The sequence below is a fragment of the Pezoporus flaviventris genome, unplaced genomic scaffold (assembly GCF_033815535.1).
Source record: "Pezoporus flaviventris isolate CSIRO_AGI_PZ_B2104156 unplaced genomic scaffold, CSIRO_AGI_Pfla_v1 ptg000063l, whole genome shotgun sequence".
Lineage (NCBI taxonomy): Eukaryota > Metazoa > Chordata > Aves > Psittaciformes > Psittacidae > Pezoporus > Pezoporus flaviventris.
In genome coordinates, this window is record NW_026892611.1 from 4,995,315 (window position 1) to 5,283,672 (window position 288,358).

The 288,358-nt window shown below is 44.8% G+C and overlaps 2 protein-coding genes and 2 long non-coding RNA genes across 14 annotated transcripts in view; all 4 read right to left on the bottom strand.

Annotated features, from left to right (window-relative positions):
• Positions 1 to 28,132: 28,132 nt before the first annotated feature.
• On the bottom strand, positions 28,133 to 30,802 carry LOC133277973 (uncharacterized). Its single transcript, XR_009746407.1, has 2 exons — positions 30,375 to 30,802; positions 28,133 to 30,303 (listed from the first exon to the last, which is right to left on the bottom strand). It is a non-coding gene; the product is annotated as an uncharacterized LOC133277973 (long non-coding RNA).
• Positions 30,803 to 31,365: 563 nt separating this feature from the next.
• On the bottom strand, positions 31,366 to 213,684 carry GALNT17 (polypeptide N-acetylgalactosaminyltransferase 17). Of its 3 annotated transcripts, XM_061470344.1 has the most exons (11): positions 213,212 to 213,684; positions 168,731 to 168,914; positions 147,799 to 147,965; positions 140,523 to 140,697; positions 139,299 to 139,496; positions 100,914 to 101,031; positions 43,518 to 43,703; positions 40,696 to 40,833; positions 39,296 to 39,391; positions 32,168 to 32,335; positions 31,366 to 31,495 (listed from the first exon to the last, which is right to left on the bottom strand). In XM_061470344.1, exons 1-11 carry the CDS (start codon positions 213,447 to 213,449, stop codon positions 31,367 to 31,369), a joined length of 1,797 nt encoding a protein of 598 aa, XP_061326328.1. In that variant the 5' UTR covers positions 213,450 to 213,684; the 3' UTR covers position 31,366. The 3 variants fall into 3 exon arrangements, with proteins under 3 accessions (XP_061326328.1, XP_061326329.1, XP_061326330.1); XM_061470345.1 differs by lacking the exons at positions 168,731 to 168,914; positions 213,212 to 213,684 and adding an exon at positions 166,115 to 166,182; XM_061470346.1 differs by lacking the exons at positions 168,731 to 168,914; positions 213,212 to 213,684 and adding an exon at positions 160,105 to 160,133.
• Positions 213,685 to 251,625: 37,941 nt separating this feature from the next.
• LOC133277751 (uncharacterized) lies at positions 251,626 to 269,827 on the bottom strand. The gene is made up of 3 exons (XR_009746319.1): positions 269,740 to 269,827; positions 263,422 to 263,655; positions 251,626 to 252,908 (listed from the first exon to the last, which is right to left on the bottom strand). It is a non-coding gene; the product is annotated as an uncharacterized LOC133277751 (long non-coding RNA).
• A 9,295-nt stretch (positions 269,828 to 279,122) lies between these two features.
• Positions 279,123 to 288,358, bottom strand: part of AUTS2 (activator of transcription and developmental regulator AUTS2) — a 733,524-nt gene continuing 724,288 nt past the window's right edge. For all 9 annotated transcript variants that reach the window (XM_061470335.1, XM_061470338.1, XM_061470337.1 and 6 more), the window contains 3 exons: positions 288,182 to 288,265; positions 287,069 to 287,291; positions 279,123 to 282,298 (listed from right to left, as the gene is read on the bottom strand). In XM_061470335.1, coding sequence (XP_061326319.1) covers positions 281,059 to 282,298; positions 287,069 to 287,291; positions 288,182 to 288,265 — 1,547 coding nt within the window. In that variant the 3' untranslated portion in view covers positions 279,123 to 281,058. The remainder of the gene's footprint in view (positions 282,299 to 287,068; positions 287,292 to 288,181; positions 288,266 to 288,358) is intronic.

Below are 288,358 nucleotides of genomic sequence, written 5' to 3' on the forward strand. Positions count from 1 at the left end.
TATCTCCCAAAAGATGGAGATGATACTTATGATTTCTATAGGGCAGCAGCAGACTCCAAAACTGGAAAAATCACAGGCAAGCTCTGAGGGTGGGATGTGCATTGCTGGGGATTCAAGGCACAATCCCAGCACTCACTGCACTGGACTCTGCAGGTAATGAGCTTTGAGAACATTTTTAGGTTCCAGGGGCATGTGAAAAGGTGGCACAGTGGAAAAAGTCTAAATGTTCCTTGCCACTGAGCAATACTTATGTTTTCTTTGGGACTGTGCTGGAGTGAACACAGGCTGCAGATGGAGATGGAGCAGAGAGGTGTGCACAAACAAACAGCCCTACTCAGTGACAGCAGAAACACAGGGCAGAGTGGTGCCTCTCCACTGAGCCCAGAAACAGGCTAAAACATACAGACCAGGCATTTCTCTATGTTTTTATCACTCATCTGACAGCTAACACCAGGCAGACTCCCAGTTGTGAGAGCTACCTTATGGAGGAGATGAGGGTTTGCATTTCTTTGAGCTTTCTGGATGGTTCCATAATTTCTACATGCATGCTCCACCAAAATCGTTGTAAATACAGTCATTTTTCAGTGTAATTCTTCACCTTGAAGCTTCATTTGTAAAACCAAATCTATAATTAATATATTGGTAAAAGCCATAGCCTGGTATCAGTAGAGTTCATTGCAAAACTCCCCACTGATTTTACTGGGTACAGGATTTAGGGGGGGTTTGGGGTTTGCTTTTTCTGTAGGGAACCCAACTTATCCATTATGAATCAGTGCCATGTCTTGCCAGAGGTCTCCTTTTCCTTCCTAGAGCAGCCTTTCTCCATCTAAAGGGGTCTTGAAGAGAACTCTTCTTTAATCTGTCAGGATCTTCTGGTAGCTGGCGGCAATGCAGGATGGATCAGGCCGAGCCATTTCATCCTTTCCTCTCCCTACAACATTTCTCCCAACACCTTTCTATCCTTCCTAGCCAGCAGCACTGGACCTGCATCTCTAACCTACCTCCCTACCTCCATTTATATAACATCCATTTATCTTCTTTTTTTCCCCCTCTACACAAGAAGGCAAAAAAAGGGCTTTTTGTTGCTTTTACAGACAGTAGGTAAAAATAGAGCAGGAAAATTTTGATTGGAACCTGAAGCTTAGGGGGAAGAAGGTGAAGAATCAAAGAAATGAAAATAAAAAAACCCACATCCACCCTTCAAAAAAACCCCAAAACTATTTAAGTGCTAATTAACATACTTTAAAAAATACCCAGACTGCAGCAGTGCTAGGTAGAGCTGTCAGAATAAGCACTAAACTTATGCTCTTGCCAGTTACATGAGAATTTAAGTGTCTTTTCGGCACTGCAATTCAGTATGAAAAGGATATTGCTATGGCAACCCTGGCTGCTCGTGACATGTGTGCCACTGTGTCAGAGCAACACGCAGCGATTCCAGACGCTCTCCCAGCCGCACCGAGGATGGACAAACAGCAGCTCAGGACGGTGTTTCAGCTCATGGATTAGCAAATTATAAGCACCCCAAAGATTGTTGTCTTAGCCACAGAAAAGTGTGTGCAATTAAACAGACACGCTCAGGGAAGGCTTAGAGATGGACGTGATGACTGTAGCTTGAGGAAGGTTTTGGTTTTGTTTGGGAGCAAGTGAAATCAACACAGCGTAAACACTGTGCTGCGCTTGTTGAGGACTCTTTTGGCAGGTCCTTCATGTAGGGATCGATCTCTAAAGGGAAAGATTTGGGTTACAGCTTCTGTAAGGAACAGGGCTGCATCACTGAGAGCTGTTGGCTTTAACCATTGATAACCATTGGCTTTAACTTTGAAGGCATATCCCGATTTTCTGCTGTCGGAGAAGATGACAGAGGGAACAAGAGGCATGTGGCATGCTGAAATACTTTGAAGTCCACAGAGAAATGAATTCCAGCAACAGCTGCTGAAAGAACATTTCTTACCTGTCAGGTCCAAAGCTATACCACAGGGTCAGCCATGAAGAAAACCACAGGTGAGCAGTTCCCAGGCAAGACAAATGCATTGTGGTGGTGACAGTGGCCATGACAGGCTATGCCACCCAAGGACTTCATTAGGATCTGACCCTCTTGACAAGTCTACCACTAAGAACTAATTTCTAATAATTAGAAACAGCATCAACAGTAATTTAGAGAATTAAACAGGGTGGGCAACTGGGAAAAACTGGCTTTGTAAGGGAGAATTTGGTCCTCACGGTGTTGGAGGTCAGGTAGGTTGAAAGAGAGTTGTCAAAAAGAAAACAATTATATTCATGTTTGACAAGTACCCACAAATATACCAGTTACTGTTAGCAGACACAGGACAAGAGTCTCCTGTAAGCAGAAGTGTGGGAGGTGGTAGGAGACCCAGCTACCTGCCCCTGCTCCCAGGTAAGCTAGAGCTGAGTATCTGGGTAACATCTGGTGATCTGAATATATTTCATACAGACTGTTCAGTGGTTACTGGGAGCTCATATGCTGCATACAGTGCAATTTTGTAAAAGAAAATATATATACCATCTTTTTAAGCTGGGGCTAAGTCAGTGGGTTGTTTTTTTTTTGGTCCTTTACCTGTAAGAAATAGGATAGCAAGCAAGCAAATCAAGATAGAAAGCATACCCAAGGATGCTACTCTGCATGGCTAAAGTCTGACAGACTTGGATGAGCAAAGTACCTACTGACAAACCAACCCCACACTGCACCTTTCTGCCTCTGCAGAAGACCAAAACATCTCCTGGGATGGGCAGAGGACTGTGATGGCCATCTGAGGTCCAGTGCTGGCTTTGCCCGAGATGACACACTGCTTTGCAGGGTGCTTGGTACAAGAAGACTCTCCCTCCATTGTGCTCACGTGCACAGAGCAAGCAGTGCTCCAAAGGGCTGTCATTGCACAAAAGCAAGAGGTCCACAGTCCCAAGTCAGACTTACTTATAGCTGAGAGGAGAGAAGCAGTAGGAGGAATACATTAAGATCACTAAGAATGAAGTTCCCTATTTTATCCACCCGTGTAATAAATTATTTAGTTTCTGTTTTATGGATGACTATTTGAAAGAAGAAAAACCAACTCTTTAAAATGAGGATCTGATGAAGTATCTTTTTTTTCTTGGCTCTGAATCATGCTTACATTCCACAGATGAAGATGTACAGAACCTGCTGGGATTCAATCTATTATTTTACTGTACTGTGATCTCACAGTGCAATTACATTTCCCTGACATGACTTAAAATCTATTACTACCCCAGGAATTAAATACAGAAAAAGAAAAGGCTCACAACATTTTCATCTCTACATGTTGTCAGTTGTTATCAGGACTGGATCTTGCTTTTCTCTAGTTCAAGAAGGACGTTTTAGGTAGCTCTGGGAACTGTCAAAGCTTCACCAAGAGCAAGATGGACAGAAAATCTGACAACATTTTAATTGGAAGAGTACCCCGCTCCTACCCCTCCAGAGGCAAAAGTCTGGAAAACTGCCTCAATTTGGCATCTTCACTAGGAAAGAATTTCAGCCCTAGACGCAAAGAGAGGAGGGAGAAAGCAGAAATAGGAAATCCTCTGGATCTAAAGATCAGCACTTGACAGTTTGTTGATGAAAATAACATAGGGTTTTTATTTTCTGTCAAGACCCAAGTTTTCTTTGTAGCCTCGAGGAGCACTAAATGAAATTTGCCATTTTCCTACCAATTATTTTCTATAGCTGTTCATGGCCAGCCTTTGCCAGCATCATGAATAAGCAGCTTCAAACACTGCTGTTTTTATAAAGCTTTATGCGAGATCCATACTACAACTTTCCTTTAACAGCTGGTCTTCTGTCTTCATCAGCCAACAAGTAGACATTTGACCATCCCATTTGAAGCTGTTGAGCTTGCTCTAGTAGTTACCCCTCTGGTCTCGCCAGCAGTCAGACATGTCTTACCTCCCTTGTGAGCTGTCCCTCTAAACCCAAGCCCCTAGGGTTGCCAGTTGACATCAGCCTTCAAATACATGCTTCTGTATCCACATTGCACCAACCCAAGAACAGCATTACATTGACTGCCATTCTCTTTCAGAGGAGCCAAAGTTATTTCAGTTTCATGCAGCAGCTATTATTCTCTTAGATTTTAACTGGGCTGGGGGATAGAAGAGAGATGAAGTTCCTTGCGGACTCCAGGTTAAATCAGAAGTAACTCATCAGAGTTATTTGGCTTAAACTGCAATAAGCCCAGAGTCCAGCCTGTTGCCATTTAATCCATACTAGGATCGAAGTAATCAATGCCTCCTGATTGATCTCTAGACAGTTACTCACTAATACATGCATCTCCTTTTCATTATAATTTCATCTCTCACTGTTTTCAAGCCATTTACTGTTCATTACTGAAGTGACCATTTTTCGCTTGTTAAAAAAGACATGGCATTTTAATTAAAGACAATTCACAAAGTCAGCAGCATAATGGTAAAAAAATAAAAGAAACACAAAAAACTTTGTACAAAATACTGTAAATATTAATATAAATTAACTTGGCATGCAACTTAACTAAATCCTGTTATTGCAAGTTACCTGAGTGTATAAAGATGTGTATAAAGGAAAACGAATGCCATATGTATCGGCTGTTTCCTCTAACCAAACACTACTGTAAATATATAATCTGTATAAAAATATTTTAATTTTACCATTATTTATGCAATAGAAATAAAGTTTTTTTTTTTCTTTTGATGAGGGATGAAGTTTCTTTTTTCCCCTGTTTTGCAGAAGTCATTGATATTTATTCATGCCCAAGTACAAGAGCAAAAGCTAGACTTGCATAGAATATTAGGACAGAAACGCTTTCTTCCTTCTGCGGGATACATGAACATCTGGGGGGTTACTTTCTTTTGAAAATAGATTTACATATTTTAAAGTGTGTTACTACAGAAATTGCTCCTGGCTGAACAGGTGCCTTGGCTGTTCAGAGCTAGAATCAACACTTTGAGAGCGACATGGATGCACATGCCAAAGACAGACAGTGAACTTCCCTTCTGGAAGTGGAAGTCAAAGCCACAACTGGTGTGGTTGGTGGGCACCACAGGCAGATCTCAAAGAGAAAGGTCACACCAGGTACTCTTATGGCACTTGCTTAAAAAAATCAAACCCCTTTTTTCTTATACTTACCAGAGATTTAGAGCCTGCTTCCCTGAACTCAGATGGGCTCGGGTCCAGTGTGTTACTGCTGGGAGCTAGACACTGACACAGGTTTTAATCTTGTCTCTTCTACTGCCAAGGCTCCATTCCATGAGTTAAGGCTAAACTACACTCATGTGTCCTGAGAAGCAGCTGCTCTCTAAGCAAATCCATATCTCTTCATTGCACTGTAGAATATTCTCCACAGCTACTAGTCCACTGCATCCTGCAGCCATTTGCCTGGGGAAGATAAAAATGAGATTAATTAGGGTCCCCAAAATTGCTTATAATGGTGCCTAAATTAAAGCTTAAAAGGAAACAGCTGATGTAGGCAAGTTTTTGTCACCCATATGGACCCAATTCCCAGTGGTAAGCCTCCAAAGCTCCCACCACATCCATAGGCAGATTATCACCTCTGCCTTGTGCTTGGAAAGGAGCTGTGATGCTTTCCTTAGACCTGACCATTTTTGCAAAAGTAGCATTTCTGATTCCTTCATTTAAGCTCTTAAAAAATGAGTGTTTTTCCCCAGACAATGAGATATACCACACTCCATTACACGGGCTCACATTATTTATTAATTGCTATCACTTGGACAAGAGCCTGGCGGCTCAGATACTGTTCTTTATTCCTGGAACCATCACAGCTTTCGGTATGAGCAATAGTCTATGCATGGATTACCACTGAAAAGCAAGCGATGCAGGAAACTGATGTTTAGAAATGTGGTGATCTAATAGTTTATAAAAAGGTGCTGTATACTCCAGTTGACCTCTTACGTTATGTAAGTGGAGCGTATTTTAATGAATGGGTTAGGAATGAACCTGAATTCACTACAGAAATGAATCAAATGTATTTGAGGAATTCCTATATATTTATCATAGGAATGAATGAGTAATTAAATTCTCTTGGAAGGAGAAACTCTCCTTTGGAAACAGCATTCTCATGCAGATCATTGTCCTCAATAGCCTCCGTGGAACCACAGGTTTGTACATTGTATTTCAGTCACCAGAATGGCTCAGAACTGAAATTCATTGGCATCACTGCTAGTACACATTCTCTCTGCCCATCAGCCCTCAGTGAGGATGAACACCATGCTGGACAGGTTGGGATGATACCACTGACTGCAGGGGGGAAACAAACTGTAAAAGAGAAAAGCACACCAAATTTGGCCTGAGACCAAACTGCTTTATCCCACCATAATGAGCCCATGAGCACAAGCACTATTCCAGCTCTATCAAAGCCTGTTTAGTGTTATTTAATGCTCTCCATTCAGCAGAGAAATACAGGTGAAGGATACCAACCAAAAGCCCCATCCTTCAGCTGTGCCTCAATGAAAGATTTCAGGTTCCTGTTGCTGCAGGAGCCGGCATTGGCAATGGGCAGGAATGACCATGCGGATCTAATCCAGCTCCTGGGGTGTCAGTGGAAACATTCCCAGACTTAGTGGGGTTTGGATTAGGTCATTATACAACACGGTATTTCACACCCTGGCTCTTTGCTTTGTTTAAATGGAGTCTGGCCAAGGCCTCAGATTTAATTACTGAAATACAAGTGCTGAAGAAATAAGGCCTTCCTTACTCTGAATGGAAATCAGGCATGGCCCCATCTAAAACTTCTTGCCATCATTGGGGTCCCAAAGCTCAAAACTGTCAGAGCGTCTTTGGTTAGACATCACTTTTCCTCCAGGTAGGTACACTCTTCTTATGACCCTGCAAGCTGGTTTTGCTGCTACAATTTCATCCACTCAATACACACTCCTTCCCGATTAATATCTACAGAAAGGGTTTGCTAATGCAAATCCAGAGGCAGTAATTTATTTGGTACATGATAGTTAATCCTGGCAAGGCTTTCCTGTCTAAGTATAGACTAATATCATCTTGTTTTAATTGCTTCTTCAAGAGTTTCTCAAAAATAAAAACATTTTAATTAAAAAATTCACCAAGAGTATCTTCCAGATCTTTTCCCATTTGTTCTTCTTCCTACCAAAAATTATCAGCACATTTGTAAAGTTCTATAGAAAGTAATTACAGCAGATGCTGATGGCTGTTCTAGCACTGAGGTTGCTGAATGCTGCACATCAGGCTCCAGACTTCTACTTTTTTGTAACTTCCTCAAACAGAAATTTCCATTCTTGGTCTTTGCTCAGAAGGGCGGCTCTTCCATGCAGGGGCTGCGATGCTTTCATGCCAGCTGCTAAGGTTAGGGGAAATTTGGGAAGAGGAAAGAAAGGAGGCGATGCAAGGACTTTGGATGAGTGCTTGTAGTGACAGGATGAGGGAATGGCTTTAAGCTGACAGAGGGAAGACTGAGATTGGATATTAGGAAGATCTTTAGGAAGATCTTCCAATCCAAACCAGTCTGTGATTCTATGAACTGCTAGGGACACAGAGACTTGGTCAAGGAACAGTAAGGAATGGCTGAAACCCCATTCAATTTTACCTATAATATCGTTTATCATGAAAAAAGTCCTGTTCCACCATCACCTATCCAAAAGATAAGACGATAAAGCCACTGCATGTGCCATCAGCACATGTGATGTTACAACAGTGTATAAGTATCAGAGTGAAGATGCCAAGTGCATGCCTGCCACACTGTGACAAATGTCTTCTAACCCCAATTTCTCTCTAGATTTTCACTTGCCCATAATGAGCTGGTTTTAGAATAAGCTGTTAAAAATAGTTCACCATGTAACGACAGAAAGCTGAGATAATCACAGGACAAACATACATGTCTCTACAGATATAGAAATTAATGCAATAGCATAATCATAGGGTTAAGAACCTGTAGCATGATGCTGATAGTGCAGGCAAGCAAACTTTCAGTGTCCTGTGACTGCTCAGAGACAGAGCTGCAAAACTACTTGAGAAGCAGTATCCCCCACCTCAGCTTGTGAGCATCCAGCAGTGCTCCCTTAAATACTTGCTGGTGGTGCAGTACAGCTGCAGGGACAAAACAGGGCTCTTGGAGGAATCTGAGTCCCAAGGAGAACATGACAGTGAGCATGGCTGCAACTGAGCCACTTCTAGATTCAACAAGTTCCAGACTGCAGACTATGTTTTAGAAAGCCTTAAAACCTTCTGAAGTGAAGGATTTTGAATGAAAGGGCTGAGAGATCCCAATGCTGGCGGTACGAACAGTACCTCTGTAATAAGGGTAATCACTGCATGTTATATGGAAAAACTTCTCAAGTGATTACTGGTTGCAGAGTCTGATTAAATATAAATTAAGCTCATCTGCATGTTCAGCAAGATATGTGCACTGAATAGCAAGAGCACCCTTCTCACTGGCTGCATGGAGCGACTGGGGAGCTCATCCCATGGCCTGGCATGTCTGCAGATACAGGCTGCACCTTCTGAACACTGACGGGCTTGAGGCATTGACCACCTCTCTAGGAAGATTGTTCCAGTGTTTGACCACCCTCTTGACAAAGAAATGCTTCTTCACATTCCTGGCAATGCACCGAGTGCTCCATGAGCCCTTACCATTAAGTAACCAGACAAACTGTAAGTGATGAAGGGACCAATTCTGCATCACCAAGCATCCTGGCTATGATTAAGAAGAGATTTCTTAACCTCCTCCTGCAGTGTACAAGAGGGAAAAGTGCCTTATTTCTACACTGAACTATGATACAGAGACCCCACAACTGGTGTCATCTCCAGCTTATAGTCAGTGGCTGGGGAGCAGCACAGGCCTTTGGTACAGAAGGGGTGGGACTGACTGAGCATCCTGCATGTAGAAAGTGTTTGGAAAACCTGTGGATTTCTCCTTCATCCTTGACTCTGGGCTGAAGGTAAGACTTGCTAAGTGAAACCAAGGGATAATTGTTTCTCAAATTATATGGTCAGAAGTGGCAAACATGCACCCAAAGACACATCATTTCTTTCTCACTCTCTCACTCTTCCAAAGAACCCTTTTATTTGTGTGTTCAAGAAGGAGCCTGGAGACTTTGTGAACAGATGAATCAAGAAAGATGAGTGAAAAAGATGATGACTATGACTGTCATAAGCTATATGATCTGAGGGAGAGGGGATGATTCTTCTTAACATGTTGTGTGAGGTCCTACTGTACTGGTGACAATTTCAGTGTCTTCTCTTACTTCAAACCAGAGAGAATCTGAAAGCCTGAGAAATACTGGGAATAACTTCTTATGGTGAAAGAAACCTCCAGAAACAGGCTCCAGATTAGGACCTGTCAAAACAGTCCTGCCAAAAACTAGAATGTACTTGCAAGTGCATAACCCGCACTTGAATCCTGAAGCTCTTCAACCACCTACTTCGAATATTTATTATTTCTTCAATGCAATTTCAGAGAGCTACGGTCCTGTTCATTTGGAAACTGAGCACAACATTCACTGCCCCTTGGACAAATTAAACTCACAATTATTTTAACATGCTTGTCCCCTATAAAGAGGAAAAACACGCATCGGTTCAGAGGACAGAAAAGAAGAAACAACTCGAGAGGGACAACACTGTGCCAAAACCAAAAGGTTGAGCATATGTATTTGCTTACACTGGTATGAGCAATAGGCTCAGAGAAAGAGGTAGATAGCATATTAGGGTACTAGGAATCATTGATATTCCTTTAGAAAGCACTTTCAGTGATGCCATGATAAACAGCTTCTAAGAATTCAGGGTATGGAGTGCTGACATCTGTCAGGCAGGAACCTGGAGTTCACATCACAATTGCAATTACTGCAGTATTTTTAACCAAATCACGGAGTCAACTTGCACGAATGAAAAGGCTCCTTTATGTAGAAGCTGGCAAAGTTAAAATCATTTCCAGCTTTCAAGAAACCCAAAGCAACCTCCAGCAGCCTGGGTAAACACAGTGTTTCTGTGACAGACTTGCTGAACTACTAACCCGGTCTAGCAGAAAGCCCTGCGCCAGCACAAAGGTTGTTATTGCTGCAATTACGCCAACGCCACGCTCCCAAAGAAGGATTAACATTTAATTCTTTCTAACTTTGGTTTATGAAATATTGACATGCTGCTGCCTTCAAAATAAGCTATAAAGACACCTTCCATACAGCGTGCAGCAGGAGCTCAGTGATGTTTATTTACTTATCCCTTTCACTAGGTTTGGCTCTGAACACTCATGCTGAAATTGTTAGAGAAGGCCCCAGGCTGAGCTAAGCATGCACCAGCAGGTAGAGCTAATCCAGTGTTAATAAAAATCAATGAAGCATTCTTACAAGGCAAACTGTTATCCCTTTACAGCTCACAGTCTCCTCACCCTGACAGAAGATGATGATGAACAGATGTAGGAGCATCAGCTGGGGGCAGCTCCAAAAAGCTGTCTGTTAAATACATCCTTTTACAGTCCCAACCATCTGATTTATATATTCACTGACATTTTCTAATACTTTTGGGACACCTTATCTCACTGGCAAAACAAATCCACTTCTGTCTGCATCATTTCTAAGTGTGAAATAGTGTGTCATTGAAGTTACTGTTACCCTGGTGATACCAGAACCCTTGCAGGCACAGTGACCGCACTCATGAAAATCCTTTGTATTGAAAAGGTCCAGCTTTGTAAAGGTCTTACCGCATGACAAAGAAATCCTGGGATAACAGCATCCTCGTGGACTTCCAAACACGTTCCAGTCCAAGACATGACCTCACCACAAGGCTTTATACTGCCTCTCGTCGAAACAATGATGCCTTCTGTATCCCAGGGAAATTGTTCACTTCTCTGGTATGCTAAGGTGGGGTTCAGGAGCAGAGCTTGTGGCTCACACCTCTGCACTAATCCAGACCGGCAGCAATCATCTGCACTGAGCACCTGCAAAAACATGCTTAGAAATAGTAATCTGCTTTCCTGCTGTCTCTCTGAAAATAGGATGAGGAATTACCTTTTCGTTGGCATTTGCGGCATGAATTACACTGCACACACCCGTGTGCACCCTGCTGCATAGCAAGTACAAGAAGCAGAAGCCTGAAGGCAGGAACATCTCAAAGGCTGCCACAAGCCCCATGCTGTCCCCAGTCCCACTAAACTACAGCCACAGAGGTGGGTTGTTCAAGGAATGGAGGCAACTGGCATGGGAGACAACTTCCCTGATTTATTCCAACTGCAGCTTAGAAACATCTTTCTCTCTGGGTGTTTGTCTTAACGCTGGCAGCCAGGTCACACTGTAAAAGTCCACTGCTTATTAGGGGAGTCTGCAGTGACAATGGAGATGTTGGCAGCTTTAATAAGCAGTTTAATGAACTGCTCATCCAAATTGTGCCCTAGACTCTACTGAGTCACAGCTGCTCATACAGGAATACAAGCTCAGATGTAGGCATCTAACCTGTAGCCATCCACATTTAACCACCTGAAGCCTCTCCCTATTTCTTTTGCTATTAGTTAAAAGTGATAGAAAAACTCCTAATGGTTCTTCCCAGCCTGTATGAATCTGTGAGTGTCCTGACCTCCATGAGAAGTATTCCTGTTGAACACACTGTTTAATGCACAGATGAGGTTTTCTCGCCACTCTCCCTCATCCCTCCAGTTAGAGCTGACATCAACAGCAAATGACACCAGATGAGGAAGAGACTGGCCCAAAGATAAGCTTAAATATTCTCATTTTTGGGAGGATTTCCATTTATCTTCATTATATCCAAACACCTCATTTTTCAGAATCTGATCAATAACTCGATAAGACACTGTTGACCCAAGCTCTTCTCACAAATCTTTCGCTGAAGTCAGAGGCAGAGCTGACCTAAGCAGCAAATAAAGAATTCATAGGCACTGAGTAGTACAAATTCCAAATGCCTTTTTCCTTTGCAAGAGTAAATGAGTGTGAATAGCACAATCTGCATCTCTCCTGGAGAACAAGAAAAGCATATTCTTCTTACTTGGCTTCCTATTTGGTTTTCCTATTACTTTCTGCATATAGAAGAGCTACCTTAATTAATGCAAGCTTATTATGAAATTAGAGCACCAATATAATTAAAGCATTGATTAAAAAGCCAATATAACAACCAGCTGAAACTCTTTTGAAAGAGGAGCAATATGAATACTGCTACTTCATTAAATATTACAATTCAGTCAATATTGAAGCATTCAATTGTATTGACTTGATTTCTACATTAAGCTGGGAATAAGCATCTCTTGGGACCTAATTATGTTAGTTTTGCTTCCCTTGTTAGCTGGAGTTTGTGTGTTTGTTTGTTTGGTTTGAGATTGCCTAAACTTCTGACAGAGCTGATCTCCCATCCCAGGAAGATAATTTATGGGTAATGAGGAGTTCTAGTAATTGTGTTTATCTTTGGAAATTAACTTTAAGAAATCCATCACATCTATAAAAAGAAGTCATGTCTCTTTTCCAGATAGGCCCCATAATGAGTTTGTTAATGAACCTAGCAGCTAGGTCAAACCAACAGCCCTGCCCCAGATTTACTGAAGGTCACTCTGAAGCTTTGCGGAGAAATTTGCTTCTCTCCTTTCCACATCCACCTAGAAACACTGCTGCAACACCCAAAGCAACCTCCAGCTCCTCAATGACACACGGAGAAGTCACATCTTCAGAGTCACCCCTAACGCTGGTTGAATCTGCAGCACAACAGACTCCCAAGGAGCAGTGAGCCTCCCCTCTAGGAAACACCGACCTCAAAGGGTCTAGCCCAAGGCAAATGACATAAACTAAAAGGGGAAGGCAACTCAGACCCCCATATTCAGCAGTAAGTGGCACAAGGCACTCGGAGGAGGACTTGCCAAGGGGTCACAGCCGCAGAGACGGGGCTCAGCCAGCCATACACAACAGGAGTACCGTCTTCACCCCAGCCTCCTCATGGGAACGTGTGTTACTGCCCATGGCTTTGAGCCCCCGCATGAGCTTTCAGGTCCCTTCCAACCCAAACCATTCTGTGATTTATGACCACGGCCATGCTTTTTTCTGGGAAGAGCTGGCTGAAGCAATGTCAGTGTCATACTGCGCTCTCCCCAGCGTGAGCCATTGATACCTCTAGTAACATCTGGGAACATCAGAAAGCCTGGAGGAGCCCACATGCCCAGTCTCTCCCTGAAGCTGAGTAGAGTGAGGAAAACAGGCCTGTCCTTGAGGTGGCCAAGACATTTCTAAATGCTTTCCAGCACTCACTGAACAGTAAGATGCAAGACAGATGAAAGAAACAGGGTTCTGTTTCAGGTTCTTGCAGACCGGTTGCTCTGAAGAAGTAGCACAGCTTGCTTTGCCTGTCCTTTTTCCCCTATGATATCCTCCAGTTCTTTTTACTTCAGGAAACAAAAGAGCTGTGAAGTAAGCACCAAAGAAGTGCAGATGAAAGAGGAGAGGAGTAGGTTTTCCAGCACTCTTTTGATCAGCATTTGCACTGGAACCTTAATTGGGTCTACAGGAACATCTGATCTCTCCCAAGTGTGCAGTTTGCTCTCTGCATGCTCACAGGCGATGCTAACACCTCCTGAAGCAAAACCACTTTACATACAAATCATAGAAGCAATGAGGCTGGAAAAGACCGTTAAGATCACCAAGTCCAACCTCTATCCCAGGATGGACACCACTAAACCATGTCCCTAATGCGTGGTTTTTTCATCAGGAAGGTGTCTTGACATCTCTTGGGGCAACCAGAGGGCAGCCAGGGATCTGGCACCACACAAGCGCAGTCTTGTCTACCCCGTATGCCTGACATGGCTGCACAGTGAAGAGCAGAGATTTTACAAGCCTGTCTTCAAATAAAGTTAGGGTGAAGCATGAAAAATTGCTGCTTTGTCCTACTTGGTTAGTGCAACCCCTGTAGCTGCACTGGGTTGGTTTCCCTGTTAGGAGGCATTACCCCTTGGCAAAAGACATTAGCCAGCCTCCAGAGGGAGGGTTTGTTTTGATTTATTTTGCTTTGGTTTGCTGTTTTGTCTCGGTTTGTTCTGCTTTGGTTTTAACCTCTCAGCCTTACCACAGAGAAGACCCACAACAAGCTCTAAGCTGGACTTGAACTAAGAAAAGCTAACACTATCACCATCTTTTGCTCCCCAAACCGGAGCACATTAATGTTCTCACCACTTTCAGGAAGGATGCTGAAGCAGTTTAAAGTTAAAAATGCAAATCAAAGCCCAAATGAGCTTTGAGATTGCAGCAAACGTGCCACAGTGTCATTCACAGCATGGCAGAAAGAATGCTCTGTCACGTGTGTGAGATGCTCAAAAAGCGAACTGCATGTCATATTCCATATTCCAACTTAGGCAGAGTTTAAAAAAAGCCCCAAACCCAAAGAGGGGTTATCAACGTGACTGTCTCTATCGAGTGATGGCTCAGGCACTGAAAGCAGCTTCTGAAAAGGAAAAAAACCCACTTTGTGACATCTAGTGGTAAAAGAAGATGTGCACACATGCACTGACACGGCAAGAAGCCCTGTGAGACTCACATGCCAGTCAGGAGAGTCAGGCTATTTCCAGCGCTGTACTTCTTGGCTATAATCTGTGTGCAAAGTGTAAACTCTTTCTGTGCAGGTCTATCAGAAGTCAAGGCGCTACTTGCCATGGATGAGTGCTTCCAATTCCACACCACCTATGCTGCACATGGAGAACCAGACCTTTGCGTAGGCAGATATCAGACTGACAATGCAAGACGGCTTCGGCTCAAACCCAGATATCAGGGAGCTTTTATTATCAACCTTGTAGCTGGTTTCTCTGAAATGATGCCTGGCTGCATCCTTCACCCTCCTCATTTGGAAAACGTTCTTGCTAGAATAAAACAGCCACTAAACTGCACCCAGGGCCTCTGAAGTGAGCTCAAACTCTTCACATGATGGGAGCAAACACAGAGGGTATCTGACATCCTAGAGCATGCACAATTTCTGGTGTAGCTGTGCTTTTCTCTTACTGCAGCAGCAAGAGATGGCACCCTTGTGCAAAAGCATCTCCTTCATGCCATTTATATCCACCTTGTTATCCAAATAGCCAATTTTGGGTATTTGTTCCAGACACCTTTGGAGGAAGTACTGTGATCATAACAGATTGCTGCTTCAGGATGCAGGAAAACCTCAGCTTTTCCAGGTCATTCGGTGCTGCCCTCCATCATGGCAGCCCTGCCTCAGTCCTGCAGGAGACCACAGCTGGAGAAACCCCATGGACCTTGACAGACCTTCTCCATAGCAAAGCCTCTGCCACAGCAACACTTCATCCCCTGCCAGAATGAATTCAGAAGTGCAGCAGGGCTGTCAGTGTGCCTTCCCCCAGGAATCCAACGCAAGTGTGATCTTCTGCTTAACAGCTACCACCAGAGCTCAGGCACAAAAGGCTTCCTCACCTTCTCCCTTTCTGCAGGCTCTCACTCTTCACTGCACCAAGGAGTCCTGTTGGCTGCAAGCGAGCTCAGCGCTACTTCCTACAAGGCTCAGCTCTGCTTGGGTCTCCTGGCACCCACCAAAAGAACTGTATGGTCTGAGAATGAAAACACCTTCCTCTAAGAGCCTCCTACATCTCAGCAGTGGAATGCAGAGTTTTCCATGGTGGCATCCATGTCATTGAAACCACCCTGCCCAGGGGTGGTTAGCACCTCCTCCAGCCCATGGGAGCTGATTTTCCAGCTTGAACATGGGTTCAGTTTGATCTTGCTGTGACATACATTGAAGGTCAGCAAGTGGAAAGCATGAGGGTTGTTGATAGTGCCCAGAGTAGGTGAATCAGGGTCTCTTGAGCCCTGGGAAGGGGGCAGAAAAGGGTGGATGTGCTTTTGGAAGGGGGAATGTCAATACTGCAGTGAATGCCTTAGCTGCTGCACTTCATTGTGCTGCCAAAACGCACCCTGCTCTATCTAACGACTCAGCACAAATAACAACACTGAATTAAGATTGGCCCTCAGTGAATTAATGAAGAGCCATTTAGAAGAACATTAATGTTTACACAGAATAAGCTGCATCCCTGGCTGCCTTTTAAAGCAATTCTTTAAACTATAAAGAGCACCAATTAAACAGGTCTGAAACATTTGTCTTTTTGTTGCTAGAAACTCTGTGTCTGAAGAGTTGCTGTACTCCAAGTTCAGCAGAAAACCTACAGTTTCTGCTCTAGACTCACAACCCAACAGCTTTTTAGGGTCAGAAGGCTGTCTAGTTGCCAGGCGAAGGACAAGGTGCACTTGGCATAGAGGGACTTATTCAAATGGTATGACATTGTGAACAGTGCGCCCTAGGACCTCAGTGTTACCTAAAGCTCTTGCAGGGACTGAGTGGCATAAACCAAGCCAAATCAGCTAAAAAGCAGGTTCTTTGGTATTCCTGCCATTTCTGCCAGGTCACAGGAGACCAAGCTGTCCCACTGGTCACTGTAACAGAAGGCGGTGCTACTTTGCTAGCACAGCGTTTTAGTTTGTATTTCAAGTCCTTCAACAAAGATGGTCACAAACAACTTCTGGTTAATCCTTCTTAAATCTCCTCTCTGCATCAAGAAGTAATCAGACAAATGAGAGGGTGAGTTTAAATAGACCCAATGCACAGTCACAGAAAACCCTGTTGGAGCTGGGCACAGGGAGCATCACCCAAAGAGCTTTGTTTAACTGCTGAAAGGCAACTTGGCTGTTGCATGCAGTGGGGGCAGAAGTCACAAACGATCACGTCCCATCACTCCTGGTGCAGCAGGGAGACCCCTCCACTCAGCTCTGGCTGGACGTGACAGATTCAGCCCAGCTGATGTTTGCAAAGCTCCCAGAAGGGGATGGGTCTTGTTTAGGCCTGGGTAAGACATAACGCCAAAGAGAGGAGAGAAGGATGCAAAGGATGCAGCTGAAGACACTTGGGAAAGGTCTCCACATGTCAGCTATGCTTTCTGTCATACCTAGCTGTGACCAACAGGCATTCTAGGGGGATAACAACCCTTTCCAACCTTACAAAACACCAGCACTTTGGTGCTCAAGGGGGTGCAAACAGATCTCACAGCACCAGATCCTCTTCTAGGGGCCAGAGCAAGAAGTTGGGTAGGGTTTCATCATTTCCCAAGAGCACAGAAATCCTCTCTTCCCATTCTGTTTCCTTATGACCAGGTGGAGGAGAAGTTGCTAAACTGGAAAGGAAACATCTCTTTACCCCAAACTTACCCCAAAAGAGAAATTAAAAACCCTGGGAGAGGACATGCGGGTGCCTTTCAGCAGCCCCCCAGCTCATGCTTATTTTTCCATCCAGGATCCGACCTGGCAATGAGCTGAATGGGCTGAATGGGCTTGGTGAGGCTTCTTTTCTGTTAGAGCAGATCGACACTCGGAGCTGCCTGAAGAGCTCATATAAAGTTGTAGTTAAAGAATATGGCCAAAGAAAAACAAGTGCACAGTGCTAAAAGCCAAGAGAAAAATCTATTTCTAACCATCTAAAAGGAATCTCCCCTCCACACTGTCCTCACACCCTGGTAACATTAACCTTCATTAGCTTTCCCCCTGTATTAATATGAGCCATCTTGCTGGCTCCAGGGCTTTCTGGTGAGGTCTCCTTCAAAGAGCATTTCTGCATAATTTGCTGTAGGACTCTGTGGAAGCGCCATCACAGAGTCCCTCCATCACATCCTGTACTCAGATGCCCTGCTAAGCATCTATAGTTAGAAGAGATGACGCAAGCATTGGTACCTCCCGTTCCCCCTTTCCTCCATCCATGCGGGATCCGTACTTGCTTTCAGCCAGACATTAATGCCCACACGCTTCCTGCTCGGAGTCCTCTAGGTACTGCATTAGTCACGCAGCTTGTCAACGTGAGCTCTGGGACAACATTCATTTGAACCCAAGTTTTTCCAGCACAGCTGCCATTGCCTCCAGCGGGAGTTTGAGGAAATTCAACTGCCAAATCCTTCTCCCAAGGGCTATGGCAGAGCTTGCATCTTTCCAGCACTAGATCCCGTTAATTCTTGCAACAAAGCAGCTCAGACAACTGAGTGGGCTCAGGGCTTGTTCTCCCCCTTGAAGGAGGACACTTTCCATGAAGACTGTCTGCAATGATGAACAAGTATTACTGGTAGACAAGGACTTATCAGCAGTCTCTGCACTGTGCTGGCTCACTGCTGAAGGATGCAATTCACCCCCTCCTCCATGAAACATGGGGCATTTTCTAGAGTGTGGTGTGGGAAGAAGAAGGGAACTTTTAAGCCACCTCCTGTGAGAATAGCCACTGGGTGCACTGGAAACTTGTCCACTTTCCCAGCATCAGCATGGAGAACGGAGTCTGCTTAACTAGAAAGAAATCAGGACACTACAGGGAAATCGTTCTGCCGCTCAGAAAGGCCACGTCTTGTCCTTGGAACTGAGTTAGGGTTGAAGCCAGACAGGTTCGTCTTGTTTTCCATCTGAGAGTGGTTGGTGTGACTGGTTTTGACCCCAACAGAGGTGTCTGGTGCCCTGGTGATCCAATGAATCATCACAACATGAAAGCAGTCCCCTGGAACTTGGCCCTCCACCCAGACCAGTTTACTAGCCAGATCTGCAAGCACGGGCTTTGGTAGGAGGTTAGAGGTATCTCTGGGTCTCAAGCCTTCAGGTCTGAAAGTAAAGGATGCACAAAGACCAGGCAGTATGACTAAGTGCAGAAATATAAAATATTCAGTGCTTGTATATACACAGCATTCAGAGAGCACTGCAGAAAGGGCAAGGATAAGAGAAACAAATCCAAGTCTGCCTGCAGGATAAGAATGAGAAAGGTCTCTATTAACATTTAAAAGGAAAGATTGTTTCACTTCTTCCAGCTGATGAGCTCAAACCGATCGTGACCACAAAGAAATCCATACTGACATCCTGTGATGAGCCTTTGAGTTACACCAAAGTGTGCTATTAAAAGGAAAGCTCAGGCCTCGTGTTTCTTTCACTGGCAGCATCCTGGTCTGGGGGAGAAGGGTGAGAGAGATTGCGCGCATGCCAAGGAAGGGCTGTGGGTAACCAGCTCCCTCTGCTTTGAGGGTGGCCAAGACAATGTTGGCATGTGGGGACAAACATCTTCCCCTCTTTTCTGGGAAGACACCTGGAAAATCAGGCCAGGCCAAACAAAACAGGTTTTCACTACTGACTTGGCCATGCAGAGATCTGCAGCACAGGCAGGGATAACTGCACCGTGCAGGGCAGCACGACTGCACAGTGAAAGCCAGGTCAAAATGAGGCAAACGAGAGCATCGCACCTTCCATGCTGTAAGCAGATGATGAAATGGAAAAGGAAGCACTAGAGCCAGACAGGCACCAGCACACAAGCGCACTGTGATACAGCCACCAGCAAACATCCCAATAGCACCAACGGTGAAACAGTGGAGATAAAGGAGGCACTGGGGGGGATGCAAGAGCAACACCATGTCCAATGCTGGAGAAGGGCTAAGCCTCCTCCCTGGTTTGGCTCTTCCCTTGGCTTCTCAACCCTTGCTGGGAGCATCGCGGCTCTCCGTCCAGCTCCCACACTTGCTGAGAAAGCTTGAATTCTCACCCCAAGGGTCCCAACCCCAACAGCAAGAGATGCGTGGGAAGTCTCATGCCTGACAGGTGCTTCCAAGCCTTGCTCCTGAAGGCAGCTCCCTTCCTTTCCTGCCTCAGGAACCTGAGGGCCTCTTGTGGTAGAAAGTGGGAATGTGTTTATATGAGCAGAGAAGCGAGGGGCGAGCGGGCCAGACCTGCGGGTGCATTGCTTCGGTAAAGAAACCTCAGAGAGGGACAAAGGAGGAGACAAGATGCACGCAGTCAAAAGCAAGTAACCCGCCCCTTGCAAAAACCCCAAACAAGCAGCAGTGCTGTGCAGGCTCCCTGCAGCCTGTAAGGGACACAGTGAATGATCCCAGGCACAGCTGCAGGTTGGGCAAAGTGATTCAGGGCAGCCCTGAGAATGACTTGGGGTATTGGTCTATCAGAAGCTCCCCATGATCTGGCTTCAGTGTGTGCTTGAGCCCAGACCACCCCCCCACCGTGTGCTGGGCTGAACCTCCAAAGCATGACCAGCAGGTTGAAGGAGCTGATCCTGCCCCTCGACTCTGCTCTCACGAGACCCCACTTGCAGCACTGTGTGCAGTTCTGGTGTCCTCAACGTAAGAAGGACATGGAGCTGTTGGAGCAAATCCCTCCATACGAAACCCTCCTGTGATCTTCGTAAGAGGCCTCACTGGCAAGAGAAGCATCTTTCAGACCCACAGAAATACCAAGTTAACAGTCACATTCCTATTTACTGCCACATTTACTGAGCATCTAACTCCTGACCCGGAGCTGCACCCTGAGGGTGCTGGTTGGGCAGAGTTCCTTACTTGTATGCCTCTCCCAAGCTGGGCAAATACATTCCTCAATCCACTTTTCGGTAAGGCAAAGCTCAGCTTTCCTGGACAAAGCTCATGAAAGTCAGGCTGTCACTGGGTTACCACTTTCAGGGAGGAACCACTCACGGTATTCAAAAGCCGGTTTTCTTGGCCGCATTTGGTTCCCCCATAGGCAAGCCGTAGGCAAGCAGCCTTGCCGGGCTGTTTGCTTTTCAGGCACGAGGTGGCACTGAGGATGCAGCTTTCTTCCCTGCGCCGCTGGTCTCGGGCACAAACAAAATACCGACCTACAGCTTCACCCTCCTGAAGGTGACAGCGCTCAGACACACCGCAGGGCAGCATCACCCACTGCAGAGGATGCATGTGGGGACCAGCCGGACACCACCCAGGCAGGGTACCAAAGCATCACAGTGTGCCGGTGTTGCCCTCACACACCTTATGTGCTGTTTCCTCTCCTCCTGAGGCCTCCCACCACAGGGAGGGCTCTGGGGCAGCACCCCAGGGTGGCAGCGTGTAGCTGCTGCCCTCCTGCTGGTCATACACTCATAGAACCATAGGATGGTTTATGTTGGAAGGGACCTTAAAGCTCATCCAGTTCTAACCCCTGCCACGGGCAGGGACGTCTTTCACTAGAGCAGGTTGCAGTGAACAAAGCACTGCCTCCTCTCCGGCTCTTTGGGATGGGGCCTGGCACCCAGGACAGGCAGGGGCCCAGGCAGGCATGCTGCCCGCAACCTCAGAGCAGAAATGGTTCTGCCCTGCACTAGGACCATGCTCAAATGCTCTTCCCTGTGTCCATCCTTCATCTCAGGCATTTCTGCCTTCTCCTCCCTTTGCTTCCACAGCTCCCAGCACGGGGATATCCACATTGCTTGGGGCACATGGGGTCTCTTATAATAAACGGCTGGAGCATGTTCCATACAGTGAAACCGAAGAATAAGAGTCATTAAATGTTAAATGCTGCAGCGAGGAGCAAACACCTCCTGGGTAGTTTTCCAGGCCGATGGTTACAACAATCTCTCTGTATGTTTACACACAGATAACAATAATTAAAGCAAACCCCACCAGAACGGTGGGCACTCCTAACCAGGACACAAACTGAAAACATAACCCCCCTTGGAAAACAATTACGCTTTTTCTGCACTGTTTAACTCAGTCTCATCGGAGTCCAGTCTTTTAAGACCTATTACAGGATGCAGTCACACGGGTTAAGATCCCAGGTATTCAGGAATAAATGATATCCCTACTTTGCAGGGTGGGAACGGGAAGGGTTTTGTGCTCAAAGGCCATAGCTGTCTTCTCGCAAGGAACAGTATTAGCTCTATGGACTCTTTGTCTGTCTCACTGCAGTTTAATAGCAAACCTGCAGAGAAATGGATGAGCTCATTACTTTCTGTAATTTCAAGCACAAATTGTGGTATGAGGGAAATCGTTCATTAAAACATGAAAAGCAGCCGCTTTGATTTTAAGGTTTGAAGGCCTCTGGTTCAAAGGCTTGAGTAACAAATGCATTTCACCTGCCACCTTTTTCCAGGAGGGATTCAAACACCACAGGGCCTTCATTGTGTGTGCAATCAAATATTAAGTAATATTTTAATTGGCCTGTTTCACTCCTCACCATTAACTCCAACCATTAAATAATCCATGCAGGACTAATGACAAAATCCCCCCTCCTCTGACTGCAACAGGCTCTCATCCACATCCCTTTACCTGCAGTGAAACTGGTGCTAAGTGGGATCATGGAGGGCTGGCAGTGAGATTCACAGCTGCATTTCCAGCTCCATAGGGAAGCAGGCAGGAAGTGTTCAGCCAGCCCCAGCATTCAGCCACAGGCATGTTCCTTACAAAGCATTATTTTCCTTAAATTCACATCTCGGAAAGACCATGTTTTCCCTTGCCTGCTATTGTCAGTGATCACTTGCCTCCCAGCAGCCAAGAGATGGCAGCTGATTAATATCAAATCTCTGGGTGCTGTTAGATATCCATCAGAGGCCTGAGGAGTGTGTCGTTTGCCTATTGAAACAGTTTAAGCACTGATGGGATTATAATTATCTTGCTATCAACTGCAACAAAGCAGCTCAGCAGGAGCTGTTACACTTAAACAGAGGAGGTCAACCAAATTATCCTAGTGGGAAAGCAAATGTGAGACTGTGACCTGGCTCTATAGATTGCCTATAATTAATTGGGTTTATTATTTATATTGGGGCCAAGCTTTCACCTGGCGGTCCCAGGCCAGGGGGTCACACTGGATGGTCCCTTGCTGTCACCTCCCATTGAGGGTTCAATGTGAAGTCTGTCTGCACCAAACATGGAGCAATTCCTGACTCCAGCGGTCATGGTTGAGCAAGAGGGACCTGCTGCTTTTGGGTCAGGAAGCATGAAAGAGATGGAGCTCGCTATTTTCTCAAACAGAAGAAACAATGCACAGGGAATAGGAGCAGAAGGGGAAAAATACTTCACCCAGCTTCCCTGCCAGGGCTGGGGAAGGCAGAAAGGCTCAGGGATGCTATCTGAGCAGGAAAATTCAGCGTAGACGTGAAAAACACTTGACAGCAAGGACACCGATGCCTGGGGAAGCACTGATAAACCACCCATGGCAGCTCCAGGACCAGATGGGATGAACATCTGCCAGGAAGGGGCTGGGTACAGCTGCCCCAGGGGATAAAATGTCATCTCCCAGGCCAGCTCCATGTGTGCTGGGGCTGTGGGTGACCCATGCATCAGTGCTGGCCATGGCAGGGCTGACCTTTCCTGGGTCCTCATGCTGGGTCAAGGCACCTTCCTCGTGATCAGAGACAGTGCCACCTTGGAGCAAGCAGCCCATTGCCCATCTCATGTTGCTCATCTCGCCCTCATCTCTTCCATCTCTTGTTCTTGATTCCTCCCTTCCTCCCCACAGCTCCTGGCCCTTGAAGTGCGGTATGCTGCAGGTCCCACCACTGGCCCCACTACAGGGCACCCGGACAGGAGGCTCTGGGCATTTATTCCACGCTCATTCAGCTCAACCAGGGTAGCATAAAGACTTGTAGAATATTTGGGTTTTTTTTTACCTTGTTAAAATAAAAAGACAATCTCAACCTACAGCCAACCAGGTTCCCGAAACCCACATCCTCCCATCTATCCTGATCTCTTTCCTCCTCTCTCCATGTGAGTGATCTGGACCCTCTCAATGAAGGAGCTCACCCTACCACCTCGGAGAGACATGTCCCCAGACACAACAGTTTGAAAGCAGGAGCTACCCATTGCTGGCACCTTTTCATGACATGGATGTCTCCGAGTCTAGAAAAACCATGACTTTGGCCATGCTACCTCCACCGCCAAGCCTGTGTCAAAGCACTGCAGTGCTGGCAGAGGCAGGATGGCTACCAGCTGCTGTAACAAGCTGTGTCGATGTCTATTTATTAGCAACAAAAAGAGGGGGAAAAAAAGGATTTGGATTATAGACACTATGATTGAAATTTAAAGAAAGACAGACTGGTTTCCAACTCAAAACGCAAACTCAGAGGGGAAAGCAGTAGATGGTAATCTAAACAGCAAGCTGATGACATACAAGAGATACACAAATGATATACAAAGAACAAAAACAAGGAGTGAGAACAAGAATAAGGGGAAAAACAAAACCAGAGTTGAAAAGAAGAGGGATGAAACAGAAAAGAAAGGGAGGGGGAGAAAGAGGTGGAAATAATAAGGAATCAAAAGAAATAGCAAAGGAAAGAGAGGGTAAACAAAAGAAAACACAGTGAGAAAAAAGGAATTAGAGACATCAGAGATGGAGCAAACTCATGCAGAGAACAAAGAGGGGAATGTTGGGCAGCCCCAGACAAAAACTAAGACAAGACAGCATGAAAGACAAGGATAAAGTGGAACAAAAATAGCACCAATGTGGAAGACATGAAGGGAGTGAAGGCACTGGTGTGATAGCATGAGAGCCAAGGGGCAATGCTGAGCATAGGGCAGGGAGGGAGTGCAGTGCTGGGACAGACACGCTCTTGTGCTGACCTCCTGCCTCCAGCACTGGGGTGAGGGATGGGCCTGGGGAGCAAAGGGAGCAGGTCACAGCAGAGCCCCATGGCCAGGGCTGGAGGGGTCTCTTCCCACCCTGGGGAAACAGTGTCCCAGGCTGCCTGGGTTGGAGCCAGCTCTACCCAATGAAACCCCCCTGAAGATGCAGCAGCTTTTCAGGTGCCTTAAGCCACTGTAACATCACTAGTGGCAGGGGGCTGCCCTCCTTTCATCTATCATCCCTCCCTTCCCACAACCAAAGCTGTCTTGCCCCCTGATTTACTCTGTGTGGGGTCTCAGATGGGCACAAGGCAGAGCAAGGGCAAACTCAGGGTCCAGTTGGCTCCAGAACTGGAGCTGCTGGACAAAGCTGAGCCCAGCGCTGGAGCTGGTGGCACCTCTGGGACAATGTATTTAAGAAGGGGTAAAAAAAGGAGTGAGAAAACAGCCCTGAAGACACCCAGGTCAGTGCAGAAGAAGGGGAGGAGGTGCCTCAGGAGCAGAGACTCCCCTACACCCAGTGAAGACCATAGTGAAGCAGGTTGTCTTCCTGCAGCCCATGGTGGAGCAGATACCAGCCTGTAGCCTTTGGAGGATCCCACAGTGGAGCAGGTGGAGATGCCCTGGAGGAAGCTGCGTCCCATGGAGAGCCCACATTTCAGCAGGTTTTCTTGCAGGAACTGTGGTCCATGGGGAATCTCCACTGGAGCCGTTTGTGAAGGACTTTGTACCATGGAAGTGACCCCCTGGTAGCACAGGGGGAAAACGTTAGGAATGATCAACACAGATCAAGCGTTACAGACTGACTTCAACCCCCGTCCCATTCACCTGCACTGCCTGGAGAGCAGAGAGCTGAGCCTGGAAAAACAGGAGTGTTGAGCAGAAGGTGGTTTTAGTTCAGGATTTGTTTCTCCCCATCCCACTCTGTTTTAAATGGCAATAAATGAAATTACTTTTCCCCAAGTCAAGTCTGTTTTGCTCATGATAGCAACTGGCAAATGATCTCTCTGCCTTTCTCTTGACCCAGAACCTTTTCCATCCTATTTTCTCCCCCTGCCCTGTTGGGGGCCAGTTTTCCCAGGATGAGGCTTCAAACACATTTTCAATGCTGAGGAGCACTGCAGGAAACAACCCAGCCTCCTCAGGAGCACTCTGCAAGGCTACAATGATCCTCACAGTAGATATTCTGCTCTCAAAATGCCAGAGGTTGTTCCTGGTTTAGTGCTGGGTGCCAATTCTGTATCTCAGCACAGCAAATCACTTTGTCCCCACTCTGCTGTTATTTTCCTCCCGGCTGTCATTTCTAAAGAGCACAGTTAGAAAACACTTCCTGCATGGGTTCTTGCCTAACTATGAAATACTTGCCTATAACAGTAAAACCTAGAATTACAATAGCCAGGAAAGACATTTGGAGAGCTATTACCAACCACATCTCAGCCACCAGATGGGAATAAAATAAGAAACTCCTCCTCTGGGTAGCTCTCCAGGTTATACAATCTTTCCTCTTGTTATTTTGCCTTCTGTCAGAGCAACAGCACTTGACACGGAGGATCAGGATGGCTCTTCTAGGTAGTGATTCCTGCATGCTTTCAAAATAAATATTTACCAGGTTAGGAGAGCCTGGAGCTAATGCCTAGGTTATTAGTTTTCCAATAGGACTGCCTTGAGCACAATGAGCGTGCAGGTATCTTGGCTCCAAGTGCAATCCTAAACACTTGGGCCAAATTCTCAGCTGAGGCTTGCAGGAGTTAACCAGACCACCAGTGCTGCAAACAGGCCCCTCTATTCTGCTCTTGTGAGACCCCACTTGGAGCACTGTGTGCAGTGCTGGTGCAAGATGCCCTAGTGGAAGATGTCCCAGCCTGTGGCAGAGGGCTGGAACTGGATGAGCTTTAAGGTTCCTTCCACCCAAGCCAGTCTGGGATTCTAGGAACTGACCCTTTCTTCCCTACTATAAATTCCTATCTCAGCCCGCAGGTAAGACCTCCTGGGGTGAGGAGCCCCAGATGGCACAGGCTGCTGCACTCAGCTTAGACATGGGCAGGTATTTATCACAGTAACCCTCATGGGGTGTGACACTGAACCCACTCGCTCTTGACAAGGTATCCTGGATAATGATACTGCTGAGCTGGGATTTCAAGCTTGCGCAAGCCAGCAGAAAACTTGGTCCCACAAGCACCAACTTAGCTGAAAACCTGAATAAGCCGAGCAGCTTCACTGGCGTCAGAATCTTATGTGGCTCCTGCCTGTGGGAAGACTTAGGGGCATTAATGATTTGAGGAATTTTCTGATTTATAAGAACAGACATTCCAGGAACCACATCCTCCTAACTAACAGGATCAGCCCACGTACAAGATCTTGGCTTTTCAGTATAGATGCAGAAGAGCTCAGCCCCTCACCTTCCTGGCACCAGGCTGGTGTGGCTGGAAGGGTTTATGTCCCTAAAGCTGGTACAAAGTTTTTCTAATGTTTAAAGGATCATCTACAGAGGGCTTTGGTTTGGCATTTACAGGGAAGCACCCTTTAATATTTCATCTCAATGTCCTTGGAAATCCAGCTGAGGCTCCTTATGGTCAATATACACTTTTCACACTCCCCAACTCAATGCAAGATGACTTCTCATCTGCAAAGATGAGCTGCAGAGATTTCAAATGCCTAATTTCACACTGCAGAGTGGAGTGCTTAAATCTGTATGTATTAGCTGTGGATGAGTGCCCAAATTGCTCAGTGATCAAGCAGAGAGGCTTTTCTATTGGGAGTCCATGAGTTAAAACTTCTGACTTGGAAATGGCAGCAGTGTAACTTCATTTGAGGGCTTAGAGAGAACTTTCCCGAAGTTTGGCTCTCTGCCTGGAGCAGCACAAACACCCTGATAACGGCATCAGGAGAGTAAGAGCTCGCTGTTGCCTTCAATCTGCTGTAAGGCACATCAGATTGTACTGTTTTCTTCACAGAATCACACAACAGTCCATGTTTGAAGGGACTTTAAAGCTCATCCAGTTTCAACTCCGTGTCATGGACAGAAACAACCTTCCATTAGACCAGGTTGCTCCAAGTGTCGTCCAACCTGGCCTGGCCAACCAACCTTCTTACCTGGACCTTTCCCCTTAAGAAGTCTTGAGTGTGTAAAATGCACACAAGAAGAGCACAGGTTCTCACCTTGTGTCATCCTTCAGGAGAGCTGTGGCTGCAAATGGGGCACCTCATGATGGAGCTCCATGTACCACGCTCTGCCCAAACAGGCCCAAGGTTGGAGGCTACACTTACCTGGACTGACTGCTACTACCTGCATTGTCCTCAGCTCAGGTGGGAGAGCTGCTGCTCCTGCCAGCACTGCGACAGTGCACCCAAGAGACAGACTTACCTCCTGCATAGGAATGTATCTACCCACACCTCACTGTCCTTCACACGGATCACATCACCAACCAACCTTTTACTTAGGAGAAGATGGATACAGAAAGTGGGTCTAAGGAGGGCCCCAAGCTCTAGGTTACATTTAGAAACACCCAGACTGAGCACAGGAATGTATTTGCAAGCGATGCTTTTCTACCACGTTAACATCTCTTTTCAGCTTCTGGAATGTAAACTGCATTATCTTGGTGAGTGGCAGCGGCAGGGATGGATGAAATGGGAGGTTAATCGGCATCGGGCATCTCTCTTGATTTCGCCTTCATTTCCATTTCTTTTAAAAATGGAAGTTCCATTAAAACAGCAGCACTTTTCCATTAAATAAGTAACAGAGAAGAATGACTGCCTCTGTATCTCATCAGCAGTGAATCTTTTTAAAATCACTCAAGAGGCAAGGCTCAAATCATATATTTAATAGGAACCACTTTGAAATCACTTTTTAAAGCAATTAACATATTATTAGAGATAAGCGCAAGATGCAACACTTAGATCCAGATTTCCAAGACAGATTTCTATGGTTTCAGAGGGGGCAGACCTCGGGTCGTCGCCTCAGCAATCATCTCTGCATGTCACAAACCAATGTCAGAACAGAACTTCAGCTACACTCACACAGCAGATTCAATTTGCACTTTTAATCCCGATTTTACTCATGCTTCTTCTTTTCAGTCATTTGAAAGCACTCTATGTACACCATGGAGAATGGGGAAAACACCTCTTCAGGGTTTCTGCCCCACCTGAGGGTCCTGGAGTAACGTGTTCACCTCCACTGTCCCCTTCCTATTCGATAACGTTTTCTGTGTGGAGCACGAAGGAAAGGCATCTCTGAAACTTACTATTCCACAGGATAAAAGAGCCCATCACCAACAGGATCCTCATTGCCAGGTCGTCTTGTGTTGCCTGAGGACAAGGTCCCAAGTGCACACGCATCATCTCCAACAGGCCACACAAATGCCACCAAGGCAGCTGGTGATGCTCGGCGGTTGCTGCCTCCTGCGCCGAGCTGTGTGGACATTCCAGAGCGACTCTGGCTGACAATCCTGTGTGTTCAATAGAGCAAGCCCGTCCTGCCTGCCGGCTGAAGCACGTCCTGCCAACTGTGGTAGCCGAGGTGCAGCCACACATTCATCTCTGCTGCCGGTGACGGCGACAGAAACCTCCAGCAGCTGAAGCAGATGGAAGGCTGGCGGTGGTGACACCTTATACCACCAGATTAAATCTGACAAAGCCCATCTGTTGGCACCCTGAGCACTGGCAGAAGTAGAGCTGGACTGGGGAACCATGAATTAGAGCACAGGCAACATCCAAGGCTTTTTTGTTGTTTATCCTGAAACATGCAGGCTCTTCCCAACACTAAACAGTATGTGGCTTCCACTGATGACTGACAGCAACCTGATGGCTCAGTTACAGGGCATTTTACCATTTTGACCATTAGCTGTGAAGTCTCAAATCCCCCAGACTTTTCCTGGATGCCACCTCATCAATAAATAGCTTTCCTTGGGAGGCAGCAGCAATGCAAGGGGAAACACATCATGCATCTGAAGACATTGTGATGATATTGGTTTTGTAAGTGCTAAAATTTATTACACAAGAGATGATGCCACAGTGAGTAAGAGAGAAAAATTCTACATTGACTCCCTACTTTGCAATTCAGGACAACTAAGAGGTTTTGCTTCATTAAAGAAGGGAAAAAAATAGGAGACAACCCCAATGAACGAGGAAGTCTTGTCAAGCCTAAATGAACGATCAGTCCTATGCAATGCTCATGGGCTGTAGAAGGAACAATGAAAGATATCTGCTTCTGTACAATAAATTACTAAAACATCAGTTATAAACCTGCTGCATGGCACTGAAAATTAAACTCATTAAACATACAGGTAGCTTCATCCTGATGCAAATGGAAGACAGGCATGAGTGCTCTGCAGCAAACAACTCTGTGCACATCCCATCTTTGGGAAACATATTTACATGTACATCTCATATATTAACATTTTAGTGCACCCTAGCCAGAGGGCAACCAGAAACAATATTATTCTGTGAGAAGGACAGGAGATGGGCTGGCTTCTCCTCTCCACTGAGCGAATCCTGTATCCACCCATTAGTCTAGCATCCACAGAAAGCAACTTTGCAAGACCACGATTCCCTTTTCCAGACAGTCAGACATAGGACCCCAAACAAATGGTCTCCCATGATGGTTGGGTAGATCTGGTAGCCAAGATTACTGTGGGCCAAAACCAGCAGGTGAGATCGCCATATTAACAAGACTTAAATGACTTCAATGTCAAGAATTTCAGCCAAAGCGCTATTTACTGACCTCTTGCTCTCCCTCTCCCTTTCGTACTGCACCACAGCTCATGAAGGTTTGCAGCAACATGCACTGTTTGGGGTGGACCTTGACACCTTCACACTGCCCAGGCACAATAGGTGTGCTCAAGCCTCAGAAAGAGACCACCACTACAAAATTATGGAGACTGCCACTACTGGTATCTTTATTCAGAGCAAGGATGCCTTAAAAACAAACCCTATGGTCTCCGTAGGAGGGAAGCCCGAGCAGGACTTTCTCTTGCATTACCTGATGCCTTAAAAACAAACCCTATGGTCTCCGTAGGAGGGAAGCCCGAGCAGGACTTTCTCTTGCATTACCTGCTCTCAGTCTGTTGCACATATCAGCACATCCATCCTTATTTCTACAAGAAAAGAGGAAAAAAAAAGGGTAAAGATGGGTCTCCAGGGACACAGTGCAGGCCAATGGCCCTGCAAGGTGGGAAAGGTGGCTCTGAAGCTCCCCAGGTTTCCATGGAGCAGGAAGCATCCCACAAGCCTTACTCACCGTGTGCAAGTACAACTGACACCCAAAAGGGCAGGCAACTGCTCAGGCAGGCAGGCAGACATCCAAAGTCTTTTCCAAGAGAAACCCATCTGGAGTCTCCATAGAAGGGAGTGGTGCTGCATAGGCTGGCCTTGCCAACAGCAGCATGAGGGTGATAGAGAGGATGATGCAAGGGGAGACCAATGATTCTATTAAACAGGACTTTGTTTAATGACTAAGGGTTGGAAAGATCTACAGGAGCTACTGGGCGCACTTTGCCTCTCAAGAAGGTGGCTGCTAGATGCAGGGGCAACAAAGGGAAAAGGGAGAGAGGACTTAGCAAAGCACCACATCTTTCTAACTCAGCTCATTTGGGGCTTGGCAAACTTTCCCTATCACAAGCACTTAAGTTTTCACGCTTGCCAGGCAGGTAAATCCGGGGTCTTTCAACTCCCATCCTGGTGCAAACATACCTGGGCCTTTTGGAGAGCTTGGAGTTGTCTGGGAAAACAACAATTCGCTGCCAGTAAAATGCATACAAGACTGCATGAGCTTATTACAGTCATTCCAGCAGAAATAAGTGGTATCTTTTAGAGTGCTTGCCAGAAGAAAATAGCAGTTCTGACCCAATTTCACACAGTTGGAATCAGCTGTGGGAGACTAATATACAATAAAAATAAAAAGACAAATGCCCATTTCCCCCATGTCCTCTCCTAATAACATGAATAAAGCTCTGTTTTGATATTTCATCCTTTCCAAAGGAGTCCAGTCAGATCAGTCCAAGTCATCTGTGTTTTGAGTCAGACTCCTCTGATTCCTCCAATCTTTACTTGATGAAATTTTTAATCATCCACCTTTGTCCTGTGCAGCTGCGAAGAATCAGATCAATGCCGGCCATTCCCCTGTTCTCCACTTCCAAGCATCGTCCCGTTCCCTTGTTCAGGATGGCACCATTCTACAATTAAAGGATATAGGCAAAATATGAAGAAAATGAAAGACACGGGGTCGCCTGTGAAGCAAGCCAGGCCTGTGTGGTGTTCAGGGGTGCAGCTGTGTCCTTGTGTATTGCTGGAAAGCTCACAGCACTTAGCTGAGTGGTAATGCCATTCCAACAATAAAAAAATTCCTGAAATAATCAATGTGAATTGAATGAGCAACCATTACCACTGACAACATGGAACCCTAGAACATCAGCAACTAAAGGACATTTGTAATGTTTAAATAGCGTGGCTGCACTCTGCCTTAGGAAGGTGGGACACGTCTGTAGAATGTGTATTATTTACACTCTGCTTTGGGACTAACATACTGATACCTCTCTTGCAGTGAGGGGCCCAGATCTGAACACCAATTTCATCACAGATTATCTGTAAGAAACAGAAATCTGGAAGTCATTGGCAGGGCAGGTTACATACACCTGAGGGTAGCAGAAAAGGAAACTTCTACTGAAATCATCCTAAAATGCTGTCCCTGCCCCTGATCCCTTTTAACCTTTTCCTTCTGCACTAGGACCTGGCACTCTGTGGCATGGGACCATTTCAGCTTTGTCCCCCACTGACACATGCCAAAGTGCCAGAGCCCATAGTTTGGGAAGCAGAGGAGCAGCATCGATGGCAGACCCATAACAAACCTGTATGAAATTCCAGCGCTTATGGAGGCTGCTCTTGACCTTCTCACAGTCGAGGAGCTGAGGGAAGCGGCTCTTCACATTATCTACCAGGCAGCGGGTATCGGGTAGGAGAGTCGTGGTTCCGAGGGCGCCGAGATGCAGGAATCCCTCCTTGGTGTAGCGTGCAAGCTGAGGGATATGGAAGGAGAGGAAGACAACCATTAGTCTCTTTGGAACATCATTAAAAAGTGATAAAGGAAAGGACATTCTTGCACAGCCCCAGGAAAAGAGCTGTGAGGAAGGTGCAGAACTGACAAGAGGAGAAGAATCAACTTTCTCCAGCCTTTTTTTGTTGTTGTTTTGGGAATTTGCTTTGCAGATGCAGGTGAGGAGCTGGGACACAGGGAATGGATAAGAATGACTCTGAGCCTCAAACCCATCACAGGGCAAACTCTTCCAGCCTCCTTTGGGCCTGAACACCCTGCATGTTGGGGCAATGGATGATTTCCCCTGGTTTTCAGGGAGCCAGCTGGCTTGGCCTGTGAATGATGTGGCTTCTGGCATGCCCAGTGAGCCAGCCTTGATTCGGCCTGTGAATGAAGCTGCTGATGTGACTGGCACAGCTACTCCAACAGCAGCAACACGAGTCAAAGAAGGGCAATATATAATTGGCCCCATTCCCCGAGGATGCGAGCCTAAATCTCCCCATGCTTTAGCCCTGAAGCAAAGGCTCAGAATCACAGCTATCCCCTGCAGTTTTCCCTGCATCCCACTGCCCTGTACTCCTCAGGACCCAGCTCAGCTGCCAAGGAGATGCAGGCTGGGAGCATCAGGCAGAACTGATGGCTCTCAGGGACAGTGGGCAGTGGCACGACTACGAAGGGCTCCTCCATTCCCAGGGTTTAAGGAATCCTACAGAAATATTCCCCTAAATATGCTTAAATTCAGGAAGAGATGAATGACAGCGGCCTGCCTTTTCTAGTTCAGGAGAGATATACACAGCTGCTTATTTAAACTATGAATCAATCCATTATCCAGCAAACAATTAGGGAGTATTCAGCACATTAATTAACTGGGCATATCTATGACCCAGATGCTTAAAAAGAGACAGTAAATCACACTGGGAGTTTGCATTATCTCAGTTAGAGTAATTAAACACTGAAAATGAAGTTAAGCCAATGAAACAGGGTCTGACTCTGGCTAGTAATCACAGACACAGTTATGGTGCTTGGAGCTGATTTTGCCTCCCCTGCTCCTGGCTGTAGGTTTAGGTGTGCTGAATCCTCTGTCTAGGCCCTGTTCTGCCCGTCCTCCTTGAGGAAACTGCTGGTGGAGCTACCTTTTATTCAATGTGCTGTGTACTGAAGCAAGAGCTGTGCTTCTTTAAATCTCACAGAGGTTCACTTGCCAAAGGTATTCAGCCGGGAGAAGAGAAGGCTCAGGGGAGATGTTGTAACAGTCTTTCAATACCTAAAGGGGACCTATGAGAAATCCAGAGAGGGACTTTTGACAAAGACAAGGGGGTATTACTTTAACCTGACAGAGGTCTCTTCAGCTTTACAGTAATCTGCCCTCCAAATTGCTGTGCAGGGGTGGAAAGGAGCAGAGCCTGCAGAGCTTAAAGTCATATCCATCACCAACTCCTCCTCTTACTGATTCACTGTCTCTCCCAGGCATGGGATACCTGACTGCAGGTCAAGGATCCCATCCACTTCCAAGCTCACGCTGGGCTAGGCTTCCAGCAAGGGCATGAGGCTGCAGCAACCTGGGAATGACCTCTGGGCATTCAGATGCAACTCAAGTGAATTAGCATTGAGCACCAACACAGAGGATGATGCCACTTGTCTTGCACAAAATAAGAGGTTTATAAGACAAAAATCCCCATGGCAGAAGAAATCACCCAGAGGTCCGAAATGGGCACTGCAAGTTATTCTCCTCATGTTCCTGAAATGTTTCCTACCGTGTACATAATCAGTGTGCTAGACACCTTCTTTTTTCATGATGTTCAGCAGCTTGTCTCCAGACAGTTGGCCTAATGCCCACAAGGCAACACGATCTCTGCTCTTACACATTATCGCCTAATGTGGTGGGAAAAATAAGTAGAGCAAAAATCAGATCTTTCCTGAGGAAGGGAGCGGGGCAGGGGCTGAAGGGAGACAACACGAGCTGAAAACCAAATGCAGGGCTTATGGAAAATGCATTAAGTGCATCTATTAGATGTGTCATCTACCATGTATAACAGCCAGATAAATAAAGCCCTGAACACGACTGGACCTAACACACTGCTGATGCCTGATCTACTCTGCCAGAGCAGCAGAGGCTCAGCAGCAGCCGCTGCAGCCTTCAAGGCTGTCCAACCACCAAACCTGAGAGTGACTAATCCCAAAAAGTCCCATCTATTTTGCCAGTGCAAGCTTAGAGCTCCTAAGGCATTTATGGATTTTTCTGGGCCCAACACTAGAGAGGCAGCCTGGGGAGCGCAGCTTCAGCCTGGCAGCATTTTCTACCTGGCTTTGCCCAGTAAGAGAAGTGATGGGAAGCGCCTCCAACTCATCACCACGTAGTGCACTGACCAACATTTTTAAGAGCAGTGGGCCTGTTCAAGTCCTTGAGCCTACATTAGAAACTGAATATACCCCATGAATGCTTTATAATATCAGTAAATTACATGTATTGTTGTTATTAAAACTTTCTCAGTGGTTGCAGCATTGCACCAACTCAACATTACAAGCAAACTTGCCTGTTTCCAGGCAGCCAGCACAGCCCTGGACAATGATCTCTGTTTAGTGAATAAGATCAGAGAATCATAGATTGGTTTGGGTTGGAAGAGTCCTTAAAGCTCATCCAGATCCAACCCCCTGCCACGGGCAGGGACAACTTCCACTAGACCAGGTTGCCCCCTGCCAATATATCTGTCCTTTAAAGTGATCTGTCCTACATTCCACTGCCTGCTAAGCAGGTTTGCCAGCTCCAAAAAGCAGACCAAGCCAGGCACGACCTCAATAGTGAAGAATACAGACAGTCCAGCCAGAAAAAGACAAACATGGAGGTACCAGCCTGAGGAAACACCTGAAGGTGTTACCAGCCTGGCACAGGAAAGGGAAAGACCAAGAGAAAGGACCAGAGAAAACCAGTTTAAAAGTATTAACGTTTATATATATATATATATATATATATATATATATATATATATATATATTAACATATGACCATTTAAAAGTGGTTAATACTGATGAGGTCTTAAACCTCTTTATCAAGAGTAGCCAAAAGCCACATCCCCAGACAGAAACACTGATCCATACCCACAGCCTCTTATGAACAGATAAAACTGCATCTTGCAAAGCTTCAGGTACCACTTTGGGGAGCTACTTGGCCTTGAGGGGTCCGACAGCCCCCACTGATGCTGTCAGAGCAGTGGGCGCACGGCCCCACATGTTCGCAGTGGATCACTTGCACTCATCTCCCATCTTCAAACTTCCACCAGCAATACATCTTCTTTAATTATTATTGCTGGCTGGCTGCATCTCAGGGATGAGAGGAAGTTAATTAGATGTCTTAGCACCTGGGAAATAAAAGCCTTGATGACCTTCATTGACTCTATCGGAAAATAATTTAGGGCTGTTTAGCTTCCTTTTTGCACTGAGCAGATCATCAATTAGTAACCATAAGTAAAGCCAAGGGTTTTTAACACGATTTAATCCCATGTGCTATTTTGTCACCCTTGATACTTGTCCCTGATGATCTCAGTATTGATGGTTTTGTTCTCAAGTTCTGATGCTTAAATGGGCAAAACATATTTTATCCTATAATTAAATGAAATGCTCTGCTGGGTGAACATTATCTTAAGTTTTATAGTATTATAGTGCTTTCTATCACCTTAATATATCACCATAGCTCTGTCACTCCAATGAGGTATTACTGTATTATTAGTGTAATAGATCATTACGGCAAGGTGTTTTCATGATGTATTGCTTAAAGGATGAAGCCATCAGGAAGGAAAAAAACCCACGAGCAGGCTCAATATAATTACAGGATAAAAGGATACTTCATCATGAAATCTGATACTGGTTTGACCTGGAAGTGAATGAACGCAGGGAGATGGAAAGCTACAGAGAAAACAAGAGAAAAACAAGAATTCCCCCCACTGATGGATGCTATGACAGAGGCCAAGGTCTCATCTGCATTCAGCATTCTGTATGGGATTCATTGCACCTAACTGTGTTGAGCTGAATGCTACACACAGCTTGAGCCAATTAGCAGTCATCAGCAGAAACTCAGGATATAATACAAGCTGCCCTCCCTTGAACTGGACGCATCTTTCCCTACAGAGTAGGCCATTCCCCCTCTCTCTGAGTTGGACTGCTCACCTACAGATACAGGAGAATGGCATGGGAATGGACTTACAGAGCGAAGACTTCCAACAAAAACCCAACACTGCCTGGCATGACAGGGACAGGACCCACGACACTGCTGCCTTTGTGCCAAATGGCAGCAGGGAGCCTACACCTCACCCTCACCCACCACAGCTGAGGATCTTGCTCCTTAGTTGTGAAATGCATTTAAACACATATGTAATGGGACACCGTATCAAGGAAAGAAGTGGAGAGTTTAGGAAAATACATGAACATTGAGCACAGGCAACACTGTATGTGTTTTCAGATGCAACTCCTTGTGTGCTTTTGATATACACACAATCATAAAATCATAGCCTGGTTTGGGCTGGAAGGGAACCCATTACCCCTTGTCTTACTGCTACCCTCCCTGATGAAGAGTCCCCCTCTTATCCTTTTAGGCTTCTCTCAGGTACTGGAAGGCTGCTATGTATATACATATATATATATATATATATATATATATATATAAAGCAGTGAGTTATTTGAACAACGTGTTTACACTGCTTGTAATTATATTCCCAGCAATATCTTACAACACACAGCCCATTAATTAAACAGTAGCAGTGAAAAGTCCAATTTCTTTCATGTGGCGCCCGTGCTTCTGCAAAAGGCTAATTTCAAAGCTTCTGCACTTACCGTTAGCTACTTTTAAAAGCATTTTCAAGGAGTTAAACTAATTGAAGGTATCACAAAACAAAAGAATTGCCAAGAACTGGCCCTCAGCTGCAGAGGGAAGGGAAAACGTGGAGGTGGAAGACCAGGAAGAAAAATCAGTGCTGAGCTCACACAACAGGCGAGCTGAAGGGAGCCAGCAGCACTGCAAGGTTTGACTTGAACATCAGGTAGGAAAAGAAAACATTGTTAAGTTTAATCACAAAAACAGCTAAGGGAAAAATAAATAATCTGCTTTTAGCCATTCATCTTGAAGCCCAGGGTTAGCAGACAATGTCAGGCTAATTCAGTTTCTCATACTATAACGCACTTAGAGGTTCAAGTTTCTATCCAGAAAGTCCAAAAAGCAGTTTGTGCCATATAAGAAAAAAACCTGTGTGCATTTAAGCAACAGCTAGGTTATATTTAGCAGTGACTCCATCAGCCACAGTTGACTGATCTTTGTTTAAAGGCAACGATAAACCCAAGTGAGATTTGTGTCTACCTCAAAGGACTCCTGCAGCTGGCTCCTTGGCTCAGGTGGCTCCTGAAGTTTGCAGTTCAGGCTCAGATGAGCTTTGGGATTACTTAGTCCTGGTGAGCCTGCAAATCCCAGGGTGTCCATACTGCAAGAACAGGCTCTTTATGCATTCCCATCACTTGAACAATGCTGCTTTTTTTTTTTAGCTGAAAATGAACCTATGATCAATGAATTTAATCCTGTTTCCACCCATTGCCACTACACACCACACAAACACAGCGACAGTAGCACCCATAATCTGCAACTTCCCTGCCTTGGCTAGATTTCCCATATAGATAGCTAGAGCATTTACATGGGAAATGCAAGCAAAATCAGGACATTTAAGTCAGGTACACACAACAAATCCTGATGTTAAAATACTCAGGGCCTCACTGGATAGAGCTAAAACACCAGAAAAACAAGTGTTGCTACTCTGCGGCTTCAGAGAGGTCAGGTAGGGTTTTGGTAATGAAAGAAAACTTTAAGATCCCATTGTAATTCTTGCACTGCATTTTGTTCCAGGTCTGTGCTGACGGATCCACCATGCTGCTTTCTTCTTAAAACACCGTAGGAGAGAAAACTACAGAAGAGACTGAATTGGTCCATCATCAATAACTTTCAGTACCTGGCACATCCACTAATCCTCTAAAAGAAGACAGAGAAAGCTCTGGTGATATCTTACTGTGGCCTTTCAATGCCTAAAGGAGGCTAGCAAGAAATCTGGAGAGGGGCTTTTGACAAGGGCCTATAGGGACAGGACATGGGGGAATGGCTTTAACCTGCCAGTGGGGAGACTGAGATGAGCTCTTAGGCAGAAGCTCTTCCCTGTGAGGGTGCTGAGGCGCTGGCACAGGGTGCCCAGAGAAGCTGTGGCTGCCCCATCCCTGGCAGTGTTCAAGGCCAGGTTGGACACAGGGGCTTGGAGCAACCTGCTCTAGTGGAAGGTGTCCCTGCCCATGGCAAGGGTTTGGAGCTGGATGAGCTTTAAAAACCCTTCTAAACCAGTCTGTGATTCTATGAAGATATGAGATTTAGAATGAATCTTGGAACGATGATTTTTAATCTGGAATAAGATTAACATTAGGATAAGAAGCTTTTGGTTTGCTCAAAAACTTCTGGAGAGGTAAAAGGAGTGCTAGAAAACTGAGACTACACTAAATCCCAGCCAAGCTGAAATGGCTAATTGTCACTCGGATAAAAAGCACTGCTTGTTTTCTTTACCCAGTTGATATGTTTTTACTCTGCTGGGTGAAAGAGAAAGGAAAGGTTTTAAATGCTCTGTTTGTGTATGCTCTGCTCTTTGGCTATTTGTCTTCAGTATTATTTACCCTGGTCTGGAAGACTTTTTCAAATGATGCTTTTACTTGCAACTCTGGCATGATTATGGTAATCCAGAAAATAGCTTCTCTAAGAGTAGCTGGGAAAATGCATCTTTGTATCTGAGGCATCTTTAAGAAGAAGGCTGCCTCGTGCATTAGAGAGTGAAGGCAACAGACAAGCTGCACATCCATACTCTGTCCATGAAGCCTTTGCAGGGTACCTCCTGCTCTCACCACACACGATCCCAGCACATTAAATCCTCACCTGCGGTCCCCAGCCGTGGCACGGGTACAGTATTGCTGTGTGGTTCTCCTGGGGGCCCTGGTCAAGGCAGACATCTTTTGCCTTGTTGTTTCGAAGCTGTAAGAAATAAAAAGTGCAGTTATACAGCCCTGTCTCTTTGGAGATGAGCAATAAACTGATGAGCAGCAATGGCTCCAGCCTCTCCAGCTATAGAAAGAATAGACGGTGCTATATCACTAGGCACAATCAGGCAGAGAAGGGTTTAGTGTGCCATATGTTTTCTTTAAATACAAGGCCTAATGATGACTGCTTTTATATAAAAATCACTATTCAAAGGAGCCAACTTCCTCTAATACAGTTTTCTTCGTATTTGGTCATGTGTGGTGGTAACAAACACAGTTTTAGGCTGCTCTCAGCCTGTTGCCAGGAGCCTGAAATCAGTGCAGAGTCACTTGTATTTCGTCTAAATCTCAAAGTGCTCAAAAAGGCAGCAAGGAAAAAAATGTCCAGGGAGCACAAGGAGCCCCTCTGCATTGTCACAGGGATTCAGGAGGGGACACAGAGATGGCAAACCAGTTGTCAAGTACTGAAGGACACACTTCAGAGGAAGCATGGAAGTGTTGGGTTCCTGCTACAAAGGCTCAGTGCCTACTGAACCCCAGCCACCAGGTCTGTCAATGCAGAGCTGCCCCCTCTCCAGGCTCCCCATGTAGGGAAACTGCAGCAATGCCTCTGAAAATATGAAAATAGTATGATTAATGATACAATAAATGCTCTGGAAATAGCACTTTTTGGGAAGTTTTAGCTTGCAGGGTTTAAGTTACTTTGATAATAAATCTTTCTTAAAATTAATGCCCATGTGGGGTGCCCAGGCTGTGCTTCAAGGAGCCTTCTCAAACTGCCACTATTCCATGAGACCTACTGCAACAGAGTACTATTAGTTCCCATAAATGCGTGGGTTTATATTCTCAGTACGGTCTCAAAGCCAAGAGAGATTGAATTAAGTCTCCTTATTTTATCTCATCCTTAAGCTGTTGTGACAATGCACTGTATCCTACAGAGACCTTGTAAGGAATTAGGCTCAGTTTAAGTCAAAAGGTTTTATAAGACGGCTATGTATTAAAAATATACGTACAGCTGCTTAATCCATGGAGTCAATGGGTAATATAGATAATTTTCTGTCAGTTCAGTAAATGAAGTATTAAAATATTTTACTGTATATGGTTTCTAAGCTCAGAAATAAATCCCCAAAATAGCTTTTTAGAAGGAACTGTGGAAAGACTTATACAAATTTATGTAACTATGCACAGAGAGCATGTGTTTTGAATCCCATTCCTCTCCTTTGAGGCTATTTCTCATCGGAGACTCACCAGCTGTAAATATTACCGGTCTGCTCTAAGGGACTACTCAGCCATAATTACCTCGCCATAAGCGATGGTGTTGTTGTATCTTCTCATTTCTGGGTAAACATGGTCCAGGTACCACTGGAAATTTTTACACTTCAAGCTCTTCCTCAACGCTTTTCTCTCAGAAACATCCCCAATATCAATACCTGGATTCTGAAAAATAAAGACACATCATGTCACTGAACGAGTAGTCTTAAAAAAGGTTAAAAGGAGCGGATTTCACTGATGTTTGATATCATAGGATCACAGAATGATTTTGGTTGGAAAAGACCTTAAGATCATCCAGTTCCAACCCCCTGCCATGGGCAGGGACACCTTCCACTAGAGCAGCTTGCTCCAAGCCCCTGTGTCCAACCTGGCCTTGAACACTGCCAGGGATGGGGCAGCCACAGCTTCTCTGGGCACCCTGTGCCAGCGCCTCAGCACCCTCACAGGGAAGAACTTCTGCCTTATATCTAACTGGAACTTCCCGCTTTAAGTTTAAACCCATTCCCCCTTGTCCTGTCACTACAGTCCCTGATGAAGAGACCCTCTACAGCATCCTTGTAGGCCCCCTTCAGATACTGGAAGCTGCTCTGAGGTCTCCACACAGCTTCTCCAGGCTGAACAATCTCAACTTTCTCAGCTGGGCTCCATAAGGGAGATGCTCCAGCCCTCCCAAACAGAGGAGAAAAAGTTATGAAGGAAAAGTGCAGTACAACAGAGGTGAATCTTCAGTATTGTCATGGATTCCCTTGAGCTTTGGATCCATTTGAGAAAGACTGAATCCGCCAACAGGCACAAGAACAAAGTACTTTTAAAAGAGCTCACCTCCTGTTTAGGTATTGACATACAGGACTCCCAGGAGAGCTTAGTGGGTAAATGTACATGAGGATTTAGAAGACTTCCACGCTGAATCCTGGAAATGCAAACCCCTGTCTGTGCTCTGACCACCAAAACCCTTCCCCTTACACACCCTTAAAAGGTATCAAATAAGGGGTAGAGAGAAAAGAGGAGAGAAAAATGTAAGATTCATATATAATAGAGGCAGATAGCTAAGAATAAAGGACAAAAATTACAGGGGAAGAGAAGTTGAGGCTGAACCTCAGAAAAACCTCTTGACAATTTGGACAATTGCCTGGTGAAATAGTCTCCCTGGAGACACAGAGGAACCCCACAGCTCGAGATGATTTAAAAGCAGACAAAGCTACGGTATCTGTCCCCAGAGGAACAATCTCACAGAGCCAGGAGCAGGGGCTGAAGGGAGCTGCCCCCTTTTAACATTTTATTCCATTACAGAATCCAGGGAACTAATGCAGCAGTCAGGTGAAGGAAACCAAAGGCACATTGCAGCAGCCTCTTTTACTCCTTCCTACAGGTGTCTGGGTTCCAACTCTATTGTAGCTCCTATTCTTGTCTTTTACCATGATCATTAAATACAGCTGGGAAAGCAATTTTCCATTACAACGCTTGTAATGACCTCCTAATGAATTATTCACTCTGCTTTAGAGAAGATACCAATTTAATGCACAACTGGTAGTTCACAGGTAAAAATAAAGATGATTCAGTGTAGACAGGGAGGACAGGCTGAAGTCTGAGTGGGCAAGGTGGGATGCAGAGCAAAGCAGGACCACAAACCAGTCAGGACCTGAAATACTCAGTGCAAGGGGTTTGGCTTGGTTTTGAATATAGCAGCTTCACAAAATAATTCTGTGTATATCCATAAACCCCTGCTCAATACCAAGTCACACAAGGCTTCTCTAAACTTGAATCTGGTCTATAGAAGTATCTCAGACTGGTTTTAGAGTAACTCAGATGTGTTTTCCCAGCCCTAGCAACAGTTTGTGAGATGCTGCCTTTTCCAAGCCACACAGGAACTGTGTCTTCCCAGGGGATTTTAATCCCTTTCTGCCACCCTCCAAAGCTGTTTCTGAGCAAGAGCATGGTGTTTCACCTCTAAAAAGGAATCAAACCTAGGAACAGTGCTGGACCCATAGTAATTTATGATCCCTGCCTATGGACATCTGCGACTTGCAACCTTTAAGATAGATCTGAAATGACTCAGTCCTGCAAGCAACTCTGAATGCTTGGAGTGGTGCCCACCACAGCCAGTGCCCTCCTGAGGCTCAGTGGGTAAAAGGCATTTATTTCCATCTCTATTCATCTATTTCTTAACAATAAACTAATCCTGGACTCCTCACCACCCCCAGGACTACAAACCAGCAGTAGCACAGGCAGCTCATCGACCCTTCAAAGGTACCTGTTGTTCTCTAATGCAGTACAACGCTGCCACTCCCATGGCTCTAAATGCCAGTAGCTCTCCCCACATGTAACCTTTCCTCAGGAAGCAGCAGCTCATGCTTTTATGTTTTAATGCTTTTTAAACTGCCCAGAGCACAGCACTGCTGCAGCAGCATCAGGACCACAGGAGCTCGCTGCAGGAGTGTGACCTGCAACGTGTATTTCATGTGTCTTTTCAGCACCAAAAGGGTGGTTGTAAATAACTGCTCACATGGGGTCTGGCCACTCATGGCAATGTTTTTTTTTCACACTTGAATACAGCTGCCCAGCGCTCATGCTCAAGTACACTGTGAGTGGAGTGGGTGTCAGGGTGCAAGGCACCCTGAATCCTCACCTTATCCATAACCTGGTGAGCATTGCTGCCTCCCCCCTCCCCAGTACCCATTTATTCAGTTCCAACCCCTTCCACTAGAGCAGGTTGCTCCAAGTCCTGTCCAACCTGGCCTTGAACACTGCCAGGAATGGGGCAGCCACAGCTTCTGGGGCAGCCTACAAACACAAGTCTTTAACCCAAGAAAGTTGGTTTGTACCTAAAGACACAGGCGCAACGGCCATACCTCCAGGGGCAGGTTCCATGCAATGTACACGTGCCACTTGTAGTCATCCATCCACACCTCGGCCACCCGCAGCGCATTGCGCTTGGTGTAGAAACCAATGTTGTTGTTGTAGGGCTTCTTCTTGCGCTCGATGTGAGCCACCCTGGAGCAGGGCAGGACCTCCATGCTGCCACCACACAGCCACACCTGCAACACAACCGCACAGCACCATCAGCAAGGGGCTCAGCAAAAGGTCACACAGACATTAACAAGAGATAACTGGTGGGTTCAGAGGTTTCTATAATGTCCTGGTGAGCACAGAGCATCACAGCATCTTGCTGGCAACTGGAAACATGGCCAGGTTTGGTCTTTGCCCAATGGCGAGACACAGAGAATTTAACCTGTGCCCAGAGCAAAACATGTGTCAGCTTTAGAGGGATCCAGTCTATATCCATCCAGCACATGGTATTAATGCATCACAGGACTGGGTGCTGAGTTTACAGTGATGTTGCTACTAAATAAAAAGGATTAGCGACTGGAAGAGTTGAAACAATTGCAAGATCTCCTCCTGCACAGGCAATGACTCAGTGAAACATATGGCAGGCACAGATTTCTCCCACTTGAAACCATTTGTTCATTATTTTTCTTTCACGTGCTGTTTAAAATTCCCATAAATCACAGTGTACAAGTTAATAAAATCTTTTGAGATTTTGGAGATCTTCCTTTTATCACACAGAAAAGGAATTTTTGCAGGAAGATTTGCCATACCTGGGTTCTTCCCTCCCTGTCTGTCCTTACCAAGAAATTACTTATCTTAAATTAAAGATGCATATCCAGGACACCAGGCACTGGGCAATCGTCACAAACGCATATGCCAAACAGGCCAAATAGTCCCACTTTTGCCTATTTTGCAGTCTGCTTTCTGTTATCATTTTGCAGTTGTTGTAACACCCATCATTTCTGGGATCTCTTCCAGGCTCACCACCTTTTATCCCATCTGTGTTCCCTAAATTTTACCGGCCCTGGTCAACCCGCTCTCCCAGCAGCACCAGCAGCCTCCTGGACTGTATCATCTACCCTTTTCATCTCTAAGCAGTGGGTTTAGTGGGCACATGGACATCGCAAGCCCAGGTGACACGGGCAAGGGGCAGTACATCAGGAAGACGTCTTCCCTTGGGGTAATCCTGCTACTTGTGCTGTTCTCACCTGGACTGCTGCAGAATACAGGAGCCTAAATCAAAGAAACAGAGCCCTATTTTATTAGCTGGTGCATTAACATGGAGAAAAATTCCCAATTTCCTCCTGTTCTGCTGTTCGACCTTTCCAAACACCTTTAAATACAACTTCATGGCTCCAGAGTGAATTCAGGGCCCAATTCCAAGATGAGGGGCATGTCCATCCCTCCTGTCCAGCTGCAACCACGCTCACCTCTGGGAATTCCACAAGGTCTGCCTGAAGTCTTGCAACAGGCCACAGGCTGGTAAAGCAAGTAAGAAGCGAACAAGGTAGTCCTAAAGAAAAATATATATGTATCTAAGGGAATATTCCTAAGGCAATAGTTTGGCAGTGTTTCTTGCCTGCTCAGTTCTCAGTTTCTCAATGTCTTGGTGAATCAGGAGCATCGAGCTCTGCTCTTGGGTGCTCCCAAAGCTGCTGGCTTCAGTCACAATGCTGAATAAAACTGCCAGTCCTGGAAGGTGCCCAGCACCATCTGGTTTTGAGTTTGGGGGTTTTGGTAGATTTTGTCCTGATTTGAGGTCAGAATAATTATTTTTAATGTGTAAAAAACATGATCTTATTAAAAATGTCATTTCCCAGCAAGCCTGCCTCTAGCAGCAAAAGTGCACGATTATGTTTAGTTAAATAATACACATGGCTTTACACCTGACAGCTTTCCTACATTTCTGGATATCTATGCAAACTATATTGAAATGCACATATTGTAATAACCTGAGAGAGAAAAAAGCATTGGGCATTGTGCAAAGGGCATTGGCTAGATATGTATCATCAAGCCAGTTCCAGACAGCTCAATAAAAATCTAATTTGGAAAAGGCACTTATGCAAGTTAAGGCCATCTCCTAAATAAAACCTAAATCACCATTATAAATAATAAAAATCTATTTTTACAAGGCATTTATAAACATTTCTGTTGGCAACAAAAGGGAGACCTATTACACTGGATGCCAAGTCACACCTGACATCACTGACCTCAGCGTACAGAGGAGTAAATGATGGCCCCAGGAAGATGCTGCTGGCTCCCATGTGGCCTGGCAAGGACTGTCTGTTCCTGCTGGCATCCAAAAATACATGTGAACAGGTCCACAGGGGCTGCAATCCCAAGGACATCCTCCACAGCCACAAAGCATGAGGTATAGTTGCCCTACAAGCTCAGTGATGCTTTATCCTTGCATTAGCAATGACTGTGGAGCAGTGAATGGCCCAGGGAAAGGCCACAGACTTTGTTCTCTTGGTACCACAAGTCAAGACACCACAGCCAAAGGGCCCAGCAGACCTCCATCCTCCAAGCAAGGCTGGAAGTCATTGCCTTGCTGATGCCCCGATGTCCCAACCTGCAGCAACTTCATCCCTGTGGCACTCAGATCCTGAAGGCAGAAGTTTCTTTGGGAACCTTCACTTATGTCCCTATTGAGCAGCCAGTTGTCTCACCGAAGAACTGTAACAAATAAATTACCTTCCTATTAAGTAGTTTTTTCATGTTCATGGCAAATAAATCTACAATCCCTTAAGGTACTCTATTTAGTGCAACTAAAGGTACTCTATTTACTGCAACAGCATTAACAGGACAATCAGTCCAGCATGTTGTTTCTGCTAATTCCTTGAGAAATTACCTCTTAGTAGATGGGTAATCAAGAGCCAGCATAACATTAAGACCAATCAGAGAAATAAGGTGTTGTCAAATTAATTCATGTTTAGCCTATTTAACAAGTCAGAATCTTTTCTCTTGCTTCCTACAAAGGATGAAATCATGCTCACTTTGTTTTATAAAATATGTCTGCATGGCATGTAAAGGCATGTTTAAAGACTCAAGGCGGAGTATGTAAGACAGCAGGTTAAATACAAAGAGCAAGCCTCAAGTTTCTCCCTTGTTTTCTGACATTCAAATTTCAACATGACTATTAGCTTGCCATTCATCCACCCGTAAAGAGACGCAGAATTAAAAATAGAAGCATTTCCCTTCAGCAAATGACAGTGACTCAATAACTTCTCCATCAGTCTACACACAGGAATAATCAAACATACAGAAAAATGCTCGGACTTATAAATAATTGGTTAATGCTAAATTCTAGGGAAGAAATCCCAGAGAAAAACATGAGATAAATCCATCACCCAGAGATCTTTGATGTGCTTTTCACAAAGCTGGTGGGTAATGCACTTGCAATTATTTTCCAAGCAAAATGTGACTGTCCTACGAATTCAGCATGGAAAAGCAGTGACTCCTCTTCAAGACATGAAATCACAGAATCCTAGAATCCCAGAATCATTAGGGTTGGAAGGGATGTCTGGAGATCATCTATCCCAACCCACAGCCGAGGCAGGGCCACCCACTGCAGGTTCCACAGGAACATCTCCAGGCAGGTTTGTATGTCTCCAGAGAGGGAGACTTCATGATGCCTCTGGGAAGCCTGTTCCAGACTTGTTTGGGTTGGAAGGGACCTTAAAGCTCATCCAGTTCCAACCCCCTGCCATGGGCAGGGACACCTTCCACTAGACCAGACTGCTCCAAGCCCCATCCAGCCTGGCCAACCTGCACAGCTCTTGTGTATGTATACCTCCCACCCAAGCCACCAGCATCTCCTCTGCCATCAGCCTTCAGGCCTTCGTTTGCAAAAGCAAAGTTGTGCTTACAATGCTGTTATGGCGCACTCTGCATATCTTAATTCTAAGGACATGTCCTTCACCTGGGACAGGGGTAACCTCAGAGTCTGGGAGCAACCTGGGAAACAACAGTGACCAGGCCTGTTGGATGGGACCTTGAGAAAGGCAAGCAGGAGGACCCTGGCATTGCCTGGGGAAGTGCACATTCCCTGTGGTTACTGAACTCTTGGTAGCGGAGAAAGAACGGCAGACTGCTCACAAAGCACAAGTGTACCGATGGTCCCTTGTGCATCTAATAGAGACAGCAAGAAAATCCCAGCTTCTCTTCACCAGCTCACTGCAGCAGCTGCAGAACCAATTTTCTAAGTGAAGAACAATTACTGTCAGTGATCCCTTTTGCCCTCAAAAATGTTCTGCAGCTATCAATTTGCTTTGCTCCTGTCTGCTAGAGCCAGCAATTACTCCAAAGGAGCATTATTTAAACAAAAGGGCTTTTGGCAATCTGCTCAGTGCCAGACAGGCAGAAAAGGGTGACCCAGAGGAGATCCACCTCCCAGGATGGTGCTGCAAGCCTGTCTTGTGCTACTAGCATCATCTGTGCTCCCTCATTGAGCAGGGCTAGAAATACACCCCATACCTTAAGGTTGGCGGTGCCAGGGCTCCTAGTGCTTCACAAGTCTGGTTTGCTGTGAAGAAGCAATCCAGAGGATGTGTTTGGGTGCACTTGGGGCAAGCAGGAGGATGTTGCTGATCACTGGGTGCTGCTGCCTTATCCCACCCCATCCTCTCCAGCAGGTCAGAGCTGCTTCTTATAGAATCATAGAATAGTTAGGGTTGTTTCTTCGATCCAACCAGACAGTTCTTCCTTTATATCTCCCTCTGTTCACCCGATGGAGCAGGGTGAGCCTCAGGGCTCCCTCCCTTGGGTGCAGAGGCAACAGCACTGACATCCAGCCAGCACTCACTGTGCAGCAAAAGGCACACAAAGGGGAAGGCATGGCCGCAGCTCGAGCAAAAGATGGGTGGAAAAATGAACTCTGATAATGGAGGTTTAATGCATCTATAGTAAGAAAAACTTGCTCCCCTCTCCAGCAAGCAGTGCTTGCTACGCCATGATGCCCATTGGCACGGAAGCAGAAGAGAAAATTATTAACCTAAGGAGACTACTTTCGTCAGAAAATACCGGTGCAGGGGCTGCTTCCCCTGGGATGGAAGAACCACTCGTACATCCCACTTCTCTTCACGTGCCTGCAAGCCAGACCAGGGAATTGGGGCTCACCATCTGCTTTGTCACAGATTAAAACAAAAAGAGGGCACTTCTGCGAGATAAGAAGCAAAACTGGGGCTGGTCCCTTGCTCCCTTCCACCTGGTGGAGAGCCAGGATGCAGTCCTGCCCCAGCACACCATCCTCTTCTCTCAAGCATTAGCATCTCCAGATGAGACACCATATTGTTGGTGCCCCTGTGCCGCTGCCTTATATAATGCTGTGCTTCCTCCTCATCTCTGGGATATTAATAATAACAACAATAATAATAGCAATAATAATAAAAATGAAAATGAAAATAAGAAGGGACAATGACTATCTTGGGTCCTGAACTTGGTGTTCTAGCTGGAGCATGACATGAAATCTATGATGAACACTGACAGCTCCCATTAAGGGATCCTGACTTCAGTTGCTTAGAACTTTGCCAAATTTTAACTATTCAGACTGAAATAAACCCTAGAAGAGCTTTAGCCTGCCTGCAGTTAATGAAAAGAGACATCCTGTCTAATGGTGTCAAGATGAGGCTGCGAGGTAAACTTTTAATCTCTGAATGCACTGTGACAGAAGGAAACAGGGGGGGGAAAAACCTGCTCCTAACTTTCATTATACAAACTTCAGGCTTTTTCAGCTGATAACTTTATTTCTAAGGCAATTAGCAAAACTATGCCTTAATTAGTAATAGATTTCCCATTTAACAGCTTTGCCTTATCTTTGGCCCCCTTTCTTTCTTTTAAGAGTAACTTCCTAAGTTAAGGGAAAAACACAATTACCCAAGGCAGTGAAAATAATAAGGAATGTATCAGAACAAAGACTTAAATAATAAAATTGAGAAACAGCAAAAAAGGCACAGAAATAAAAATTTCTCCCTATACTCCCTCATATAGCTCTGAGAGACAGTATCTCCTCAAATTATTCCTTTTCTTAGAAGAAACAAGTACAGATACATTTCCAGCTATGTAAGTGAAGCAGCTTCTATCCTCTCTGCTCCCACTTTGGCCATGCTCCATCCCACATCCCTGCAGGACACCACAGGAGGATGTCCCCAGTGCCAAGCTCGCACTGCAATGGCCCACTCCCCAAGATGCCAGAGCAGCAAGGCAGTCAGGAATGGGATGACGAAGTCACTCCCCCAAAACCTCTGTAATCCCTTGTGCCCAAAGCATGGCTGCTGCAACTCTTTGGTAGGGACAAGACTTGAGCAAGCAATGCCAACATGGGGCACTGCCCACTGTCCATGTCATCAACAAAGATGTTAAACAGCACCAGCCCCAACAAGAACCCCTGAGGAACACTACTTGAACACTGGAAAGCCTTATGGGTTGGAACACACACATATAACTCAGCAGTAGTACCTTCAAGTTCCTGGCACAAGGCTTGTGTAATGTGGCAGTGAGAGACGTGAACCACAGGAAGCCTGTTAAATTCAAATTCTGGTGATTAAACACCTCCACACCGTTAGGCAATAGTTATTTATGGGTGACAAACATAAGCTGCACAACTCTCACACACAGCAAACTGGATAATGTTTTATATTTTTATATATACTTATATATATATATATGTATATCTCATCCCTGAAGTGCTCCTTCAAGCTATTGTGACTGCACTATCTCATGTAGCATCACAGCAAGAACTTCAGTGTAAATGTTCAGCTGAATTACATGAAGGTAAGTTAGGAAACCACACACGGGGTGGGGGGGAGAGGAGAAGGAATCAGCTCTCTTTGGGAACCTTTTATTTCCACCACAGTGGAATACAGTAGAAGTGATCTCTTCAGGTTGGACACAAGCACTTGAAGAGAACTGCTTTTTAGTTTAGATATATGAATTTTCACAGATCACATCAAGGGAGGACTGGTGGTGTGAGAATTTGTACTAGAGCAGTGAATGTACCACCCTTGAGGCTATTTTGCTACAGATCCAGCAGTGTTCTATCTCTAGCCAAGACCACAACTAAAACAATCACACGGTGTTTCTAAGCACAAGCAGGGACAGACCCTCTGGTCCATCAATCTCAGAAGAAGGCAACACCTTGTGGGCAGAGACAGTGTTTGCACTGATGGACCAACAGACACCATCTTCTTGGAAATCTCAAAACAGCTTCATCCTGAACAACTAATACATGATTTTGGAAACCTCTATGAAGAAGAGAAAGAGTCTCAGCATCCTGCAGCAGAAATGGGAAAAGGAATTTTGTTGCTAAACCTGCAGATTTCTTCTCTGTCATAAGGTTATGGAAAACCTTTCCGAGAGGATCAGGGCTACGCACTCACATCAAGAATCATATTCACATGCCATCTCCTTAAAATACAATTTCTGAATAGACTATTTCCTAACCCGACCATCTCAGGCCATGTCTATTCAAGCAGAGAATGGAAGTGGGAGGAGAGGGTAATACTACATTTAAAACAGTAACTTACTTTTCTTTTCCGGCATTCTTTTTCTGACATTTTATCCTCATGGATAATACCACTTTGGACAGGTTCCTCTCTATCTTGTGCCAGACCAGTAACAGAATTGTCCAGATTGTGCAATGTCCAAATGTCTTTCCCTTCCTGCTGAGACGACTAAATTCACTCTTGTTATAATGGCCACTTAAAAATGCCAAGTAAGAGTGGAACTCAGGTGCACAATTCACTCCACAAATCCTAACCTACAGCAATACTGGGTAATAGCCACAGTTTTCATCCTCTTAACTCAGCAAGGAACATAAATAGTTTAACATTTGACATATTGGAGATGTTAGAATAAAGAAAGCTTCACATCAATGCAAAGCAGTGATTTCTCTGTGCTGCCACAGTTCAAGGAGAGCAATACACACACACTGCAATTGTGTTTTCTCAAACTGCAGGGTTTTCCAATGAAAAATGTATGCTGTGCTTCTCCAACAAATGCAACACAACCTGTTCTAAACAGTGCATCGTTCCCTGCTACAACAGGTATTGATTTGAGTTTATCACCAGATAAGATACGTAGGCTTGGTGGGAAGGTACCTTTAAAAGACTGATCACAAGGCACAGTACAGGGAGGATTAGCTGTAATGACAAGTGTCTGCATCCTCTTGGCTTGGAAAAACTGCTGAATAGAAGCATTTTGCTACTCAGTGCATCAGGACTGATATTTTAATTGCTGCATAATTAAACTACAGCAAGCAGAGTGACTGCAGCTTTGTCATTTTAGCACTTAAAAAGCTCTTTAAAAAAAAAAGAAAAAAGGAGAACAGAGTATTCTTTAAATCCACTTCTCGAATGCTTGGTGAAACTGCAGAGATGCTCTCACACCTGAACTCCCATCCTTGGCTGGAGCTCAAGCCCAAATCTGTACTGCCAGCTCCCATATGGCTGAGGCATTCCTGCAGAGCACAAAGCTCCAGTTACACACTGAAGTGGTTTTCAACTATCATGGTATAAATCTGGGTCTCTCCTAATAAGTTTAGTACTAAAACTCCTCAGTGCTCTGATGGTATCTGATCATTCTTGGCAGCTTGACAAGGACCTGATTATGTTGTAATAGTATAATGCAAAGATTATTGCAGACTCATAAAAGACAAGTGCTTTAAAAACAGCATCAACAAAACCTGTAAGCCCTTTCAGAAGGAGAACAACATGCTGGGCTTCATATGCTCATAGCACAGAAATTACCTGCAGGATTTGACCCTGAACTACTTAGAGGTTGCTCTTTTTTTCTTACTATTTTAGTGCCAGTAATGTACTGAACGCATCTTGATCTCATTTTCCCATTACCATTTCTGTCAAAGCTGTAAAACAGCATAAAGAGTTCAGCAGAATTTTGATCTATTTTTCAAGCAAAAAAGCCTTGAGAGAAAATTATTCATCAACAGTTCTTCGGACCAATGTGATTCCATGTGGGGAGAGGCAGGAGGAGGGGGGAAGGTGCCATGTATCACTTTAACCATAAGAGGCAGTTCTAAACCAGAATTATTTATGCAGAGAGAGGCAGGCATGTGATAGAGCAGCTCCTGAGCTGACAGCACCTTGGCTCCACCGAGCTCTTCCCAGTCCTCTTAACTGCAGCACATCACGACTGCAGCTTCTGTGATGTGTAATTATAGATACCCTCTCATCAGACCCTGATGGGGAAGGCACTGGAAGGAAGCCGAGCTCCTCCAGAGCTGTTCATAGGATTGAATGTGACTCAGCCTATCTTCTCTGCACAAAACTGCTCCAGGAACTCATCAAAAAGAACAGCTAATGAGTTTAAAACTAGAGCACGCAAATATAGAGGGAGGGAACATATGCAGCGTCTGTGTGTGTCTGTTATTTGGGGTGAATGCCTATGAGGACATACAGACACACACACACAAGGTATTTCATGCCTTGTCAGTGCTCAAAGCCAGACTGACAATCTTTCCTAAGCTCTCCAATGGTTTTGCCACAGTCTTTCTCATTCATTATGCTTGGAAAGGATCTTGAAAACAAGCTGTCAGATTTATCTAAGGCTCTCTACCTTCATTTTAGGTCTAGTGGAAGGTGTCCCTGACCATGGCTGGGTGGTTGGAACCGGATGATCTTTAAGGTCTCTTCCAACCCAAACAAGTCTCTGGTTCTATGAAATGAAGTGACGTCTGCAACGGCTGAATGGACCCAGCGCAAAACATGTTTGTTGGTTGTGCCAAGACCAAGAGTGATGCTATGTTCCCACAGACACCCGAATGCCACCACAGTAACAACTGGGGGCAGCTCAGGAAGGGCAGGTGAGATTTGGAACCTTGCTGTTGTCTGACCCTTTCTCCATAGAGGGGAGAAAGCATCTGACCATTTTACTAAGGACAGATCCTCATCTGTGGGCTGCTGATGCTACTGCCCAACAGGCTCCTCCTCCCAGTACCACGTCTGCTGCAGATGGACTTGGTCTGTGTGAGTTAAACTAAGGTCCAAACCAGATGGTTGGAGAGTAAGGCAGCTCCGTCATATTTCTGCCATTCCCTCTGCCATCTGCTTATTTTCTCTGGCAGTGTTAAAATCCCCTCTTCAGTGGAGCCGCTGCGTACTCTGAAATAATGAATACTTTACAACTCAAAGCAAGTATGAAAGTTTAAAGCCTGAGCAATTGCTGTGGCTCTGAAGCTATCATCAGCAAACACACTGATAACTGATTGTCACAGCCAGCCTTCAACCTCCACTTAAAATGATGTTAAATTTGGGTACATGTGCAGGTAAAGCATTCTGTAAAGGCTCTCAAAGATTAACAACCTGCTGACAGCTGCTCATCTGAACATGGTAGGCACCATCATCTGTTGAGTATCGCTCCTTCAAGTGTGGCCAGGTCCTGAAACATCCTCCATCAGAACAGAACAGCCACTGAGCCGGAGCTGTGATTTTAAATTTGGAAGCCCTGTCCTTTGGGGCAGAATTCAGGCTGATAACTGGGGTGCAGCTGCTTGATCCATCCAAGACCATTAAATTACCCTGGTGGCCATCCAGCTCTGGACTCTCTCTCATCTTCAGAAGTTTCCAGAGCAAGCAGCCAGAACTTGTACACACTGTTGGATGCTGGTTTAACAAAGGCCACAGCATTTCATTGATGTAGACATGCTTTGGGTGCACAGCCACAGATTTCAGAGGACTTGAACTTGGTCTCAGCAGCCATAAATTCAACCCTTCAACTAGCAGCCCTTCAAAAGCAATAGTCAAGAGGACTGAGGCTGTGGAGGGACCAATTTGGAAGAGATGGAAGCAAAACTGTATCTGATACAAACCTTTTTTTTCTCCCTCCCAATATACACAGCAATGATTAAAAACAGAGCTGCAATATTTTTATTAATAATACTATTAACACTGCTATTATACAATCTAATCTTGATCAAAGCCTTGTCTGGATAGTGAGTCCTGCCCCCCCTGAGACCAGCAGCACAACTCCCATTGTCTTTCCCAGAGCCAGGATTTCAGCCTCTAACCAGCAACAGCTTTCTGCGAACCCAGAAAGAATTCACATGGTTTTGAAGAGGGCTATGGTGGATACATCTGCACACCTGAGTCTTACGGCTCCACGTTACAAAGGGCCTTGTGTTGGTGGCATGAAAAAGTCAAGTGTATCTTGGTCAATTCACCTTTTTTCCCCTTCTACAGTGAACTTAAATGTTTGGATTATTTACAGTAATTAAAGAATCAGTGTACCTTAAGAAAATACTCCAGATCTGCTGGCAAAGCAGCTTGTATGAGCCCTCCCTAAACCTAACTCAAACAAAACCAGCGAAGGCAGACCAGATTTACTTAGTGCATTGCTCAGGGTGACCCAGCCCACAGGAACAAGAGCACTTTTGCCGGTCCAATAGAAGATCTGAGATGACATAAATGTCCAAAGGAGCAGCAGTGACCCTTCCCCAGCACAACCACATCCACCACTGCATACCACCAGCTGGGCATCAGTTGTGCTCATGTATCCTGCTGTTATGGTAGGGAATTGTTCTTCATGGTTGCCCAGAAAACATCTTGCCTCCCATTAAATCCTCTTACAACCCACACTGCAAGTTGCTCCTTTGAACCACAGGACCAAATTGCCAGGGTAGAGATCAAAGTGGATTTGAAATCCTACCTCTGCTGCTCAGAGGCTCCATTAGCTTCTTACAGCCGGTACCCCATTCCCAAGGAGTACGTGTTAATGTTCCCCCACTCCCAAAAGCCCAACCATAAAGCATCTCCTCCGTTTCTTTTAGCTTACCTTGGGGTCTGGTCACAGCATGGACACCACTTTGCAGAGCATAACAACTGATGATTTTTCATGAAGCAAACGCTGCTTGGCTGTTGTGCTCATTACATTGCACCTCTTCAGTGCAATTTGATGGCAGTGAGAGCCAAATGAATCATTAGCTCTGTGCTGTCCCCAGATGACTCTGGCATTCCCGCTTCTGCCACGCTGCAGATGAGGCGGCACAAGCTGCTGTATCAGGATGGCCTGGTCATCCTTGCAGAAGCACAGCTAGGTGGGTCTCCATGCTGCCATGGTGCCTGGCCACTGCCCTGAATGCTGGCTGAAGGTTAAGCTACACACACAAAGTTGCTGTAAAACAATCATGCAAAAGGCTGCACGTGATGGGTCCAAGAAGGAGCTTTATGCAAGAGAAACAGGGAAACACAACCACTCCAGTGTTTAGACTTGTCTGTGCTTACGAAAACCCTGAAATACACAAAATTCCCAAATTTCCCCCTGCAGATGTATATTATATGTGGTCCAAAAAGTATCTTGGGGAGCACAGGTGTGGGTTGGAGAGCCACAGCCCCTCAGACACTGTGGTGTCCACTGGTTGGGTGTGTGGTGTGAGCATCCTAGGGCAGTCCTCCCTCCTACGTGCACCTTACTACAGCTGGAAGTGGACAACAGCCCTCTGAAAGTCCCTTCAGCCTCAACTACAATTCCTGTGCAGAGATGCTTAAGACAAATGTTTGGAGGTCACAGAGAGGACAGCACTGAGATAGGGGAAAGGTGTGAAATACTGTCTTGGTTCTTCCACTGAGCATCTTGACAAGTTATTTCTGTGCTATCTACTTCTGTTCTCTCTTTTTACAACTTAAGTAGTCTAACGTGAGGAGAGAGGCTGTCACAACACATACAGATGGTTCCTAGGGCAATGGCAGTCTAACCTCAGCTGAGGCGAGCTCAGGATACTGGAATTTAAGGAATTATTTTGCGCAGCAGGACTTTTGGGAGATTTTAAACTTAAATGTCAACTATGGTGTTTTTCAGATGTTTCTAATCTCAGAATCCTGTGGAATTTTCCAGTTCAGCAGAAGATCCCTTCAGACAATTCCCCAAGTTAAATGACTTTGCACCATGCAAGAACTTTCCTTCCTTACCCTCCTCACAGATACTGTAATATAATTCCCAGATAGCCAGGGTCCAAGAGGTACCAGACTGAGAATGGAGTCTGAGATGGCTTCTAGGTTCCTTAGAGCATGGAGGAGATGGGGCCATCTTCATGTGATTGTGCCAGACTGGACAGCTAAACACAGGTGAGACGGATCAAGGTAGATACTCCTTTTTGTCCATGTAGCAAACAGCACTCAAGGATCTGAGCTGTGGCTGGAGTCTATAATAACAACAGGTTGGTGGACAACAAAGATGTGATTAGGAGACTCTTAAAGGTCAGGCTCTGCTTCAACTGAGCTAAGATCTACAATATGGTTATAACAGAGAAGCTGAACCAGGAGAAGAGAGTTGGGCAACACAGGCATATCGCCAAGTGTCAAAGGATAAACCTTAAGGAATTCTGACATGCAATAAAAGCCCCGTTTTTCTCAACAATTCCCTCAAGTGAATTAAACTGTGATGAAGGTCGGTGAGAACAGTCATTCCCCAGAACACTCTACACCTGAGCTGTAGGAGCTTCATCTGGAATCTTCAGATCAAAGCAAACCAAACACCTCTGAATGGGTCAGACTCGGTTCCTTGATTTACTTACAAAGTTTAGGAGCCAATACGATTTATTCTGCATGAAACTGCAGAATGGAGATAATGGTACAACCATAGAGGAACACTTCCATACGTTTATCTGACAGAATACTGCTTATTCATTTGATACAACTGTGGTTACCTCATCCTGTTATGTACAAAAGTCTCACTCAGTATTTAACAGATTTTAAGAATTGCAGTTCAAAATCCCCAAATGCACAGTCATTGTTTAAGATCACCTAACATCCATTTATTTCTATGTTCGTATTACGTCCCTTTTTAAAATCACTCAATTTTCTCCTCAAAAATAACCCAAACCCCCAAAACCTCTGTGGAATAATGATGCTCTCCATGTCTGTAAAAGGTACTGTGAGACTGGTTAGTGGCATTTTAGTAACAGGAGCACAATCCTTATCCTTTCTTCCCTGACTCCTCTTGTCCTTGATTTGCCAATTAGAAATAACTGTGGTGGAAGTGATACCAGCCTGCAATGCCGGTTTCAGACACTGTCACCCAAAGAGCTGTTAGGGAGCCATAAGAAGGGCTCATAAGGAGATTTTTCTCTCCTCAGTGAAGCTTGTTGATAAGAACAATTGATGTTTTCACTTATTTATATGGATACGTACTTACGAACACGCATACTCAGATATTTGATTCTAACTTGAAGAAACCAATTACCATTCCCTGTAACTGAGAGCCTCAGAAAGCACTAAGAAGTATGAAAATGGTTATTATATTCTAATCAGACATTTCCAGGGAGAATATTTCCACTTTTTCAGCCAAAGCCTGGAACAGCACACAAAACAGTCACTGTCAAAATTAGTCTTTAAGTCAAAATCGCTCTTTTCCAAACAGCCAAAACTGGGCTGCACTTCAGGCTACCCCACATGGGAACATCCGTCTCCTATATGCATTCCTACCCATTCCTTATAGTCCACACCACTCTGCCTGTGGACATCTCAGAAGCGTTATGAATGCCCAGTGCTGGGCATCCTGCAGAGGCTGAGGGCAGCACAGGGAGCAGCACACACGTGTGAGGAGACAGAGAGCAACCACTGGCCCAAGCAGTCTGACTGCACTTCCTCTCCTTCTACCGTTTTGACTGACTCCAGGAATCCTTATCATCATTTTGGATGTCCCATGACTGCAGGCTTCTATGGCCCCAGAAGTGCAGCATCCAACAGTGCCTCCCCAGTGGGACAATCACATCTTCTGCACTATGCTCTGCAGGGACACAGACCTCGTCTGTACTGTGTAAAGATTACAAGCTGGCTTTGAAAACACACTAAGGCTTGGCCTCTCCAAGGCCAACCGTGTGCCAGTACCCATGGATGGGAATGAAGAATAGAGCAAGCACATGGTGACACCTGTGCCCATGTCCTTTCCAATTTCAGGCAATCTGTGGCTTAAGGAGTCACTGAGCAAGAGCTCTTTGTATTCAGTAACACTGAAGTGTTATTATTCCTGGTACACATCTGCCTAGATACACATCTGCCTAGATACACATCTAATTCAGGCCAGGCACCACACCATCCAAGATGGTCCTGGTCCATACAGGGGACATTCCTGTTCCTTCTCTCAGTTGGCCCAATATAGTGAAAGTCACCTGATGTAACATGCTGGCATCCCAGGAACGGGAAGGACAATGGGACCTGCGGTGCAGGGCCTTGCGGTGGCTCATGGATTTTTGTGAGGCACTGACGAAGGATGAGCGAGTCCCAAAAGAGCCGGCTGATGGGTGAGCCTGATGGGATGGGCAGGTGCTCTTACATCAGCGCTCTCACCAACATATTCAAACTGCTGTATCTGGAGGAAGGTTGTGCTGTGGAAAAGCAGTCCCCATCATTTAGCAGGAATGCAGAAGGATGAAAGACAGCACCCATCAACAGTAAAAAATTAACAAGGTCACACTGTTCTCAGTTATTCCAGTCTGAGACACTGAAAAAGATGGGTGCTCCTGATGTAACTGTCACTGAGCCAAGTTCTTCTGCCACATTTTCTGCCATGTATATGAAGTATTTCCCAAGCCATTTATCTAAATGAATTATCACATACTTGAAAACAAACAAATGTATGGCCATTACCCAACCACATCACAAATTCTGCTTTGTCTAAAGAAGAGATGCATCTTGCTGTAGAGCTCACTTCAAGCTTCTTGCCTCTTCTAAGCACTCAGACTCACTTACACATCTTGAGCTGGCTTTCATTAAATTGAGATTAAAAGGACTTCTCCACAGATAAAATCATAAAATGGAAAATGCCTCATTTCAGCTTTTGGCTCCCAAACACAAGCCCTGCCATTCAAGGGCACACCAGCACTAATAACCTTTCTGCTGAAGCAGTTACTTCTAGTTTATTCCTTTCAAATGCGTGACAGAGGTTACAAAACCCACCGCAGGAGCATAGGACACGTTTTCAAGCGCAGATCCATGGCAGGCATGAACTGTATTTTCCTCTGGGAGACTCCACTCGACAAAGGACAGGGATGCAAAGTGCCCAGCTCTGTCCTCACACTTCTACCTTACAGGTATTTGCTGAGAATTCAGCAGATAAAGGTCTGGCCATGCCTAAAACTGGAGACGAGCCAAAAGCATCTTAAAAACTTTTGTCTTGGAAGATATGGAATATGGTGAGTTCCATGAAATTCCATCAAAAAGGAAATGTAGCATTTCAAGAGAATGGATCAAGCCTCATTTAGAGCTCATCAGAATGGAGAGCGCCTGTATTTCTGGTTTTGCATTAAGTTTATCATTTATAATAAACTACAATAAAAATGAAAGCTGTGAATGGAGCAAAATTTCAGATTCAGTGAGACAAAACATTCTCATCAGCTAAAGCATTTTTTAACTTCAGTTTTGGAAACTTTTCAGGTTTTTCTGAAATGCATTTCAAAACCCAAACGGAAATAATGGGTTTTAGAAACCACAGTGCAGCAAGTGAACAAGGCAGAAGAGACAATGAGCAGCGCTGTATCTTCAGGTCATGACAGCATCGTGACTCACTTCTCATTCACTTGTTTAGATTCCAGCAACAATTGTTATTAGTGCCTAATTCAGCAGCATTCCTGGGTTTGGGATGAGTTGAAAAGGACAAATATAGCAATTCCCTGTAAACACACAAAACCACAAGAGATGGAAACAAAGCAGAAAATCAGAAGATCCCACCTTGATTGCTCCCAGATTCCCATCACCAAATTTTTATGAACCAACTGCTGGAAAAAATGCCCATTGCTACAGCCTCAGAGGCTGCCTTTTATGCTTCCCTCTGCTTCAGGAAGGTCATGCAGGAGAATCATCAAATCCCAGACTGATTTAGGTTGGAAGGGACCTTACAGCTCACGCAGTTCCAACCCCCTGCCACAGGCAGGGACACCTTCCACTAGAGCAGCTTGCTCCAAGCCCCTGTGTCCAACCTGGCCTTGAACACTGCCAGGGATGGGGCAGCCACAGCTTCTCTGGGCACCCTGTGCCAGCGCCTCAGCACCCTCACAGGGAAGAGCTTCTGCCTAAGAGCTCATCTCAGTCTCCCCTCTGGCAGGTTAAAGCCATTCCCCTTGGCCTGTCCCTACAGGCCCTTGTCCAAAGCCCCTTTCCAGGTTTCCTGCAGCCCCTTTAGGCACTGTAGCTGCTCTAAGGTCTCCCCTTAAGGAGTCTTCTCCAGGCTGAAAAAGCCCAGCTCTCTCAGCCTGGCTCCAGAGCAGAGCTGCTCCAGCCTTTGTGGCATCTCCATGGCCTCCTCTGGACTCGTTCCAACAGCTCCGTGTCCCTCTTGTATTGGGGACCCCAGAAGGGCTGCTCCAACACTATTCATGGTTTTGCAAGTCATACCAGCATCATATAATATTTATTGTCTTTTACTTGTAAGTCACTTGGGCAGCCTTAAAGTCGCTGCACACCTTAAGGCAATGAAAAACCCTCAACCACATTCCATCTAAAATGAAGCCTGGGCCACATTCTGGCTCCACTTCAAATTACACTTGCAATGTGTGAGCTAAGTCCCTAAAGGAAAATGGAAATGCTTCCATCCACTTCAACAGGCTTTAAATCAGCCTTAAGCACGGTCCCACATGCCGCACTCAGCGGCGGTTTGCTTGTGAGGTGCCAATGCCATCATTGCCTACGAGGGCTGAGATTTCAAGCAGGATATACTGGTCAAACTTTTTTTTTTTTTTTAATTAAAAAGATGCATTCAGGTGCACAAGGATCTGCTCCTCGGAGGCTCCGGGTCTGAACTGTTCCTCTCAGCTCTGTTTCACTAGTTTAACCAGAAGCCGCTCATTGATCTTTCCTGCAAATGAGCGAGCTCTAGCACACCGTTAAGCACAGTTATGCACGTCATGCCAGAGGCAGAACATAATCCTGCATGAATGCTCACATCTTCCTTATTGCTGTGGAGAGCCCGCACAGGGAAAGGTTGAGGTTCTCCTCCTGCCTCCTTGGTATTTCTATGTATTTTTAGGTTTCTGTCTGAGGCTAGAGAGCAAGATTCTACGTGCATCACACAATAACAGAATCCCACACTGTTAGGGCCTCACCATCCTCACAGGAAAGAACTTCTGCCTAAGATCTCATCTCAATCTCAATCTCTGCCAGGTTAAAGCCATTTCCACTTGTCCTGTCCCTACATCCCTTGCCCACAGCCCCTCTCCAGGTTTCCTGTAGCCCCTTTAGGCACTGGAGCTGCTCTAAGGTTTCCCCTTAAGGAGCCTTCTCTTTCCCAGGCTGAACCATCATCAAATGTTTCCCCGGTATTTTTGAATAAGCAGTTTCCTGCTGAAAGCACCACAACAGACCAGCTGCACATCTATTTTCATCACTACCTGACCCAGTTCAGAGTTGACAAGGCTGCCTAAACCATCAGCACAACTGGGGAAAGAAAGGATCGGTCTTGGTGTCACCAAACCTTCCCCTCACCAGAGAATCACGATACAGATGCGCACACACACACTGATAACGTGTGTATCAGTGTACCAGCGATCACAGGGCTTTGTGTGTGCTCACAAAGCATATAATAACTTGTTCTCATTTGCTGTATTCTGTCTGTCATGGTTTGGGTGCTTTTAAATGTCTTTAGAGCTATTTAGAATTACTCATCCTTCTGCGGCATGAAATGAGACTGAACTCAAACTGCTGGTACAGAGCTTGTCACTGGCTGTTTCTATCTCGGTATAATTACTTTTGAGATGGATGCCTTCACCAGGGAGACATGACTCAGCTTTCCCAGAGACCAATGCTCTCTAGTTCTCCAACACCCTCTTTGCTGTAACAAAAACTTGCCAAAGGCATTAGGGGTGATCTACTGTCTAAAACCCAGCCTGGCCCCAAGCTTTGTGGAGGCCAGGAGTCCAAGCGCAGCCTGGCTTCGGCATGAAAGGGGCAGGCACAGAAGCCCCCAGCAGAAATGATGTTGAGTAGCCATAGCCTAGTTGGGATGAGCTTGCCAGGTACCAGGAACTCCACTCCCATGCCAAACAGTGCAATCTGGAAATTCCTTTTCATTCTCCTAGGTAATAGCACCAGAGCAGAACAGAAACACAGACCCTGCTCTCGTGGAACTTCTCAGGTTTGAGCTGCAGCTGCACTGGGAGCACTGGGATTTATTAAGACCACTGTGAGAATCACAGAATCTCAGAATGGTTTGGGTTGGAAGGGACCTGAAAGCTCATCCAGTTCCAGCCCCCTGCCACAGGCAGGGCACCTTCCACTAAACCACATTGCCATAGAACATTTAATTGTGGATGTTCCTCACCAAACCCATATCAGCAACTAACCCCTAAGGCAGCAGCACTGGTGACAAGCCAGTCTAACACCAGCTGCTGCTTATTTCTCTTACCCTTCATACATGTATGAGAGAGACAGGATTTCATTTCATCTGTGTTAAGATCATGTATCACTGGGTCACATACATGCTGCATAAAGCACAGCCAAAGCCTTGATGCTGCCAACAGCATCTTGTGATCATGGCAAGAGGGACTTGGTTTTAGTCCCAGATCTCTAAAATCTCTTAAAAGGAACTAATAGCGGCTGTTAAGCAAATGTATGGTTTAAAAGTAGCAATTAATTTATGTGTTGTCAGGGGCTGCACCCCACATTATCTGAGGATCAACAATTAAGTGGTATTTAACTCCTTGCAAAAGGCAACAACAATTACTTAGGACAATGGTATTGTGTTGCTGTTTTTCTTCCGAGTGCTTTGCTTTGACCAGGACCTATTGTTGTATTTCATTTTCACACTGGTAATGTTTCCCTTTTTGCTTTTTCTACATGAAAACCAAACCCCCAAGTTTTCACACACCAAAAAGGAAAAGTAAGTTGAAAACCACTCATTTTCTGCTTTTCCCCTTCTGCTCCAGAAAAAAAAACTATTGAAAAGCTTTGGTTGAGTCAAATACTTTCATAACGAGTTCATAGCTCCCCCCACCCCGACTGTTTTCTTGGCATCAGCAAGAGTAACACTGTTCATCTTTCCAAGCTGGAAGATGCAGATGCAGTGGAGATCCGGCAGCAGTGGGAGGGGATGGCTGAAGCTGACATCGTCGCCTGCCTGAGTTAGCACAGGACTTATGGACAAGCAACTTCCATACATGAGCTGTAAAGTGCTGCAGCTGTGAAGCAAAGGCACATCCCACTCAATCACAGCTGCAGCAAGGGCCAGGACAGTCAGGACAGCTTTACTCTAGTGCTGGATTTGAATTAACAACATAAAGCAGGAGCTTTAACCCGGCAGTTACAGCCATGCAAAGTCTCAAGCAGTCATGGAGCCAAGCAGCCTACTTGCACATGGTGTCCCACCATTGGCAGTGCAAGGCCAGTCTATGCTATGCTTACTCCTTACTTAGCTCCAGTCTTTCATCCTACATTTGGGTTTGCATTAAGATAAAGCAGGAAAAAAAGGTGTTAGCTGGGAGCATCAATTCCCTCCCATGCTTTTAACAGCAAGGTCATCACCTACTTTCATTTTCCCAAAACCATGCAGAAAGAGAGGCACCTCCACAAAAAGCTTCACCCATCAACATCAGGGTGAGACGAACCAACCCTCAAAAGGCACTTGTCTCCATCTGGGCTGTAGAGATAGCCCAGATGTGAGGCCAGACAAAGAAAGACGTTTCAGGATAGGCAGGATGGATACAGCTCATCCACACATGGGATTATTTAGGAAGAGCTTTGGTCTGGGTTGGCATCCGCATGCTCTTGGCTCTCCAGAGACCAGTGCGCTTTTACGTGTGTCTGGTTGGAGCAGCGTGTTTCAGCCCCAAGGCAAAACCCATCAAAATCTATTAAAATTCTTACAAACATCACCAGATATTGAAACGGGTCTTAAACAGTCACCAGAGAGAAGCTCTTAAGGTCCTTATTAAGCAGAATAAAGAGATTAGTATAAAAAATAAAGGCTTTCACCTTTGCAGGGCTGACGCAGGAATTGCATCCACAGAAGTACCCAGCTCCCAGTGCTAGAGTTAGGCTTATCAGGACTAAGTAATTTCGACCCAACTCCATTTCAGTGCCGCAAATCCCACTTGCACTGTTGCTATGCTGTGCAAAAGACTTTTGCTTACTGTAAGACCCAGGAATTGAGGTGCAAATGCAGTTCAGCACATGCAACCCGAGGGCTGCTGTGTACGTTGTTATACCTACAGTAACTACAACAGGAACAAACTCAAGCACTGCACAAATACAGTCACTTTGAGATTCACACTGTCATGGTCACTGCTGGCCAAACGATTACAGGTTTCTGAGCTCATCTATGCAATAAGGTAAAATCAAATCTAAAAGCAGCAGGAAACATGAAGGCTAACGCTGCAAGAAAATACCTTTGAAAACTGAAGTGGTGACTCACAGCAAGACTGCAAGAAACGGTGGGAACTGGGATAATTGGAGGATTATAAGAACAGGATAATGAACCCCAAGTTTTAAAGGATTAATCCATCATTCATGTTACTGGGTGGTTTCCTTTCCGCACCAGCCCACTGAAGAGCAAATTCAGGGGCAGGCTGGGCTCTTACTGAGACTCTTCTCTGACAAGAGCCCACCAAAGAGAAGAAGGAATTAAAAATCTGGAGCTGGGCAGACTGTCTCCGGCAGCCTGTGCTCGGCCTCATGTGATTTCACTCCAACTCTCAAATCCACTGGCTTCAAACCATGGAATATAAAGACATCCAAAATGAAAAGCACATTCTTAGAGGGTTCTTCCGCTGCCATCTGTAAATCATTATTTCTCCTTCATATAAAAAGTGAAGTGCAAATGGCTACACGAGGGGGAAAAAATTTCTTAGCTCCTTCCAGCAGGAATTTTTACCGCAGCTGGAAAGGAGGAGAAAAGACGTGCAGTGAGTGTCCAAGTATCCTTTCAATGGGATAACTCCAAAGCAGAGGAAAAAGGGGAGCAAATGCTTTCTGCACCTGGCTGCAGAAACAGTCTGCAGGAGCACAACCCACTCAACACATGCCCAAAGCACCGACTGCTGGCACACCGCTCTGCTCACACCCTGGGGCAGCCACAGAGGATTCAGGTCTGACTCACAGAATCACTGATTGGTTTGGGTTTCAAGGGTCCTTAAAGCTCACCCAGTTCCAGCCCCCTGCCACACGCAGGGACACCTTCCACTAGAGCAGCTTGCTCCAAGCCCCCGTGTCCAACCTGGCCTTGAACATTGCCAGGGATGGGGCAGCCACAGCTTCTCTGGGCACCCTGTGCCAGCGCCTCAGCACCCTCACAGGGAAGAGCTTCTGCCTAAGAGCTCATCTCAGTCTCCCCTCTGGCAGGTTAAAGCCATTCCCCTTGGCCTGTCCCTACAGGCCCTTGTCCAAAGCCCCTCTCCAGGTTTTCTGCAGCCCCTTTAGGCACTGGAGCTGCTCTCTAAGGTCTCCCCTTCAGGAGCCTTCTCTTCTCCAGGCTGCCCCAGCCCAGCTCTCTCAGCCTGGCTCCAGAGCAGAGCTGCTCCAGCCCTCGCAGCATCTCTGTGGCCTCCTCTGGACTTACTCCAGCAGCTCCACATCCCTCTTGTGTTGGAGGCCCCAGAGCTGGACACAGGACTGCAGTAAACCGCCAAAATTAATACCTATCACTGCAAGAGGCAGCATGGGGCAAAACCACGCTGCTGCCAGGCACCTCCTGTCCCTTCCCTGGCAAAGCATCGGTGCACTATCAGGGACCAACAGGGCTGCTCTACAGTCAAAAAGAACCAGGAAGAAATCATCTTGGAGGACATACGACCCACACCCACAGCTTATGGAATGCAGTGCTCAGGGCTGGCGTGACAACTTGCATCTTTGGCTTCGTTCTATCCTGGGAATGGGGTGGGGGAGAAAGTTGGCTCAAAGAAAGAAGCTGTTTGGCGGCTATCTTGTATCATCTTTTAGACAATTTCTTTTTCCTTTCCAGTGTGAGTCATGAGATGGGAACGAGAGATTGTAAAGATTGAACAAGTTATCCGTTCCCCATCACTGGAAACATAAACCCCCTTTTTCTCTCTGATAGTAATTAACAAGGAACAAGAAGAGCTGATAAAACCAGAGCCGGCTGCTTGCCGTCTTCGCTTCATCTTCACATAACCATTTCCTTAAACCTCAGCCTAGCTGTTCTGTGTCTGCAGCACAGTGGCTGTTGCAGATGAGGCTGTCTCAAGAAGAAGGATAAGGACATAAAAGGGAAAAAAAAGAAGATAAAGAGATGGGGGAAATGCTTGGCATGCTAAAAAGGGCCACAACCTACAAAGCTTTTGCTCAGAAGCAACACAGGAACAGAGATGAAAGGGAAAAGATTGATGTCTGTTGTTCCATTTTATGCGGGAGCTGTACACAGCCTGAGCTAATGGGGCTTCTCACTGGAAATCACACAGGACAGAATTAGCAGGAGCTACAGCAAGTGAAGGGATTTGAAGATTAAATCCCAGGGCTACATAACCACTCATCTGCAGTGCACTGCCATGCTGATCTGAAGTCTTCACTGTCACAACTCAATCCAGCTGAGCTGGCCAGTATTTTCTGCCTGTCTGTCCTTTCCAGGGTGCCTTCAGTGGACAGGGAAGTTGCTGCTGAGGAGGGATGCACCACGGGTGAGACACAGGCAAGGACTGTGCTGAACCCCTCTGCAATTCATAGAGTCACAGAATGGTTTGTGTTGGAAGGAACCTTCCAGCTCATCCAGTTCCAACCCCATGCCACGGCGAGGGACACCATCCGCTAAACGGGGTCTCGCTAATTCCATGTGTTTGCCCTCAGAAAGCCCAGCACTGGAAAAATATCTACTCATCTTATGACAATATATAATCCTCCTTGTTCACCTATAAATGTCTCCTGCCACCTTTGCTTGACTTCCTGCATGTTGCAATGAACCATGGGTAGATGATCCTTGAAAATCAACCCATCCACCCAGACCTCTCTTTAATTTTCATTCTTTTTTTCAGAGAAAGGCCCATATAAAGTATCTCAAGAGTATGCTCCAGTCTTCTTCCATCTCACCTCTGAGCTGAGAACTCAGCGAGCTCTACCAAACCTACACTTAGATACCACACTGATAAAATATTATAGATAAGACATCACAGAGGGATGATTCTGGCTTTGTTTTTCGTAAGCGTAAAAATGCTTGAAGCAATTTATCCAAACTTGAGACATATTATTGAGCTCTGTATTCCATTAAACCATCAAAGCCATGTTTCACACTTTGGTTCTTTAGCAAAAAAATCAGTGTAGTAAAAAAAAGCCCCAACTCCAAAGTCTGCTTTTGGTTTGAACTGTCAAAATATTTTCCATAGGCAGCACAGGTATACTTCCAACTGCCACTCATTCCAGATGTCTCCCCTCATAAGGAGAATTTTACTTTCTTACTTGCTAACTTTTTTATCCATTTTATGGCCACACTTCATCTTAATTGTCTATTAAAGCAAGTAAACAAGATGTGATTTCCATAGGACACCCACGGAACGCATGTGAGAGACTACACAGCAGACACATCAACCAGGCTTGCTGCTTTGACAGAAGGAACCAGGAGAATTTGCATAAACAAACACACCATTAGGGCTGTGGTTTCTCAGCAGTGCTCCAGGTATCAGGAAAGCTGTAAGGTATTTGCTAGTATCTGTTTGAGCCAAAAATAACTGCCATAATTAGCTTTAGCAGTTACCGAGAGCCTCTCCTGTAAGCATCGGTGTGGTGCTTGTCCCTCCGTTAGTCTCTGCTCCATTTCCATCTTTCCCTTCCTCATGGCTGGTCCCACACTGGGCTCTTCCCTGCCATTTCACCCCTGAACACCACCACATGAACAGACTAAAGCAATTGGAAGGGCATTTTTGATAAACCAACCAAACTCCTGTGAACTGTTGGCAATTTCATATCCTCCACGGGCTTCTACTTTGAGTTTTGATATGAAAAAAACACATTGAATCATGACATCTCAGCCGCTTCAAGATCCATCTGAAGCCACAAAAACCCAGCTCAGCTCACTCTGACAAAGTTGCAGGATTACTAAGGCTGCTTAAGAGACAAGCTGTTCACACCGGAGACAGACACATTATTTATCAACGCCAGCAGCATGATTGGCATGGGCAATTTCAGCACTCGGAGCTGGCAGCTTCTAGACCAGAAGGTACCATGTCACCTTGGAAATAAGCATTTCCTCTTGCTCTCAAAGATACTCCAGGTTACTTAAAAGTTCCTTGTATCTTAAACGTGCTGGCAGTGCAATCCATGCTGCCAAGACTCGCTAGATTTGCTGCCAGTGTCAAGGGGACAGCAGGATTCACAACAGCTGGCTGCCCAAAACAAAACACTGCATCATATTCCTCAAACAAATGCCCTGTATCCAATTCCCTGATGCCTCTTTTACAAATTGAGCTGCTTAATTAGTCCATGATGAGTTATTGCATATATTAATAGGAAGCCCCTGATTAAGCAGTGTGATGCTGCCTAGCTCAGCAAACAGGCTCCCAGAGCTCCTGTGCATATTGACCCCAGTACATGAACACTGCAAATTGAGTCAATAAAAAAATCTAATCATCCTGTTTTTTCTTGCTTCTTCTTCAAGAGCACAGGCTCTTGAGCAACAGCTTAAGCTTATTTTGTCTTACTCCCTTTAATATCAGTCATGTAGCAGTAAGAATATTCTAAAAAAGATCACAGGTCAAAATACCCTTAGCATGCTGCACACACAGTAGCACTGGCTACACAGCCAGTGGTGTGATGGCCCATGTGCAGTGCTGGCTATGACTGAGGACTTGAAAATATCATAGAATCACAGAACAGTTTGGGTTGGAAAGTACCTTAGAGCTCATCCAGTTCCAACCCTCTGCCATGGGCAGGGACAACTTCCATTAGACCAGCTTGCTCCAAGCCCCATCATTCTCAACCCACCTGGAAAGCTTAGCCTTGTGAAAATATATCCAAGGTTCTCATGAAATATGTGCTGCTCATTTATCTTACAAACACACTGTGAGTTTATTATCTAGACAGCAGTAACACTAACATGCATGGCACTGATCACCCCACACAGTCCTGAGGTCCCATGAACATGCTCTCAATGGTCCTTTGCTGTTGCAGGTGCCACTGAAGTGAAGGTATTTTTCAGGCAGTCTGGTTTGCAGAGGAACAAAAGGAGAATTAAGAGCTTGGCAGACAGGAGCAGGGTTTAGCTTGGCAAAAGTGCAACCAACACCCACAGGGACCTTCAGCCAGGATCACCAGGTGGGAAGCTCACTGGATCCTCTACACTTACAGCATCTGTAACGCTAACAACCCATAACAATTACAGGGTGTTACGATAACCTTGCAGAGCATCATCTGATAGCGCGGTGGGGAGCTGGGCAGTTCAGGGTAACATGTGCTTTTGATTCTTTGAATTAGTGGCAATTAATTGGCAGCTGGATTTGCTGAGCTCTGTGTCCAAATATCTTCTCTGCTGCTCACACGCTGCATATACAGGCACAGTAAAAAGTTTCTTATTCCCATTTTAATGGTGGGGAAGCAAAGTACAAAAGAGTTACTCAGAATTGCAGAAGGAGCCTGAAACAGCTGGAGACTGAACCAACCCAAACCATTCCATGAGTTTATGAGACTGACCTTCCCAATGCACTGGAAATAGGTGAAATAAAATCTTCCTCTCTATTTATAGCCACTCTCTGTGCTGCAGGAGAATGTGTGCCTGCTCACACCCTGGGACTGTAAAGAACAACAGCCAGACAGGCAAATTCCCTGCACAAGGCTTGCAAAGGACATGGAAATGGAGCTGTTTTCTGATCTGGAGGCTCAAACTGACAACATTCAGTTTGCAGAAAGGTCATTTTACAGCTTTGAGCCCAGCTTTACAACAGACATGGTAAAATTCACAATGTCCCTGAACCTGTCTGGGATGTTAAACTGAACCAAATAGTATCAGGAAGGAGAAAAGGCTGTAGTGTCAATTTACCCTCTGAACATATTACAGCTGTGAACAGGGGGAAAACAGACACAATAAACCATAACAGTTCAGCATTTCTGGCTTCACACTCCCAAATTTCAACATTTTGAGCTGGTGCAAGGCATGGTCCATGGAATCAGCCATCTTCAAAGAAATGAATAGTATTTATTTCTTCCTTATTTCAGTTACTAACGGTAACTAACTTCTCTCTCCTAAAGCAGTCCTGATTTTTACACCAATTTTAAGCTCCAATATATAATCACGTATTACAGCTGTAACTCCAGCTGTGGCTGCCAAGAGCGTGAGTGCTGGGCAGGACTGGGGCTGTCACAAGCAGACCCTGAGCACAACTGGTCCAGGGATGCTCAATCCTTCACGCGTGATACAATCAGGCTTTGCATTCACAGCAGCCCAAAAGGTTCCTTGCATACAGGAATTCAATTAAGGAGCTGAAAGGCAGGCTCTCGTACCACTCTGCCCAGACAAGCACATCAATTTCTGCCCACAATTAACTAGGGTGAAAAAAACAAAATGAAATCTGAGAGCAACCCTCATTCTCTATTGACTGAAATTCATACTTCGCTTTCAGATAAAGGCCACTGTCAATCTACCACCTTTGTCCAAAGCAGCCCGAGTAAGCGTTAGAAGCAGGGAATGCTGAAACTGGTATTGAAAGCAGGGAAAACTTCAAAGTGACAAGAGAAAGAAATGAAAAGGCTGCAGGGAAGCAGAGTGATGGGAGGTTACACAACTGCTGAGAGGGAATGGGATTATCTGAACAACCTTGAAGACAAATACTCTTCCTTGTGATGGGCTACATCTTGAATTTGTTTCCTTGCTTTTTAGGAAAAAAAAAAAAAAATCGCTCTTCAGCTATTTAAATTCTCTTATTGTTGTGTTTTTCAAGTAGGCCTTTCTCAAATCATTCTGACTTCAATGTAGCCTTTGGAAACACATTACTGATGAAAGCGACAGGTCTGTGGTCCTCACAGCTGCTGCTACCATGACAATCCCTTTACTTTTCATTTCCCTTTCCTTTCTCATCACTTCTCTCCTCTTTCAAAAACCTGTACTTAAAACTTACCTACTGTGATATTAACAAAAAAGGTAAAGCAAGAGACATTTATTATTACTGCTTCACTTATGAGACACCACCAGAGCTGCGACCGAGTATCAAAGTGTCCTTTCAGACGTGCAATGGCTTTTTATTAATGTGGAATCTTGATTAGAGATTTAACTCGGATCATAAAACTAATTTTATTCAGTGCTTCCAAAAACCCTGAATGTTTGGTGAGCCCCTCCTTCCTCATTTCAGTATCTGCTGATAACTGACCACCCCAACCAGCCCAGAGATGAACTCCATCACACGGCCGTTATGCTCCACGGAACATGCAGCTTCTGGCAATACCAAACCCCTTAACACTTTAAATTGTTTGAATTCAGAGGCAAAGCAACAACAAACATGTTCCTGACAAACTTCAGAAAATCAAACAGTCAAAATTTAATTTCCCCATTGGGATTTTGACAGCAGAAAAAAAAGATTATCTTCACTTTTAAAATGGTTTGTTGAAAAATAACACAAGAGAGAGTCTGCTCTGGACATGAAGGTATCCTGCTCAATATAATGCACAGGAGCACTCCCATATCTTAGAATAAGAGAAAACCAAAGAGTAAAATACAAGAACAACTGGTCTGTAACACAATACAGCACTATTTGTTTCAAAAGTTGGCTGCTATGACTTTCATGACCGTGTACAAGTCGCAAATATAAATCCATTAAACGCAATTAAATTTGAAACTAAATTCTGAAGCAGCCACAGTTTTTCCGGCTCATACTTTAAATGCATAAAACCTGTTTCTGCCTGGATTTTCAATCAAACTTATGAAAGTATTAAAATAATGATCTTGAAATAGATATTTCCAGCAAATACCAGACAACAACTGTCTCACCCAACCACCCCAGGAACCACTTAGTCCTTGGCAGATGCAAACATAGAATCATAGAATTATAAATGGTTTGGGTTAGAAAGGACCTTAAGATCATCTAGTTTCAACCCCTTTAGACCTCACACTAGATCATGTCGCCCAAGACTATGTCCAACCTGGCCTTGAACGCTGCCAGGGATGGGGCAGCCACAGCTTCTCTGGGCACCCTGTGCCAGCGCCTCAGCACCCTCACAGGGAAGAGCTTCTGCCTAAGAGCTCATCTCAGTCTCCCCTCTGGCAGGTTAAAGCCATTCCCCTTGGCCTGTCCTTACAGGCCATTTTTCAAGGCCCCTCACCAGGATTCTTGCAGCCCCTTTAGGCACTGGAGCTGCTCTAAGGTCTCCCCTTCAGGAGCCTTCTCTTCTCCAGGCTGACCCAGCCCAGCTCTCTCAGCCTGGCTCCAGAGCTGAGCTGCTCCAGCCCTCACAGCATCTTCATGTAATAGAAATTGTAATAGAAAGAGCCAGAAAGCTTACTTCTTGCCTGCTGTATAGTAACAAATAAACACTGTTAGCAAGTTCAGCGTAAGCACTCAATATTTTTCTGTCCTATTTTAAACTTCATAAAGATAAGAAGGAATAACTGCACTGCACAAACCTCTCGGCTCTTTGCGTGGATTATTTTACATGAGGAAAGAAAGAAAAAAATTGTTTCAATGAAAGATTTAAAGGAAAACTAACTTGGAAAACCTTGGCATTAGCAGGCAGTTAATTACACCTTTTGTTTTTGCTGGGCAAGATGCCTGGAATGCCTAATACTCCCTTATTTTCCCTGATTGAGTAGGCAGCTGTTCAAGTGCCCCGAAAGCTCAACCACAGGGGTTGGGAAGTCGTCAGTCACTGCACCAGCTGACCTGCTGCAGGCCTTTATGTGTTTTTCCAGATAGAATTAGAAAATCCTTCATCCTCCCTTTAATTTGCATCATATTCACCTGCATTTTCAACACTTGTCACCACGTACACAACAAAATAACCAGGCTAAAGACTGAATGTGAAATTGAGTTTCATTTCCCAGATCATGTATTATGTTTTAATTAATTCTAATAACTACTTCTAGCTATTAGCACAGTGCCAAGTTGGGACTTTACATATATGAAGTTTCAGGAAAGCTATTTCTGCAAGAGTATTTTTACAGAGAAGCATTTTTCCAAGGCCCAGGTTTTGTCTGGAATTTGGGTACAGTGGACTGGCTGATTTAGAAGGCAGTCCCTCCAAAGCTGAAGAGGATATCCCAACTTTACATTCGTGGCTTCTTTTATTGAGGCCAGGCTTTAAGCAACCTGCTCTAGTGGAAGGTGTCCCTGTTCGTGGCAAGGGGTTGGAACTGGATGAGCTTTAAGATCCCTTCCAACCCAAACCACTCTGTGATTCTATGGAAAGAGAACATTCAGTGTTTGCACACCTTCATGCTTAAGAGATGCTTGTAGTAAGTATTCAAGAGACTTTGCCTCCATCAACCCAAGCTCAATCTCCCCCTTGCCCTGGTACCTCCAGAAGCAAGGTGACACCAGTGCTGAAGACCTCAGACCCTGGTCCACAACAATAATTCCCTACCCTTAGCTTAGATACTTTTGGATTTATATAGATCAAAATAATCCATACCCATGTGGGTGTTTTAGGGCTGTTACACAGAAAGAGAATATTTCATTAGACTTTGAGCTGCTGAAAACTATTTGATCCTTGGAAAGGAAGGGGTCTGGCCCACAGAGACAGATGGATCTGTCTCCCAGCTCTGTTGGTGGTGTGAAACAGGGAAGGACCACTGGGAAACTCCAGTGTTCCCAGAGCTACCACTCGACATTCAAACAAAACAGAGTTCAAAGCACTATAAGAATTCTGCAGTGCATTTTCTTTTGAGGCAAGTCATCTATTATCAGCACAGTTTTCCATCACTCAGGAAGCTGTGTGAAACCAAGGAAAACATTTCCACATGGAGAAAGTTTCAGTGTTTTCTTCCAAGGAACTCTGCAGCCAATTCAATGAGACACTCAAAACCTGCACTAAACAGGCCCCTGCCTCCTGCCTTTTTTCTTCATAACTAGGAAAACCAGTTTATTTTCTAAAAATGGTTTCCATTTCATAGCCTGGAAAATAATATTCCAAGTGTCCTCCCTCCCCAGTGAAACTATTTCACATAATTCCCACAGCATCTGGTTTTATTTCAGGACTTTTGTATCTGGCTTTACCATGCAAATGTTACAATTGATACAAGGGATGGGAACTAAAATGGGGGTGAGAATTTACAGTGTGTTTATTCTGACTTCTGAGAAGCTTTACTAAGGTCAGACTATCCTTTTGGGTATGGGGATCCAATCTGTGCTTCCAGCGTTTTCCTCCTGAATTCAACGCAAGACAGAAATACCTAAAGAAACAAGGAGCTTTGTATTCTCTTTTTTTATTGAGCCTTAAATCATTATGCCTTCCTATAGGTGGCACAATCTATATTTAAACAGGACAAGTGGGAAAACATATGAAATCCAGCAATTTGCAACTGAAAATGAGAAAAAATAGGCATTTTCTGTGTGGTTTTAGGTTTTCACTGTGAAGGAGGCAGGGGAAAAAAATGCAAGTAAATTTATAAGCATGATCTTTCTTTAAAGCCTTTCCAAAGAACTAGGAAATAATCAGGCCTGGGCAAAGTTTTGATAAGCAGCTTTCCAGTGAGGAAATACTATTTTTTTGCGATAATGCTGGCCAGTGGCAGAAGAAAACGGCTGTCTGGGCACTTCACTGCTACTAGGACACAAAATCCCTCCTGGCAGGATCTGCTTAGAAAGCTTCATCAAACCCAGTTACCTGCAACACCCCAAAGCTCTCTACTACCACTTCTACTCCAAATTCCAGGGACATAGGGATTTGCTTACCAACGATGAGGCTTTTCCTGACTTCCGAGACCATGGGCATCTCTGTTCCACCAGTGATGGAGCTTTGCATGGAGAAGAGGACTCTGATGCCTCCTGAACCACTGTTCCTCAAAAACCATCTCTCTTTAGTACTCATGCTACTATTACTGCTACTATCATCATGATTACCCTCTGGCATTCTCTTTCCCAGTTGTGTTAAGAATTGTATACCCCTCCCTGTCAAAGGAGAAGCGGCTTTTTCACTCTTTCCAAGCTTGCAGGATAGAACCATAGAATCAAGCAGGTTGGAAAAGACCTTTAATATCAAATCCAACCATTTCCCAGCACTGCCAAGACCACCACTAAACCATGTCACTAAGGGCCTCCTCTATACACTTTTTTAACACTTCCAAGGACAGTGACTCCACCACTCCCTGAGCAGCCTGTTCCAATGCCTGACTACCCTTTGGGGAAGAAACTGTTCCTAATATCCGGTCTAAATAGCTGGATAACACGCTCCATAACACCACAATCTCCAAAAGGTGAGGAGTTTTCTTTAGTTTTCGAATTTCCTAGTGTGCTAATTCCCAGTGTTAATAATCACTTGCTGCATCTGGTTGCCTGTGCAGTATTTACCACTTGAAAAGATTTAACATGTATCTGAACACACTTAGTCCGGCACAGCATTTGACTGGGAGGAACCCTCGGTGCCCTACACTGAGTAAAGCCAGACTGCATTAGCTCTCAGGGGCTTAATGCCTCGTATATTGTAAATATATAGCTTTAAACATATCCACTTTTGATCTCAAATCAGAGGAAGAATAATAAAACAAGCCACTAAAGATGGGAGCTGGGGAAGATGCAGTGACTAAAAGCATCCTTTGTTTTGAGGCTAAGCTGGCTCTCAACCAGAGCACTCTTACTAGAGATGAAGAAAGCAGCTAATTTGCTCTGCTACTAAAAAACAGATTAAAGTACAAGACTAAAGCACGGTAAATAACATCATGTTCCTTCTCAAAGCCAATCAAATGGTTGTATAAAACAAACAGAATCTTTTTATAATTCAAATAGGAAAGGAAAGGAGGTTGAATTTGCACAAGACAGGCCCAGGCTCAGTGTTTTTCAAAGTACTTTTCCCTCCAGGAGAGAAGCAGCAGCAACCTGTCTTCCATTCAGGAAACACTCGGCACGCTGGCAAGTAATCCATCATTTCAAGCTCTTTTTTTTTTAATCTTCAAGTAATTATTTAGAGCTCACAGTGCATTAATTTAATGGTAAATCTCATCTACATAGTATGCGAAAAGCTCACATTTAATCAGAAATCAGCCTCACGCTTGCTGAACACCACTCACCCTCACTGCTTTGCCCAATCTGGCAGTTGATGGAGGACAAGGCTCTGCTACTCACAGGAGGCAGCAGAAGCTACCCAAATCCCCATAACTCATCTTGATCAACACCGTGACCAGTCCAGGGCTGGGCGAACAACTCACATGGAACAATTAATCCAGTTCAGACAATTCCAACCACCTTCTCTGCTTATGAATTGCCAAATGACTTTGATATTTTGTAAGTGAAACAAATATTTACACTAATTTTTACACTATTTACACTAATAGAAACATCTGGAAAGGCTGCAGGTTTCAGCAGGAGCTCTGAAGCCCCACACCTTACAAACACTACAACATGTTCCAACAAACATATAGGAAGTGATGATGTTTTTGATGGACAGTGGGTAACAGCAAAGCTGGTTTCAGGTATATTAGGAGCTACATTAATCCCCACTATACCTAAGCCAAGTGAATGCCCAGAAGGACTTGGGGGTGTTGGTTGATGAGAAGCTCCCCATGACCTGGCCATACGGCTTGAGGCCAGAACCCCATGTGCTAAGCTGCAATCCCAGGGCATGAGCAGCAGGTCGAGGGAGGTGAGCCTGCCCCTCTGCTTCATTCTCATGAGACCCCACTTGCAGCACTGTGCGCACACTTCTGGTGTCCTCAACATAAGGAGGACATGGAGCTGTTGGAGTAAGTCCAGAGGAGGCCACAAGGATGATCAGGGGCTGGAGCACCTCCTCTATGGAGACAGGCTGAAAAAAATGGGGCTGTTCTGCCTGGGGAAGAGAAGCTGCGTGGAGACCCCAGAGCAGCTTCCAGTGTCTGAAGGGGACTACAAGGATGCTGGAGAGGGATTCTTCATCAGGGACTGTAGCAATAGGACAAGGGCTAATGGATTCAAACTTAAACAGGGGAAGTTCAGGTTAGATATAAGGAAGAAGTTCTTCCCTGTGAGGGTGCTGAGGCGCTGGCACAGGGTGCCCAGAGCAGCTGTGGCTGCCCCATCCCTGGCAGTGTTCAAGGCCAGGTTGGACACAGGGGCTTGGAGCAAGCTGCTCTAGTGGAAGGTGTCCCTGCCTGTGGCAGGGGTTGGAACTGGATGAGCTTTAAGGTCCCTTCCAAACCAAATCATTCTATGATTCTATGACTATAGTAACCTCATCGTTACTATAATATAACTGATAATAATCTAACTGATGTCACACATTGATAGAGAGTGATTTGGGGATGCATCCGAGTGTGAACAACAGGGTCTGTCAGCATTTATTAATCCTCCACATCCCTCTCACAAAAGGACATCTTTAATGAATTTCTCCCTCCTTCCCTGCCAGCCTAATGCAAACCCAATCCCTCCACTTTGCATTTCATTCGAATCACAAGAGACACTTCAGGAGGTAACAAATTGAAGGAATTCTTGCCCTATATATTTTCACAACAATAATTTGCTTTACTTTATGCAAAAGATGTCATGAATATGTATTCCAATAGCAGCACACATAAATCAGAGCGCAGGGTGAATACACAGCAAGCAGCTCCTCAATTAGAAACCTGCCTTCCCTGGAAATTAAGCAGACTGTTGGCAGAAAAACACCAGGAGCCACTTTGTCCGCAGCAGCAAGAGGTTTAAGTAATGCACTGCTCCAGATTATATACACTCAACCCCAGGCTGCGGCCACCCTTCCTGCTGCTGGTTTGCTGTGCTTCCCCCTCAGACATGTAAGACTCAGTGGTCCCAGATATTCACAGGTCACAGAGGTATCAGCCTGTATCAGAGGTATCAGCTCATATGCACTGGTTTGAAATAGAATCATCATCATCATAGAGTACCAGGTTGGAAGGGATCTCAAGGATCAGCTGGTCCAACCTTTCTAGACAAAGCATGACCTAGGACTACATGTCCCAGCACCATGTGCAGCCCAGTCTTAACAGTGTCCAATGTTGGAGAAACCGTCACTTCCATGGGGAGATTATTCCAGTAGTATAGTGCTCCTCTTAATGACACCCACCTTAACCATGGGATGTGGTTCAAAGGTACCAAGTATCTGGTTTTGACTCAGATGGCATCCACAAGCATTACTTCAAAGCAGCAGCAATTACCAAAACAGAAAACTGATGAAACACTCCCAGAAAATACATTTTCAAAGACTCTCTTAAATCATCCTCAGCCCAGGGGATTATTTCCCATATCCTGAGTGGGCAGGATCACACATCTTCCAAAGGCCTTGAGATCAGAGCAAGGCAACTCAATTTACTGGAAACATTTATAGCACAACCAGCAGAAGACCATTACCACAACCCATTTCAACAGAAAATTTCCACCTATTGTGATGGTAACAAAAAGAAACAGGAAAAAGCCTGAATAAAGATTGCCTTTTTATGACTGCAAACCTCATAAATCCAGGTGAGTTTATTTTGTGTTTTAAGATTTCCTCTTAGCTACCACCAAGGAGTTGCCATTTTCTGCCCACAGGGAACTTGGTATGGATCGGTTTGAAAAGCATGAGAGCAGAAAAATGCGCATTTTCTAGTAACTTTAGTTATTACCTGCTGCTCTGCACTTGTTGATAAGGAAGTAATTTTAGCTCACTTCTTCTAAGAGATGATCATGCCACTTCTAGGACACCACAGTAAGTTAAACAGCAGCTCCTATGCAATGTGCAGGAACGGCAAGGCAGGACGTCATGAAGTATGTTTTATATTTGTACAGGCTTGGAGTGAACATCTGTTGCCTTTAAATAGCATTGCCTTTCAAAGAACTCATACAGAAAGGAAAAAGGAGATAATGACCATCTGGGAATGAGACTTCTACAGGCAGGTCCTGCCAGTGCAGAGCCCTGCAAGGGCAATCCCAAAAAACTCCCTGCTAGATCACAGTCAAAGCTAGTTACCCAAAAGAGGACATCGACCAGTATGGCACAGGATAAAGGGCTACAAGAAACCTGGAGAGGGGCTTTGGACAAGGGATTGTAGGGACAGAAAAAGGGGGAATAGCTTTAACTTGTCAGAGGGAAGACTGAGGGGAGATTGAGATGAGCTCTTAGGCAGAAGTTCTTCCCTGTGAGGGTGCTGAGGCGCTGGCACAGGGTGCCCAGAGAAGCTGTGGCTGCCCCATCCCTGGCAGTGTTCAAGGCCAGGTTGGACACGGGGGCTTGGAGCAAGCTGCTCTAGTGGAAGGTGTCCCTGCCTGTGGCAGGGGTTGGAACTGGATGAACTTTAAGGTCCCTTCCAACTGAAATCAGTCTGGGACTCTGTGATGTTCCAGCACTGGCTGAGTATCATAAAGTTAAAAGTTACATTTGACATGATAAACAAGGAAGCAGCAGCAATCAGTTCTCTAAGGTATGAGGGGCCTGGCTCTTACACAGCCTGCTACCAAGTATTTAAGATAAGTGGCTTGACTGTCACGTTGCTTGCTGGAAGGCAGGAACATTTTCACATTGATAGTTCAGGTCCATGGTGTCATGTCTGCCAGCTTCAGACTTTTCATGTATTGCTGGCGTTAAGGCCGCTGAGACCTGTCTCCCCTTGACCCAGCCCCTGGGCCTCTTAGATATTAGCTGTTGCACTATACTTAAAGCATCCTCAACACTTGTCCTTTTTCTTATCTTAAAGCAATGTTTCAATCACTCTTAGAAGAGAAACGTCTTTTCTGAGCTGGGGACAATTTCTCAAAGCTGCTCTTCTTGAGAGTATAAGTGCTTCCTGCAATGATTTTTTTCTCACCTAACCTCCACTGATGCATTGATTCTGCATGTCTTCTTTCTAACCTACTGTTCATGTGCAAAAAATCCCCTATTTTTGGCAATAAAAGCAATGCCAGAAAACACATTTGAGATGTCTGTTCTGTCAGCTTCATCAGCGTCAACTCATCAATGGCAGCGTGCATGTCCCTGCTTCCTGCACATCAGCTTTCAGTTTAGCACACATTTTATGGCCCATCTAAAACTCCCTGAAGTGGTTTAAAAGGGAAGCGCTGACGCATCAGCCCTTGCTGCAGAATTGGAGTGCCAAATGCAGCACCCGCGCAAAAGGAAACAGATAGAATCTTTGAGCATCTCTACTAGTGATGTACAAGGAAGGGTCAAAGGAGGAGCAACAGCAGGAAAAAAATCAAATAGAAAAATCTCTAATATCTGCCAATGCTGACTTTAAACTGGCTAGGATGGGCTGGCAAGTACGGCAGCAATGAGGAGGATAAAGTCAGGCATGCTAATCTGATTAACAAGTGATTAAAGGACATGGATTGAGAAAGGAAGGGGTACAAGGTTAACAAATACCACCCTCCTACCAGCAGAAGAGAAGACACTGTCTGCCTTGATGATGAAATGAGTGCAGTTTTGACAGATCTGGGTCTGCTGTGCTTAACCTCCTCCTGCAAGGAGATTTTGAGCTGATTTGCTCTGTCAGAAGAAATCCTTTCTGAGTGCTTCCCGTACATACTATGATTTAGCTGGCGGCAGGCTGCAGAAACAACTTGGAAATCACTTGCTGTAAACTTGTGTGCATCTTCTGTGCTTTATGGCTTTCCCAGAGTTGCTCTATAAACACACATGAGCTGTGAAGTGAGGCCACATAGAGGTGAAATAAGGACCGGGAAATGCCTCTCCTCTCAGCAATCCCAAATGTAGTCCATCCTGCCTAAGGCATTTATCCAAACTCCCACGGCAGGAGTTAAACTTAAGCAGGATGAATCACTCCCGATACCCAACTCTTTCTTTTTAATTATAAAGGACACACATGTCCCTCCTGGATTTTTCACCAAGAGATGGAAGAGAAGATCCTTCCATCAAAAAGCCCTTCAGCTGCAGCATCACCACCAGCAGCACCACATGGCCACACCCAGACATGTTCGAGGTGAGCCTCTTTTGCATGCATAGTAAGAAAAGAAGGAAACAGGTGGGGCAGAAGAGACTAAAACTGAGCAGAGACAACATTCAGGAGTCCTCCCTTCTCCTTCAGTCGTTTTTGAGACTAGGCTTTTGAGAAGTGAACTGGATGTGGCCAACAGACAGTGCTTGGTGAAGAGGAGAAATGCGTAGTGCTTTTGCCCCAGAGCTCATCCCCGCCTGGGGCAGAGCTGTGGGTGACAGGGGCACCCACTGTGGGTGAGGCAGGGCAGTGTCTCTAAATTTAACAGCCCTCAGTGCATTTTTCATCCATTAATTAATCCAGGAATTTCTGGAAGAAGTGAACTTGCAGCAGCAGCCAAGTGTCCATACATACTCTGAAGAAGCATCTGCTTTGGTGTTTGTGCTCCCTTTGGTACGTCCAAATGGAATGACCCAAGAAAAAACAATTCTCCATTTGCTTGCCCTGTGGCACTTCTGATTTTGCAGTTTTCCCACATCCTCCTCCTCTATCCAGGCTCCAGATGCCCTCTCCACTGAGCACTTGCCCATGCAGGAGCCCTTTCGTACCCTCCATTACCCTCACTGCCCTCCTCTGAACCATTTCCAACTCAAAACGATTTCTGAGGTCCCAGAGTTACAGAGCAGCCAGGGTGTGGGCAGCCAGAGCAATGACCTCTTTTCTTCTCCACTCCTTTCCTGATAAATCTCTGTGGTTTTGCTGCCAAACTGACAAAGTTTTCAGGAACTGCCCAGGACAAGACACTGTAACACCAATCCCCACCTCCCCAAGCAGAAGATAAGAGTTTCATAAAGCAAAGGATGGCAATTGGCAGAGAAATCAGTGGGGCATCTACAACACTACATCAAACATGGGTCAATCACAACAATGCTTCTACATTTAAAGTACCAAATGCCTCTGAAGCAATTCTAACAGAGAAACCTGCATGTCTGTCTACCTCTGAGAGCCACAGACTCTTGTAGGTGATTATCAAGAGCATTTGCACAATGGGGTTTTCATGCTCTTCCACTGACATTATCAGATACTCTTTACAGTCTATTCTATTTACATGATACACATTTGCCAAGAGCTAAATGCTTTCAATGAGTCTAATCTAGTACAAACTGCTCATTCAGAAAAGAGTTCTCTTTTTTTCCTTCACAGCGAGCTTTCCAGTAATGAAAGCAGTCCCAAAATGCCCTAGGACTTCCTCTTAACTGGAACTGAAATATGGAAAACCAGGAAAAAAAAAAAAATCTCATTTGCACTTCTTGAAATGTGCGCTTAAGCCATAAAAAGTCTGCAGAAGCATTATCATTCCCTCAATGCAATGCCTGGGTATCTTCAGCCTTGGGCAAGGTCTCCTGCAGCTATAAAAGCCGTACTGCTGCTCTTCCTCCATAAACCCACATGAATTTACACCAGCAGGGTAAGTACTGACTGAACACAACCTCTACCAGATGTAACTATTCATTTATCTACACTTTCAGTAATGTACCTGAGGTGTGTATATCTGCTTGAAAAGCATGTACCGTGCACTACTTCAAATGCTGCTATAAACCAAGGAGTTTTATGAATACCTGTTGTTTAGTTAATCATCGATTTATATCTGAAAGCTGCATAGTGGAAGTCAGATCAACTTTAGAGAAGAAGGAAGAGATAGAATTTTATGAGAAGATAAAAAAAAAAGGTTTATTGTATATTACCATTATAGTTCCTCCTTCAGATGTTTCAATGCCTAAAAGAAATTTACAGCTCTCTCTGTACCCTCCTTCCTTCTCCATAGCCATCATTGCCTTTAGATATATGTACCAGTTACAGTAATATGACTGAAAATGATGACATGCCATAGGTATTTTATTATGCATTCAGTTTTTTAGGACTTGGATTATAACCACATCGCGGAAGCCTGGTCAGTAAAACTGAGAACTTCTGCGAAGACAGCAAACCTAACAATCCCCCATTTCATATCACGTTCTCAGAAGCAGTGAACATATCTCCCTCTTAAGCATTACAGGTCTTCTAAATTTGATGCCAATAAACACATTTTTCCCCTTTACACATGTCACAGAAAGAGCCAAGCAAATCCATTAAACATGCAGACTGCCACACCATTCCCCAGTCCTAATGAAATCAAAGCAGCTCAGGCATATGTCTTCCCCGTTTTTAGGTAGGTGGTTCTCTATTTCATTCAAAAAGATGCTGGGAAGAGGGGAGGAGTGATTCTGTGTCCCTCACAAAAAATGAAAATACAGTTCATAGAATCATTGAATCCCAGCCTGGTTTGGGTGGGAAGGGACCTTAAAGCTCACACAGTTCCAACCCCTGCCACGGGCAGGGACACCTTCCACTAGAGCAGCTTGTTCCAAGCCCCTGTGTCCAACCTGGCCTTGAACACTGCCAGGGATGGGGCAGCCACAGCTTCTCTGGGCACCCTGTGCCAGCGCCTCAGCACCCTCACAGGGAAGAGCTTCTGCCTAAGAGCTCATCTCAGTCTCCCCTCTGGCAGGTTAAGGCCATTCCCCCTTGTCCTGTGTTCCCCTCTCAAGGGAGCTGTGGTCATAGCAGGACACTCCTAACTTTCCTCCAAAGCATGTGGCTCCTGTCCCCCCTGTCATCATGGGGACAACATCTCCACATCACCAGTCCATTAAACCAACAACACACCGGAACAGCGAAACCTGCTCCACAGAGACTTCTAAACACACTAAACCCAAATCTGCCTCTGGTCCCTCACCTCACGTGGGCAAACCAAATTGCTCACCAGAAATCCTCCTCCATGAGCCCATCCACGCTCTGGAGACCACAGTCAACACAGGATGCAGCTTCAGTTACTGTTAAGCTTATACATTAGGAAAAAAAATATATTTAATGTCAGTTTCAGCTGAAGCAACCATCCTGTTACTGTTCTTGAACGTTCTCCTTGTATCATACAAATGATAATCTCTGAACAACTGTTTGCTCCTGTAATATAATCTCAATAGACAACGTAACTCTTGTAAAAATGAGACAAAAGACATGACAAGACACTCTTCTGTGTATCTGACAAAAGCAGCAGATGATGCAAATGAACAGTTCTGAAAGGCTTTTAGAACGGTTCACTTGGCTGATTTCTGACTGTCAGCAAAAATTACCATTGAGATGCCCTGCTTAGAAAGGTCTGTATGCTGCTCCTGCAGCTCCTCCAGATCCAAGGAACTGAAACCTCTGAGGCAGGGATCCAACAGGTTTGTTTTCTTAATGATGTTTACACTTCCTGAATTTTGAAGCTTTTGTTCTATGGCCTTAGAGAAGCACATGGAGATGCATCTTCAGGCAACATGGGGGCCCTGCAAGGAGACAGGGGGGTTCAGCAAACCCTTGGCCAAGAGGTCAAGTCCAAGTAAAGCAGGTATGATCAGTAAGAGAAGCTGTACATGTCCGTGTCAAAGTAAAGCAGTGAAGAAGCAATGCCACTGCCCTGAGAGGATGGTGCATGAATGGCAGGGGAGGAGCAAGCAGAGGGTGACCTACCACCATGGCATATCAACAGCCCCAAGGCTGGGCAGCAGTTCCTCCCTTTCTAGGCAGCAGAGATGGGAGAAAACTACAGGGGATGACTCGGCTGTGATGAGCTTGGTTGAAACCCTCCTCTGTGTGTGTCATCTCTTGTGACCCACTACCTCCGAGCACCCACTGGAGGTGCCACTGGAGTAAGCACAGACAAAGAGAAAACAAAGCTTAACAAAATCAACAGTGAGATATTCCAGGATCTGGAGCTGACTGAGCAGAAACCAAAGCTATAGGAATGGTGTTCTAAATACTCAAAGCCAAAGCTCAAGCTCCTGAACCTTGTAAAAAAATCCAGCAAGGAAAATGGGCTTTTTGCAAACCACACCGAGTTTGAAGTACAAGTGGCCACAGCTAAAATTCTGAAGAGAAAACAGATGTAGCTGTGTACATTTGTATGGTTTTAAACCTAAAGTCCCAGGAAGGAGAGAGGAAACACTCCCCTTCTGGATGCAATCTTAAGTTGTGTTAGTAGCTCTCCAGCTGCAAAGCCAACCAAACCAGACAGACCAGAGGCGTCAGAGCCTCAGGTATGGTTTTAGATATACTCTCTTGGAGTTCACAGCTGCTTGGAGGGCACTGGGAAGAGGGGCATGTGTCCTGCCAGCACAGAGGATCCAAGGAAAATCAGACGAATGTTTCAACCTGGGGATTTGGACCAATTCTCTCCATCCAGAGCTCCAGGGACAGAATGGGCTGGCCCAGGGAGCATACAGAGTGCTTGGCTTAGCACAGACGCATCTGTGCTACAGGATCCTGCAAGCAAAAGGATATCAGTTACCTTCCTTTGGTGGGTGGAACAATGCCTCTGGATGGAAAAGAGCACATAGTAAGGAGTTTCTTTACCATTCACCATGTCTTTGCCAGCAATGTTCATGCTAGCTTTTCCTAAACATTAAAGGCTACAGCACCTACCCACAGTCTTGGCTAATATCCAGCTTAGATTTTCCATTTGGAAAGCTAACAAAATGCATCCTCAGAAGCAATTATAAAAACACTGATATGCCCTGAGCACAATCAATTCCTGAATGACACCAAGGCAACAAATAAGATAGAAGAGATATTGGAAGCAGGCTGCTGAGCTGAACAGGTCAGCGATGAGACTGCTAATTACCATAATAGCTTCTCCTGCACAGTGGTACCCACCTCCCCTGGGATGGGAGCTGTGGAGCTGTGCAGGACAGGGATGGGCAAAACACTGGGCAAAGACTCAAAGCATTTAAGAGCTGGTGACCCAGGAGCCTCCCCAGTGCCACTGGCTATAAGTGAGGCACTTTGGAGGCGCTGCTTGACCTCGTGTCCTGCCAGCTATCACCCCAGGGAGTGACAACACTGAGAGATCACCTTCCTCCTAAAGTGAGCACTCTGCAAGCCGGTGTGGGACATCCTTTGTTATCCTATTGCTTTGGGTTATCTGCTGCTTTTTTTGCTATCACATTGTGTCTTGGAAAAGCAGAGCTATGGACTTAACCCTCCTATTTTACATACTAAGTTCGATATATTTAGTCCAAATGTAAATTTATACCTAATTGTCTTTCCCAATTTAAGTCTGTTGCGTTGACAAAATTAAGTCCATTCTACAAAAATAAACTCGGGTTCTTTGTGCCTAAGGCAGATCTCGATAGTTATCTCCTCTCTGGGATTACACATGAATTCTTCATTATAAAGCTGCATTATTTGCACCAGTTTCTGCAGCACCAGGAAATTCTGATTCTCTTTTCGGTCCCAGCACTGAGCTTCAAGGCACAAATCTAATATTAAGGAACCACAGTCAGGATTTCTTAATAAAATCAAAATGCAAAAAAAAAAAAAAAAAGGTGATCTTGGCTTGACTGATGCCACTCCATTTGCATATGCCCACTAGCAGTACTTTAGTTAATTAATATATATTTTGTGTCTGCAGATGAATATGAAATAATGGGTTTCTTATTGAAGCTTTGGGTATAAATTTATCCAACGAACAGGTTGGCTTCCTCCCTGGTGTGTTCTGCCAGTATTTTCCTGTGCAAATAAGACATAATAACTCTCTAGAAGGTGGTGACACATGACAAAACCCAAGAAGGATGCAACTGTATTTTCAAGCTACATGAGTTAATTAGCACATAAAATGGGAAAACTGTTTGGAGGGGGCAAGGGGGAAGGATGACAAACACCTTCTTCAGTGAAAAACTCTGGTTTGAAAATATTAACCCTTATGGCTCAAGTTCACCTTGAGAGGCCTCAACCCAGAAAAGCACTTAAGCAGCATTTACATTTAAGCAGGTGCCACAGACATTAAGAGGACTGCCCAGGTGCCTGAAGGTTAAGTGCTCTGCTGGATCAGAGTCTGGGCAGTCAAAGGTAGAATTCCATTTCATACTCTGATCTGCCTCACCAGCTTCCAACCCGAACTGGTGCAGGGAAGACGGGATGCTGAAAATCTTGCTAAAATCACAGAATCCCAGCCTGGTTTATGTTGGAAAGGACCTTAAACCTCCTCCTTCTCCAACCCCTGTCACAGGCAGGGACACCTTCCACTAGAGCAGCTTGCTCCAAGCCCCTGTGTCCAGCCTGGCCTTGAACACTGCCAGGGATGGGGCAGCCACAGCTGCTCTGGGCACCCTGTGCCAGCGCCTCAGCACCCTCACAGGGAAGAACTTCTGCCTTGTATCTAACCTGTACTTCCCCTGTTTAAATTTAAACCCATCACCCCTCGTCCTGCTGCTACAGGCCCTGATGAAGAGTCTCTCTCCAGCATTCTTGAGGCCCCCTTCAGATATTGGAAGACTACTATCCTGAGTGCAGAAAGAAAACCTAATATATACTTCAGTTCCATGGTACCAAATACATTACTGGTTGAGCTTTTAGTTAAAGCCAAGAAAGTTCTGGTCAATCACTTAACTCTTACTCAATTTGAGGAAGGGACTTGGCTGGCAGCTTCACACCAGCACATGCAGGAGGCAGCCCAAGTTGTAAAGGTCAACCTGCAACGTTTTCCCTTGCCATGGAACTCCTGAGACAACCCTGGAGGAGATGAATGAAAGCTTCATGCAGTGTTACTGGGGTTAACTACCTTTCCTGCATCATGGCAGTGGTGATCACAGCGATTAGATCATCTACAAGGCTGTAGCCTTGCTGTGAATAACAAACGCACCACAGGGAAGCCAGAAAGTTCACTGCTGTGACAGCATTCACTTTACAGGGAGCTCTGACTGGGAATGCTGTTCAGAATGAGTCCCACAGAGCACCACCTCTGCAGTCTCCCCCGAGTAGCACAGGGACACAGTAGACTGAAGGATAAATGCACTGGGAAACATAAATCATGTCTAGTTATTTCCACTGCTATTCAAAATGATGTACAGGGCAAGTCTCAAGTGATATCACATCAAGAGACACGTATTCAGCAGCAGCCTCTTGCTAGTCACAAAAGGAAAGAGATTTTCCAGGACGGAAGGAGATAAATTATTAGCTCCCACTGAATTTTGCTGGGAATTTTCTCCTCCTTGTCATGCTGAAGCAGCCACCCAAATCTGCTGGTAGTGGAAAAGCTGTGGAAGAAGTGAGCCAACTAATTTGAGATGACTGAACAAGCTGATACTACTTGCAACTGTCATTAATCCTGGTAGAGTCCAAAGATGCCAACACCTTTTCCAAACACAAGACAATGCAATTCCTACCCCAATCAAGCTTCACATATACAAAAGCTACCTGAACAAGTTAAACCAGGCAAAGTGAGCTCAAACACCTAAAAGAGGCCAACAAGAAAGCTAGAGAGGGGCTTTTAACAAGGGCCTGTAGGGACAGGACAAGCAGGAATGGCTTCAACCTGCCAGAGGGGAGACTGACATGAGCTCTTAGGCAGAAGTTCTTCCCTGTGAGGGTGCTGAGGCTTCTGCAAAGCTTCAGAGCAGGGTATGATTGTGTACCAAGCATTAGCATTCGTATTGTTTTACATCTGCTTTGCACTCACTGCTTGTGACAGCACAACAGCAAATCATGCCCAGGACGCCAAAAAGCAAAAGGTCAGGAGGCAGGTGACTGACACACAGCCACGCTGGCCTGAATGGATGACTGTAACGTGGCCCAGCCTGTCAAAGCTGTCCATATGCTGAAATAAAAGAAAGGGCTACAAAGCAATCCCAGAGAAGGATACCAGTCTCAAAGGGATTCAAATGTTCAAGCAGCAAGTGCAGGGTCCTCCAGAAAAACTGGGATGCACAAAGGACACGTGCAGGAGGCAGGGGAGGAAGGCCTGCTTTAACCTGGGAGTAAAGCTGGTGTTCCCACAGGGCTGGGACAGGATTTGGTCATGACAACTGTTATCGCTACTACAGTTTTCTGCTGACTCAGCAGAACTGGGATGGACACAGGCAGGGAAATGCAGGCAGTCTGTTTCTTGCCATCACCATCAGGCTGTCAGCTGCCTTTTCACTCCATCTGAGGAGTTCAGATGGAAAAGATACATAGCCTGAACACTTCCCAGAGCCGAGGCTGCAATTGCAGGAGGGGCTCTCGGAAAACAGTGGGTTTGCTTGTCAAAAGAATGGGTTTGACCTGAAAGTCCTTGAGAATGGGTGACTGCAAAGCCTTACGGAGATACTGAACACACTAAGAGCTGATTGGGAATTTCTAAGTACAAGCTTTTTGGTTGAAAAATCATAGGAGTGTAACAGCACTGACTACATCATCACCAGGAACCAGCCTCAAGACTTGGAGAAATCTGTAGCCACAGAAGAGAGAGTTATCCCTGAAAAAAAACAACGCTCAGTGATTACAAGGCAGGAGCACCCCCAGGCCTCAGGCTACTGCCCTGCCTGGATGACCAGAGGCCATAGGAGTGATAAAATAAACTCTGTGGCTCTAGATGAGGTAAGGAAGAGATCTGTGTCCCACAGCCCCAGCAAACACATCACAAGTCAGCCTCCTCATAAGAAAGGACAAATAAAAAGACAAAAAAAATAACCTTGCCTTTGCATGATGAACAGGGAGCTTTCAGAAAGCTTTATGAATATAATGGGAAGCAAAAAGAACCTCATTTCTCATCTCAGTTTATTATGAGCCTCATTTATTGGTGTGTAATTTCACGTCAAATTTTCTCTTGGCATTTCCCAAGTGTGCTTTCTGTAACGAGACAAAGTTCAGTTTGGCTTGGGGTTGGTTTTTAGGCAGACACAAGTCTGATTTTTGTTTTATAGGGTAATTTATATTGCAGACACTGTAGGCACCGCACAGAGTAAATGTGCTGCTGCTGCTCACCTTGTAGAGTGAAGAGTGAAAGAAGAAAGCAGTTCTAAGAGTTATTGCTTCAGACACCCAGAAATACTTTAAAGGACAGTTGTCCTTCAGGGAGTGATGCTATAAAACCAGCTTTCAGGGGGCCTAATTTTGCTACATCTCAGCAATTTCTGACCAAATTGCAGCTGCCAGGCATTTGGAGAGCCGGGACCACTCCAGCTCATGCATCATCCCCACATTAATGAGTGCTCAGCACTGGAAACGTGACCACAGCCCAGCAATAGGGGTGGGAAGGGATGTCCCAGCACTGCTTCCACTCAGCAGGGCCCAGAGGGCTAATAAAGCAGCAAACCAGTGTGCCTTGCAGTAGAAGGCTGATCATACTTCAGCTGCTCATACCCATCACTGCTGTTCAAGATGACTTAAGTAATTTATTTCCCTGCAAGAACACGGAGGGTTAGAGTCAAAGCATGGCTGTGCTGATACCACTTATGCCAACTCCTTCTCTTCCCAGACACACCAGCCTACGGTGAACACCAGCACAACAAACCTCTGGCCCACAGAGCCCTTAAAATGCCCATTAATGAATCCCAAAGATGCAAGCTGGACCCCATATTTCAATGTGCTGCAACAGCCCTGCCCAGCCAAGAAATGCCTCCTGCTATGGGAAAGTCTCTTGAGTCTTCCCCACAACAGCAAGGGCTAGCTGGATGTAAGTGCTGCATAGGGAAGCCCTGGAGGTATCTCTGGGGTTGGAGATGAAGGGAAACCATTGCCCGAGCATCAAACTGCCAAGTACCTGAAATCTGTCTGGCAAAACATTTCAACCAGAGCCCAGAATGGTGCAAATATCACAGCAGACCATGTATTTGCCTACATACCTGCTATCTTTTATCCCAACAGCCATAATAACATGGCAGAGTAGAGGGGCGGGATCACCTCCTTTGACCTGCTGCTCACACTCCTTTTAATGCAGCCCAGGACACGGGTGGTTTCTGGGCTGCGAGCGTACACGGCCGGCTCATGTTCAGTTTCTCATCAGCCAACACCCCCAGCACCATCCAACGTGTCAGACCAGTGTCTGGCAGATCCCAAATCACTGCCTGCCAGAGGCACCAATCCTGTGAAAAATCTGCACCAAGATGACACCTGCCAGAGTTTGAAGTGAAGATAAGACATGGCTGAGCCCTGAAATGGATTTCTTCATCCACCACTGAATCTCAGCTGCAACACACGACCTACTGCATGGCAAGAGTTATCACGCTTCCCAGCAAAGATGATCAGCATCCTCCTGGCATGAAAACCAACTTGTCAGTAAAAACACTAGAACCAACGGGGGTGAAAACAGCAGTTCCATCCCCCACTTCTACCTGTCCCCCTCTGCCAGTGTAACAGGCAGGGATGACAAATCATTTTCTATTAAGAGGAAAGAGAGATGGGAGCTCTGTGTCTGCAATTTCCCTTCCCAAGGAGGGGCAGCTATAAACCACCCAAGCACAGCAGCAGCGAGCAGAGCTGTTCCCTGGCTCCCAGCGCAGAGGTTATAGCCTGTTTAGACATAATCAAAATACAGCTCCATTTCCATAAAGGGGGTTGTGATGAAAAGCAATTTACCAGTTTGGAAAACTACACCAGAGCTTCTTATAAAGCATCTTCAAGCACCTACAGTAAACAGTGAGCTGACAACTAAAATGACAAACATAGGATCTGAATTCATACTTGTACTGATTCCTGCTCTTAAAATAAATGCAGGCAGTGATTGGATATTGTTCAGGGGTGCAAATATTTCTTCCAACCACACAACAAACACTCTGAAGAATAAAATCAACTTCTCTAACAGGAATATAGGTCCGGGAAGCTAGGGACCAGGTTAGGAAAGCTAAGGCCCAGTTAGAATTAAACTTAGCTAGAGGTATTACAGATAACAGGAAGGGATTCTGCAAGTACATAGCAAATAAAAAGCAGACTAGGGAGAATGTAAGCCCCCTCAGGAAGCGCTCGGGAGAACTGGCTACACAGGCTTTGGAGAAGGCTGAGGTTCTGAATGACTTCTTTGCCTTGGTCTTCACTGCCAAAGGCTCTGACCAAACCACCCAAGTCTTGGAAGGCAGATGCAGGGACTGTGAGAATGAAGACCTTGCGCCCACTGTAGGAGAGGAACTGGTTCGAGACTATCTTAAAAACCTGAACGTGCACAAGTCCATGGGTACTGATGAGATCCATCCGCGGGTCCTGAAGGAGCTGAAGTTGTGAAGCCGCTGGCCATCATATTTGAGAAATCATGGCAGTCAGGTGAAGTTCCCCATGACTGGAAAAGGGGAAATATAACCCCCATCTTCAAGAAGGGGAAAATGGATGACCCAGGGAATTACAGACCAGTCAGTCTCACCTCTGTGCCTGGCAAAATCTTGGAGCAGATTCTCCTGGAAGGCATGCTAAGGCACATGAAAAACAACAAGGTGCTTGGTGACAGCCAGCAGGGCTTCACTAAGGGGAAATCCTGCCTGACCAATTTGGTGGCCTTCTATGATGGGGCTACAGAACTGATGGACAGGGGTAGAGCAGTTGATGTCATCTACCTGGACTTGTGCAAAGCGTTCGACACTGTCCCACACAACATCCTTGTCTCTAAATTGGAGAGACATCAATTTGATGGATGGACCACTCTGTGGATAAAGAACTGGCTGGATGGCCACACGCAAAGAATTGTGGTCAATGGCTCAATGTCCGGCTGGAGACCAGTAACGAGTGGCGTCCCTCAGGGATCGGTGTCGGGACCGGTCTTGTTCAACACCTTCGTCGCTGACATGAGAGGGGGATTGAGTGCGCCCTCAGCAAGTTTGCCGATGACACCGAGCTGTGTGGTTCGGTTGATACCCTGGAGGGAAGGAATGCCATCCAGAGGGACCTCGACACGCTTGTGAGGTGGGCTGATGCCAACCTCATGGAGTTTAACCATGACAAGTGCAAGGTCCTACACCTGGGTCAGAGCAATCCCAGGCACAGCTACAGGTTGGGCAGAGAAGAGATTCAGAGCAGCCCTGAAGAGAAGGACTTGGGGGTGCTGGTCGATGAGAAAATGAACATGAGCCAGCAGTGTGCGCTTGCAGCCCAGAAACCAACCGTATCCTCGGCTGCATCAAAAGGAGCGTGACCAGCAGGTCCAAGGAGGTGATCCTGCCCCTCTACTCTGCTCTTGTGAGACCTCACCTGGAGCATTGTGTGCAGTTCTGGTGTCCTCAACATAAAAAGGACATGGAACTGTTGGAACAAGTCCAGAGGAGGCCACAAGGATGATCAGGGGACTGGAGCACCTCCTGTATGAAGACAGGCTGAGGAAGTTGGGGCTGTTCAGCCTGGAGAAGAGAAGGCTGCGTGGAGACCTCATAGCAGCCTTCCAGTATCTGAAGGGGGCCTATAGGGATGCTGGGGAGGGGACTCTTCATTAGAGACTGTAGTAACAGGACAACGGGTAATGGGTTAAAACTTAAACAGGGGAAGTTCAGGTTGGATATAAGAAGGAAATTCTTTCCTGTTAGGGTGGTGAGGCACTGGAATGGGTTGCCCAGGGAAGCTGTGAATGCTCCATCCCTGGCAGTGTTCAAGATCAGGTTGGACGAGGCCTTGGGTGATACGATTTAGCGTAAAGTGTCCCTGCCCATGGCAGGGGGGTTGGAACTAGATGATCTAAAGGTCCTTTCCAACCCTAACTATTCTATGATTCTATGAAATAAACAGGCTGTAGATGTACATGACAGCAATGTATACCGCCTCTGAAGATCTATTTCTAAGACCTTTTCCAAGGTCGTTCCTGCTTTGCCTATTATTTTTCCAAGTTAACTTGATTTTTATTTAGAAACAGCCTTAAGTCCCAATTTCTAAGTGGATTTAGGTGCCTGAATGATAAAATTCTTTTTAGAAGCTGGTCTTGAGTTTAAATTGTTGGCAGGTCTGGGTTGTGGCGTGTGGGTCTTTTCATGTTTCCTAAACTGCAGAAATATTGCTCTTGGCAATATACAGGCAGGTCAATGATACCCTGCATCAAGCCCACTGCTGTTACAGGTGCTCCATGCTACAGGGAAGCTTTCTGGGCCTGGAGATAGAGGAAGGAGGTGTGATCCATCCCCACACAGCTTTGTCCTGCAGATCAAACTGGGGCCATGGTAACTCCTATCTCTGTCAAATAAAAATTCCCTGGGCTTTAGCGGTTCTCCTTTTGCTTTTACTACAGTTTAGCCCACAGCTTTTCAAACTGGGTCATGCCCTAACCTGAGGGTGCTGAGGCGCTGGCACAGGGTGCCCAGAGAAGCTGTGGCTGCCCCATCCCTGGCAGTGTTCAAGGCCAGGCTGGACAGGGCCTGGAGCAAACTGCTCTCGTGGAAGGTGTCCCTGCCCATGGCAGGGGTTGGAACTGGATGAGCTTTAAGGTTCCTTCCAACCCAAACCAGTCTATGACTAACTCCAAAATAAGCCCAGAGTTTCCTCCCCTTCCCTTCTTGCCAACAGCCCCACTCGAGCCTTCCCCAGCACTGGCACTGATTCTGCATCATCTGCATCTGACCAGCTTTGTGAAGACTGTACTTCCTCAGTATAAATGCTCAGAAATATCAAAAAAGAGGGTATTTGAACAGTGCATACTCCCCAGATAATCAATGGGAAGATGGTGATTCTTCCCCAAAGCCTTCAACTGCTCAAAGGCGTGTTTTCATCTGTTGATGCGCCAACACCTCCTACAACCAACTGCAATATAAAGCTGGGAGGCATCTTGCAACAAACTCTGTGCTCCTCAAACTCCTTCCCTTAGAGTTTTGGGCTGATTTATTCCCACACTTCCCCCCCCAAAAAAAAAACCCTTCGCTGCTTCATGTGTAATTCCATGCCTAATTCATCTCAGCAAAGCTGGCTGTAGATGGGGGATAAAAACCCATCGTGCATCCCAAGAAGCTTGTTTCAACCCTAACTACTGAGCCTCAGTGAACCCTCACAAGCCTAAAAAAGCCTGATGAATAAATCACATGCTTTTCAGCTACCTATTTTTCAAAGTGATACAAAATGGAACAATACTTTATCACAGATCTCCTATTTCCCACCCATGCTGGTGCTGGTGAAACCAGCAGACGTGACAGCACCAGGGGGACACTGGAATTCACCCCCAGACACTGATGGACAGAGTGGTTAAAAAGGGATTTCAGGTGGTGCCAACTGTCAGCTATCTCTGCCTTGCACCCAGACTTTAATGTATTAATCAGAGAACTGAGAGGGAGAGAGACATTTGAAGATGCTGAAACAAAAAGCCCTGGAAAGGCAACAGTTCGCATGACAGCAGTAACACACATCGCAGAGACAAAATGTGACACCTGGTATTAGATGTCTGCATGTTTGGTTGACATTATAAGAGAAATTCCACCCTAACCACGGGTGCTTTGATGACAGCACTAACTATACAGATATTAGGTTCATACAAGTAGAAATCCAGACATATATCTGGCATAACAATGGTATTTATGCACTCCCCATTATGCTCATGTCTTTCACTCTCCGTTTTAGAGATGTGCACAGTGTTATATAAAGACACGGGGTATCTGCATCAGAGCCTGTGTTCCCAGCTGGAATAGGAAAACCAGCCTGTCCTGGTGTTATTATTACAAAAAGAGAGGAAATAAAATCAAAACAACTTTCTCATGACTCAGAGCCCTGCCCTGACATCCCGCCTCTGCTCCCACCCAGCACCAAGAGGGATTTTCTGCCTCCTATAAGGCTGGATATGGGCTGCCCATCCCTCTCCTCAGCCCCAACAGAGCCATGGATACCAGAAGAATTGCTTGCTCTAAATACCCTCACTGTTTTCTTCTTAACAAAAAGATACAGCCATCATTTTACGGCAAATGTATGCAGGAAGAGAAAGATTTGATTTTCTGAATGCAGAAAGAGTCAAGCTTCCCTATGGAATTTAAATATACCTATTTGACGGCTTTCCTGTTTTCTTTCCTGCCTCACCCTCTCAACATTTCAGCACATCAGTAATCATGCCCATACAAACAAAATGGGCTCCTTCATGGATGAAACGCACACAAGACATTTGTACCATTAAAATGCTATTTAATCTATTTTTAGGGTTTCTGGAAGACTGAAGTGTACACAGGCATGGTATCCTCTGGGAGAGGATCAGTGTCACTGCCAGTGCCCTTTTTGTGCCTAGGTAGCTCTAGAATGACAGTCTGATTATTAAAGAAATCACCACTGACAAATATATGTCCGATGCCCTTACTGTACCCACTGGATTTTTAAAGCTCCATATTCCCTTACTGCTGCTCTGCACACGGATGCAACTCTGCCTGCTGCATGCACACAACTGCTGCCTTGGCAGCACCAAAATCTGGCCTGTTGAATCTAGATGACAGATTTGGGGGCAAAAAAATCTGGGATTTCAGGAAGACATGCTCTGCTTTTCCTCTGGAAACAGTCTTAAAAGATCCAACCAAACTTCAGACAATTTAACTTCCACAGAATTTTCTTTCATAGTAAAAAGTAGCTCATCATTAAACCTCAAAGGGATCCCTGAATTGTGCTTTTCTTAATGAATTCACTAATCGATTCTTACTACACAAATAAGGTGGGGGATGGATCAGCTAATGAGCATTCCCAGTTAATTGCTTTCTTCAAGTGACAATTTGTACAAATGATACCACCAAAGTAGTAATAATATCCTTATTGATTAAATTAATCTCTAAAAGACAGCTCAAATAAGTTTAATTAGCAATGGATGGCAGGAGCACAAGATACACTGAAAACGACCTCGTAACCCATCCCAGACTTTGAAATCATGGCAACAGTCATGCAATAGACTCTTGCATCTTTATTCCAATAGACACGCGCAATTTTATGGAGCATCTTCAGGGAATGCCTGTGACTAACCATGAAAACCCATTAAATCCTCCCTGCAGAGGAAAAGTGAGACACGCAGCAAAAGCAGACTTCCCACTTGGTCACACAGTCACTGGGACCACAAACAGCTCTAAAATAAAGAAAAAGGAACAGGGATGCTGTGCCAAAACTCACACATGGAGCTGGTGGGGACCCAGAACAGCATCAACACCTTTAAGCCATGGAAACTGGACACCAGGTTTACCACGTCAGAGAAGAAAGAGTTAAAAGAGCTGACTCACAGCTTGTATAGAGAAAGCAGGTTATTCCTCCTGGGACCAACAGCAGGAGCTGGGCTACCTGCTGTCTCTATTCTGGTAGTGAGACCAAAACCAGGTTCTAGATCTCTTCACATGCCCTGGCTCCAGCAGCTTCACGGGTATCACTTGGTCACCAGGAGGATGAGATTTCCACAAACAGTCTGCTGAGGGATGTTATTAATACATGAATAGATCAAGTGTTTGATCCTCGAGACTGTCAGCACTGTAAGAATGATCTGGCACTATTGTCATTTGGTTGCAAGACACACGTTCAGAGGGGAGAAAAAAAAAACATGTTGAAAACCTCTCAGTTGAAATATTAGCTTAAACTACCTTGCTTAGCAAACACTTCTCTGCTCTTTGCCAAGAAAAGAGGAATTAGACTCAATCCTGCCTCAGGAAGTGAAGCAGTGGACATCAGGGACAAAAGGAGTGAATAAGCACAACCTTCTGGAGATACTCCACTGTGATAAAAGAAAATGCAATAATAGAGAGAACAGCATGTTCCCCTTGTCAGGGCCAAAGCTACCAAAGCAGAACAGGAATTTGCCTGGGGCAGCCACATGCTTAATGGCTTTATTATTATTATTATCTGAGCAATTTGAGGATGCTTCCCAGCACAGAGGAGAGCAGCGAGCCCAGAGCCACCTCTGTGCATGTAACAGGTTTATTTTTCTCATCTAGCTGAATTCAGCAGCTGAAAGAAACACATGGGCTGTTCATTTCTCCACACAGAGGTACAGTACAGCTCATTTCAGAACATTTGAAGTCAAAGGAGGTGATCCTGCCCCTCTGCTCTCACACGATCCCACTTGGAGCACTGTGTGCAGTTCTGGTGTCCTCAACAGAAGGACATGGAGCCGTTGGAGCAAATTCAGAGGAGGCCATGAGGATTTGATAAGGGTCTGGAGCACCTCGCCTATGAAGACAGGCTGAGAAAGTTGGGGCTGTTCAGCCTGGAGAAGAGAAGCTGCATGGAGACCTCAGAGCAGCTTCCAGTATCTGAAGGGGGCTACAAGGATGCTGGAGAGCATCCTCTGCAGCCTCTTCATCACGGGCTGCAGAGACAGGACAAGGGCTGAGGGGTTTAAACTTAAACAGGGGAGATTTAGATTGGATATAAGGAAGAAGTTCTTCCCTGCAAGGGTGTGAGGCGCTGGCACAGGGTGCCAGTGGCTGCTTCACCCCTGGTAGGGTTCAAGGCCAGGTTAGACAGGGCTTGGAGGAATCCACAGCAGGGGGCTGGAACTGGATGATCTTAAGGTCTATTTCCAACCCAAACCACTCTATCATTCTATATTAATGAAATGAGGCTCTTGCACAGTCTATGGCCTTGGATCTTCTAGGTTAGGACAGCTTAACCTTCTCAGTAATTTATTTCATTGAGTTATTCAGATTACTTGCATTTAATTTTACCATAATATAGTTAACTTGTGCATTTCCCTGAAATACTGTAATTTTTCCATGTCCCTCCCTCAGCTTCAATGTGTTTATTATCTCATTTTTGGTTTTGGAGCATTTTTGATAATACATGAATCTAATGTTTAAAAAATGTCACGATTGTCAGAAAGATGATGGAATTTGCCCCACCATCAAAAAGAAAATAAGTACTTTCTGTATTTATTCTCATCCAAAAATCACTGAAACAAACAAGGAAGCACCAAATTACTTTTCTGATTATAGACATCCACTTATCAGGCAAACAGCAAAGCACCCACAAAAAGCCTCATAATTTTCTATTCAAGCTGATTCTTTAAAATGCTTTTATTAATAAAGAGCCCTACATTACTGGTAATGTGATCTGGCTGGGATGCACACCAGAAACACAGAGCACAAGCACAAAGGAAGGGACCATTAGAAACAGCTATACCCATCTGAGACCTGACATCTGTTTGAATCCATAACAATTCTCTGCTTCCTTACACACACAATGACTAACCTTGAAAAAACTATTTATAACTGAAACCATACTATGAAGTGGCACTCCAGTACCTGGCAACCAGAGACACATCTCCACGACCTCTTTCTGCATGGGCTACCTGACAATGGCCAATGGCCATGACATGGGACTGATGTGCCATGGGCTCCTGGTTGCTAAACAAGACACTTGCACACAGACTGATCTCTGGAGTTCAGGAATGGCTGAAAATTAACTTTCTACACAGTCTTACAAAGTGGATTTCCTAAGTATTTCGGTTCTCAAAACCACCAATGTTTTTAATATCTTGACTGGAATACACAGTGTATGAGTGTACAAACAGCAGGAACACATACAGATTAGAAACCCAAAGTCACTTGGGAAGAGAGGGATTACTTCTTTCCAAAAGGATGTTTATTAACTCGCCTTTCTAAAAAGTTCAGCATGTGAAAAAGAAGAGGCCATATGCTTACCACTTGTCCCTGAGACATCCACCTTATTTTTCAGTTAAGAAGCCAATCTTCCCCCAAATCCCCCTAAAACCTAGCAGATGGGCTGAATTACCAGCTGGGAGAAGGCTAGTGCCACAATAATATTATTAAAACATCCCCCAAACAAACAAGGACAGCCACAAGAAAAGCCTGGTTTAGAGCAGGATCCCTCTAGACCCAGGCAGTGATGTGCATGATGACGTGCAACAATTTCTTCATACAGAGAAGAGTTATGTGGCATATTTAAAGCCTTTAATTTCTATTCCCTTGTTTAAGTGAGATTATTGCTCCCTGTAGCCAATAACAATAGATTTCTTAAGTTTCTTCTGACTTGCCAGCAAAGCAAATATCCTCTGGTAAATCTATGAACTGAACAATGATTTCTCATTTTCACAACAGCACAGTCAATCCAATTTTTCAGTTATAAGTCTCAAGCTGCTCCCCATCAGCTTGTTAACGTAAGTGCTGTACTCTAAAACATGCCTAAAAGAATCTCCATAGGCTTTGCCATCCCAAGTTGCTTCTGAACATTGAATTCATTGCTTATGAATCACTTCACTGTATGTAAACACTTGAATCACTAAGCCACATCTAATACCGTTCACAGTAATCAAGTGATGCTGTTACAGTGGATTCTGGAGCAACAAACGTCTGCATGGGCTCACTGAAGCAGCTCTAAAAACAGGGCTATTAGTGTTTCACTCTTAAAAGCAGGTTTTGCCTGTTTGTGAACACAGTTTATGTGCAGATGCTAAATACCTGTAAAATATTGTCAGGCCTCGTGTCTCCTTGAGAGACTCACAAGAGTTCCACCAACCCCACTAAGGCTGTCCAAATGACACTGTATTTTTTCTGGTAATTGAGGCACCTACGAAATTATAGGAATGATGTGACAACATGACCTATGGTTTAAGCTGCCATGCCATTTCATCTCAGTACCAAGTCAGACAGATAAGAATCCAAGGAAAAAAACTACTCACCCCCCAGAGCAAGTCACTTTGCCTCCTTAAGGTTAAATTAAAATGTATAAAACAAACCAAGGCTCAGATCCCCTGAAGCATTCTCATAACTGTTCATGCTAACTCGTGAAAGTGTTGTTTGGGTTCCCTAAACACTGTTAGCTACAATTTTTCCCATGCACATGTCACAAACCTTGATGCCAAGCTCGATGTTCTCCCCGCCGTACACATCCATCCCAGGATCCAGAAGCCCAATCTCTCCGAAGAACTTTCTGTGCACAACAAAAGAGCAGCCGATCATCGCCGGCGTCCTGGATGAAGAGAAGAACAACAGAAATGTACAATTATTGGCATTTTCCACTTTTTAATGGACCAACGGCTGATTTCTGCAAAGCTCCTGTTGGCTTCAGATGTTTCTGGCCACTGTTTATCATAGAATGGTTTGGGTTGGAAAGGACCTTAAGATCAGTCCAGTTCCAACCCCTCTGCCATGGGCAGGGATGCCTCACATTAGACCATGTCACCCAAGGCTCTGTCCAACCTGGCCTTGAACACTGCCAGGGATGGAGCATTTACCACTTCTTTGGCAATCTGTTCCAGTGCCTCACCATCCTCAGAGTAAAGAACCTCTTCCTTATATCTAACTTGAACTTCCCCTGTTTAAGTTTGAACCCATCACCCCTGGTCCTATCACTACAGTCCCTGATGTCCAGCATCCTTGTAGGCCCCCTTCAGATATCATCCCAGGCACTTCTCAGCAATGAGTGAGCTCTGTTCCTTTGGAGACATTACCAGTGCAGTGAAACTGTCCCAAAGTTCATTTTCCTGTCTATACACTAGAGAAAGAGTTCTCCTGGGATTAAATTAGTGAAAAGCTTTCAGGTCCTGGCTTTGTCACAGACACCTTGGTCTGTCTATGGGCAAGGGCACAACTCTGAGTTTCCATTCCCTGTAAGTAAAGGAAATGTAATAATGGCATTTCCTTTCTCTTACTTTCTTCTTGCATGTCTAGTACAGACTAGACTTCAGAACAGACATTAGTTTTTAAAGTATCCTGTGAAACAGGGTTTCTGATTGGGATCTTTATAGTATATCACAAGGAATCATCACCAACCAGCAACAAGCAGCTGAACTGTGCATTTGCAGAAGGAAACCCTTCAAAAACTCAAAGACAACAGCTTGCAGAAATATCTGCTGAGTCATTTGCCCAGTTCCACCATTATGGCCAGGGCTCTGCATTAGAGATCAAGTTGTCACATTCATCCTGTAAAACCTCATGCCCTCCAGCTAACAGTGCTGCTCAGCTCCACATCTGCAAGAGCAGCCAAGCACAGTGTTCAGTCAAGGAAAACGATAGAGAAAAATGAGAGTGGTACTAATAATACTGATATCAGTGGAATAGCAGAAAGACTGGGGGAAAGCTTAGTGTCAGGGGTTAATGTATAATAGCTATGCAATTTCAAAGACATAATAGCTGGTTGTGTTTATTAACAACCCTGACTGCAACGTGCACACACACTATCCCTCCCTCATTACCTTGCAAAACACCTCACCAGATCTCCATTAACGTCATCCTCATTTCATGCCTTGAGATGAGGATGCTGTTCTGATTCACGCAGGCTGAGATCATGTTTGGGGGTAGTTTCTGAGTGGCTGAACACTTGTGACCCTCTCCATAAAATTACACTTTGCCACAGAGCATGGCACTGAACAAAACCGTATCATTATGTTCTTGCTGCCTGGGGACACACTAATCTGCTGCAGTTGTGGCATGTGGGAAGTTCACCCCCTGGGATATTTTCTGTACTAAAATAGAAATATAAGAACTATCCCCCATTCAACTTGCTTTCATTTGAATCCATGCTGTAAAGGAGAAAAAAAGGATCCACTTAGAGGGTTGAGCAGGAAGGAGACAATGAATTTTACAGATAAGCCATGCCAAGGTACTGCCAGAATCTGCTTCTATGGGGAGCTATGGGACACCTTTGCCCACCCAGAGCTCAAAGCACTGAGAGGTGGAAGCTCCACCACACAGGATGGGATGGCCATCACCTCTGCAGCTCCTCACCTGGGCCTAGGGGACACACTCTTTGTGCTGCCTGCGGAAGACCTGCAGGATGTAACATCAGCGGTAGACTGTGTATCTGGATATCCCACAGCACTTAGAAATGCCCATTCTCCAGAGCAAAATCTGGTCTTGAGGTAGAAACTGGGCAAGAGGATCATGTATTTTAACAGCAGCCTCAAAACCCTGGCTCAAAGCACATTTCAGGGCTTGTCCACGCTGTGGAGCATGTTTAAGGCTAACTAAGCAGTTATGGCTTGTAGAGGTGGAAAGTACCCTCAAACATACCTAGACACAGGTTACAGACAGGTAGGATCAAGCCCACTCTCAACTTCTCCATCCACACCACACAGGATGTCCATATGGGGCTCCATAATCCCACGGACCTCACAGGTCAGCTCTGCCAAATTAATCTTCATGAAATCCTTGAGCTCCTTGGAGGAAAGTTTCTAGCCACTGAAGTATTATTATTTATGGACATTTTAATACTTCTGATAGACTGGTAGAACAGCTGCATGCTGCTGCCATATTAAATTAGAATTGAAATCCATCAGAGGCTTATGTCAATAGATTTCTTCCCTGACAGCAAGCTCGGCCTTCCTTCCAATCAGCAGTATAATGTTTCATGGTTTGCTGCCACTCTAGTACTTAAGATTTCAATTCTATTGCTTTATTTGTAGCAAGTTAACAGCCATCAGCAGAAACAATTCTTTCTGAAATGATAACCACGTTACAGATGCCAAATCTAATAGCTCCATTATCTTAGATTACCTCCTGGAATTAAAGAGAAGGGTAAGCTGTTCTGGTTTTACAAGGAGTATGCAGTTCCTCTCCTCCACTGGGAATAGGTGTGGTGGAGCATGGCAACATTTGACTTCGCTAGTCAAAACCTGCAAGGCCTGTTAAAGGCACTCAGAGAGCAGTTAAAGACAGGAAGAAAACAAAACAAGTGAAAGTTTCAGACAAATTAAACTGCATTTCTGACCCAGTAACACAGATCATGGCCAGCAGGTCAAAGGAGGTGATCCTGCCTCTCTATTCTGCTTTCTTGAGACCCCATTGGAGCACTTGCGCAGTTCTGGTATCCTCAACATAAGAAAGACTTGGAGCAAGTCCAGAGAAGGCCACGAGGTCGACCAGGGGCTGAAGCAGGTCCTGTATGGAGACAGGTTGTGAACTCTGGGGCTGTTCAGTCTGGAGAAGCTGCGTGGAGACCTCAGAGGAGCTTCCAGTGTCTGAAGGGGGCTTACAAGGATGCCAGAGAGGGACTCTTCATCAGTGACTGTAGCAATAGGACAACGGGTAACAGGCTTAAACTTAAACAGGGAAGATTTAGGTTGGATATAAGGAAGAAGTTTTTCCCTGTAAGGGTGGTGAGGCGCTGGCACAGGGTGTCCAGAGAAGCTGTGGCTGCTTCATCCCTGGCAGTGTTCAAGGCCAGGTTGGACTTGTTTGAGGCTTGGAGCAAGCTGCTGTAGCGGAAGGTGTCTCTGTCTGTGGCAGGGGTTAAAACTGGATGAGCTTTAAGGTCCCTTCCAACCCAAACCATTGTTATTCTATGATTCTATGATCATTGGGACCTCGCTAACAGATAAACAAGGTTTTCTCAACTGGAAGCCACTCAACAGCCATGCACAGGAGCCATACCCCAAGAATGCCTTTTTCATCGTTATTTTGCAACATACCTTCACTTTGTAGACCACAGAGTCACCTTTCCAAAACGTTCTTAGAAACACCCTAGTCGGCTTTCCTAACTTTCACCTTCAAATCTTCCTAATCTTCATTGCTTTCCATATCCAACACGGTGAAGCATGCAAAGCAACATTCCTGTGTGGGTCCCAAGTCCCTCAAGCAATAGAAATCAAGTGCTACATTCTTCTTTGTAACAATGCCTCCATATTAAATAAATGGGGAATCAAGCTGCGCTAAACAATTTAAATGAAAACACCATTTGATTTTGTAGTAAATCCTTCAAAAAGGTGGACGTTTACAATAACAGATAGCTCATCCACAAGGAAATAATGGCCTGCAGACAAAGAGCTGGTAAAGCCTCTTGTTCCTCTGCCTCTTAATTAAAAGCATTAACACAGCTTGTTTTTAAAAATCACCCAGCTCAGCTAAACGCATTTTTATTTGTCCCGATAGCTATTCATGCCGTAATGAGAAAGGAAAAGCAGAATTTGGCAGGAAAGGATGAACAGAGATGTTTAGCACAATGATTGGGTTTGTACTCGGAAACGCACAGTGTTAGATCCCTGCCATTCGTTCGGTTGGCTCCTCTATGCAATGAGTGTCAAAAAGGTCAAGAAAAGCAGCTTTTATGAAATATCCTCAGCATGAAGCTCTAAGTAAAGATGAAGAAGATACAGGGAAAAACATTCATCCTAGCCTATTAAGTTACTATAATGGTCTTCCTTTCTTTAGTGCACAGTTACCATCTAATGATTAAAAAGTCTGAAGTTGATTGCTTCTTCAATCCAAGGAAATAATTTTCCTACACAATTGGATTTTGCTTCCAATTTTATACTAAAGCACAAGTTATAAAATATGTAGAAAAAAGGTATTAGAAAAATAATCAGTGGTCACACCACTGAGAATATACTTTAAAAACTGCTGGGTGTCCTGTTTCTGCTGCTGTTTCTAATAAACCTCACTCATGGAGCTGCTCACCTTCAACAACACTGCTTTAGCAGACACAGCACCGTGGTTCCACGTATTTGGGATGGTGCTTTACCTGCCCAGCAAGGCACTGCTGTCCCTCTCCCGAACCTGACAGTCCTAATTTAACATGCCAAAATCAAACATCTCCATTTCCCCGTTTTGAGCTTTCAGACTTGTCCAAAACACACACAATTCTCCACCTTTGCTGCCTGTCAGCACCTCCACACTTCCGCAGGGGGTCACTGGCAGGAGCCAGAAGCTCAGCAGGAAACACTGGGAGACTCCGAGCTCCATGGCTTAGATTTAACCAACTCATAGTTTGTAGAACATTGCAGGTAAATGACAAAATTGCATCAAATTAAGCCCATGGCTTTAAACAATGGCCTATCAGAGAATCATAGAATAGTTAGGGTTGGGAAGGACCTTAAGATCACCCAGTTCCAACCCCCCTGCCATGGGCAGGGACACCTCACACTAAACCATGCCACCCAAGGCTCTGTCCAACCTGGCCTTGAACACCGCCAGAGATGGAGCATTCTCAACTTCCTTGGGCAACCCATTCCAGTGCCTCACCACCCTAACAGGAAAGAACATCCTATCAATTATTTCCCTGATGATACCAGGTTAAGGAAGAACACCAGCTTTATTTTTACTTGCCACTCTATGATAAAACACAATTTTCTTTTGGCTATTTTTAGACAAAATTAAGGACCTGATTTGCAAACAGAAACAACTGTCAGTGCTGTCGCCTCTGTGCTTCTGCATTTGTGGCCCAGTGAACACACTGCAGAATAAATAAAGACTGGGATGAGTAACACAGGTTTAGAGGAAGCAAATACGTGCCTGGAAATTAAAGGTAAGTATGTGGCATTAATGTTCGGCCCCTCTGGTTGTAAGATGGGGTTAAATCAGACCGTAGCCACAGGCAGCAGACCTCCATGGGGTAGAGACCCTACTCCATAAGCTGTGTCCCTGGGGCCTGGGGACTGCTTGGCCTCGTGAGGGGACTCTAGGCTGGAGCCCTCCATTGCAGCTCCTCCCTGGCCAGGCTGGGCAGGGCACTGAGCCCAGTCTGAACACTGCAAGATGGCTCTGGGGTGCTGGAGCGGCAATGTCTCTTCTGGGTGCTCCAAGGCCCACCCTGGGGCTGCCACCATACCTGAGTGATGTGCTGTTCTCAGGGGGATCTGCAGTCAGACTGCCTGCAAAGCCTCAGAGCAAACCTCTGGTCCTTCAGGTTTGGGAGGGGGCAACGACAGAGAAATGGAAGAGGAGAGGATCCAAACGAATCAACTGGAGAACAAGAAGCCCATTTTTCAATTGCAGCTGGCTTAGTGACCATCCACATCCCTGGGAGCTGCTCTGCAGAGCCTGACTCTTGGGGCCTATGGAGTGATAAGATTGTGACAGGAGAGGCTGGCCAGAGCCCAGAGCTGGAAGCAACACCATTCTTTGAAATGACGTTATGCCAAGGCAAGACAACTCACTCTACAGGGGAAACTTCATCACCTCTACCCCACCACTGGGCTTCGCTCCTCTTCCCCTGTCCTCAGAGACAGGTTTGGCCACATCCAGAGGGTACCAGTGAGGATGAGGATGGGGCAGCACTCTCCTGCCTGGCACAAGACCTCACAGCCCTCCTCCCCACAAGCTCCTCAACTGCAATGGCAAATTCGTGGTGCCCTGTCTCACCACTTTGCTTCTCTCAAAAGCAAACATGCAGGGCAGATGTAGCCTGGGTGCATGCTATGGAGCTTTAAAAGTGAACTTCTGATCATTAATTAAAGAACTTGGCAGTAATGGAAGCATGTTTGAGTGCCAGGGCACCCACGGGAGGTGGACAACAGCAGCACACAAGGGCAAGATCATAAATCACAGTATGGTTTAGGTTAGAAAGGACAAAGCTCATCCAGTTCCAATCCCCTGCCATGGGCATGGACACCTTCCACTAGAGCAGGTTGCTCCAAGCCCTGTCCAACCTGGCCTTGAACACTGACAGGCATGGGGAAGCCACAGCTTCTCTGGGCACCCTGTGCCAGCGCCTCAGCACCCTCACATTAAGGAATTTCTTCCTTATATCCAACCTAAATCTCACCTGTTTAAATTTAAACCCATCACCACTTCTCCTGTCACTACAGTCCCTGATGAAGAATCCCTCTTTAGCATCACAAAAGCCCAAAACCTAATGTCACACAATGAAGCACATCTCCAAAGGAGAAACATAAACTGCTTCTGCCTCCTGCAGCGGGGCATCTACATGCAGATGAGGAGTCAGGCAGGAGCCACGCTCTCAGCTCCCCTTCACTGCCTGCGTAATGGCTTGGGCAGATAAAAGCTGGATGCCTTTCATGAGAATGTAATAACATTTCTACAGAGGAGCAGCATTTCAGCCCACAGCAGCATACCTTGCTGAGTATTATCCCCAGGGTGGCATCTGCAATACTTGTTTCTTGAATAATTCTAGCTTCCCTGCCCCAGTGACCTTGGTTAATTGTCTGTTTCAAATGGGTTTATTTTCCCCCTGTTGCTAAGTACTACAGAATCACAAAACAAATTACAAATAAGAGAAAGCCCATAAAGGAGATGCTAGACTGAATGCCTTTCATGAATTTACTGGAGATTAATACCACATAAACTTTTAATAGCAAAGAAGCTGTGAAAACTACTTATTTTTTAAAATACCTATTATGTCTACCCATGTCTGTGACCTTGCCCAAGATAGATTTGACTTTGTCGCTGTTGTGTGCCGGCTCCAATTTCCATGTCAAGAACCTCAGGCAAAGCACTGAACTTCTTTGCACCTCTGTTTCCTCATCTGCCAGATGAGTGTAGTACCTAGATGCTCTCAAGAAAAAGATTCCTAAAGGTCTTACACTCAAAGCAGATCTGCAAATTGCTGCTACATTTTCCTTGCATAGGAATTATCCAGCCAGAGTGTATCTTGTAATCAAACCCAGGAGCTAAGCCACAAAGCCTTGGCTCTGACAGAAAAATAGATGTTTTCTTCTATCTCATTAGTTAGGACATGTTAACAAACATGAGATAAAAACCTACCAAAACAAAGCAGTTTGTTATTTTAATCTGAGTTGGGAAGTGAGAGGAAATCAGAGCCTCTTCGCCACGCTGTGTATCACTGCACCGTGCACAGAAAGCTGCTGTTCCTTCCCTTGGGGTAGGTAAGGAAGGCACGCACCTTGAAAGATTAATCAAGAGGAGGTCACGGTCTCTTCCGACTATCGACTGTCATCTGCCTCTTCAACTCGAGTGGCAAGCACCCTCCTGAAGAGCTGATTCAGGGCTTTTCAATCCCACGTGAACTTTTCATTAAAACACAAGTGTTTGTCTATGCAAATCAGGCCTATTTAGTCCACATTAGAGATGCAGAACTCCCCAGGGCAATGTCAGAGACTGGCTTCAAAGCTTCACCAGAAGTAGCTTAAAACCTCATTTCTGCTAATGAAATCCACCTCATTGGGCAGCTCTGAGCAGAACGGGAGGTGCCTTCACCAATCTTCCTAGATACTTGGAATGAACCTACACAGCTACAGCCAACACCCTTAAGCCATTTTCCAGTTCCTCAAGAAGACAATGATTTCACACAGCCCTAGACTGAAGGATGCGCATTTGTACCACTTCAAAAATCCAATGTCAAGGGAGGAAACAAAGGCTGGGATTTCACTGCTGGGAAGATGAAAGGTTTCTTGTACTTACTTTCTCTAACGTGATCTTTTGGCACTTGCAGCCCCTGACTTACAACAAAATGTCTGGTGCAGGAAAAAGACCGAACGTTTATCCTCAGAAATACCTAAGATAGAAACCAGAGTTTGGGTGTCAAAGACTACACATGCTTCTCTAACCCGGTATTTAATCCTAATCCCATTACCACTTGTTTTCAAACTGTAAAACCACAGACTTTGGTATTGGAAGGGACCTTAAAACTCATCCAATTCCAACACCTGCCACAGGCAGGGACCCCTTCCACTGGAGCAGCTTGCTTCAAGCCCCATCCAACCTGGCCTTGAACACTGCCAGGGATGGGGCAGCCACAGCTTCTCTGGGCACCCTGTGCCAGCGCCTCAGCACCCTCACAGGAAAGAACTGCTGCCTAAGAGCTCATCTCAGTCTCCCCTCTGGCAGGTTAAAGCCATTCCCCTTGGCCTGTCCCTACAGGCCCTTGTCCCAAGCCCCGCTCCAGCTTTCCTGGAGCCCCTTTAGGCAATGGAGCTAATCTGAAGCCTCCTCAGAGCCTTCTCTTCTCCAGGCTGACCCAGCCCAGCTCTCTCAGCCTGGCTCCAGAGCAGAGCTGCTCCAGCCCTCGCAGCATCTACGTGGCCTCCTCTGGACTCTCAAATGGGAACACCCAATTCCTTATGGACAAAGTAGACCTCAAATATGCAAAACCTGCAGTGGGCACACTTTAGTAGCACCTCTGGGGCTCTGACCTCCCGCTGGCTGTGCCCCCTTCCCCAGAGGGTTCGGCTCCATGGTGCTGCTCACACTCACTGAAGAGCTGGTCCATGTCACTTCTGCAGGAATTGCTTTACCAGGAATACAACCCTTCGCTCTCTGTCAGGAATAATCACAGTATAGCTGTAACTTCATCTCCTTCCAGTGTTGCTAGACTGCTAATTAAATGACAATTACTTTTAGATGTAATATGTATAACTAACAGGCACTTAACAGGAACACGTTATTTACTTTTCCTTTTTTAACATGAATACATTTTCCCTCAAGGGCAGCAGACTTCCTTCAGCAGACCCAGTTTCCTTCAAATCCTCAGCAGCTCCTCCTAACCATAAATTCCTCCCAAACACTAAAGTTGAGGCACTATCAGAAATACGTGTTGGGCGAGGACTTCTCATTATTAGTTCTGCACAGCCCCATGTTGCCTTTGGGTATATGCCTGTAATGGATGCTGAAGTTTAAGCTTCCAGAGAGTGAAGTTATTGGGAATTTCACAGATATTTCCACAGACAGAATTTGGGCGAACACGTTTATGTTCATGATAGGCTGATACCAAGAGCAGGGACATGAGAAATGGTTATTGACAGATGGAACAGTTTCACTTTGTGGGTAAATGAGAATGCACTGAAATAGCCCTGTAAGCACCTCAAAGAAGCTGAGTAATGCGTTTATTTTGACAACTACTTGATAGGAGCCCATTGGTAGGGAGGGCAGCTCTCAGGTTTATCTTACCCTTCACGCATCCATAGCGCAGAAGCACAATTCCTGAGAAATATAACAGATACAGTTTGTGCCTCCAGCGTTTAATAGTAAATGTCAGTCTCATTTTTCAGGGTCTGGGGTTTATTTTAAACACTGAGCAAAACAGAACAGCAAAACGAATATGGGAAGAGCTGCACTGAAATGCAAACGCCAATTTATAAAGATGATTGCCATTTCGGATTCACCTGTATCTGGATTAGAGCAGATCTACTTAACCACAAATCAGATGTACCAATATTTGCAAAGGGATTTATCTAAACTGCCTGTTTAAGGGTCAGACAACTTAAGACCAACAGCTTCAAAAGCAGAAATTACATGCCATCCCAGGTACATTTATCACACCAAAAGACCTATTTTAAGGCTCTGTGCCTTTCCTCCCACAGATGTGCACAGGATGGGGACCACAGCTTCTCTGGGGAACCTATGCCAGGGCCTCACCACCCTCGCAGGGAAGAACTTCTTCCTTATACCTAACCTGAACTTCCCTTGGGGACTATCTGCAGTCAGCAGTCAAGGAGCAAAAGAAATGTGAAAAGCAGTTTCTTTTTCCCCTTCCAATTGTCATCCCAAGGAATATAACATCACTGACTGACTACACACAGTCAAACTGGAGAAGGCAGCACAGACATTCGTTTAGCCATGCCCGCAGGCACTTTCTTCAATTCCATTTGGCAACAAACTGCCAGGACTAAAAGGGACAAGGTCAAGGGAAGGCCCAGACTTGGCATGGACACAGGCTCCTCTGCAGGACGCAGAGGGGACCACACGTCACCCACCATGGTGCTGGTCGTGTGAAGGGGTGTTTGAGATGCTTGGGTCATTCAGCTCTGCAATATGGTTTTGTAGCTTGCGGCATAAAAATGCAGCCAGGAGCAGAAAGGGGCTGCTCCCTTTTCTAGAGAAAGGCAACATTTTTACCCAGGGTATCCCAAGTGCTTTGCCATTCTCGTTTTGCTAACAAAGCATCTGTCCAATGCTATAATAGGTTTGTGGCCAAAAGGCTGACTCTTTTATCTGTGTTTTGCCTAAAAGTTAAGCAACATCAGATTCCTCGGGGTAAAGGATGTGCAGTTTGCTCTGGCAGACCTCCAACACGCTGCAGGCATTGAACAAATCAAGACTTTGTGACTGAATCCATGGTTTGGAAAAAAACTGGAGGGAGTGGATGTCAGCGTCTGAACTCCTAGGAAAGAAGCTGGATGAGTTGGGAAACCGTTACCGGTGACCATCTGTGGAACCCCGCACACACGAAGACCAAGAGCTGCAATGAGTTCACAAAGGACACACGCCATGACTTTGAATCCAAGCTGCCTTCCGGTTCTAACACAAATGAGTATTAATTTAAATTGCATTTTTAAAGTGTTTGCAGAAGCTTCTTGCTTGTGCAAAAGTTACAGTGGGAAGGAAAGACAAAAATAAAGGCATGTGCTAGGAATCACTGCCAGTGCTACTGCCCAGAATAACAATTATGCCCTTGCTTCCTTGAAAGCACCACATGCCAGGAGAGCCAAAAGCACTTTCTCTGCACTTTGGCTTTTAATCAAGGAAAAACATGTGTGGATTTTAGCGGTTTAAGAACAACCGCAGAAGAGCAAAGGAGGCAAGAAAAGGTCTAAGCTATTGCTCGCCAGAGCGAGGTGCAGAAGGAAGCTGCTTTTGAAGGGCAGGCTGCAACATTACAGAGTCAATTGGACATGGGCAGTGAACAGCAAAACCAAACTCTGCTGGAAGCCGTGGCGTGAACCTGTACATAACCTCCACAGGACAAGTGCTATAATGAAAAGGCTCATAATCTGCACATGAAATGCATCCCAACACTCCAGAGTTAGTGCTGCACTGAAGAACCTCTTTACAGAGGCCCCACTTTACCATCCCCGCTCTAATTGAGAGGTGAGAGTCTGACATTTCAACAGCTGAGAGACTCAATTGTAGATGGCATGCTCTCACTGAGGAATTTACTCTGAATTAGGAAAACCATTTAAAGCCCCACTGATGGCTTGTGACACATTTTGAGAGACTCTTGCCTTGCAGTTTTCAGAAAGAGCACTGCTATACAAACCACTGCACAGCACAGAGAGACTGAGAAACTGCTGCTTTATCCCTGCAGATGTGCAGCATTAATAGGGATGTAGGGTACAGCAAAAGACACTGTGGAAACAAACTGTTCGGCTGGCAGCAGCTCCCACTTGGAAAAAAAACAAACAACCCAAAACTCTGCTCTCACAAATATCCATCCACCAGCAGTCAGAAATACTGTTTGGCAAATTCTGGTTTTACTCAGGCAAACAGTGCCAACTTTAATAATGCGGTTTCAATTAAAAAATGACCGAATAAAAGAAGCCCAGAATACCTGTTTTCCATGGGATCAGTGCTTACAGCTGATCTTCAGACAGGCTCCAATTCAGCAAAACCCTAAACACATCCCCAGCATCAACCATGACCTCCAAGACCTTCAGATCCCTGATGTTACATGTTTCACTCTATCCTTACCCAGAGACTCAGCTTTCACTGAGGCCAAAGCAGCTTGCTATAATCAACACTGATTAAACTGCCTCCATCCACCTGAAGGCTTGTGGAACTGACCCCATCCTTCAACAGTTTTTAAGAGAAAAGGCAAATCCATGCACATAACATCACTTATGCAGAACTCTGGCAGCACCATGAGATTCCAGCCCTAAATCTAGACCATGTAAGAGCACCCTCAGAAACATGGTCATCCAGGTAACGAGAAAGGAAAGAACATGCTGACAGTGGAACCATGATAGCAGAGCATGTGCTATCAGAGAGGTGCCCTCACGGCAGACAAATGTCTGAGCTACCTATAAATCCCTTTACAGAAGTATGATCTGGGTTTTTAGATAGGTGTTGGGGCCCTGACACGAGAGGGACATGGAGCTGTTGGAGTGAGTCCAGAGGAGGCCACAGAGATGCCGCGAGGGCTGGAGCAGCTCTGCTCTGGATCCAGGCTGAGAGAGCTGGGCTGGAGAAGCCTAGAGAAGAGAAGGCTCCTGAAGGGGAGACCTGAGAGCAGCTGCACAAAATTCCCATCTGTATCCAGGGGACACAGAGGTTTTGGCCTGGAGCGACTGCTCGTGCCAGGGCATTTGTGATCGGGACCATTTGACCTGGAGCTGTTCTCCAGGCCCTGTGCTGGCTGCAGAGAGTTACAGGGCAGAGGAAAGACTTGAAAAAAATCCAACTGCCCCCCCAAAAGTCAACTCACCAAAGCACATTGCGCTGTGCCAGCAGCTGGGTTCCAGCTCTGTCTCTCCCAGGGGCTTTGCTGGAATCGGGCAGCTGCAGATGGGGAAAACGCTTCCCTCACGCTCACAGAAGCTTCCCAAAATAGTTTTCAACAATTATTTTAACCAAAAAAGCTCATCTGGCCAATGCAGTCAATGGAAAATTCCTGCGCACTGCCCGCAGCAAACCAGCCCCATCAGCCATGCACACATATGGAGAACAAGATGACAGATTTGACTCCACATCTCACCTTCCAGAACTGGATGAAAATTTCCCCTCTCAATTTAAACACAAAAAAGGTTCTTCTGACTTTCTGAGGCCCTGAGTGTCTACAGAGCTGCTTCTGAACCACACCAAGAACTGGATGCAAGAGCCAAAACTCTGCAGTATTAGCCTGGGATTTAGAGCATCTGTGTGGTTGATTTTTCTCCCCATTAATTTAATTTGACAGAAAAGAGCAGGAAGGCTTCTGGCTCCCATGTGGGCCAAGTGGATAAACAGCAAGAATTTTAAGGGAAGCTGAAACTAAACAGAAAAGAAAGAGGTTGGTGCTCTGGCTAACAGCCTTTTGTCCCCACCAGCCACTCTGTGCCCTCCAAGCTCTAACGAGGCTATTTTCATGCTTATCACTTGGCTGTTTCAACCTATCTTTTGCATTCGATTTAGACCATTTTGATTGGGAAAATAACACTCTTCAAAGAAGAGCAGTTTTCCACTTTGGATCCCGTGGTGCAAGAGGGGAGGCAGTGCCCAGCCACCCCCTAGATCCACTGGATTCCGACTCCAGAGCAGCAAATCCTAATGCTACTGCTTAGGAGTAATTCCTTAATGGGAAAACATTTGTGCAGCTCTGTAGTCAGAACTGCACACATTTAGCACCCCAACCATCCTTGCAGAAGAGCTCTTAAAACCTTGTTTATTATTTTCCTAAATATTTTCCAGTATGGGCAGATACACTGTACAAGCTGTAGCAGGCACGGCACAAGCCAGAGCATTTAATTCATACAATCACAGCTTGCTTTGGTTTGGAAGTGACCTTAAAGGTCCCTCAGTCCCAACCCCTGCCACGGGCAGGGACACCTTCCACTAGAGCAGCTTGCTCCAAGCCCCTGCGTCCAACCTGGCCTTGAACACTGCCAGGGATGGGGCAGCCACAGCTTCTCTGGGCACCCTGTGCCAGCGCCTCAGCACCCTCACAGGGAAGAACTTCTGCCTAAGACCTTATCTAAATCAATTCAGAGCACTGACTCTGGGTTACAGTAAGACACATTTAAGTAAGAGTTGCTGATGCCAGCTGATTTACACACTGTGGAGCAGCAATGGGTTCTCGCTGAATGTGTCCATCTCCGACCTCTCAGCAGCATATTTGAGCACAAGTGTTTCCAAGCCACAACACTCCTTTATTCCTTTACAGGCGTCTCAGCCAGAATGAAATGTATCCAGACTTAAAGGAGGCTTGAGGTCTAACCTTAGCCTTGGTTTGGAAACTCACTGCTTCCAAGTGGGGAAGAGACAAGGTGACTTTCTCTGCTGACTGAAACTGTGTAGGAGTTGTAACTTGGATATATGCAAATGAAACCAGGCAAGTCAAGACTTTCCTTCTTCAAAGCACATCCCACAGCAGAGCTCTTGCAATAATAAATAACACCAGGCGTAAATCTTAAACCCTCCCTCTTCAATCAATGGAAAATCTTAGCTCAAAACAGAGTTTTGCAATCAGCTTCAGCAAGGGAAAGGCTCTTAGCCACGATCTTGAGGGTTTTGACAGACACTTTGTGCCAAAGCTAAGCCCTCTGTGTCTGCCCCACCTCTTCCAGTAACTGCAGGTTTTAATTAAAGCACAAACGTATGACACCAATTCACATTCTCAGCTACACAACCCCATAAAGCATCCCGCACATCCAACTGAACGACTCCGGATTGAGCCTGTTGGAGGGAGATCAGAGTGTGGCCAATCAGCTACACAAGGAACACACTCATTAAACACCAGCTGCTTCCCAGTTTCCTATGGTTTGATCAGCCACCCACTCTGACAATATAAACAATCAAGACGCTGTATGAGAGGTGGCAAATGGTCTATGGCTAAAAGAGTGTGATGCCATATGAGGAAAAAACAACACAGGCACAGAGACCCCAATGTCTGTGCTTACACTGTGATCTCTGGCGGCTTTATGAGAAGGCAGGATTCAGAGATTGCACCAAGCCCCCTCAATCAGCTGTTTATCATGACAGTTTGGGTTTATTTTAGCAACTGCAATACAACTGCAACCCTAACTACTTGCCTGTTGCTCTGTTACCGCATGACTTCTTCTTCTCCCATCATCTAGTAGCAAACACCACCTACGTCAACAGCAAAAGGTGAATATCAGGTGGACTTTAGGGACAGAGATGGGCAGCCATTTTCACAAAGGATTTTAATGCAAAAAATGTATTTAGTTCAACAGGAACTTTAACTTTGCAACCACAGAAGGCCGCCCACAGCCTCCTTAGTTATTTTCTCCGGCATGAAAACTTGGATTTTAGCTTAGATTAACACAGCCCCCAATTCCCAAAGTGACATTTTTGTTCCAGATGACAATCTGATATTCATTCAGCTGCATTCATGTGCAGATCCTTCCCATCAGATGACAGAAACAAAAATCTCTGACAAACAAAAGTCACTGAGAACTTAATACCAGGCTCAGAAAATGATGCAGGGTTCAAAACTGCCGTATCATGAGCTTCCAGCAGCAGTTATCCTGTCCAAAGCAATCTGTGTAGCCAGGGAAAGCTAAACTGCACCTTCCCAACACAGGGAAACTGGGAAACCTGTTCCCAAGGTTTCTGTGTCACCCACACCAGGAGTTACCTGCTTGGGGGCTCTGTCACAAGCATCACGTAATGGCTTAGCAGGAGTTAAAAAGTGAGGTGGGAGGGGATTGCTTTTGGTTTGGGTTATTTTTTTCTCCCCATAGTAGAGAATAATTCCCTACGGGAATGACCTACACAGAGTTTGCAAAACAACTGCAGACATTCAATTGCTTTTTTCAAATGAGGTATTTTCTTTTATACAAACCTGGAACACATTTTAATAGGGCACTTCAGAAATATCAAACTAGGGGCATAAGAGTTCTTTCCATCAACCAAAGAGAATAAGAAAGGGAATGTTATATATAACACCCTTATTAGTAAAGTGTGTAATAGGACACACCTAAAGGCTTCAGATGATAAGAACAGCACTTGGGCTTTCAAAAAACAACATCCTGCAGAGCATCAGTGCACTCCCTTTGCTTCACTGTTCAACATCTGCACTGCAGCTCCCCTGCCCAATAAAGGGATTTAAAATTACTTGGAATTTTTAATGGAAAATGAGAACTGCCAGCAAATTCCACTGTCTCAGATCTGTACTCCCAAGGAATAGAGAAGAGAAGAGAAGCAAAAAACAACAGGTCAAGTGCAACACTGTGAAGTGAACCGGACAATTAAAAGGCTCAATAGGGAATAGTTTACCTGATATTTCTTATAGAGAAAGGCTGAAAGATACCACAGAAATTGTAAAAAGAAAAGGTTATTTGGAATGTAAGTGATGATGGGAATTTACTGCCACAGAGTACCAGGAAAAGCTGGATATTCAGGATTTCTGGAGGGTAGGTCCAGAGGAACATTTTCAATGCCCAGGTCCAGGGGCAAATGGATGCTACGTCCAACATCACTCATAGCACAAGGCAGGAGGAAACAGAACATCCTGGGCTTGCCTTACTCTTGCTTTTCACAGGTATCCCATTGGAGAGGCTGGATACAAAGCTGCATGGGGTTTTCATTACATTAAATAGGATTATTCTTATAAAACTTCATGATTAAGGCAACTAATTCCTCATCTTTTTTAAATGCAAGGTTTCAAGCAGTATCCCCGATGCCCCAACAACTGATGCATTTGACATTATGGTGGGTCACAAAAAGACAGAAGCAGAGTGTTTTCCAATACCGTTTTCTTGAAAAGGACCTTGCCTTCATTCTCCATCAAATGCAACATTTCAGCAGAAACCCAGCATCAAAACTTTGACTTCTGACATTTCCAAGCAGCACCGGAGCTCTGTGCTGCTCCATGCATGACTGAACTAAGGTGAAAGCACGTTTCAGACAAACAGGCAGCGTGCACAAGGAATTTCAGCAACACTCACGAGATTAATTCAGGAGAGTAATGCTATCCTGACCACACATCATTTCTGCTTTCCTTTGATACCACTGCCCATTACATGTGCATTAGCACAACAGCAATAACTCCACTCTGCTAGTTAAAAGCAAGGTACAATCAGGACCTTGAGAATAAAGAAGCAAGTTTTCCACACTAATTCAGCTCCCTGTCAGCCCCCATCCCAGGCAGGCTGGCTCCAGGGTCACGTAGAGTCAATAAATACACTATGTCTTTGGAAAACGAGAGTCCACCATTCCCCTCACCATCACAGAATCATGTATAGGAAAAGCAGGCTTCTGCCCCAGGATTAACAGAAAATGTTATTCAGTATATGGGCAACTGCCAACATAGCTATATAAAGCTGCTCACTCCAGACATCTGACCTAAAAATCACATCTGCCTTCTTCATAAATACAGTATGTTGCTCTTATGTGACCAAAAATTTCATGCCTGCCACACTGTGCTTGAAACAGATGCTTGACAAAACTCCAGGGATATAAATAGGGCAATTATTTACTAAGGCCATATGTTGGAAGCATGTAAGATGGACTTGCTTAACTGAAAAGCCTTCAAAAAACAGTAATGATAATAACAGGACTGAACAGATCTCAGATCTAATATTCTTTGGAGCTTTTTGGTTTGGGGCATTGTTCACTAGAAACTGAAATGACCTCTAAATAGCTTTCCTGTGCCCTCTATGACAAACCTCTCTAGTCATCATGCCCAGACACAGGGTCTGATTGAGCAGGCCATGGGCCCAGAGCTCCCTGTGGAGAATGGAGCTCAGCTCACCAGTCATGACAGCAGCTAGAAAACAACCCTCACGTGGTGCTTGCAGCATGGACATCCTCACTGCCTACAGTACTTGAAGACCCTACAGACGTAACAGCACGCATCGCTGCCCACCCCAAAATTTCTTGCTCAGTTAACGCCAAGATGATTTCTCCAGCAACCACTGCAGAAGCAGCAGATCGCCATTCAGAGCGAGCCAGATGGAAGGAACAGGCCAGCAAGACCTTCAGGATATTCACGAAAGACAAATGCCAAGTCCTGCACCTGGAGCAGCCTAACCCTTTGCATGAAGACATGCAGCTGAGGAAGAGCTGGGCATCCTGGGGACAGCAGCACATCCCAACAGCAACACAGGAATTGTTGCTGTACAGTGCTACAGCAGCACAGCTGTAGCAACAGCCAGTAGAGAACAGGACTATTCCCCTTCACTGGGTACTTGTTAGGTCACATCTGGAAGATCATCCAGTGTTGGGTCCCCAGGGGTAAGAGAAGGAGCAGCCCAGGGGAAGCAAGTTCAGCAGAGGTCCTTGAGATGGTGGAGGAGAGGCTGTGGGAACAGGGACAGATCAGTGTGGGTAGAAGGCTTCAGGGACACACACCTGCTAATGGCCTCCCATACCTGCAAGGCATTTACCAAGGCAACAGAGCGCCAGGCTCTTTCACTCCTTCTCCAACAGCTTGATGTTCGAAGTTACCATCATTAAATACACAGCCTTTCAAAGAGCTCCATCCAGACCCTGCTCACTAATGCAACAGGATATGTTACAAATTTCTTTGTTATTTCCTGGGTAGAATCCCCTTCCCTTTCAGTAGCCTTCATATTTGATGTTTCTATTTTCACTGTTACGCTTCTTGGAACATCAAATATTTCCTGGGTTGGGTTTTTAATATATGGGAAATTATGCACACCATATGCAAGGGGGAGCAGAACATGCTGACTGCACAAGTAGGTGGAAAAGTCCACAGGGAACAGCAGCAGAAGGCAGGCAAGACACTGCATTAAATATTAGTGTTTCAAAGTTGCTGAGCAAAGGGGGAAGATTATGGTAGCCAGGTTTGAGATCTACCCTTGCTCCTTCACTCCAGTCCCCAAAGGCAAGGGAGAAAGAGCAAAGCCTGATGCCCAAATGTGAAACATATGGTGAATAATTCAGAACTCATCCATTTTTCTGATGAAATCTCAGGAAAATAAACATGCCAGTATTTGTGTGATCCTTAGTTCTGCATAAAGGGACAAATCCTCCAAGGTGCTGATCATCAGCAAGAGCTGACTCTCATGGGGGATGAGGATGCTCAGTAACTCCTGTCCATCGGCATCCCTGCTTGACTGCTGGGAGAGTTTAGCTCTCCTTGCTCTTGTCAAGCTGCATTTTCAACTTCACTGCCTCACTTATTTCCCCTCTCCTGCTTCAGAGGCTGAATATTCAGCACTCTGGCGTTACATGAGAACATACCCATCTCTGTGACTAAACCAAGAGATATGGGCTTTAAGTTTAGGGGCACTAGTAGTTGTCTACAGATAAGTTCATTTCTGTAAACAGCATTTTCCTTTACAGCAAATGGCAGTTTACAACAGTTCACAAAGTTCTGGTCCACAATGAATAGTAACTGCATCCCAAAATCTCAACTGTTTCACTGAAGCAAATCATTCAACAGCTCTTAGAGGTCTTCAGAAGCAAAATCCAATTCCCAAAGGTGACCTGGATGCCTACAATCACAAACCTCATCAGTTTGGGGCAGCTCCAAATTCTCTTCTCTTTTCTCTTACTGCTGTAAGAAGTGAGGAAAATGGTTCTGCAATCCCATTATCTTCCCTAAAACTGTAGGAGAGGTTCAACATTAACAGAAACGTGTTACCACTACGAAGTGACTGGGCTCGTCAACTTGATTCCCAGCAATGCAGCAGGAAGCTTTTGCACCAAAATACCTTAAGAAACACTAAACAGGGGAGAGATTTAGGTTCAATATAAGGAAGTAGTTCTTCTCTGTGATGGTGCTGAGGCACTGGCACAGGGTGCCCAGAGAAGCTGTGGCTGCCCCATCCCTGGCAGTGTTCAAGGTCAGATTGGACGGGGCTTGGAGCAACCTGCTCTAGTGGAATGGGTACAAACTCAACACACTTTGCCACAACTTCTTAAAAAGCTCTTTTTCTCCACAACTGGACTCCCTTGGGGCCCCAGGGGAAAAGGTGTGAACACCAACCTCCCCAGATGCCATGCACTAGCATTTACACGTGCTTTGAAGCTGATTGCTAAGAGATAACTGTCCCAGCCCCTACACTTGCAGCTTCTCTTTTAGGAGGGGTGTAGACTGCAGCTCTGCAGAACCACATATGGACTCCCTGGAGCTGACTCTTGACACAACAGCCCCAGGGATCTGGTTCTGGAGTGACAGGGATGTCCTTCAAGCTGTCACAAAATGAGGCTCCGCAGCTCTGAATTCATCACCCTGCTGCTGTCAGTGCCCTGCCACAAAGAGCAGGATCACGCCACACCGTTATCTGGGGTGCTCATCTGCCTGTTCACACTGGCGGTGTCAGCCCAGGGGACTGCCACCATTTACTGATGGTGATGAGGCATTCTTGGACTATCCAGCACCTGCATCACTCTCCACTTTTTAGGACATTAAAAGTGATCTCAGGTGCACGAGGAAGACGTATCACACCCTGGCAGATTTTTCATGAGATGGCATCTAACACAGTGCACTTTTTCTCAGCAGAATCATTTGTTTTCCGCTTCATAGCGGGCAAGACAGAGTGCACAAACCACCTTACAAAAGAGCTTCGTTTAAAGAAGGCCGGTACAGTCAATAAATGTGCTGAGAAATATGCCAATTAGCGTTCTGCCCTCAGGGTATAGGCCTAGGGCTCTATTCCTGTCCTCCTTACAGCTTGATGTGTGGCCCTGGGTGAGCCACTTACACATCCTATGCTTCATTCCATCTGTAAACACCTTTCTCCATCTATTCAGACTCCAAGGCCTTTGCAACATGGATTGCTTCCGCTATGTATTTGATGCATGCCTATTAAATGCTTCATCTTGTTAGGAATGGCTATGGGAAGTACTGTGAGACAGAATAAAAACATCAACCATAGTATCAAGAGGTCAAGGGAACACCCAGGACATGTATTACACGAGAGTTCATGCTGAACACCCCTCCTTCCAGATTCAGTTGGTCAAGGTGACAACAAAGACCTGCAATTCCCACCAGTCAATTAAACCGTGACCATTTATACAGCCAACGTGATGCTTTTATGAACCATCTGCTCCTGGCTTATTTTTGCTGTTAAATGCAGCTAACGTTTGCAGTTGTTAAACTTTGTCATTTTAAGACACTTTCACATGGCTATAAATTAATTTTAGCTTGTGTGAGTCATGCTGTTGTTAGCAGGATACTTCTTCAAGACAGAAAAGGTAGCCCAGCCAGCCCCTGCGCATCCCTCTGCCCTCTTCCAGTTCTACCTTGTTCCCTGCTATGTCTAAAGGGGCAGTAAATGTGTTCTACTGCCTGCTGGTTAAACCTAATAAGCCAGATCCTGCTGTGGAAACCCCAGATCTAACACAAGGTGCTTTCCACAAAGATCACTTCCAGTGGCTAACACTGTGCATGACTTTAGAAAGAGCAAAAAACCCCTCTCCTTCACAATCTGCAGGACACAAGCCAAGCAGGGTATTTAATAGGCTACTGTACTTACGTACAGGGAAGAATTTCTTTTTTCAGGGAGAATCCTTGATGTTGGATGTTAATGAGAGAGAATCTTTCAGAGCAGAAAAGCTCTTTAGAGACTTTAAATATCCCTGTTTCATGGGATTTCAGAACTCAATCAACATCTACATAGGATGAAAGAAGAGCTCATGGGAGCTCTGCAATCCAGCTCCCAGCTTCCCTCTCCTGTGTTCTGCCCTCTTAGAAACCTTTCTGTAAGACAGCCACAGAGTGTCAAATGCAGGTGGTGTCATAATTCAGATACAAATTCTCTATCGGGGTCCCTTCCAACCCTGCTAATTCTGTGTACTCCAGAGGTTTTCCTGCACTTGACAGTGCAGTTAGCCGATGCAGCCCAGAAGTCAGGACACATACAGCAATTCTCCCATTCCAGCTGACTTCATTTTCTGATTCCAAGGTAAGCTCTGCCCTATCTCCCAGCCCCTCAAGCATGGGCACACACCTCCTCCACCAGAAATCCAAACCCGCCCAGCCAACAAGTCACCGTTTGGATTCCCTCCAGATTATCTCCCTGCTCAAAAAGCAGCACAAGCAATAACCTGTGCTGAGGACGTGCTGCACCTCCACGTATCACCGAGGCAATGCGTGAGATACCCACAGATTCACATGCTGCCTGTGCTTGCCTAGTCCTCTTTTAGTCTCTATTTTTAACTTGCCAAAAGAAAAGCAGAAGGCTGCAGAAAGAGTTTCTATCACACAAGGTGTGCCTCCATCCTTTATTGCGTGTCTGCTCTGCTCACACACTCCACCGGTCTCACTGGAGCCGATGAGCCCACACTCAGCTCCTCTAAGCTCACTGCAGAGCTTTGAGCAGGCTCCAAGCACCAAAATAGCAAACTCACCTCTGCCCCTCACCTGATCCAAACTACTGGGACAGCCCTTGCTGCAAAAATCATGGTGCACCATCAGCCAAGGGGTGATGGCAAACCAAAGTGCTCAAACACCCTAGCACTAACCCTTGTCTTCAGAAGCCAACCGCACTGCTCCTCGGAGCCAAGCGCTGAACTCTTCTTTATTCTAAGCCACAAATCACAAGAGGTTGCTCTGGGGGAAATAAATAAATAAAGAGAATGAAGGTTATTTTCCATTTGCTTGTACACAGCAAGAAAGATAATGTCAGTTTGCTTTAGAATAAAAATGCCAGTAGTTATTTATCCAGGTGAAGAATTAGCTACACTGCACCAGCTAGCAAAGGCTCAATGAAAAAGTAAATACTTAGGATGGAGCGCACAGGGAAAAAAAAAGATTAATTGATTTGTGACTACAAGGAGGTTTATTCAGAACCATATTTAACACCACAGTGTTTTTGAATTCAGTAGAAACTCTACTCAATTTTCTTCTGCAGCCTTTCTTTGCTGTTGAAGGAAATACACCAGCAAGAAAAAGAAAAATGAAACTTAATATTAAGGAGCACCACCTTGCTTTAGAAACCAAACCAGGCTCAGAGCTGCACCTCTGGGATATCTGCACACCATCTGGAATAGATTGCCTGTAGAAGCTGTGACTATCCTGTGGAAGGGACCTTACAGCTCATCCAGTTCCAACCCCTGCCACACACAGGGACACCTTCCGCTAGAGCAGCTTGCTCCAAGCCCCTCTGTCCAACCTGGCCTTGAACACTGCCAGGGATGGGGCAGCCACAGCTTCTCTGGGACCCTGTGCCAGAGCCTCAGCACCCTCACAGGGAAGAGCTTCTGCCTAAGAGCTCATCTCAGTCTCCCCTTTGGCAGGTTAAAGCCATTCCCCTTGGCCTGTCTCTGCAGGCCCTTGTTCAAATCAGGAGCCAGGATTCCCAAGAGGCTGCTCCTGGTGAGGTGAAGCCCAGCCAGAGCACAGGAGTTTCACTGGACATTGTCCCGTGCTGGGTGGGCAGACCTGGAAAGTGGCCATCAGGAGGAGGAAGGAGAATGACTGAGGCAGAGGAAAGCCACAACGCTGTGCTCCACATGTACTTCCAGCTTCCTTCTCTCCACAAACCGCTTATAACTACGACTTGCAGCATTTGCCTGTTGAAGCCAGCCCTGCATGGTCCCAGATGTGCCTTGCTGCAAACATTTAAAGATGCTTTTTCCCTAATTCCTGGTCTTCTCTGCTTCTTCTGGAAAATGAGCCATGACACACGAGCCCTTTGCAATGCACTGCAACCCTGATGTTGTATTTCCATGGTAACTCTCCCCAACGTACAGATATGCATTCCCAGCAGAGCCGGGCTGCAGACACACATCATTATATTTAATCTGAACGAGTGCGTACCTGAGTTGACTTTATTTCACAAAAGTGCATAAGGAATTAAATTTCTCTCACTATTTCCTTCTCTTATGTCCCACTGTCATTACTTGCAGTGTTGTGCCATTAGTTGTGGGCATCAGTACATAATGATCCGCTATCAGATAATGTTGAGATGCAAAAACCACTCGAAACACCAGACAGCAATTTTCTGCTCAGTTTCCCAATTTAACCTGAATTGATACAACACTGTAAGTCTGGATGAGGTTCAGGGACTGCTCTAATTATAATAGCATCTTGGGCAGCAGCAGTCACTTGCATCCTGCCTTTTTGATACTGGTCTTGATAGTGCAATTAAGAAGCAAAAGAGAGAACAATTTTCCAAGACTTGTCCTCATGAACAGCAAGAGGCCCTGATGTTGAACCTTTTCCTTTGGTCAAGCTGCTGCCCCCAGCCCAACGTAGCACTTAGACCCAGTGAAATTCAGGATGTTTCATAAATACCCACTTCACATGCACATGCTTAACCTCCGCTAGCATGAATAAAGCAAGGTGATTAGACCCACACCTCTCAGGACACAGCATCTTCTGTCTCTACAACTCCTGCAGCAATACTTATTCAGCTTACACAACTTACCTGGGCACCCTGTGCCAGTGCCTCAGCACCCTCACAGAGAAGAACTTCTGCCTAAGAGCTCATCTCAATCTCCCCTCTGGCAGGTTAAAGCCATTCCCCTTGGCCTGTCCCTACAGGCCCTTGTCCAAAGACCCTCTCCAGGTTTCTCATAGGGCCCCTTTAGGTATTGGAACACTCTTATAAGGTCTTTATCCCTGTGAGCTGAGCATGCACAGCTGGGCTGGGTTTGAACCCAAGGCATTTACATTAACAACTCACATGGTGTGCGCTAAAAAGAAATAAATCATCGGTTAGAAATTCCCTATAGAAAACCTGGAAGTATTCTTCCCGGTTGGAAAGCCAGTGGGAAGAGCTGCCTTATGTGCAACCTCATGGTCAAATGAAGGAAGCAAGCAGACAGGGGTTGGCACGTGGAGACAGTGTGATTGCTCAAAACAGAGCCGGTTAGTGGTTCATGCTGCTTTCATCTGAGCTCAGTCAGTGGTGATTTCTGCATCCCCAGTAACCCCTTTTACGTGATACCTGCGGATAATGTGCTCCTGCATTTTTAGCCAAGTCTGTAAAGACAGAAAACACACCTATCGCGTTGGGTTATTACTGCCCCATCCCGCAGAAATGAAGCCTGATCAAGACAAAGCCAGGATGAGATGAAAATGAACCAAACCAGGATTTGCTAGTTTACAATATGTTATTTGATTCTAGCAGAGACGCATCTTACACCCTTGGCCAGAAATGGTTCTTCATGTTGATGGAAGATGCCATGGACAAAAACATCCATCTGGAAAACACACAAGTTTAAACTCATGTATTAAAACAAAAGTCACAGCACTATTTTGTCATGCATCATACGCATTCAAGTGAGACAACCCATGGCTTACATCATGGTCAGGACTATTACCTACAGAGACACCACACTGTGTTATGGTTATTTATCACATATGAGACAATCTCGGACTCCAAATCATAAATGTCCACATGAAAAGCAGCATCAAGTACCAAACCCCAACCAGCGCAAGTGACTGTATCTAGGTTTTCAGCAGCTACCTCCCAGCACACTGACACGTTACCACACACCCCATATCACCAGTTACTGTGGAGAGTCAAGAAGTAAAACTCTTTCTAAAGAGGAGAAAAAAAAAAAAAGATTTCAGGATTAGTTTATGGCTGTCCCATCCCTGGCAGTGTTCAAGGCCAGGTTGGACACAGGGGCTTGGAGCAAGCTGCTCTAGTGGAAGGTGTTCTTGCGTGTGGCCGGGGTTGGAACTGGATGAGCTTTAAGGCCCCCTCCAAAACAAACCATTCCATGATTCTGTGAACACTGACCTGGGACCACACAAGCTTTAGCTTCTCATTTTTAGGTCACCGCTCTGAACTGAAGCTGCCAGTTGAGAAGTTTCATGCAGCTCCCACAAACCAAACCCCAAAGCCTTTGGTGGGTTTGGCTGCAACGACTACAGCCCCACAGGAATTTCATTTTTGACACATGGCAAAAAGCAGGAATTGAACCGAGAGCTTTCCCACCCGCACTCCAGAGGAGCCCTCTCAGGTATCACTGCTGGGGCTGAGGTCAAGTGCGTTACAAACTCCTTCTGTGGCACCAAACCTCAGTTTCCATCCTTAACTCCCTTCTTGTTTAATCTCTGCAGCTTGCCTTTAATAAATCACCCTCCTTTAAAATAAACTGCTCCAGTGCTGTGTTCACTCATGCATAGGAAATTAAAATGTGTTATAAAACCAATTTATGCGCCCTGTTGGCCACAGCGCCTGCGGAACTGGCCTCCCTGGACACACACGCAGGAAGCATTTGCACACGTTTGATCCAAGGTTTGCTCAACACTGTTAGAAACAGCTGAAAAGATTTTGACTTCTTTTGTTTTCTTTCCTCAAATGAAAAACTTCATCAAAATGGACATTTACACAAGGCTGGGGCAGAGCAGGGGAGGTACCATTAAATATCCCACCCTTGAAGAATCTCACATCATTTCCATTTCTTAATACGGAGGGTGGTTTTCATTAGGATTTGTTATATTGTTCTTGCTTGCGCTGAAGAATTTCACAGGAGAAAAAGAATTCCCAAACAGCTTTAATTTTAATTGATTCATATTCACTCCAATGAGGTCAGGCATGTTTAATTATCATCATCTTTATTACAGATGGAAAATCAGCTTCCTCTGATGTTGCTCTACTAGTTATCGTCTCATTTGTTTAGCAATGGCAGCGAGACAACCGATCAAGATTGTGGCAAACAAACAGCAAAAAGACCTGTACAGAAGCCATTGCAAACAGTAGTTAGGATTCAGCAAAGTACTTTGCCATGTGTCACATTTAGCACCACTTAAACATTCCTGGTTTAGCTCTTCCAGTTCCGAACATGCTCGAGTATTTTGCCACATTGCACTTTCAGTAAAAGAAAGAAGAAAAGCAGAAAGAAAATACCATCCTGTTCATTTAACTGATGGGATCAGAGGTGCAGAGTAATTGAAGGTGAGCCTTGGAGAGGGACAATATCTACCTCAAAATGCAAAGCTGTTCGAAACACCAGCTCAGCTTTTCTGGGTTAGACTGATGGTGAGGAATAAAACATGGTCCTGGCAGCTCTTTATAAATCCACTACCACCAATAAATCATCAGGAACCTATATACCTTTGGCAATTTATCCCTTATGCCTGTTAAGTGCTTAGGTGCCTGCTAGTGGTGGTAAGTTTTCCTCCTAATGATGCTGTCAATTCAACACTCCAAAAGTGAGCCAGGGGACAGACAGGAGAGTAAAAGGAAACCCAACCAAAAACCTGCCAATGGACTGAAAACGCTTCCTTTTCTTCTGCTGCTTTACAGAGAAGACAGGTAAACTTGATGTTGATCTCTGCTCCGAGCAAGCATAATTCCTTTGCATCCAAACAAACTCTGGCATCGTGGAGAGCGATTATAGCACATTAGTGCAATGATGCGCATGACCCAAAATAAGAACATGAGGACCAGGAGACTGCTCTTCAAAGCAGCTGGGTGTACATAGCTCTGAAATGGTTATTAAGTTCATTTAAGTACCAAATTAAGCAAAGAGTGGGAGGAAAGACTGATGAAACTATAATCTGACTCCCTGATCCAAGTTTAACCTTGGCTTGGCAGCACTGTCTGGTTTGATACTTATTTTTAATTTAGTAATGCTTTGATGATTTATTTCTATATTAAAGTCTACTGCACAAAAAGAAACTACTGTATAGAAAGAAACTGCTCCCTCGCAATTAAAGATGAGCCTGTTTTACTAGGCATGCAGGAATTTCTTGATTAAGCTACCATAAATCAGCCAGAGGACTGCTGACTGGAAAAAAGGCAGTCATACTACATTGTCTTCCTGCAAGGCTATTCCTTGCTAAAATGGAAAATGTGCCTCTATCGTACAGCCCTGATAACCATTAGGGCTGCAAAGCTCCTTGGTTTACATCAAGACCTCCCTAGGAATCTCAATTGTAAGTATTTTGCCACATGCAGCACTAAGAGCCCTTCTGATTGCAGCTTTGCTGTCCCAGATGCAAAGAGGTCATCAACCTGGTGCCACAGTCCAGTAAAACTATGACTCCTATATTAACTTTGTCTTCACAAATGCCCAAGTGATATTCCTTGTCAATAACTGCAAGTCCCCCTCCCAAAATCAGCTGGAACAATCCACTGTGGCTAGCAGCAAACCAGCCATCTGCTTCCCCCGTCGCCTCATTTCTGTTCCAAAAGTAACTGGAATCTCTCCTCTCCTTCCACTTTGCACTTTATTTTTAGAGCATTCTCCAGTCAGAGCTCAGCTCCCCATCAGTAACATTCTGAGCATGTCCTGTGCTCCTCTCTCCTTACAGCCACATTTTCTGTCATCAGAAATATTACAGCAGAAACACTGCATTTGATGACCAGTGAACAGAGCTTTAAAAAGCAAAGAAAACAAAATATCACGCAGATGAGGCAGACCTGAGTCCTGATATTCACTTGGAAGGTGAAATACCTGCATCAAACCTTGTCATCTAAAGGAAAAACAGATTCCTTTTTTTTTTTTTTTACTCTTGGAAATGGTGACAAACTTACAAGTGCAGATGCCTATGGACAAAGAAAAGACAAAAGCCAGTGCTGGTACAGTTTAGTTCTTCACTGTATTTTCTGCCTGCTGCTGGAATGATACTCACACAGCTGACAACTGAAGCAAAGAGATAAGCTTAAGCTGGTTGATCCAGCATTGGTTAGTAAGTGTTTATACCTGTTTTCTTCGCTAAAAAAAAAAGAAGGAAATGCTATGAGACATCCCAAGTCATTGTGGAAGTTGCAGCTATACCAGAAAAAAGAAGCCACCTCATCCTCCATTTTAAACCAAATTAAACCCAAATTAACAGGGGGTTGGAACTGGACAGGCTTTAAGGTTCCTTCCAGCCCAAACCAGTCTGTCATTCTGTGCAAACACACAGAGGTTAAGAGCAGTTTCTAACACGCCCACTCTCATGCATGAATTACTGTGAACAACTTCATATCCAAATCTTACCGTCTCTCCCAGCTCACGCAGCCCTCTGAGCACAAGGAACTTCCCAATTCCCTCTAAACTTGCAGCAAAATATACCAAGCTGCATTCTCAAACCCTTCCTCAGTGCCAGTCTTTGCTTCTACCTCTGTTTTGGCCACAATTCTCGACACATTCAATGGTTCAACTCCAGTCCCAGTCAGGGCTGCCACCGGTTTCAGATTCCTAAGTGGCACCTCCCCTGGATCCTGCAGTTTTCCGACTCTTTTAATGCCTTCATCAAGCATGCACCGTGAGGACTGCAGAACACTGCTCCTTGGCACCCTGCCTTAGGAGACTTCCCACACCTCAAGAAAAATTTCTATCATTGTAACAGGAGGAAAAAAAGGAAGAGAATTTCTTTCCCCTAAACAAAAAGCCAAAACCAGGATATCACATGGTCATCAAATCCCACATGGAAACTGCATTTGCGCCAAGCACTGGGAAACCTGTCAGACACTTGTTTCTCCCAGGCCTGGGCTTGACAAGAACATTGACACCAAACAGGGAGCGTGAGCAGGCAATTACAAGGTGCACATTTGTGAAATGGTTGATGGATTTTCTAATTGCAAAGAAAAATTGAGCAGTGACTGTACCAGACTGGACCACTGCCTTTGGCAGACATCAATCTAATGCTTAGTAGACAAAAGAGCTGTTTCAAAACCCCTCCACACAGTGACTTTGGGAAGAATGAATCAAGACTTGCAAACCTGAGCCTTCTTCATAGGGAAGAAGTGCCTAAAATCTCATTTAAACCTCCCTGGGCTCACCAGGCACTTGCACTGCTGCAGATGGTCAAAGTGAGTGTGCTGAGCCATGACCACAGCCTCCTTCTCTATGCCTGCCAAGCCTCAGTTTAACAGACAACCCCCGAGACATGTTTTGCCCATCAAGCACTCGATGTCCAAGCCTGCTGCTCGCACCCATGTGAAGATGCTTTACAAGCACAATGAAAGCATTTAGAGATGTAACCTCGAGAAGATTTAATTTAGACCATCCAACACAGAGCAGCAAGTCAGTGCTCTGGGCACGGAGACAGGGGGACAGTTTATAAAAGCCTCCTGTGCTCCCAAACAGCTGGGAGCTCCCAAGGCATCAAACACTTCTTGCCTCAACTGATGGATATGATAATAACGATCTATTTTTCCTTTTAATTTAAACTATGCCTATTTATGTGCCACTGACTGAAAAGGACAGTGAATTAAAGAGCACATGAAAGAAAATCATAGCCCTCAGCACTTGCTCCAAACACTCTTTTAAGTCTGTTTGATGACAGGCTGCTGTGTTTTGTCACCAAGCGCAATCGGCTCGATTATCACTTCTTTGTTTTGAATACCCACCTCCAAAGTCATTAGACACTTGCTTCTTAATGAGAATAGATTGGGGTTGGCCAATAAGTCTCTTTAATGCCATCTGCCAAAGAAAAGAGAAATTCCAAGTGCCAAACTCCCCCAACTCCTTTTTGCATGCTTTCCCCTCGGTGCTAGATTTAGAGAGAAAAGACATTTGTATAATCTCATCAGCGGTAGCTTTCTCCTAGGGGAAGTGCAAACAGACCACAGAAAAGGCTCTGGTTGGCTTTGACTTGCAAAACCACTTCATGGACTACTCTGAAACAATTCAGTCAGCGGGATGTGAGCTCTGTATATTGGTGTTGTCCCAGATTGTTTTGTTTTTATTCATAAGATTATTTCGGTGAAAACAGGCTGCCTGAAGCTTAATTTTACTACCAATTGTTAAATAATTCAACACCCATCTTTTCTGTCTCTTTAATGCCTCAGAAAAATCAAAACCCTTCACAAATTAAAGGCCAAATCCTGTTTACTCTTTCCTTTTCTAAAGCAATTTTGACATCAATGAAGACTGTTTCTGTGACTTGGGCTCAGATTAAAAGTTCTCTCAGTGTATTTATTTTTTTAAATCAGAAGTATGCTTTTGTTGTTGTTTTTTTTTTCTTTTTTAATCAAAACACTTCTCTGATGCAAAGCTTTAAAAATACAAAGGCAAATGCCTCCAGTATGGCCAGCCTGCTTGCTTTATAGAAGCGGATTACATTAACATTTTATAGCAATAAGCAAGGACTCCCTCCAGGAAGGAGGATTTAATCCCTTCCCTGCACCTTCTGTTCACCTCGTGAAGGCACAAGCCCACATGTTAATTGTCCCTTGCTCAGATTTAAAGGCTCTTCATGAAGAAACCCTGCTGATGTGGGTGCTTGAAGAAGGATTTGAAGTTCTACCTGCAATAACACCTTCAGTTTGGCAAGGAGCAGTGGGTTCAATGAAAACAAGCCTCCAACTCAAGGTTGTGAAGGGCTCCTGGATGCACGGGGGTTAAATCTGCACCAAGCTGGCCTGAAGGCTCCAGATTCAAAGGATGGATATCGTCCATCCCAGCAGGAACACACCTCCTCTGGAGCAGCTATTTAACACTGCACTCAAATCACACTCCATGCTCCAAAATGGTCTACCTATAAAGCACACAAATGCTGCCTTTTCCAGGTCATTCATCATAACCAGCCAAACACAAAGCCACTGGGGTCCCTCCATTGTGTCCATACCTGCTCACATTTGCAATCCCAAGGGCAGTTTTAGGGAAATAAAAAACATTTAAAACAAGATGCAGCACTAAGATACATGAAGACAGCTGGTCATCACATGAACCAGCTCCATATGCTTAAATCTCTGCTGCACCCTCAGCAGAGACTTTATGATTTTTCAGGCAGTGACATAAATCTGTTCATCTGACAAAAATCTGACACTATCACAAATTGTTAGACCCCCTTCTTTTAAACTTTGCACTGAATTATGTAGCATTAAAAATGATCAGATGAAGAATTCATCATAAAAAGGCATGACACCAGCAAGCTGAGCTTCAATATACCCAAATGGAACACCACAGGGACACTGTGAAGTTTAAGAGCTTAAAATTAGAGAGAATCACTCTGTACAGTGAGTTGAGGCTCATTTTTCCCCAATAGCTTTAAAATAAAAATCAAGGAAGTCAATTATATGTATGTTTTTAAATCTGTGGCCTCAATCAACCCCAAAAACCCTTCATGACTAAAAGGGAAACTCAAACTGAAAACAGCTGAAAGGTGCTTGTCAAAGTATTTTTGATGCTGGTAAAGAACTTGAGGGGTTTAATTTAATCCTGAGCTGGATGATGAAGTTACTGATGTCATGATTCTGACCTAAATCTTCCCTCTCCTAGAGTCTGAGCCCAAACAACACTGCCCCAAATTAAACCGATGAAAATCCCCCTCCATTTCTTCTCCTTTTAGCTTGTTACCAAGTTTCAGAGACCTCCACTCTGTGCCAGCCACTAGTGACCATCCCTTAGGAGCACATACCTGGAAACACAAGTCTCCAGCAACCACGCTAAGGATGGACGGGGTTTGGTTTATTCAGATGTCTACATAATGCAGCTCACTTTCCAGAAGCACCAGCAAAACCCTGCCTGTGGAAGAACATCTTTAATGTTCCCGACACTGGGCTTAGGTCTGGTCCAACATACTTCAAGGGCACCAGGATTGCTGCTACAAACCTGACAGTAGGATCCTGCCCCCGGACATAAAATTACAGTGAGGATAAGGCTTGGAGTAGAATCAGACTTCAAGGAAGAGAAAGCATCTGGGTGGTCAACACAGAGCTTTGCTTTCTTGGAGCAGCTTCAGAGACTGAGACTGATCATCACTACCATTATTTTGTCTTTCTGTTTGGTTTCAATTTTATATGAAGCCATGAAAGAGCTACATGAGCCTCTGCAGCTGTGACATTCACACACATCCAATCCCTCTAAGCAAACACCTGCGTACAAGGATCTTCTCAGACATATCAGGTGAGGTTCCAAATTCAAGTTATCATTAGTACCCCACGTCTGACTCCTGTGGAAATCAGCTTTCCCTTTGACTTCCAAAGCAGCTATGCCAGAAGAGCAAGAACATTTTACAACTGTGTTCATACAGAAACAGGAACCTTCCTGCAATTTGTAGCTGCTACAGTCAGGAAGCACTGATTTAACAAGTATTCAGCACTTTGTACAAACTGCTGTCTAAGGAGTTTGAGCTTTTTCATGACAAACCATGAGAAACCCAGGAAGTAATCCCTGAAACTTTTCTCTTTCCTCACAGTTACATGTAAATAGTAGTTTCTGAAATTAGAAATACATAAATATATACATATATAGTTATAGATAAAGATATATAATAGTAGCACCAGAAATCATAGAATGATTCGGGTTGGAAGTGACCTTAAAGCTCATCCAGTTCCAACCCCCTGCCACAGGCAGGGACCCCTTCCACTAGAGCAGCTTGCTCCAAGCCCCTTTGTCCAACCTGGCCTTGAACACTGCCAGGGATGGGGCAGCCACAGCTTCTCTGGGCACCCTGTGCCAGCGCCTCAGCACCCTCACAGGGAAGAGCTTCTGCCTAAGAGCTCATCTCAGTCTCCCCTCTGGCAGGTTAAAGCCATCACCCCTTGTCCTGTCACTACAGGCCCTTGTCAAAATCCCTATGGTGTTATGGTAAATGAAATGCCCAGCAACCAGAGCGGGAGACCTCAACACCATTTGCAGTTTGAGACTGAGGGAACAGTTCATATTAAGCACTGCAAGCATTTTCTTAAGCAATAGAATTAGCACCTTCTCTCCACTCCTGTGTCACATTCAATCACCTAAATTCCCTCTGTTTCTTTCCACCTCAACTTCTGCATCATTTACGCAACCGGGAATGAGAGTTTGCTCTTTATGTTGCAAGAGCAAATCCATTAACATTTGTGAGGCTGAGATAACAGGTAATTGGGTGGGTCAATTCACATTATTTTTGTCTTCAAAAACCCCCAAACCTAACAGCCTTTCTGTTCTTTTACAATCCATAACTCTCAAAACCGATTTCCTCCTCACAGCAATCTCAATAGTAATTAAATGAGCTTTTGTATTCCAACACCAGTAAAGATTAAATACTACATAAAACAGCTGCAGCAAAGCCCCATCCAAAGTTCAATTTAACCTGCTAGCTGGTTCCCAGATGGTACCTCGAGCGCTGCAGGGTTGGAAAGAGGCATCTCTGAAGTTACCTGAGGACTTGTCCTTCAGCCCCAAAACATTACAGTGGGGTACTGACTAATGGAGCTATTCAGCAGGTTTTTGCTTGTTGGACTCAACCGACCCACCCAGCCAAATGTGGAAAATACAAAGAAAAAGTCAGGAAATACATTATAACCTAAATAATCTATTGTTTGGGAACAGTGGGGTCACAGCACTGTCAATGGACTCACTGACCAAGCCACAAAGATTCAAGTTGCTTTCCTCCCTGGTGAGATACACAAAGTAATGCCAGTAGAAAAGCACGACAACCTCAATGTCCATGCTCAGGTGAATGTCCCTCCTGCTCAAAGCTGCTTAATATGCACTATCTGCTCGCTTGGCTTCTTGAAGACGCACAGATGCAAGAGTGCATTTAATTGTTTTCCTGAATCAGACCCCCGGAGCCATCAGTATCTCACATATGTAATTATAAATTATGAGTCTTGCAACCAAAGCACAATCAGCACATCTAGCTATAAATCTTCCAGATATCAGCAATTTCTCCAAAGCTACTTTTTGGCAAAACCTGATGTAGCATGAAACTAGGAAAGTCGGGCAGAAGAAAACACTGGCACTGAAGTTCACAGCCCACCAGTGTTGCACCGATGGACAGGCTCCAGACCACAAGAAGCCCCCAAAAACTCATGTTCTGTCATGGAAAATGTCACTCCTGGAGATAACGAAAAGGTGGATCTCCCCTGGGATACCCCAAGTCCATCCATTTGCAGTTTCATTTCCAAAGACCTTTTGTGCAAGGTGTCAACCTTCTTCCATTTTGTTGATGCAGAGGTTTTCTGGACTCTCAGTAAACTCAGATCAATGTGTATCATTAATAACAAAGATTCGGCCAAATCCTGGCTACATCTCCTACAGCAAAGCATGGCCAGGTATGTAATGCAAGCACGTATTCATTTATATACACTCATTAGCATCATCTGAACTAGGAAATCAAAACATCTCTGCAAGAGCTCATGCCAGTGAAGATCAGGATCTATATGATGACCCTTTCAAATGTCACTTACTGTCTGCCTCATCTGTGGGAGCTAATTTCGACATGATACATTATGCTGGAATCATAATTTTATCTTCTGGGCAGAGCCAGTCAGAGGAAGTCTGTAAGCCTGGCAAGGGAAGTCTAACTGTGAAATGCATGCACAACTGAGCGCTGAGATTGAGGGTATCTTTGTGCATCGGGATTTTAAATGTTAATGGGGGAAAAATACAAAAGAAGACGTGTTACAGAACCCAGGTATTAAACCAGCATCCCTCCAAGGCATTGAGAGAGACTATTTCTTGCAGGGAAATTACTGGATAAAGCTGGAGCCTGAAGCCAGTTTGAGACTGGGCCATAGTTTAGATGGGTTTCATGCCATCAGCTCTCTTTGCCTGGATAATTACATCTTGTGAATTATCCATGAGAGAAAATTGCCTCCAAATGTATTCACAGAGCTGTCTGTCTCCAGTCTCTGCTGCTGAGTGTTTGGTAGAGACCGACCCTTACGAGCACACTGGAACACCTCTCATGGGCAGGGAACTCCTCTTCTGCGGCTGCCATAACCCCCATACACCAAGTAAAACCCAAGTAAGGAATAAACTGCTTCACTTTGCTCCCACTCTTTCATTGTAACAAGCCCCTAAAAAAACTAATGTATCTCTGTGTACTATAATTTCAGGATTTCCTCTAATCCCATACATAATTACATGGAGCACTGCACTAGTATCCCTTTCATGCAAATACTGCTATAAAATGCACAGTTTTCATAGCATTATATGACAAAGAAATAACTGTAGTCATTTATTTCTGGTCTGTATGTGGTTACACAACCTAATGCAATGAGACAGTATTTTTCATTAGGTTTTTGTTGTGGACACTCCCCATTTATCTTTCTCAGAATCCTTCCCCCAGTGCATGTTAACAACGTTATTTTAGTAAGTTGCTTCATTATTAAACATCACTGGGAGCCTGCGGTGCTTGCTGCAGAAGCCCTTTACCACACATGGTTTTGGAGGCAGTGCCCTTCCACGCTGGCTCCTAGTAATCCCTGAGCTCCAATTCCCACACACCATGGCCTCAAGCAGCAGCATTCACATTAGAGATGCCCTTAATAAAGCCAGAATGGATGGTCATGACATATATCCTTGCAGCTGCCAGTCAAGTATCTCCATAAGCCTCCTCTGATCTCTAACTCATTGGTGGCTCAACTCAGTAGCACTTAAGAGCTGAGCAGGCAGATCCCTGGGATGACAAGGCTGCAGAGGACAGAGGGATCACAGGGCATCAACTCCTCCTAGGTTGCCTCCTAAAAGGGATATAACTGGTGCAGAAACACTGCAGGAAGCCCCAAGCAGATGGGTAAACCTCTCACACTTCCAGCTCCCCCTGAACAGTAACTTCTTGCAATCTGCTTAAATGCAGAAATATGATGCTCAATATCCCATTCACACTTTAGCACTATTCATAGGGTTTATTTTTATGATAAAACAAGCACCAGAACAACCTAATACATCATTCTGGCCAACAGAAGACAACTCCCACAGCAAACCCTTCACACAGCAGTAGATAAGAAGTACATGAAACCCCCAGGCAGCACTCAGAGCTCACCAATACCTGCTGCCTCCCAGCACCGAACCAAGGAAAAAAGTGTGTTGCTAGATCTGGATTTGTGTCTAAGTGTCCATCATCCGTGTGCCCCCATTTACACTCCTGGCCTTGATGACCACCTTTGTTAACTGGTTTGTATCTAGAAAGCATGGGCAAAGAGCCACATCCTGAAACCCTGACATTCCCCTTGCATTAGGTAGTGACCTTCCCACTCCACCTCTCCACAATAACCCAACCCTTCAGCTCCTCACAGCTTTCCTCCTCAGTCAATCACTCTTTGCTTTCTCTTTCCCTTCTTTTCTCCCCTACCATCAAACACTAACTTCCACAAAGAAACCTATCCCTGCCCACGTGTCTTTGCCACAGCCTGCCCTCCTTAACAGTTCCCCCCAAGCACACTGAAACGGAAATTAAAACCACATGCTAGGAGGACAACAGAACAGAAGGACATGACCTATGTTTATATGTTATGTTTGGGTGGATTGTTTCCTCGATGCACCCTGCCCAGTTTTTGGATCACAACAAGCTCCTAGGGTATGCTGCAGTCACAGGGGATTCCAGTTTGGGCACTGGAGCTGTGTAGGGACTGACAGCACCACACTGCCCACCCTCACTTGCAGAGGCTTTTGAATTCCTCAGCTTCCCCCTCTCCATGCCCCAGCCATTCAGCCCCTCCTTTAACAAGTCCAGCAGCTTGCATTTGGTTAAAATAACTGTTTATTCCTCAAAGACTTGATTCCTGTCCAGAATAAATTGTCAACTCCTCCACTGATGGCTGAACATGCTGTCTGGAACAAGGGAGCCCATAGGAATAAAAAAGATCTCTGTGTAAATGGAAACAGACCTAATTTGCAGGGATTATATCACTGCTTCAGAATTTGGATCAGGCATGGATTTGCACATACGCATCTGTTAGATGCTTGAGGACAAGCCTTCTCCGTGTTAACCAAGTTGGGAACAATATATCCTGTTCACCTGGCTAGAAAACTACTCCTGGTCAGAGATAGCATCTTACATGATATTTAGGGTTTGTCAAGGGAAAACCACTTATACAGAGCAGCACTGAGCAATTACCTCCCCTCCTCCTTTTGCTTTGTCCCAGTGGGCTTGTCCCACACCTGAAGGCTGGAGGAGCGAGGACAATATCTCAGCTCTGCCAACCCTGTGAGCTGGTGACAGAACAACCCAAGATACAATCTTGCCCTAAGAGAAGATGTACTTTTTATACATGAAAAACCCATGCTGTATTTCATGAATACACATTCAGTTCATTACACAGGAATAATCATCTCATTCCTTATGATTTGCAAAACCTTAACATGTAATTAAGGTAAAGTGAGTTTGTTATATGCATTTAAACGTAAGACTGGCCAAATCTGCACAGTTCCTACACTCCCCCAGTCTTTTTGCATATTGCCACCAATAATACCCCTTTCCAAGCTCCATCACCCTAACAAAACCCTTCCCAGCTTGTGTTCCAGCCTCTCTGAGCTGGCTCGCGGCATGATGCTGCATCAAACTCCTCCAAGCTTCCTTGCTTGATCTTCCTGCCTTGCGCCTTATTGGATCCCAGTGACAGAGAGCAAGCGGCTCCCAGACTCTTGCCATACCTGATGGGCAGCGAAGGGTCTCCAGCATCCCACCAGTCCTTGGGGGGGCTGATGTACATGCACCACAGCTCCCAGCTGTACCCATGGGCTGAGTTCTCATAACGCTGCACCTCAAAGTTGTCCTGCTTGATGTTGTCTATGGAGGGAAGAATGACCCTTCTCCGGTTTTCCTGAATCCGTGAAAGCACTGGCTCAGCCCTGAAAGGAAGCAAAGCATGGGAATAGATGGTTAATTGCTCCTATGATTTGCAGATGGACACTGTAGCTTTCATACAGCTTGTGCACTTCAACTTCCACCTGGGTAGTTATGCTGTGTAAAGCTGTGATGTGCATCTGCAAGGTAACTACAGACCAAATCCTGTGCTGTCATGCACGGGTGGACATCCTGAATGAAGACGTGATTCACAGGCTGGGAAGCCTGGCTTGAAAACTTTCTTTCTGTAAAGCAGGGCCATGAAGGATGTGCTTTGTTTAAACCATGCTTTAACTAGTCCAGACTTATCCCAAATCCAAGAAAACAACCATATCCCTGGACAGAACAGGGTAAACAGCAAGACTATCAGAAGGGTCTTTTTTCCCTTGGGACATACAGACTCTATAGCTGCAAAATCAGACTCTGGAACATACAAATGTGCTCCAAGCAGGGTTCAGCCTGCCAACACCAGGAGTAACTTGCATTCCTGGTGCCTCCAGTGACAGCAGTGGGTACATTACACCACAGTGAGCCAAACCCACACTGCAGAAAAGCTCACTATCACCAGAAAGGATGTTTTAAGAGCTCGGTAGATGGGGGATTCCTCTGTGTATCAGTAAAACCAGGCATGAGGACTTACTGACCTGAAGAGAGGAACATCTAGGTGGGAGTATAGATAACGTAAGGAACAGATCAAGGACACCCTTTGGTTCCATTGTTGCTACAAGGAATTCAAGAACCGCATATAACTGTTACCAGTTGCTAAAGCATTTTTCTTGTGGATGTTACTCTGTTCAAACTGTGAACGGCAAAGCAACCTGGAAAATGAAAACGGGGCAGGAGTTGTGCAAGCATAGGAGGAGAGAACATAAAAGGATTACAGAAAGGATTTCCTTGCACATTCCCATCCTATCTCGTCAGCGGCCGTTCAATACAGAAGGAAGACAGGATTACTAAGACAGTGGACTTGTTTGCAACAAAGTGATGGACCATCCCTTGTTTAATGCAACTCCTTGAGGTTGAGCACCTACCAGCCAGCAGTGAACTCCACATGAGCATCAAAAAACCCAGTGATCTGGCCAGTGGCAGCTTTCCAGCCTTCGATACGAGCTCGGATAAGACCTTCCCTCTTCTGGTTGCGCACCACCTTCACGAGGCCTGGGTACCGCTTATTGACATACTCTTCTAGTGGCGCCTTCAGTTCCTCTAGAGAAGAAAAGTCAGAGAACCCAACTGAGAAGGTGCAACAGTTTTCACCTAAAATAAACCCATTTTAATGAGTTTATGAGCATAACTTCATGGAGCCAACACATCTCTGAACACCACTGGGAGGGATATAATCATTTAGGGTCAATCAACGCTGATTTGCAAAAGACCACCCGATGGTAGACTGACCACAGCCTATACAAAAGAAATCAAAGGCTGCCAAGAACATTGCTAAGGCAGGCAAATGACTAAGGGAGTCCAAATACGGTATCTAGACGCAAAGGGCAGCAAGAGGCCAACTAGATTGCTTTGCAATATCTAGACATCACCCCACAGAAGGACAGAATAAAAGTCACCTGTGGATACCAAACACCAGTGCTCAGAGTCTCTGATGGACATTTTAGCTAGAAATGCTGCCAAACCCACCTGAAATAACTTAAACTACATCAAAACTTAGCATGAGCTTCACTATCCTTTTTACTCAGCCTCACTACTACAGGCTTAGCATTTGCTGTATGTTCCCCAAGCTTTGCCACTAGAAAAAGCTTAAATTCCCCCTGCTTTTATGATAGGATGAAAGAGACAGGGGCTTTGTTCAGAACATCCTCATACCACGCATCTTCTGTCCATTGGAAACTGCACATCATTTAATTATGTTGTCTAAGTCCCTGTATGTACTATGGCTGAGAACATAATGGATCTGTCAGCCTGAACTTATTACCAGCATTAAACATTTTCATAGTCACAAGTGTTTAGTATAAAAGACACACAGGACTTTGAGTGTGGAAGCATATGAAAGGTTACAACAAGGGGTAAGCTCCAGTATGTAGTTTCAACAGTTTGGAAAAGTGCTAGTGCTCTGCCAGAAACCTTGCTTCTTTTACCTCCTGGGGCAGCAGTTAATGCCTGAAGATCTACTGACAACAGGAACTCTGTAGAAGCTAAGCAATACCACTGTGTACCAACACGGACTCTTCAACACCATAAAAGCAGCTCCTGACAACGTCTTTTAATCCCTATGAGGCCCCAGGACAGCAGAAAATTAAGATACGGTCCATGATCCCAGATTATAGTCTGCTACACTTCACATATACTGTCTTTCCACAAAAAAATTGTATTAAAAAGTCACCATTAATATAATTCACATGGTAAGATACTTGACACATGAGCACACGTGGGTTCCCACATAAAGGGAACAAGGCAGTGGAGAGCAGAAGAGTAAATGGCAAAGCCCATCTACTGGTCTTAGTCCGAGATATCAAAGGAAAGGGGATTATCTGTTCCCTTCCCTTCCTTGTCTTCTTCCAAGCACAGGAACTGTGCTTTCTTCAGACTGTTTCTCTGGGATGGTTCCCTTCACACATTAATTTCCCAAAGATCTCATTTCTCTTTTATGCTGAAGTGGGAATAAAAAGAATAAAGCAAATGAGCCCCCTCCTCAATTCAAAGGATCTGCATCACGCACATCCATAACTCAGCAACTTGGATTCCATGCTGAGCCACTGGGAGAAAAAGAAGTATTTTATGGAGACAACTCTCCCAAGTGGGTTTAAGGAGACAGAGACATACATTTTTTTTTGACAGTTAAAACTCCACAAGCACAGCAGCAACATCTCACGTGGCTTTATCCAAAGGTAAGTCATCAATGCTGCAGACCCCTGTGTTACAGGCTAGACTGGAGAATTAAAGCAGCTTGCAACCAGGATTTTTAAACTCAATTGAAGGAAAACAGGAAAAATCTCCCAAGGAATTGTTTGAGCAGCTCGAAGGAGAGCATAGCTGTACTGACACAGGGAAGAACTGTAACATCATGGCTTAAAGGCAGACAAGGGTGAAGCCTAAGAGATTCCTATGCCCACCACACTGGGTAACAGGTAGCTCACCAGGAACTCCCGGGGGGGGGGCACAGCCACGTCCTCTTCCTCACTGAAAGGATGCTGGACGCCAGCAAGTGAAGAACTGATCTGCTGAGAGCATGATGGCCAGTACTGCACACTCGTGCACCTACAACCATGCACTGATGGGTTATCTGAGTGGGTACATCTACGTGGGATATACAACCAGTAATTTGGTCAAAACTACGCACGACAATGGAATGAGACTCCTCCGTTTTCTGTACCTATGGCACTCCCCTAAGTCAGGTTTACTAAGCATGCAACCAATATTTGCACATGGTATTTGTGAACAGAGGTCTTTGCCATTGCATGAGCTACTTCCAAGGAAGCTTTCCGGAGAAAAACCCTACTGAAACTTTCATGAAGCTCAATTTCAATCTTGCTTTTGTTCTCCATCTGTCCTTATTGATCTTCATTGAAAGGCAAGTCCAAGGAACTAGAATCCAATAGACCTGTTGCTCTATTAGAAATCCCATCTGCCAGCTGCAATGACTTATGCTATCTATTGCAAAGTATTCTGTCACCAACATGAGCTTTCTGGAAAATAGGCCTGCCAGAGAAATTGAACCACCTGATGCCACTGAAGGTAACCTTATCACGGACATTAGCCCAGAAGCAGCAGCAGGAACATCCACTGCTCAGTGCTGCAAATCACACATCCTGCCCAAGCCTCCCCATATCCTGTTGGGGTCTCCAGAATGAAAGGTGGGAACTGCCTGTTGCCACACAAAGAAAGGAGCAAAGACCAATGGTACCAGTGGAGCTCAAGGAACTACTATTTCTTATACAATGCCCAGGTGGCCCCAGGCAATGGACTGCAGGTCCTCTACACCCCTAAAGAAAACACTGGGGTGTTTGCAAGGCTGAGCTGGGTGGGAAAAGTCTACAGAGCCCAAGGCTGTTATCAGAAACAGTGAAGGCTGAAGGAGTGAAGGCTGGGAGCAGCCCAGTGCCATAGGAGACATCAGTCCTCCCATGTCCCATGCTCTCGCCTGCCTGGAACACCCGAGCTATCACAGGTTGGATTTCTGCACCATGAACTCACAAAAGAGACACCTTAAGCAGGCAATAAATGAATACAGGAACTTGTGCAGGAAAGACATGCAACCAGGTGAGTTTTTGCCTGCAAATATTGAAGAGGAACCTGTAAAGAGGGGAGTGAGTGCATGAACCAATCCTCAGACAGGGCTGCAGGCAAAGCTCCTTCCATAGAGACAAACCAAGCAGGTTTGTAGCTCCCCTCCATGCTCTCACAGGGCCCAAAAGCCTCGGACATGAGCACCAGTAGCACAGCACCAGGTCAGCTACAACTAAGCATCACATCTTCAGCTTGAGCAATTGGAATAATTCGGCACTTGGGTTGGACCAGATAAGGCCAGGCTGGACAGGGCTTGGAGCAAGCTGCTCTAGTGGAAGGTGTCCTTGCTTGTGGCAGAGGGTTGGAACTGGATGAGCTGTAAGGTACTTTCCAACGCAAACCACTCTGTGGTTCTATGACCAGCACAAAGGAAAGGCTGAGACACGACTCAACCTCTTGCAGTCCTGTTAAAACCTTCCTCTGAACACAAACACAAACCATGAGCGAGGTGGCTCCTGGGACAGGAGCACACCCGAACCACTGCTGCTGTTGAAACGAGCAGCTAAACGCAAAAGCAATAGATCAAGTCCCAGCTACTATCTTACACTGAGGTAAATTACAACCGGCAGCATGTCTCCCCAGTTGTAGCCATCTCCTCTAAGCAGTCTTTTATCCCAAGGTTTGCTTTTATACCGAGAGGTTTGCTTTTCAAAGAGATATTAGCCCCGATTAAAACCACTAAAAGACAGGGAAAGAAAAAGCAGCAGGTGATGATGAAGCAATAGTCTCAAAGTGTGTGGCTAGGAGATAAGGAACACCTCAGGGGCACATTGCTGCATCCCTCCAACAACCCAGGAAATGTGTTATCACTCAGAAACACAACCTGCAACAAACACAAACAAAAGCAGCCTCCAAAAGGAAACCTTTACCAAGTGTAATGTGCAGCTCCAGGGAGAAGGTGGCTTAATCTACAACTCCCAAAGCTTTTTCCTTCAAGGCTGGATCTTTTTTTCCCCTCCATTACATTAGTATCTTTAATCTATTTACAGCTCAGATAGAAAGAATCAGATTGTGTTTGTTACCTTTAATCTCTCATTGCACACTTTCATGTTGCGCAGTGTTATTGTACATACCATGTTACAACAAAGCTAAGAGCAAGAAGTGTCTAACAAGTCTTCAGAAGCAGTATGCTCCAGTCTGAAAGCTACAAGACACCAAAGGGGTTTGATCCTGTCTGTGTAACTGGTTAGTGGTCTACCTGAAGGGCAAACACCAGCAGGGGCTCACAGGACATGCAGTTACCTCTGCCCCTGGGATTAATTCTAAAACTTCCAAGTTGACTTGGAAAACCCAGATGTCTTCTAGTATTTGGTTAGGGAACACGCTTTGCTCTTTATTACCCACACAGCTGTATTTCCTCCTCACACCTCTGTAAAGCACTCCCTGAAAAGCCAACCCAGAACCCCACAGCAGCCCTGAGCCATGGACTTCCTCTAGCAACTTCCCCAGAACCTGCTTCTGGTAACCCACGGGGGTACAACACAGACTGGTTTGCACAGACTAACAAACTGGTTTGGGTTGGAAGGGACCTTAAAGCTCCTCCAGTTCCAGCCCCCTGCCATGGGGAGGGACACCTTCCACTAGACCAGGTTGCCCAGAACCACATCCAGCCTGGCCATGAATGTCTCCAGGGATGGGGCAGCCACCACCTCTCTGGGCAACCTGTGCCAGGGTTTTACCACCCTCATTGTAAAAAATCTCTTCCTCACACCCAGCCTGAATCCCCCTCTTTTAGTTTAAAGCCATCACCCCTTGTCCTCAAGTCGCACCTGCACAAGCCCATCCTCAACACCATGGCTTGATCGTCCAGGATCCATCTCTAAATCCTAGCACTCATGAGAAACTATTTTCCTGCAATTATTCTCCTGCAGAAGCTAAATCTATCTATTACGATGATGTTGTTTGTAATATCCAAAGTATCAACTATATGATGTTGCTATTGCTGCTGACAATTATTTCCTACCATTAGTGGGAACTATATGACAATGTTATTGCCATTAATAATTCTTTGCTGTCACTGAAGCTCCTTGGTGATGCAGAGAGTGAATGCACAGGTCCCAAAGGTATGTTCTGGTTTGTAACATTTCTTTTATGTGAGAAAACTAGATTATTACATGCTTGGGAGGAGGTCTCCAGAAGCATCTGCCAAGTTCCCTCATTATCTTCCTTCAAATCCCTCCTTAACAAAACCTTATTTTTCATGGTGCCTACGAAGACTCAACAGCACAGTACTGATATTATTAACCCTAACAGATAGTAGCATCACCTCATTCCCTATACGAGTTCTCCCTGTGTACTTCCATTGCAGGTTTCTGAGGACAGAGCCACCTTGGTGTTGTATAACCCCCAACAGAACCCTGGCACATCACTCAGGACCTTGGCTGCTCGATGCATCCTCTTCCTCTTGGTGGGCTGCAGAGCACACACTGCCTAAATGTGCCAGCAGACTGGGATTTTCCCACCTCCTGCACATAATGGAGGAATTAATCCCTCAGTTTGGATCACCTCCCTGGCTAGGTGAGTGCCATAAAGTGCTCCAACACAACCCAGGCAGCTTGATCTGCCTGCAGACATAGGCACAAAGAGGGAATCCTAGCTGGAAGTGCTTGAACACACAACAAACTTAGGCCACCCACCTCACCACACCGTCGCCATCCAGCCCCACCACCAGATCCCACCAGCACTGGCCCAGTCTTCCCAGCAAGCACGAAAGTCAGTGCCCTGCAATCTCAGCAGCAAGATAAGAAGATTTCAGTCTGAATCCTCCCTGCCAACTGCAATCTCAGTTTACTGTGGGGTGATCCTTTTGGGAAGAACTTGTTTCCTTGTCCCAGGCCTGAAGGGGACAGTGTCTCCAGAGCACTTGACTCAATGTCAGCCTCACTGCGGCACACTGAACAATGGGTAGAGGCTGTTTAGAAAAATACTTCTTTGTGTGTGGCAATGAGAAGCTCAGTAATTACAACCAATGGGCTCTCTTTTAAAGCATGTTCTTCTCTTCACCCCATTGATGAGGTAAAATTTGGAGATGCAGCATCTCATTTTGGTGTTTCAGACCCTCCAAGTACTGGGCAATGCTAAATACTACAGAAACACATCACCTCTTCACTAGCCAAATAGTTCCAGCTCTGAAATCCCAGAGTTTCACTGGTGCCCATCATCCAGGTTTCTACACTAGAGCTGCTGTGATTTCCATCAGCTGAGGAGCTGCCCTCCTGTTTCTTTTACTGGTAATTATAATTCATCAGCTTTCTATAGTGCTCATTACTGTGGTATTTGAGTGCCTATTTTTACAGGCTTGAATAGCTTGCTGTATACCATCTCATCTCGCTGCAGACAGACAAGCAACCTCTCAGGCTCCCTCTGGAAATGAGCTCTCCATGCTGCACCCTCCCTATTCTTCCCTCTCATCACAGCATCCAGAGAATATAATATTTTAAAACAGCATTAAAGCATGCAGAATAAATAAAGAAGAATAACGAACTTTATTTTGATCCTGATCCTCTTTTGCTAGAGAAGCTGGAGAAAATGGTGTGCCAGCCAGTATACCCACCACCCCACACCACGTGCCTCTCAGCAGTATCACCACTCCCAGAGAATCACAGGGTGGTTTGGGTTGGAAGGGACCTTAAAGCTCATCCAGTTCCAACCCCTGCCACACGCAAGGACACCTTCCACTAGAGCAGGTTGCTCCAAGCCCCTGTGTCCAACCTGGCCTTGAACACTGCCAGGGATGGGGCAGCCACAGCTTCTCTGCGCACCCTGTGCCAGCGCCTCAGCACCCTCACAGGGAACAACTGCTGCCTAAGAGCTCATCTCAATCTCCCCTTTGGCAGGTTAAAGCCATTCCCCTTGGCCTGTCACTACTACAGGCTCTTTTCCAAAGCTCCTCTCCTACAAGAAAAGGTTTCTTGTAGCCCCCTGAGGTGCTGGAAGCTGCTCTAAGGTCTCCCCAGAGCCTTCTCTTCTCCAGCTCTCTCAGCCTCTCTTCATGCATCCTCCAGGAGATTTTAAGGAATTCAACACCCTCCTGGTGTTCTCCAGATCTGAGACCCCAGTGTCACTAACCTTCATCACTGTTGTCATCCACAAGGATAATCTCCTTCAGGAGGTGAGCTGGCGTGTGATTAACCGCACTGTGCACTGATCGCAGGATAACAGACAGCGCTTCGTTCACGAAGATGAAGATGATGGAGATCTGGGGCAGGTCCTTGCCATATTTCAGCTCCTTGCACCTGTAGTACAAAGGGCAGAGAGAGAGATGGGGTTAGCAGAGCACACAGAGCAGCACACATTTAATACCCAGTGCATGACAATGGTGACACCTCACAGCTTTGCCCAGCCAGTGTTAGAGCTGCCTGTGCCTAGTTGCAGTGCCTACAACACAACAGCACCATCAGAAAGCATCCTACAGGCTCAGAGTACCAAGGGCATGGTGCAAATCCAGAGTTCACTTAGCTGAGATTGTGTTCACACATCTGTGTGGTTTGTTTGTGGGGACGTAACAAAAAGCAGCCTCCAGAGGAGAGAAAATGGCTTTACCATTTCAAGTGAAACTCCACATTCCCATTCTGTTTTAAAATTGACAGGAGCTCAGAAACGAGCCTTGCGCTTAAACAGCACTTGTGAATTTTCTTCCCATTCACTTTGGAATGAAAGAAATATGAAATGGCCCTTGGTTAAACAGCCTTAATAAATGTTTTAACTCTTTGCAGCTACTTCTGAATACATTCCTGCCTCTGAAGTACCCCAGGAGAGCTTTGCCTTGAACTGGTGTCTTTGTACTTCACAGCCAGGATAGGTTTAAAACAAAAACTTGTCATCAAAAACCTGCTTCAGGAGAAGCTGTTTAACTTGAGCTGGGTTTGTGACTGCGTATCTGCTTAGACATATCAGAGCAGGATAAAAGCGGAGGGAGCTCCCATGCCACCTACCAGCCAGCTCCATCCCTGGCAACCAACAGGTTCGTATTACATCAATACACCAAACCTCGAGGCCACCGACACCATGGAGCAGAACCAGGGAAGCTCTAAGTGGAAGAGCTCCTCCAAGTTACCCACAGCTCTCCAAGGAGCACACATCACTCCTAGTGAGATACAGATATTGGTTTAATGCCACCTTTTATCCCAACCAGAAACCTGACTTTAATGAAGTACCTGCAGGAAGCAAACAGTGTATCTTTAACTACTTCCAACAATTTGATCAAAATCTCCAGCTTTCCCTACAATAAATCCATGCCAGGGAAGATGAAAACACAGCTCCTACTCCCTCCCTGCACTCATGGCAGACTAGACATGCAACATTAGCAGTGTTTGCAGAATTACAATGAATGTTTACCAAGTAAATCTTGCCCAAGTAAGAAAGAAAGACCAAGCATAGGAATGACATTGCAGTGAGGCTTCAAGCTCATTGACTCCCCAACAATGACTGTATTTAATTGTACTGGGTGTTTGTCCTGGGTCAGCAGTAGCAGTTATTTTTCTCCTTCTTGGTAGCCGGTGCAGTGCTGTGTTTTGACTTTTGGCTCAGGAACAGATCTGATAACAAGGATGTTTTGGTTTGGCCAAGGACTTTGTGAGCCTCATGCTCTGCCAGGGAGGAGGGGAAGCCAGGAGGAAGCAGAGGCAGGACACCCGACCCAAGCTAGCCAAAAAGGTATTCCATACCACAGCATGTCATGCCCAGGATGTAACTGGGAGTTACCCGGAAGGGCTGGGAGTCTGCGGGGTTGGAGGAGGTATCAGTCAGTGCTTGGTCGGGCTGGGGGGGCAAGTTATCAGTCGGCTGGTGGTGAGGTGTTGTATTCTCTTCCCTTGTTATTTCCTTTATCACTGTTATCATTGGTGGTAGCAGCAGTGATCTGTGTTCTACCTTAGTTACTAAACTGTTCTTATCTCAACCCGTGGGAGTTGCATTCTTTTCAATTCTCCTCTCTGTCCCTCCGGGAGTAGGGGGAGGGCAAGAAGGGGGGGAAGTGAGTGAACAATTTGCCTGACTGGGTTTAAACCACGACAGTGTTTCTTAGGCAACAGCAGGCACTCAGCAGCCCCCAGAATGAGGCTTGGGAGACAAAGATGTTCACCAAAACACGGTTCTTTTTGAATCTCCTTCAGTTAAAGAACTACACTGGATAAAACTGGTGTGTTTCTTGATTTAACTATTGCCTGCCCTACAGCAAGCCAAGGTCTCCACGAAAGGGAACATTGCAACTGCTGAAAAGGATCTTCCAAAGGGAAAATCTCTCTTTAAAATGAATGAAGCACCGTGATACGTAAAGTGACAAATGACCCTGAAATCCAGCCAAGAAAGTCAAACTAAACTGACTCAGAGATTCAAAACCTGGTTTTGATATCTGTGGTACCTGCTAAGCTGCAGAGAAGGTGGTCAGAGGAGCAGGAGCATTTCCTTTTAATCACTGCACACCTCTGGACAGCCTTCCCCTGAGGCACGCTTCGGGGGATAAAGAGCTCAGTTTGTGATCAAAGAAGTTTGGAGGAAAATCCAAACCAAGCCCTTTGAGGTTCATCTCCTGCTCATTCTCATTCGCTCTGCACCACTCTTGTCACCCTTCTCCTTCCCCGGATTGCAGAGGACAGGGTAACAAAGATACAGGAAGATGAGATAAGTCAGGGAAGGAGCAGGCATGTGAAACACCTACATTGTTCATATGCACAAAGGAAATTCTCCAAAGGCAGGAGCGGGGAAGGCAAAGGCTTGGCATAAACACCGTGTGTGTGCTCTCCGGTGGCTTTGGCTGCACCACAGAAGGGAAGGCAGCAATTTAAAGGCAAGTGAATATCAAGTGTGTCAGTGCTCCACACACACGCTCCCTTCAGGTGCTGGCACACAGAGCAGCTGGGTTGAGTGATGCTCTCTGCCCACAGCCACGTGCCGTCAGGCTTCACCCCTCTGGGCCCCACCGCAGCTTCATTACTGGCAAGCTGACTTGTCAACAGATACCCATGCAGGAAAACCCCTGGCGCCCCTGGGCTCTCCTGGGACCAGGGAGGAGAGCAAGGGACAAAAATGCCTGAGCTCAAAACATACTAGAAGGGCCAGTGGAGAACTTGTTAGAAACAACAGGAATAATGAGCACGCGAGATGGGAAGTCACAGGGGTTTGGTACCCTTTCTTCTAAGCATTTTAAATAGAAAAGGGACTGAGCTGGCTCTGTGGTTCAGCTTTATCGTTCAGAGCATTTACAGGCAGAAGCACAGAGGTTTGATTGGTTCACTCCTAGAAACATTTGAAACGGCAGTTGAGGGAGGATTTGCCGTCTCACAGCCCATCAGCAGCCAAGCTGCCATGTGCCCACTGCTCCAGCTCACAGACCTCCAGCCTGCATCCCCACCCTGCCATACCCCAAAGCACAAAACCTTTCCAGTGCTAAGGGGCTCTGTTTTCTGTATAAGGTGGGAAGGCACTGCAGGCACTGCTGCCTTCAGTGTTTCAAACACAGCCCAGAGGAACAGCACACAAAAGCCAGCACCAACCCGAGGTCCCAGCAGGAGCAGTGAAAACCACACTTGAGACATCTTCCCCTCTGTGCACAGATATCACCCTCAGGTAAGAAAGCATTCAGCTGCCTGCCAGGCCTGCAGAATTCAGATCCAAGGATAAAATACATCTAACTTCAGGATTCCTTCCTCACCAGTTACCAAAAGGACACATTCTGGGCTGGAACGCGATTCCAGCAGAGCTGTGGTCCTCAGCTCACACCGTGGGCTGGTCTCTTTGGGGATTAGCAACTAATGAGATAAATGTGATTTTCTAGAAGGTTCTTAGGGGAGCTGGAGTCTTGGCAACACATGGGAGACAAGAAGCTCTAGGAATATACATGTTGTGCTGAGATTTCTGCAAAGCTTTTCTAGAACCCGAATGAACATCAAAGCAAAACCATTTCTAACACACGCTGGAAAAACCCTGCAGCAGCTCCTAATGTCTTCTAGGAAGAAAATCTCAAGCTTCATTTCTAATGCTCAGCTCATGCTGTATCTGGTCTGCCCACAAGCAAGTCTCAGACCAGTAAGTGGATTTTCAAGGGAACAGGCCATATATTTCAAAAACATTTAAATGTAAATGAAATACAATGGAGAGACCAGGACAATACATTCCTGTTGGTGTCAGTGATTAGATACCCACAGGGTTCATCACCAGCACCTCACCTTAAACTTAAATTCACCCACCTTCAGGTTTCCGTCATTACCAAAAGGTTATCTCAGACACTTTTTCCTCCCCATGTACCAGGTTCGCATCTCTACATACACCCAAGGCAGAGCTCCACGACAGAGGTCAGTTCACAGAAGGGCAATTTCTCATTGGAGAAAATGCTCCATCCCTGGCAGTGTTCAAGGCCAGGCTGGACACAGGGGCTTGGAGCAAGCTGCTCTAGTGGAAGATGTCCCTGCCTGTGGCAGGGGTTGGAAGTGGATGAGCTTTAAGGTCCCTTCCAACCAAACCAGTCTGGGATTCTATGAAAATTCAAGCAGGCTGCAACTGATCCCTCCCAGTCCTCTCTCTGGTAGATGAGAAGCACTCAACTGGTACAGCACAGACACTACTCATTGGCCAACACCTGTAAACTAATCAGTGCAGGTTACACATTACATCTTCCCCACTGAACTCCGCTCTCTCCAGTTAAACTGAGGCTGGTACTTGCTTGCAGGATTTATATCAAATATTGTGAATCAATAGCAAAAAGAAACAGACACCTTATAGCTCTGTCATTTAGATCAATGGGATATCAGAGTAAGAGGCATTTTATGTTCCATTAAATCAGGCTTGACTATGTCCTGTTAAATCATGCTCACAAAACTTTCAGTTTTGAGAGCCTGAGGAAACACTCCTAATGTTTGGTGTTGGGTTTAATTTAAGGATCTTGCTGAGCTCTCATTGAGAAGTGAAGCTTGTCCTTAAGCAGGGGAAAAAGGGGCTTTACTGCATCCCTGGTCTGAGGCTCAGACACGTCTTTTGTCACTTCAGAAACAAATTGTTGGAACAACCACAGACACCAGACCCAGCACAAACCCCTGCCCAGCACACCCATGGACCAAACTCCACTGTCCTCCCACAAGGGCACCAGAGAGGCAGAGGGGTGCAGGGGCCATGGCACCACTGTACTGTGGACACCATCACCTTCCTCATGTCCAAGACATGACGAAGATCAAGATGAAGCCAAAATCTGCCATCAGAATGTTAAAGGAAACACATGAAATAAAACATATTTACAGAGGACATTTTTTACTGTGAATTCTGTGCTGTTACTGCTTTATGTGAGAAGCCATTCAGGAACAAATGAAGGCTGAGAAGGGGAGATGGGTGAAGGGGAATTATAGCTGAGTTTATGCTGAACAGCTTGGCACACATCAGGCTGGATTAATCAAGCCAGCCAATTTCAAAACACACACAAAAATCACATTTTGCTCCTACATACATTTGTCTGCTGCAGGACTCCGCCTTTGAATCCTCCGATCATTTGTTTTATGCTCACCACAGAGCTGTAAATCTACCCTTCAGTGCAGCAAGTGAGATTAGGATGTTTATTGGCTGTGTCAGTAACAGAAAAGGGATATCCTATCATTTACTGCTTCATGATCCCACAGCAGAAAAATAACCTGGAATCACAGCAAGCACTCCTGGAGCACAGAGAGGCCACAAAATGGCAAGTAACATTTAAAAAGCACTTCTTCCTGCTCAGTGATTTAACATGATCCACTCTATTAATACATCTCAGCTGTCTTCTGGGGCACAAGGCTGTTTCCATCAACCACCTTGAATCACACAGTCCAGTATCTCCAGCTGAGAGCCAAACTCTGAGGGTTCCTACACCGTCACTACCCCAACACAAGCCATTTATCAGCACTGATTAGTGCCGCTTAGGAACAAACTGGAACATGGACTGTTCTGGGACAAAACAGGCACCCACTTGGCTGGTCTTTCAGCTTCAGATCAAACCATGCTTGCCCAGAACTGACAGTGGATTTTGATGCTGATGGTATGCCTTGATAGCCTGTGCATGGTGCATCTTTTCCTATTGGCAGTGGGTGCTGCCAGGTAGCACCTTTCACATAGAAACAATTTAATGAAAGAGACAATAACACATTCTTTCAAAGCCCATAACCACGAAGAACAGGACCATTATCTCATACTCTGCTAAAAATGAGCAGCAGCGTTCAGACATCAGTCCAGTGAAGAGCTGTGAAGACAGACCCACAGCATCTCTGCTTAGTGCTCCACAAAGCCCAGGAAAATATTGCCACCTCTTTACATTCAATAACCAAGGACAGAGAGCAAAGCTTCCTGTATACTGTCCACAGCAGGAAAGGGCACCAGCATGCTGAAAATCCCCAAACACAGAGTTCCACCCTATAGAACAGCACTAGCCAAAACCCATTCCTACTCATTTTGAACACCAGCGCAAACTAACTGTTGTTATGAGAAAGCAGTACATCCTATTTGGAGACTTCAGCGTGGTGTAGGCTTTAAGTTTCCCACTTCCAGCAGTGCAGGAATGGTCACTACTTGACAGCTGAAGAGGTCATGAAGAATAAGACGCACAACTGCCCAAAAGGGAATTACTGGCAGACCAGGAGCATATAAATCTACTGTAAAACTCTGGCATGACTTGGAGTAAGATTTTCTCACTATCTCCCTGCTGATGTTCAGCCCTTCCTGGGCTCCCCATTGCTTTGTGTCCTTCATCAAGCACCAAGCTGCTAAGATTCCCCACCCCTCTAACCCAATACACAAAGGACACTGTACATAGCGTCCATGTCATAAGCAGGAGGGCTAAGCTCTAATCTGCCTTGGATGGTTGTGAAGCACAAAAATACACACAGGAGAAAAGGTTAACAAAATAACAGGAGCCTGGTTTTTGTAGCTATTGGAACAACTTCACTGGTCTGACTAATGTCTGACACAGGTAAGGATTGGGCAGCATCACATGCGGTAATTTTTGGATGCAACCAGCATTGCGTTACGCTCTGAAGCTAGGGAATACAATGACAGCCCTGTGTGGGTACTGGACCCACTGCTCCTGCTGCCACACAACAGAGGGTCTCAGGAGCAGAAGCCTTCTATGCTACCCCTGACAGGTGCTCAGGCTGATTGATGTCCGGTGTATCTACTTAATAGCTCCATCAACATTAGCTCTGATGCCATGCCATTACTCATCTTCAAAGAGATGCCCTTCAGGGCTGTTCAAGATGTTCCTCCCACACTACATGAAGGTGACATCCCTTCCATATGTGCTTTTGAAATGCCAACAACAGGAACTGCCATGGAGAAGGTTGAACACCCACAGAATGCCCAGACCTTTAAGGCCTTATATTGCTCCCACATCCTGTGAAGCTACCCCCATAGCTACTGATCAGGGTCCTACTGGAACCTCTCCAGCTTCCTTTTGTGATCAGCCATAATAAACAGCCATGACCCAGGCATGAAAATCTGTGCCCGTTGTGCAGTAGCACAAAATGGACAGGGGAACCCACATCTTAGGTGCCTGTGGAAAACAACACGGTAGAGAAAGAATGTGGTGGTTCTGAGTATGAAACCCACACTTCTTCATAAAAGATGATCCTCATGATGGGATTTAAAATATTTCCTCTTCTGATAATGGTTTTTAAAATATTTCCTCCACACATTAGAGTGGGTATATTCCCCCAGCCCCCTATTTTTTATTCTTAATTCTAACACTCAGTAGTCCCCCCATCTGGCTCCTGACATATCATTATTAATCATTTCTTTGCTGGCCATCACACCGATCCAGCTAACGTGCTTATCAGGAGCTTATCCCTTCCTGACATTTCATTCTTGCATTAGGCTTGAGGGTTTGAATACTTAAACAGGCAAATATTCTTTTGATTAGTAGAATAAATGATTCTTGTTACTTACTGTCCTTAAAAACACTGTTAGCGTCATGAAAGCGCTCAGCTATGTTAGCACAGCTCTTCTACGATTTTGCAGATTTTCCTATAAAACGTGGTTCAGGAGCAGAGAGATTCAACTTAATAAGCTCATGCATTTTAAATGCCTTTCCTACAGTGATATATGGAACTGCAGCATCAAAGCTAGGGGTGCACAATAGACAACTCGGTGAGATTTTCTGCACATTAAATGGAATTCTCCCCAAAGTTACTATGTTATAGATCACTGTTTTATCAAGCTCTGACAAAAGGCACGGTGGAGAAAACATTCTTCCCTGTGAGGGTGCTGAGGCGCTGGCACAGGGTGCCCAGAGAAGCTGTGGCTGCCCCATCCCTGGCAGTGTTCCAGGCCAGGCTGGACATAGGGGCTTGGAGCAAGCTGCTCTAGTGGAAGGTGTCCCTGCCCATGGCAGGGGGTTGGAACTGGATGAGCTGTAAGGTCCCTTCCAACCCACACCAGTCTGGGATTCTATGGCTATATGAAACATTATCTTGCAACTAAAAGGATTATCAATACATATCTCAGTGCCTAGGAAGCTCTGACCCTGCCATTCCAAAACCTGCACTTTCAGAGCATTCTCCAAAAACAATGCACCAACCATTTTACCCCATTATAGAGACAGAGCTTCAGGACTCTTTTGATGGAGCAGGGCCCCAAGAGCAGGTTAACACAGCATATGGTTTATAACCCCACAGCCATCACCAGGTATGTGTTTTCCAGGACAGAGCAAGTAATGACATCCACTGTATCTGCTTCTTGCCTAGAGCCCCCCCAGCTCTGCCTCCTCCTCAGCAGTCACACAATGACAAATATACCATGACAAGCTAGGGCTAGACAGAGACAGCGTGTTTGCCCTGCGTGACCACATAGCAATATCAGAGCCATATGCAGACACCATGGACATCCACAGCAAAGCTGGGGACTCAGTTTGTCAAGAGTCTTCAGGAAAAGGAATCTGCATTGATGCTAAGGCATCAATGATTTAAGCACCACATGTTGTTGTTCAAACTTAACATTATCATTGCTCCAAATGAAGGAATACAGGAATTAAGTGCTCAACCTGAAGATGACAGGAGGTCAGCAGGGCTCAGGAACAAACCCCCAGGTCTTGCCGCAATGGCTCTGCCACTCTGTTGGCCTTTCCGTCATACAGGTAAATCACATCAGACAGCGAGAAGATACAGAAGCATTCTTTTTTGCCTGTTTGTTTTAAAACAGCCCCCTCCAAACAGACCTGAATGCTGAATAACATCAAAACAGGCACAGACAGAAGGAACAGGCTTTGAAAATGGCTGTCGGTAGCACTTCACAGAGCCAGGCATCATCACATTAAAGCAAGAAGTACCCTGACCTCCTCCTGCTGTTGCTGTCAGGCAGAGGAACACTGACTCTGCTCCAAAGGGGCAACCAAATCCTCAACAATTACAAGTGTGGAAGTGCTGGGAGATCATGGGATGAATGGCAGTAATGTAAAACTGTAAATTAACAAGGTATGTTTTGACATCCTCTATTAGAGGTGTCTCTTGCTCATGTAGCTGATCATGTAGACACAACACTGGATGTGGTTAATTAAGAGACATCTAGTCTAAGGCAGAAGTCAAAGCTCCCTTCAAGGTCAATGAAGAGATGCTGACACTGCCAAAAGACAACTTATCCCCCCCACTCTGCCTGAAGTGTGAAGTATTTGCTCTCTGGTATGACAGACTGATGCAGCTCTGTTTTGGGTAGGCAGAAATGCCTTTTTTCAGGCAGACCTAGACTGAACATTCAGACAGGCGCATCCAGTGAAGTGAGACCATAACATCCCTTAAGAGCCCCTCAGCCAGCGACTTTCAGGTGGCAGTAAAACCAGCAAGCTCTACCAACGAGTTCACAGCTCTTCTCAGGTAGGTTGATATAAAGCTGCCACTGCTGTAAGCCTTACCTGCCAAATTTAAAGTGAAATCCTTGGTACATAACCTTACCGTAGGAGTGTCTTAACTGGAATAGATCTCATGGGAACTCAGGATTTTGACATCCCCAGTACATAGTTAGGGCAATGAATAAGAAAAGTGGCCAGCACTTGTACTGCCTGCAACTCAGGGTGGAACAATGCCACTGCTGAAACAGCTAGTACAAAAATGATGAACTTAAAGGCACAATGGATTTTCAGAGATAGCTCTCCTTGCCTGTAATAACAGCCCCACTCTGCCGACGGGTTTATGAACTGGGAAGATGAAGAGGTTTATAAACCTCTTCTGTAATGTACAAAAAATCACTGTGTAAGTTTACCTAACCTCTGTCAGAATTAGATCAGCCCCAGCAGATGGGTGTCACCCAGCCCTGACTGGCAAACCCCTGCAGGGTGCAAGTCACAGAAGGAGCTCCACAAGCCCAGAGCTGGCACCACCACAGCCCAGCCATGCCACACAGGCTGCTCACCAAGGCTATGATAACACACCAGTCACTGGTATGAGATAGCTACTGCTTCATTTGGGGCAAAAAAAAACCAACTCACAAGCAATATCAAATAGTCAAAAAACAGAAGACAGGGCTGATATTGATTTGCATTTCTACTCATATTCCAATTTCAGGTACTAGGTAACTGAATACAATTAACCAGGATGACTGACCTGACAAGGAGGAACGGCTTCAAGCTGACAGAGGGGAGACTGAGATGAGTTCTTAGGCAGAAGCTCTTCCCTGTGAGGGTGCTGAGGAGCTGGCACAGGGTGCCCAGAGAAGCTGTGGCTGCCCCATCCCTGGCAGTGTTCAAGGCCAGGCTGGATAGGGCTTGGAGCAACCTGCTCTAGTGGAAGGTGTCCCAGCCCCCAAAGAGGAGAGAGTTATACAGCAACTTCAGGGTGGACAGACGGACTGCCGTGTGAGATGCATTTTTAAGCAGCACTAGCCATAGAATCACAGACTGATTGTCCTGGAAAGGACCTTAAAGCTCATCCAGTTCCAACCCCCTTCCACTAGATCAGCGTGCTCCAAGCCCCATCCAACCTGGCCATGATACACTTGACGTGAGTACACACAAGACACAAAGAGCAGACTTGTATGGAAACCCATACAGTGACACACGGTCTATTCCTTCCCAATACAAAGTTGTCATTCACCTGCACACACCAGAGGTTTGGGTGTACACCTGAAAACCACAGTGTGGAAACTCAGGAGTCTTCTGCCCTCTCCTCCTCACCTTATGAATCACACCTGACTTCTACTCACTTCCCACAAGACCCAACATAAGGCCTAACACAAAACCTTCTCCCACTGCACAGCCAAACTTAACACATTAATACACATCCAAGGTTTGGCTTTTCTTTCCTGCCTGCAGCCAGCAGCTATTCACAGATCCCCTCCTGGCCCAGCACACGCTCCGCTTTGCCACAGAAAACCGATATGCACTTTGTCTGATGCAGCTGAAAGCCTGGGAGATAAATTCTTATGTATCAATGGTGCACTGATTGGATTGAATGATTTACTGGTGATTGGGCTGCAAAGCACCATGGCTGAAATGCAATGTGTTATAAATCCTGTTGCAATCTTCTGCTGTCTAAACACACACATAGCTTGTGTGAACACACACAGGCAGGCTCAAGCTTGCTCAAGTTCCCTTTATCCCATCATACACACGGCTTCTCAGCTATTGCTTAGGTATCTGCACTGCTTTTTGTCTTCCCATCTCAGGAGGGAAGGCAAAACCTGCATATCCTGAACCAGTGACAACCACAAACTGAAGCTACTGATATCAAACAAGCTTCATTCATGTCCTTCTTGCAAAGAGAAAGCTTCACTAGGAAATAAATTGATCTTCATTTGGCTTTTGTAAAGATTACGATCAAGCTTAAAAGAAAGCAAGTGTTCAGACTGCTATACATATTGCCACTTCCTAATCATGCTCCATTCATTAATGCCTTATTTTAGTTTGTATTTTGCTGATTCAGTTGCACATGCCTTCTTGAAAAAGGGACTATCAATATTAAATCAATCGTGTCTACCCACACACAGAGGAAAACCAAAACCCTTTTCTATTACCCATGCAGCTTAAAAGACCTAATGGTGCCTGTAGCCTGGTACAGATCAGTATTTAGAGAGCCAGAACACAAGAGTCTCATAAACTACTTCTAATCATTAAAGCTCTAAAACTCCCTGCGTTTCCTGAGGATTTTAAAGCACCTACCTTATTTCCAGTAACTATTCCTCAGAAATGTTATGCTTTATATTTTAGAATTAGGGCATCAAAAATATTCACTATAATTTAAATATAAAGGGAAATACAGGCATGTCTAAATGCACATTACTGATTCAGCAACTTCTAACAAGAAATTACCTCCAAAGTTGTAAAAAGAGAACATGCAGAACACAATTAATTTTTGAGAGAGTCTCTTGTAATAAAGTTATTAGGTTCAGACACATCTAAGGGACATAAAAGCCAGAGCAATTACGAGTGTCACATCCACTTACCAATCTCTCCCCATGCACACAAGCTATTTCATACATAGGAAGAAAGAGATTGAGATCTCCTCGGTCTGGGATTTATTGAACAGCCACAATCTGGGGACAGCAGAGAGGAGAAGAGGAGAAAAAATCCATAATGGACTCAGAAACCATTTCAAAGGATTCATCAGCTGTGGCTGACTGTCCTTTGAAAGAAGCCATCATCTGCAGGACGTGCTCATCCCCAGCAGGCCCCCATCTTCCTGCCCTTCCCAGGCAACACACCCAACTGCCTTGGATGCTGGAAAACTAAATACATTACTTCAGACCCAACACTGGTGAGACATCAGTATTAGATTCACACCTCTACCTGGTTTGTCTGTGAATACACGACCTATTTAAAAGCTCCTGTGGCAACAGAGCAGCTCTCTGCAGTACATGCCAGCAGATAGGTAGCACAAACACACAAGCTTTGCCTTCTTTAGAAGCCAACTTCCAAAGAAGTGTATCCAAAGCTTAATTTAGTTCATTTATTTTCACAAGTACAGTTTAGTCAGAAGTATTTATGCTAATGCAGGTATTTTTCAGCACCAGAGTTCAGAGGAACACAAAAGCAAGTTGTTAAATTATACTAATCCTACCCTCTGCCAAAGCATGCATTTAACACTTATCTTTACAGTAGTAAATGTTTTAAAGCACATTTCGTAGACAGAAGTCTTTCCTGACGCATCATGTTCCGAAGTTGTGAGAATAGGGGTTTAATTTTCTAGCTAGGAGGGGAAATTTGACAATCATGACAAAAATTAGGTACCATGTATATAAATCCATGGTTGCAGCATTTCAAGATTACACTATGCAGCATAATGATAGCAAGAGAATCTCCTAACAGCTACTAAACAAACCCGAGAGTTACTTTCCCCAAAACGCTTCCTCACCAACCGAATTTAAAGAAGATATTGAGACTTCTGAGCACCGAGGGCTTTTGACACAAACCCAGCACAGTGCAGTCAGACAAAGTGCACTTCAACCACCTCTACTTCAAACAGAAATAAAGCAAAACGCAAGCTCTCCTGTGTCCCCATCTAACTCCAGATTAGAAACAAAAAATAAATTCCTAAACCTGCCAGTGGGAAACTGCACACTTTTAGTTTTGGGATGATTTGTCATAGCACACAGTGGAGCCAACCCTGCCTGCACAGGCACCGCACTGCTCTGAGCCACAGCGCTGGCTCCCGCCTGAGAGGTCACAGTAGCAGGCACAGAAAATAATAAGCCAATAGCAAACACAGCTGGAAAAGTGTATGTTAAGAGACTTTATTAGCCTAGCTTTCAAGAAGAAGAATTACTGGCAGTCCAGTAACAATCTCAGAATCACAGGGTGGTTTGGGTTGGAAGGGACCTTAAAGCTCATCCAGTTCCAACCCCCTGCCACGGGCAGGGACACCTTCCACCAGAGCAGCTTGCTCCAAGCCCCTGTGTCCAACCTGGCCTTGAACAGTGCCAGGGATGGGGCAGCCACAGCTTCTCTGGGCACCCTGTGCCAGCGCCTCAGCACCCTCACAGGGAAGAACTACTGGTAGGCACAGAGGAATAAAGATCAAACCCAGTACTTATTCACTAGCACACTGGTTTGTATTGCTACTAGAAAAGCAAAGCAGCAATAAAGCAGCGTTTTCCTCTCGTGCAAATCATTCAAAAGCCACCAAAAGTTGCAGTACCATCAGTGGAGAAATTAAAACCAAGTTGTTTCAGGTCTAAAGCTGGGTTTGCAACTATCTTCCTGCCCCCATGATCTGCAGAGCTGAATGGGAACAGATGAGCACAGCCTCAAGCATTCCTTTGGGGAGCACCAGAACCATGATCAGCCTCGTAGATGTTGTGCAGATGGGGCAGGATGGCGTGAACAGAGAGAAAGCATCCAGCAACCTGTCCTGAATTGCAAAACTGATCTTGTCTTGGTGAGCCTTGTCCAAGGCACGTTTCCTTTATGCCAGAGCTTTGACACTGATACTCACTGCCTGATTTCTTTACTTGCTCTCCTAGAAATTTATCGGGTGGCATCTTTCCAAGTATTAGAAAATACCGCTTTTCTTCTTCATGGCTGAAGCCATAAAAAGCCAAGGGCAAGAGTGCTTCTCAGACAACAATGGATCAGACCCACAACTATCAACTAGGAGAGGAGATACACGACTAGCTCTCACTTCTTCCTAAAGATAGAAGTATCTTTTAATACACTCTCACATCCTATTCAAGCAGAATTTCTCATCTGGAAGTCATGGGGTTTCTCCTTCTTACACTGTCTTTATTCCTTAATGTTTCTTCCTTCAGTTATTTGATGAAGAGAACTCACTGCAGCTTGCTTCTCTTTTCCTTGCTATTATTTATATGTGGGATTGCAAAAAGAAACAAAACCAAAACCTCTTTGAAAAACATAACCTGTTGTGCATGCAAGAGAGAAAGCTTTTGACCTCCTTTGTTTGCAATAAATAGCAATGACTACAAACAAACAGTCATGAAACTCTATTTCCCAGCAAATATCACCAGCATAATTCAAGTAGTTGGTTTTTGTCCTTCTCCTTAGACTCATGTAATCAAGTTGGCTAAACGAAACAGGCAGGACGTGACTAGAGTAATTGCCATAATACCACAAATGGGTGACTCCAGGAATGTTCCAGCTACTGAAAACTTGAGGACATCAGCAATAAAGAGCTCTCTCTCTCTTGCTGCAATAGTATTTGCAGATCTCTACCAAAAAGAATATGCTCATGTGGGTAGGGGGGAAAGGGAACAAGCATTTTGCTTCAAGCAAAGCCTCAAGGAAGTTGTATGCCTTCTATTTTGGGGAAGAAACAAGATGCTAAGACCAATATGATGCCAGATATATGAGGCAGCACACAGGGCAGTGTCCTGCCCAGGTCATGATACGTGCTGAGGAAGCATCTCATTTCAGTACCTTAGTACAAGAGAAAACTGAGACAAAGGCACCTGCAAAGCCTGGTCTTTTTAGTTATTTAACTTTCCTGAGACCCATGAGAGCAAACCACAGGGCATAGACAGACAAAACACTGCCAATCTTGAAGCCCCTGTGAGCAGATACAGTGTTCAGCACAGGACGAAAACATCTTGGGTCCAGCACAGCAGAGATGTGATGGTGTGCTGTCATAGGCAGGGCAATGAATTACAGGTCTTCAAAGCCTGGATGGTCCTGATTCACCTAAGTCACACCCACATTCAAGACTCCCCAAAGACCTATTCAGTTTTGACTATAAAACCAAAACCCAATTCTTTGTGCCTGCAATACCCCATAACCTGAGTGGAGGCTGAGACCCAAAGGTAGCCCCGTGGCAGAGAGCAGAAGGCTCTACAGGGGTGGGCCAAGACCCCAAAGAGAGCAGTGCCTTCTGCTACAGTGTGCTCCCTCCACCCCAGCATATGTTCTATCACACAATACGTACATGCTGAGAGCCCCCAAAGGGCACACACAGACCACTTTACATAAAAATCAAATCAAGAATTGGTTTAGTTCCTTTAAGATGTCGAAGAACAGCCCAAAGTCTTTAAAACTGCCTTTCCCACTATATCCCAAAGAAAGACTCTCAACTTGCTGCTACACAGAAGTCCCTGGCAATAAAACCAGATGGTGCTAAAAAGCCCAATTGCTCCCAGGCTCCCAAGGCAGGCACCTACAGACATAACTGGGTGATTCAGCCACTTGAGACACTCCAGAGTGATGACTGATTCAACCCAAAACACACCACTGGGAAACACTCAAATCAAGTCAGTGGTATGTGACTGTTTAATCTTTAGCAATGGCTTCAGGTGATGCCCCCTCTACTCTGCTTTAATGAGACCCCACTTAGAACACTGTGTGCAGTTTTGGTGTCCTCGGCATAAAGAGGACATGGAGCTGTTGGAGCAAGTCCAGAGGAGGCCACGAGGATGATCAGGGGCTGGAGCACCTCCTGTATGAAGACAGGCTGAGAAAGTTGGGGCTGTTCAGCCTGGAGAAGAGGAGCTGCGTGGAGACCTCAGAGAAGCTTCCAGGGTCTGAAGGGAGCTACAAGGATGCTGGAGAGAGACCTTCATCAGGACTGTAGAGACAGGACAAGGGATGATGGGTTCAAACTTCCATAGGGGAAGTTCAGGTTAGATATGAACAAGAAGTTTTTTACTCTGGAGGTGGTGAAGAGCTGAAAAAGGCTGCCCAAAGAAATGGTAAATGCTCCATCCCTGGCAGTGTTCAAGGCCAGGTTGGACAGAGCCTTGGGCAACATGGTCTAGCGTGAGGTGTCCCTGCACTTTCAGGGCGTTGGGAACTAGATGATCTTAATGTCCTTCCCAACCCAGCCTGGCCTGTGACTCTATGATGAAGCTCCACCCAGGACATCGCCAGTACACACAAACCCTGTAAAAACACAGCAGCAGATCCCAGTAGACACCAGCATGGTTTGTCCATGCTTTGCCCAACCCATGTGCAGAACCCACCAGCCTCCTGGATGGGAAACCCTCAAAACATCTGATAATTGAGCTGTGGAAGTTGCTTATCACTTAAACTGTTCTTCCCCTTCACTTTAATATCTTGGGCTTTTCCTGCATGAGAACAGTTGTGAGATTCCAGCAGCAGGAATATGTCATCTTTACCCAATGATTCAATAGTCCTAACAACTGTGGGTATTATTTTTTCTTAAATCTGCTCCTTAATCCCATAATGCCATAAAATACCATTGAATCGGAGCTTAGCAGGATTCCAGAGGAACAGACTTTTAAAGAGATAATGAGAACTCCACATTTATATTAGATAGGATTGAAAACAGAGATGTCAGAACATACCAGATGGCAGATTATTTCATAGCTTTCCTTAATATGATTTCTTCAACGTGAAGCATCTGGTTCCACTATCAGAGATTATTAGATATTGGATAAGTCGGACCTGTAGACTGACCTAACACAGCAATTTTGATTTTCCCTCTAACCACAGGAGAGATTCCCATTAAATCACACATCACAGAATGAAACAGAAGTGCGTAAAATCTAGTATCAGAGGGGAATATTAGCAGCCCCTAGGATTCCATGTAAATACGTTTCACTTTCTATAAGGAAAACATATCTTAAACCCCCCATCCTTCATAAGGAAGCAGGAAATGCTGTGAATTGAACAATGAAACTCACAGATCAGCCTCCTCCTTCACAGTTTTTGCAGGAAATAGAAGAAAACTCTCTCCAGCTTATTTCTGGAGATGGGTGTACAAGTCCTGCAGTCTGCAGGCAGCACCTTGGGCACTTCCAATCTAGAAGCAGGAACTGTTCCACAAAACACACAGGAATCTCAGGTTGAAAAACCTCATCAAGAAGGACAGAAATGCGTTGCCTACCTCATTATGCCACTGTTTCACAGCAAGACTTGAAATAAGGTCCTTTGCACCAAAGTACTACTCCTGCCTTATGTTAGCCAAAGGAGTAGCTTTCTTGGTCACCAACAGGTAATACTGTTACCTGATTCACTCTAAAAGCACATTGTGATGCACACCCAACACAACTTTCCCTATTCCACAGAAAGCCAGGATCAGAAATTTCTACATTAATAAGTTCAAGACTAAGGTCTTAGAGACACAGCTCTATGGAATCAGAACCACACACACATACACACTATTTCATGCCATCAGCAGCACATCTGGGGAAGCAGTTCAGTGTGAAGGCCAGTACCGCTCAAGTGGTAAACAGCAAAGCAGACTTTCTACCTTCCAGCCTAAGTGAGAAGCCTCAGCTTTTAAGAAAAGAAAATGTCTCAAATAAACTGCATTCTATAATCAAAACAAAGGTGATCATACACACTACTAAAAGAGTCACAGAATCTCAGCCTGGTTTGGGTTGGAAGGGACCTTAAAGCTCATCCAGTTCCAACGCCCTGCCACAGGCAGGGACACTTTCCACTAGAGCAGCTTGCTCCAAGCCTTGTCCAACCTGCAAAAGAAACACTACAATTCCCCAAATCCAGACAAGCAAGATACCCTGTCCCCAGCCCTGGGAAAGACCTTACCTTCTCCTAAGCACCATCCCTATTCTCAACACCTCTTCAGCCATTTTCTCCAGGGAAACTAACTTCTATCCTTTCTGCTGCCTCTGGGTATGCACTCAAAATGCCATCAGCTGGGACTCATGATGCCTCCTTATTGCCAACACCTGCCTGCAAAGAACAATGAGCAGGGACACCTGCACCTCTGAACCCTTGGTGATGCTGAGCACAAGTCAGAGAAGTCTAAATACAAAAGATCACAAACATGCCAAATTTCCCTTAAACTCTCCTTAATTCCCCCTCACCTTGGCCGCAAAGGGGACTTCTCCGGAGAAGAAAAGGCCCAGGAGACACCTTATAACAGTCTTCCAATACCTAAAGGGGCTTACAAGAAATCTGAAGGGGGGCTTTTTACAAAGCCATGTCATGACTAAATAAAGGGAACAGCTGAACAGCCTTTGGTTGAATCAGATGGGCTGCCTACTACATTTAAAAGTAATAGCTGCTTTGTAATACTGATCAGCTGGAGGGTTTTCAACAGTTTTTCCCCACTAATGCTGCAACTTTGAAACCATTTAGGTTAATTGCCTTTGACTTGAATCTACTTTAGAGACCAGGATACTTGACTTAAATGTTTTTTATTAAACCCTTCATAAAATCAGCCATAGAATGGCATATACAAAATAGCAAACGGATCTTCAAGTCACAAGTAGGAGAAGCTGAAACTTTTCTAATCCTCTAGCAAACTCAAGCTATTTCATAACCAGACCAAGTGCTCTCTTACAATACCATGACAATTGATCCCTAGGAAAAAAGCAATGACTGAAATACGGCTCCTGAAGTTCTTACATAGATATAAAGCATTAAGTTATGCAGCTGCAGTCAGTACCCACAAATTCCCTCCACATTATCAGCCCAATTCCAAAATGATTCGTTTTTAATCAATTGCTCTGTCTGCTCTGGCCTCTCCACCACCCTCCCATGAAATGACGGATGGTGGCACTAAGCAAGAACACAAGGCAAGCCTCAAAATGTCAGAATTAATCCTTTTCTTCCCCCCCCACCCCCCGACTGGAAAAAAAGGCATTACTTTTCAAATTAATTCTCACAAAGCAATGCTGGCTCTGCTCAAAGTCAGAGTTCTGGATAAGAAATGAAAATAAGAAGCTCAGGCTCAGGTAACAGCCAGAGAAAAGTCTCACTTCAAGGATTTGTCATTGTAGTGGGATTTGCATATCATAACGCCAAAGGTGCAATTTGTACCTGCAATTCATTCTGTCCACACAAACCATACCAGCAAAATTGGAGGCCAGGCCTCTATTCCTCAGAAAACTCATCCAAATATTTCTGTTGTCAGTGGTTGGCAGGCTTGGGAACTCCGAGTGGCTGCTTGAAATTCATGCAGCATGCAGAGGAGTGAAGGAACAAAAGCTCCCTGTGCTCTCACATCCGTAACAACTTGCCACTGCATTGGAGACATGGAGCTGCATCCCCTGCCTGCATGATTTGCAATGGTTTGCAGAAGCCAAGCAATGGCTTTGTCACTGCCCCAACAACAGAGGCATTGGACATATAATATCTCTTAGAATCTAAATCTCTCTTAGCTCATTTCTTTACCAGGGGTTTCACTCTAGACAAACTGACACCTTCCTATTCTGAGGAACACTCTGCCAGCCGTATCTAAAATTAACTTTCATAGAGATAAACTTACAGCATGTCTATCTCACACTTAACAAAATGATCTGGCATTTCATTTAAAGTCTGTTCTTCAATGTTGCTTAGCATCACCATCACCGTCATCTTAAAAGGTCATTCCGGAACAATAGTAGAGGAAGGATATTGCCACCTGAGCCAGGAGAGTCCCTTCAAAGGCATCTGCACAAATCTCCAATGGCAGATCCAAAACCATCACCCCAGAAGGAGCACAAGGGCTGCTGGAGAGCCCTGGAGGTCTTGCAGGGTCACAAAGGAGCTAAAGGAGTCTTTGCACACATTTACAGGGCAACAAACACCAAAGCTCAACAGCTCAGTGAACAATCCTTTGTTGACAAAAGCAGATGGGAGCTTCTGATGCCACCCAAAATAATGTATTGCTTTAGGGAAAGAGAGAAAAAAGAGTGAGAAAAATTTCACTTTCTTTCCCCTGATAATTTGTCTTTATGAACTAGCCTACATAAAAACTGGAGAAGGACTTCTGATCAGGGCCTGTAGTGACGTAACAAGAGGGAATGGCTTTACATAGAAGAGACTGAGACAAGGGCTTAGGCAGTTCTTCCCTGTGAGGGTGCTGAGGCGCTGGCACAGGGTGCCCAGAGAAGCTGTGGCTGCCCCATCCCTGGCAGTGTTCAAGCCCAGGTTGGACACAGGGGCTTGGAGCAACCTGCTCTAGTGGAAGGTGTCCCTGCCCACGGCAGGGGTTGGAACTGGATGAGCTTTATCGTCCCTTCCAATACAAACCAGTCTGGGATTCTGTGAACAATCCGATTTTCAGCCAGACTACACTGGTTACTGAGCACAGCCCTGTAAAGAATCAGGAGGGAAGAGTGAACAGTGTCACCTGAGAATATGAAGGCAACCATCACTCCTGGCTCTGGGATGACACCTAAACATGCATTCCCTCATGGAGCAACTGGTACTTACTTGGTTGGACGATAATCTGGTATGGAACGATCCAGTGAAATTTTCTCACTGAGGTAGGAGTTGTAGCCATATTTCTCATGTGGTCCCTTTGCTTTCTCCTCCTCCTCAGGAGACAGAGTGGCTGGGAGGCCACCTTTACCACGTCCACCATAGCCTTCAATGAGACCAAGTGACTTGGACAGACCTCGAGAGAAGAAAAAAGCCACCATCACTGTTAAAATTCATCACTCTTGTTTCCAAGCTATCAAAGAAGCAGACACAATCTGAAAATCTGGGGTGGTTTGGTTTGGTTTTCTGAAAACACTTCAAATTCTGGTTCTTTGCCATTCACTGGAATGAAAAATGACTCAAATCTTGAAATTCCTCATGGCTCAGGCACGCTGTTCCCAACAGCTCTGCCACCACAGCATCCAACTGATAACCTGTCCCAGGGATCTGGGCATTTATCTAGCGGTTAGGAAGGCTATTCAGGCCTCATGCCCACTCTCAGAGGTAATTACATGTAAGGTTAGATGTCCCCAGGAGAAGGATAGCTTGAACACAGTCTAAGAATAAACCAGGCTTTGTTAACTGCCAGCTGAATGAATTTTTGCTCAGTATGAACAGTGAACAGCATACAAATGTTACAGATTTAAAAACAAATTCCCCTCAAAGCTTTCTTATCTTTTGAAGTACAGCATTCCCATTCCTCTATCAAGTGGAATTATTTATTTATATTTGCATAGCTGAAAGAAACAGGCAAAGTTCAAAATGAGCTGCACAGAAAGAGCTACACTGGTGATTCAGTGGAGATTGTGGGAAACCAAGTTCATGCTCATGTTATTATTTATCAGACAGGACTCCTTGAATTTTAATATTGCTCATTAGCAGAGACTCATATTCTTCCTTTTGTCAGAAACAAAGTATTGATGTTTCGTGGCTTGGTTTTGGTTTGTAAAAAAAAGAAACCAGGGTATATTCTCCTTCATTTGAACAGCATAGCCCTAACTCTGAGAGCAGAACTGACTGTTGTCACCACTGATGCTTTGGATGAGACAGTAACCTTGAGGTCCTGAGGAAATGAAGCCTGTTGACTGCAAAGACACCTGAGAAATGCCAAGACATGGCTTTATACCCAGCAGCTTTGACTGATGAGCCTATAATGCCATTGACTGCTTTCATCCAAGACCATAATCATGACAACTAGGCACACACATCCCCCAGCATGCATTTGTCTCTCCTCACTAAGTATATTCCCTTATTTCTGCATATGAACTTCTTACTCCCTTTACTACCATAAACCCTGTCTTGATAAATAGAAATAAATCAGTGTCATTTAACCAAAGGAATTGATTAAGGCGACTGATCCACACGTGTTGGACAGGGCTCTACCATGAGACCATCATCCTCTCTCTTGGTGCCACTCGGGACAGCAAACACAGCCGCAGGGACAGTCACAAAGATGAACATTCCCAGGTGCAATGTGCCAGGGAGGATCTCCGTGTCTGTCCCTGTGCTGGCTGAACATTTCATCCTCCAGCTCAGGCTGTCAGAAGGGTTCATCCGTGCAGCCTGGATGTCACTTTGGTGTAGAGCACTTCACAGCAAGAGTCAAGTAATGCCTGGCAAGAAAGATCATTCATGTCCAAACAGCTGAGGATGAAATTTGCTTCCAGCTAGCTGAAAAGATGGCTCAGAAAGAGGCAGGACTGAAACCAAACCGTTCCAGCAGACCCTCGCCCAACCAATCCATTCGTTTACCTTTACCTGCCCCATTTTAGTGCTGTGCAAAGAAAGGCACATTTTTGTGAGCTTGAGATGCCTTCACTGTAACTTTGGTAATTATCCCCAAACCAGCCCATGCACTTCCTTGGCATTTGGGTCTTAAAGGACAAGCCATCTCTCACATCATGCTTAAACAGCTTAACACTGCAAATGAATCGTAGTCATAGGATGGTTTGTGTTGGAAGGGACCTTAAAGCTCATCCAGTTACAACCCTTTACCATGGGCAGGGACACCTTCCACTAGAGCAGCTTGCTCCAAGCCCCTGTGTCCAACCTGGCCTTGAACACTGCCAGGGATGGGGCAGCCACAGCTTCTCTGGGCACCCTGTGCCAGCACCTCAGCACCCTCACAGGGAAGAGCTTCTGCCTAAGAGCTCATCTCAGTCTCCCCTCTGGCAGGTTAAAGCCATTCCCCTTGTCCTGGCCCTACAGACCCTTGTCAAAAGCCCCTCTCCAGCTTTCTTGTAGGCAATGATTAAGTGCCTCTAGTGATGCAAAAATGGACATCACCTCTGAAGCCAGTTTTTCCCCACACACAACTATTCAGAGCTGGTTTCCACTACAACCTTCTGCTGTGGCCTCTTAGTAGCACATGCTTATAATATCTTCACACTTTGAAAGCCTTCAGCCCTTTGTAAACCTGCTTGAAATTGGCCCAGAAGAGCAAGATGTTACAGAGAGACAGCAAGCAAGAATGAGCAAGATCATGATCCGATCAGCCTCTTTCCTTGAAGAACAAGGTTAAAAGTAAAGTGTCAGAACTATTCCCAAGTCCCAGACCAAATCCTTTGTCATTCTGGGCAGGCACCAAAGCAGAAGCGCTGAACCACTGCCAAAAAGTCTCTCCTGAAGCCTGCTCCACCCTATCCATAGCGATAAATAGCATTAATCCCCCTCAAAAAGCTTGAGGAGTCAATTCATTCCCAGGTGCATTTTGCAAGGTCATGAGATGGTAACAGGCTGCATCAAGATAAGATGTTCAGTGCAGATCTGTGAGCTTCACTCATCCTTAAGCCACATTCACTCAGCAAGTACCTTAGAAATGAAAACATGATTTTATTTTCAGATCTCCTAAAACATCTGAACTTTGGGACAAAAGGAGTGTATTGCTCTTATATTGCAGGAAAAGCAGGAATAAAAGACACCACTTAGAGCTGCTGAGATCTGAGTCACTCCTGCCGAAACAGCCAGCCAATGGATCCCCAGGGGACTGACAAAGACTTGGCTATAAAATATAAATTATTATCTATATTTCATATAAAAAATTAATCTCTACAGCAAAATCATTCCTAGACTGAGCACAGTTGTAGTAAATATGCTAGTTTCTCCTTAAATGGGTGGTATATTTCATAAGGAGACAGCTGGTTTCTAGGACAGAGAAAACCTTGGTAAAATACAACATAATATGATACGCAGCCTTCATTTATAAGGCCCCCAGCCAAACAGGCTCCCCTGGCAGCAGGCAGCTGGAAAAGCATTTTGCTGCATGTCAGCCTAGATGAAGGAAAACATTAACCCAACCCATACAAAGCTCAGCTGAGGAAGCTGCTGTCATTAAGGCCAGGGAAGAGGGAAGAAAATCTGAAACTGAAATGCATTTCAGGTCCTGAGCCTTAACACTGGGGGTGGAGGAGGGGAAAGAACAGGAGGAAACAATGTAGGAAAGATTTATGGAAAAGCAAATTTTTTAGTTGCACCTTTCTTTCCTGCTGCACAAGTTACAGAGCACGTACAGCTCAGTGAAAAGCACATTGCTATAGGGAAGAAGAACACGATGCCCCCTTCTCTAGAAGGTATTCTAGGTTGCCCAGAGAAGCCCCATCCCTGGCAGTGTTCAAGGCCAGGTTGGACACAGGGGCTTGGAGCAAGCTGCTCTAGTGGAAGGTGTCCCTGCCCATGGATTGGAACTGGATGAGCTTTAAGGTCCCTTCCAACCCAAAACAGGCTGGGATTCTATAAAATAAACAGTAGTGAAATGGTACTAGAAAATAAAGAGAAAATTAAGATAGATACCTTTGAAAAATACAGCTCTTAAGCATCATGGATCTTCCAGCCCAAATAACTCTCCTAGGGACACGTGCTTCCAGCCTTACTTCAGCTAGAGATCTGAAGGCTAAAAAGGAATTTCTGACTCGGGGAAAAAAGGCAAAACCAATGATGTAAATGGCTTAACATGCGTTACATGGTGGAGACGATCTCTGTGTGACCTCTCAGGGAAGATGGAAAGAGAGGACACAACTGATGGGCTTTTAGGGATATTTTATGAGAAGCCAGAATAGATACCAAAGGGCAAAATGTCGTGGGTAATGTTGGAAATGATGGAAAACTGCTGAAGTTTTGAGCGTTGCCCTGCTGATCACTGCAAACACAGACTATAAAGGGAGGATTCATTAACCAGAAAGGTACCTGGGACACGGGCACCAACTTCCCTTTTAGCTTCAATGGAACATGAGACCTGTATTTTCTCTTACCTCCCTGCAGCAGTTTTTACCCACTCTTTGCTCTGACCATTTATTAGACTGAAGAACACAAGTTCCTCTGAGTGCAAGTTACACCTACACAACACATAACCATGCGCTGCTCAAGGGCTATGGGAATTGCCATGGGAATTCCAAATACAACTGGCTCTGTCAGCTTCCTTTGCTCTCGCTGCCTCCCCAAAGCACCCGTATGCTTGTGCAAAAGAAACCAAAGGTAGCAGTAAAAGGATTAGAAAGTAAGAAATCACTTTCTTGGGGAAAAACAGAAACAACAACAGTATGAATTTATAAAATGAGCTTAAATACTGGAGTCCAGTGGAAAAATCAGTGGGAAAAATCCCTAAACAGTTATACCCAGTGTAGATGCCAGGTATGTTTTCCCCAGGGCTGATCAAAAGCCAGCATATCCCCACAGCCAAACACTGCATCAGGCTTCCAACAAATCCCTCTTGCTGAAGGATCACTGCTACCACCTTCCATTTGGACTGACTACCCTTCCAGTCAGCTGTCTTTAGGAAATACCTAAAAGGGTGCTCAGGCATTGGAACAGGCTGCCCAGGGCAGAGCTGGAGTCACCATCCCTGCAAGTGTCCCAGACCGTGTAGACAAGGCCCTCAGTGCCATGGGTTAGTGGTGGCCTTGGCAGTGCTGGGGAATGGTTGGACTGGATGAGCTTAAAGGTCTTTTCCAACCTAAACAATTCTGTGATTCTATAAAACCAGGCTGCCCAGGAAAGTGCCCGCTTCTCAGTATAATAGTATATCCAAGGATAGATTAGATGAACATCTGTATCACAAATGATTTAAGCACAGATGCTTAAATACATACATCATGATGGAAGCACTCAGACAATGTTAAGTCTTCTTCCCACCCTGTACTCTATGAAAAGGATGGGAGATGACAGTGCAGTCAAACCGCAGAGTTTGAAGTTGCGTTTGAAATGTTGTACCATAACTATACATTTATACACACATATATGTATATACGTACATGCAAACTCGTATTCAGAATTGAAGTTTTCTTATCTGTATGGAAATGGAAACACAGGAAAATTACCTTTAGAGCCAGAGGGAGGATCAGCTCCTGTTGCAAGGAGAATACAGTCATCAGGAGAATTTCAAAGCCAGGCTCGCCCTGGTTAGGCCATTACACTACCAACTTCTGGTTCCAAATGATAATTTCCTGATCAAGATTTGCCTGAGGCACAAAATAACAAATCTTCCAACTGGCTGAGGAAGTTTTGTTCAGAGAGATGATGTAGGGGATTCTAAAACCTGGGACTAGTAGATGAGTTTGGACATAGATCTATGCTCGCTGGAGTCCGAAGACATTAGCGTCTATCATTGTGCTTCATGTTTTTAAAGTAACTTGATGAAAGAAAAAAACAGGATTTGGTAACAGAACTGCTTTAGAGCCAGCAAACTGTAGGCTGGGACAAGCTCTTTGCAGCTCAGCAGGGAGAATAGGCAGTGCTCCAATGGGAGCCTTACGGACAGGTATCCTGTTCAGGTACAGAGGACACGACTGAAGACGATTTATAATCCAGGGAAAACACAGATGAAGCATTCCTGGCAATGTAATCAGAGCAACTCTTCCCAAGTGTGTACTGACATAATCACCTCAGGAGATGCTCTGCTGCAAGGAGCTCCCCCTTCCAAACAAGGGATCAATCCCTTTTGGTTGTTAAAGGTTTGTCCCAGAACGACCAAGGACCCCCTCCTGCCCTTGGCATGCTCTGCAGTTCCACATGGATACAGCTTCCCTGTGCTCTTCCCACCTGCACCTTGCACCCCAGGGCACAGGGTGCTCATAGAGCTGGTGCGTGCACCCCAGAGCATCCCTGCATCAGCTGCAGGCAAAGAGACTCCTGTGACTGGGATGCAGCTCAGCACTTTTAGGGATGAAATATGCTCTAATAAGCTACATCATTACATCAGCTGGTGAAAGATACATGTGCTGTAAGGAAGGATATGTATTTTTCAGCACTGATATATTTGAGGCAGTTGCCAAGTACTGGAGTCACATATGTAGCACCAGCAGCTGACTCCCAGCTCCAAATAACAGACTTGGATCTGCTAGGGGGATGGATGAAGTGTATTTGCAGAAAAGGTAAAGAGAAGAATGTGTTGTAGCAATCTCATTTGCTCACTCTGACACAAATTCAAATTTATATCTCTAACATATGGGACCATCATATTCTAGAAATATCTGTGTTACTTACCGGAAAGAAGGGAGGGGGAAAAAGGCAAAAAGTAGACCACAACATATAACAAAAAGGAAGATAGGGGTCAAAAACATCACTAAGATCATTCATCTGACCCCAGGTACACTGCACCCATATTCACAACGCTGAAGAACTCCAGTCAGCCCATTTATTAAACCCCATCTAAGGCCAGCTTTCAAGGATTTGCTTTTACTGGGACACAGGCACAGTCACTTCCCCACCAACACACAACAAAACATACTTCCATGAAGTGTTTAGAACAGTCTCAATCTTCTCACTGTTATTTTATACTGGCATAAACCATCACAAAGAACCCTCATGCCCAAGTAGCAGTAAGCAAGCAAAGAATACTCTCAGTGAGAAGAGGGGTAAATCTACAGAACGGCAAGCCACATGGGAAAGAAATTTTTCCTCATCTCCAGCCTAAACCTCCCCTGGTGCAGTTCCAAGCCCCATCCAGCCTGGCCTTGGACACCGGCAGGGATGGGGCAGACACAGCTTCTCCTCACATTGATGCAGCAAGGTTATAGCACAACACCAAAAGCTTTGTCCAGCAATACATCTGCAGTGAGTTAACATACAGCTCTTCGAGAACTGATGAACTGTCATAAGAGTCTGCATTAGCAGCCTACCAGTGCAATATAACACCAACTATGGCAGGATTCACATTAAAAGTCTCATACTGTTCCACTAAATGCAAAGATCAATTCAGGGTGTGTCACCATTCAAAAGACAGACAAGATCCCTGGTCCCTGCACCTAATGGTGTATCGATCCAGCAGACACCCAAGTGCCAGCTCTGCACTTGATGGACTTTGCTGAAGCACCCAAGGTATCCCCACACATGCCAAGTAACTCAGGGCCTATCAGATAGTCTGGGACACTGGAGCTGGAATGAGAAAGGCCAAGGGTAAAAGCAGTCTTGCGTATTAATGCTGGTCTGCCATGAGCCTGTTTGGGTGATGAATTAAGCAACTGTCTGCCGCTTTATTTTTAGAAGATAGATTGCAATTCAAGCAAGTACAAACTATCCTGCTTTCCTATTTGAGCTGCCTGGAAATCAGTCTGGCAGGACACATGCCTACGTGCAAGACCTGCTCAGAGACGATGGCAGGAGCAGAACTGATGGCAGTTCATTTGTCCAGAGAAGTTATAGATAGGGCCTTTGAGCAACTTCTGGAACAAGATGATCTCTAAGGGTCCTTCCCAATCCAAATCATTCCATGACTCTGTGATTCTGCACAGAGGTTTCCCCATTTGAGATTCAACCCAAGCATCAGAAAGGACAAAGTATAATTAGGATGCACTGCTCATTAAAACATCTTTAGGACAGGCAGTTTAGGATGTTCCCAAACTCTTCTATCCTCAGCAGCAAAACCTCACCCCTCTCATTCGTGCTGATGCCACTCTGCAAGCTCTTCATCCCCAGGTAGTCACTTCCGACTAGGCACTGACAGAAACCCAGGCTCAGAGGATCTTCCTGTTTGACTCCACACTGCTGCTTTCATGCTCCAGTGAAGCATTTAACTTCTATGGGTAACAGAGTCCTTTCACACCCCTGTCACAACCCTTCTGTATCCAGCCAGAGCTGCAGCTGGAGCACACCACAGAGATGCTCAGCTTCAGCGCAGCTCAGGATCAAGCGGCCATAAGTGGAGAAACAAGAATGTAAATCCATCCTGCCCCAGAGAAACTGCAACTAGAGTCACACCAGCAGTGGGACTGGGCTACCCCCAGGACTGGAGCAGAGCCACAGGAATAAGTATGGGAACAGGAAGAGAACAGAACCCACAAAAAAACAAGGCAACATTTTTTAAACCCCATTCAGAGGTTAAAAATAATATTTTGCACTTCTATTTTCACCAGGAATCTGTTATTTCCAGATCGTGTTTCTATAACAAGCTGTTAGTGTTTGTGGTTTCTTTTAATGCATGTTCTTGTTTTCCTTTTCGTAAAACATTTCCCTTCTCCATAGATTAGCCTGTTGGAAAGGGGAAAAAAATGCCATTTGGTAAGAAATGAGATGAAGAAATATCACACTGTAGAGCAGGTATCATAAGCACAAAGCCAGTTACTTCGTTTGGGGGTTTTACGGTTACGTGATAAGTTACACGTTCAGCACACAACATGTGTCAGCCCCAGGCACGGGGCATTTCCTCCACAGAGCCACTGGGAGCCAGGGAATGGGAAAGGGAAGGAAACTGGACACAGTCACCAAACCACTGTACTAGCTCAGGGTATAAAACCTTACAGATGCTGATGAAGCCAAACAAGGAGGGGTCCTCAGCATACTTCCAAGTCTCTCTACATGGGCCCTTTGAACCATATTAGTGCACCCTAAATCTGCTCATGAATCTATTCTTTCAAGATCTACATACTGGAAAAGGGATGACATTCCTCACAATGGGCTCTCCCAAAAGAAGAATGAATATCTTGAAGCCAACATGCAATTATGATGTTAACATAGCTGCAAAAAGAGAAACTCTGAGTTAAAACGTGCATCTTCATGACATGTGTGCATCCTTCTTCCTGCTAATTGAGTTTTACTGAGCTGTGAACTTACTACCTACTTTTTAAGGTCAAGAAAGTCAATTTTACAGGGTTTTGCTTAGTGAGTTTAATTCCTTTGATAAGACTTGTTCTGCCTGTGTTCAGATGCTGTACTCGCTCATCAACCAAGCCTATTTCTTGGTGGTTTACTGGTGTGCATTCAGTGCTCTCACACATACAGGACACCCCAGAGAACGCCTCTGCTCTTCACATTTCTTCCCATCTGCTTATGCTCTGCAAATTGGTCATCAGGGTGACACACCGTAACCTGGAATATCTAAGGACAGAAATAAAGGCACTAATTTGGTCATCAGAGAGAAATATTCTCCACTGTGATGCCTTTAATCGTGTACACACCTGCATTCTCCACACACACCCACTATTCACAGATCCACGATGGTTTATGCAATGTGATGAACACAGAAGCACAATAGATACCTCTTATTGCTAGATAAGATATTAGATACCTCTGAGATTGCTCTAAATGGCGACATCGGAGCTTTAAATTCATGTACTTTGCTACCAAACACAAGTTACTGAACTCAGTAAAACTATTCAAGTGCTGAAGTAAAGCATAAGCTTAAATGCTTTGCCAGATATGGGTCTTGATGAAGGAGAGCTGGAGCTTGCTCTCTACCATCAATGCAAGTTTATGAATGGTTCTGCTGTACAGCATTGGAAACAATTCCTAAGAGGCCACAGATCTGTGACTATTTAACTTTGTGTTTCTATAGAGAGCTTCTGATGACAGGCACTAAGTGCTTTAAAAACATAATTAATGCTCAGAGCACTCCTGAGAGGGAACTAAATGTATGACTCAGATTTTAAACTACCTGAAGTAGGACCGTCCTTGTTCTTTATGTAAAAGATAAAGAACATAAAACTTGGCACAGGGGGTACATGGTATAACAGGGTTGGTCCCACTGGGTTTGGTTCTCCAAGAGAACACAAGAGAAAACATGACTCACTCCTATTCTAGGTGGTCAAACACAGAAAATAAGTTGTCCGAGGTGACTTAGCCAGAAAAGATCAGTGTTCAGAGACAGAATCTGAGTTCTTTCTTAGGTAATTAAAGGGATTCCTATGTCCAGAGCAACCTATACCTGGGGGGTTTCCTTCAGAGGCCCTCCCTCAACTAAACACCACCAAATGACAGGTAACACCAGAACACTGATGTCAGTGAGTAGCTCCCCAGCACACAGGAATTGACTATTGTTTTTGCGCCAATACTTTGAGTCAAGAAAAGATTCAAATGCCTTCCACTGCTTGCTCTAGACATGAAGAGAGAAAGTTATCAAGGCTGTATTTTAATAAATGTCCAAATTCATCATCTTAAGCAATCTGGGAGGTATCTTTTGACCAAACAGCGTGTTCTATTTTCTTCTTGCCCCTCACTCCCCCAGCACAGAGCTACACTCTTCACCCATACACAGATTAAAGGGCTGAAGAGGGAAGAAAGGCTGTTGTATGATGCCCAGGGTCACCAACCTCATTTAGCAGCTGCTTGCCTTTCCAGGTCAGGCTTACAAGGGAATCAGATTCCCAGTGCAAAATGCTGCTGCACTGGACATCAAGCTGCTGGAGCTGAACCCTATCCCTCCAGTGTTCAAGCAGGTCCTGGGGATGCTGAGAAAAAGATGCCCTAAAAAGATGCTCTTTCTCAGAAAAAGAACTTAACAATTCCCAAATGGTTACAAATCCAGTGCTTACAGCAGAGAATGAAAACCAGTCCTCACTGGGAGCTTGGGGCAGGCAAAGGGAGCTGAGGACCCAAACTGGGGACACCTTCCTCTAGCAGGACAGGGTCACACTCTGCCCTGACTCCTACAAGGGATGAAGGGGATCATTTCTTCTCCCCCACTCTTTCCCAAGGATATCCCTTCCAGGATCTGCCACATTTTTCCTTTCTGCTTGCCATGACAAAGCCTCCTACACCCCGCGAGTTTGCAGAGACTGCATTCTCCTTGGGGAAATCATTTATTTATGAGCAAAACACAGCTCCTGCTTCAGATGCAGGTCAAGAGAAAACACAAAAGCATTACATTCATTTCTCCGTGTTTACTTATTAAGGATATATCACCTTCTGACAACAGCCGAGAATAACTTGGATCTACAGCTCAAAGAGAATAAGAAATGTTGAGCAGAAAGCAAGGAAAGGCAGGGAGAGCAGTGAGCTGCTCTCCTAACTCATATTCCGGGCTTACATTTTCAGTTTATAGTACACACTCTCAAAGTGGAAGGTGGAAGACTGAAGTATTGCCAGCACTTACTCTTCAGCGCTGCTTTTCAGTGTGAAGTTTTCATCATGCCAGAAGTTCGCATCTCCGCATTCACTCTGACCACGGGGCACTGCTACAGTGACCCTGTGCTCATGGTCCTCCCGGCATGGTCCTTGACCTTCCATAGTCAAGTGGCTTTCCAGCCACAGCCCTGAATCCACATTCACAAGCCCTACACTGTGCACCATGCAGCCATTCCTCCCCCTTTTCATAGAATCACAGAATGGTTTGGGTGGAAAAGGACCTTAAAGCTAAAGGTTTCAAACCCCTGCTACGGGCAGGGACACCTTCCACTAGAGCAGCTTGCTCCAAGTCCCTGTGTCCAACCTGGCCTTGAACACTGCCAGGGATGGGGCAGCCACAGCTTCTCTGGGCACCCTGTGCCAGCGCCTCAGCACCCCCACAGAAAAGAACTTTTCAATCCATAAATCATTCCTGTTTCAGTTTAAACCCATCACCTCTTTTCCTGTTGCTATAGTCCCCCTCTGGCATCCTTGTAGACCCCTTCAGACACTGGAAGCTGCTCTAACGTTTCCCTACAGCTTCTCTTCTCCAGGCTGAACTGCCCCAGTTTTCTTAGCCTGTCTTCATATGAGAGGTGCTCCAGGCTTTTCCATTCAGGTATGGAATTGGGCTTGAAACAAAGACTGCAGAACGTTTACATCTGAAATCTGGAGTTTAACTTCCCAAGTCTGGGAAAGGTTTCCCTGGAAGAAACACAGAACTTGTGAACCTGACATGCTGCTGGCACCTCACTGTGCTCTCCGTGAACTTAAAAGCAAGCCATTAGACCAATTTGCATGAATAAAATTAAGTTATATGCCTCAGAAACCAAAATCATGATCTCTGGGTAGAAGGGCATGCAGCTTGCAACCTGCATGACAGCACCTGAAGGCACTGCAGTGTTGGCAATTACTCCCCATACCTTATTCCACAGATGAAGCCAAGCATCAGAACTACTGAACCTAAGTTGCTAACAGCTTCGTAGCAGTCTGACTTCACAGGAGTCCTTCACCTTTTTCAGAAAGCCTTAAGACACATCCTTTTTATCCAGAACTGCCCAATTTCCTGAGGGTCGCTGCCATTTGGAGCTCAAAACTTGCTGAGTCTTGTTTCAGGAAAAGTTTCCCCTGTGACACATCACCCCCATTACCTACTTGTACCTGTCATCATTTCCTCAAGGTACAAACCTCATTTTGGTACCAGGCAGATAAGCAGCAGTTGGAACCAGGCTCTATCCTACATGCATGCAGATGCTCAATGACCCACACTGGGGGAAGGGGAGGAGGGAATAAGACACACAAAAACACAGCACAAGAATGATAGGTATATATGTGCTGCTCAAGGTTTCAGTTCCAAACTGGGTAAGGCTATGGGGCTGGCAAGAAAGGGAGTTTAACATACTAGAAAACAAAAGCTACAAAAGCGACAGAAATAATCATTTTTCAAAGGCTGAGACTGAGATGAGCTCTTAGGCAGAAGCTCTTCCCTGTGAGGGTTCTGAGGCGCTGGCACAGGGTGCCCAGAGAAGCTGTGGCTGCCCCATCCCTGGCAGTGTTCAAGGCCAGGTTGGACGGGGCTTGGAGCAAGCTGCTCTAGTGGAAGGTGTCCCTGTCCATGGCAGGGGTTGGAACTTTCAGCTTTAAGGTCCTTTTCAACACAAACCAGTCTGTGACATTATTATGCCCTTTAGCCCAAAATATTTGTCACTCTTCATATACACACATCTTGTAAGAAACATTGTGCTCATTTCTACTAAACCAGCCTCAAACATCAATCATTCCTGCACCCAGTCTTTGAAAGAGAGCAACGCCCCGTGTGTTACCCCCCAAACATCCCCCCCTTCCTGTCTGCTAGCTCATGCAGGTTCCCTGCAACCCCAAGTGATACCACTGCACAGCGCTCAACACCAGCCCACTCAGAGGATGGAGACACCAGAAGGAACTTTGAGTAACTTAAGGACTAAATGGATATTGCTGACTACACTTCAACATCCCAGCATGGCCATTCTGCTCCTGTGTAACTGAGGGCAGAGATTAAAAACCTCAAGATGGGAATATGTGACAAAAAAGGACAATATATGTTTACTAATTTTTCAAAAGGTCTCAGAGCAAATTCCCCTGGTTTTGCACACATTAATTAGAGAAATCAGTTAAGCCATTAAGTGGAAGGGCTGTGAATGTGTTATTTCACTCTTTATTTGTACCGAGCCTAACTCAATGAGATCTCAATACGTGACTGGGTTTCCTAAACACTACCTAGGTATGAGTAACTAATGGCAACAGCAATAAATGCAATATATTTCAGGTGACTGCATGACTCCAGGAAGATGATGTTGATCAGAACAACTTTATCACCCTCCCTACGTGCCTCAGCAGGGATTTCAGACTGGACTGAGGGCTCTGTGTGCTATTGCCAAACAAAAAAAAGAATGGTAAGCCTCAACTATGCTGTATTTGATATGGCTTAATGTATGGGATCTGATTATTGTCTTGGTTGGGCTTCAGGGACTCAACAGAGTTTTGCCAAATCTGCTTTTATCTTCTGCACTGTCAAAACTGACATCTCCAGCCAACACTGGCTGCCACTCCACTGACTGAGTTTTAAACACTTGCCTGTGTTTTGGAAAATGAACATCCCTCCCCTCTCAAGGCTGGAGAATGAGCTGCATCTCATCTGGGAGAGAAAACCCCATCTGCTGACTGCTACTGGGCTGCACAATATAGGAGGAGAAGGAAAGGCAAGCAGATCAGAAAGTACCAGCAGGAAACTTCTATAAGCATTTGAGGAGCAACATGTACCTATGCAGATGAGCTTTAAGGTCCCTTCCAAACCAAACCTTTCTATGATTCCATGATATTGCTGTCAGAGAAGCTGATGTATCTTCCTAGGGCAAGTTGACTGGACTTTGTGTTTGCAATTAAAATTTTTATGTATTCTTCAACCTTAATGCCTACAAAATCCAACATTTCCAAACATCATCTACATCTTACCTTACAGGAGACAGTAAAACAATGGAATCACAAGTATTTTCCAAGCACAAGACTGTGTGTGGGCTGTCAGTCAGGGGCATGGCAGCCCCTCAGGATCACTGGAGTCTGTGCCACAGAACAGACTGCCCGGTACGTCTATTCACACCACAACACAATGTTCTCATATGAACTCTGGGTAATTGCAGACCTCATTCCACAGCTCCCCATATGATACATGCCTGTTATTGTCTGCAGAACATAACTTGCTCTTTATGTTAGAAAAGAGTGATCCTGCTGTGCAGATTTCTGGTATTCATTAGAACTGCCGCTGGGAATTCTGCATTAGGCTGTGAATGGGTCAAATGAAATCATAACCACCTGCAAATCATTACACATACATTAGGTCTAATCCTACGATATCCTATACTTAGTAACCAAGTACTAAGTCCTATTTCCTACTATTAGTAACAGAAGAAATTCTGAGATTCTGGTAAAAATTTTCAGCTAACCCCAATTGATGGCCAGGAAAAAAAAAACAAACAAAAAAACCAGTAAATTTTCTTCTCTGGTTTGATCCCATATTCCCAATGTAGTCATTGCTTCCCTATCCAAAATAAGCACATCTTGTTTTCATTCACATCATTCACTATTAGGTTAAATTTAAACAAAGTCCATACGTTGGCATCAGCTACCAAAAGGTGTTCAAGGCCAGGTTGGACAGGGCTTGGAGCAACTTGTTCTAGTGGAAGGTGTCCCTGCCTGTGGCAGGGGGTTGGAGCTGGATGAGCTTTAAGGTCCCTTCCAACACAAACCAGTCTGGGATTCTAGGATTCAAAGTACCTCATGGCCCGAAGAAGCAACCACAGCTCCACGAAGCTGCCTGTACCCTCATGCGTCCAGCACAGTGCTCTTTCAAGCCTCACTGAAGTAACAACATACAGTTGCAATATCCCAACGACAAAGGAGAGAGGGAAATAAATCCCTAATGACACTGCAGCCAGGTTTAGGTAGAAAATCTGTTATTTGAGTACACCCAGCTGAGCTGATATCAAGTTCCTGGAAGAGCCCAAAGCTCTTTAGCAATCACAGAGTATCAGGACCACAGATTAGAACTCACTCAAAGCTCAATCACTAGCAAGCGCATCACCCAGACACCGGCACGCTGCCAACTCACAGGCTCTCTGATGCCACGGGCATTCCCACTGCACCCTCTTGATGTCTCCTGACCAGGCAATACCTAGGCTTAGTCCCGCTGAGCTTATCAATCAGTCATGTCAGCTAACCAAACACTAATATAAGCAGAAAAGAAAAGAACAGCAGCAGGATAGTAAATGAAGATAGATGGATTTGGATTAGCATGCAGCTCTTGAACTGCAGTGTTACCTAACACATTAGAGCTGTCTGCAGCTGTCTTAGAAGGAAGATGGTCTAATCACCTCTTTCTTTCCATCAGGAAAGAATGTACCTCTCTGAATCCACCCAAAAGTTCAGGATCCTTGGGTTTCATTTAACCTCCCACCACCACCAAGGTTACAGGCAAGTAATCCATGACCTTTTCCTAGTCATTTCTGCACACTGTATTATTGCTACAGAAGATGGTTAAATCACTTTCAGATCAGAGACTCAGTAAATCTGCTTATGCCTAAAAAACAGCCCACAGGCACACATACACATACATTAACTAAAGACAATCTGGAGAATTTCAGCTTCGAAAGCCAGAGCTTTAGGAATCTGGGAATGTCTGATCACAGCCACTCATAGAAGTCTTTGGGTTACCCAAGCGCTGCCACTCACCAGTGCAGCAGATCAGTACAACAGACACCAACTTATTCCCATCTAAAATGGCATCTATCACACCCCAAAAAGTCAAACCTAATATATGCATTTTCAGTTCCCCAGCTGCTGCAGAAAGCACGCTTACGGTGGGCCCAGAGACACATGAAAGTCTCAGAGGTGACAAGTCAAATATCAAAGGCAGGCAGATGGAGGAGAGAGCAATGGAGATGTAAAAACAAGTGGAGGAAACACAGATTTCATGCAACTTTCTCTACCTCTGACTTGAATTGGCCATAAAACACTGCCAAGCCTTGAGATACATGTAATTAAATGATACTTCAACAGAATCAGTGACTTCACAGGGGGAATTTTCCCCAGGAAAACCTGCTATTTTTCTCGTATCTCAGTTTGTCTGTGCACTCCTTGAAAAACCCAAGCACACCACAGACCTCGCTAGTGCATTGCTAACATGCTGGCACAAACAATAAATAAAATACCAGTAATATCAGAGCATTGCCTTTCCAAGGCAGAGAGATGTGATTCAGATAAGGGAAGTGAAGAATGTGCAGAGATTAAAGAGGCATTATGGAAGCAGCGGGCAGGTTTCCTGGAGCAGCTCAAAGTAGCATTCCTGCATCCCCACTTCCATCCCATCATCACCCCATCACTCTGTCGAAGCGGCACGTGTAACACATGGTGACGGGCCCCATTCACAGCACGAGCTGCACCCTTCTAACAGGGTGTACATCAGCCAATTTGTCATCTTGGGAGCTCTACACTCATCTCCACTCCATCTTACATCAGCGCGGGATGCTCACAAGTGCCCCAGCAAACTGCAGAAGCTCAAGTCCTCGAAGTAACAGATTTTTCCCTCCCACTGAGACAGCACAAATGTGTTTGTTCCCTTGAATGGAGCTCACTGCAAGCAGCAAAAAGCCCAGCCACACTGAATCGTGCTGCATATAAAATACATATACACAGAACCAGCTGGTGGCTATATGGGCTGACAAAAGAGGAAAGTTTATCTAATGTCTCTCCTCTTACCAACCATTCCTTTTCCAGGCTGGATGTTTCCAGCTGTGCTATAGAAAGATAAAGTTTCCCATCCCCTGGATAAATGCGAGCTCTATTTTAGGCATCCGAGGCACAATTTGCATACCCTGTGAGATTTTTCAGGCAAGCACCCACAGCCAGGTGTTTAAGGACTCACATTTCCACCAATTTCACTGCATTTTACATCATTTACATCATTTGGAAATATAAATGAGCTATGAGGGTCGGAGCCAAATGACTCGCCTGAGGTCACAGGAGGCATCTGAAAAGAGGCAGAACCTCAATTTGTCCAGCAGCAAACCTAAATAGGGATAACCTTTCCTCCTGGTACATCAGGGACCATGGGGGTACAGGAGGAGATCTTTACAGACACCATTTATGTCCCCATTCCCAGTGAGGTCCTGCCTGACTCTTGCAGATGTGGATGCATTTACAACCCCAGTGATGGGTAAGGGCAGGGATCTCCTCGTGGCACTCACAGCATCTTCCTCACCACGGTGCAAAACTGGGCTCACTGCAAAGTCACAGGCACAGCACCAGTGTGCACCCAGCACCTCCTCAGCGCAGGACATGACCACGCACCAAGTCCCAGGCTCCAGCACTGGTGCAAACCCCCCTTTTCTTCCCATGGCATGAGGGTAAGCAAGCCCCTTAACACACACCACCATGCAACCTAAAGGCCATGTCTGAAAAAGGCCTTCAACTGATAAAAACCAAACAACTCTGATGCATGAAGCCCATCACACCCTGCACAGGGGAGAAAATGAATACTGCTAGGGACTGAACTAAAGAGCTGAACTCCTGACAGAGCTCTAAGAAACATTTGGGCTTGGAAGAACAGCTGCAGATACTCCAAGCTATAGTTAAGTGGAGGTGAAGGAGGAGTTGGTGCTTTGGATAGCTTAATGTGCTTTTCCCTATGTATGTGAACAGTCCCATTAACTTGTTGTCATTAATGAACTTGAAGCTGAAGATGTGCTTAAGTGGAGCTGGGTTTTACAAGACTTTTATAGGTCAATGAAATAAATAGTGGGGCAGATTTGCACAGGCAAGAAAGGAAGCCTGATGCTTGGCTAGAAGACATCACTGCCGTTTGTACCTGGAAAAAGACAGCTATTCCCCCCAGCAAGGACAATTGCTTCATGGGAGAACACAACCCATCCCAGCTCTGCTTAATACTCACACTAAATGTACCTGGACACATGACAATGTCTGGCATTGAAGGAAACTACCCATGCTTAGCATCCCTACAAATCAAGCCGAGTATCTAACTGCTCGAATAGAAATACTTGCAGCTTTGCTATATACGGTATCGTAGTATCTTCTAGTCTGGAAATAGATCATCTGCTTAATTTATATACCAAAGAGATGAATGCTGGAGGGGTTTAATAGCACCCTTGATAATAGGGTCTGTAATGGATTTTTAAAGTGAATTTAAGTCTGAGGGAAGGTGCTGCACTGATGCTCTTGCCCAGCACTGTCCCAGGAGCCGGGCTGGGTATGAAATGAGCACTTCGAAGAGGAGGTATATAACTCATGAACAGGGGAGTAGAGAAAAGGCACCGGTGGGCTGGTACATGCTCATACTCCCAGCTAAAATACTCACTTGTGTGGAAGTGCTTTATTCCACCTCCAGTTCCCTGCTTCTGGCCAAAGGGAAAAGGGAGAGGGGGGAAACCTGTGGGAGTCAGTCTCTGAGGCACAGCCTCTGGGGTTTGTGGTTTAAAAGGACGCATGGCTTTCATGTGGGCTGCAGGAGATGCTTGCCAAGGTCACACTAGGGTCCCTAATCACAGAATCATAGACTGGTTTGGAAGACCTTAAGGTTCCAACCCCCTGCCATGAGCAGGGACACCTCCTACTAGATCGGGTTGCTCAATGTGCTTACCAATGTTGCTTAATGACTCCAGGTGTCATCCTTGATCCCTACTTTTCCTCTGTAACCCAACTAAAGCTGCCTTTCACTGCAAGTCCTGATGGATCCCACATTTCTAGCAGACTTCCATGGAGACACAGGAGTCAGAGCACAGATATCCTCTGAGGTGCCACAGCCATAAGCACTGGTCCAGCAACTACTTATGTCTACTTACTTGCGCTTAATTTGAAAACATGATTATTCCCATTGGATGCACCTTTCCCTAGGCTTCAATTGAAGAGAAAACAATAATGACAACAAAAAAATTCCACCCTGCCTGTATCTTCAAGGGAACACAGACTCCTCATTGTACAAAAGCCATTAAGTACTTGCTTAACCTCAAACACAACCTAAGAGTCAGGATTAACACCAAACAGAAGCAAGCAAAACCAACAAATTGCAACGTGGTCAAATGCAAGAACAAGTAATAATGCAACAGGAAGGGAAGCAAATGAAAAACTGGGCCCTTTAACAAGATATCCCGGATAAGATGGAAAAGGTGGAAAAAATAAAGGTACCCCTTCAGCAACCGCTGCTTGAAAATCATCTTTTAACTTCAGAGCTCTGGATGAACCACAGTATCTCTGTCACACCGCCACAGATGTAATACAGCGCAAAAGGAGGTATGAATATGCTTAAATAATTCAGGGTGAAAGTCCAAAGAATACAGCTGCCTTAGGTGCTTCCTGACATTCATCTTCAAGACACAGAAGAGGCCTAACCTGACTGGTGTAGCTGGACTTATCAAATCTCCTTCCTCCCTCACACAGATGAACATCACAGGAGATCCAGGCGATCGCATGTTAGCCCCTCGCACTTGCTTGAGCTGGGGTGTCAGGAGCCTGTCAACAGTCCTGTTAAAGCCTCTATCTTCAGCTTGAGAATATGAACTTGCTCCAGGGTGAAACTTAATGTACAAGCTTCTGCCTTGGAGCAACTGCTTCAGAAAATGTGTTATGAGTTGCCTGTGGTAGAAAAGAGCAACAGGGAAAAATATCTGAGACTTATTAATTATAATTACTATAACCTTTGGTCTTGGTGCAGTAGAACAGCTTTGCTTTCTGGGAGAAGAAAAGTATGCCCCAGGCACAAAAGCAAAGATTTTTAGCAGGGGATATCTAAAGCAAGGCTCTTCAAGCTATGTCTTGAGATTAAAGATGAGGCTTCCAAAAACACATATGAAAGTTAAATGCTTTGATTTTTCTATAGGTAGGCTGGTACTGCGATCCTGCACAATCTTATGTATCTATCTTAACACACCTCTCAACAGCTCTACTGATGAACTTAAGCAATTTAAGCACATGTCTAAGCCTAACTGCTAAAAAAGACTAAGTCTTACTGACTCCTGATAAAATTAGCCCTTCAGTCCACATAGATTCTTCTGAAAATGTAGCCTTTGATTCCTCTTGACACCACCTAACACCATGCCCTGGAAAATCTCCTCCTTAAACAGAGAGCAGGATTCAGGAGCTCTTGCTTTGGGAAATGTATTTGAAAGGTTGACATCATTCTTGCTCTAGCATGAGTTATCTTAGTCCGTATCAGCTGCACCTTCAAGATTTGCAGATTTTTTTAAATAGGAATATAAGTGAAGATCAAAAGGTACATAACGAAAAAGACAGGGGAATATGGAGATGAGAGACATGGTAAGGAGGAAAGTGATATTTCTCCTGCAATGCCTTTAATATAAATATTTTGTTTATGTTAATGCAATTATGTGAATGTAAATAGTGCAACATCAGCATCAACAACAGCACAACAAATCAGAGGTGCAACGTGCCAGGCACCCCAACAGCACTAACTCAGGGAGCCGCAGCACATCTACCTCCAGCCTCCGACAGCACACCACACATGGTCCATCTGTGCCCATACACAAGCATTATCCAGCATTCCCGAACATCAGGCAGCTCCAACAGAACTTAAATTATGACCCCAACAACTTAATCCAGCTACAGCTTACCTGGAAAACCACTGACATACAAGCCTTGCTCTGCGCATGACTTTTGCTCCCCAAGGTTTCAAGCAGAAGTATTAACATAGCTCCTTAGTCCATACCTTTACCCCAAATTCAGCTCCAGAGAACAGTCCACATCCCCACCAGGGTGCCTTCCTCACAGTCACCCTCCCACTAGGGCTGGCTGCCAGCACATACCCTGTTTGGAGATGTCTCCAGCGGATAAGAGGAAAGCTGAACAAGTTCACAGGAGCCAGGGAAAAGATGCCCATGGCTGAAACAGTGAAAGAGCATTTGCCTGGCACACCAGGAATCAAAGCGTATGGATTTACCACTGTAACGATCATTCAGCACATCTCTTGTGGGTTGAAGAATCCTCCCCTCCCTCACAGGATAAAGATGTGAGGCCATTAAGCGGAGAAGAAGGGTAGAGGGAGCAGTGTAAGCTCTCGGGAGAAGTTAGTATGCAAGTTAATATGAACAGATTAAGGCTTTCAGCAGGCACTCTGCTTGTCTGTCCCAATGCACATACCGTAACCAAAGGCTGAATATGAAAGCTGCCTGACTGACAGTAACCACTTGCTTCCTCCTCCTCCTCCCAAGAAGGAAGGAAAGCAATTCAAACACAGTGCTCCATAAACATGGGTGATGAGCAGATTTCCCTTCTGAAAATAAAGACAAAAATCAATTCCTAAATGCTCTGAAGTGTCCTGGGCATTTAGTATGAAGAGAAGGAAGGTTCAGCTACTGGCAGAGGACAAAATAAATCAGGATCAGGACTCACCCATGGGATTCTAGCTCACCCGACTACCACACCTGCCTGTAACATCTTGCTTAACCATTGTCACGAACCAGCTGCTTTTGCCCAGCTCTGTATTCATTCACGAGTTGCTCAATGGGAAAGAAATACATTGATTTCCAGGATTTACACTCACAGCACACAGCAGGGTTTATTGGGTGAATCAAGCCTGCCCACACGCACACAAAATGAGCCTCTGTGAGCCACACTTACGAAAGACATCAATTTCCCTGGGAAGTTTGTGCAGTTACAGACCACGCAATGCTGCTTCTGTGCATTATTTAATGAGGGCTTGAAGCTTCCAGCGCCATCAGTGTGTCCTGATGGAGAAGTCCTAAAAGCCAAAACGAGGTTTACTGAGCCATTCTGAGGGGCTCAAGAGAGCAATGTCCCCTGCTCGGTTCATGAGGCAGACAGAAATCCTCCCACCTACAGCCATGCTCTGCAGGTCTCCAGGCACAGTGGTTCCAACCACCAGCTTATTACACTTCTCTAGAACATTACTATATTACCATAGTTAAGTTCTGTGGGTGTATTTTTAGAGCAAACTATTAACTTTACTGTAAAACACACATCTAAAACCATTAGACCGTGATGAAAAGTCTAAACCAAAGAACCTATTTACCACTTTTCATAAACATAAGCCTGTAACAAGAAAAGAAAACAGAAACCCAAGACAATGTAAGCCTCACAGAGACCTCCTTGCGTACCACTGCTCCCTACACTGGCACCTCTGCAGGTCTGTGCTAGAGAAAAGTAAAATGCACCTCTCTCAAATGGAAGTCATCAGCTGTCTCCTAATGGCCAAACAGCCCATGTGACACTGAAAAGACTTTCCCTAGAGTTTATGTTAAAGAAGTTCTTCCCTGTGAGGGTGCTGAGGCGCTGGCACAGGGTGCCCAGAGAAGCTTGGCTGCCCCATCCCTGGCAGTGTTCAAGGCCAGGTTGGACATAGGGGCTTGGAGCAACCTCCTCTAGTGGAAGGTGCCTACAAATGCTACAAAACATCAATGAGGGGGCCCAAGACAACAATAACCCTGTACAGAGCGCACTGAGAACAACAAACCAGCATGTGTGGGTCTGGAAAATGCTCCTCCAAGAACTGTTTGCAAGTCGCTGCTGTGCTGGTAAAAGCTTTGCAAGTGCTGTTTCACTCCTGAAACAGAGGCCAACTGAAGAAGTTTTAAACTGGATTTCACTCAACGCTAGCAGAAGAGGGGCTCAAACACAGAAACAGCAGCTGGAGGATAAGCAAGATTTCAACACGTGAAGGCAGAGAAATGTCAAGTCTGAAACGGCAGCACAAGAAGCTGAAGAGCACCACATGCCACACACAGTGAGCCGACCTCCAGCAAACACACACAGATGTACTTCCAATGGTTTTAAGACGTAAGAGCCAATCTTGCAGTTCTGTAGAACAGCCCCTGCTAAGAGATCAGATGGCAGGAGGATCTACGTTGAACAGTTTTCAGAGCCTTGCTGGAAGGCCCCAAATGAATGCTTGATAAAGCTTTTTTCTCAACAGAAAATCATATAAAACTGTGATTTAAAATTTAAAAGAACAGACTTAAAAGCACTGCCAAGTGCCCATGGTACAGGTCTGCTGTGAACAGCCCTGTTCTGCAACCACTGAAGCTCTTGCATCTGATCAAGCATGCCTGAATAGTACAGCAAAGCAAAAAGGGCGATGTCAGTGCTACAACAGCAGCAAAATCACTTCTTTCATTTCTCACCCCTCCCCAGCTTTGATTTATTTGTTCCCAGGAGAGTCCTGCTGAGGGGGGCAGTCTGCAAGCTGATGGCACAGAACACCATTTCTCTCCACGCATGACAAACACAAGAAACCACCACCAAAAACATCACACAAGGACCCCAAGGGTTAATGTCACCTGTGTGTCACACGGGAATTCTGAAGAGAGAAAAGGGTTCATCTCAAATAATCTGGAAGAAGGACCCACTTACAAAAGCAGAGAGGTACAGTGTGTGTTGAACCGAATACTCACCTAGCCTTGGCTAAACAGGTATTTTTTGTGAGTTCCAGGCACTCTCCCAGGAACACTGATGCAGCTTCCTGGTATGAATCCAAGGGAGTTATCTCTCAGTCATTCTGCCTTGTTGTTAAAGATAGGAAGAAAAATGTCCTTTGTGAGTAATTCCAAATTGCTCTGCAACTGAATTATCTGCAAGGATCTTGGAGAGCATCAGAATGAACTACACAATCTCCTTTTCCAGAAAAGCAGCTTAGGTTAAATTAGAAAACACATGTAGTCCTATACGTTTACCCCTCAAACACACCTTACAAGAAGCTGTAGGCTTCTCTTGCTGCCACTTTTCAATGTAAGATGTACAAGCCTTTTGGCTGCTCCATACACCAAAGCACAGAAGTGCCCACTAAAACATGCAGCATCCTTTATCTAATCTGAACCTTTTTAGTTCCTCACAGCTGCTACTGAGCTGGGTTTTTTCCTCTAAAATTTCTTAAATCTGACATTTAAAATCTTGAGGTTTTCACAAGACATCCTCTGCATTGTTCAACCAAGTGAACTCCCATTAGTTTAGTTTTAGCAACCGACCTCCTTCCCATGTCTCTGCTGTTTTGGGGTACAAAACAAACAGAACAAGTTCCAAGATAAGAGGGCTGGAGCACCTCTGCTATAAGACAGGCTGAGAGAACTGGGCTTGTCTGGCCTCGAGAAGGCTCCAGGGAGACCTTAGAGCAGCTCCAACGCCTAAAGGGGCTACAAGAAACCTGGAGAGTGGCTTTGGACAAGGGCCTGTAAGAACAGGACAAGGGGAATGGCTTTAACCTGCCAGAGGGGAGACTGAGATGAGATCTTAGGCAGAAGCTCTTCCCTGTGAGGGTGGTGAGACACCTACACAAGAAAGGTCTATATAAAGATTTTAATATATAAGGATCAGGGACTCTGAAGGAACAAGAAACTTCCACCCAGTGCTAATGAGCATGTGTCGTTGATTACAAGCTTCAAGGAAACAGTCCCTGCACACAGGGACATCTCTCTCTGTAATGATCAACCAAGGCTTGCAAGCACACCAGGGAAAAACTGAAGCCAAACCTGGCGAAGACGCTTCAACAGAGGAAGAACCAGGAGTCACGCTGGACACTTGAGAGATTTTTCTGGCTGCATCTGAGCTGAACATTTTACAGCACTGGCTGTGTCTGCGCGCACGGAGCAGAGATTTCTCATTTCATACATCATTTACTCCTGCAGTGATTCCAGAAAGTCACAACATGTCCTTAATACACGGAAGAGGAGAAATCCATTCTTCTCATGACAACAGTTAAGGCTGGAGGTATTAAACATAGATTTCTCTGCACAGCAATGCCACCTGCTACAGGATAATCGTACGTCCTTAACAGAGAAATACAAGATAAACACAGGGAAGCGTCAGCTCCTAACAATCAGAGGACAATGGTTACAAGAGGAGGTTTCCCACAGCTCTGAAGTTATTTATGTGCAAAGCTCCAGCCATAAGTGGAGCACAATTCTCTATGGAAGCTGTTGACAACATTTTCAGAGAAGAACGGATGCCCATGGGTGGTCAATAGCCAGTAACATGAAGCATCCAGACCCTTGTACATAACCTGGGGTACAAACACCAGTTAAAGCAATCAAAAGAATTATGACACTTCTTGGCATGTCCAGCTTTGGCTTAAGCATCCTCCTGTCTAGTTCTAGATGCCTTCTACTTGACCTCTTCATCACATCGTTCCTTTCCGTCCTCACTCTCACCCCTGAGACAGAGCTCCCTTGTGCTGCAGAACAAATATGCTTGTCCATTTGCTAAGGTTTAAGCTGTAGACTGGTGCTAAAGCGGAACTCCAACAGTCACTGAAATAAAGGGGGAGAGGTATTAATATCCAAAAACAGGAGAGAGAACAACAGAACTAGGAAAGAAAAGAACAACATGAAGAGTGAAGAAAAAAGAAAGCACAACGCTGCTAGTCAAGGTTACAGAATCCCAGACTGGTTTGGGTTTGAAGGCACCTTAAAGCTCATCCAGCTCCAACTTCCTGCCATGGGCAGGGACACCTTCCACTAGAACAGGTTGCTCCAAGCCCCATCCAACCTGGCCTTGAACACTGCCAGGGACGGGGCAGCCACGGCTTTTCTTGTACAGCTGTATGGGTGTTGACCATGAGAGCTGCCACACTGGGCAAGCCAAGCCCACATAAGCCAGTGACAGACCGCTCAAGGAAAGCAGGAAAACCAGGCCAAGCCCAGCAAGATGCATCACCCCTAACAAGTGACTGCAGAAAGCCAGAGGAGTTTTGCAAGGTGTAAAGTCTCACCAATTAAAGCCACCAGTTGAAGTTTAACACAGGCCAACAAAACTGCTGTTGTCCAATGGGTCCCTGACTGCCACCTTGGAATAAAACAAGAGGTTACAGGGAATTTTATACCCTAAAAGGCAGTACTACCATAAGAATTAATAGGTTACCCTGGCTGCAAGTCTCAGGAGAGATATACTGGTCAGAGCAGCCAGGAAGATGACAGAGCAAATTACCTCAGGGTGGTGATGAAAGAAGTTCACTGACTTGCATTAGAAATACGTTTTGCTCTGGAAAAAAAAAACATCATTTTCTTTCGAGGGTGAAGGGGGAATTTAATTTAATCAGATGCTGAACGTTCCATCCCAAATCTATTAGGAGAAGTCTGGCAAAGGATGTACACTTTTAAAATGCTACCCAAAGAGAAGGGACTGGCAGTAGGACAGAGCACGTTAAAGTGAAAATTGGAAATGAAAGGCTCACGGGAGAATTGATTAAACCCATATTACTATGAGATTTTTCATGCCTCTGTTTTCTTTCCCAGAACACTGATTTACTAGAGATGAGCAAAGATGGGAAAGGACATACTGGAAGAATACATAAACTAATATATGTATCTTATAGCATTTACACAAGTTCACTTTGCTGGTGTCCTGAGGGCCAAGAACAAAGCCAGCAGCCTGGAATCCCTCAGTGCTGCTTTAGCAAACAAACAAGACCTCAATTAACTTGGTTAGACACAGACCTCAACAAAAATCCTATGTCCCAGCTTACACACACAAGACTTGGACCAGCCATCTGTGTCTTGAGGCTTTCCTAACCCTAAGAAGTTATTGCAAACTGTCTGACGCTAAGCAATGGGTCAGTTAGCCAAGGGCAGTATGAGGTGCTCTTGGGCAGCTCTGACTTTCTACCCTGGACCTGCTTTTATAATACAAGCTCTCAGTCAGCAGCAGTTGGTCTAGGGTTCTTCCTGGTGGCTAGAAAGCAAAGCAAGACCTATGTCCAGGTGCTCCACCTGCTGCCATCTAAATGCCATCTAAATATTCTGAAACATTTTAGGGCAAAATCTCCCATGTGTGCTACAGAAGAGCATCCCTTAGTTGAGTTCCTAGAAACAGCTCCTACTGCAACTCCTTTGCATACATATTTGCTCTATCTGGGACAGCCTCCAGCTGAATACAAAACCTGAGCCTCTGAGATGCCTTTCTCTGTACAGATGTTGGTCCTGCACACTTCATGAGATGATAGGAAAGGGCAATCACAGGGGCTCAGGCAGCGTGAGGGGCTGATCCAACACAAGCAGCATGGTGAGGAGCACAAGCCACGCAAAGCTCCTGCAAGAAATGACCCATCTGCAGACTTGGAGCAAGCACCCTCACACACTGCCATTACAGGGCTTGCAACCAACCCCTGTTACACATTCACGGCTGCAGCTGACCCCCATTAAAAGGTGGCTTATTAAATAGAGAGGTTTGCTTAATGGACATACACAATTTGGGGACCTCATGCTGCAAGCTGTAAAATGAAATCAAACTGTGCAAAGGTGAAGAAATGAAACTGTAAAGAGAAAGCAGTGGCAGGAACGCAGGGAGGTCCTGACAGAGGGAAGCTTCGTATCACAGGCATGGTACACATCGAAAGTTTTCAGGTATGACACATCCAGCCCAAAAAAAAAATCAGCAAATGAAAGCAATGATCAAGCCACAGTTAGACACCCAGTACTATGGATATTAGAAAATATGAAAAACCTGATTTTACTGACCCCAACTGTAGATGTTCTTTCTGACCTTTCTATACTTGCTTCTGTACAGAATTAGCTACGTCATTTATCGTTTATCTCATCTCCATCTCCTCTCTGGCAGGTTGCAGCCATTCCCCTTGTCCTGCCCCTGCGGGCCCTTGTCCAAAACCCCTCTCCAGGTTTCTTGTCACCCCTTCAGGCACTGGAGCTGTTCTAAGGTCTCCCCAGAGCCTTCTCTTCTCCAAGCTGAACCAGCCCAGCTCTTTCAGTCTACCCCTTTATTTGCTCCTTTACTTGCACGCCTGAGCAGGAGGCACTGAACTAATCTCAGCTACAAGATCTGTTGGAAACATGAGACCCAGCATCTCTTCGGAAAGCCCCATGAGCATCAAGCTGCACAAAGTGCAGTGCAGATTGGTTTAAGGGCAGAAACATGATACAAGAATTTCTTTTCAAAATCCAAACCTGCATCCTCCTCTTCCCTCTGGGAGAGAGGTTCTCTCCAACCCCTTTTATTGCAGATAGCAGCCCACTCTCTCTTTCAGAGGTACAAAGGATAACACCCTGTCCAGCAGCACCAGACAGCTTTAGTTCATGTGATGCAGCCTTGCTCAGAAGCATCCCAGCAACCACTCACTAACCCTTTGGAAGTGGCTGCATCCATCCTTTTTCCACACCAAGACAAGCTCCGTAAGTTGTTTCATGGGTATTTATCCATTCCATGGCTTTGGAAAGCTGCTCTGTCTTGTCAGCATGTACACACACTGCAAGCGGACCCACTGTCACAGGCAGGCAGCGGTCAGAGGCAGCAACCTGTGGTTTCACTGCCCTTCAGGACAAGGAATCACAGGAGCTTCCCAGGAGCAAGAAGGAAGAAATCCTAAGGCTCAGCGATGCAGAACCTCCATATGTAACAGCACAAGCTGACAGTCTACATGTATTAGAAAAAACAGCTACTTAATTAATTTTCTCAAGAAAATATGGTTTTCCAGAGCTTTTTCAGGGCCTGGCAGTACTGAAGCTCCACTCCTACAACAGACACGCTGACTGCTGTGCCAGTGAACAGGGAACATGCTCTGTTTGCACACAAGGGCCCATCTGTTCCATCTCTCACAACTGGATCCAAGAGCTCCGCTGTTCATGTTTGTATTGCCATACCCACGGGAACTACTTTATCCTATGCCATGGACGATCACGTCTCAAAAAGGACACTGGCATCATCATCTCTCAACTATTTTGGTTTCTCACACCCTGGGGCTGAGCCCTGCCAGCTCCCAAACACCAAGAACAAACTCTGGGGCATTTATCATCCGGCCCGAGCTCTGTTTGTCCACTGCCATCCACATGGAGCAACCGATAATGGAATCATTTTAGGTTTCAAAGCATAAGGCTTAATCCTTGTATTTTATAAGCTCACCACAGAGCAGCATAACTGAATTAAAAGATGGTCAGAAGCAGAGAAATCAAGTGTTATGACATGGGGAGACTTACTCTTCACCTAGATGTGTATCAATGATTAAATTACATCTGTCGAAGACATCTTACCTCAGGTTTCAGCCCTGAAAAGAATACAACCCACAGTGTCCTGTAGCACATCCACTATCTCTCATTTCAGGTTAATGTTCTTGGCACTGTCAGAGATGGTCACTGCTGGTTTAGGACCCCAAAGACCTTGAAAACGGCTTGCCAGCCACGGGAAGCCATTATCCACAACAAACTACCTACAGCTAAAGGCAAGAAGCTACAATATCAAACCTAAGATTTCATTTAGCACTTACCTGAAGACAGGTATATCAGAACAAGGAACACAACAGCTCTGATTTTTGACTTCCTCGTTGGCTGTCTCCCCTTTTGTACCCAAATCTTGTTTTCAGGCCAGCCCTTCCAGAGTTAATCCTGACAAGAGCCACAAACACTTCTTAACCTCTCCCTTCCCAACTGGCTTTCTGGTGAGTAGAAATGGTCCTGTTTTGGTAACAGCTTTTATTTAGGCAACATCCTGCCTCTTACAACCTCTCCTTTATGCCCATGCCTGTGAACTTGAGCAAGTTTTTGGACTCTTTCCTTGAGTAGCACAGACACTGCTAGTGTAACATGCTTTCAACTGCAAATGTTCTCCCACGGTGCAAGCACACATTACTTCTGAATACACAAGTGGCACAGAGCTACCCTGCAATGCAGCTGGGAGAAAGGACTTACTGCTTTCTCCACTGTCTTTTCATAGAACCACAGAATGGTTTCAGTTGGAAGGGATCTTACAGCTCATCCAGTTCCAACCCCTGCCATGGACAGGGACACCTTCCACTAGAGCAGCTTGCTCCAAGCCCCTGTGTCCAACCTGGCCTTGAACACTGCCAGGGATGGGGCAGCCACAGCTTCTCTGCGCACCCTGTGCCAGCGCCTCAGCACCCTCACAGGGAACAACTTCTGCCTAAGAGCTCATCTCAATCTCCCCTCTGGCAGGTTAAAGCCATTCCCCCTTGTCCAGCATGACTTGACATACCTTCCTCTCTGCTGTGGGTCAGTGACATTCTATTTTATTTATGTTACTTAAAACACACAAAACTTTTAAAACAGGCCACAAGACTTCCTCCGGACTTCTCGAATTTGCTTAGTGAAAAATGGAAGTTAAAAGGAGATGAGTTCTGACTCAAAAAAGAAGAATGGATATTTTAAAAGCATCAAGGAACAATAACTGCATAGAACAAAATTATAAGGGGAGCAGGAATGCCCTGAGGTGGCTGTGACCATCTTCTCTCACCTACTCATCAGTTCTTCATTTTTAACTTAGTGCATAGATCCTGCCAAATTCTCAATGGGCTTCACAAACTCAACATATGGCTCCAGTAAAACGCAACTACCCCCAGGGCTGGGCAGTTCTTATGTCGTTCCACTCAGGTATTGGAAGAAATAAAGATTTCAGGTAAAGGCAACCAGACACACAAATACAGAGTATTTGTCCCTGACCAAGGCGAGCAAAGAAAACTTTTTAGTATCTTTACTGACTAAATGAACAAACCTTCGTCCCTACATAAACTTGCTAGAAGGTTCACATCAGACAAGACTGTCTCAGCCAGAAGTCTGCATCAACAACCTGCCCTCCCCTTCTGCATAACACTTGAAATGCACAAGCAGAGTATCTATCAGTTTCTGAGCATGTGAAAGTGCAGACCATCACCATTTCTTGCAGTGCGTGGGCTGCCCCCAACTCAGGTCCTGAACATATAAACTATTCTGCAGATGATGCAAATCAAGTTAAAGTACAAACACAGGTTACAGACCAGACACCAGCACCAAATGCAGAGCCTTTAGCAACCCAGAGAGGGTTGGTCCTCTGAACAAGCTGTAAAACCACCAGGACTGACAATTCGGCTTTTATTGTATAAATTCACACATTTCAGTGTCTGGAGGGACCATGGCCATTCTGATCTGGGCACACATTACACAGACTTCACACCACACTACATAAGGCAACAAGCAGTAAATGGTGTTGCTACTCCAGCCCCATGGACAGCACTGGCTTTCCAGACTCTGATGCTTGCTGTTTTGCAGGGTTGGATCCCCTACTAAGATCGTAGCAGACCTGAATGAGACAGACACCCCACGGGTCTCCTGGATACCAAACGAGGAGTGTGTAAAACAGAAGCCAATGCTCCTCAATTCCCATCTGCTGCTCCAACCCACCTCCTGGGGCATCTCCAGATCTGCTGCACCGTGTGGCAATTCTCCACATGGATGTTCCCAAACATCCTGTACTCTTGAATATGATGCTCGAGAGCCCCACTCTCCTTCTCCTTTAAGTGAAGCAAGGAAGCAGGTTTCCTACAAATGTTCAACAGTGATTAACATCCCCTCAAAGCCCTCTCTGAATCTTGTCATTTACCAAATGCCTCAGCGCTGAACACGGTTCTATCCCCATGGCCACGCCAACACAATTCTCTTTAATACAAAGGGGATCCTTGTAGGACAAATGATGTTTCTTCAGCTCTGAGTTCTTCAGTGCTGTCAGGTGAGTGTCAGGAGAGGGCTCAGACACGGGAGCACTGACACAGAGATTTGGAAATTGAATTAAATAGATCACAAGCCTGTTTTTGACTCCGCGTGCTCCCCCCCTCCCTTTAAGTAGGTCACTCTGCCTGCTATGGAAATCAGCTCGGCTTCAAAGCAGGTTTGCTCCTCTCCTGCCTTATCTCCTACATACTAGAAATGTGCAAAGCATTGTAAGAGCAAAGGCTAATTTCAGACTAATTTGATTTATTCCTGCCATGGGTATAAATATGAAACTGTATTTACTTGTCAAAAATAGCCACGAAACATGAAAAAGGAATGCAAGCTTGCAAGGTATCTGCCATACAGTTAGGTCTGAATATGGTACGTAGCTACAAGTCCAATCCCCAACAGATAATAAAATGCAAATGGAATACAAAAGGACTTTGTGACCTAGCAAGGGGGGGAAGAAGAGAAAATCTCTTGAATTAGTATCAATGATACCAATTTCAGCCTGAAATATAGGCTCTACCTTTTTATTTCTTTACCCTAACATAGAGCTTTCCAATTCACACTGGCGCTTAATAAAGGGCGCAAAACAAGCACAATCCAAACCCTGCTGAAATCCCTGGGAAGAATGCAGCTTCCACCCATAATGACAGAAGCGAGCTCCTTGGGCTCATTCCCAACCCACCCCCGTGAAGGGACACAGGTAGGATCCACTCAGCAGCAGGATTTACAATCCAGACACTCCAGCTACTGGGTTTTAAACACTGCCATCAGTTTGAGCCATCCCCATGACAGACTCACAGAAAATGCAACTAAAGGTATGAAGAGGAATTCCAGTGCTAACAGAAGGCAAGCACTGAGAAGGTTTTACCTAATATCAGCCAAAAAATGAGTCAAAGAAAATGAACCACAAGAATTCTATTAGTGCTTGAATGCTCCATCAGCAATTTTGTTTTAAAAAGAGAAAAGGGAAAAAAAAAAATCATTTTAGAATTCAAGTATAAAGAAATTTCCTAAGCCTGGAAAAGCATTTGCCTTATGCACCTCTGAAGATAATCACCTGGTGCAAGAGCCTGACACAGCACGATCAGCAAAGTTCTCCTAACTCACAGTTGTGCCACTTCAGCCTGTTCTTTTGCTCCACTGATCCAGTCAGAAGACTCCTGGATCAGCTTTTTGCCTTTTTCCAACCCTAAGTGTTTAAGTTTCAGTTCTCTAAGATTTTAAGCCGAAGTTCAGTGTGGAGTTGTTAGAAATGCAAAGGAAGAAGCAGGCAAAAAGAAAAAATATCCTCTTTTTTTAACTTGTTAAGGAAAGAGAGAGGCTGTAGGTGTGAAGCTGCCTCTTACAGCAGCAGCACTTTGCCTTCCAGCCAGCAGGAAGGCAGCCTGTGGCTAAGGAGCAAGAAAGCAGCTCAGGCAATGTAGAAGCATATGAGGTCTGTGCCAGAGGAGCTGCTTCTGGTTGATGATGCTCAGCATGGGAAGGACCTGCAGCACATGGTACCCCGGGCACCAGAGCTGCTTCTTCCAAGTCAGAAGGAATTATTTCACAGGATGTGAAGAGAAAGGACTGTATTCAAAGCTTCGCTTACATTTAAGCTTCCTTAATAACTTAAGGATCCGGTTCCAGACTTCAGTGCTATCCAGTGCACCCCAGCCTAAAGCATTGCCCATGTGCTGGGAGATGCTCACAACCCGTGTTTACTGCTAGGACATACCTGCCAAAACCTGAGGTTTAAAACCAACATAACTGCAATCGGCCTGGAGGCTTCTCAAATTGGAAAGAGCAATATTAATATTAATATGTAGCATTTTATAGTAGGAAACAAACACAGAAAGTTGACAGCATTGTGCCTTAAGCCCTAGAATCAACTGGGACTTTTGGCAGCACATGCTGGAGAAGACAGCAGCAGCTGTCAAGTCACAGCTGGAGTTGCCTCTGGTGGTGATTGAGAAATGGGATTCAGAAAAAAAAGAGAAGAAAAAAAAAACCCAACAGGTAGAATTCAAGGTAAAATGAAGTGTGGGGAGGACAGACAACTGAGTTAACAGCCTCTCCTTGGTTGCAGAGCACCCGGGTTGTGTATTTTAATTTAAGTACAGCCCCCGCTTCCTAACCTGCACTTTACAGGTTCTTCTTTTTTATCACCACTTCTCTTGCACTCTCAGCTCTGCTTTGCAGTGAGGGCCATCAGACTGTAAGACTGGGATGGGTTGATTCTGGCTAGAGGCCTGGTGCCCCCCAGAGCTGCTCAGTCACTCCCCTCTTCAGCAGGAAGGAGAGAGAAAATGGAACACAAGGCTCGTGGGTCAAGACAAGGACAGGCAGAGACCTTCTCCACAAACTGCTTGCAAAGTCACTGCCCAGATTGTCCCCTTCCAACAGCCACATTTCCTCTACTGTAAATGTGTTGGAAGACCCTAAGGACAAACAGACAGGAACTCCCAAAAATGTGCCCCACACCAGCCCCCCCCACCCATCTGCCCTCTCCGACTTGGCACGAACTTACACCCCAAAACAACACTCACTGAAAAGATGAGTGTGCTCTCCAGCACTGCTGCTCCTCTGCCAAATCCAACTATTTCTGCTTCCACTGGGGACCCGTACATCAAAACCTTCTAATGAAGAACAGTACGAGGCGAGCATTAATGCCAACCTGCAGAAATCACCCGCACTACTCAATTCTCAGACATAATGAAAACAGTCACCAGCAGTTAGCCTGAAACTAGGACATCTGCAGCATTTAAAATACCTACTACAAATGAGAACTACTTAGGCACATCATAAGTAGTAAATGGCAAATATTAGGAGTTATGGGAAAAGAGATCATTAAAGCAGGTTTTAATAGCCCAGCCTTTCATACATTCATGTGGGAAAATCCAGTCAGCACACACTTTGAGGATTAAGCCTACATTAAGAAACAAACTGCTTCATTTCTGGAGTTGTAAAAACAAAGGTTAAATATCTGCTTCAGCACAAACCTGTAATTTTTCCACAGTGACAGTATTGTTTTGCTTTACACAGCTAATAATACCTGCCCTGGTTTATACCCACACATCTCCTCAATGCTCTACAAGGCTAACACTTTAATCACTACAACAGCAGAAACACCCAAGAACCCACATTCGGCACTAAGGTTTCTAGAAGGAACCAATCTCCTCACTTATACTTCATTTCTATGCAATATTAAGTTGAAAATAACACTTTTTTTTTTCTGAAGAAAGCCATTTTTCCACTACTTGTAACAAAGCCACTCAGCCACCGTACTACATTCAAGCATCCCTGGAGCAAACCAGAGATGCTGCACAGGGTCACTGCTCCCTGCCCATGTGCCTGCCTGCATTCCTTGCCCCATGCTCCCCCCCCCCCCAGTTCCCATGTTGCCCACCCACATCAGTCTCCTCATCTCCCCCTTCCATGCTCCTGTAGTTTCTCAGCCCCGGTGTTCTGGAGCAGACAGTTCAGTCCCCCCCATCCTCCTCCCTTTATACCAGCTTTTGTCCCCTCCATGGAACATGTTTTCCTCATACATCATTTCCAAAAACATCTGGACCCGTTTGCTGGGATTAAAGATAAATGTGATCTTGACAATATTTGATCACCTCAGCCCAACTGGAAAAGTTATAAACAAATTCAAGCAATTCTTATTATGGAAAGAGCTGGGCAGCCTCAGAATAAGATGCTACCAGAGCATCCACACCTGGGTCTGCAGCTTTGGAGTAAATTATTTTTGTTGGCTACCCAACTCCAGTAATCACAATTCACAACTGGAGCCGGGTATTTCTGGATATACAGTTCCAGCAATGATAATCAGAGCTGGACATTCAAGGGAGTTCCAGGATTTTCCAAACAGCTGCACAAAGAGCATAAATTATGCTGGTTCCGCAAACTGAAGTACGATGTCAAAGTTTTGTTCCCTTCCTTTCGTTGCCTCTTTCCTCACTGCAGCCTGGTTCTAATTTGCAAAGTCTGATGCTGTTCCATAGGATCCAACAGGGAGCAGCAGCAGGGAGGAAAATTTGTGGTAGGAACAGGGCATCAATTAGTGTTTGGAAGTTGAGCAACTTCCTCAGAGAAGACTGACGAAAGTGTCAAACCCCATTTTACTGCCTAACCCCTTTCATGTCTGTGCAGAAGAGCTATTAAACTCCCCCAGAAGTCACTTATTGATTCAGTGCTTGATCCAAAGACAACTGAAGTCAATACGACCTGACCCCAGTAACACCTTCCATGTAAGACACTGTAAAAGCTGTTACCTACCTTTAGATGCTCCTGACAGGGGCAGATTCCTAAATGAGAACTGTCTGCATACCCATACACCATCTGCATGATCCAGGTGTGACACTGTCCCTTCACACCACAGCACTAATCAAATAGCACCATGCTTGCACCATGCACCCTAACACTTCACACAGGAGAAAGCAGCTCACCCATCCCTGCCCCATTAGTTTTATTATTCATTTATTTCTCCAAACAGTGCAGTTTGTTTCTGACCTCCACCTGCAGAACTTAAAAACCAGCTCTGGCCCTTTGGGCACTGCACAGGGTCAATCAAATCCAAACAGCACCTGCCTCACCACCAGCATCTGCTCCACAACCACCATCTGCTCCACCACCAGCATCTGCTCCTCCAGACTCAGACGTCTGGTTCTCATCACCTTCCCACAAGCAAGGTCCTGCTGAGTGTCTCCTTATGAATTAGTGCATGGTGGATATTTTCCTAATTGTGGACCAAATATTGAAGCTGTCCCTCATGACTTACAGGAGCAAGGAACGCTTCTGGAGGCAGAAATCCTGAGAGCATATGCAGATAGAGGATGCTGCCTTCCCCCTCTCCACCCCTCAAAGCCCACAGAGACCCTCCAGCTTCATGACTTGGCTCAGCATGCTACTCCTGGGTGAAACCTCACCCCTGCATTCTGCTCTCACCATTTCTGCAGTCCCCCTTCCCTCCACCTTCACTTGGACATCTTCCTGCTCTATTATTTTCTTATGCATCTCCCCTAGTTGATATATAATTAATATATATTTAAACCAACATGAGTTTAAATACAAAAGCCACAGGGAATTAACATGACATTAGGTCTAATTCTACCCCCATCTTCTGCTTCGTGCTCTTGCATGATTTATGTTGCTAAACGATAAGCACTTTGGGAATGGTCTATTTCTCCCTGGTTTATAGCACAAAATATATGCGCCATGTACCAGGCTGGGCAGGGTCATAATATGAGTAGTAATCACTTAATTAGGGCCACATTCCAGTCATTCGTTATGGTAAGGAGTAAGAAGACAGTCAAGCATCTCTCTCACTTTTTCTGTTGCTCTTCGATGCCAGTTGCAAGTATCTTCAAAACAATGTAGGGCCTTGTAGGGACAGGACAAGGGGGAATGGCTTTAACCTGCCAGAGGGGAGACTGAGATGAGCTCTTAGGCAGAAGCTCTTCCCTGTGAGGGTGCTGAGGCGCTGGCACAGGGTGCCCAGAGAAGCTGTGGCTGCCCCATCCCTGGCAGTGTTCAAGGCCAGGTTGGACACAGGGGCTTGGAGCAAGCTGCTCTAGTGGAAGGTGTCCCTGCCTGTGGCAGGGGGTTGGAACTGAATGAGTTTTAAGGTCCCTTCCAACACAAACCATTCTGAAATTCTATGGACAGACAAAGTGTGATGGTTTTCCTCCAATTCACTCCTGATTTTAAGGAACTGTCTTTTTCAGATAACTCTGCATCTCCCCACCAACATGAGCATCAAAGACAGCATCAGAAGCAGCGTGTGTAACTGCTCAGTGGCAGCAGAGGGAGGCTCAGCACAGCCCTCTCCTTGCACATAAGGTTTTACATAGGGCTCTCATTGCATCATTACCACATCATTTTTAGATAACCACCAGTGAATGTCAGAATGTGGGTCGATAGCTGTTAGATTTACAGGCAGAACTAGCTATGCTTAGAGCAGTAAGACGTAAAGTATTCAATAAGTTCTTGAAGAAATCTGACCACAGGGATTGGGGGTTAGAAAACACAGTTGCTGGTACTCCCAAAACTGCTTAGGAAAAACAGCATTGTACCATTAGGATACATTACTGAAGTTGAATCACTGCTGTTGACTCATAGCAGGGTCAATATCATGCGTATTCAGCTTGAACAGCTCTTTGCAGACTTCAATAAGGACAGTTTACCAATAAAAAATCTCCCTTTTGACTCTAACATTTGAAGGTGCAGAATGCCCAGAGATTCAGGTGTATCTATAGGAGCTGGGAACTGGCAGCCTGCCACAACATCTGGACCAGATTGTTCAGTTTTAGATAAAGATTAGTGGCATAAATCACAAAATTACCTGAGAAGGCTCATTCCAGTTTTCTTTAGTGCTCTACCTCATTAACAGGCAGATTTGCTCAAAGGCAGCATTCGGCTTTTTCATACGAGGAATGCCATGTGCTTTCTGCCAGAAGTCATGAAGATGGCAGCCAAGAGTAGACCAGAAGGACTCTACCAAATCCCACATTGACAGTATATGGCTAAAGCCAACTTTGCCTACCTGTCCTCACCAACAGAAGTGAAAGATTTACCAGACACAAGCAGGGGACTCTGTTGTCTCAGCTGCCATCCAAGAGGCCTCAGGGTGCCCAAGATGTTCAGTGAGCTCAGCTGATGTCGCACTCTGGACATGCCCTCCTGCAGCAGCAGCTGGAAGCCAGGCAGGATGCCTTTGGGCACTGAAATGTCACTCAATAGATACCCTTTGTTCTGCCAAATACATCCAATTCCAAATGCGTCTTACCGCAGACACAACAGCACAGCACTGATCCAGACTGAGGCTTGGAAATAATATTGTAATTCACATAATTACAGCACCTTTTTATTTTAACTGTACCCTTACAAAAAAATTCCTAAAAGCCACCTGATTCATTTGGCAGCATAAATCTAACATACCTTTGTCAGCTTTACCACCGAGGTAAGGTTTTGTTGCTCCATTTAGTCAGACTTGAATTAATATGCAAGAACAAAATACCAATGTTGTCACTATTTCCTGGTCATTGCTGTTGCATCTCATGAATCTCGTGTTGTATCTGCATGATAAATGTGTTAGTGGCTTATTACTCATGCATTGCCACTGACAGTGAATATTCTGATGGCAATGCCAAACATCTATCAAAACCAAAAATTACCAGTTTCCAGTCAGCTGGGTTGTAAACTAAATGTCAGTTAAAGTCTAAGCTTCCAGATGCTTCCTAAATGTCTGTCTGAAAGCTCGCCTGTTACTTTATTATTTCTGTAAAAAGTGTTTCTCTTATCCATTCTTTAGATGGCATCAGACCCAAATGACAGTAATTTACTGAGAGCAGCTCTCAGGTGCCCTGTGGCTATGCACAAGTGAGTGTGTTTAGGCTGAGAACTTGTACTAAATCTTGCTTATTTGTGTTACTCCTAATGGGGAGCATGACAATCAAATCTGTTTGGCATAGAATAAATATTAAAGCAGCAATTTTTACCAGAGTAACACAGTTAGTTTCTACTTTAGAAATATCACGGTAGTGGAGTAAACATGGAAACAGCACCTGGGATCCTGCGTGATAACCATCCACTGATACAGCAGTCACATCCCCACAGTGTGTCACTTCATCTCCACAGCACAATCTCTTCTATCAAAGGATTTCACCCAGCGAGGCTGTGCTCATATAAAAAGCTGTTTTATTTCATTAAAGTTTGGGCCCTTCTGTCTACAAACAGTGTTTCCCTACTCTCAGCTATTTCCATTTAGTTGTTTATCTTCATCAGAGAATTTCTTAGCATTTTAGCTAATGTATTACCCACCTGTTAACATCTCAATATTACCAGTCTGTGGGTGTAACACTATTACATACTAAATGGTTGATAGAACCACTTTTAATCTGCCTTATTTACACATATAATTTTTATAGTTAGTTAGCTAAGTTCATAATGTGCTTTGGGGATGATAAGTGCTACAGAAGATAAGCATTATTTTATCCTTATGGGAAGTAAATCCACATGTCTCCAAAGTGTTTTCAGTTAATTAAATGCCACTTTACAAGGGGGATAGAGCATGGAAGAGGCTGTGTTCCAGTAGCAGCCTCAGTGTCCACATGCAGTCTTCTCAGAGTTAAATTTTCTAATTGGATAAGCAGGTGAGAGCACACTCTGCAAGCAGGAGGCTGCTGGCATTGCATTTGTTCATACCTCAGCATGTGCAGATCATTCCAGCACAGGCTTCTTCAACCATCAAGGAATTTAAAGCTCCCACTCAACTTCTCACATGTGGTAAAGGAGCAGTTTCTCTCTGCACTTCTCCACTACAAGGAGACAAACCCTCGCTGTTCACCCATTTTCTGGCCAGCTTCACTTCAGCAGTTCTACTGCCCTGGCCTCTCATTTACAGTAATGTGCAAATGTTTTTTATTTTCCCTGATCTTATACACAATGTGTTGTGACTCTTCAAGCCCCTGTGTCCAACCTGGCCTTGAACACTGCCAGGGATGGGGCAGCCACAGCTTCTCTGGGCACCCTGTGCCAGCGCCTCAGCACCCTCACAGGGAAGAGCTTCTGCCTAAGAGCTCATCTCAGTCTCCCCACTGGCAGGTTAAAGCCATTCCCCTTGGCCTGCCCCTGCAGGCCCTTATCCAAAGCCCCTCTCCAGGTTTCTTGTCAGTCTTTTTAGGTACTGGAAGGCTGCTATAAACAGCCAGACAAGGCTGTTGCTTGTAGAAGGGATTAGCATCTTCTCACCATGCAATGGTCACCAGATGCATAGGGGTCTCATGATGAGCCATATCTTTGTATGCTGTTTCATGATGCAAACTGGAGCCTCCTATATGCCACTAAAGTTAAAAAGCTGTCCCACCTTTGCTGACTCAGGATCCTGTACATGCATAATTCCCACAATTCCCCCAATTCCTCATGGTCATCAACTGGATTCCACATTAGCCCCAGTGGAACAGAATTAGGTACACAGAAGTGTGCTTGGCACTCTCCAGGAAACACAGGATTGCCAGGAAAGCTAGATGTTCTCTTCAAGTCTCTATTCACTCCAGCTCCTCACTAGCTAAGCGGTTTTTCACACAAACACAGAAACTCCCCCTTTGTAAACACAGAGCCAAACAGAGAAGTTCATTTGTGTGGATCTCCATACAACTGGAGATAATCTGGACCACAATTTTTGCTTATGTAAATGTCAGCACACAGAAAATTAGGTTTGGACCAAGAAGACAAGCTGTAGCTAATACCTGCAGTAAAGTGTACATGTTCTTTCCTCACCTTCATTAGCTTTCTCTGAATGCCTCCTGAACAAGAAAATTTCATCCATAAAAGTGACTAGACACATTAAAAATGCTCCGAATCCTTGGGTAAGTGCATGCACACACAAACTGCTCCATGTCAAAGGGCTCCCCTGCACTTCATGGCAACCAGGGCAGTCATCCGATTAGAGACCAGCAGAAAGCAACAGAAAAGCAACAAGGAAAACCCACAAGATTTGTGCAATAATGAACTTTTAGAAAGAACCAAGCACATATCCAGTTCCCAATCAGTTTGAGGCCAAGAGACAACTGAGTAGACAAATTCAGACAAACCCAAGTCTTCTCATAGATACTTTATGAATTACAGCTAGGATAACACTCAGCAAGGGCGCTGTCTGCTGCGGTGGCTCCCAGATCCTGTTCAGCATCCCCAAGGCACTGTGCCAACCACCATCTGAAAGAAGCACCCCATGGCTGACACGGCAGAGCTTTGTGCAGTGGCAACCCCAGCTAAGAGTAGCTGAAGGACACCACAAAAGCAAGGTCTATCACCTGGAAAGTGAGGGGTTACTGTATGGGGCAGATGGGACCATGTCTGCGACAGCTCTTCTGCATGAAGAGGAGTTAAGAGAGAGCCTGGTGTTATTTCCAGAATGGTACTGTAGAGAAATGTTCTTCAAAAGGAAGGATTGTGTAAACCCATTCCTTTACCAGCACCAAGGCAGTGTGTTTAAGCTTGTTTTCACAGCCAGCACTAGCAGAAATGAATAAATATATACATAAGAAGAGGGCTGCCACACCAGAGAGCTGTGCTTTCCAACATGCTTTACACTACAGGATTCAAACCCCAAAATCATACCATGGGAAGGTCAGATTGCTCTTTTGATCCCTACAGAATGCAGCTCTTCAAGAGACTGTTTTTTAAAGATGGCTTCAACTCCCACTGAAATCCAGCCAAGTCCTGCAAGGCACAAAATAATCCATAGCTGACTGCACCCAAACTGTGGTCTAGTTTCTCTCTTTGGCCAAATGCTTCCCAGTCTCCCTGAGGTGCAGGGTCTCCCCACAGGCTACTCTATATGATGTTCTGTGGCTTTGGACATGATAAACCATCAGTCAGATTTAAACCAAAGCATAACTTCACACAACAGAGAGAGCTCTCTCAGTGGCTGCGTTCTGCAGGCAGCCTGTCTGAGAGCATATGGTGATTTTGTCAGGCACTTCTCACCCGCATGCAACTTCTCTATTCTAAAGTCAAAAAAAAAACCAAGTGAGCTCCTAGTTGCATACCTCAAGCAGGCACCAGGATTTCAGCACTGGGTATTCTCCAGGTGCCCAGAATGAACATCATTTTGGGCACAGCAATCTCCTGGCTGTCAGCACACTTTACTGGCTCCTCTTAGTGGTGATAAGGATTCACCTGCCCCCCCAACCTGCTCTAGAGCCATGTGTCACTGACGCACAAGCGCAGACATCCCTCCAAGAACAGAGCACACTGTACTCTTCTCAAAATCACATGTACCAACGTGCTTAAACCACGACTACCAAATATATACTTGTCCCAAAGTTACATAAGTGCCATGCCAGAGCTATTTTTCAGCCAGACTCAGCAGTGCTCCTATAAATCAGCCCAACATGCAGCAGCCAGATAAGCTGCCACACCTGACATCTGACATGGGTTAGTGGTGGACTTGGCAGTGCTGGCTGGCTGGATTTGATGATCTGAAAGGTCTTTTCCGACCTATCTGATTCTATGATTCAGGTGCTCAGCTTTCTGCCTGCCTAAGAAAATGTTTGGGATACAGCAATGTCTCTGTTACCTTCCTGCCTCCCCTGGCCTTCAGGTGCACGAGTGCTCTTCAGCACTGAGCAGCCTCTGCACCACACCGTGCTCACAGCAGCCCACAGAGGAAGCAGCACATTCAGAGCTGTCCTTGCACTCAGCTCCTGTCACAAGCACCAGCTACTCCAACACAGCCCAGAGCACAGGAGCAGGGAGTCCCATGTTAATCTCCACAGCAGAAGGGTAATAACTTAGTGTCAACTCTCTCTGTATTTGCAGGAATGGTAGATGGCATCGTGACTACTTGTGCAATACTAAGGTCCCAGTACGAGGTCTCTTGCCTCAAACTGCAGCTATTCCCCCTTTTCAAATAAGTGCTAAAATCTTCCTGGAAACTTCTTCCCAGCAATTCCAGTTTCACAGTTTGACTGGAAATAACATCCAGCTTCCTACCCTGTTCCTCACAATTCTTATTTTTCACCTTGTTTGTCACCCAATAGTGCTGCTTCAACATCTTTGGTGCTAAGCACTTTCACAGCCAGGACAGGGTTTTCCTCAAGTCACAATGAAAATTACACTTGCCCACTCAGCTCAGGGCTTCTTGTTTTGTACCGTGCCTCCCCGAAGTACAAACACCAATTGAAACAACTACTATGCACCAGGAAAGATACCTTGTGTTCCGGCACCTGTCTCACGTCCTCAGTGCACACGTAAAATTGCAATAGCACCGACTCCACAGGGAGCCACAGCAGCTTTCAGATCCACACACACCTATCTATGCATTAGCCTCCTACTGAAAACTTGGGAGAGGGAATCACACTGACAAAAACATTAACTGGGCTGCTTCTGATACAGGCAAACTTGAATTGTTAAAGCTACAGAGATGGGAAGCCATCAACAGGGCTCTTGACTGAGATTACATTCCCAGTTGTGATCCCACAGGGAACAATTTCCAAGAAGTTAGCTTCCCCAGCCAGTGTTTTAATTAGAAACCTCACCTAGATACCTCGTATCTTCACGCCTCTCTATCCCGCATGGCATCTTTAAAACTCCCTTTCTGCATCTCCGAACTACTGAACCTGGTGAGATTTTAATGGAAATCCCTTCCCTACGCTATAAACAGAAGATTACTTGAGATTTTAATTAGCAGCTGTCAGTGCTGAGCCACAGGAAACACTGAACAGTTTGCTTAACTTACTAGAGAAAGTGTCGTTTGCTTTCCAACCTTCTGCACTCGAATGATGCAACACAATTGAGCCGTTTAAAAACTCCCTTTCACTAAACCAAACTCCAAGGTAGTAAAATCCATTCCCTCGATCAATATACAGTGTGCAGCTCCAGCCCGTGTTAGCCCGCTGAACATCCTCCTCATCCGATGCAGAAATCATGCCACTGTGATTTCCTGACCATTATTACAAACCTAAAAGGCAGCATTATGTTATTCCCATTTCCTCCCATCCTGTGCAATGTACTCTGAGCTTTAAACACAAACGGAACTTGGAAATCAGATACTAAATCGATTCAGTGCACGGAGCCTCCGTTTGCAGGTTAATACAGGAAAGAGCGCGGTTCTACCAAGCCAGCCCTGTGCCCACTGCCTCCATTCACCCCCGCGCCGTACCCTAATGACAATTAAAAGCAGCAGAACTGTTCCTACCGTTCAGCTGCCTGTAGACGATGTCTTCCAGGAGGGAAAGTCTCTTCAGCACTGCGTCCTGGATGGAGCTGATGCCGTGCGCCGTCAAGTTGGCCACTTCTGCCCTGGGGTGGATGTCATGGAAGGAGTCGCCACTCTTGGCCGTGATGGGTCTGCACTTGGCCAGGAAAAGGACGAAGCCGGCCACCGCGATCAAGTTTAACACCAGCAGGACTTTGACTCTCCGCAAAGAAGCCATCAAACTTCCCGAGGGGCCCCGCCAGCCGCCGCGCTGCCTGCAGGGGCTAAGGGAGCGGGAGCGGGCCGCCAGCCGCCCGCCGCTGCGCGCACATCCCACGGCGCGGAGGGCTGCGCTCCCCGGCCCGGCCCCGCGCTCACCGCGGAGGGCTGCGGGGCGCCGGGAGGAGAAGCGCGGGCTCGCCGAGGCGCGGCGGAGCTACGGCCCCGCACAGGAGACGCCACCGCCGCCGGGGCAGCCCGCCCCGCTCCGCCCGCCGCCGCGCTGCCGCCGGCGCAACTTCATGCCCCGCGCAGGGCGCCCGCGCCTGGGCTCCCGAGCGACCGCGGGGCCCTGCGGCAGCGCCGCCGCGCCTGCCTCCGCCGGTGCGCGGGAGGGCGCGGGGCCGCTGCTGCGCTGCGCGGACGGGGCATGCCCCACCGCCGCGCTGCACCGCGGCCGGGAGGGGAGGGGAGGGAGGAGGGAGCAGGGGGCGGGCGCGGAGTCGCGCGCAGGTCCCGCCCCTCGCGGTGCGCGGAGAGGCGGCGGGGAGAGGTCACGCCGGAGCCCCGTGGGCGCGCAGGGCCGGCAGCGCCGCTCCGCGCATCAACCGCGCCTGCGGAGAGCGGCCCCGCCGCCGCCCGGCTGACGGCAAATCCCGGCCTGGAAGACGGAGCGCGGCGAGGGGCCCAACCCCGGGGGCTGCGGGATGAGCGGCCCCGCAGAGTTGAGTCCGCGCCTTCCACCGGCCGCCCGCAGCGTCCCGATGGGGCCGGGCACCGGTACCGCACATCTGCTGTGCAGGGTGAGGCAAGGTTTGAGCCCGCGGGGTTCCTCCAGCGGGTGGGATGCGTGCCCGTTCCTGTGTCCTCTCACCTGGAAACCCGGCTTTCCCACAGGCATGCCCTAACAAACGAAGCAAACCGTCCCGCTTTCCCACACATGCCCCAAATCCCCCCTGTCAGGGCACCTGAATGGCCTAAGAAGGGCTTGAGTTGGAATGGACTTTAAAGCTCACCCAGTTCCGGCCCCCTGCCACGGGCAGGGACACCTTCCACTAGAGCAGCTTGCTCCAAGCCCCTGTATCCAACCTGGCCTTGAACACTGCCAGGGATGGGGCAGCCACAGCTTCTCTGGGCACCCTGTGCCAGCGCCTCAGAACCCTCACAGGGAAGAGCTTCTGCCTAAGAGCTCATCTCAGTCTCCCCTCTGGCAGGTTAAAGCCATTCCCCTTGTCCTGCCCCTACAGGCCCTTGTCCAAAGCCCTTCTCCAGGTTTCCTGTAGCCCCCTTTAGCTCTGAGGTCTCCCCTGAGACTTCTCAAGGCTGAACAAGCCCCAGCTCTCTCAGCTTTTTGCTGGTGCTGAGTGGAAGCTTGTCCCAACACCTGCAGGTCTGGGGGTTCTTCTGGGGGGTTCTGGCATGTGATAAACAGAAGAGTCTTGTTTCCAGAGCTGTCAACTGAGCTGCTTTTCCTCTAACAATAAAAGCACCTTTTGTTAAAAAACAAACCCATAAATCTCAAACCAAACAGATCCCAACACAGCTTTGCAGAGCTGTATACCAGAAAGTGAAGCCACATGGCCCAGATCACCAGGAGCTGAAATTCTTATGCAAACATAAAACTACCTGCTGCTAATTTTAAACCAGCCTCAGATAAAGCTGACCCATCCCAGCCAGTCCTTCATTACACAGCGCTCCCACCAAAGCCCCTGTTGGTGCATTACACAGAAACAGCAAGATCTATTTTAATGGTAAAACCCTGGTTGGAAAAAGCTAGATTTGAAGAAATTTGGCACATGACTATTACATATAACCCTAATACAGAGGTAACATAAAAGTCTTAGTGTATTTTCAAAAGGGGGATCAAGAGAATTTGAAGCAGCTCCTTGTTGAAGGCCAAGGAGAATATTTTTGTCCCCAGGAAAGGGGCAGAATTAAGTCTCCAAATAAAGCAGGGAGAGAGGGAGGAAGTCACAATTCATCTTACATTAACCGTGTGCTGCTGCGTGTAGTTCCAGGACACCTGAGTGCTTGGACAATGTGCGATCCCAATTGTCACAGCATGTCAGGACATAATAAACGAGTCCAAAAAACTACAAAAACAAAAATCAAACCCATACTCTGCATGGGACATAGCATGAGTGCTAGCAATTTAGACTACCCATGTGCTCAGCAACCAGCTATACAGCCCTACCCTATCCACCAGGATTACCTTCAAATCCCTTCCCACGCATCTGGGGGTGTTGCTGCTTTTCTTTGTGTAACAGGTAGAACCAATAGCACCACGTTTGAAGCTCTGTGAGCTAACAGCAAACAGCCATCACCTGGGCAGTGCTCAGCCCAGCTGCAGAACATCTCCCACCAGAGCAGGGTTTCACTTGAGCTTCACACCAGTGCAACACTGAAAACAATTTAAATCCCAAGTATGAAACCGTGGTTTGCTATAAGTATGAAAAGGTTTGCCAAGACCTCTCTGTAAATCAGGACTAGCTCAACCAGCACCAGGAGGGTTTGGGGTTCTTCCTTTTGTCTCATTTTTTCCATTGTCATTACATTCCTACCAAGAAGAAAAAAGCATAAAACACTGTTACTAAATAGAGAAGAACTAAAGGGTTTTTATCAGGGAGAGAAGATTAGTTTGCATGTCTAATATAAAGATTCTATTTTTGCCCAATACAGCGGAGTTCCACCAACAGCACACACGCTCTTTTCAAGTGCTAGCCAAAATAATTACTGCTCTTCTTCTGTGGGGGGAAAAATCCACCAAATCATGAATATTCAATGAATTGGTTAATGACATAATAATCCTTCAGCTCAAATCTCTGCTCCTTAACACACAGCAAACACTAGCTGCCAGTTACAAGAACTAAAGATACAAAAATAACTTCATTTCTAGAAGTTATGTCACCCTGATAGCTTTAGAAGTATATGATGGAGGTACTATGCCATGACACATCTGGAGCAGACTTTCTTCATCTTCTGGTAGATGTAAATCAGGCAGAAATAAAAGGGTTTCTTTCTACTTACTGGAGCCAGTCAGCACTGTGCGCTCCCCAGGGCACATGGCCAAGGTGCCTTCTCACAGCTCAACCCTCTCCTAACCTGCTCCAGGGCTGGCAGCAAGCAAGGGTGATGCCATGGGGACCTGTACCAGCCTGGGGAGGTCCAAACATCTACATTTCCATCCCAAACACCAGAAACAAAGCACGTGCTTGGGTCTCCTTAGATAAATCTGCTTGAGCTGCATAAACGAGCTTTTCTGTGACTTTGAATTTCTGTATAAAAACCATCATCTGCAAGAGGGAAAGGAAATCCAAAACAAACAAACCCAAAAAAAACCCCACAAGGCCCAATTCAAAGCCATGAGCTCTTTCCTCAAAATCTGAAAGTTCTGGCTGGAGTATTGTTACTGCAATTGGGTTTCTCTGTTTTCAGGCTGAGAGATGGTGCTCAGGAGTTGCCAGTCTTTCTTTTTTCTCTCAGGCACTTGGGCCTACAAGCTGGAGAGGGACTTTGGACAAGGTCCTGCAGAGACAGGACAAGGGGAATGGCTTTAACCTTCCAAAGGGGAGACTGAGATGAGCTCTTAGGCAAAAGCTCTTCCCTGTGAGGGTGCTGAGACGCTGGCACAGGGTGCCCAGAGAAACTGTGGCTGCCCCATCCCTGGCAGTGTTCAAGGCCAGGCTGGACACAGGGGCTTGGAACAACTTGCTCTAGTGGAATGTGTCCCTGTCTGTAGCAGGGGTTGGGACTGTATGAGCTTTAAGCTCCCTTTCAACCCAAACCAGACTGGGATTCTATGACTATTCAGCTTTAGTTTTGTTCCTTTGCTGCCCAAAACCACCTCTGAGAAAGTCCTCCCCCATCACACCAGGTGAATTTAATCCTCCATATTGCCTATGGGCTCTTTGGTTTTTTATGCTAATGTTTCTCTATGGCTCCATGAAGTGGTAGTGGCTTCTCCTGGAGTCTGGGAGTGTGCACGCTCCCTTTGGCAGCAGTTTGGAATGGGCAGATGCAACAGGACGTGCAGCACAAGGCCTCGCTGCACGCAGAACTCCAGTCCTGCGTTGCGGGGTCACCACCACCCATTACATCTCTCCAATCCCTCTCTTCTTTGGCCATCTTGTGAAATGAGTAAGTGCTTGTAATAAAAGGTTTATTTTTTTCCCCAACAGCTAATATTAAAAGTTGACAGCACATTGTCTGTGCTCTCTGGATTCCTTTTTGACAGTAATTTAGGCAAGTATTTAACATCAGGGAGTGAACCCTTTATCTCCAGCCTTTAAAAGTTCCCTCCATGAAGGGAACAGATAATGCACAAAAGTAACTTTCTTCAGTTTTATCTTCAAAGTTTGGGAACATATTTAGTTCTCTGTTACAATAACTCTATTCATATTTCATGAATTTTTAATTCTAAGCTATGCGCATGGACAGCTCATCACTGACACATCAGGGCAATGCCGTGAAAAAACAAGCAACTTATTGTACTTCCAGCTTATGAGATTGCTTGATGGTTCCCTCAAGGATATTAAAAATAGATCTTTGCAATGGTTATCAATAAGCATCTATCTTTCAGGGTCAGCATTTCTAAAGCTTCTAGAATGGCTTCAACTCATGACTGAGTTCAGAAATGAAAGAATTCCCTCAGAAAAAGCAAAATCAGAGCTTAAAGCTCACCTACTCTTCAGTTCTGTTGCTTTGAATTTCAGTATTCAGCTTGGTGACCACAGCTTCTCTGGGTACCAGTGCCTCACCATCCCCACAGGGAACAACTTCTGCCTAAGAGCTCATCTCAATCTCCCTTCTGGCAGGTTAAAGCCATTCCCCTTGTCCTGTCCCTACAGGCCCTTGTCCAAAGCCCCTCTTCAGATTTCTTGTTGGCCCTCTTTATATATTGGAAGATTATTATAAGGCATCCCCTTACATGCCTTATATCCAATACTCAGCTTAGGGTCAAGACTTGGAGCCTTCTCTGAGCCACTGGATCCTGCGTGCAGTGCAATGCCCTCTCCAGCACCCTGCTCCCTGCAATTAAGAGCAGCGCTGAGGCAGGGACGGCAGCTCAGAGGCATAGGGACTGAAGTAAGAAGCCATATTCAAGACTTGCCCATGTGCAGCTACAGATACCAGTGCAAAACTGACACCTCACCTGCTTTATTTTCCTTCTCTACAAGAGCTCTCCATGTATTGGTGTCAAAAAAACAAAGAATATAGTCTTAAATAGAGAAAACAGAAGAGAATATGATGAGCTTTACAAGCTGGTGTGCATGAAACTCACTCCTCTGACTCTGCATGTATTTCTATTTTAGATAATTAAGATATCTCTTCCACTGGATTTGTGCTTAAACTATGTTAGAGTCACACAAGGTGGCTTTTCTCCTGCTGTGGCTCTGAATGGTGGACGGGCTATCTGGAAATAATGCAGTCTTAACCTGACAAATTTAAACTTCACCATAAAGAGGAACCACAGATTGCAACAACTGCTCAACAAATGCCACTCTGTGTATGGTATCAAACTAATTGAATATCAGTGATAGAGATGAATAAAACTCTTGTTACAGAACTTAAAAGATGCTTCTCATAAAAATTTCAAGAGGTCTTGTCATGTTCTGCATTCCATCAAAAAGAAAACTTCAAAGAAGTTCTTCGTATTTAGAAAATCAAGTAGGTCAAGCAACAGATATATTTATATATATATATTTACAGTCTGAATTAAACAAGTGAATTTCCCTGCCAGGTAGTCTTTTGGTTTATCTGGGGAATCTGTCTATCAACCCTTTTACCAATTCCCAGAACACAGAATGGATATAATCCTTCTTATAGAATCCCAGGCTGGTTTGGGTTGAAAGGGAGCTTAAAGCTCATACAGTTCCAACCCCCTGCCACGGGCAGGGACACCTTCCACTAGAGCAGCTTGCTCCAAGCCCCTTTGTCCAACCTGGCCTTGAACACTGCCAGGGATGGGGCAGCCACAGCTTCTCTGGGCACCCTGTGCCAGCGCCTCAGCACCCTCACAGGGAAGAAGTTCTCTGCCTAAGAGCTCATCTCAGTCTCCCCTCTGGCAGGTTAAAGCCATTCCCCCTTGTCCAAAGCTCCTCTCTAGCTTTCTTGTAGCCCCTTTAGGCACTGGAGCTGCTAAGTTGTCCCCAGAGCCTTCTCTTCTCCAGGCTGAACCAGCTCAGCTCTCTCAGCCTGGCTCCAGAGCAGAGCTGCTGCAGCCCTTGCAGCATCTCTGTGGCCTCCTCTGGAATCACTCCAACAAACATCCCTCTTGTGTTGGGGTCATGTCTCAGCCATACCATACAGATAAATACAAGGTTCTGTGTATCCTTGTGGAGTTCAATGAAAGATAGAGTACGAAAGAAAATACCAAACCAAACGCAAACCAGATTTTATTCCAGACTTGCTGTTATTTATTGGGTGTCTCCAGGCAAATTGCCCAGAGCCGAATTTTCAAGATAGTTATAGATCAAATATTCAAACACTCAACTGAGGGCTACAGTTTCAAAAGAGCTTCACTCTGCTTGTAAATCCCAACATGCTGAGGTGTTCTGAACTCTGGTGCCTGTGTGGAAAGGGAGCTCTTTGGTAGGTCTCTCTTCCTGCACAAACACTACAAACTCACACTCTCTGCTGCTTCCTTTCTATTTATAAGCAGCCCTAAGAAACAGCCCTCAGCTGAGCAACAGTGCTGAAATATTCCCCATCACCAGCCATGGGTGGTTAGTTTTGAAGGTGGGGTCCACAAAACTGGAAAACCCATTCTGGAGGCTCCTGAAAGCAGCTCTTTCCAGGTAGGAGTATCCGTTTTATTGCAAATATGCTCTGCTGGGAAGTCATTCAGGGCAAAGCCCTGTCTTCTCCTTTTGTATAATGGCTGGGTGAAGCTGCTGTCAGAGATTTGGGACAACACGAAGCAGAGTTTTGGCTATATTGTGCTTTCTTGTCTGGCTGTGCAATGCAAAAACATGGGAGGAGGGTGACCCACTCCACCTGAGCCTGCTTCTCTCACACCAGTACCAGATGGTGGAGCTGCAAAGATCTCAAGGTTAAGTAAAACCTGTAACGTGCTCCATCAAACAAAAACCAGTGGCCAAAACAGGGTGTGATTTTCTTCCCAGTTGTGAAAGCAGGATTCAAGCAGTCCGGTACCAAGCACAGTGCACCCATGTCCCAGTGAAGCACCATTCCAGCCACTGCCAGACACAAACATCTCCACAGGCAGCTCCAACCTGATAAAACAGTTGTGAATCTTGATGCCTCACAAGTACAATCTGCCTGTTATCTATTGAATTACCCTGAAGGGACTGGCTTTTGTTTGGAAGATTGCTGCTTTCATTTCAGAAGAATGGCTGAAGAGATTTTGTTTCCTTTCCAACAACAGCATTTGTTGTGGGTGAAGGATATGACATCTTTAAGGGAGCAGAGAGAGAGAATTATGTGCTAGACTCTGCCTCTGAAATGAATTCCCTGAAGGAACATACATTCACATGTAGGGCTGGAGATCTGGCAGAGAAGAGTATTCTTAACGGGTAAAAAGCTGTGCTGAATCTATCTAATTCTGCCTCCTTTGGTCCGTCTCACCATAGCACCTGGGCATTTTCCTCTTTCTCCCTGCAGAAGAGGAATAAAGCACTAAGAGATTCGTAGAATCCCAGACTGGTTTGGTTTAGAAGAGACCTTAAAGCTCAATCAGTTCCACCCCCCTGCTACAGGCAGGGACACTTTCCACTAGAGCAGGTTGCTCCAAGCCCTGTCTAACCTGGCCTTGAACACTGCCAGGATCGAGGATCCTTCACTCAAGGATTCATTCAAGTTGCATCCGCAGTTTACAATGGTACAAAGAAACCCGGGTGTCCTCAGCCCTGCCCTCAGCCCAGGAGCACTCAGCCTTTTCCACCTGCTCAAGGACCAGCAGTGGAGCCATGAACATTACTAGTAAAGCAGTTTTGCTGCAGTTAAAGCTTTAGGCTTGCTGGCTTCCTCCCTCACTGTGGGCCCCGCAGTCATTCCTCCTCACCCTAGCAATGCTGCACTTCAAAGACCAGCGGAACATCAGTGAGAGAAGCTGCGGTGCTTTGTTTTCTTCTCTCAACTGCTTTTCTTAGCATTTTAAAACACAACGCACTCATGAAAGCTTATAAAATTCCTCATAAAATTTACTGTGCCACAGGATTATAGAATACCTCTTGGAACTATGGATAAACAGCTAATCTTCAATCTGTCACCAGAAAGCACTAATATATTTCAAAAAGCTATTAGCCCTTAAACCAAAAGCAACACAGAATTTGATGTGGGGCAACAGGCTAGAAACCATTAAAATTGTTTGGCACGTCTGCATTGAAAGCAGGTGGAAGCAGCCAGAAGAGCCCTGGCATTTATTTTACTCTGCTATTTAAGACATTTTTTACACAGTCTGCAAACTGCGTGCAGGAAAACTAACAGTAAGTAAGGGTACCTGAAAAAACTGTTGAACAATTGATTTAGCACAATTTCAGAAGCAGAACTCCATTGGTCAGCTTACACAAGAAGGCAGAGAAAGGCACTAAATATTACATGTAATATATAGAAATAGCCTTTGAATTTTTTATGGCAACACATCTTTAAGGAGCTTTAGAGCCATCAGCACTGACCATAACCTCCAGATGAGAAATATCCATTTTGTGGATGGAAATCCTAAAGCACATCTATTAATCCTAAACGACCTGGTTATTTTTGAAGGGCTTTGAGCAGGACTGATTCAAGGCCAGGTTGGACAGAGCTTGGAGCAACTTGTTCTAGTGGAAGGTGTCCCTGCCTGTGGCAGGGGGTTGGAGCTGGATGAGTTTTTAAGGTCCCTTCCAACACAAACCAGTCTGTGATTTTATGTTTCTATAAAACTTACGAGCACTAGTGGTGTGTCTCTGACCCTTACATGAGGCTTTGGTATTTGCTTTCTGTCCATTAGACCCACACACAAACAAGAAGGCACTGAGTTGTAACATGTTCTCTGAACCAGTTTTCAGTAATAAAGAAACTATGCCTTCAGCATCCCTTCATCCCTCACAGTGTAAGCAGTGTGGAGCTGACTCACTCCACGGCGCTGTCACTAGCAGGATAAAAATTTCAGAGAGTACTTGAGATACAAAGGAGACAGTTCTGGAAAGAAAGCAAGGTTATTGCAACCCACATAGGTCAGAGTAAATAAGCAGGAACAAGATCCATAGGCCTGAGAGGCTGAACACAGCCCAACCACAGCTTTGCAAACTGCTCTGGGAAACATCCTCCCATTTCCAGAACTCACACTGGAAAGCCACAAGGTTTGGCTCTTCAGAAATGCTGTTCACAACTACCCCAGGGCAAATTCACCCCAGCTAAGACAGAACAGCTGATACAGATGGGTATTTCTCCTTTTCCATAATCAGTGTTCTGGTGTTCAGAAAACAGGACAGCACAAAGGTAGAAGAGGATTCTTTGACATAATTTTGGCCACCTCCACCTGTGACACTGTAATCCCTCTTCTGCACCACCTGGATATGGAGAAAGGCATGTGCATGAGGGAAACAGGCCTTTGGGAGTGAGGTGCATGGGACATAGCTCTGAGCAAACATGTATGTAGCCTGAGTACCCCTGTTCTGTGGGGAGCCCGGTGGCAGAAACCTGCATTTACACTGAGTATTCGTAACCTCGGAATGAAGAATTCCATGGATGGAGGGGTTTCTGCCTGCACAAAATTGCATCAAGTGAAAACTGAGTAGATCAAAATTATATATATGCATACTTTTAAAAACAAAACAAAGAGAACAGCTACTCACTCAGTTTGGCTACTGGGTCACTACAGGGAGAGGAGGAATCACGGGAAAATTTAGTAGGCTAAGAAGTTCACTGAGAGCATCAGCTATCACTTCTCAGGATTAACAGAGAGAGGTGCCACATACAAATTATTATGCAGCATGGCTACAGTACCTCTCAAGGTGATTGAAATTAAGGACTTCAGCTCTTAAGCTTACCAGTTACAGCTTCCAGTTGGAAGATTGGGTCTCCAGAGCCCTGGGGGCACAGAACAGCCTGTGGAGCCAGAAAACTACACACTGAAAAATCACTGTACTGAGGGTCCTAACACTTAAGTATACCCAATCCAAAGCACAAGGACAGTCCTGCTTAAGTCAAATGCTACTCATTTAGACAAAATGAGTGCTGGAATCCCAAGTACTAGGTTTTGGAATACAGCTGGGGGTTAGGGGATGGGAAAAGTTAGACTGAGCAATACATCGAATAAGAACACACAGTTTACTGGTTCTAATACTTGTGTTTGTGAACTGCTTGCAAAGGCACATTTAATTACTTTTGTGTGGATAGTTTCAGGAGTGCAATAGGAACCTGAAAATGTATTTATAGCCTGTTAATCATCCTTGTATGAATGGCCAGGAGAATACCTACATACAAACTCTTTCCTATGAGGGTGGTGAGGTGCTGGCACAGGGCGCCCAGAGAAGCTGTGGCTGCCCCATCCCTGGCAGTGTTCAAGGCCAGGTTGGATGAGGCTTAGAGCGACCTGGGCTAGTGGAGGGTATCCCTGCCCATGGCAAGGGGTTGGAACGGATGAGCTTTAAGGTCCCTTCCAACCCAAACCAGTCTGGGATTCTATGATAACTCAAACCCATTTAAGCCCCATGTTTAAAATTTCACTACAGTAGCTCACTGCCTGAATCCCAAGGAATCAGTATGGACAAGTCTGTGTTTGAGTTATCTTGCTGCCTACCTAAGTGCATCCAGGCTTATGAGATCATTTGTGAAGAACAGCTGTAAGGTTACAACATTCATTTAGACTAGAATTCAATCCCCTGATTTAAATTAGCAATATATAATGTTATATATTGTTAGTGACAAATGATAAGCAAAATAAATTTTGATATACTACAGGTTGTGGGCGAAGAAAGGGTTAATTTTAACTAAGTTAATGTTTAATAAATGGTTCTTCAAATGCTATAAACTCTAATAACTTGATAGGCCTCCTTATAAACTTGACAATTCTCCTGCTCATATTAACTCTTCATTTCAAGCTGTTCACGGTGATAATTTATGAGTTATCCAGGAACCCTCAAAATCAGACTTCACATTAAAAATCATCCATACATTTCTGAATAAGCACCTCACCTGAGCACTCACAGAGAGTATAGAGTCTCTGTGACTGAGTGTTCTACACAGAAATCAGTGCACTTGGATTAAATATTTCTGTGTAGAGCTGATCCTGCTGCTGAACAAGAGCATGCTGGAACCTTTCTGTGTTGATGCAGAGACTATGGAAAAGGTCTGCTCTAAACTCTGCCTTGGGTCGGCTAATGAATGGTGTTTCAAGGAGGAAGGCTTGTTGGCAAGACTTTCAGCTTCTCTTGTAGGTGTAGCTTTAATGACTGGGAACTCTGCTGAGGCAAATAAGCCTGTTTCTCTGGGAGAAAAAAAAAAAAGCTTTTGCTGCTCCTTTAAAAAGCTGCCAGTGCCTGGAACAACATTATATATATATATTTATGTGTGTATGTAAGTATTCTGCTCAAAAAGAACATCTAGGTCATGTTTTCCACACTGATCTACCTTCCAGCTGCATCATCAAGGGCACTTTCACAGAAGCAAGAGCCTTATTAGGGATCTCATCTGCTACAGCTGCTTATTCCCCCAGTCTGATGTTTAACCCTTAGCAGCGTATGGGGTTTGCATGGTAAGGTTTGGGTAGAAAGGGGGCTATTAGGGTGGCTTCTCTAAAAGCTTCCCCCATGTCTGACAGAGCCAATGCAGGAGGCTCCAGGAGGGACCAGCTGCTGGCCAAGGCTGAGCCCATCAGTGACAGTGCCTCTGGGATGATGTATTTGAGAAGGAGAAAGAGAAAACTGAGCAGGAGCAACTGCAGCCACAGAGGAGTGAGAGCATGTGAGAGAAGCAGCCCTGTAGAGCCCAAGGTTAGTGCAGAAGGAGGCAGGAGGTGCTCCACATGCTGGAGCTGAGGTTCCCCTGCAGCCCCTGGTGCAGACGGTGGAGAGGCACCTGTGCCTGCCGCCCATGGAGGTCCATGTGGAGCAGAGATCCTTCTGCAACCTGGGAAGAATGGAGGGGTGGGGGAATGTGTTTTAAGATTCAGTTTTATTTCTCATTACCCTTCTCTGATTTGATTGGCACTAAATTAATTCCTGCAGTCAGGTCAGTTCTGCCTGTGCTGGTACCTGGTGAGTGATCCTCCCTGTCCTTATCTCAACCCATGAGCCTTGTGTTCTATTTTCTCTCCCCATCCTGCTGAGGAAGGGAGTGACAGAGCAGCTCTGGGGGCCACCAGGCTCCAGCCAGGCTCAGCCCACCACAGCAGATCCACCTTTTTGTTGTTTCCCCAGCAAGCAAACACCACTCTCAGCTTGCCAGAGGAGGAGAGACAAATATCAAGGGAAGGAAACAACACCTCAGCAAAGACAAACAAACAAAAGACTGTATGAGATTAACGAATGACAAGTCAACCATCTCCCTTAAATGAAAACCTCCCTGGGCTCTGCAGTTCTGGTGTATAGTTGGGGATAAAGGCATGTTCAAAGGGAATACTGGCAGCCAAGAAATATAATATCACTCACGTCAATAAAGCAATGGCTATAAAATACAACACTTTTATGGCATATTAGATATAAGACAACTAGGTACACAGTGGAAGCAGTATCCTCCATTCATACATTGGATTTTTGCTATGGACTATTGATGGACTATATGACATCTTTATTTATATGACATAGCATTTCACCTAGTAAAGCCTATTTATATCCCTGAATGGATCACAAGGTAACTTCTAACATATTGCAGATAAGAACAGCCAAGACAGGTCCTGTGCAAGTGTATTAACGTATCTGTTATAATCACACTGGTTTACAGCTGGCAGTTTTAGTTCTCTTCAAATCTAGATCCATATGACCCAGTGCCCATTTTTAAAGAGCATGCCATAGTTTTCAGCCAGCAAGAGGCTTGCATTTCACTGCTGCAGCTTGGCTCCATAGCTGAAGATCTGACACCTGCAGCAGCAGCAGCCTGTGGGCTCACATGTGAACTCTGATACCCCGTGGCATCCTTTCACATACCAGGGTTCACTGAGCATCTCAAAACTAGAGGAAAACAGGAGGAAAAAAAGATGGCCTATACACAAGGGAAGTGATGGAGAATCCTTTAGGAGGAACAGGAGATGGAAACTCCAGAAGACACAAGCAGCAATTAAGATCATACTGAGCACTGAGAATGTCCCTTCCAACCCAAACCAGCCTGTGATTCTACGACTGAAGCACTTATGACTGCTGCATTGTATAGCAAAGTCCTCACCAAACACCATGATGACATTTGCACTCAAATGGTACCATGGTAACATCCACCCCAGCCACTGAGGAACGTTAGCTTGTCCAAGGTGGCTGAATCTTGTCTTTTTATCTAAATTTGATGCTTTGCCTGCCTAGCCCTCTCTGTCTTACACAAACTCACACAATGCAGAAGCTCAACACAGCGATGCCACTAACCGGCCACCACTGCTGGGCCTGCTCTGTGCAGCGTCCTCATGAGCTGCTCCATGAAACCCCATCTGTCAGAGTCATTTAAACTGCTTCCTTCTGCCACTGAGCACCTCACAGCATGGGGCAGGTTCTCCTCCTGGCTCATCAGGCTTAACTGCCTATTAAGCTGCCTCATATTGGCACTTTTATTAAGGGATCATGCCCACAACATTAATGAATCCAACAGACCAAAATGGATATGAGATCTTAATTTCTAACAACATCCCAGCATCATACAGACAGCAGGAGAATTTAGATCCACAACATTGCCTCCAGACCCTTCTTCCTCATACTCCTCACCAAAACCTCTCTCCAAGGTATTTTATCCCGAATCACATCTGAGAGTTTTACTTGTCTCAGTTGCAGATGCTCCACAGGGACAACGAAATTACTGGAATAACCAAATCCCAAAGCATTTTCTGGGTGTTTGTTTTTTTGTTGTTTTTTTTTAATTGTCAAGTCCTTTATTATATATAGAAAGTAAAAAAAAAATGTTACTCACTGACAGTCTTAGAGAATTACTAGGCAAAAGAAAACAATAAATCTATAAGAAAACCAGATACTTTACAGAGATGACAAATGAGGGTGAAAAATGCTTAGATCACACAAAGTGCTTTCCAGGAAACTTGCCATTTTATTGGATTATTTACAGCTTCTAAATATGGGAGGCACAGGAAGATGCTCTCTTCTCCCCCACCTGCATGTGCTGATGAAGATCATAACAATGATCTATTCAAACGTGTCTGCAAGGACAGGCTGGGCTTGTTCACCAGGTGTGTGGTGGAGCAGGAGAGAACAGCAGAGCCCTCACAGTGCCTGGCATGAAGCATTTAAGCTTTTCAAGCCAGCGTGAGGGGCAGTGGAGCAGGAGTGCTGAGGGCAGTCCCTGGCGGCCAAGGACAAAGGGCACCCATTGCTGTTTGTCTGCAGCACATTGCATATTGCCCAGAGAAGCTGTGGCTGCCCCATCCCTGGCAGTGTTCAAGGCCAGGTTGGACACAGGGGCTTGGAGCAACCTGCTCTAGTGGAAGGTGTCCCTGCCTGTGGCAGGGGTTGGAACTGGATGAGCTTTAACATCCCTTCCAACAGAAACCAGTCTGGGATTTTATGCAGAAGTCCTGGTTATAGCATTTGAAACACATCCTGGATGGAGAAGGAAGCAGAAACACAGCGATACGGTTCCAAGGACCACGATGCCAAGTGACATCTCATGCACCAACAGCTCAATCTCTCACCAAGTTTTAGGGAGAGTACTGTAGAAGGCTGTTGCACTGAAATGTGAAAGGAAATTCAAGCATGAAACAATTCATGGCACTCAGAGCTCCATGTTCTTCCTTCTTCAAGTAAAATAAAAGCGTGGAATTGATTTCTCCAAGCCAAACATCTCATGTGACAAATACAAAGCTACATTAAAGTATCTGGCAGCTTCACTCTCCTCCAAGTCAACGTAAGAATTCGAATCATCTGGGACACCGAGGTGAGAGCTACAAGATGTGCAATTACAAAGGCTAGTTGGAGGCTAAAGAGGGTTGGTTATATTTTCACCTCTCTTGAAGGTTCTTACACTATGACTAAACACACTTCAGAAAACACAGCATCAACTTGACACTAGGAAGATGTCTGGGGGGTTTTCCTACAAATACACTAACAGTGGCCACCCACTATTACGATGTTGCTGTTCTCTTTAGCTGTGAAAAATTAAAGCTGCACATTCCTTTTTGTTACATCCAAGTGCTCAATATCAAAGCAAGATTGTATTAGAACATAAAACAATGTTTCAGACATCACAGCTTGCTAGAGTATTTGGGGTTTTTCTTGTGATGCCATCTGTGTATTTACAAACTGGCAATGCACCACAGTTCCTAAGGGAGCAGAACTTACTGCCTCAACTAATCTCCTTACCAAGAAAGCAGTGGAGGTCTTAGCACATAGGCTGAGCTCGAGAAGCTTTCATCCCTGGGACAAAGCACCAACCTCTGATGCACTACATTCATTAGAGAGGTGAGGGAGGCACGAGCCATCCTTCTGGCTCCTATTAAGAATATCCCAAGAAGTTTAAGCCTGCATTCAAAAGGCCCATCCAGGTGTATGTGAAACCAATCCCAAAGGCTGTGGGATACAAAGGCAGCCGGACACAGCCTCTTGCTCCTCACCGGGAGCACCCTATACATGCATATAACCTGCCCTGAGAGCCACTGCTGTAATGTACAGAATGCTTTTCTTAGAACCCAAACATTAAACAAGCTCTGGTCAGCTTGCACTTTGTACTCATCACTGGAGTAACCTCACAAGAGGAAATACCTTAATCCCAGCAGAGGCAAGCTCTGGGCAAAGCATGTAAATATAAAACAGGAAGAAAATCTGATCCTCAGTACAACCTAAATGACTTATACAAGGCAATGTGTATCAGGCAACAGCAGATCTGAATTCCAGAAAGCTCAGGCTGGATGTCTGCATCCTCTGCTCAGCTCAGTCTCTTATTAAAGTCAAGGGAAATTCAGATACATAAGAGACTTGGCAACTGGCTTTTCATCTGAAGTTCAAAACTCCACAGTTAGTCCTCCAGAGGGCTTTCTCCAGATCTGATTGCAAGGCTGTTTCAAGCACGAAGCCTGTATTCCTGGGTTACAGACCCCAAGTGAACATCAGGGAATCAGAGCACTGGTTCTAATCAGCAGCACTAGAGTATACTGCAAACACCACCATTTTCTCTTCGATGCCTGCTGCTGTTCTGTCCCGAAGAACTTAGAAACTGAGCAGAGCACAGTCATGAATTCAGATTTGTGCTTGGAATGAGAGTCAAAACCACCAGAGCCAATGTTGCACCAAAGGTCAGCATTGCTGGGCAGCTGGGAGCTGGAGCAGCTCTGTCCTGAGCAAAAGGACCTCTCTGATTAAGTCAGTGTCAAGTAAGATACGATCACATTGAATAAGAAAGGCAGAGGATATTTATCAAATCCTTCATTCATAGGAATGAAGACTCATTCCAGACTGTTTTGTGTTGGAAGGGACCTTAAAGCTCATCCAGTTCCAACCCCCTGCCACAGGCAGGGACACCTTCCCACTAGAGCAGGTTGCTCCAAGCCCCTGTGTCCAACCTGGCCTTGAACACTGCCAGGGATGGGGCAGCCACAGCTTCTCTGGGTACCCTGTGCCAGTGCCTCAGCACCCTCACAGGGAAGAGCTTCTGCCTAAGAGCTCATCTCAGTCTCCCCTCTGGCAGGTTAAAGCCATTCCCCCTTGTCCTGCCCCTACAAGCCCTTAACCAAAGCCCCTGTCCAGGTTTCTTGTTGGCTCCTTTAGGCACTGGAGCTGCTCTAAGTTCTCCCTGGAGCCTTCTCTTCTCCAGGCTGAGGACCCCCAGCTCTCTCATCCTGTCCTCATAAGATACTCATCACACTATTCTTAAATATTAATTGTCCTTGCTACTCAAACAACCAGTCTATAGTTTTATTCCCCATTTTTTCCCCATTTTTACTTTTTATGGATACACTTCTGCACTGCATTATTACAGAGGTGCTGCCTGCTGTGAAACAGATGCCGCTATTCATGCCTGCAAGAGAACTGACCTCCAGATGTGGGGCTGCTTAGAGATTTATTTCCTACTGAATGGAAGTCACCAAATCAAAGCAAGGTATTTCTTCCCTCATTTTCAGAGTATAATAGAAGACAGAAACATAAACCAAAGTATGTTTAAACACTTTTTCCAAATCAAGTAAAAACCCATCCATCTTAATAGCACGTGATAGCTCTTCCTACACACCATGAGAGCAGCAGATGTTAAAAAGCAGTTTAATCTCCTTTAGAGCACTTTAGGTGAAAAACTGTGGCTTTCAAATAGGTACAAAGAAGGTCAGAGAACTAAAACACCTTGATACAGTTTTGCTCAGGGGCCAGTGGGATGTGATGTGACCTCTGTAATTTCTCAAATTCCCAAACTTCATTATTATCAAGCCCTCTTTCCCTTTTGATATTTTTAACCATGCAGAAGGTTGCCTTCAGCAACAAGTGTTTGTGATTTATTCTCCTTGAGAGGTTGGTGTACCTGAGGCTGAAGCTAATGTCTGGTGATCCATTGCAGTGTAGATGTACCCGCATCACTTGTGCAGCCCTTCATGAGGCAGCTTCACAGTTTCTCCTGGGTGTCAAAGAAAAGAAAACACTGCAACTCCTCCAAGCCTCAAACCACACAGCTATTTCTAAAGGTTACTATTGGAAAGTCTCCTCTTGCTTTACAAACAGATATTGCATCTTTACACTGGTTCCTTCCCATGGACAACGCCAAAACCTCAATAACATTATCCCTTTTGAAAGCAACTAACCCCAGTGGACACACTAGACAAGAAAAGAGGTTTATAGCACAGAGCCTGCAAGTTACAGTAGCAATTTTTACAGGTCTGTTGTATCTCATAGGAGGACACATGGTTTTCAGTATTTATTACTATCACCCTGAATAAGAGTAGATAATTTTCTATAAGCCTATAGCCAAACCTATTACTTTTAAGGCCTAGATGCATTCTTTGATTTAATTTCAGATGTATGTGCTACACAAAACAATAAAGGACAAATCAATGATTCATCCAAGTTCAATTCAGTCACTGATCAAAATAAATGAGAACTTCACATATTTATTCTTGCACTTCAAGTTCAAAACCACCACCAAGACCTTTTGGTTTTTTTTTGACAGCAGGAAGGAAGGGTTTATCCCTGTCTAATCCTCTCTCACTATAGTGGTGCTCACCTTCACTTGAAAGGGAGAGACCAGAACAATATCCTGCATAAGAGGTGAAGCAAAGTAGTACATGATTTGACTTGGGTGTAGAATGTAACATCACAAACACCACAGCTGGAAAACAGGGCAAAGCTAGAGAGAATGAAGTGCTCCTGCAGAAGTGTACTGGCTATATAGAATAAAGGCCTAATGCAGTGAAGGCTGCAAGAAAATGTCTTATCTCCGATAGGCCCTGGACAAGACCCTGAAGCACAGCTCAGGAAGAGGCTGGATTTGTTCTTAATCTTTCAGTAGCAACGTGCTATCACTGGATTCACTTCCAGCACTGAGAACAGACAGAGAAGAAGGTCACAGCCTCCTGTGCCTCCAGTACTTAGCTCAGGGCCGGGATGTGGCAGGAGATGTGGTTTTCCCCTTCTGTTTTCCTTCTTAGAAACACAGCCATCCTCTGCAACTCAGGGGTGCAGTCCTCTGCAGCTCTTCTGCAGTTCAAACCTACACACACTCATCTTTGTTCATGGAACAAAGCCTGTGTGTGCCATGACTGCCCTGGAACAGGGTTGGGACCTGTCAAGCATGACCTACCTGAGCTGTTGCCCACAGGTTTGCTCTGACTCCAGATGTCATTTTAAAGGGTTGCTGGCAACTGGTGATGGCATCATGACAGTCAACGATAAGCGAGCCTATATTTGTCCCCTGCAGTGGCAGACAGTGCTCAGCAAGTGCACATCACCTTTAATTACACATTTATTAGTCCACACTAATTACAGCTAGAGGCATTATTAGGAGCAGACACATCTTTTCCAATCAGACTTTAATTGTTCTCTGCTTCACTCAAGCCAATAAAGCATCAGCACCACACTCTCAGAGAAGTTACACTTTATTCTCGTGAATATTAAAAGGGGGATCAGGTGAATCCTGGTGCACTTACTCAAGTCAATTTAAAAGATTTTTACTAGAACCAGGCCCAAAAGCTGAGTCTTCTAAAAAAAAAAAATATATGTTTTACCTGCTAAGCAAAGCAATATTACAGGTACTGTAGTTGCTGGCTGTCAGCTCCTAGATAGAGTATTGAAGGAAACATGGAAGAAGTTTGCCTTTCAGGACCCATCCTCTATTAAGCTGGCTCCTTGTGATGTCAGGACCTAGCTAAAATTAATTCCAGAGAGATGCAGAGATATCTATTGCACTAATATGCAATTAAATAGGGAAATAGGGTAGAGTCTTCCAGATTATTAAATACAGATCCACTCCAAAGCTAAAAAGGTTACTTATGGGGTTTTTTTTTCCAATTTTCCTTATTCTCTCCAGTTTACAACTTCCACATTAAGAAAATTTCTCCCAGCTCTTCCCAATAAAACAAATAATCAAGTCAACTTTTCATCAGAGCATTTGCCATGACCTCCAAAATACATAAAGAAGCCCTGGGGTTGCAGGTCTGTGTTCATCAACCTGTGTCACATACCCAAAATAGCTCACCTCAGTTAATGGAGCGCAGAAGGCTTTAGACTAAAGGCAGCTACACTTGCATAGCAGTAAGGAATCTCTAGTCAAACAATGACACATTCTTCCTTTATTTACATTAAAGAGTTTCCTAATGGTGCTCAGGTGATGGCAGGGAGGGTTTTGAGCAACAGAGCCCTCACCATGCCTGAAGAGATGGAGGGGTTATTCTTGTAGCACTGTACCATCTGCTTTGATGTAGGTTTGCAATGATACTGACAGCAGATTTTAAAGTGCTGAAGATTTTATAGATGTAACAAATGATGAGCCTTATAGTGCCCTGGAGTTGGAGTATCCATGACAACTCTTCGCTGCTCCAAAGGACTTTTAGTTGAATACTGGAAACATCACTTTAAGCTGTTTTTTGTAAGATGCAGCAAGGCCCTGGTGGGATTTTCCTCTTAATCCTTAAAGACTCCCTGCCTCCAGCTGTAATAGGAAACACCATCCCCAGCTGCAGGGTCCTCAGTTGGCCCCAAGAATAGCTACAGCTTATGGAAGATCTACCTAGAAAATTGTTCCCAGTTAGCGTTCACAGCAACCTGCCCAAATAATCCACTTGGTTTCAAAAAGCCAAATCTACAACAAAGCCACATGAAAGAATTCCACCCCAATCTGTTTCTATCATACCAGCTGAGGAGTTCATCCAGTACAAAGCCCAGTGGGCACAAAAACTGTGATTATCCCAGGCGTGGTATATCCCACCAAAGTCCACCAATCCACAACCCCCCAGTGCCTTTTGGAAACCCTTCGTTTTCAGGCTGAGCACTGTGAAAGAAGTGGTGTGGCACATCTGCTGGTTTCATTCATCCTTTCCCTAAAGAATTACTCTTTATTCTGTCTCATTAGATGATGAGTGTTTAGGAGCACTTTTGAATGCTCTTCCCTTGAAGACACTCAGTGACACAACCATAGGATAGGTCAGATCATAACTCCAGCACTTCGATCCGTTGCTAATTCTGTTTTCCAGAGTGATCTCATGGCACAAGCCACTGCCCAGCCAGCTACAGCTGCTGCCTATTACTTCCAAGGAGTGAACAGAAGTGGCCTCTTCCACCTTCATTTCCCAGAAGTGAACATTAAAGCATAGTACACAGCCCCATTCTCTTTCTGTGATTAACTTGATGCTTTGAATGTGCATGATTGATTTGACCACATACATTACCCATGACCTTTGTCTTTTTAACTGTAAAAATAAACCCTGATGGGTTTTTGGATTGTCAGCTGGCTTGGGGGCTCAGTGCTGCACTGTTTGGCACAAGATCCCTAGTCTCCAAACCCCTAACTCATCATGTAAGTACTTCCTAAATTCAAGTCCCAGTAAAGCCTGTAGAACCAAGCACTCACACCCTTAAACATTGCTCAGGTGCCCCAAAACTGGGGCAGAGTATTCAGTGCATTAGAGACCCAGGTTTTAAAGGACTTCAATAAAGGCTCCTGACAGCTACACATCACACTGGCCTGATCCTCACCCTAGGACATGCTTAAAAAAGTCAGGCATTGGAATAGTGGTGGAGTCATCGTCCCTGGAAGTGTTCACAACTATGTAGATGAGGCCCTCAGTGACGTGGGTTACTGCTGGGGAACGGTTGGACTTAATGATCTTAAAGGTCTTTTCCAACCTGGTTGATTCTATGAAAAGAGCCACACAGCTCTCAAGGGCAGGCTGTTGGGAGAGTGGACATGCCCTGTTATGTACCAGTTCTGCTCACTGCACACACAGCAGAGCTTCTTCCACTTGCACTGAGAGGCTTTGCCTGGGGAGACAGAGCCTGAGGCAATCCAGTAAGGGATCTGAAAGAAATGGGACAAGGTTTACACCTTGTAGGTGTAAACAAGGTTTACACCTTGTAGAAGTAGGGCAGCATGGCTCCTACAAAGCAAGCACCATCACATGGGGAAATACAGGAGCCCCTTGGTCTGCGGATGCCCAGGGCTTAGCATGAATAAAAGCTCAAGAAGATCAAACTGACCACGTGTAGCTCATTTGTTCTGTGCAATGGACAAGAGCCCAATTCCCCCAGCCAGCAACACATCGCATCCTACACATCACATTGCAATCTTAACAGGAGCAGCACCGCAGCATTAGCAACTCTTCCCACACACACAACTTGCTCACAGGATACAACTCCAGATAATTAACTGGATTGTTTCTGCTCACTTTGTCAGTAGAGTTTCTGAGTGTGCAGTGTCCACAGCCAGTCCAAAACTAACTAACCAAAAATCCCAACCAAACCCAAACCCACCCAACAAACACATTTCCCAACTGTTTCCCAGCTGCTGCTATTTGCAAGTCTGAGGCTCTCTGCAGTTCAGTGATAGCTTTAACAACAACGAAGCATTATGGAAATCTGCTTCACAATGAGACAGCACAGGAAAAATTGTATTCCTACCTGCATTTCTGTACAGAGTTCTCACTAGTTTGGACAAAATACTGAAAAAAAAAAATCAGTTGATGTGCTTTTCCCTTGTTAACTAAAAACAGTGGGCTTGGGCATGTTTTGGAAACTCTCTATTGAATAAGAGGCTTTCCACATTGCTCAGTTATAAATTAATGGAAAACAGAAACAAAAATCTTTTAAAAACCTGAAATCCTTCTGTAAAGTTGAAGATTAACTTGGAACAAAGGTTTTAACTAGTAAGCTCGTAGAGTCTAAATGATATTGTTTAATAAACCTTGTAATTTCAAATTGTTATGACTGAAGAGAATCTTATAACTGGGACCCACGTTTTAAAACTGAAGTAAAGAGGCAAATAAACCAATAGCAGAAATTAATTAATGGAATTAAATAGAGTCAATTGAATCCTTCCACATTTGAACCAATGCAAAGTTTGTATTCAACAACTGTGAAGGTAAATCAGAACATTTCCTTTATATACACTCCTTAAATCTGTACCTAATTGATTTCATGCATTTGACATCTTTATTAGGTTACAGTTTATACTGTGTTAATATAAATAGAAGACATGACTCCAGTAATGGCTTTGCTAAAAGTAAAATATCGTGTGAGTGTTGGAAGTGATCTTTCTTGCTGACAATACTGAATTTATACTAAATACTGGAGATAATTCTATAGCCCTACCAGGATGTTTTCCTGCAGAGGATTTTGGGCAACTAAGAAGCATTATAACATAAAGACATATCACATAGACCTGAGTTTATCCATTTCATTTTATGTTGTCTGATAACATGGAATTAACTAAAAGGAGGTGGATGAAGGAGGGAAGAAGGAAAGATGAAGGTGGATGAAGATATTGCTCTTCAGGGCAGCAGGAGCCTGGATGGCTGAGGAGAAACCTCATGCCCCAATCCAGGGTGAAGAACACTTCAGAGCAGTATAACTTCACTGCATACTCACTTTGCATTTCTACTGATTTGTATGTTGAAGTTGTTTGGGTCACTTTAAAAAGATGCTTTCTAGTAAGTGTGCTGAGACACAAGTGGTGGTTAGTCCTGCCCTGCAGCAGAACCAACATACACAAGCACAGGGCTCCTCCTGATACATGGTTCTGGGACTTCTTGCACACCTCTAACATCTGCAGCACTGTGGAGCAACTGGGATTGGTCTAAATGCAATTAAAGCTATCTAATACGCAATTAAAAATCCATTTCCTATCACAAAGTGTATTTATTTAATTCAAAATGAAATTAGAAGCTGTATTGACAGTAATATATTTTCCCAGAAATCTCAGGACTGACAACTTCCAGCTTCCCCTTCCACAAGGTCTATGCACTAAACTGCTCAACTAACTTGTCCCTGTTTGTACACCTACGTGATGTTTCAACTTTAAAATATCACAGAGCCAGCCAAATTACCAGCACTTAATCTTGCCACGACTAAGCCACTCACCATCTCCTCCTGCCCCGCCATAAAGGATCACCTGCTACAGGTTTTTATTCCTTGTCTATTCAATTGAGTTTCAGACATGCAATTGGTTAAGGGTCCCTCTGAGGTACTGTGTTCACAGCCTGAAACATCTCACTGTCAGGAATACTCTTCCTTGCATTTATTCCACACCTCCAGTTTCACTTTGCTTCTGTCTTGACTAATCCCTCTTCATATTTTTGTTCTTCAAATGTTTATAGTGTATTTAGATTGGATATAAGGAGGAAGTTCTTTCCTGTTAGGGGGGTGAGGCACTGGAATGGGTTGCCCAGGGAGGTTGTGAATGCTCCATCCCTGGCAGTGTTCAAGACCAGGCTGGACGAAGCCTTGCGTGGCATGGTTTAGTGTGAGGCATCCCTGCCCATGGCAGGGGGGTTGGAACGTGATGATCTTAAGGTCCTTTCCAACCCTAACTGTTCTATGATTCTATTATGCTCCCTCAGTCACCCGCAGCACCTTCCAGCAACTTTCCTTATTAATCAAACCCTTCAGGCTCCTGTTAGCTTCTTAGCTGCTCTTCTCTGACCATCTTCTCAGTTACAATAACTCCAGAGTGATGAAGTAATCAAGATGCCATTTATTTTGGGTGCACTTATATAAATGACTTATGGAGATGCACAGCCAAGTGGATCAAGCAGTGTTCATTTAGGCAACACATTCAGTCCTGGCTCTTGGACAAACACCTCCCACCAAGCACAGGAGATTTTTGCACATTACTTGCAAACACAAACTGCCTGTCTCTGGATAGAGCAGTAATGGGGGGCTGTCTGAGGAGCTGAACAACCCAACCAGCTGCCACCTTACAGTTTCTGTTCAAAGCCACCAACGCTCTCCTTTGTGTAATGAACACTTACACCTATAAGGGTTTTGTCCCCCATCCATAAGATGACATAAACTTTACACATGGGAGCTCCTGAAGACTTCAGGCTTCAAGAGAAGAGCAAGGACAGATCAACAGGAAAGAAGGATAAAGTGTAAATAATCCTGCCTGTTCTGGCCCCTGCAGTTCCTCTTCTGCCAACGGAAGGAAACCTGGAATTTGCAATAATAACTGGTGCAATCCTGTTCCTCCTTCTCTAGGAGTGGATTTATGTTCCTGGGCTGAGAGACTTATCACATGTTCCATCTGAAATTCAGCTTTCAGCAATTTGTTTACATTTCCAATGGCTCCATCCAGGATGTGTTTCAAATTCAAAAGGAGCTCTGCATAAAATCCCAGACTGATTTGGGTTGGAAGGGACCCTAAAATTCATCCAGTTCCAACCCCCTGCCACAGGCAGGGACACCTTCCACTAGAGCAGCTTGCTCCAAGCCCCTGTGTCCAACTTGGCCTTGAACACTGCCAGGGATGGGGCAGCCACAGCTTCTCTGGGCACCCTGTGCCAGCGCCTCAGCACCCTCACAGGGAAGAGCTTCTGTCTAAAAGCTCACCTCAAATTTCCTATGTACATTACTTAAATGTGTAGGTAGCAGTAAAATAACATGCCTTGCTTCAAGAAATAAATTTCTTTTTAAAAGAGCTATTTCCCTGTTACTGTAAAACAGCTTTCCTCAGGTTTGTAATATGTTCAGCAGACACCTCTTCCTCTTCAGTGAGATCAGTCAAGCCAAGAACAAGATCAGAAGGAAGAGCGCTGTTTACAAGCTCACAGAGTTTGAAGTATCCTTCTGAACTAAACCAGGCTGTGCTACAGCACCCTCACAGTCAGTCCCGATTGTCTAGCATTTCACTGCCTGTATCAGTTCACTCCTCCCCGTTTGTTTTCCTCTATAGTATCACTGCACATGTTTGGGTCTCCGCACAGTTCATGAAAGGTGAAAAGTACAGCACAGGACTAGGAAAGTATGTCTTACATGCAGAAGTTCACAAAGTTCTCCTCTTGACCCACAGATCCTGGAGCCATCTCAGTTTCTGGTTCCCATGAGCTGAAATTCTGCATTCTTGTTCATGTACTTTCTTAGAGCTGTTCTAAAAAAAAAAAGCATGCACCAAAATAGTCTCCCTTTCACAATCCCACCCCACAATGTCTGGAATGCAGCTTTCTCCAGAACAGACAGGAAGAGCTTCCCAGATTTATTTTACCATATGCATTCATTCGAAATGTTCTTACTAGATGATGAAGAAAACAGTTTTACACTTGGAAACTAAGGGTAAGGTTGAGACAGTCATAAAGAGCAGGAGTGTGAAAAATCACTGCTCCTGACAACATGCAGCAATGTCCTCAGGAGTTCTGGAGAGCACACTTGGCAACATGAGCTACAGTGAAAGGACTATCACTCAATAGCTGGCTGAAATAAATGTTGATTTCTGCTACTATGAGCCAGCTGGGTTTATCCTTGTCAAGAACATCATGCATGGTTGGCCCACGATATATTACACGGGGGTAATGATTCAAACCAGAGATCTTAGAACCCAGCCCCTGCCATCTGTAACACCAAGTGTCATATATAAGGCTTGCTCTGCAGAGGTTTAATTAACAAGAAAAATTAGGTTTCAAACAAAACACCAGTGTTACAACTTCTCTGGTTCCTTTTCCTTGTGTAAACATGCAGTTTTGCTTCGTTATAAACAAGCACAACAAAGTTCTCCACAAAAATCTATATTCTCCCTTCCATTCAGAAACAAATTACATGGCCCTCAACAGAAATCTCTGTATTCGTTGTGATTTCAATTGCTCAGTTCCAGTTCTGGCATGGGGCAAAAGAGGAGAAGTTCAGAGAGAAAAACACAAAATTCTCCTATTCACTGTTGATTCATGCCAGAGAGACCAGGAGACCATGCAAGTGTTGGCACAAGTGTTCAGAGGGGTGATTGTATTGCTGAGGTTTTCCATGTGTTTTGGGTAAGGATGCTAAAAGCACTTTTGCTCATAGGCAAGCCTGAAGAATCCTGTGTTTCCATTGCTTGTGTAGCTTCAGCTCCCCTTGCCCAGGCAGGGTGGCTGAACTTGAGGTCCTCCGTGTGGTCTTTTGGTCTTGCCCTTTTAGTGCATCTGCTCGCTGTGTCTTATATCCTTATGCAATTTTCAGCCCATCTGAACAAAGACAATTGCTTTCCAGAGAGGTGTCAATTCCTTCCACCAAGTTACACCAAGATCTGCTTTCTAGTCCTGACTGGTGTCCTACAGAAGGAACTGAACCTTGACACCTTATAATTTCCTCCCAGTATCTGCCAAACTGTCCTGTTTAGGCTGGGATAGAGTTCACTGTCTTCTAGCAGCTGGCACGTCAGCATGAAATCAGACTGAGACCCATTTCCTTTGAACCCCTCCACATCTCCCTGCCCCATTGTTTCCTATGTTCCTGATTTGTCTATCATCTTCAATTTGACCTTCCAGGAAACAGTCACTGCAAATCCTTTCTGAACAATATCTCAGGATAACACCATGGTGACAGACTAGTGAGGTTAAAACTCTGGTCAAGCCACCAACCAACATCTCCACTATCCCAATACCTGTTGCCCAACCTCGCAGAGGTTTGTCACCCTTTCACCATGCTACTACAGAGTCAGACCTGAGGGAGTTACAATGAGTGTGCCCACTCACTTTCACAAAACCACACAAAGCAGAACAAATGCACTTCCCCTGCCCCCAGGAGCAGAGATTATGTTATACCAACCTTCAAGTAATCAACAACCTGAAAATTAAAGCTCTCACACATTGAATGTAGAAGAAAATTTCAATCCAACATTACAAACTACAAATGTTTCCTCTCAAAAGTATTGAAGCATTTTGATCTCAGCTCTCATTTGTGATGAAGAAAGATTTAAATGGAGAAAGATTTATTATTTAGCAATGTTTTCAGTATGAAAAAGTGGCTTCTCTTCCAAATTTCTTTTAAAGCCATTAAGTGCTACTCTTCTATTTACTGCATGAAAGTTATTAGTATATTTTTGTTAAGTGTGGAAGAGGTAAAAGGAAAGCCAACAGTAACTAAGACACTTCTAAAATAAACACACATCTACCACAAAGTAGCCTACATCCACAGACATGATGTGCTCTGCAAACTTATTTCCACCTTCATTCTACCTACCAGACTTCATTTATTACTTACATTCTCTTTCTCCTGGAAGCAGCAAGTAAAGGCAGGTAGCTAGGAGTACATTCATTTTTATATATTTATATTATGTGCATTTGTAGTAAGCTGCACAAAGCTACAGAAATAGAAACAGGAAAAAGAGTACATGGAGAAGGATGGCCAGAAGAAATAAGATCAGCAGGTCTGAATGTTAGAAGGGCAGGAAATATAAAAGCAGAGGAAAAAATGATACAGCTGAGACTTCTCCAGATTAAGTATATCTGGTACATCTGACTCGTGTTGTCAACTGGAATAAGAAGATATAAAAGGAAATCAGCTATGACATACATTTGTGTTATTGCATATACCTAGGCTAAGGTTTTATCTGCGGCTTGTGTAAAGGCAGAACACCTACTTCTTCACGCTGATTGTGAGCTTTTTGAGTTGCCCAAATTCCCTGATAGGATCAGAACCTGTTTGTGGGATTCATAAATGGTTTCCTTACATGTAAGGAATTTGATGCTGGAGATGAGACAGGCTAAGCAGCCTGGAGTCACTGCAACATTATCTCCTGCATTGAAATCACTTTGTTTTTAACTAGCTTCTGACTGTCGTTCAAAACCAACCAGCTTACACTTCAGACATACAGGAATACAATTGCAGCTACGAGGGTTTCCTTACAGCTCTCCTGAATAAGGATTTAGGACCTGTAACAGGAGATAATCTGATAACAATGAATTCAAGAGATTTTTTTCACTCACCACCCTTGCAAAGCAGTAACGATATAGAGACAATCATTCACCGGACTTGCTGGCTTTCTCAAGGCCACAAGAAAGCCTTGCTGTACAAAACCTGCCCTCCTCACCCTTCTACCCAGTCCCCAAAAATGAGCAAACTGGCTCAAAAGCTCCAACATAATCCCCATTCCCAATGCCCTCCCTTTTGTTCCTTGCCACGAGCAAGGAGGCAGAACACCAGGAAGGGAGCACACTAGATATCCAACAGGGACAAAGTCTGGCAAAGACCCTGACACCAGCATTTCACCAAACCCAGCACTCAAGTTCAATTTCTAGTTCAGCTCCAAGATGACCACAGGGAAAATTGATATGAACTGCTTTCTAAGTGCTTTTAGATTCACAGAGATAAAAGCTAAGAAATTATTATCACTAGAAGAGATGGATGATATTTCAATCTCTCTGCTTTTTGCCTGAATCTGTGTCCTTATAAAACTTCCCGCTGTCAGCACTCCCAAAAGCAGCACTGGCTGAGTGAAGACACAATTTGCCTCCTTAATTTTCCTGTGTCTTACCCTCCTCTTCAGTCCTCCCTTCAGCCTCATCACCAAAACACTCCAGCTTTATCTCAGCAAATTTACTTCAGCAACTTTGTCCTACTAGATTTTTAGCAAATGTTATATTTTCCCACTAAATGGACTGCCACAGGGAACAGCCTAGAAAGGTGCCAGGCATTTGATGTCTTCAGTTGCTCCAGAGAAATAGCCAAGCTTATGGTTCTTAGTGTATTCTCCTTTGGGGAAGTGACTGAAAAGGTAAGTGGTTTATGTTGAGCAATAAGCCAACTTTTAAAGGTTCTCATCCTCAGGTCTTCTGAGTTTCAGCTTCCCCTCAGCAGAAACCCTCCTTAGTTGTATCACACCCAACAAAAATATAGGGTAGGAATGTGTGTGCTGTTCTAGGAGGCTTGCTTAAAAAGTACAAAGTGAATGAAAGCACAAAGCTCTTTAGGCCCACCAAAGGTAGGGAGAGGGTGACACATTAGGGAACAAAAGTAAGGTTTGTGCCATTAGAATGGGCACGTTCCTGCAGCAGGGTTGGTGAACATTTGAACAGTCAGTGATACTAGAAGGGTTGGTTGCCATCTACATGACATGCATGGCACAGCCAGCTCAAGGAGTGAGGATGTCTAGGAGTTTTGATCAGCATTTCAAGGCTGGTACATAAAGTGTGCTCTACAGTGCTTCATCCTCCCCAGTCTTAGGTGGAAAGAGGTCTCTTTCTAAGGAGATCTGCATTTCATATGAACTTGCTCTTACCTCACAGGGACCTGGATGAAGTAGTTTCAGGTGTAGGAAGTTAGAAATCCAATGAAGTTACTTTATGTGTATACCAGCTCATTATACAGCTATTTCATTCTACAAAGACACCTGTTGCAGCTGCCTATTCTCAACACAAATCAGATCTTGCATACATGAACAGCAGTAGCACCTTCAAGGCCTTAAAAAGAGAAATACAAGAGCAGGGTTATATTACAACAGCCTGCTGCTGGCAGTGGCCATGGCTTTGGCGTGCTCAGAGAGACTAGAGAAACTTAGTGCCAAAAAATGCAGCTGTAATGGGAGAATCAGACACCCCCATGTGCATCAAGTAAATGTCACACCAGACAGAATGCCAGGACTGATTTTTCAGTACCACTACATGACTTTTTCACCAAGTAGCTGATTAGGGAAGCCACAGGGAAAGCAACTCTTGAGCTGGCTCTGGCCAGCACTGCAGCTCCAGTTCTTCATGCCTGTTCATGCAGAACACGAGGCCACAGATCCCTGTGCGTTTAAATTCAACATCCATGTTGGATTAACCAAAGAGTGAAAGATTCTTTTTGCAACGAAGAACAAGTTGAACTAAGTTCAGAAACCCCCATACACCTCAGAAGTGCAGGAGAAAGCAAAGATCCCTGCAGGTGGCAGAAAGGTCACATAAACACACTACACTGAGGCTTCAAGAAGGTGAAGTTGTGCCCAAAATAGAAAGCACCATGTACCACTAAGGCAGGCTGACTGTAGCAGTAGTACAAAACAGGCCAAAATAGTCTGAGGAACAGCTTGCAAAACTTGTAATATCTAATAATAAATCATTTATCAAACATGTCCTAGGTGGTGGCTTGCTAGAGAGCCTGCAGGGCCACTGGATGATCAAGGTATTATCTTCTTTCACAGAAGATAAGGCCACAATGAAACAAGTTGTGAACTTTTTTTTCTTCTTCTCAGTAAAAAGGTTTTGGTCCTAGAAGTCTTTTTCCCCACCAAGATAGTGGGAGCTAGTGGCCTTGGAAAGCCTTCTTGAATGTGAAGTGCTAGTGGAGGAAGTGGAAAGCCCCAACAGTGCCAGATCACAAGCAGAGGGCAGTATTCAATCAAGAGTTTTAAATTAATTCAAATAATTCAACTTTTATCCTTTATACCATTTGTTTAATACTTGATTTTGCCCCAGTGGTTAATCTTGCAGGGGAGTTTTTAAGCTGACCTTTCTGGAAGGGCATAAACAGAACCTCCAATTTACTATTCACAAGGAAACACCTCTTCAAAATGTTTTGCTGCTTGCACTAAGAGAAGAAATGCATGAAATGAAAAGGGCATAAGACTTCTGCCATGTAACTTGCAAAGGTCTTCATTACAGAATAGTTAGAGCTAGTAGGATTTTCAAAGTAGGCTACAGGAGTCAGGTATGCAAATGCTTCCCTAAAGTTTAATTGGGTATCTGATAACTCCTTCATGGGCACCCCTGAAAGTCTTGTATTCATCATGAGTGCACTGGTTTATCCATTCCAATGCTAGTGTTTTCTGTGACAAAACTGAAATTCAGAGAGCAGGTAGATTAGATTTTTCTCCCTACTCGCATTCATCCAAATATTGGCACTTCCTGAAATAGTCTGGGTGAAACATGCACTATAATACTTCTCTGAACCCTATGTACAGGACAAACTTAGTCACCTGGTTTAGGATGGAGATTTAACTGGAGTTGTGTACAAGTTTGGTTGGGAGATCTCTCACCCATGCTCCTGATCAACACCCTTGATCTCAGCAGAATAATGTAGTCTTAGAGGATCAGGTCTCAGCTCCCTTGCTCTGATTTTGCTCCTGCACTCTTAGAGGATCAGGTATCAGCTCCCTTGCTCTGATTTTGCTCCTGCACTCTTAGAGGAGCAGGTATCAGCTCCCGTGGTCTGATTTTGCTCCTGCACTCTTCAACCAAAGCCAAATCCTGCGCCTGACTCTGCTTTGTCAAGTAGTTGTAAAAGCACAAAAACCCAGCAACTTACAACTACTACTGTCAACAAAACATATATTAACTACATTATATCAGCCTGTACTATAAACAGCTACATACTGTGGCACTCAGGATATAGTAATGAGAATTAATTATCTTACTGAGAGCTGTGAAGATAAATTCACAGCTGGAATTTACATTGCAACAACTGACCTGCAAACAGAGCCTGTCCCTCTGAGCTCACCACTGCCAGGAGAGGAGAAAGTAGCGAGGAGGCAGTTAACTGCAAGGCTCTAGACTGCAGTTGTATTTGCTCCTTCTTGTTTTGAACTGAAACAGTTCACATCTACTGGATACAAGTGAACATACCTTCTCTTATATTTTGATACTAGTGTGCCTTGTAACCCTGGCCATTTGAAGGAGCAAACTGGAATTTTAGGAACCAGCCTGCTATAACTTCCCTGAGCTGGAACCTGACCCCCTCAGTCCCTGTTACCAGCACCAAGGTCTCCCAAGTCCTTTGGGCTCTGGAGGAGAACAGCCAGCAGTGAGTGGGATGAAGTCAAGGATTACTTGAGGAAACAGCACCCTTACTGGAATCAGAGAGGCTGCATCCAAGGGTGCTGAGAGAGCCTTTTTCCCCAGGAGGCACTGATTCACTGGAATTCCAGTGAACTTGAACCTCAGTTTTCAGCTAATAGTGAGAAATACTGTCAGGTTGGCAACCTTTTGACGTTAGAGGTTGCAAATGGAGCAGAAGGGACACACTTCTCTTACAGGCACAAGGACTCCACTCACAATTAGAATTCATATCCTGATAAAGCATATAAAAGCAAAGTTACTTCAATAAAATCCTTTCAAATCTCTAAAAGGCTTGAAAGCAGTTTCAAATCTCCTGATGCAAGTGCACTTGAACTCAGTCCTTTCTGTTAGACTCTGATCTATTTGCTTTTTTCCATTTCCCATCGGACATGCTGCTACAATTTTCCCTTGATGTCTGCCACTTGTGAAAGCCCAGAGGAAATGATAAGAATAGCCTAATAGAGATGAAAAATGAAGCAATCAATAGGCACTAAAATGGAAAACTGCATACATGTATATTACATTAACTACACAGAAATACATCTTCCAGGAGACTTCACAGTAATTGTTGCAAAAATAAATCACACCCAAAAAGTGCTTATTAATGTTATGGGAAATAATGTTGTTTCTAATGTCATTTTTACTGATGGATCACTAATTTATTTTTGAGGATGCTAGAATTAGTAGCCTTTCAAGAATTTATGTTAAAAAGAAAATAAACCTCAGAGGCTATGTAGGTCAACACCACCACTGTTTGTGATTTTAAAAGGGAAAACAAATCCAAAGGGATTCTAAAGGTTGCTTTCCCAACAGTTGCCAATTCCCAGCTATGCAGATCCTTAACTATGAGATGAAGTCAGAACTGGAGATGTTAATTAATATTTCAGTTAGGTATTGAATAAAGGAGCAGGGGAAACCCAAGACAGTGTCAACATTTACTGAATGCATTTTGAGCAACTCTTAATTCAGTGTTTTTTCTGTAGATGTTGTTTTGACAATACCACAAGAAGTAACAATTAATGGAGCACAAGACGATGCAGGTCAAATAGTGATGACTATCCATTATTTTTTCATAGATAGAGTCATAAATCTGTCCATTTATCCCAAATTTCCCATCCTCAGTTAACATACTGAAGAGGAAGCTGCTGTTCATCCATGAAGCCAAGGAGCTGCCCTTCCCTCATTACCAAATGAATAGATATATCCTGCTTTTTCCATCCATAGCTCATTTGTGTGACTACAGCCTTTAAACAAGAGCTTCACCCCAAAATCACTCTGAGAGAGACACATTAATACAACAGACTTAATTAGCAACATATTCAGCTGCCTTCAGTCAAAAATCCAACTGCTTCGTTTGTACTTTTAGCCATAGCCAAAAGTGACAGTTTGAAGCATTGCAGTAAACGTGTGAATGCTCTTCGTTAATGAAGTAATAGGTTTTTGAGTTCCTATACAGGTATATTATGCTAATGTCAGACAGAAGTACATCATTATGAATGCTATTAAGCTCTATTCACTTGATACTTTCTCAAACAGGATATAATAATCTCTCAAGCTTCCCCTAATCTATATATCCTCTTAAGAAGGAGATTAATTTCCATGCTCATTCATAAGCAAGTCACAGAGTCTATATAACGAACATTATCCAAATACATCCAAAGCGTGTCTCTGTTTTAACCCAGGAAACATCCTCTCCAGAGGCCAGAGAGTCCCTTGTGGACAAGAAAAAAATGTTTAACTTCCTCAGCTATGCTTCCTAAAATATTTCTCCATACAGGCTCAACAATATCAATATGATGCATTATAATAAGTTATTACCCACTCTCTGGATACAGGTCATTGAAGTTTCTTCCTGGGGATTGAAGAGAAAGCCAAAATAATAAAAGCACTATGAACTTCTTACCTATCAGTAGCACACAAACTGCAGTAAATTGGTTCTGCAGCATCTCCGTGTATTACTGACTTACCTCAGCAGATTGCTGAGGACATTAGGGGGTTATTACACTTCCTTTATCCCTGAAGTTATAAGGAAACAACTACTGGTAACAGCACGTTTTCCTTCACCTTTTCAAAGCTCTCCCCTCTTACAGGCTAATATGATTGTGGACATCTCGTTACAGAATATGATGCTTTTTAGCATACATTTGTCTCTTCTACTTAACCTGTGGGGCTCTATGTTTATGAGAAGCATTAACACAAAGCATGTGGGAGCCCTCTTACATTGCTCAGAGGTTGGTTTTGGGAGGTGCTACTCAGGTTCGAGTCAGATGCTGGTGCAGGCACTTACATGCAGCAGCCTCCCAGTCCTACCTGCTTTCTGCACTCCACATGTTTGCTCCACCTCCTCACACAGGGCTGTGAACAACTGTATCAAAAGCAAACAGGCAGAGAAAGGCCATTTGGAAGAGATGACCGTACTGTGACACGCAACCACCTTGAGTGTAGCCCTAAGAAGAGAGCCACTTGTGCAAGAGAGGTGAGTTCTCTGCTGTCTGAAAGCAGAGAAGAGAATACAGATGTTAACCCCATTATTTAATTTACTACTGGGAAGTGTTCAAATGTTACTGTAGTGACTGTGGTACAGAAAAACCTATTCAGAATGAAAGAATACTCTCTTCCTCATATTGTTCACAGCCATTATGTTTTCTTTGTTCTGTTCAGTCTTGAACAGATGTTAGAGCTGAAGGCTTGCAGCCAGTTTCTCAGTTTTAACCAATACATTTGATATGCTTCAGCATGGACTTTCAAAACAGAAGCCTCTCTAATCCAGTGTTGAAAACCCTCTGATTTTTAATAGAAAAATGAATACTTAGTCTTCCAACTAACAAGACTTCTTATTTAAAAAGGAAAGTGGAGCTGCCAATATGCTCTCTAGCATTTTTCCAATATTCTTTTATGAATATTTAAATAACAGTTTTAGGCTTAAAGATATTTTCTGGTTTCCCACACTTAAAGTTTTTGGCAGGAAATAATTTCATCATCTAGTATTAAAACATAGTATCAGGCAGTATATGCATACCAATTGTTCATTAAAGACCCTGTCTAAAGACTGAAACAACTTAATTGCCCAGTAACTCTTCTCTTTTACTATCTTGATAGATTCAGTTTGTCAGGAGATATTAAACTCATTAATCCTATTAAACGTATCACAGACTTGTTTTAATTTCAGAGAACACCTTCTTGCTGGAACACAGACTGCACCAGGGCTGAGGCTAAAGAAAATGGTGTTGCCCTGTAAGCCCTCACTAGTCCTCTGAGTACCAAAGGGGGTTCAGGGTTTGGGTATTCAAAGCCTAAGGAAAAGAAGAGCCACAGAGCCCTTTGGGGCAGCCCTGTGTGTTCTGAGCTAGCAAAGCTACCTGAAACACAGCAATAACTCTGTGAGTTGCTTTACATAGGTCTGCTCCAGCACGACTTACTCAGTAGGAGGATCTTACCTTGCTGGGGAGAGCACCACGGTGGAAACCAGCGCAGACATACAAAGTATGGAAGCATGGCAAGGCAGGCGAAAGGGCTGAATTCAGCTGCAGTGCTGGAGAGCTGGTATGGCAACAGGGCTGGGAGTGAACCTCAAAGTGGTGAAGAACTGAACATAGGGTAAAGCTCAACGGTGTCACCTATTTGCAACCTCTCACTTTGCCGTTCCTTCAAATGCAGCCTCAGAAGGTGAGGACTAAAGGTATCAGCACAACTTGCACATCATCCCTCCCCACACAGCTGCCTCTAGGCCAAAGTGCTCTCTATAAAGCAGTGGAAGTCAGATGTGGGCCCCTGTGGTTTTCTCCATGCCACCTGTCCCACAGATTCAGGTGATCCAGGTTATTTCTGGGTCACTTAAGGAATCACAAGGTCAGGATTCTTCAGTTAGTTGGACTGAAAACAACCTGCTGTTGTTGTAGGTGCCACTGATCAGGAATAATGAAGTTGCAAAAAGTGTCATTTACTTCCTTTCTGTGGAACAATTTTGAAAGGGAGAAATTGATGAAGATACGAGCTTTTGAAGTTTTCCCACTAGAAAATGCCAGGTTTCCTTTGGTGGTGTTCACTAACAAAACTTGAGGTTTAAACTACTTATCTCCAAACAAACCTGGAAAATGTAAGAATTTTGCAAAGAGTGAAATAGAAGAAATCCAGAAAGCCAGGATTTCTGCAGGATCTGACATCCCTGACAAAAAAGGGCTTGATAAACCTCTACTTTCAGAATAATCCTCTTTTTGCAGTATCACTCACCAGAATCAGGACTCCTTTCCTGCTGAACAGGTACAACCTGAGGCTATTTGTACCCAGACATGAACATGCCTCTCCAGCTTCAACTCCCTTAGATCTGCCTTTATATTACACAGCATTATTACCACTCTAATCACTTGAGGAGATAAGGAAAGTGAAGTACTGCCCTAAAGCTTTGTCCAACAGCATTTTCATTTGCCAGTTAGGTTGCCTGCTTACAACCCTGCAAGAACATAGTTGGAGCTAGCATCTGCATTACTGCCCTCTACAAACTGCACTAGTTAACTGACAAAGACCAGCTCTTGGTATTATTCTAGCCCAAGACTTCCATTTGCTAGAAGCTTCCTTTAAGTAGAGTTAGGAGAAGAGTAAGCCCAAGTTTTACACTGATAATAGTAATCATAATGAAGAGTCAGTGCTTTGACATTATGGCAAAGAACCTGGAGCTTAGAACACCACAAAAGTCAACCTCAAGGCTGGCAGTGCTCACTCTGGCAAACCAAAACTGAATCATTCCATACAACTACTATTATCTATTAGCACTGGTACATATCCCACTGAGCTTCACAGCACAGCCATTTATTTCCCCAAATGCATCTATTTTGCAGAAGAGACATGAGTATTTGTGTGCAATTGTGGCTAGGAAAACATCAAAAGCTGTATTAAGCTCCTACACAGGGATACAAATACAGCCTGCTGGGTTTTGGAAGTCTCTTGCAATGAATTTCCTTAAGGTCCTTAATCTGAACAGACAAGTGAGGTCAGTCCCTTTTACAGAGAGGGAAACTGAAGGCCCAGGGAAGTGAAATTGTGTGCTCAGGAGCAACAGCACATCCCTTTGTTTTGGTGATCAGCAAGAGCTGGTGAAGGGCTTGGAGCACAAGTGGGATGAGGAACAGCTGAGGCACCTGGGGGGGTGTTTAGTCTGTAGAAGAGAAGGCTCAGGAGGGATCTTATCACTCTCTACAGCTACCCGAAAGGAGGATGGAGCAAGGAGGTGGCTGGTCTCTGCTCCCAGGGAACAAGTGACAGAACGAGAGGAAACAGCCCCAAGCTTCACCACGGAAGGTTTAGACTAGAGATGAGGAGAAATGTCTTCATGAAAAGGGTTGTCAAATGTTGGAACAGGCTGCCCAGGGCAGTGGTGCAGTCACCATCCCCGGAGGGATTTAACAGATGTGTAGATGAGGCCCTAAGTGACATGGTTTAGTGGCCTTGGCAGTGTAGGGTTAACAGCTGGACTTGATCTTGGGGGTCTTTTTGCAACCTCCATGATTCTATTCCATGATTTTCCCTAAATTCATCGTGACTACACATGTACTGAGAGCAAAATATTTGGAGACTCTAGACTCCCCACAAACAACTTAAACCTTTAGCTTCTGTAAGATGCTGCATGCACCCATACTGCTTTCTCTGAACAAGGAACACTAACAAAGTCCATTTGTACATTCAAATTATTTTTTTGTTGTTGTAATCAGAAGGTTACTAAACCTGATTAGATTTTCAAATCTAGCAATAGAATATCCACACAATACCCTGTCACAGTCCTCTAATACTTCCATTATGGCCCAATTTAAAACAACTGCTGTTCCTAGAGCTAAAAGCAAGGACAAAAACAAATGCTAGTAAGCCATCTCCCACCTCAGCAGCAGTAAAGACCTGGGTTGCTTCACTGAATCTGAATTCTGCTCCCTTACAAAGGCCAATCATAGCACTGACATTTTCCTATGACCACACCGGAGCAGTTGCCTCCTTCAAGTCTGGATTGAAGCTCTCTTATTATTTAAGGGATGGGAAAGAATGAAATTATGTGCTAGTCAATTCTGTGCTGCATTACTGCCTTAGAGTAACACAAAATCCAGTTTCATGCTAATCATTCCCAGTCCTTGCTGTACATAGCAGGAACAGGTCCTACTGTGCCCCAAGTCTCATTCTCACCTCTGTGCTGTGCTCAGACACAGGTACCTACCTACAGCCAGAGGAGAAAGTAAATCCCCACACTATAACAGATGCTTTACAAAGGATGGCTAAATCACCTCAGGAAGAGCCCATCTTTCTTTCATGCACAGTTTGTTGAATGACTGAACTCTGGAAATGCAGAATCCAGGGACACCCTCCTTGGCAACAAGCACAGCAGAGGCAGGCACTGGGAAATCCCTATCAGCTAACTTAAAGCTTGGAACAAACAGGTTATTTCAATTAGAACAGTGGTAGATATCTGGGTTTATTTCAAAACAAGCATTGCCTCAGCTGGGTGTCTGCAACACACTGTGAGAACTCAAGTCTGTTCACTGCACAGAGTGGATATGCGAGAGGGGGGCAATGTTTGGGGAAAGAAGAGCTCTAAAGTTCAGCAGGGCTGAAGCAGAATGTCAAAAACAGCTTTGAAAGCAAGCACAGCATCTTCCAAGCCTGGTTACACAAGAGTCCAGGGACACCTGAGAAGTTACTGAGAAGTTTAGAGATGGGCAGTGAGTATTCTTATTCACAGTCAGGCAAAACCTGCCTCTTCCTCCTCTGCAGCCTGTTCTCCCTCTTCTGAGGTGCTCACAGGTGGTTCACACTTTCCTGTGCCTTTACTTCTCCACTCTCCTGTGAGCTGGCCATGGGAACAGCACCATCCAGCTCCTAGCAACAAAACAACTTGCTCTGCCTCAGTTTTCAGCATCCTCCTCCTCCTTCCCACTGCTTTGTGCTCTAGACAGGCCACACAGCCCATCACTGAGGGATGCAAACCTCTGCCTGTGCACTTCCATGGAGCAGAAGCTGTCCTTCCTCACCAGCTCCCTGATAGGGCTGTAGACAAAACACAGGGCTCCCATACAGCTGCACTGTGCTCTCTCAGCAAGGCTCTGCATTTTGAGGCTTCAGCCTTCAAGCTGAGTTTAAAACTAGACTCTCTCTATAGCTTTCTGCAAGTTGTCTTTAACTACAGGAACTTTTAAATTATGAGCCTTCCAGAGTATTCAAACTGCTCTCCTGGAAAAAACCACAACGTGATAATTCATTTTGGACAAGCAAAAGCATTCCAAAAATTATGAGCATGATTCATTTGAACATGACAATAAACAAAGGGATTTGCTTCAAAGACAGCTGGTAAAAGGAAGACACACCCAAAGGAAACAGCGGCTGCTCTGGGCTGTGCCACCAGGCTTCTTATGAGAAGGCCTGATCAACATGAGCCCTTTAAAATCCTGTTTGTCATACTGCATCAACAGTCCTTTCCTGCTCTCCTTCTGCCCTGCCTGCCCCTTGGTAGCTGTATGAACAGTGAAGAATGTTTCTTCAATGATTCATTGAATAAAGATCACAAAATTCATCAGCTACATCATTCAAGCCATTATTTGTCAACTTTTGCTGCTCACATTGCAAGAGAGAAATTGAGCTCCTAAGAACACACAAAAAGGTTGTGCCTACAAAACAGCTTTGCCAAATCTTAAGGAGACTATTATTTAGCACTGTCCATGCCCAAACAGCTCCTAGTGCTCAGAGAAAGGCCGGCACAAAAGACAAAATAGAGGTTTGCTCTCCAGCATCAAAATGGGGAAAAAAAATACATATATTTATCTTAAAGGTCGGTTCCGTCACTGAGTAGTTGCCTAGCAACATTCCCTAGCAACCCCAGTGCAGGAAAGCCACAGCCAGCACTCTCCTACAGTCAATTAGAAATGGTAATTTCCATGGGAAGATCTCACCATCCGTTCCAATTAGAAACAACAATTCTTTCCTTATCAACAACCTTTCCTATTAGAAACTTTGTGCATTTATCCCTCTCTCTGTTTTGCTCTGCCCAGTAACAACACTTTACATCAGCAGCAAGTCAACATTGACAGTATTAAGAGCAACACCTAAAAGTATAATGCAACCCATTCATCTTCATCTCAAATCAATGATGGGTTTCTTCTCTTCCACAAAAGAAGCTCAAGCTCCAGCTGGCCCTTCAGTGCTCTTCAGATGTGGAGATACTTTCAAAGGAAGGGTCCTACAATGAGCTGTAATCTGGCACCAGAAGCTGCATTGTGCTTCCCAGAGTTCACACGGCTGTAGCTGGGTAACTTCTCTTCATGTTCTGAAGCATAATGCCATTAGGGAATGTGGAACTGCACCAGTAAACTACTGCACTTCCCTGTGTCTCAGAGTCTGTAAGCAACAGCAAGGGGTAAGAATGGGTTGTATATAAAAAAGTAATTAAAGTGCTTGGTAATTTCATGTCTTTTAATGCAATGTGCTCTGAAATGAGATTTGAAAACTAAAAAGCCAGGCAAATCCTTGAGATGGGAATGATCACCTATTTAAAGCCTTTCATACTTGGAGCTGTCAATCTCGGCAGTGAAATTAAATGAAGAGAAAGAGGAAAGAAAGCAAGCCTGTGTGGGCTGGTGACTGATCAAGGTTTAAATAGTCTCATTTACTGATCTCTCCAATATACAGTAACGACAAAAAATAGATTTTCTGTTGTCAAATGACCATAATTTTCTAATCATTTACTCTCTCCAGAACCAAAAGCTATCTCCTCCTTAACTGCTTGCAAAAACTGTTATATGCTGTCAGTAGCAGTTTTCCTACTCACTCCCTCCCTCATATAAAGTGCCAGTGACATGCGGGAGATATCTCCCTCAAAGTTTGATGGAGATAAGCTGTAACATAACACTTACAGACCTCACTCAGAACCACATTTCTAATAAGCTGGAAACTCTCAAAACCTTAAAGAAGAATGATCTTACAGCTCTCTACAATACCTGAAAGAAGGGGAGCGAGGTGGCAGTCAGTCTCTTCTCCCAAGTAACAAGTGATAGGACAAGAGGAAATGGCCTCAAGTTGTGCCAGGGGACATTTAGATTTGGTATCAGGAGAAATGCCTTCACCAAAACAAGTCCCTTCAGAGTCTTAGATCCTGAAGCACTGCTCCATAAAAACAAACAGCACTGCTGACCTTCCCATGGCCTAGGATGCCTTCACTGCTGTAGTTCTCATCAGTGCAACCACTACACTGCCAGTCCTCAAAATCCTCTTTGTCAAAGGGAAAAAAGCTGAGGGTCAGAGGCAGTATGCACCATGAGAGGATGCATTAGACCACTGTTACTTTTCAAGGTTGCAGCTCCTGGAACACCAGGCAAGGGGACAGGAAGGGAGTAAGTTTGACTCATCTGTTCCCTGGCCTTGGACAGGGTCAACTGCCTCAGTACCCCATTCCCAAAAGGCATTTTGATGATGAGCTATCAGAGATGAAGACACTACTACCTCAAAAGATGAATCATTTCAGTGCCTCTAACTTGGCCATTAATAGCAAAGCTTTACCATAGTCAGAGTCCTTTGATTTCATCACTCAAGACTCTCCTAAAGAATTCCCATTAGACATCTGCCAAATTTTAGTTTCTATTCACAAGGAAATCTGTTTTTCCCAGTTTCCAAATCCTGCTGCATGCATGCAACCGGGACCTGGTTGGGCTACTGCTCAGTGGCATTTTCTGGCCATCCTCTGACAAAAGACAGCCTCAGTTACCAACACTCCCTCCACCCAGAGATGCTTTGCAGTGGCTGACACAGCTGGAAAGCATGGCAAGCGTTTGTGGCAGCATCTGACTTCAAGTTGAGAAATGACATTACAGCTCCAGCAGCATCAGCTTTATAGACACTATTAAGAGAAAGCTTATTAGTTTGTGAAGCTGATGTGGTGCATCTGGAACCCTACGGCTGACTACTGCTAGCTCCTTATTTCATAAAGCCCACAGCAAAATTAGTCAATAGCAACAGAAGGGGTAAAACCCACAACTGTGTGATTTAATGTATAGCTTGTCAAAGTTATTTGAAAGGTCTATACAGCCCTTAGCAAGGAAAAGGTTCCCCACACTTGCCTGAGAGCAATGTATCTGGTAATAAGGTAGTATAATCAAAAAGCAAACCTTCCTCCATAGCAAACACACTTTGATGCTCTGATTTACGTGACAGTATCCTGCATCAACTAGAGCTGGGAGATGGATCTGCCTACACCTCTCCTTTAAAGTGAGCACAGTAAAAATATCAGAAGAGCACTGAGTCTCCAGAGCTAGCTGCGGAGAGGAAAAATATAACAACAAAGCAGGTTCAGTTCTGCAACAGCAGAAACTTCAACACACCGAGTGTGAAAGATGCAAATAGAAGGGTCAGAAAACAAGTACTGCCATTCCTGGGTGAACATGGGAAGAGGGAAGTAGCGATAAATAAAGGGGGTCCTCTCTCTTTATCACCTTCTCAGCCTCTCCAACAGTCAGTGCTCCCTACTCCAAGGCTGGGCTGCAGGTCTGCTCCCCATTCCTCTTGCTGTCCCCTGGTGCTACTCATGGGGTTCTGCCATGAACCTCAATCTGTCCCAGCTGAGCTTGGTGGCTCTCCATGGAGGAAACAGCCCCCCAGGTACAGGAACAATCCAGGTTGAACAGAGCAGAGGGGTGCCTTGCTTTCTTTCACCTAAGCACAGCTTTTAGAACTAAAGGAAACCATTAAGAGAGAACAAGTAAACCACATCCCCCAGCCAGAACCACCACCACTTCCTCAACAAGCTGTCTGAGGGGAGACAGAGATGAGATCTTAGGCAGAAGTTCTTCCCTGTGAGGGTGCTGAGGCGCTGGCACAGGGTGCCCAGAGAAGCTGTGGCTGCCCCATCCCTGGCAGTGTTCAAGGCCAGGTTGGACACAGGGGCTTGGAGCAAGCTGCTCTAGTGGAAGGTGTCCCTGCCCATGGCTAGGGGGCGGAACTGGATGAGCTTTAATGTCTCTTCCAATCCATACCAGTCTGTGATTCTATGATACAGCTCCACCTTGACAGAAGTTAAGCGTAGTTATGTAGTTACTCTTTCCATGCCACGATTTTGGATTATGTAAATTCTGTAAATTCACAGGGAACAATTTATAGCCTTTTACTGAAACTGTGCTACTGAAACCCTGTTTGCTCATCCCTCAAAAGGCCACAGAAGACTTTCACAAAAGAAATGAAAAGGTAAGATCTGAAAGGCAATTTCAGAATTTAAATGAGAAAGTGGTGATTATGCCTTCAGCCCTTCACAACAGACAGAAGGGCTTTGTTATAAAGTTAGGTTAGAACCAGCCCCATTCACCTATCAGGAAAAAAATGGAAAAGAGGAAAACCAAAACAACTTCTCTGCATGAAAACCACAGTCATGTCAAGAGCGAGGCCACCCTCCTTCACAGGGAGGGCAACTGGAAAGCTCCATTTAATCCTGAGAATTCTCAAAACACCCAGAAAAGATCCTAGCAAGATGTATTGGCCATGTGTGTGCGTCCCAAATTCCTTCATGTTCTTCAGCCATAGTGAGTACCAAGTGCTCCTCTCCTCAGCAGAGTGAGCTGCTCTACAGTGACCCTGCTGCAGTCCAGTTTTATCCACGCTTGTTTGACATGGATGAACTGGAACCAAGAAGACAGGATGGCTGGAGGGAAAACAAGACAGAGTCAGAGGATGGTCCCCAAGAATACAGGCCAAGTGGAGCAGTGAGGTCCCTCCCAGCACCCAGCCTTCAGCCCAACCTGCAGGGTCCAAAAGTCCCCATGGTACAAGCCACCATAACTCCTTGAAGAGAAACAACTCTATTGTGTATTGCTTTTTAGGTCCTAAGCAAGAGGAATCCTCCCTGTGCCCAAAAAGGAAAAAACAAAAGTATAGAATAAAATGCAAGTTCAAAGGCTGCCTTTGTTACAAAGAGAAAAAAAGTGTGTGAAGAATATTGGGGGCAATTATAAAATAAGCTCAGGTCACTGACAGTATTTGACAGCCTCTGGGTAAAATCACAGGCTCTCCCGAGACATCCATCCTGAGCATCACGTCCAGCCCCATTTTAAGTTCTCCTTTTACTGAGAAACCCAAGTGCCTAAATGGTTATTTATGGAATACTAATAGCCACAGTTTGCAATTGAAATGAAGATTCACTGCAGCAGAAACCACGCAGACAACCCATTTTGTAAGTCAGAGGGTAGAGAGAGGATGTAAGATGCTAAATGTGAAGTATAATAGCAGTGGCAAAAACACCCCAATGCTTTATTTGCGTACACTGCCACTGTGAAAAGCAACTTTACCTCACAGACAAGCCACAAACTCCCACCTAAGCTGACTAAAGCTTCTGCATTCAACACAAGGTAAGTCACTGGCCAGATCCTTACTAAGAACTGAAATACAGTACCATCACCAGTGGGTCAAAGGAAAGGTGGAAGGGGGTAAAATGCACAGGAACTTCATTGTCATCCTTTTATTCTTTCTTATTTTTTTCAATTAAAATGGACTGATCAAAGCCAAGTCTCCAATACTTCCACAAGACTTGCAATTTAACCCAAGAATGCAATGGGCAGAGGGTGGGTGGAATCTGTCCTTCTGTGGATCAAAAGATTGCTGTTTCTAAACCCAGTTGTTTTGTTTAAGAGGACTGCACATTTGTCAAATCTTCTCTTGCCAAAAAAACCACAAGCTCTCCACAGAGAACAGTCTCACACAACGCTACATAGAGAAAGTTAGAGAAAAGAAAGAAAATAGAGTCAAAAAAAGAGACTTGCTTTCTTTAGCTATTGCCTGCTCATAAGCAAGTATTTTCAGCAGATGCTACTTCTGTGTCCTCCTGAGAAAGAAGGAAAAGTTCAGGACTGCAGAGGGGGAAATCCAAATGCACTTGCTACTGATTCTCTGAATCTTCAGTAGCTTGGCACTAAATGCATAGAGCTGCAATTGCCTGTGTTCCAAACTGTATGAGAATTTAATTTATGAGTGGAGTGGCCCCCTATCTCTCTCACTTGCCCTGTCCATTCTTTGTATCATAGAATGATTTGAGTTGGAAGGGACCTTAAAGTGCCAGTTCCAACTCCCTGGAACAGGCACACCTTCCACTAGAGCAGGTTGCTCCAAGCCCCGTCCAACCTGGCCTTGAGCACTGCCAGGGATGGGGCAGCCACAGCTCCTCTGGGCAACCTGTGCCAGCACCTCAGCACCCTGACAGGGAAGAGCTTCTTCCTATTATCTAGTCTCAGTTTCTCTTCTGTCAGTTTAAAACCAACCCCCTTGTCCTATTACTACATGCCCTTATAAAGCACAAAAAAGGAAAGCAGTGAGTAGAGACCTGCCAAGATCAAGTGGAGCAATTGCTCCAACTCCCTTTTGCTCCACTTCCCTTCTTCAGGCAGTTTACCTTGGCACAAACTTCATTACAAGAACACCATGTGTCAGATGAGCAGACACGTCGGGTATGGGTGGATTCCCAGGCCTGTGTCACACAGCCACACATGCCACTCTTTCAGCAAGGCAGGGAGCAAACAGGAGCTTGGCCCATCACTCCCATTCTCCCAGGGAGGCTAGAGGGAGTAAAATCTAGGGCTCAGATTCAGCAACTGCCAATTTACACATTTTTCCTCAGAGAAAGGAGAACAACTGAAGAGATTTTGGAGAGAACATTTTTTTTGCCTTCTCTGATTGCAGCCTTATTACCTGCCAGGGTTCACTCTGCTTCAGTTGGTATCCTTCCAGAGATGAGTCGTGAGCAGAAGGTAAGGCTAAAGGAAGTTGAAGTCCCCTTTGAAATTTTACAACATTGAAATGCAAAATCATCCATAGGGATACGGATCACCTGGAACAGTGGCAAAGATCTAAGGTATTTGGCAAGGCTGAAGTAGCAGGCACAGCTGAAAAGATGAAAAGCATTTGGGAGGTGACACAGCAGCATACTGATGGCTGCATGAAAAGAACCACTACTCTAAAAGGCACAGAGAAACCAGATCTCCAAACAGCAAATCTCAAGATGGTCAAGTGTACCTATACCTGTACAAGACTCAGGTTTCAAGCCACATGCAAGGGCTGTAGGAAAACAGTCTGTTCAGACAGCCTTACAGTGCAAAGGACCAGGTCTGACCCAAGTGCTTAACAGTGCACCATTTATACTGTTTCCACACCAGTCTGCAGTGGAAGATGGTAGAGGAGACCCACACTCCACTGGTCAGAGCATCCTGCACCACCAGGACCCATTCCTGAGTGGAATGCAATTGCTTGGAATATCATTCCTACCCCCCACCCCCCAAAAAAGAGAAAAAGCCTCTTTGCAGCCTTATTACCTCTGACGATTGAGCCGCTGCCTGTAGCACCCTTTCCTCCTGAGGACAGCAGGACTGCTCAGCCAGAGCCTCCAGCAGCAGTGGAGGTGGCTACAGGCAGGGACTTTGCCAAGTGTTATGCAAAACTTTTCACAGGCATTGGATCACATGAATATATGCTTAAAGCAAGGCAAGAGTTGAACTGTGATGAACTGACAAATGGTCTTGAGCAACAGACAAAAGCAGAGCAGGTACATGGCTGTATGTCAGATGAAAATGGCTTCTTGTGACAACTATTCATCCGCCCTACTTTGGATGTGGTAAACATGCTGAAGGTAACTGCAAACCCCTAAGCACCAATGCAACAGCCTTGTGTACTTCAGACACCAAAAGCTTCATTTAAGATCACAGGGCACCTTATCTGTAGCTCTTGCTCTTGTGCAATTACTACAGTATCCATATGCAGAGAAAAATGGAGCATCAGTGACTGTAATGAACATATTTCTTGCCTAAACTACCTCCTTGGAACACCTCAAGAGTAGCTTAAAGCACAGGTCAAAAAGTCCAAGTAGTTATTGCACTGAAGGGATAAGACTTGAAAGGCTCCAAGGATGAGAAATGCCAACTACTGCCAATACCACAAACTGATCTTAAAACAGATACCATGACAAAGAGAACAGGATGGGCACAGTCTTCAAAGGACAGTCATTTTTCATTGCCTATCAGCAATGGTTCAGTTCTAGCACAAGGTCTCCCTATGTGCTATAATTATACTTTCAGATGTGCTCACAGGCAAGTATTTCCCAAAACTAGTTTCCATTTGAGTGGAAGTGACTGAATCTGACACGTATGCTGCAAGTCAGACACACCACTGGATGGAAACAGCCTGGCCATGCTTGGGGGAGGCAAGAACTAGACAATCCTGAAGGTCCCTTCCAACCCAAACCATTCTGTGATCTATGATCTTCTAAATCAAATAGATTAACAGCATAAAATCATACACTTGTGTGCACACCCTCAAATAGTTCTTTCAGCGTCACCCTTGAGGCAAAGCCACAATCCAGCGGCAAACACTTGACAAATTAGAGCGCTCAAGTAGCCCAGATAGAAAACAATCCTTCAAGTTCACAACTCATGCTGTATTTCTGACAAAGCAGCAGCAGACAGGGCTGGGGACAAGCCCAGCAAGCACACACACAGCACACCCATGGGGATCACAGGTTAGTCCATTAGTAAACACTGAGGAGCTCTGCACCATTGCAGGGAAAGCAGATGATGAAGGACCAGAACACCCAGCCCAGCACACTTCATTCTGCTGAAAAGAAATAGCCACAAAGAGCCGCTATTCTTGCCAAGACATCCAGCAGATCAGTAGATCCTTTAAAAACAAAAGGACTGTTAAATGTTCCTTCACCACCCTTCTGGCTGCAGGAACAACATAATCGCCACCTGCTTCCTAAACAACCCAAGTTGTACAGACCAATTTGTACAGAGGATCCAGCAAGTGACAGTACGTATCTTTAACCCTGGTGCTTGCATGAAAGTTCAGTGGTTCCATGCAAGTCATCCCTAACCCACCATGCTTGCACAACAAATGCTTGTTTTACACTGTAGTGCTCTCTTCCTATAGCTCCTTCACTACCCTGCTCCCTCCTCACTGCCAGACCTTGCAACACTTGGCACGCCCTGACTTTTTTGGCTGTCTTTGAAGCTCAGCATTTCACTAATTCATTTCCATGCTTTTTTTGTTCTAAGAATTCCTTTGTGAAGTCTGCTCAGTCTTGGGAACCAACGCTGTGCTAGTGTGTGCCTTTTATAACCAGGAGCTCAAGCATGAAATGGGAGAAAGCCTGAGCATATGTATACTCACACAGTAACATCAATGAGTTGGAGAACAGAGCTCGCATGAGAGATGGGTAACAGTTTCCTGGCCTAGAAGGTGCTTTCCATTTAGGAAGATGAAAATTGATTTCTCCATTCTGGTTCAATTAATTACTATAGCCAGAACCATGTGATCAAGCAGAGTAGATGCTTTAGACCAACAGATTTTCTGCCAGTACTTTCAGCAGTAAGTGGGGCTGAAGGCTGCCACTTACAGCAGTGCTGAGCCATAGCCAGGCTGGCTTTCACTGTGCTCCATCATCCCTAGAGCCTACATTTTCCTTCATCTTCAAGGATCTCAGACACAACTTTCCTTCCCATCTTACCAGCACACCAGACTTCAAGACAACTGACAGCCGTGCTTGGTGCCACCGTCTCTTGGGGCTCCCTCCCAACTCCTGTGTTAAAACCCAAATCCACACAGCTTTTCAGGTAGGATATCTTTGGATAGCTTTTCTTATGCACTGTCACCACTACGCAATTTCTCCAGAGCAGCAACTCCTCTCGTCCATTCGCTTCTGTGGTTCAGACAGTGGTTTTGCAGATGGGTGATATAACCTCACGAACAAGTCAAGCCAGCTTGCGACTCAGTTCAATCAAACATGACGATAATAATCTGCACCTATCCTCCATGGATGCTGTAACAAAGCTTCCAACTCTTTGAGCTACAAACCACACTCTGGTTCCCTGCCTTTAAATTATGAGGCCAGGCTGGATGAAGCCTTGGGTGATATGGTTTAGTGTGAGGTGTCCCTGCCCATGCAGGGGGGTTGGAACTTGATGATCTTAAGGTCCTTTCCAACCCTAACTATTCTATGATTCTATGATATGTGCAAGTTCTGCTACAAGGAACAGATCCAAGATTCTCAAAGCTGAGTATTCTACCAATTTGAATTGGGACTAGTTGAGTTAAATTGATTTTTTTTAATGCACTTATCTTCTACAGGGACTTTTTCCCCCCCTTAAATGCTGATTTGCTGAAACTGTGCCTATCCAATACTCATTACTGAATTGCATGGAAAGCTGCCAAAAGCAGCAATGCCTTCTGGACTAAACATGGGATTTATTACTGAGAAACCACAGCACAGGGTAAAAATCCATCACAAACTTATTGATTTAAACTGATTGTAAGTAATCGCACCCAATTTATAAGTGAAACATACTGCCATCTAATTTAGAGTCAGTGAATTGAGCACTACTACTCCGAATTCTGTTTAAAAGCAAACTCTAACTGATATCCAAATAGAAATAATTGAAGCTTTCAGAAAACATGAATAAAATATTTCTTTATTTCTGTTTATTATGTATTGATAGGTCATTTTTACCTATTTAAAAATAGATAGTAATTATAGTATTATACTTCAGCAGGAATTTATATGAGAGCCTTGGACAAGTACTGTGCCTACAGCATGGAGAAGAGAATTTGACGCATGGGATGCAGTTTAAATGACTTCAACTCACTCTTAATATAGAAACGTCAAACTTTACCTACTTTCCACCCAAAACATGATGAAATAAAGTCATATATTTTACTAAAACATGTATCTCACCTCCAGAGGAAGCATCTTAGGATGAAAATTGTATTGTATGGTACAAGTTATCACTGCAGCACCACATCTTCCCTCCAAGATCCCATTCAGTAAATTGTTCTTGTCAGTCTCTTTTGCTACGCCTCATAACTGGATCCCAATTCTCAGCAGCATTACTCAGTCTATAGCCAATTTTATTTCTAAATAAATGGTTGAAGATACTTGCTGTTCTTCTAAACTGTCAGTGTGCAAACACTGCCAGGAAAAAACAACATGATGGCTCAGAATCCTCTCTCACATTCAGAAATTTGGCTATTAATATTTAAATATGTAAGAACATACTACTTTTTATTAATAGAATCACTTCTAGCAAGAGCACAGTGTGCCACCACTTCCAGTATTCAACTGGCTTCATGGCTTTTGAAGACCAGAAACTCCTGGAAACTCCTTCTCAGGTCATATTAAAAGACTAACATGTAACTTCGCAACAGGAGCACTTGCGCCAGATCACAACATGATCAACTTAATAGGTCCACCAGACACATTTCAATTGTTCTTCCCACTGCAGTTTGGGTTCAGACATTTCATCAGCTGCCTGTTTGCAGGAAGGTGCATTTCAAGTCTTGTGTGAAGATAAAACCATAAATAAGGTGTTCAGATGGCCTTCTGACACTATGAAAATGTTAATGCTCTAACATATGTTGCACTCAGGAGTTTTAACCTCACCCTGCACCGAGTGGCACCATTGTCCATAATTAGCATCACTGCAACTCAATAAAGTCCATTTGCAGAGTGCACTGCAGGACTGGGCCCTCAGGAATTGGTTATGTTCCTGTAGCTGATTATATTGCTGCATACCTTCAAGAAGTCAACAGCTCTGTACCCAAACCATGATGTACTCCTGTTTACCTAGTTGGTACTAGCCATATGCTAGCTGTTAGTTTTGTACAACTAAACATTTCCATTTATATAAACTTCCCCATTTTTATCATAATGTGGCTCTTGACACCAATCCCATGATTCAACACTGCAAAAACCTCTGCTTTTCTGCTGCTCCAAGATGAAGGAATACTCAACTGTCATGGCCAGTGCTAAATGATACCAGAGGATGTCCATGCCCCTTAGGTACTTGCCAAGCATGACTGAAATTCTAGAGAAGCTACTGTGAGAAGCAAAACCTAATTGATCTCTCAGTTTTTCAGGACAAAGCTATTCACTACAAAGCAATGCCATTTATCAGAGACTTCTCTGTCTAGTGAATAATAGACTTTAGAACACTGGGATTAAAATGTCCAATGCACAACTGTCTCCATAGAGATTATGTAGCTTCCATTTCTTCTCCTACAGGAGGTAGGACACTGGCCAGGCGCTGAACAGGGAAAGCACAGACCCCACAGACAGAGTCTTCAGAGAGATTTGGAGGCCATGACTCCCCACCAGCACAAGCAAAAGACAACAAAACACCACAAGATACTTCATGTCCTGAGTTGCGGTTTTAGCCTCAGGAGTATTTTATTTAAGGAATGAACTAAAATTTAAGTCAATGTAATGCCAAACAGCACCAAAAAGTCCCCTCACAATCACATCTTCTTTTGGTATCCCTGTGACAGCATCCACACCCCCCTCATGTTTACATCCTGTTACTTTCTGCGGCTGTCCTCTCCTTACTTACCCTACAGCTCTGTACCTCAGCAAAGTGAAATGTTGATATTGAACATGAAAGAGAACCTCATCTGTGTGATGAGAGTAGTGAGCTGGCATAGAGCTGTCAAACAGCGGAAGTGTCTTACAGCTGCCATGGTATAATGAAAATGTTCTTTAAAACTCTGAGACAACTACAGAGCGAGACAGAAAATGAATCTGCCTGCACCCGAGGCTGTACTCTGTGTGTGTGCACAGAGTAGCATCTGCTCTGGACTGTACAGGCAGTTTGAGTTAGGGCAAGCCCTATTTCCAAACTGCTGACTCAACAGCAAAAAGGGGCAGGCAGAGCATTTTGTTTCCCATTTCCCCTGTGCCAAAATAAGTCATTATTGCAGTACTGTTTTGGAGAAGATGGGAGAATTGCCAGGATCCCAAGAATAAATCCCTCTTTGCAAAGGATCCGCTTTGGACACCCTCTCCCCTCCACAGTGCACAAGGCTTCTGCTGGAGCAGGATGGATGGAGCCTCACCCATGTTCACAGCCACACAAATTGAAGCAAAGGCAGGTGAGGTAGGAGGAAGCCTCAGCTCACTTGAGGAGAAGCTGTGAAAGTCACTGTCCAGCCCAGGGCATAATTTCTGGCTTTTATAGAATGCAGTCCACATACTGAATGTGCTTTTCCAGGAAGCAAAATAAAGATACACATGAAGCTTAAAACTGCAGAGTCCATGTATACGTGAACTTGCACATCAGACTGTTAAAAGACTTTCTTTACAGAGAGGACCAACACTATTTTGCCACAATTTGTGGAAAGCAGCTGCTAATTTCAGTGAATCTGACTCTGCTGCATTGCAAATGCTTCTTGACTCTAAGAAAGCTTAAGATTTATATGCTTCAGGCACTTAGGCAGAGATTTCCACAGGTCACCAGGGAATCTGGATGTAGAGCTCTTGCCAGAAGTTTGAAATTGAAGAGTAAGCACAGGCAAGCAAATATTTGAGGTATTTAACCTCCCCAAAAGGTACCAAGCTAAGCACCCAAGTGACTAACCACGTGCAGAAACACAAGCCTCGGATTTTGGGAAGTCATTTATATAGCATCAAGAAGCTGTTAAGAGATGTGGGAGCATTATCCAACACCTTTCCCTCAGACTTCAGTGCTTCTGAAGTCAGCAAAGGCACTGTGGGCACAGAGCATGATCAGCTTCAGGGCTTTTCATCACTGTTGTGATTTTATATGAAGTCAAAAAGCAGGAGGGGCATTTAGTAAGGCTGGTTTGAGGCCACAGAAAATACGAGATTACAGTTAAGAGGGAAAGATTGGTATGACCAAATCAATACTATACAATAAATTCACTAAGTGTGTTGTTAATCCCATTAGCTGAGTGGAGTAAGGTGAATGTGATGGGTACTAGGGAAACGGAAGATTGAGAGAGGCTAAAATTAAACATACCCAAGTGAAAGGGGCAATGAAAACTGTATTCTAAACCTTCTAAATTCTGAGATTTAGAGGACTATGTGCAGTTTGAAACCTTCACCTGAGAACAGATGTTGCATTGGCAGTTTGGGAGCTTGTATCACAAGAGAGACAGTGAACAGGGATGAAAGTGCGTGTTTTTCCACAAGTAAAAACACAGTAATGGCAAAATTCCACAGAGGAAGCTTATTAAACTATTTGCTAAAGACACTGCACTGTATCTTCAGAGAATTATACACTGAAAAGTAAGAAAACCATCATCGTAAAGACTGCTTGCAGGAGCTTACTAACTTGTACCACATCCCACATGCCCTCAGTGACTACTCAAACCTAGTGAAGAACTCTGAAAATGGAGAGGAGGTGGCAGCCAGACTAAGAAAAGAACTGCAGCCCTGGAGGAACAGGTATTTTAGGCACTCGCCAACATTTAAAGCAGAGAACTAAGCCAACATTGAGTCCGCGGGTATTTGTTTGCACTGCGCCATCAGTCAGTGGCCATTACATGCACAAGAGGAACAGGAAAGCAGCCTGCTAAGCATTAATTTCAACTAGGCACTCCAGTAAAAAGAAAACTTCTCTCCCTGTATGTTTAGAAGAAGCTAATGAAGACTGACTTCCACATTTATTTACATTTTCTCAGCACCAAGCTTTTCAGCTTTTAAGTTCTGTGTGCAACTTGAAAGCAAGGCAGAAACCAAACTGTTTGGAAGAGCACCATCTCTTTAGAGGATTAGGAATTAAGTTAACTGCACATTAGAGATAAAACAGTGGAGTGCTTGTCTTTATTCTTAATAATAAATCATAAGGCATTGAGCTACACAGCACGATTAACTTCTTTCAACTTCTCACTATTAGTGCTGAGCCAGCAACATGTACGTCTCAGAGAAACATTAAAAAAACAGAGTGATTAAGTTAAAATTAAGTGAATTTAGGGCAGGCAAAAAATTGTTACATTGCAACCTGGAAGAGAAGTTTTTTGTTCTTGTCAAGGGCAGCTTGAGCACAAATAGCATTAGAATGAGTTCCTCAAACCAAAAGTCATTCACAGTTTGAAGTGACCAGCTTTACATGTTATTCTGCATCCCTCTTCTCCTTCTTAACTCATGGTCCATCTAGCTATTCATTCTCTAGTCATCTCTACCAAGCTGCTGATAAGGATGAACTTGTGAAACCACAGCTGAGCTCCTCCTTTACCAGCTCCATGCAGTCTTGAACTTCACTTTTCTTTGACTGGGCTCCCCATTTATGAAATTCTTCTTATAAACATGACAAAACCACAAACCAAACCAAAAAATCCCAAACAAACAAAATCCATTCAAGTCTGTGAGACACAGAGCCATTAAACAACCAGGGCCACTTTATCATTAGACAATCAGTCCAACACATACTACCAGACAGCAACAAAACCAAAAACTTATCAAGACTCCTGGGAATAGAAACGCTCTCCACAAGATGCACAGTTTTCTAAAGACTTTAAGTCTTTAGCTATTCTCTATGGCTCAAAGAGGTACTAAGTTTATTCACCTGTACCCTGATCTAAGATAACTGAGGAAAGAGAAGGAACAGAACAAACATCCCAACCCTAATCTTCCTCCAAGTTTTAGCTGTAGCCTATAAGCAAACACCAGCATACCTTCTCCTATATTATCACCTTCACCTGTGGGAGAAGCTCACCTGAAAGGTAGGCAAAGTTATTGGTTTGAGCAGCCATCAATTTCCACCTTAAAGTGCTTCTTTACTGCCTGGAAAAGCTGGGCAACACTTAAACCCACTGAAAAAGCTTTGGCACCAAAGCCCATCCTGTTCAGGCAAAGCTGTATCCTCGTCTTTGCACAGTCCTGGTTGTTTCATACCCAGTTAGTGAGCCACCTTTTCCTGCGTTACACAGAATCCAGCACAGGGGCCTCAGATCCAAGACTAGGCAAATCTAAACAAAGAACAGCTTCATAGGGAACAGCTGAAATCATCACGGCATGACATGCAGGAGCTGCTTGGAGGTGAAGCACCCTCCTGGTACAGAAGTTCCCCTTTAGATCCTATTTCTGCAGTTGTGTGAAGTCCTAAGCAAAGTGTCAAAGCCCTTTCATCTAGATATAATGATGTGACAATGGTGGAAGACATGCCTTAGCCAAGCATGCAAGGCTCATTGAGTATCTGGAGCTTTGTGGTGGCCTTTAGCCATTACAATTCAGCTGCAAACAGAGTGCAGTACCATATGCATACGCAGTATGCCAGGCTGTGCTCTGAGGTGTTTGCCACCTAACCACACAAGGCAGAATTAGAACCGCTGAAAATTTTCCAGGAAAATACTGGAAAAAAGCAATAAACCAAAACAAAAATGCATCCTGGAAATGTACTAGCTTCCAACAACAGAAGTAAGTTTCCCCATACACTTCGCTAGGAGGCTGCAGGGATTTCACAACACCACAGGCAAAACAAACATGTAAATTACCTGAAAGGGGCTTTTGGTTTAACTGCAGGATCAGCAGCCTCAGGAAACTTGTGTCTCCTTACGTTGACAGAGCTTTGAAATTTGTGATCTGTGAACCCCATAGGGAAAATATGAGAACTGAGTCTTTGGTCAGATTTCATAGGCAAAGATTTTCATTAGTAACTGGTTTTGGGTCCTCTGAACTGGTATGTACCAGTAATATGGGGAACCTGAAAGTCTGGTTACTGCAAAGTCCCAGTTCTTGAACCAGCAGTCCTGAGAAGCTTGGCTTGCTCTGGAATAAGCACAGCAATTCACAGAGAGGTGATATCTGCTTCCTGAAGCCAGTATGGTCCCAGCTCTCCGTTTGCTCTGCTGGCATACAACCTCAGGATGTGGCTGTGCTTGGGCTTTAGAAACCATTACTTCATTTTGGGTAGAACATTTCAAAATAACATTTCCTGTTTTGTCTTTTAAAGTTATCTGGAGAATTTCGCTCTCCACACAGAAGAGTGACTTTTTTTGTTCATTGTTTTCATAGATCCTGTAGATGGAGACAGGATACAATGTACAATATACACGGAGAGGTTTGGGAAATCAGGTTCATTTTGATATTGGGTAAACCTGTGAGTCTCCTGCTGAGCTGAAAAAACAATACAGAGCTCCACAATCAAAGACTGGTGCCATTGCCAGCAAGCCTGTTCCCCTTGTATTCATGCTTTACCAAGAGAATCAAAATAAGCAATTGCCACAACTTTTCCCATAACTCTCATCATTTTTTTCATACCTGTGGCAAATTCAGGAACCCCTGGGATTTCTCTGATACTCAGCAGCAAAAGAGTTTATTATTATCTTCAACAGGTCTTCAGATACCTACAGGAAGAAAGGATTCACAAGTATCATCAGCCTCTGTCTTTGCACCACTAGCAGGTTCAGAATTTCGCATAAAAAAATTTTACCTTGGAACTAAGTGTTCTATTATGTACAAATCATTCCCATTTCATCTCCTTTTAGGCCTCCCGTTGAACTCATTATACAATCTTCTGTCCCTTCCTCAAAGCATAAATACTCTCATAAAAGATCCTCTCCTAGTGTTTTTACAATCATCAGATATTTTTACAGGCTACTAACTCCATATTTGCCAATACATAAGCCATTCATCAGAACTTCCTGAAGACAGGAGAAAAGGTAACAGCAAACCAATCTTCCTGCATAAAAGCCAAAACTCAAATCTAGTATTCTAGATAAAAGAAAATCCTACAATTTTACACTTAACCATCACATTTTGCCTTTTGTCCCCCCCAGTACAGGTAATTTCAAGAGTCTTTTTCCTGTCTTGATGAGTTAAGAGTGCAATATGAGACTCTTTCACTGCAAGTTTACTCATAGGATGTGTTTAAAATTAAATTCAAAAGCATGAATCACCAAGTGTAGTGTTGCAGAGCTGTCTTCGTATTTTTCAGTTGGATTCCCTTTGCTAAAACAAAGCACTCAGCTCACACACCAAAATGCTGCAGGCATCTGCATGCAGAGTATTTTGGAAGTGAAAGTCTAGGACTTTCATGATTTACCCTTCAGTGACAGGCAAATTCAGTCCTGCACATTTGGGCAGAACTAAAGTTGTCAAACGCACATGCACAAAAATCAGGTCCAGTTTGATCCCACAGTAATCTAGATGGCAGAATTTACTCATGTAAACGATCAACTAGACAGAGATCCAACTACTCTATGCTAGATTTACTGGAAATAGATTGTTTCCTGTTTCATCAAGCAGTCTTGGTGCCATTCAGAGCCAAGTTTACTAAATCAAAGCTGCAGAGATAGGAGAAAAGTTAATGGAGTTTAGAAATAGCAGTGATAGAAAGCTACTGCAGTTATTACAGAACAATTCTTAAAATCCAGTGTCCACTTTGACTGCAATTCCTCCAAATTCAAGACAACCTAAAGATAAAACTAAATAATCTGCCAGAACAGACTTGCTGCATTCCTGATGGGTATTAGAAAATAAAACTGGGCAGGGGGATGGAGGGGGATTGCAGAGACAGACCCAACAAGAAACATCATGATGAAACCTCTTATATTGAGTTTCCAATAATAGACCTAAAAGCTTTTTACGGGATGAATAAAGGCACCGATTCTCTGTATGACTTCCTTAAGACTCTCCAGCAGGCTAGAATCATAGAATCCCAGACTGGTTTGGGTTGGAAGGGACCTTAAAGCTCATCCAGTTCCAACCCCTGCCACGGGCAGGGACACCTTCCACTAGAGCAGCTTGCTCCAAGCCCCTGTGTCCAACCTGGCCTTGAACACTGCCAGGGATGGGGCAGCCACAGCTTCTCTGGGCACCCTGTGCCAGCGCCTCAGCACCCTCACAGGGAAGAGCTTCTGCCTAAGAGCTCATCTCAGTCTCCCCTCTGGCAGGTTAAAGCCATCACCCCTTGTCCGGTCTCTGTGTGTCCCTCTCCATATTTCTTGTAGGCCCCCTCTAGTCCTGTGTTTGAAATCCAATTTTAATACATGCAATCATCTGAAGAAACAGCCTACAGGAAAACACGCACTTGATTTACCTCCACACAACTGGAGTGAGAACAAACTTTACCTCTAATTTTTCATAGTCTGGCTGCATCCCCACATTACCAGAGCTCATGAGTCCTGCTATCACCCTAAATGTATACAGTGCTGGGAAACACACAGTTTCCAATTCAAAAATCCTTTTGGAGCTCCTGCTTCTTACACCCAAGGTGGAGGATACAGCCCACGCTGGTAAAGAAGGGGAGTGACTGCTGCAGACAGGTTGTCTGGCACCATTGTCCTGCCGGCTGCCCGGGCCCGCATGCTGCCTCAGCTGGATGGGATTTGAAAACAACTTTTCCCACTTTCACTTGTCTATGAAACTCAAGCTTAGTGAAGAAAAAACTCACCCAAGTATTGCTCCTTTGTCCTTCCAAAGCTGAGGGCGCCAGGCCCTGCACACGAGGGGCAGGGCTCAGAGGTGCTGCCAGGAATACAGAGGCACTTACTGCCTCTTTTGATGACAAGGAAATGAATACACTGCGAAAGCCTACTCTCTTATACCTGCTCCTTTTCTTACTTCATCTTTCCATCACCTCAGGCGACATGACAGCATTTTTTCGCCAGCCTTTACTTCAACTTGCTGCGTTCCTCAGCTCGCTGTGTTTCTCAAAATGCCTTCATCAGAGTAACTCCCGACCTAGACTCATCCTAACACCTTGCAGGTGTACAATCAGAAGCGTCCCGGCTCAAGAGCTCCCGGCAGGCAGAGTCTGCCCGAGGGTTAAAAAAACACCTCAAACAGGCAAAAAGCCCCCAAAACTACATGTTTAAGGTGCCATACGAGCCCGACAGGCTAAGGCGCCAACTCCCTCTAGTGTCCGTGCACGCCGCCCGCGCCGCCGCCATGTTGGCTGTGGTTTCTCTCTCCCACACTGCCCTCTGCAGCTCGCTGCCAGGCTGTGCCTGCAGGGACTAAAGGCCTCAAACTGAAGGAAAGTATAGTAAAATAATAATAAAAGGAGTCCAGAGGGGTCCTTCCACTCGGAACTGACTGGCCAGAGCAGGCCCATGTAATTCCCTGAGGCACCAGCACCTCATGGGCCTGGCCACCTCAGCACAAGCACAGGGTCTCTCATGTGCAGCTGACAAGAATCTCTCATTTTCTCATCAAAATATACCAACTTCAGGCAAGATGAAGACGATTAATCAGTTTCTGCAAGCATGTCACCAGCTGGAGGTGTTTCTGCCCCATGCAGTGCACTGTGTTGTGGTATCACCAGACAGATGCCTGAGGAGCAGTGAGCCGGACCAGGCACAGACACACCTGCCTGCTGCAACTGTATTTTGTTAAATAGATCCTTCAAAGCAACAGATTAGTATATTGCTGTAATATTCAGTGGTATTTAGAGCTGCAGAGCTCCAGATGCTCTGTCAGCCACAATAATACAGTTAAGTGGAAAATGAGTCATTCAAAACCGTAACAACTATCATAGCATGACTCCGCTGACGACAAAGCACAATGGTAATACTGCAAGGTGGATGGTACGTGTTCGTCAGGGCCATTGGCCCTGGGAGGCTCTGTCTCTGCAGCTCCCCAGCCCTGGTGCTGCTGAAGGGAGCCCAGCGTGGGGTGGCACAGCTGGCTGGGGTGCCCTGTCCTCCTCTGAGCATGTGGGTGCGAGCCACCATTGCCTCAACACCGTGTTCCACCTCACGGCTGCTGATCCACCTCGCTGCTCGGCTTCATGAAGAATGCTGTTGTGGATCCCAGGAGAGCAGAGGAGTGCGCGGATATCAGCTGTGGTGAGGTAGGACCGCTCTGTTCAAAGGAGTCTTCCTCAGTCAGACCAGCTAGCCCAGGGGCTCAGACCACAGCGGCCATGGGAGCAGGGTGCTGCAGGGCTGCCACCCTTCCTGAGGGAACTGGTGCCCATGGGGACAGCCCAAATTCCAGGTGCTGTCTGGGGGCAGGTCGGTTTGGGGCATGGCCCTTCCTTTTGTGGGAAAGGAGATGAAGGCTCTGTCAAGCCCACTTTGTGCCTCAGCCTGGACAAAAAGCACCAGGGCCATGTGGGGCCATGCTCTGCTGCCTGCTCCTCAGGCCCTGCTCAAGGGAATGTCCCTTGAGGCAGGAGCTTTCATAGCAGCAGGGCTGTGTTAGCTCTCTGCTGACATGGCAGAGGTGACTAGGGTAGAAAAGCTAAAAACAGGGCCAAGTTTTCTGCTGGCATGAAGCAGACAGCTCTGATGATTGTATATAAACCATTTTAATTTATGTCCTTAGAAAATCTGGCATTAGTTTTTTTCCCCATCCTCAAGTGAAGCAATTCTCTTGCTTAGTCCTTGGGTAATCTTTTCAAAAGCCAGGTAATGGAAAAAAACAGAGGAATATCCTCACTAAAGGCTGAGGGTTTGCTGAGCTGACAAATACTAACTCATATCATATGTACTATTTTGCTATAGAGATGCATCTTTTATTCCCTTAACATAAGCAATGTGGTTTGTTGCTAGACTGTAGCACCATGCAATTTAAACCTAACTCTCCACAAGATGATTGCCTTTATCTTGCTGAATGCTCTGGGTATGGACCACTTCTAGTCCCTCATATTAAATGTGATAAAGCAAGGTCAGTCCTTAGACAAACCTGATCTCTGTGTGCCACAGCACCGTTGAGATTTCTGTCAGTTATGCAGGGGAACAGGAGAGCTCCTCACAGATAAAAATAATTTACAGCTCTATTCACCTTGCACAAAACAGCACTGCCATCTCGACATCCTACACACATTTCAGTCTCTCTTTAACTACCCTCTTGTGGTATCTCTGAAGAACGACAGCCTTTTCTAACAGGCTAAAATAAATCCAGCTCTTCTTGACCATCCCAGTATTAACTGAGGCAAAAGTTTCCTTTAGAAGGGCAAGTAGATGGTGATTGGTTTAGAGTTTGGTTTGTTTTTTCAACAAATGCTCTCCAAATGCATCTTGCTTGCCCCAGATACACTGAGGCCCTTCTAAAATGCAGGCTATTGAAAATTCCACAAGTTTATACTTGCATTTTTAGTTGTCTTTAAAAGAAAAGAAAAAATAATCTACACCCCCTCCCCAAATCCATCATTGATTCAACAGAAACCAGTTAAGACCTTTGAAAATGCAAAGCACAAGGTGCACCTCATCAACATACAGTAATATCTTGTATTTGATACGTAAAGTCTCTACTTAATGAATTCATTAAGTTCTCACTTATTTTCTTGTGTTGAAACAAATATGATTGTATTGTGGATGGATGGTTAAGTTTCTAGGACTAAATGCAACTTTTGCAGTAGAGAAATGTATCCCAAATGCAACCCAAGTGCTTGTTGTGGGTTCAGCAGTAGCAGTCATTTTTCTCCTTCTTAGTAGCTGGTTCAGCGCTGTTTTGACTTTTGGCCTGGGACCAGAGCTGATAACACTGATGTTTTAGTCTGACCAAGGACTTTCTGAGCCTCATGCTCTGCCAGGGAGGAGGGAAAGCCAGGAGGAAGCAGAGACAGGACACCTGACCCAAACTGACCAAAGAGGTATTCCATACCACAGCACGTCATGCCCAGGATGTAACTGAGAGTTACCGGAAGGGCTAGGGGACTGCGGGGCTGGATGAGGTATTGGTTGGTCCTTGGTCAGGCTGGGGGGGAGAGTTATCGGTTGGCTGGTGCTGAGGTGTTGTATTCTCTTCCCTTGTTATTTCCTTCATCATTATTATTATTGGTGATGGCAGTAGTGGTTTGTGTTATACCTTAGTTACTGGACTGCTCTTATCTCAACCTGTGGGAGTTGCATTCTTTCCAATTCTGCTCTCCGTTCCTCTGGGAGTAGGGGGAGGGCAAGAAGGGGGAGATTGAGTGAACAAGCTGCCTGACTGGTTTTAAGCCACGACAGTGCTACACTGTGAGTTTCAATAGTGAGAAGCAGTAACGATTAAACAAGCCACACTGGGTGACGGAATACAGCCTATCAGCCCTCAATAACCAGAATGACCAGACCTTGTCAATTTGGGTCAGTATTTGAGGTGTTTGAATTATCAATTTTAGCAAATCTAGGACCCCAGGAAGCTGTTAACATAGGTTAGGTTTAAAAAAGATTTCTCAACACAAAACAGCAACCCAGACACTGCTCATCTCTTTCCACCACTGACTCTGCAGTTTACCTGATTCAGGGTTTTTGTTCTCCTGGTGACTAAGGCAGTAACCTCATTCCCTTGGGTGACTCCTGGGATGACTCAAGCAGTAGGTGGTTGCTATTACACTGGTGACTCTGAGTTTTGTTCCCAGTTGGGCTTTTCTCATTTATGAAATGGGGATAATGATACAGTGAAGCCTGTATTACCAAACAGCAAGTACAATGATTGCAGTCTACAGGAAAGGCCTCAGCAGAAAACACCAAACAAGCTGTGTGAGATTGCAAAGTGCCATCATGATGTCAAACACTGCTCTTTGCTGTACAGGGCTTCGCCCCTGTGATACTGCCCCTGACATTGAGTGTACATTTTGAGGTGTATCAATACATGTGTTTCTATATGCAAGCAGTGCATAAATGAGGAGGATATTCCTTATGACCAGGAAAAATTTTAGTGCTAAAATGATTTTAGTTGCAAGGTTATCTGTGGAAAAAGAAAGGTGTGTGTATTCCCAACCACGCAACCGGCAGGATGGGACCATGCTGGAAACTGCCATCTCCATGATAAGCACTTGGGGGTGTTGCCAGCTGGGAACTGCCACCTTGTCCATGGTCACAAGCAGTCTAAGACCCTGCAGACGGAGACAGGGCACAGGGAGAACAGTTTGCCTTTACCTGTAGCTTTTTTTCTTCTTGGCTAGCAAAAACTTGAAGTCCTTTATGGTGGTTACCATGGCTAATTCACTGAGGCCTTCAATTTTCACTCCTGTCTCTAGTACTACCAGGGGTTTCTTTTTGTATTATAGCAGCACTGGGAAATTCTCACTTGCCCCAGTCAGGGTACCAAGCACGGTGCAATCATGTAGTAAGACAGACTGTGTCCCAAAGAGGTTCAAATAAAGGATGGCTGAGATTGGAACTTTACAGTGCAAAGGAAGGAAAACCTGATGAGACTGCAAAATTAAAAGGGAGGAGGTACTCCCACTACTCATTTGCATGTACTTGTCTGAACCAGCTAAGTTAAAGGCTAGTCTCCATCTGGAATTAAAGAAGAGTCACCTTCAAATGGCAATTCAGACCATTTAGGTTAGAATCCTGCTCCAAATCACCTTCCGAAGCTATGGATGAGTATGCCTCCAAAGATACCACAGCTTGCTCTTCTTTCTTGCCAGAAACAAAAGCAGTAAGCCAAGTAGCTTCCCTGAAAATGGAATATAACCCATGGTCTGTTACCTTGTTCCAGTGCCCCAGGTGGCTTTCAGCAGAGGTCACCTGCACATGTGAAGCAGTAGCTAGAGTTCACATTATCAAGATTCATCCTAAATATTTGCTTAATGAGGCACAGCCACAACAAATGAAAATACTTCTTAGTAAAATCCTCCCCAACCTCCATTTGCCTGTCTTACAGTCCAGCAATAACCATGAATTTTCATGAGCTCATACAAGCAAAGGTAAAAAGGAACAAAAATATACAGTGTCTATGCTCTCAGAAAAGATTTGTCTGCAGAGTTTTTTGCTGCTTGTGGCTTTCATTATAAGTCATGAAAGAGAACATGACCACTAGCAAAAAAAGTAAGAGAGTATCAGTGAAGTGTAAATAAGCAGAAAACCAGGTTAAAATGCAGTATTTAGTAAGAAGAAAAAAAAAACATTTAGAAAGTTTAAAAAGAAGGGGCAAAGCATGACTATCAGGGAACAGATGTGACTGCTTTCAAAGGATCACTTCCCCTATGCTGCTTCGGCATCTCAACTGGCTGTAGGAAGCTGCTAAGTAGGAAATTAGTCAGAATGTGGGAAGCTGAGAGCTTTAAAGCATAAAGCAAAGGTCCTAGGTCTGTAAGCACAGTACCTTGGGGTTTTCTATGATACAAATCTCTCACACCTTACAGAATAATAGCCTTCATGATTCATTTCATTCCTAAAGGTGGTATTTGGCATTGCCTTTAAACAAGCTTCCTTTAATACTAGGGATTCTAAAAGAGATTTAACACAAATGTCTTGAATGGAAAACCCTGCAAAAAAAAAAAAATCGTTGATACCTGCAAGGTAATACCCCTGTATCAAACTTTTGGAAAGCAACAGATGCATCTGAAAAAGTTTTGAAGCATTAAAAATCCTGTTTCATCCCTTGCTATACCTTTGAGGCATACTCCTCTGAGCATCACCACTTGTGCAAGAAGACCTGACACCAGAAGCTTCAAAGGCATATAGCCACTTGAACTGTATTGAATTCAAAGGGGGTGAAATGCCTCCATGCTCTCTGAAACTCTGGGAGTGTGGGTTCGTTGGCTTGACTGGGAATTCAGACCTATGAGCATGACTATGCTCAGCATGAGAGGACAAGGATCATGGTCTGTACAATCAGAGACCACATTTCTTCCCCCTGAAGACACTGCCAAGCCATTAGGACTCCTATTGCCATGCTCAGAGATGAGCCTGGAAGATGATGCTTTCATTACACCCGCTCTCATGGGGCCCCTCACACTGTATCTATGCAAGCATGTTCCAATAGTTTCATCCTTCAACAGCCACTGGTTCCTTCAGAAACTTGGAAGGTTTTTAATGATGTGCATCCAGAAGACTGAGATACAGGTTCCTCATAGGAAAAAAAAAAAAAAAAAGGATCTTTTTGCACATTTTTGACAATTCTGCACAGGTTACACAAAATTGGATTTTATGAAAGACATAAAGCTATTTTTTTTTTTAGTAACATGCCTGAAATTCAGACAAATTTTGCTTTCATCAGATTTACATAAGAGCAGAATACAGCCAGAAATGCTCCAGGGCTGAAGAGAGAAACAAACCCAAACTTGAATATACAGCTGCATACATTTAATTGCTTACCAAAACAACTGACAGATATTGAGGGAGAAGAAAGATTGCCTAAGACTTGCTCAAGGAAGCAAACTGCAGTGTCACAGGTTACCTCGGCCAAAGCAACTCTGGATAAAGGTTTGAAGTGTGCACAAGCTTGTAAAAACCTGAACTAAAAGAAATGTCCCGGAAATCATGTATGAGGAGCTTCCCCCCCCCCAAAAAAAAAACAAACCCACCAGGATACAATGAAAGCTGAATTATCAAGAACTAAGTGGAGGAAACTGGACATACATCGGTATAAATTGTAATTGATATCATAGTAATTGATAGTCATATCATTAGCAGATGAAAACTGGTAAAAAGCCATTGGCTTGTGTGGAACTGCACAGATTGACAAAAGGGCTTGACACAGAGCCACATGCTTAAGCATGGGACTCTCCTGAAAGACCAAGTGGTCACTTAACTCAAAGCTGATGTAAGAAGGGAGTTAACTACATTTAAAAGAATCTTGTCAGGCCAAGGATCTGATTTCCTTTTTTCCTCATTTCTAGAATAATTTTAATAAGATGCCTTAGAAAAGCTTGCCTTTTCCTTTACATTTTTAATTCTGAACAAAACCCCACTTGTGGGAAAAGGTCTTTCTTCCCCATAGCACTGATGGGGTACTCCACACAAAGAAGCACCTAGCAGTTTAGTTCACATTTTTTAATAACATGGCACAATTTACATTACACAAGTCTTCGCTGATGAGGAAACATGCTGAAGATTGAGAGCCGCTTCACTTTGCTTTTCACATAGGATCTAGAAAGGACTTTATTACATACAGGATAAACAGCAAAAAGGTTCGTATATAACAATCTCTTTACAATACTGAAAGCTACCACTACGGTTCCAGTGTACATATTCTTCAGGGTTGGGTTTTTTTTTTCGTTTTCCTTTTGTTCTTAAAAAAAAAGAAAGAAACCAAAACCAACCAAAAAAAAAAAAAAAGAAAGAAAGAAAAGAACCACTGCACAACATCTGGAGTTCACAAAATCTGAAGCTCACAACTAAACCTTCAGTTGACTACTAAAATAGATCTCTGAGCATTAGAAACAACTGTCTGTAGGTAACTTTTTTATTTTTTTTTTCCTTTTTCTTTTTTGCCAAAACAGGGTAACAACTTCAGATAGCACTTTCATACACTAGAAGACCAATGGAACTAATTTTATTTCATACATATATTTTACAGTCCAGTAGACAAGATAGTGAATTCTCTCTGATAAAGTCATATTCTCTCCAAATATTTAGACAAGAAACTGAACGCGTTATAAAAAACTGTGTTATGAAAAGACAGGTTTCAGAAGACCGATGCATATCCTTCCAAAGGACCATGTTCTGCATGTTATTTCATGTCTTCTGTGATTGGGGAACAACAAGGCTGGCCTGTTAGCTATGCACAGACTTTATTACCAACTGATGTACAAGAAATTGCATTATGAAATCTGCATAAGAGTTCATTAATTCAACTACTGATCCACTGTGAAAACATATCCATTATGTAGAAAAGTATTACCTTTCTTGTAGGATTTGTTTCAATGTAGCTAAAAATCACTTAAAAAAACCCAAACCAGTGTGTGTACAGACAAAAATACCACACTGGCAATAAACCCAGACATGAATGGCTATAAGCAGATGTTCTTCCAAAATAAATTTGACATGTGAAGTGACAAAGTTCTGGAAAATACCCAGTATTTGATTATTTAACTCAGATTCATGTGACTGAAACCCAACCTGTACAACTACAGTACCAGAGGTTACACACCGCTAACCCTGACGTGTTCTAAGGAGTACATGAGCTACAGTAACATCAGCCTCTTGGTGCAGGGGTTCAGACAGAAAATGACACTTGTAATGGGCTGTTTCTTCATCCAAACAAGCAAGAGAAAGAGGTTTCTATTATAGATGAGCTTGTTCAGGGAAAATATGACTTTAATTATGTTGTGTGTTGAAAAGGCTCCTTTGAGTTATAAAGGCTTTTGTGAAAAGCCTTAAAATTCATTGCATAGTTGAAGGGGTTTAGCTGTCTATAACAATATATGTAACACAGCATAAGCAGACTGTGTTGATCAATATTAAGTTTGCAAATAGCACAGTTTAAGAAGTATTAATGTATTATGTTACTTAATTTTATCTATTTACATTTGTACAAAGTAAAGCTTTCATCTTACCCTTTTTGCATATATGAACCATTAACCCATGAAGCAATCTTTTTACATAAATATCTACAATTGTCTTCACTTCTGGTCTGAAAGAGCTTTGTATGGTTGACATTGGTGGTGGCTTGTTGCTAGTCAAATCATTCAGATTAATGTCTTGTTCTTCAGTTCAAACTCTGAAATTTTTAAACTAGAAATAAAATAGAGGAGGAGACACAAGGAACATGAACTTGGCTAAAAGATCTGGAAAATTTCAACATAGAATATACAAAAAAACCATTTCAAAATCTTTGCACTCAGGTCTATACATATTGTACAGTGGGTCACATCTCCAGTCTGTATCAATGACTAGTAAGAAGGTCTTTATATTATGTTCATTTACAACTTTCTGTCCCTCTTTCTCTGGTTTTTATTTAGTCTTACTCTCTTTATCGAGCCTCAATGTCCTTGAGGTTGTGAGAAGGAGGCCTCTCTCTCATCTCTGTTGACAGAGGAGTAGTCCTTCTGGGAGACCCAGGCCGAGGTCCCAGAGTAGAAATAAGAGGTGGAGGGGCACTGAGAGCTGCTGTGGGGGGAGTTTTGTTGAGGATGCCATTTTGGTGTCCCGTCGGAGGACTGACTCTGGGGTAGTGCATGCTAGGCAGTCCTGGCGTGATCAGGCTTGGGTGAGGCAGGTGCCCATCCAAGGCGGCAGGGTGAACTGAGTGCAGGCGTGCATGTTCATAGTCCTCTCTGAGCATGTGCAACCGCTCCCTCTCATCCAGGTGGTTGCCCCTTTCATGCTCACGTCGAGGGTCAACAGAGAGAGGGTGGTGGTGATGGTGGTGGTGATTGTAGTCGTGAGGTTCCCGATCCCTGAATGACCTATCTGCTTCATATAATCTTGGCGTAGAAAGACGATGAAGGGGGTCATTTCTTAGCAAAAAGTCTCTGCCCAGGGGGTCTCTCCGATGAATATCTAGCTCTCTGTATGGATCTCTTAAAGGATCTCTCATTGGATCCCAGTGGAAAGAAGGATAGGGGAAACGCTCTCCACCAGGAATCGGGCTAATTCCCATAAAAGGGGTCATCATGCGAGTCCTATCCAGGCCACTGATGCTGTTCATGTGATGTATACCAGCTACACCTACAGTCATGGGCATAGACACTAAAGGACTTGGATGGACGTTGGATGTAGATATAGGTGGTGGCTGATCAGATGATCTATGAGTCTGAGGTCCCTCAGGTTGAACATCATGGTCTTCCTTTCTCTCCTCCTTCACTTTGACTTCGTTGCTTTTCTTCGGATTATCGTATGCTGGCTCGCTCTTCCTCTCAGCCTCACGGTTTGAGGTACTGTTAGGCCTGGTACTTTCCACAACGGGGGGCCTAGCATAGGGTGAAGGAACCCTGGGCATTTGCTTAGACTCTTCCACCACTCGGCTTTCATGGCTCAGGCCTTCTTTCTCCGAAATATAGTTGTCCTTCACCTTGTGCTCTTCAACATTAATTTCCTTCCGAGATTCGGAGTGATCCCTCTCTCGTTCTTTGGGTTTCTCTTTCTCTCGAACCTCGGGATTCAGATGGCTCCTGATCTGCTCGTTTGAGCTGCGATTATGTCCGAGGGAGTTTACTGGATGGATAGGTGCTGGCGAAGGATGGCTGGAGTGTCTTTTCTCAATGCTCTCCCTAGAAGAAAGAGAAGTGTAAAAATGAAGGCATGAGACATTGCAAATACAACAAAGCATCTCAGGTGTCTGATTTATACTTGTTGCTTTGCAGAAAGCTAGTAACATGCACCATTAAACGCACTGTTCCTTTTGCACACCCAAACACCGGAAGAACATCCCATCTTTAAGCTAGGCCTATTCTATTATCTTGGCCCAGAAGATGAAGATCCCCAAAGCTGCTTTGTGAATGAGCTGATTGAGATTTCAAACACTGAAGTCCACATAAGGCTATCAAGTGAATCTATCTGTAGTACATGTTTCTAAGACAACAGCCTTAACTGTTTGCAAAGAAGAAAGAGAAAAATAAAACCATACTAATTTTATCCAAAAAAGGGAGGTAATTAAATCCAAATTCCATGGTTAATAGTATTTTACCTGCTTCTTCTATTAAGAATACATTTGGGAAAATAAATGACATTTTGTTCAATTGACTTTAAAACATTTCTAGACCTATGTATGTTACTAATTTCTTTCCTCTGTTCTCTTCAACCTTTGAATTTTTAAGGTACTTCAGTTCAATTTACTTCTTAAAAAAGAAACCAGAAACCTCTCAAGATACCTGTACCAGCAACCCACCCCTCTGAACAGGCAGGCACTCCTCCCTCAGTGCAAGTGTTTTAATAGAGGTGGTCATCATGCATGGCTTGTGTTGACTTTCTCAGTAGAGATCAGTCTACCCTACATGCCCATCATTCATGCTAGCTCTGAAAACATCACCTCTCTGGAGTCAGTTGCTCTTCAGATTACCAACCCTTTCCCATTTGTAGGCTAGAGCAAGCAGAGCAGGGCCAGGACAAGGGCATCTCCCTCCCAATGTTAGAGAGCCTCAAAACATGTGAATTCATTCCATCTTTCAAACTTACTTATGATGCACAACATATTAGAGAATTATTGTTTGGCAGTGGACAAAAACCTAAATCTGTGAATAGACTGTACCAATTACTTTTCTGGAAGCAGTGGTGACTACGGATTGTTATGGGCAACGCTAAGTGAAAAAGATTTCCTATTTCAAATGAATCAAATTCATCAGGTAAATCTAATCCCTGGACATGTACTGCTGGCTAAGTATGGAAATCCCATTCCATGCAGAGTGATGGACGACGTGTTGATAAAGGCAAAAGTGAGGGATAAGCAGCAAGGTCCCTCTGAAGTCCCCACCAGCTCCAGGTTACATGGCTTTTCCTTGGGTACTGCAGTCTCTGCTTAGTAATGTGTAACCTGAACACACTTGGATGAGGACAGCAGGCTGGAACTCGGTCTGGGCAAGATGAGCAATTCTGACTGGCTGAACGGCAACTCAAGAGGATGACTCTGGAGTGGACACCTGCTCCTTCACTTATGTATTTTCTGCTTTGCTGAACTGACCTGTGTAAGATTTCTACCTGGAGGTACTTTTGGTTGGTGAAACTGAAGCAACTGCATAAAAAAATGTCTTTCAAAAGGAACTCTCATTATTATAATCTCACTAGATGTATCTAGACTGACCTGTTGAAACTGTCATTTTATGAGCCATGTCTGAGAGACCTCTGAGAGGCCAGAATGTGACTTAGAAAACACTTGTAAGATGGAGCATTTGATAACAGAACTTCCCAGTCTGCACTGAGCACCAACTAACTCCTTGGTATCATGTTCTGCTCTGACCGTGCCCTGAACAGTCTGGAAATTGTGTCCTGGCTCTCATTTCCCTCCTTTCGCTTTTTATTTGATTTAACAGTTTCCAGATCTGGACACAGTGAGACCAAGTCAAAGCACTTCAATGAAAGCTTCTCAATGTCAAGACTACTTCTTTGACTCTGGGAAAGCAGTGGCTGGACCCTGCAATACCTAGTCTTTTATTCGTTTTGCTGATGTGACCAGTTCAGAGGACACTCCCAATTGTTTTACTTCACTTAGAGAGCTCATCGAGTCCTTTAACTGATATTTAATCAACTTTGTATGTAACTGACATGTTTAAAATTATGTATAAAATTTAGACACAGTAACAGGCATTTTCTGTAACTAAAGAAAAATATATGTGCAACCAAAAGAACATATTCCTTTGCCAGTGTCATCCTATTCAATTACAGTCATGGTATTAGCTCAAGAGGCTATTGATTATGTAGCTCTCTTAAGTGAACTACATGTAGTTCCCTGGTCAGAGAGGGCATAATTTTTTATTCTCAGATTTGTCAAGGGCTCCTTAGGTTAATAATACAGGAACAGCTCTAAGCCTCTGCCTCCACAAAGGAGAAACTTAAGATCATGTTCTCAAATGAACTTTTTACTAAGAGAGGTATGTTTTGAGGCTGTGTGCTACACTGAAACATGCTTATCTTATGCTGAGTATTTTGTCCAATTTATGTTGATAAAAGCTCAATAGATTCTTGGGTGGGGTTTTTTTAATGCTCTGGGATTACATACACGTGAATGGCATTATTAGAATGGAATTGTTCAATGACATCTTTTGAACAAAATACCACTGAGAAGGCACAAATCCTATTTTTCACAGCAGCTGTTTTTGCTGATATTTTCCCTAATGCTGGGCTGGAATAAGAGAACTCTTAAAGCAAAATAAAAAACCCTTTGCAACTGCAAACAATGCTCCAGGAGAAGGTGGGGAGTGAATGAGGTCACTGCAGTGTAATTCCCCAGCCTGCTCTGCACCTAGGGAAAGTTCAGAGATTTTACTTTCATATTATCTAAGCTATCTTGAGGGGTTTACCTTATCCCAGTCTAGCTGGAAGGGGGCTGTGGAGCAGTAGCCATGCAGCTTATCCAAGAAGAGGAACCACTGATTCACTGCACCCTACTCTCACACCAAGCTTAGATGGGGAAGAGCCAACCTAAGAGGCACCTCTGAGGTACCCTTTCCACTGTTAACAGAAGAAATCTGGATTCCTAGTTCTCCTGTTTGGGCAAACCAAGTTTTTTTGGCAAACACAGGTAACAAAGACTGGGACCTCAACTAGAAAGCAGGGCTACATCCTCGCCCTGCTGGGTGCCACTCAAGATGCAAGAACAGGTATGAGAGGCTCGCAAACTGCTCCAGACATTATCTACATAGGGAGCACGTCTCCATGAAGGGATTCTCAGCATCTTCTCCTACAGGCGACAGTGTGAGCATGCTGCAAAGTAGAACTCTTCAGAACCACACAGATGGATGCACAACAACACTGGATCAGTGAAAATGTAACTGTACTGAACTGGTAGCCATAATTGCACAGAAGTATGAAGCATGAATGATGCTCATTTGTAAGCTCTCAAATTATTGAAAATAAATATGTTCTGAGCTATGATATGGAGTTCAGGCAATGCCAAAGCAGCTTGCAAGGAATGTATTTTGGAAAGGGATTTTTTTCAGCAGGAACACTTGACAAGAAAACAACAAAACACCAACTGAAATCATCACATAATTCTAAAGACTACCCATATCATTAGTAACTAAAATGCTTTGCCATTCAAGCCAGTAAAGTTACTCACATGCTTAAGCATTTTGCAGGACAGAATCTCTAATTTGTAACAGCAATTTATTTTGAAGCATTAACAGCAGACATGAAAATAATGAAGCTATGCTACCAAACAGAAAATATTCCAATGGAAAATGTAGGTGAAAAGATCTGTAGTTTGACTTGCTCTTCACATTTTACAACAATACAGAAAAGCTCTTCAATGTATTTTAGAGTATCTAATATGTTAGCATAACTTCTTTTAGAACAGGCTACTAATGCCTATATTTGGGTTAGTGACAGAGAAGTCAGAAAAGCCCATCTCCTAAATATTCTTCTATGGTAAAAAATTAGAAACAAGAGCCATTATGTAGCAACGTAATGTGCAAACTGAACAGGAAAGCCATTAAGCCACAACCGAAAAAGCTGAAATCAGCCTCTCTACATTTTTCAAGGAAGGCATGACACTTGCTGAATGGCAAATTCTTATAATTTGGTACTCAAATGCTAAGAGGAATTGTTACTAAATTAACTGCAGAATGGGAACAGTCCTGACAAAAAAAATATGACCAGGTTTTACTTTCCATTAACCCTTCCCAGCCTGGACATGTTAGTGTGCAAATCCATGTAAAACACTGAATAGAAACTGTGCTTGAAGGTGTGTAATAGCAGTGGGTGTGTGTATGGCTCTTTGGAGGGGAATTAAGGTTCATTTATTGAACTGCATGCACTGAAACTTATGGTGGTATTGGAACATGACATAGGTGGTGCATTTTACAGTGTTAGAATTGTACAATTCCATCAGTGGTCCCTCTGGTCAGTCCATTTTTGAAGAGGGAGGTAGCTTTATTTGTTTTGCAGATAGGGTCCAATTTATTAAGTTATTTAAGTATTCCAAGGTGCAGGTATGCGTCTGATGGCCTTTACAATCCTTTTAATAATCCTGTCAGGCACCTATCTACACGTAGGTCATCAGAAGACCTATGACAACGTGACCCACAAGGTAACAGAGTGTGTGGGTCTGATTCTATTCTCACTTGACACAGCCTGAACTCTGCTCCAGCAAAGCTCCTTCTCATGAAGTGCAGTGCAAGTGAGAAGAGAAACAGATGCAGTAGGAAACACCTCAGTTAGAAACCTGCATCATCTGTAGTGCCTCGTGCTGCAGGCAGCAATGGTGTCAGCTCTGCAGGTGTCCCTCTCCTGAAGCTCTGGTTTAACAATGTGCCAGGCTGGGAAGGGTTAAAAGCGGAACAGAGCCCCAAGCTTTGAACTAGACAATTCTTGGAAGTGTTCTTTCGTACCTTTCTTTGTCATCTTTACTAACAGATGAGTCTCGTTTATCTACATCTCTATCTCTGTCATGAGCTGCAGCAGATGAACTGCGCTCCAGCTCTCCTGGCTTCAGCCAGGGCGGAGGGGTCGGGAACGAAGGAGGAGTTCGGTGCAGTCGGTTCCAGGGCTCGTGAGGGTTGCTAAAGCTCTGCATACTGGGGCCATCCTTGTGGCCGAACATTGAGTTGGGTGCTGAAATGGTGAAGTGGAAAACAAAAAGGTTTAAGAAAAAGGTATGCTCTAGTGAAGGTACTTACCAAAACAAGTTTTACAGCACTCAGAGTTAAAATGAATACATATTATTGGGAGCTGGAAAAGGAAAGGAAATTAACAGAGATTCATTAGAGGGTCTCATTCCTACAAATGGGCAGCTGTTTTAATTGGAAAGGGAAATGCTGTGGATAAAATTGACAAGGGATGAAGCAGTAAGATCGAAGTGACAATGATCCTTATTCCAAACAGTTTGGCGACATCAGGAAATGGCCATTATACAGACTATAAATAATGGAACTTGTTGCATTTGATCCTGAACCAAAGTAAAATAATATGTGACCAAAATCATGCCAGATTGGAAGTATGGAGAAAGACAGTGATTTCTAAAAGGATGATCTTTTGTGACTGGCCAAATCTAGAGAAATGTTTATGATCCTGGACAAATAAATGCAGGTTAGTAATCTTTTCCAGGCTAATGTCCTGAATTACTGGTGAGAAAGGAAAATAAAATGTCTCATCCACAGCTAGGGATGCTGCACACATTAACTAGCCTTGAACATGCAACAAAAACATCAGAAATTACACAAACTCCTTAGACTCAAAGGTTCTATGTTCTTCTTTTCCCCTTTCTTTTACTGAACGACGTAATGGTAACATTTAGCACTATGCTGAACCCAAACTATTAAGTAACTAACAGAAAACAATTTACTGATGCTAAAAAATGCTGTAATTTACAGGAAAAAGGTCAATTTTCAAATTCTTAGTGGTATATGGTCTAAGCTGGTAAAAAAAGAACGCAAATAGTCCCCATCACTCAATACCCTGAGTTACACAGCAAAGAGAAATTGATAAACAAAGAGGTTACTCACTGACTGTGGGGTTCCCCAGTCCCCCGAAGGCGTTACTACCCACTGCAGTGAGGCCGCTGAAGGAAGCAGGTCGATTGAAAGGCTCTGCAAACCAAGAAAGAGCTGCAGCTTATCATGAAGCATGAGCGTGTTATCCAACTGCATTACAGCATGAAAGCTCTGCCTGTGCTCACCAGT

What these genes read in the sequence shown, in the direction of transcription:
- GALNT17 (XM_061470344.1), bottom strand. Translation starts at nt 213,449, where the DNA reads ATGGCTTCTTTGCGGAGAGTCAAAGTCCTGCTGGTGTTAAACTTGATC. An exon ending in CGTCTACAGGCAGCTGAACG is followed by an intron (nt 168,915 to 213,211) that starts GTAGGAACAGTT and finishes TCTTCTCTCGAG; the next exon opens with GTCTGTCCAAGTCACTTGGT. An exon ending in AGCGCTGGAATTTCATACAG is followed by an intron (nt 31,496 to 32,167) that starts GTTTGTTATGGG and finishes CTTTAATTGTAG; the next exon opens with AATGGTGCCATCCTGAACAA.